At 42.8% G+C, this 218,228-nt stretch overlaps 1 protein-coding gene across 2 annotated transcripts; it reads right to left on the reverse strand.

Moving 5' to 3' along the window:
• Positions 1-81,254: 81,254 nt before the first annotated feature.
• On the reverse strand, positions 81,255-182,487 carry FER1L6 (fer-1 like family member 6). 2 transcript variants are annotated; one of them, XM_075743379.1, is made up of 41 exons: positions 182,365-182,487; positions 157,277-157,359; positions 154,027-154,153; positions 153,367-153,421; positions 153,140-153,271; positions 152,348-152,410; positions 147,889-147,967; positions 146,224-146,380; positions 144,976-145,162; positions 143,173-143,365; positions 141,679-142,028; positions 138,373-138,481; positions 135,360-135,540; positions 131,214-131,334; positions 130,182-130,282; positions 129,429-129,519; positions 128,529-128,648; positions 127,212-127,364; positions 125,687-125,873; positions 124,996-125,120; positions 123,050-123,184; positions 122,319-122,468; positions 118,354-118,464; positions 116,021-116,182; positions 114,695-114,878; positions 114,310-114,500; positions 112,662-112,784; positions 112,492-112,531; positions 109,590-109,705; positions 108,295-108,426; positions 107,135-107,260; positions 104,809-104,936; positions 102,823-102,993; positions 102,097-102,257; positions 99,076-99,218; positions 98,416-98,504; positions 96,305-96,403; positions 92,112-92,353; positions 91,604-91,767; positions 88,790-88,890; positions 81,255-84,561 (listed from the first exon to the last, which is right to left on the reverse strand). In XM_075743379.1, the coding sequence occupies exons 1-41, from the start codon at positions 182,382-182,384 to the stop codon at positions 84,375-84,377; spliced, it is 5,589 nt and encodes a 1,862-aa protein (XP_075599494.1). In that variant the 5' UTR covers positions 182,385-182,487; the 3' UTR covers positions 81,255-84,374. The 2 variants fall into 2 exon arrangements, with proteins under 2 accessions (XP_075599494.1, XP_075599495.1); XM_075743380.1 differs by lacking the exon at positions 122,319-122,468 and having other exon boundaries at positions 182,365-182,476.
• Positions 182,488-218,228: the final 35,741 nt, after the last annotated feature.

Raw genomic sequence — 218,228 nt, forward strand, 5'->3', positions numbered from 1 at the left:
TTTCAGTGATAAATGTAAACCACAAGCAGAACTGGTTTACATCTGACTCAAGATAGCCAGGTATCATCAGCATTCCCAAAACAGCTTATTCATCTTCAGAGTTCAAGGACATTTTAAAAAAGAGGTTGAAGAGAAAAAAAACCCACACTAAAACTGAATTGTTGGTGAGATGATGAAATGCAACATTTGCAAGATGCTGCTCAGAAAATTTCCCATGCAGAAGGAATGGTGAGACGAGATGTTTTTCCAGTTCTATAAGCTCAGATAAAGCAGAATTACCCCTTTGCATAGCAGAGGTTTCAGTCTCATCTGTGGTGCTAAGGTTTTGTTTTCCCCTCCATGGGGGCTCCAGGAGCTCATGGGGCTCATTACGTAGCAGGAAGTCAGGGAGTATCTGCTGTCCTGCTACAAGTCAAGTGGGCAGATCACAGGGGAGCTAATGTGGTGACATCAGGAAAGAGATACTCAAACTTGACATTACTAGATATTGCCTGTAGGACATCAACTTACACAAGTCCTCCCATCAGTGAGAGCCTCAAGACATGTCCCATGGACCTCAGACCTTGTCCTGGACTCCACTGCTCTGTGTGGAGCTGGCTCTCAGGGCTATGGGCCTCTTTAGCCCTGTTGTCCTCTGTCCTTCCCTCACCCTGGGCTGGCCCTGTGGCCAAAGCGTGGGCTGGGGCGGCGTGGGCAGCTCATGGCGTGCAGCATCCCTGCAGGGACATCTAGCAGATCCACCCCAGCTGGAGTCAAGTCCCTGCTCTGCAGATAAAGGATGCTTTTCCTCACCTACTCCTTCTGTACTGGAAGTTACCTAGTGATGCCAGGTAACTAATAAAATTTCACATCTAACATATTTTGATTTCTTTCTGTTTTCATAAAACGCCAAGTATGTCTCACCATTTTCTGTTTATAGAGCAGGGCATGGAAACAAAATCAGGGACATATGTTGTGTTTGTTCCAGCAACTGTGACTGTGTGGCTCACATCGCAGAACAAACCAGCAAGCACCGGCACACAGAGCTGCGTATGGCGAAGGTATGCAGCCCCACGCAGCAAAGACGGTACAATAATACAACGTCCTGTCCTATAGCTCCCTCTGGAAGCTTTGGGTTTGTCTCCCTGGGCACTCGTGAGTGAGTCAACTCGTGCACTTCCCCTCTGTGCCTTTTTCTTGTACATACTGCTGACGATAAATTGCCATCTGACAATGGCAATGATAGAGAAATAACTGGGCCAAAGTACACTCAGGCAGGAAGGAGCAAAGGAAAATGTGTGTTATATTCATGTACATTTTGTAGCTGCTACAAAAGCACAAGCTTTGCTGTGCAGTATTTTCAGGAGTTCAAACCCTAGTAATAATAGGGATGTGAATGGTATTTCCCACGTGAGTGTGTTCTTTAAAGGAGATGATGTGAGGTCATCACTGCTATCCATACTGGCATTTTTGGAAAAGGACACTCTCTGTCATGCAAAATCCCTTGTACCTTATGTACCCTCTGGCCCCCTTCTGCTGATGGCAGCAGCTCAGCTATGTACCAAAGGTCAGCTACTGGGTCACTGGAACCACAGCATCCAAAGAGTGACTTATTTGAAGGCTACTTGCCAAGAATGGTGATTCACTGACCCAAAATTGAGGTCTTTTTCATATGAATTTGAGACCAATTTGATTATCCTTCTATTTTCCCAGAAAGATTTTCTCATTTCACATTCGTGTATTTTCCAGGAACGGGAGCAGCAGAGCAGCCATACAGTGCTGGATGCTCATCTTGGCAGTTCTCAAAGTGCTGTGAGCAGGGTATGCCAGGAATCTTGTTTCCAAACATCCACTCAATGTCCTCTGCCTCTGTAAAAGTCTCTAGGCCCCTTATCCTGAAAGCTAGAAAACTTTTTTTATGCATAAATATCTAAAACCTCCCTGTGCAAACTGAGGTCTTTTGGCTTATCTGAGGAAGCTGGCCAGACACCTCCTTGGAGTGAATCTGCTTTTCCCTTCCCCTGCTCCACAGACCTTCAGTTGCCAAGCCAGTCGTGCTGTCTGCTGTTAAAGGTTGAAACTCCATCCCCTACTTGTTATTTTGGCAGCAGTCTCATTACGCTGAGTCCTTCCTGACATGGCTTTCAGCTAGGAGGGATTCAGTCTTATCTGAGGTGAGAGCTGCCTGGAGGAGCTCAGAACAGAAAGCAATGAGCAGAGCTGGATCCCTTCCACCACTACGTGTTAGACTGAAAAAGCTGTCTTCAATGGTGCCATTAGTCTTGCTCAAATACCGTGCTCTTTTCATATTTTCTGAAGTTTTGCATTGAATTAATAATACCTACCTTTAAAATGGCTTCCAGTGTGAGATCTCGGAGTATTTACATGTGGTGTGTAAGTACAGGTCGGTAACCAGCAGGTGACTTGGTCATTTAACGGAAGAAGCGGCAACAGAACTGGGGCTCCCTAATTAGCACAAAATGACACAGCTTTGCAGCGGGCAAAATCCTGCCTTTTGGTTTGCCCAGGCCCATATGTGCTATATAGTGAAAGGTAATTAGTGGAGGGTGATTGTTTACGGGGTGTGACAACTATTTCTCTAAGGTCTTGGGGCTCAGACATATTTTTCATTTCATATCTGTCCAGTACCCTGCACACTGTGTTGTTTTCTGTCACCAAAGAGCTGTTGGTGATAACGACATCATCATAATTCAGAACAGCCTCTGCATTTTCTGACCTGGTATTTCTTCTGCAGATTAAATATCTAACCACACTAAAAATGAATAAAGACATAGTCTACATGGAGCAAAGGTCCATCAGTCTGGGATGGAAAAAGAGAATTATGATGTACTCGGTCGTCGGGATTGCAATCCTACTAAGCACAGCTGGGAACTGAAGTAAATTCAAACATTCAGAGTCGAGTTGTAGACTTTTGAGTGTATATTGTCAAACGCTGCCTGACAGGAGAGAATGTTTTCCTAACTTGACTGGGAGAAACAGTATCCTGACTGACTCTTTTCTGTTTTAAGTCAGACAGGGAAATGTAAATAGCCCAGGCCATGCATGCCGTGTGTCTGGAGCTACAGAGCGAGTGAATGAGCTGTAACAAGAAGGGGAGAAAGGGGCGATTTCATGCAGCAGCAGGCTGAAAGATGTAGACTATAGATTTTGTGTCCAGCAGAGTTGAGGACTGCCTGCAGACATGTTGGGCAGGATTCATCTGACCGACATCTCTGGGACAAGCACAAGAAGCTAGCTACCTTTCCTCATAGTCAACCAAGGGAAACAGTGATTCCTACACAGGATCCCTAAAATACACGCCTACATTGACTAGAAAGGGAGTTGTGGACGACCAACACAACTGTAGCTACCTCTGTAGTTAGATCATATATTTCATTTGTGAGTTTATGGCTGCTCATACTCGAGTGTCCAAAACTCCCCAACTTTGCACTCCAGGTAGTCACTCAGTATTGCATGTCTAATAGACTAGGAACTAAGAGGGGAGGAAAGCTGAGCTGATGGTCAGAGGTAGATTTATTTACAGTGAAGAGATGGAAGTCCATAAAGAGATTAAGTGTGAAAGGTAACAGAAAAGCTTGAATGAATATATGAGGGCATTTATACGCGCATCGTACATAAAACGGGACGTGGTTACTGGGGCAAGTAGAACAGTATAAAGTAAAGCTCTGAAGAAATACGAAGCTAAACAGAACTTGATACAAATCAAAAGAATGACTGTACCAACTTCCTTTCTTATACCCTGTACAGCAGCTGCCAAAATCCCTTCAAGGAGAAGGGCTGATGGGGCCTGCTAGGACTTGCTGGCTCTTGAAGGTCAGAGCAGGCACGCTCAGGAGCGGAGGCTGATGACTGGGAAAGCCCAGACTTCTGTGCTATGTGTGAGGCTGCAGTGAAAGGTGGGGTTGGCAGAGCTCCCTCCTTTCCAAGACCATCGGTTGTCAGGAGAAGGTAGCGTAAAACCTGCCTCCTCCTGTGCTAGAGGAATATTTCAGAATGAGGGGGGTGGTACTGAGTTGTCTTGACTTACGCTGGTTTTCCCAGGATTCCTGCAGTGGCTAGGGAAGGGCTTTCCTTGCTCCAGACCATTTCATTTCAGACAGTGTTTGAGAACTTTGCTGACAGTCTGGGCAAAGCTGGGGGCAGGTTGTGACATGGGCTGTCTGGGAGAGGCTGGTTTGGGTGGCAGCCTGTGGTAGTGTCCTTGCAGGATGGGACGAGCTAGTTTCCCTGTCCATAATGAAAGATTGGCAGAGTTTTTCCTGAGGAAAGAGAAGGGCGACTCTGACCAGAAAGCCTTCCAAGATCTGTGAGACAGAAGCAGCTGTATGGGAGAAGATACCAAACTTGAGGAAGTGCTCAAGGTGTTTCTGACTTGTGAAGAAGATCTTGGTTCACATGATCATCCAAGCTGCCAGAATGTTAGTTCACTCTTGACTCTGAGTTTAGAGCAAACTGACCAGTTCACAATGTCATCGGTTCAAAATGCTCTTTGGGAGGGACCTCCAAAGGCCATCAGTTGGCTCTGCCCCTCACATTACTGTGGATGCTCTGAACTGATAGGATGCATGATTGGATCTATAATGGGAACTGAAGCCCAATAATGACCTCAAACTATTTTTATGTTTCCCTGTTGTTTCTATAAATGGATTTTTGGTGCCTAAACATCTTTCAAATGCATTTGTCAAGGATCAGGTGTGAAGTCTATGGAAGAGCAGGGAATTGAACAAAGTATCCTGAGTTTCCGGCTGTGTGCAACCAGCAAGCTCTGCAATGTGGGAACGTTAACAGCACCAAAACATGGAGGAGCACAGAGCAAGGGTTTTCTTTTTCTCTGGTGAGCTACATGCTTAGTTTCCCTACCTTCTTGGTTTACCCAGAAGTAAGGTCAGCCTACAAGGAAGGCAGTGGGATCTGCTACAGTTGGGCATTGTATTAGTTTGGCTTAAAGACGTGAGGCACGCAGCCCAGCAGCAGAGGAGGTAAGCTCATGGGGTGAAGTCAGGGTGACTTTCCAAGGACAGTGCTGGCCAGCTGGTTTGTCAATAAGGATCCTGCTTCACACTTGTCTTTTAGCCACACAAACTGCCTTGCAGTGATGTCCTGATGTGGAAAGGTTGTCTGTATTCCTCTTACTGTTTTGACTGTAGTCTTTGAGTTTTCTCCATGCATTGAATTAAATGGAACATGTCTGTTCAGGCTAACAACGGAGATTACTTGGACTGTATGAAGTCTGGGACACTGAGCAAACTATCTTTATAAATAAGGTAAATATGTGCTTCCCATGCAAAACATAAGCCCTTACAGCAAAAAATGACAGTTTTGCCTCTTTCTCCTCCATCCTCATCAAGGTAGCTAGGAACAGTTGTTACCACTTATTTATGAATTGCACTTGTAAAAAGTGATTTAGCAAGCAATTAGCTCCACATTCTTGGAATGAATGTGGTTAAAAATTAATCTAGGTGGTTTATACTTAGGAAACTAGCAATTCATCTTAAACAAGCTTTAAAACACTGGAATATTCTAATGTTACTGGTCACTCAGAAACCACAGAATTATTCTCAAAATCATCGCTTAAAACAGAATTCGTTGTTTTGCATGAACATTTGTTCAACCGTTGAGGCCCTTATCAGCCTGTGGCAGCTTGAGTCAAATATAATCTACAGCAGATTGAAACTTCAGAGCATCTGGCATTTATATGCTTGTCGGGAGGGATTTTGGAGCTGTGAATTGCTGTGCATTTGGATTCCTTGAACTCAGCGAACTGACACCGAGTAAAAGAGAGCGTGATGGTAACGGATGCCAACACCGTCATTTCCCAGAGGCTGGAGCAGCCACTGAGCACCATGAGGACCTGGAGAAAGGGCTTTCTGATGCTTTTAGGAGTGACTGAGGAGGGATTTTCCTAATAAGAAACTTAAATCTGTGCAGTGATCAGCCAGACTTGCTACCACTGTTTTAACTCTCTTTGCAGCTGCTGCCATGGTGGCACAACCCCCACTGCAGCACTAGGGCGATTCCTGCCTCTGCCTTACAGGAGGCAAGACCTGAGCTCTCTTCTCTCCATCGCTCAAATAAACTTGCTGGCTTTTTGTGAAGGAATGCATTATTTTAAACAACAGTAGGGAAAACATAGCAGTCCTTACTTCTCTCAGTGAGACACCAGCTGTAATATTTAACACTTCAAACATACAAGTGCGACTCTCTGTGTTGTACAGCTTAGTAGTGAGCACCTTTCCGGTCAAAATCCCTGCAAAAACACTCTCTTTCTGCCAGCCTGCCCTGCCCTTTCTCTTCCTCCTCTCTGAATGAAGCTGGGAGAGCTGTTAGAAGGCAGGGAGAAAAAAAGCAGTGCTTTTCTGGTGTTTGGATTGCTATGGTGATTTATGCATAGGGTTATCTACTGGAGCTTCAGGGAGCAGCAATTACAGATCTCAGGTCATCAGATTAGTTCTCTGGGGACCAAAAGCTCCCATTAGAAGTGGTGACAGATTCAGCTACCAAGCACAGCCTTCCATGGAACATCTGCAGCTGCTTCAGAAGGCCAAAGGTTTTACTGCAAATGGGCTAATTTTTTTTTTTTTTTTTTTATCTGCTGCAAAGCAAAGGGACAGAAAACAGCAGGGCTTGGCCCAGGGAGTGCCCATTGCTTGGATGGGAAGAAGGCACTGCACTGCTGCAGAGCCCCTGCGGCCAGCCCCAGCACCCCACTGGCCCTCCCCACACAAACACCAGTGTCTGCTGGCTGCGGAGGGGCCAGCTAGGCAAGGGGGTAGTTATATAGTTCAGCACGCTCCAGTCTCTCGCCTGCATGCTCTGCGCTGGGACGTTTCCAGCTGGCAGATCTTCAAGGAGCTCCAAGACTTGTGCTGCATCCCACGAGGGATAACGCAGTGCATTATAACCGACTGTGCTCTGAGCTCGTGGGCTTCTGCAGCATTGCTGCAGGGAGCATCGATCCCATGTACAGGGAGGACAAGACCTGTCTGCTGTGCCTTTTGTTATTTGGAAAGTAAGATAATGCAGCCATATACATGTGACCCTATGTATAACTGATTTAAAAGGCAGCAGGAAGATGATAGAGGTTGTTATTTATACTTGTGAAATGAACGGAGTTAAACCTGACAGGAATGATGCTGTGAGCAATCATGGGCACTATTTTCCCTGAAATTACATTGAAGTTTTATAACAACTGCTGTTGATTTTTGTACTCTTATGAGACCAGTTCAAACAGTGGGCTGGCTGGTAAACATATGCCACCATGGCCCAAAGCTGGTCCCATCACCGATGGTGCAGACATCAATGCAGGCCCGTGCAGATTCCCTATAGTTGTGTTACAAACTAGCCCCAGATTGCATTCAAAATGCCAGATCCTAGATCATGTTTTTCTTTGGCTCCTGCCATGCAGAGTATTCAACAATAGCCCTTTCCCCAGACAGATGTGGAACAAATATGCAAAACAGCACAAGGTTTTTGAAGCAAGAAAATGGACCATTTTATTTGAAACAACCAGTTAAAAAAAAATCAGTTCATAATCATTGGCTGTTTAGTAGGCAATTAAAGAAAAAGGTTCTTCATTAGATAATCTCATTAAAACAAAGCCAAGGAAATCAAGCAATTTACTGACACCAATATGAGCAGTTGGTTTTCTCATTTCCATTGATTTGTCTCATTTCATATATCTGGAATCATGCTTACCATCCCTTTGCATGAAGTCTCTAAATTACGTTATGCACAGTGCAAGCTCTATTGGGGAGTCTCTAACACACAAAGTAGGCTCTTACTTCATTAAACAATCTAACCTTGCCTCAGGCAAACAGAGTAACTTATGATCTCCTCCTTAATCAAGTCAGGATATATTTTGTAATACATATGGCATTTCCATGGGCCAAGGAACATGAAAAGTTGTCTCTAACGTTCATCAGTGCTGGAATAAAGTTATTTTCCTTATTAAGCAGTATAATGTGGGTATTGACTGGGCAATTACGATGCTCCATAGAAGTTTTCAAAAAGAAGTAAAACTGGTTTCATGTAGGGTGATTTGGGAATGCTGTTTCTGTCTATCCTGATCTATCCATTGATGTCCTTGCATTTGAGGTTGGGGCTCCTCAGGCTATTGCAGATTCATGGTCACCATTCAGAGGTGGCATCTGAAAGTATCAAAAGCCATAAGGTGTGGACCCATGACCACTATGGAAGTTTCCAGCTCCTATAATCATCCTATGTGATGCAGAAAAAGTATCCCTCATAAGTTCACCAATAGAAAAAGCTCATGTGAAACTCTTATTTTTGTCTCTGTATGTCTGTCTATACCCTGAATTCTCTCAGGTGTTGCATCAGGTAGCCCAGAGAAGTGCCCTCAGTCAAAGATGTGCCTTTTATATTTAAGTATTACACCCTAACACTGTGATGACAATAACGTATGATACATTTTATATCTGCTTTAAACTCTCAAAGCACTTTGCATGCATTATTTCTCTCTCTCTTTTTTTTTTTCCCCTCCCCCTGCAGTGGATAGATTGCATTTGTCCTGCTTGGCAAAGTACAGAATTGAGATGCCTTCAGGTCTCTTCATTTAGACTTGTGATGAGCGGAGTAACTTCACGGCCCCACTTTCAATATTGGCTTCAGTCATTTACATCCTGCAGTGCCTAAATACCTCTTGCAATCTGGATCTAAGTGATTTGGTGAAGGATGTGTGATGACGTAGTCTAATGAGTTCATTTTGAATTCAGAAATACCTGGAATCCTGCCTTGGGTTGCCTTTGCTAGATCTATGGTGATTGACGGTACTATGGGAATTATCATTAACAACACTTGGGGCTTCTTAGGACTGAAAAAAAATGTCGAGTCATTTATCTTCACAGCACATCTGAGAAGGTGAGTGACTATTTATCAATCAGAAACAAGGGGAAAGCTGAGCTGTGCTAATTTACCTCATATTATACATAAGTTTCAGAGTCCAAATACAGCCTTGATTTCCCATGCTTAACCTCTGAGGCCACTATTCAGCTACAAGGGGAGTCCATTCATTTTGCCAGCCTTCTGAACAATTTTGTTATTTTTTGGCAAATATCTGTCCAGAAGCATTTTCCTGGAACAAATGTAAAACTCTGTGGCACTCAGAGCCAAACTCTCTGAACTCCATTCCCAGGGATGGCCGCAGCAGTTTGGCAGGGAGTTTGGTGAAGTAGAATACTGCTGATATTTCAGTTACTTTAGGTTTGCAACAAATACCCAAAGCATAAAAAATGTGGGTTTAATGTAAGTAAGTGAAGCTCTGCCTTAATACAATTATGCAACTTAAGATGCCAACAACTTTTCTCCTCTAGCCATGAAATAACAATATATGATCCACAGTATTATGTACTTGCCTGGCAGTTTCAAAATATATGTGGAACTCAACCAAGATCTGGAGAGAAAGACATATTCCTTCAGAATACCTCCTGAGTCAGAATGAAACTTAGCACCTCTGACTACACAAATATCAGTTGTCTTATTCTTGAGACAAAAAAAAAAAAAAAAAAAAATCTGACGATTGGCATTTTTTAAGGCAGTGTCTTTGCTCAAAGCTCCTGATCAAAACCAGGGATCAGCACATGCGTTGTGGTGTATATACACTTACTTACAAACACCTCCCAAATCCCCGAGTGGAGACTGATTAGTCAATGTAAAATGAATGTGAATTGGATAGAAATATAAATATTGGCTGCTGGGATTTTCAGGAATATTTTTATAAGCTTTGAACAAATTGTGATTGATCAAAATGTACAACCACATTATGAAGAAAAATGCCTGTGCAGTTTGTGCACATTAAATATCTCCAAGCACATATTGCAAATAGGGAAAAACAGATTTTTGTTCTGAAATGTTCCCCAGATAGGTTCTGTTTGTTCCTGTATATGAATGATCTGGGAGTGATTCTTTGGTGAAGGTCATTATTGATTTCCAGAAAATGTACACATTTAGCATTTTTATCTATTGAATAAATAAATAGATAAACAATTTCATACCTGTGAAAACTGAAGTTGTTCCCAGGAGAATACTGGCCTTGACAGGTATTTCAATTTCAGAAGACCTAGTTATATTTTCAACACAAAAATATGATATTTATGGCTCAAACTTGCTTTTAATTATTTAAGCTAATATTTTTGGCAAATGCAATATGACATTAAACCAAAATATTTTCCACTGACATAAAGCTTTTTTTTACTTGTAATTTTGAGCTTCCAAGATTTTGACTTCTTGTCTTGATCCAGAAACAGAGGAAGGCCTTAAAAAAATCACTTTTTTATCCCCAAGACAGGAAAGCAACTGGATAAGAATTATTTTTTTTTCACTGATCACAAAAGCAGCGGCTTGAGGAGTTCATCTCCCTGCCAGCTTGCAAGGCTAATCCCTTTTGGGGAAAGTTAAGTCTCTTATGAATATTCTCGGAGGTCCAGCAGTGGCTGTGGTGCTTGGCCAAAATGTGGCCTTGTGTACCTTGATAGCTGTGTGTAATTCAGAGTTGTTCAGTGTTTTATCATCCGTCCACACTGTTACTGAAAGTCTGTGGATATCATTTAGCCAGCCCATGCCACAAAGTAGATGTTTTCTAATAGTGCTTAATGTGCAAAACAAAGCAGCTGAATTAGATGAAGCAGTGTAATGAGGTGGTAAATAACCTCATCAGGTGTTGTCTTAATAGGCAGTGGAAGGTAATTACTTCCAAGGGGAGTGTCAATGAATTAATTTTTATCCAGGGAATTCAACTCATGAGTTGTTCAGAGACCCCCAAATGCTGTTCACATCCTTGTATAGGCTAATTCCCTTAGCCAGGAGCCTTCAGATGATAACATCCTATAAACACGAATAGGACTGATTTGACCATTGCTTCTGCCCATGTTTAAGTGCAGATTTAGCCATTGTAATTAGCTTTGAAATTCACAATAAAAAGAACTGACTGGAGCACTGTGTGGAGCTGTGATTACAATGAGGTAGGCACAGATTCTGGTTATATTAATGACTTCTGGAAGGGTACAGATTTTTTGGGTGACTTCAGAGGAATGCTGACCTGTCTTTATAACCTTCATGTCATCCAGACCTTTGTGCTGTTACAGATCTGCCCCACAGAGCTGGAGGGGCCGTCAGACCATTTCCCTCTGGGCAGGGTGCCAGTCTGGTCCACAAGGAATTTCCTCCAGGAAGAGCTGTGAGAATGGAAACTGAGCTTCCCTGCCTCTGCTGTGACTGAAGCAACCAAAAGCTGCAGGAGCCTCGTGCATGAATGCGGCAGCACTGCCGGTCGCTGGCTGCCGGTGCTTGCCGTGGTGCCTGGTGTTGGGTTTGGTGCGGTTAGGGGTGTCTGAGGGCAAGTTTATAGCGCCAGCAGGGGACACAGCTTCTGAATGTTCTCAGCTACAGACAACCCCACATCGACCTGAGCTGGTCTGTACGGAGGTACAACGGGATTGAGGGGATAGCCGGAGCTTGGGACAGATTGGGGAACTAACTGATGAGGCTGGTGGGGCGTGAACTGACAGCTTTCCACTTCGAAGGCTTTGGAGGTAGAGAGTTCTTTTCATTATGGGACTGGCTGGTGATAACGAATTACATCCTGATACATTTGGCTCTTGCTTTTCCTTTTCTTTAATTTACAGGTGTCCTGCCACAGAATGAAAGAGAGCTTGATCTGTGATTCCCTAGGCACATAGATGTGCCTAAGTAGGCGAGAGAATATACCTTCCTCTCACAGCACCTCACCCCCCAAAAAGCCCTTGCCCATGTCTCAGGCTCTGAAAGAAAACACTCAGCATCTCTAGTGAATGGTGGCTACTTTCTGCATTTCACTTAGCTGCATGTGGTAGCCAAAGATGTGTAAGCACTCCTAGTGTTATTCCTCTGCATATGAAATCCTTCAGAAGGTCACTGGAAATGGACATCTATAGTTAATCCTGCCCTATTTTGTTGAAGTTGCATGCCAGCAACATGCTCCCCATTTGAATGGATCATGACCTTGAGGTCATTCTCTAATATGACATCAGCTACTTTGGCATAGGGAGGCACACATCTCGGCTTGCAGCATGGTGACGTGTCCTCCCTGTTGGTTCAGAAGGACTATCTGTTTTTAGAAAGGTTTTTCCCCCCTTCACCTGCAAGGCAGAAGAATCAGAAGAATAGCAGCTGCCTGATGGCATAAATGTCCCCCTCTCGTTGTGTGTAAGTCAGGTGTTGGGTGTTCATCAACGTGCCAGACAAGTCTCTGTGCTCTTGGTGGTGGGAAGACCTGCCAGCTGTTGTTCCCCACAGGTCGTGCTGGAAGGGCTGCAGAGCACAGCCCAGTCAACCTGCAGTACATCTCTTGGATCTGGTGTTTCTTATGTCATTGGTGTCCACAGGTCTGTTTGCAAGATGAAAAGAAGGGGACTGAAACTGTTTCTGTGCTGCTTCTGTCCCTGTTTGTCAGCACAAACCCTGCAGAAAATGCAGCTGTTGGAAAGGAAACCTCTGTAATGGAGTGGCTCCTGCTAGACCAGAGACTGATGGCTAACCATCCTGAGATGGCAGACTGGTAAAATACTGACAAGCTCCGTGTTTGTCCTCTGCCTAACTCCAGCACTAAGGTGCTACATACAGTTTCACTTATAGCACAGGAATCATCTCAGCTGCCTTTGGCTTTCTGAAATTTGCCTCCTACTAGCCCCAAGCATGGCTGTTTGCTGAAGCACCTCCAGAAAAAGTCCCACAGTCCCTGTGCCACACATGCTGGAACCCTCCTGCGCAGAAGCTGTGGTGCCCTCACAGTGCCTCCTGCTCTTTGCAGATGGTGACTAGCTCACCTTTGCATGCACTCAGGAGCAAACCGGTTTTCCACTGACACTATCACTTTCCATGAAGACCAGGAAAAGCCATCAGAATTGGCTGGAAGGAGGTGATACAAACCATCAGAGAGCCAAGACCTTGCTTATACTCCGATGAACAGAATGACAAATTACCTTCTCAGGCAGGGTCAGGGTTCACCGAATCCATTAATTTTTGTGTGTTTTTCAGAGCCTCCAAAAAGTCACCTTCTTTCCCCACTCACATGGCAGATGACAGTGCATTGGCAGGGACAAAAGGAATTCTGCTGTTGAAATAACTCACTAATTTAAAGAGCATGACCTGGCAGCACAACATAGGACTGAGAAAGTAAAACCAGGAGAGAGCAGCCAAAATGTCTTCCCACGTCAATACTCTGTAATCATCAGCTTTGTTGCATAAAAACTCAGGCTTTTGTGGGAATGTAATCCACACAAAACACATTTCAAATGAATAAATCAGCTTTCCCTGATGGCAAGCTATGTGCAGAGCGGTACTGAAGCATTCAGGGTAGCTATGGTGACAGAATCTTCCTCCTAACAACGAAATATGCTGGAATTAGAAAAGGATTTGTGAACAACCAATAATTGTGCATCCAGACCTCAAGACTTTGTAGAAAAAAAAAAAGGGTTGCAGAACTCTTGAACACAAGTTTTAATAATACACTATTTGGATATTGCTGTTAGATTCTGAAAACAGCCAAACCAGCCTGATTTTCTGAAGGGGTGTAACTTGGCCAGGTTCACAGCTTTTTGTCATTTGTAAAGGCTGCGATTTATCTCTGATTGCACAATTTTCAGCTCCTTTGGAAAAACTTTACTGAACTTTTCACCCAGCTGGTGTTTGCTCACAGCCTGGATGTTCATAGGCAAGAGCTGCCTTGTTCCTCTCACCGCTTCAGTGACCTTCCCTATGCAAATCTCTAGAGATCTTGGAGAGGATCACTCTTGAGGGACAGTAATTACAGTATGGTGGTGGGCAGCCAGAGGACATCTCAGACTTTGTCAGATATATAGTATCCCCCTCAAGCATATATCCATCATGCTCTCCATTGCACATCAGAAAATTCATAACTTTCACTGTATTTTCCCTCAAGTCACACAGCGCACCCACACCCACCCTGTTAGGAGATCCAGAAGTGTGCCCATGATCTCACTGAGCTCTGTTCAACAGCCGTGAATACTGAAATATTTATACTCATATGATTTTTTTTGTCTGTGTCTTAGGGAGCTATATTCATATTTTGGTGTTAACCTCTTGAATTTAGCAACAACACGCAGGCTGTTTGCCTTATCCTGGCACTCATAGTATCTTGAAGAGCTGTTCTTGCTACACCCATTGAGACCTTCCACAATGAAGTGAGAAAATAAATAAATAACAAGAGACATTCACAGAAAAGCATGAAGCTTCAGAGCCTGAAGGTACATCTGAAAGACAGAGAAAAGCGCTAAGATGTATGCAAAGTTGTCCTCCAGATCCCTGCACAGAAAACTTGAGCACTTCAAAGAGACAGCAAAGAGCTGAAGGGCCATCTCAGGAGGCGTTGTACTGAGTACAACTGTGTCCTACTCCATACAGCTGCCCTTCTTGGTGTGGTGCATCAAGACAATTTCTCCAGTGGAGTGTAGGGCTCCTGAAGAAACCACACTTTCACAGTGTCTCAGGAGGCAGAGGTCTGTAAAATCATGGGTCAAACAGTGGAAGTAAATGAGGAACAAAAGGTGAGTGTGTCTTCACGGCATAAATGAGGAGCATTGCATAGCAGGTTCAAAAGAAACACAAGAGAGACTTCTTCCTGCAACATACTGCTAGATGGTGGGACTCTCACTGCAGAATATTATGAATACTATAATTTTACATGTGACTGGACAAATGTTTCCTTTAAGATGGGAGAAAAATGAATCAAAGACTATTAAGACTCCAAACCTTACTCTCAGCTCTCAAAGTCCCCAAGCAGCAATTTGCTGGAGTTCTCCAGGACAGTGTTACATTCTGGTTCCCTGCCATCCTTCTTCCTAAGGCATCTACTGTTGTCCTTTATCAGAGATGGAGTAACAAGTTTTCTTTGGCTTTAGCTTCACACACTATGATCATTCTCATCTGTTAGATGTGCACTGAGAACCTAAGATGGAGGAGAGGCAGGGCGGCAGGACCAGGAGACATTTCATCTATCACACTGCAGTGGAAAGAGAAAGCCACTTCGTGGACCTGGTCTGTTTTCTCCTGCGTGCTGCCCAAAATCCTGATGCAGTGCAGCCAGACACACTGCATGGCCCTGCATGTCTGTTGATTGCTGCACTCATTGGAGAGTTGTCCAACACCAAGCCAAATGCCCTCCAGCAGCAAACTGCAGTGGCTAACTTCTGGAGCAGAAATACCAGTCACTTCTTTACCTGGAGACTAGTGGGGTGAGCTAGGCACATTGCTGGAGCAACATGGCTTCCTCATCCTGAGGACCTGAGGAATCACACACATTTTCTCCAGCATCCCAGGAGACCCCTCACCCTGGCATTCCCACTGCAGCTGCATCCTAGTAGGATGGGTTGCCCATGCAACAGGGAATCAAATGTGAAGCACTCTGTAGGAAAAAGGATGCTGAAAGCTATGTATTGGGATCATTTCAGCAGTTTACTCCAGATGAGCTCTTCGGTTTGACTGTGCCCACCACTGTTGATACTGACTGGAGTGCCGATGCCTGAATTTGGCTGGCTAAGCCTATTTTTTTTTCTGAGTATGCTGGACCTTGTTGTACGGTACTTAGTACTTTTACTCCATGCCTCACTAAGAAAGGTTAGATTGTGTGTTTATTATTAGCGTGCATTCAGGCCCTTAGCAGTGGTAGGACACAAGCAGTAGCACATGTAAGGACATCGGGTAATGTGACCTTTTGTTTGTGCCAGGGTATGGGCCTGAGTTCATAGATACAGAAAGTACCTTAGACCTTTCTTCCCTCCCTTGTTCTATTTACAACTTAAGTATATTTAGGGTGTAGGGAAATGAATCAAAACTGACTTAGACTTTATTTAGCACTGTAGCTGCAGTTCTTATTTTGACTCTGTCAAACATTTTCTTGGTAGATTGATTTCCTTTGGCTCGTTGATTGATCATTTTACATGAGAAGTATGCAGTCATCTTACTGATTTTTTTATTTTTTACTTTTTTTTGTCTCTACAGTTAATTTTATAAACTGGTTCTTCAATTCGGTAAGTCAACACTATTTCAACGTAGGTGTTGGAGAGATGTGTGCACCTGGTGTTACCATAAGATGCTATGAGGAGTGAACCAACCAGTATCTGTAAAGTGTGAGCTCAGCTTGCTCATTAAACAGCCTTTTCATGCTTTTTCTTTTTAAAATAGAAAATGATGATGTAAAAGATGATCATCCAGGAATGCAAAAGTAAGCAAATTAGTAATAATATTTAGGAAGCGTATATCATCTTTCACCTCAAGATTTAAAAGTGCTTTATCAACTACTAATTAAGACTCAAAACCAGCAGGGTGTTACTGTAATGAGTACTAAGACATCCTACTTCATGCTGAGCTGAAAATAGTCTTGAGCATGCTAATAAGTTTATAGTGTAGACCTCCCTATAGTCACTATTAACAGATTCTGAAATATTATGAACAGGATGGGCAGTCGGATGTTAAGGTCAAAGTAAAAATTGTTGTGGTTTGCAAAGACAACAGCAGTAGTTTCTTTTCAAGATGCCTCTGACAAAACCAAGATTTTTGCTTTATTTCTATTAGTACAAATACTTATTTACCTAGCCGAGGAAAGCATCCTCCTCTTAAAATTTCAAATGAAAATCAAGTTCCAAATCCTGTCATATGAATGTTTTCAATGTTTTATTTTGCAACCATGTGGGAGAAGTTTTTTTTTAAAGCAGAAGTGTTCACATCACCATGTGATTTCAGAAGATCTGGTTTTAAGAAAAACACCAAACAATAAGAGTTTTATGATAAAAGGAGGAGAGCTAGCGAAAATTAGGAAAAAAAGTATTTATTGAACCTTTAAGCAAGTCTTGTTCAGTATTTTCTTCATGGCTCAATAAGGATTCTAAAGAAATATGAATTGCTATAAAACAACTTGGGCAGAGGGGTAATAAAGGTGATACTGAATTCTTGCATTGATGGTACTAAACTTACATAGGTGATACTAAATTCTTACATAGAAAAGAAATGAAACCAGACTGTGAATGGGATGTGACACTAAGTATGCTCTAAAGAGCAAAGGTGTCATGAGTAAGCTTTAAGGAAAGTTTGCATTTCTAGTCTTACTGTAAGCAAGGCTTTAGTATTTCTCAGGTTGCTATAAATATCCCATCCCAGTGGCATTGAACTTCAACAACTGAAAATATGAATTAGGTCACAGAATGATGCTTTTGTGAGTATTTTTTGGTAAACTAGGAAGGAGCATGAAACTATGTTGGAAAAGAGATTCAAAGCACCTGTAGTAATCACATGGCATCCTTCAGGAGTTTACCCAGATCCAAGCTCAACCACAGCTGCATACATGCTGGATTCATCACAAATTAAACTAGTGATATCCCATCAAACATACAATTTGTGTCTAAATTAGAAATAGATACTAATGATTTCTGTTAATGGGTTTGGGATAAAAATATTAGATGCCATCCCCATACAGATGATAGGGTTTTTAACCACTCGGGGAAGGATATACTTTGATTTGGTATTTGCTGTATGCAAACTGTGGCCCTGCCACCTGTAAAAGCCCTTGAGGTTTCTTGCTAGCCAAGGGCTTTTGGTATCTAAATTTGATATATCATTCTGGCTTGCTCTAATCATGCTGTGCTTCTGCGTTCCCTTCTATATAGCAGAAAGATCAGGAATGAGTTTCAAAACAATGAAAGGTCCCTTCTGTCTCCTGATTCAACAGCAGAAGTAGACAGCTTAAAAAACCTGGAGACCGATGCCTGCTATTTTATTTTTTGCTTTCTGTTCAGCTGGGAACATTTTTCTTCTTTTGCTACTTGACAAAAAAAATATGGTCCCCCCCCAGTATTCAGCATTTGCCTATTTTAAGTGTGTATAGGCAGCTACCTTGGAGTGCACACTTTACTGCCCATTTTTTGGTAAGATGTGACTCATCCTTGCCGATAATGAAAACCATACTCACTAAAATGATTTATGCTGTCTTTGCGCTTGATGTTTTTCCTGTGTATTTCGGTTCTGTAACATTGCTGGGACAAGCCTTGTGCACAAGCTCATTGCAAACACCACATCTAGCCCGTGGCAGCCAGGCACGCAGCACTGACCGCAGGGCTGACTGATGAAATGAACTGTTTACACCTGCAGTAAAACATTCAAGAATATTAGGATTTTTTAGTATCTGTGCAGAGTTGCATCTCCAGAAATATATCATTCAAGAGAAGAGGTGGTCATTCAGCAGTTCCCTCTTCCTGTCTAACTCTGTGGCATATCTTCATGGTGCTGGGTGACTGAGACATGGACAAATACAACCTTCTTCCTTTCATAGAGAGGGCATAGAAACTTTTGATTCAGCTCTGAAATGTCTGTGCTTTTCATATGGAAATGAACAAACTCAACCACAGCATTCCTGTTTGTAAAGGCTGGTTGAACCCATTAGCTGTGAAGAAAAAATCCAGGTAGCCCATGATACAGGACCAACTGACAAGACACAATGGTTAGAAATCGGCACAAGAGACAGTCCCAGTGTACTGCCCTACAAGTTGGATTCTGATTTTATAATTATAGCAAAGTTGTGTTCACTTCTTAAAAGGTTCCTCCCAGCACACGCTTGTGTGCTGGCTTGGGAATCCACCAGCTCTATGGTGAAGTCCTGATGCATTTGGGTGTCCCCGTACCTCGGAGAGGTGTTTGCCGTGGCAGACATGAGGAGCCAAGGGAGCACCTGGGGAGTAGCACCCACTGCTTTTTGTCAGCAGCCAAATCTTTACCTACGACTCACCTCCCAGCTTGAAGGAGAGCGGGAATCTGTCTTGAGACTGATGGAGCACAGGGAGGCTTCAGGTGGCCTCCCGTTGTGTGAGTTGTGGTTTTAACATTATTTCTAGAGCAGATGCAGTTTAATCATTTCTCAGTCAATACTCGAAGATTTACTTTCTGCTTAAGCCAGGCATATACTTCAGAAGAGATATATAGAGCTATTATTTTAAAGCCAGTTGGTCACTTTTCCTTGCATAGCCAAAAAAGTCAGGAACAAAATGTGCTTGGATGTTTTTCTAGATACATTTTTGAGAAGTATAACTCAAATGCTGTGGAAACTTAAGGTAACTGTCAGGGAAACAGAGCCACTCTGTGCTGCCTTCAAAATCTCTGCACTTTGAACTCTTCTATTAACATCTCTGGTTTTCCTGTAGATATTAATTCTGTCAATTCTGATTTCAACTAGGCTGCACTTGGGAGAAAAGTAAGGTCTGAGCAGATGGTTGACATGAAATAGACAGCAAATCATTGTACAACTGTAGGAAATCCAGCACATTCTGCAATGCTGTAAGTCAACATGCGTTACAGATGCCAAAGCAAACAGACTCAAGGGACACTTAGGCATGTAGGAACAGACATAAAGTATACAGCCTGAAGACTGAAATCCTTAATCCTATGAATAGAAATGCTTCATCAAGATTTCTATAGATTGCACTTCTTGTTCCCCTCATGAGAAAGAAATATTGACAGTGTACGTTGAGGGAGTATGTAGAAATCCAAATTATACTTGTCCACGCAGTGAAACTTCCTGCAGAGGAATGGACCAGATATCCTGGAGGAACAGGGCTCGGGTGTATTAAGCAACTGTTTTTCAGGGACAGCTGAAAAGGAGCTAGGAAAAGGGAACTGTCTCAATAACAGCAGCACCTGCAATTGGAACAGAGAGAGTAAAAACTTTTGTGCATTTGTGGAATGGATTTCTAGTTCGTAGTTTTGGGGCACAAGCTATATTGATATACCTGAAAAGGGATTGAAGGAGGCCATCTTTCTGGGCAAATCATTGCACAACTGCCCTTGGGGGACAGTTTTTCAACCTTCTGGACTCTCCAAAGATGGCCTTTCTCAGAAATGGAGGACTGGGCTTTGAGCACTGTATGGGGCAGACCTGACCTGGTAGTCCCTTGCTTGATGTGTGTCTTACCTAAATATCATGACTGATGGAAAAAAAAAAAACCATTAAAAATTGTGGTGTGCTCATCATGAGAATGTGTTGTGGTTGGCATCTAGCTTGAGTGGCTCCATCCCCCATATGTAGCACCCCTCTGTGCTTCTGGGTAGGAAGAGAGAGAGAGAGCATCCTTTATGTGATCTTGTTTTTATATCTCTGTGCAATGCACCACCTGATTTCAGTGGTGAGTGAAGTGTTTCCTGAGCCACAGTTATCCTAGTGGTCGCTGACTTTGCAAAATGCTTTGAAACCAAAAGGATGAAAAGTGCTGAATGGGGAGCAATGCACAATTTTCTTATTAGGATGAAAATTAAGTAGTTGTTGGATGATCTGGCAGTGCAAAATCCTAACGACAATTTTTCTAGCCTGAAATTTTCCTTCCTTATATTATCTGGGCCACAGAAAAAGAGTAATTCAATACTGCAACCGTGGGTACTCTGCTTGGGTGGATTAATGGGTTACACTCATTACCTTTACCTCTTCCCCCTCTAATACTGTGTAAAAGACCATTAGTCAGTAATTATTAAAACTCTTGGCCTACATTCCTGCTTACTTGTGTATATATATATTCTGTAAAACTATCTTCTTCAGTTTTAGCCTGATGAAAGATGCTTTCTGGTGCTTTTCATTTACAGACAGGCAGCTGGATCACAGGCTGAGCCATCACACTGCAAACAGAGAACGAAGGCATCTGGGCTGAACACAGGGATCGACGTCTGTGTCCCCTAAACCTTTCTAGCCTGATAGACAACAAAGCATCCTCCACCCATCACAAGCTTTTAAAAGGCAGACAGAGTGGTCTGGGCATGAAAATCTGGATGGCAGCTTTAACACTCTATAGATTTGCAGTCTTGTGGACTGATGTAGCTTTAAGGCTGTTGGCTTGGGGCGAGCTGGGGAGCTGGAAATGACTCAACTCAGCGCTGAGCACAGGCCTGACCAGTGAGGTCCTCTCCGTCCATTCCTTCCAGTGCTGTTTTCCAGCACTGTTCTTGCCAAGCAGACAAAGAAGAGCTGATCTGCTTTATTTGCCATAGCAGTTGTCAGAGTGGTCCAGGACACGGGCATATGCCATACCAGCATTTCAAACAGCTATATGGATTTCTTTCCAGAGGGGAAATGGGATGGAATAGAGGATTTCCTGGGATGCAACCAGGTCTTCAAAATAGCCACACAGCCACTATTAAATTTCCATTTTCATAGCTGCTGTAACAGCACATGCTCTGTAGGAAAAAAATTGGCCAAACTATACATATGCCATTTAGAAACAGAGAAGAAAGAGCTCAGCTTACTAAGTGCTGCTCTTCATTATAATTCACCTTTTCAAATACTGCAATTTTAAAAAATGGGGAAGGCATGGGGCAAATTTCCATGTTTCCTTGACTCTGACCTTTATTTTCCTTCTGGAGAGCCTACAGGGACCATAAGTTTTCAATAGTGCTTGGGAAGAAGCTGAAGGGATGAATTTGGAAAATACTGGAGGTTTTAGCAGGAGGTGAAATTGCTTGTTTGTTGGGTCATTCACTTTGGAAGGGATTTACACTAGCTGTTCCTGTATTTTAAAGGACTGAACAATTAAAAGCAGTCCCTGTGATACAGAAAGACAATCAGATTTAATGTGATGAAGAAGAAGGTACTTTCCAGCACTCCTATGACCAGGGACGTTGTTCAGATACATTGAAAGTAGGTTGAAGTACGTCATTCAGGAATGTTCTGGCACACAATTAACTCCATAGATAACCACTCAAATGTCTGTAAATGGAAAGATGGTGTACCATGAGGTCAAAAGACCTATCAAGAGCTTTGACATAGTTCTCTATGAATGAATTACCATTATCAAAATACACAGTTGGCTGCTACAGTTTAGAGCAGCTAAATTTTGACAATCTGTAAGGAGAACGGCTGCACTTTGCGATGTTACTCACAGTGTTTATCACCAGATAGAACTGTACTTTGCCTGTTCTTGGGGATGCAGCCTAAGCCTCCTAACAATGAAATTTTCTTATAAACTGGATAGACTTCTGGTCATTTGAAATACAGGCAGAACCACCCAACATAACTTCTTCTAAGCAGCAGCCACTTTTGCTTTAACTTTAACTTTTATCTTGTTTTGAAGTGATCTTTGTAATAACAGGAAAGTTAGTGGAGGGGATTTTTAAGCATTTTTTCCAATAGGACAAATCTTATGCAGGTGCATTTCCATCTGTCCATCTGTGAGTCATTGCCTCCCAGTACTTCTCAAATCCAGCTTTTTGACCAGTCTTGACAAAGATGAGGAGCCTGGAACTTAGTAAGTGCCAGTAAGTTTCAGAGAGGTAGAGAAGAGACAAATCAGTCAGTCTCACTGCTGCAATAAAGATGTCAGTGTGAGCTCCCTGGTTACCTGCTCGGTTTGAGCCACCAGCTTCTCTGCAAGAGTGGGGGCACTGGGTAGCATGAGTGTACTGCCTGGGGCTTCATACATTCTGGTAATTCTGGTTTGCTTTACTCAAACAAACAAAAAGACATTTATATCTTCGTCTCTGGAAGGGCATGGCCAGGTTCAGAAAAGTAGTTCCTGGTGCTTTTAAGGTGCCATAAAAGTAGGATACATCAAGCTTTTACTGCACCCAGTGAAGAGGTAATTTGTTCCACAAGTAAGAAACTACGTGTCAGATTATCCGGGTTACATTACTATGTCCCTGCTACCTGCAACACAGGTTGCTTTTATTGACTATCCCAAGCTTTAATTGGCATCATTCTGCTCGCAGGCTGACAATTTAATATGACTTTATGACAGCAACATAATTGAGCTGGACTCATGGCCATATTTGTTACAGCTCTGTCTCTCTTTGGGATTATCATCCTTATTATGCAAGATATTGGACTACACTGAGCACCCTGCCTGCTCTCTACTCACCTTTCCAGCTCTTCTTTCCATAAGCCTCAGGGTGCTCTAAACTCCCAAAATCTCACAAACAACAAAAAGGACACCAAAAAGCCCGTGAAGTGGTGTTTAAGTATCTCCAAAGTGGTACTTAAGTATCTCTTTTGTCTACCTTTTGGTCCCTAATGTTTGCAGGTTGAGATGTTTGCAATGCTGCCAGTTCTCCAGATTACATCCACGCAAAGGAGTTTGCGTCCCACAGCCCCAGTTCTCACCGTGTAATTTAGCCGAGTCCAGTTACGGTGACCTGGGTGAGGGTACCAGAGGTCACCTCCCAACGTGGCTCATTGCAGCAAAGGAGCTCTGTGTTCCCTTGCCCCTTTGATCGTCTTCCAGCTCCAGGAGTTTTTCTCCAAGGACCAAGGGAAGTGACAAGAAAGTCCTCTCTCCTTCCCCACGTTTGCATTGGTAGGGCAGCTATTTTATTCTCTCCCTGTTTATTCTCAGCCTTCTGGGTTGAGGGACAGAGCACAGAAGTGGGACCTGCTCATCCTTTTTCCCTAGGACAGTAGGGAAGAAGGAGCAAGCAGAGCTCTTCTGTGCCGCTGGGCTCTATCCTCTGCTGTAGTCCAAGTCAGCTGCTCTCCCAGGTTTTCTGCCCCAGTATCACCCGGCACAGTTGCTAAAGCAAAGCTCTATTAAAATTGTGGTGTTAGTTCTTGCCAGGGCATATTGCCCAGGTGGGGGAGTCCCCATGAGTGTACCCGGGCGTGTTACGCAGCTGAAGCATTTTGATTTCACTGACACATCTTTCCAAGGGTAAGTTTAGCAAGGCTATATTCCTTCCTGCCCTCCTCTTTCAGCATTATCTAAGGTGACGTGCACCCTGCAATTAGGACCTACCATAATTGCTTCTGGCCCGTATTCATCAGGCCCACGGATGTGCTGGAGATAATAACACCAGCGCAGGGAAGTGGCAAATCAGCAAAGATATTTCCAGGAAAAGAAATTTCCCCTTGCTCTTCTGCCCTCTCAAACCATCCTCCCCAGCGCTCCTTCAAGCTGGCCGGGGTGCGGAGCGCTGGGGCAGCTGGCCAGAAACAGTCAGCTCTCCAGCTCTGCTCTCTGCCGAAAGCAAAGCAGGAAACCTGCAGTGAGTTCAGGAGCTCTGAGCTGACATGGAGAGCTGAAAGGAGCTTGGAAAGCAGGGATTAATCTCTGGCAAAGGCGTTTGACATTCCCGTGCTATTTAAGCTATCGGATATAAAAAGCACTGGCCTGTTTTATTATTTTACGAGTGAGCCCAGCTAGCTGGGGTTCTTCATCGTGGGAACTGTGACGTGGTTTAACCCATCAGGCAGCTAGAACAACCACACAGCTGTTCACTCACTCCCCCCCCTGCAGAGCGATGGGGGAGAGAATTGAAAAGAAAAAAAGGTAAAACTTGTGGGCTGAGATAAAGACAGTTTAATAGGACAGAAAAGGAAGAGGATGATGATAATGATGACGATGATGATGATGATAGTAGTAATAGTAGTAATAATAATAATAATAAAAATATACAAAACAAGTGATGCACAGCACAATTTCTCACCACCTGAAGCAGATGCTGAGCTAGTTCCTGAGCCACATGCCTCCCGGTGAACCCCCAGCTATATACTGAGCATGACGTCATATGGTATGGAATATCCCTTTGGCCGGTTGGGCCAGGTGTCCTGGCTGTGTCCCCTCCCAGCTTCTTGAGCACCCCCAGCCTACTCATTGGCAGGGCAGTAGGAGAAGCTGAAAAGTCCTTGACTGCTTGGCCACAACTAAAATATTAGTATCTTATTGATATTATTTTCATACTAAATCCAAACCACAGCGCTATACTAGCTGCTAGGAAGAAAATTAACTCTATCTCAGCCAAAACCAGGACAAACTGGAGTGCTTGCTGCTTTATGATTCCATGAGTCACTGTTTTATAACTCTGTTTAATCATCATTTCTTTGCTTATAGTCTCACCACATGTGCTTGGGTCAGAGCTGAGTGACATGAACTGGCGTTTGTTCCACGTCTGTATCCCGTCACTAGGAATGAAGATATTTTTAGCCTGAGCTGAATTGCTGCTATTCTTAGCTGCTTGTCTGGGGCTTCTTCTGTACTCTCCTGTCTTCTCCCCTTTATATCTCCTGAAGGTTTGTTTTACTTACTTTCTCCCAAAGCTTGCTAATGAGAATATTGGGAATATATCACTAGTAGTAGGGGAGGGAGCATCTTGGGCTTGCAGTGAATTTTAAAAGATAATAAGAATAAATTATGTTTTTCACACAATGCCCCAGACATCACATTTTCTAAAAATTAATCTTCTCAAGTCTTTATGTAGGAAACCATCATCACTGAATTATTGGGGGAAGATACTTTTAAAATAAATCTGTCCCCCGATTATTTTTTTTTTTGTTCCAGGTAGAGTCTAGTCTTGACTTGCTTAGACTAGGGAAAACGTAAAGGCGAGATACACACAGCTCCTGACTTCTTACATTCAGGTGGTGAAATATGAAACAAAGGAGAGGTGAAATGATCAGAGATCCCCGAAGGCATCAGCACCCCCATCAAACCCAGGTCTTCTCAGCTGGGGGTGAGGTTGCCTTTGCACAGTGGCTGCAGTTATTCTTGCTCCCATTTTTCTCATCTTCTGTGCAGCCTTCTGAGAGAGCTGCTGGTTTGAGACTGAGCTGCAGAGGGGAAAAAAGGAGCTAATAATAGCCTTATTTTCCATTCTTTTAGAAGCAGAGATATTAAAATAGTGCCAAAAGTTGCCATTTAAAGCCTTTATTGATGCTAAGACGTTGATCACTCTCATTTAAATCATCTAATGTTTCAGCATTAGGGCAATATACTGGATAGCTGTTCTTATCACTCTGAATACTATCCATGTTAATCCATGCCATGAACCTAGGGGACGGGATCTCATTTCAGTCTATCAGGTTATAATAATATATAACAGTAATGTTGATAATATGATAAACAGTGAAGGCATCAAGAGAACAGAACTTCTCTTGAGATATTGGTTTCTCTTGAGATATTGCCGTGCCACAAAGTTGCCAGCTGGGAACCAGCCCTGGGGGCTTCATGGCAGCCAGACACTAACAAGCAAGCCCTTGGATGCTGTAGTGAGATAATTTTTAGTGCAGAGGCACAACAGCTGATTCCTTGTAGCTGTTCATCTCAGTGGCTGTCTCTGACCTTGTGGTTACTCAGGCTGGGAGGCAAGGAGGAGAGGGTTTAGTGAACCCAGGCTACCTGCTCTCTCCATCCACAAGGCACATGGAGACCAGTGGAGAGTTATGTAGGACCCCGTAAGAACGGGATTGAGCAGCAATGTGACCCCCAGAGATGTCTATTTCCTACACTTTCTCCTCTAACCAGGAGATTCATCTGCCCTTACCAAGAGCTCCGAGCATCTTCCAACAGCAGTTACAGCTGCAGGAATAGCAATATACCCCCACAAATATCTCCTTTCTCTAGCTTCCCAAAACAGATTATATTCAGCTGGCATGCTGATAAGAGAGCATTCAGTCCTTCCCCATGCCTAGGATACAATTTTCTGCAAACTGCCCAGGACAGAAATGGGAAAATTATCCTTGTGGAAAAGTTAACTCCAGCCTTCTAAAATTAAGAGTTTGCTGGAAGTCCCATGCCTATGAAGACACAGGTGTGTGCAAGTATGTTGATCTATGTAGTACAAGAATTTTCAGAGCATTATAAAGTGCCATGGAGACGAGAGAAGGTCTCTCTCCGCCTCACAGGAGGCCACCTGAGAGCCCCTTATGGCTTCTTCAGTCTCTGCATCTGCAGGTCCACATTTGTCAAGGCTTCAAATTGGAGCAGCCAACAGAGGTGCCCTGATGTATATTGGCTGGCAACAGCCCGTGAGGGCTTTATCCCGCTCAGAATTGGCATGCAGCTCTGCGGCTGCTGCCTCCAACTCAACGTACCTCCATGCAAGAGCTCCAGGGTGTGCTGGGGTGTGGGTCACTTAAACATCAGCTGCACACCAAGATGACTTAGCATCCACCTCCCCATGGGCGCAGGGATGTAATCCTGCCTTGTAAACCTGGTCAGATTAAAACTTCTCTTTATAGGGAAGTGATGAAAAATGACACTTCAAAAGCAATCTAAGACACCAGTCATAATTTTCAAAAAAGTGTTACAAGCAGAAAAAATGGTAGCACAGCAGAATAGACTTGCTACTGACAGTAATAGTGCTTCTGAGTGTCTAAGCTTGCAAAATGCAAGGGAGAGATTAACAGGGACATAGGTTCGAGTAGTGTGCATGAATGTGTGCATGTGTGTGTGCACGCTTGTGTTCAATTTTCTAAAATAGAAAAATAGCAGAAAATAAGAAAAACCTTAAAAGAAAATAGTTGATGTGCTTTCAGGTTGATGACAAATGCAAATACATTTATTCAATTCACTTTTCTGCTTCCCTTCTTACCCTGAAAGGACTTTTAGTCATTCAAGCTGTAGTAGAAGCCTATAATCCTACCAGCTAGATGGACCAGTGAGGAAAGCACATGTGCTGCCATTCCTCATCAAATCCCAGTGGCAGAATATGAAAGTAGATTGTGTTTCTTGCACCATAGCAGTCCTTTTAAACATACTCTTGCAGAAGGAGAATGTGACAGTACATTACATTAAGTTATTTTCAAGGTAGGAGCAACGGGATGACAAACCAAAGTGAACAGCTAGATATAATAATATACTTGGCGCTGTTGGATCACCTGGCATCAATCATTGCAATAACATACTGGTGCATCACCACTTCTCTTACTGGCCAGCCTGCAAGTTAGCCTCTATCCTCCATAAGATAGTTATACAAAAATAGATCACTTTACTTGCATTTTAATGTGTCTAAAATTATCAAGAGCTGAATTGCAGAAGGGAGGCTCCAGTTCCCTTTCTCTGTACTGGAGGTGGTCAGATTTCTGTGTCTCTGTAGGTTTGCTTCCCACTATGACCCTTCCTAACTTGTGAAACCCTCCCCCAGTGCTGTAGTATTTCCATGTTTGAAGCTTCATGAAAGTTTTGGATTTTCAGCTGGTGTGTGGTTATCCAGGCACTTACACAAGAAAGCAGCTGGAGAGGTGAGAGAAGCCCAAGGGCTTTCGGGACTGAGCTGTGACATGACAGATTTTGGTCACTTATGCACAACCACAGCATCTTGATGTGGGTCTTGGCTTGATATGGCAGGGAGAGCAGGCTTCTCCTGGGGCTGCAGCATGGAAATAAAAGAAGAGACAGTTTCCGTGTTGAGTTAGGGCTAAGCCAATGTCCCTGCACACAGTTGGAGAAAGCAGGTTTAATGAGTTATCTCAAAAACTCAGTTTATACTTGGAAAAACAATTAACAGAAAAATTTCAGCCTGCCTTAAAGAGAAAATGCATCTTAATAGTGCTACTGTCTACTCCCCCTGTCCTCCCAGTGTTGAAAACAACAGGCATTTGTAATTATTACATGTACAAGGAGCCCTGATTGGCCTCGAGTGGTCCCATTTTGGAGCTCTGAACTCTCCTGTGATCTGACAACCATGTTAAACACAAGTGGGTACACACCAACTGGTCTTGCTGTAGTCACACAGCAAGCTCTGGCTGATGATCACAGAGTCACATAACACCCCAGGTTGGAAGGGAACTTGAAAAGTCATCTGCTCCAACCTTTTGTGGAAAAGGGAGCCTAGATGAGATTATCTAGCACCCTGCCTAATCACATCTTGAAAACCTCCAGTGATGGGGACTCCACCATGTCCCTGGGGAGGTTGTTGCAGTGTTGCATTCTCACTGTAAAAAATATCTTTCTTATGTCAAGATGAAACCTTTTCTGGCGCAACTTGCACACATTGACCCTTGTCCTCTTCATGTGGCTCCTTTGTGAAGAGAGCCTCCATCCTCTTTGTAGCTTCCCTTTAAGTACTCAAATACTGTGATGAGGTCCCCCGCTGAGCCTTCTCCAGGGTAAAAAGACCTAACTCCTTCCATCTTCCCTCACAGGGCAGGTTCTCCATCTCTTTGATCATCTCTGTGGCCCTCCTTTGGACCATATCCAGTCTATTCATGTCTTTTTTTGAATTGTGGGGACCAGAACTGGACACAGTAAATGATCTCCAAGAACAGGTTCATCTTTAACTATTTTGTTTACTTTTTTTGTTATCCCCCTCTGACATTGTCATCCATATCCAGCTTTTCATACACAGACCACACAAGAACTGCAAATGGAGGTGAGAATTTGGAAAGACGTTCATTTGAAGGTGTTTGGAAAGTTTGCAGAATCTGGGAAATATTCAGAAAGCAGTGCATAATCACTCAGAAAGTTTTGATGAACAATTATTATTCTTAGCTGTGAAACGACACTTCAGAATTAGAGCTGTAATGGCTGTAATTTTAATTTTAATATATGGTATTAAAAGATGCACATAGGCATTTGTTTATAGTCAGCCTCATACAGTAACTTCTGAAGCAGCTTCAGGGTGCTCTTGATAATGCTTGAAAATACTTTGTCTCCATTGCAAACAAGAAGGGTGAGTTACTTGTGACAGAGCAGGAGAAAGCATAGAAATGAATTTTGGCCATTTCATATAGCTGAATTATAAACTTCTATTCCATAAGAAACTAGGATTTGAAAATGTTCCTGAGAAAGTATTTTTAACTTGCATGTCTTGAATGTAATGACAGAGATCCTGTTTACTATAAAAGGGCAGAATCATGCACTTTATGAAAATACACCAATTTGGAAAGGATAATTTCTTTGGTCTGGTCAGTTCCATAATATTTTTGCTGCTGCAGCATCTTATTTTAAAGAACTTCAGTAAGGTTGAATGGCAGGTTTACTGCTTGTCTCTTTCTCCAACACAGAATTCAGTGTTTCAGAGCTGAGACTTTCCCTAATTAAAAAGTTATTTATGTGACGTAGAAAGCTTGTTCACCAGATTTTTTTCCTAATAGATAAACAAATTCAATGACTTGTAACTTTGGCATTCAGTTGTCTGTCAAATTGAGATGATTCCTCAGACTGCAAAATCAACACTTTGCCTTCCAACTCTTGTGGCTTTCCCTAGCTCATTTAATCTAACACCAGCTGATACCGACAACCCTTTTGTGCCTCTGTCTCTTTGTCATTTCAGACTTTGAGTCCTTTTTCCCCAGTATTCTCTTGAAATCCAATTTCAAAGTGCCATGGTGCTGCCAGTGTTATCAATGCAGCAAATAAATACTGAGTGAGGTTTTCTCCAAAAGGACAGACCGGTTAATCATGCTTATCTTTAATACATCAAAATGTGGGTCAGGTCACACTGTCCCCAAAAGATACAGTACAACTTGAAACAGAACTGAGAAGAGCAACAAGGATGACCTCATTGCTTTAGTATGAGGAAAGGCTTGAGAAGGGACCTCAGTCTGGAATGAAAACAACAGAGAGGGGATGTGACAGAAGTCTGTAAAATTATGAACATGAAGGAGAAGGAGAAAAGGAAAGAATATTCATTACTTTTCATAATACATGCCAGAGGTAGAACCCAATTAAGTTACTAGGTAATGGGTTTAAGACAAAGAAAAGAACATGCTGGTTAATAGGAAGTGCAACTTCACGGTTGGGCTTCTTAAAGGAGGTCAAAAGTACAAACAGGCTCCAAAAGGGAATAGATAAATTCACAGAGTAATGGGCTATCAGTAGGTATTAGACCGGGTGAAGCTTCCGTCTAAGAGATCATCAAAGCACTGTTTGAAGATATTATAGTTATTTCAGCGTGGTTAATTTGGATTAGCTCCACTCTGGCTCTAAGGACTGAACACCCATCGGCAGTGGGAGCACTTGGGATGCTCCTGGAGCACAATGCAGATTTTATTTCAGCTGAAAGAAGCCCAGGTCCTGTACAGCAACATTGGGGACACAGACTGAAGCACAATAAGCCAAGAAGATCAAAAGATTTGTTTCTGAAGTGCACTCTTGATGTGAACTGCAACGCACATGAAGGCTCACCATTACATAGCTATGGACAAAGCACCTTGACTTCAGTGGATTCACTTTCTTTGGAAGAGGAGAGTGGGAGAAAGATTATCTCTTCCTATTAGTATGCAGATGGGATAGAGGCATGAAATGCATTTTGTGTACCTAAATATAGGAAATGGCCAAAATATATGGTGACACACCCATAGAGGTGCTCATGGTGACCATGTGCAAAACAGCCTTTGGGTGGAAAATGAGTTTGGCTTTCATGGCTGCTGCAAAGGTTTGAAATGTTGTTCCTGCTGGGACCTGTTTTCATTGTATATGTCCTCTCCTGCTGATCCAACAGCAGAAATCTTAAGGGTTATATATGAGTATTCACTGGTTTACACTGGACTGAGGATTAGATTCAGGCTTTGAATTTCCCTTCTTTCAAAACAATGCAGCTCATAAAAGCTGCCTCTTTTTGATACACCAGAAAAGGAGAAAGAAAACAGAATGATGTAGAAATTCTGAAATCTGATCTCTTTTTGATATAAAGATGTACTGCTGTTGTTTGCAGTTATTTTACCCCTCGTGTCCTAGGAGCATATGAAAAAATCAGGATATGTGTAGAAGACAGTATTTTCTATCTCTAACTGGCTCCAAATGCCACAGTGACAGTGTAGGATAAGAGCTAGACATTTTTCTGTCTCGTGAGTTCTCCTTTTCAGCTGAGGGCTGCAGTGACAGGTGATAGTTGATGAACACTTATTGCTCTTTGGCTACCACCCTCTTGTGTGGAAAACATAAATCTCATGGTTTGAGATGTCAAGAATCTGTTGATTCTCGTGGTGTTGATCCTGGTTTCCAGGTGGTGTTATTTAAGAAATTTTATGTCTTGTAGATTTATAATAATTTCACCCTCCTTTCTGTTTTTAAAACCCTCTCTCTTCCTTGATTGCATGAAAAACTGAAAACACAGCCAGAACAAAATGTACAGGCTCAAGTAGCAGAAAGCAAAGAAAAATATATTAAAATATTTATTTAAAGCCTTGAAAGGATTACATCAGTAGTTGAATTTTGTGGCCTGAACAAAAACTTTTTAAATGCAGCTGTTCACTTCCACCTCACCTGGGAATGTTTTTGGCATCATGCATTTCTGAGGAACATGAATTCTTATAGAAGTCTCATTGAATTTGCTCTTAATTTGCTGATCGTTTAACATGAAAATCATACGCTAATAGCATGCTAATATTATTCAGTTGATTTTACATCGATCAGTGTTAGGAGGTGGGTACAATGTATGGACAACAGATTTTAAAAGATCAAAACAATCTCTTAAGCTTCAGAATTATAATTTAAGCACCTAGTTTGGGGTAATAAAAAAGTAAATAAAAGCAAATGAGAAACAGACCACAAGGCAGACTTGTAATACTCTGACCTGCTTCTCAGTAAGCAATCCATCAAAAAAAGAATATTAAAGATTGTTGATGAGATGCAATATTCAGAATAATACTTTTGTCAGAACTAATCACAAATCTTATTGTAGTCAGGAAGGAAGGAGAGAGTCAGTGTTAATTTCATGGGGACAGAGGTGGTCAGATCCACAGGTCATGCCAATTCACTTCAGCCTCTGGGAGTCAGCAATGACTATTTAGTTTTATTCTGTCTCTCTTTCCCAGAGACAGACTGATACTAAGCTTAGCACATATACTGAGTTCTGTAATAACTCCTTCAAAGCATCAGGTACTTCTCGAGGTTCTTATGAATTTGTTTTTACAAGCCCCTACTAGGGAAGGAACTATTATATTTGCCATTTTGCAGGTGGGTAGCTATGGCATAAGCAGGTGAAGTATTTAGCCACAGAATCAAGTTACTGTTTCAGCAGACCACTGGTCCTTTTTCATACTTTGGAGCCTATGACAGATGTATTGCAGCTTGATTTAGTTTGATCCTAACTCAGATGCTAACCTGATTTGATCTGTTTCACCGGGTCCTGCACTTCAGTCACAACCATCCCATGGAACGCCACAAGCTTGGGGCAGAGTGGCTGGAAAGCTGCCCAGTGGAAAAGGACCTGGGGGTGTTGGTCGACAGCCAGCTGAATATGAGCCAGCAGTGTGCCCAGGTGGCCAAGCTGGCCAACGGGATCCTGGCTTGTATCAGAAATCGTGTGGCCAGCAGGACTAAGGAAGTGATTGTCCCCCTGTACTCAGCACTGGTGAGGCCGCACCTCGAGTCCTGTGTTCAGTTTTGGGCGCCTCACTACAAGAAAGACACTGAGGTGCTGGAGCATGTCCAAAGAAGGGCAATGAAACTGGTGAAGGGAGTGGAACACAAGTCTTAGGATGAGCAGCTGAGGGAACTGGGGCTGTTTAGCCTGGAGAAGAGGAGGCTGAGGGGAGACCTTATTACTTTCTACAACTGCCTGAATGGAGGTCGTAGCCAGGTGGGTGTTGGTCTCTTCTCCCAAGTAACTTGTGAAAGGACAAGAGGAAATGGCCTCAAGTTGTGCCAGGGAAGATTTAGATTGGGTATTAGGAAAAATTTCTTCACCGAAAGAGTGGTCAGGCAGTGGAACAGGCTGCCCAGAGAGGGGGTGGAGTCACCATCCCTGGGGGGTGTTCAAAAAACATGTAGATGTGGCATTTCGAGACATGGTTTAGAAGACATGGTGGTGTTGGGTTGACGGTTGGACTTGATCTTAGAGGTCTTTTCCAACCTTAAAGATTCTATGATTCTGTGATTCTATGAATAACTATGTTGCAAAGATACATCATTACACATAATAAAACTAAGGCAAAATAGTTCAGCAGTCAAATAATGCTGAGAAAATTCTTCAGTTATATTCACAATTGACTTAGCCAAAACAACTGGACAGAAACTGGAGATGGAAATGGTATTTCCAGTGCAACAGGCTACCAGTGGCTAAGAACCAGCCCCAGTCAATGCAGGGTGTCAGGGTGCACTGCCCATGACAGTAACACTCTTGTTTGGGCCACATGGTAGGTGGAACAACACTGAGGTTTTTGCATGCTCTTTTCTGCACCTTTTGCTAGCACTGCTGGACATGAAAGCCCAGAGATGACAGCTTAGCCCTGGAGGAATTTCACTATTCTAGGGGGGGCTTCTAGCCATCAGTGAAAGCTGCGTGCTTCAGATCCTTGAGAAAGTGGGTCCTGACTTTTTTTCAGCAGCAAGAATCTATAGTTTCAGTTAAGTTCAATTAAAAAACACATCTAACGCTATCCTGTCCTTTCTGTGTCTCTTCCCCCATCTGCACAAATAGACATGCACATCTTTTAATGTCTTTTTGGGTTGTGAAGTCCTGTGTCTAAGCCAAGCAGAGTGATTCCACCACTGGAGGGATGGAGGGACCAGTCAAACCTGATCCATCTGGCCTCCATGCTGCCCCTCAGCTGCTCATCCACCCTCCCTTCTCATCACGTAATGGTGCTCAGAAGTCTGAACGAGAAGAATGGTTAGGAAAACCAGAATATGTTTCAAAGTCTCATTGAATGATTGATGGGACTGCTTTGTCTAAATGATCCATTCAGAAGAGCATGTTGTTTTCTGAGTCATGATGTCTGCTGAGATCTATAAAGAACTTCAAACAATTAATTACTAAAGAGTCAACTAACTTGGTAATTGAAGCTCTCACAAGACAGACAGCTAAAAGAAAATAATAAGAGGAGCAGCATGTCCTCAGCTGGCATGTATGTTTGAAAGGAAGATGTGAATGGCTTTTATATTAAGACTAGTCAGAAATTTCAGTCTCTCCATTTCATGTCCGATCAGTCGGATTGCTCCAGCTCTTGACAATTTTATTCTTTTGTCAATTGTGTGAGTACATTCTGCCCCACAAATACACAAAACTGGGCCGAACAGGAGGAAACATGCAGTGTGACTGTCTTTCTACCATTTCAGCTTCATGGAGGAGAAAAGGCCTTTTTCCAACCTGCCAGCATGGTATTGTAATTCATTGTCTGAATAAATATATACTCTGCTGGCTATTCAACACTCCTAAGAAGGAGCCGAGGAAACTCATTTTCTCGTGGCTGATTCTAAGATGCTATTGAGCATCCACTCCTGTGGTTACCACACTGGTGCAGTAACGTGCCAGGCAGATTGTAAAGACTTAATGGTTGTTGACTAACTCAAAGTTTTTTGAAGAGCCATACTAAAAGTATATGAAATAGAATTAACTGTTTCCATGCCAAAAAGTGACTGCAAAAAACAGCAAAAAGGATGCAACTGCATCCAATATTAAAACTCTGCACCTAGAGCATGTAATTCATTTGTGTAAACCCATGCGTAGTGCCTCTGCCAATGTAACCTCTATCTCCAACCCTACAGCTCTAATCTGAAGCACAGGCATACTTTTGACCTCTGAGAAACATTTCTATGTATCTGATTCCAAAATGCAGTTTTTAGAAACACTACATGGATTAACTATGAAGGTTCCTGGGACAGTTTTATCTCTCAGTAAAGGTTTTAGGAACCTTAATACCTGTAAGTATCTCACTCTTGCTAGCGCAGGATAACTGGGAACTTAGTGTACCCATCATAGGCCATTAATTTCATAAGTTACTCCTGAACTGAACCCAATACATTTTGTTTGAATAAAGCAATAACATCATTAAAACCATCATTCCATATGCCATTTCATAGTAGCCATAAAACATAGTGCTAAAGTTTAAAGATCTGATAATTTGGGACTTGTTTCACATTTCTTGGGAAATATAAATCATCACCTCCTAGGATGGTAAAACTCTAATCATTATCCTTGGTGCATTGTGGGTTGATTTATGTAATATGGGTAAAATGCAGGAAGAAGGGAACATAATATTAGTGTATTTAAATTCCTTTACCTTTTGTTTCCAGTCATATTATTTTTATCTCTGATGAATGGTATTTAATAGACCAAAACAATACTCTCACCCTGTTGATTTCAGTCCTGAGCAGAAAAATAATAACAAAGAGGCTGAAGACATTAGAAGTCAGAGGGGAACTGTATATCTACAGTACTGCAAAATTTTCTGTTTGGTTTCAGTTATTATTCAGAAAGATGTCTGAAAAGATTGACTAGTTCTGCCTCCCATCTTCTGGTGGCTGTTTTCACATACCCCTAGTTCCTGACTTGGATAGTAATATTTGGCACAGTCTGAGCTCCTCATTCTTCATGCTTGCAGAAAAACTTGAAAAATAAATTTCATGACTCAAACACCAGACAGAAAGCAAATGAAAAGGATTATTTTTTTCCTAGATCTGATAGCTTTAAAGACACAGTTTCTGCATCTGGTTCCTGTTTTTTTAACTTTTGGAGTTAGCATTCAGACAAATGCTCCAGAAGAGTTAATATGAAATGGTTCGTCTGAGAGCTCTTTACCCAGAGACCGGCATATCCAGTGCTTATCAGTTCTGACAAATTTCTTATTCCACGGAGAATTCCTCTTGCTGCCTAGAAAATGCCAGAACTGCAGAGCATGGTTGCACAGCTCTGTGGTAAGGCACAACCCTCTCCTCACGAGAGGGGTTGCATTCCCAGCCGCGGGGCAGCTCTGGGCTGCTCCTGCAGACAGCTCCTTGGGCGAGACTGAGTTACTGAAGCTGCTGTGCAGTCCTGTCCCTGATCCTGTGTCCTGCTGCATCCCACTCGAGGAGGACTCATAAACAGGGAGATAGCGGAGCTGCATCAGGGCCTGGGGAGACACTTGTTCTATTTTTTTTTTAAACTAAATTTTTGGCAAAGGAAGAGCTTTGTGTCAGTTTACAGCCTGGCTTGTTTCCACAGTGAAATTCAATCCCCTCCAAAGTGATGAAACCAGCTGTTAGCACAAAGGCTGTATGGGATATTTTTGTGTAAATGGTAAACTTCTCAGTGAAATAAGGCAGGAGCACCAGCAATAACAGGGGTTGCTTCCATGTGCAAAGCCCTACATGGCTGGGGACAGCAGGGAGGTGATTTTCTCCCGCCACTGGCGTGGCACACACGAGCTCGGTGCAGCCCTTCTCGGGGCAGCCTGTGGAGGGGCAAAGGTTTGTGGAAGAGCTTTTCTCGGGCAGTTTGGGGCAACACAGCTGATAGAGACGTGTAGTCCAGGGCACCAGATGGAAAGTCATCAAAACTGCACCTCCTCCAGTCACATACAGCATACATGAAAAGACCTCAGCACCAAATAATCTGATCTACCAAATTGCTTGCTAGTGCAGGCGTAGCTAACGTGAGCCATGAAATGGCTGCAAATGTTTTTATTTTTAAAACCACATCAATTCCCAGCCATATGAAAGACTGAATGACCATAATGATGTTGTATAACTCCTTAGTACCTTCTTTTCCCATCTGTAAAACCAAAATAGTAACACTAAACCTAACAGCAGATGTTGTGAGGCTAAATGAACTTCTGAGGTCTGGCTCTCATCAAAAGATACAATTTAGGGCCACTGCCTTTGATGATGTTCATACTCATCACTGGATCTATCCTACTGTCTGTTTTATCTGATCTCTTTCCACTGTAGGTATTAGATATAAAATAAATGGAAAAATATTTTAAGTTCGAAGAGCAAAGCCAGTATCAATTTTGCCAAATATTCCATAACCAGGAAGGTAATAAACCCCCAAAAGTTTATTTTAAAAAACCCAACAAAACCCAATGGAATTATTTTCATTTGCCATCTGGTTTTCATTATTTAAATGCATAAATATTAAAGCCAGCAAAAGCTGTTAAATAATTTGTTGTGACAGTCTGAATGGAAGAAGCTTAGACTTCTACCTTGGGACTCTTGGACAAAGCCTAACAGCATGTGTTTGAGTAAAACAAGCCTTCCAGAAACACGTCTGGTTAAGATTTCCAGAGAGGCAGAAGAGTCTCAGCTCCACACTAAGGTTTAGAATGGAAACAGCCTAAAGAAAAATTGAGATTTTTTTTCATTGCCAAATATGACCTACCTCAGCATCCGGGGCTTTCAGAAAAATACATCGTAAAGCCACAAGGGTTGGTAGCTACAGGAATTTTAAATGATTGATGCTCACTTCTAGGTTGCTTGTGAACCATTAAGCAGATGTTTGCATCTCTAGTTTCATGAAGGCTTTCCAGTTTTGCTCCTGATTCTTCACACACCTGCTCTCTCTGACAGGGAGCATACAACCCAGACAGCATGCTTGGAACAACACCAAGAACTCATCCCTCACCACTTTCCAGCCCTATTTAAAAGCAGGTTGGTTTTATTTTTTCATATAAAAATGGAAAAACAACTCCTGTCCTCAACATGGGATGTGTATAAGAGATGAGTAAAAAAGGTTTTGGGAACACAAATTAATGCTATACCCTAATAGAAATGAAAAGTGTACTTGTAAATTTTCTAACTTGCCCTGTGCCATGCTGGTGCAGATGCAGAAGATAACGGGTCATTCATGAGCCTTCTGCCTCATTCCCACCTCTGGTACAGCTGCAGTGTAAGGGCAGTGGGACCATCTAGCATGCAAACAAGTGCTTTGCCACAGAGATACTTCCCTCTAATCAGAGGTCTTCTGATTCAGAGACAAGGTCATGCCTCCTGTTTCTAATTCTCAACTCTGGTCTATTTTTTTGAATGTTAACAGAGCATCACTTTGTTGTTTACTCCAGCTGGTTGAACATAGCTGTGTGAGCAGGACATCTTCTTGAGCTATTGCATGGTTGACCCTGCTCCAGCACTTGAGAGTGGAGAAGGCAAGAAGCACCTGCACATCTTTGCCCTCTGAACTTGCTGACTGCATGCCTGTGGTGCCTAATTTCAGGCGTGGACCAGTATGGTACGTGACAGATAGTCCCATGCAAACATAATGAAAAGATGGCACTGTATGGAGAGTGCGTTGTAAATACTATTTTATTTTGCTCTTGGTGGCTCAGTGCTGCAGACTGCAGATGTATATATGTGAGGAACTCACTTCAGCCAGTGCTGAAACTGCCTTCACTTGTTATCTTTGTATTTAGAAGTCTGGCTTAGACCATACACACATTACAAAGTGTGTTATGCGACATGGCTGTTGCTGCTGATTGATCTTTGGTTTACCAACACCACAAAATCTTTCTCTAACCTCCTTCTGCTGATCTATGGTGTGGAAGAACAAGTTGAAGGCACATTCTCATTGGGAAATGAATTCTCATCTCATTATTCAAGTAGATTTTCAACCTCACAGTCTTGTGTCTCCTCCACATCTTGCAAGGTCAGGAACGGCATGGGTTTTTTTCAAATATGTGTATTTGTCTCTGGCCAAGCCACCCCTTGGGCTCCAGGTGGTAGTGCAATCAATCAAAACCTGTGCTCAAACTGGATTTTTAAATGGATCTTTTATGTTAAGTTGTATAATTGATAATAGGCTTGCAATGGTAAGGTGGGAAAAAAGGAAAAATTAATGTAAGCCTGTTTAGAAATCTATGCGCCTTGCAGACTTTGCCTAATTTTCTGAATGCAGAGTAAATAATTTCTGTCCATAGATATGGAAAAAAATTACCACGTGTTCAAATGGCGGTTGCAAATGAAGGTTGGACTTCTCAGAATCACTGTCTGGCTCAGACAATGACCATATAATGGAGATGGAACAAGTCACCTCTGGTCTGCTGAACTGTAGTACCTGTCCAAGTTACTACAATAAGAAGTAATGCCCCAAAGAGGAGGTAGCAGGTCAAAATTCAGTGAAAGACAATACAGACCAACTTTAAGTACCAGATAAAAAAGCTTGTCACATTACTTTCCGACTGGTAAGAGCTAGTGGCTTGCCCATAGACAGTAATAGCCAAGTTTGCTAACATTTATCAAAATCACTTAACTTTGTATGCCCGCAGAACATCCTTGCATCTCAATTTCTCTTGATAGTCAATGAAGACAGGGACTTGTAGGAAGTGAGTCATCCTGCCTATTTAAACACCATTGTAAAAAGAGACAAACTGCATATTAAATGTGCCTTGTCCACTCTGCTGACTCCAGTGGGTGTCTAGATGATGCAGATCAGCTGGTCTGCAAAAATAATAAAAGATTGGGTGATTTTTGCAGACCTGTCCAAAGACTGGAGAGTTGAAGGCAGGTGCACACCAGAACTCCCACACCCTTCAAAATGCTAAAGTCTGTAAAACTATTACCACATGTCCATGTTGATTTTCAGCAGTACTGTTTATTAGGTTGAAAAGTACCTAGAGGATAAAAGTAATTTAGTAGTGATCATGCTCTGAAACCAAATTCAATTACTCAAGTACTTTAAGAGCTTTTTTTTAAGTTGGACTCTTCTTCCAAATTATGCACATTAGTTTTACTTTTGGAAACGTTCACAATGTAGCCCTGATTTAACGGCACAGTCCATGCAATCACGTGCACAGGCCACATATTTTCTTGTGCAAGAGAGGCTTGATCTCGCAATCACTGAATGTGAATAAAAGCACCTATTATCTCTGGTGGTGCAGGATCATGCTCATGGGTACCTATGAATGTGCCTTGTCACTGCTGCATTTTCCCCCATTGCTCTCACCAAGCTCCTAAGACTTGTAGAATACATCTACACTAATTTTTTTTTTCCACTGTAGGAGTTCAAATCAATTAGTGTCAAGTCTCACCTTATGGTTCAGGCTAGCTGTCCTTTGGGTCTGTCCTCCTGTGTCTTGCTAACCCCCAGGTATTTGGTATAACTCACTGCCAAACATGATCAGTATTGTGCTGCCCTACTCTCTCCAGCTCCTGAATCAACAGCATCGCACTCTCTCTCATTCAGCCCAAGACCATCTTCTCTTCATCTTGTGTTTGAATCTCCAGAGCTTTCTGCAGCATGAAAGATGTTATGTTTTAAAAAAATCTTCCTCAACATGTGGATCAAATATTGTCTTTGCTCTCTTTCTTGCTGTATCTTGTTACGCCCTCCTCTTCCTATAAGAGGTAGAGCTGTTTCACTTGTATTATTTTAAACAACTGCTTCCTGTGACCCCAGCATTCATTAAAGGAATAAAGTGGCAAGCAAACAGACTACACACTGGGTTTTAGGTTTTTAAATTATATCAGGAGAATTCATGCAGCCTGGACACACAGTGGTAAACTATCATTGCCTTCCTCTCACAATCTCTGTACAGAAGAGACAGCTATTTAAAAGATTTAGGGAAGTTGTTATCATCAGGTAATTTGATAGAGAGGATTGCCCCGTCCTCCTTGCCCCCAGGCCACTCTGCCTGGCACCAGGACTGCAAGATCCAGCAAACACCAGCCCCTTCCTCGTCTGGGCAGTGTGATTTGGAGCGGTTCCTGGTGTTTGCAGGCTTGAGGAGGTTCCACCTGCCGTGGGACAAAAGGACCTAAGCACCCCACATCAGTGCAAGACAGAGTACCACAGACCTTTCCTGACTATATTTGTGCTCCTCCTGCTGCTGCCATAGGATTTGGCCCCATCCATTCCTCTCTGTGCTGTGCAAGCAGAAAGCAGTGTATGTCCGGGTGTCCTTGAACCACCTCCTAACACATTCCACAATCCTTGCATTACTGCAAGCCAGGAGGTACGTGTCCTCTACACGTCTTGGGAAAACATTTGATACTGCCCAAGTGCCCTCGCTGGCATGGTTAGTGCTGCTGACTTGCAGTCAAAGAGCACTTCGAGCTCTCTACCTGGGACCAGTGCGTTGAGGTGGAATGCCAAGGGGGACGTCCTTCTGCACCCACCTTGATACAGACCCAAGGGAATTACACAGCTGATGTGTGGCAGCCTCCAGGAAGGCCTCTGAGGAGGGAAAGGTCCTGTTGCAGAGTCTGGGCTGTTTATCTCATTCATTACCCTCTCTGGGCTAAGAAAACCTAAATCAAATGAATCACAGTAAATGCATGTGATCTACTCTGGGCTGCCCCAGCCTGAGCTGGATTGGCTCTGAGGCTGGCTTTGGCCTGCTGTGAAGACAAGGATGCCCAATGCCTTTGTGAAGCCAAGACCTTTGTATGTAAATTGGCTGCATTATATCTTTTTCCAAGATGCACTAAGTTTTTAATATGCAAAACATAAACCATGTCTCAGACAATGGGATGGGTTGAACAGCTGGTAAAGAAGTGTCTCAAGGACTATTAAAGCAGTAGCACTTAAATGGCGTAAAAGCTATAAAGTAAAGGACAACAAAAGCTCAGGTCTGGAGCCAAAAAAAGCCTTATGAGATCAAGAGACTCTTTACCATCCCCTGTTCAGCTACTGCCTAATTCTGCCACATTTGTTGGCTCTCTGGGCCATGCTCCTGGACATGAAGCACTGCCCACACACTGAACACAGGGGACTTGGTGCCTCAATCTACTGTTGCAAAGTCTGAGTGGTTTGGTGCTGAAATTACTGGTGTTGCAGGGTGGTCATGGACCTACACCAGCAACTGGACCTTGCAGGAGGGTGGGACCAGGCCATGTGGATTCTGGGGGTGCTGGTCAACAGCCAGCTGAAAATCAGCCAGCTGAAAATCAGCCAGCAGTGTGCCCAGGTGGCCAAGAAGGCCAACAGCATCCTGGCTTCTATCAGAAATAGTGTGGCCAGCAGGACTAAGGAAGTGATCGTCCCCCTGTACTCGGCACTGGTGAGGCCACACCTTGAGTCCTGTGTTCAGTTTTGGGCCCCTCACTACAAGAAAGACACTGAGGTGCTGGAGCATGTCCAAAGAAGGGCAATGAAGCTGGTAAGGGGACTGGAGCACAAGTCTTATGAGGAGTGTCTGAGGGAACTGGGGCTGTTTAGCCTGGAGAAGAGGAGGCTGAGGGGAGACCTTATTGCTCTCTACAACTGCCTGAAAGGAGGTCGTAGCCAGGTGGCTGTTGGTCTCTTCTCCCAAGTAACTTGTGAAAGGACAAGAGGAAATGGCCTCAAGTTATGCCAGGGGAGGTTTAGATTGGCTATTAGGAAAAATTTCTTCACCAAAAAGATTGTCAAGCCTTGGAACAGGCTGCCCAGGGAAGCGATTGAGTGGTGGTATTTAAAAGACGTGTAGATGTGGTGCTTAGGGACATGGTTTAGTGGTTGGACTTGGCAGTGCTAGTGTTTACGGTTGGACTTGATGATCTTAAAGGTCTTTTCCAACCTAAATGATTTTATGATTCTATGATCTCAGTGTTGGATTGGGACAGAAAGTACTATTACCAATTAAATTCCTATCTGTAAGTGCATTCTTGCTTTTTCACAGGGGGGTGGGATTCTGTATCTAATGGTATGGAATTGTACAGGACAGGTTTTGTAATAAGGGATCTTTTTTCCCCCATTAATGCCTGTTTTAAAGAATAAGCTATATCAGAAGAGTGGAGGAAATGTACCTTTAAACAGGGACTGAGCAGTAATGAGGGACTAAAAAGGATTTGAATGCTGTTGTGAACATTAATTTCCTTCTGTTCTTTGTTACAGATTATAGGTAGGCATGTAATCAGACATAAGGATAAGGATAAAGAAACCATAGAGTTTGGGGAAATGAAGGATTAGGGCTTGGCTTGATCTGAACCCATGTGAAAAACTTCCTTTCAACATTTATTACTTGTCTTAAACACCGGGATTAGGCTATGCTAAGCACTGGACAAAAAACCAAACAAAATCCCTGCCTGTATGAATTTACCGTCTGGAGATAAATGAGACAGAGCACGCATTCAGGCTCTCTCATGCCTGTGTTCAGAGCTGAGAGTTTGATCCTGACCTATCTACACTCAAGTTTTGACCTGGATTTCCAAAACTATTGGGTCTCACCACATTTATAGAATCATAGAATCATTTAGTGGCAGCAGGGGGTGATTCTGAAAACTGGGCCACAAATGTGTGTTTGTGGGGGATGCATTAGAAAGGATTTACATTAAAACCAGGTTTTAAATGTTGTTAACAAACAAAGGAGATGATAGTGTTTCGTGGGAGATATACACACTTGTAAAGGCAAATTATATACAGCACTTCCAAACCTCATTAAACTCCATGAGCTGTTTTGTGCGCTGTATGATGCAGAACATGACTGAGGAGATCTGCAAGAGAGCATGGTCCTGTGTCCTGTGACTTGTCCTGGCTGCATGCTCCCCTTAGTCATTCAGAGAAAAAATATATATTCATGCATAGTAATTAGAGAGAAAGCAAATGACCAAAAAATTTCAGATGAGGAACAAATCAATTGTTGACTTGTGCTAAAAATACTTGCATTTATTCATGTTTAACACATCCTGGGTCATGCACGTGGCACAGAGGGCCTGGTGTCATGTAAATGAATGAACGATAATACTCAAATGACCTTCTCCCTGTGTATTAAGGAAGTATTGCTTGAGGTATAAATCACTGCAAAAGCTACAGAATTTGAAAGCTAACATACTGGACAGCTGTATTTTTTCCACTATTAAGTCAAAAGCAATTACAAACCACAGTAATCAAATATGAAGATCATATTTAAAATAAGAACAGAGGTAAGAAGTGGGAGGAAAAAAAATAAAAATAGCTAGCAGCAAAATGCAGTGTGCTCTGTAGCCTGGAAACATGCAGAAAGGATTGGGACGCATTTCTGCCTTGTGTTCCCTTATGCCAGTCACTTCCATGCAGCACGTGTTGTGAAGGAACAGGAGAAACACCCCATCAAAAGTCATAAAATAGCAACAAGACCACAATGTACAAGGAAACGTAATCCAGAGCCCAGAGCAGGGTAGGATGGTAGCTGTGGTAATTCCTTACAGAGAGGAATTCAATCAGCTTAAAAATAGAAGTTGTCTGGCAAAACAGAAAGTCCTGGAGACAAGCAGGTGGCTGCAGCAGATTTTTGTTTGAAATGCTAAGGTGGAGAAAAATTACCATCTTTATCCAGCCTTTCTGTTTCTTGAGATTCAGAAGAAACCGGGAAAGCACATGGAAATCTCCTGCCTTCCCACTGAGCATCCCCTTTCATGGGAAAATGGAGATAATGTGCAATATGAACTATTGACTCTTCTCCAAGTAGTGTATTGATGTTCTCTTTGCTCCCACAGTTTGAGAGGTTACTTAGAGGCCAGATACTCTTACAAACTTACAAACGTAATTTACTGCCTATGTCAAAGCAGACCTTTTTTTTTTTTTTTTTTTCAGTTTAGTTTAGTTTCTCCAGGGCTCTGAAACACTCATCTGCATCCCTACTAATGCTTGCAGCCAGTTGCCTCTGGCAAGAAAGGAAAGGATCTATTCCCAAAGTAACCAGATTATGTCAGAAATGGGAATAGGCAGAAGCAGACAAACGATGGCCAGAGCAATCTATCAGTCATTCCCAAGGAGCTCTAGCAAACAGCCTTGACACACTCTCAGTGCAGGAATTTACTGGCAGTGTAACCAAATAAAGCTTCTTGCATGCAAGAAAAACAAAGCATTTTCATCAATAATATGCTACATGCAAACCAATAAAGAAGTCATCAAAGTACATACTTTTGCAGATAATTCTTTGTAAATAGACTGGACATAGACTATTCTGTCAAAAATACCTCTGCTGTGATTAGATAGAGAAAGATACATCAGACCTAAGTTTGGATGGCTGCAGTGCATCTATCTCCATCTGAGCTTCTCATCCTAAGCTCCTGCTACTATCAATGGAGTGAAAAAGTAGGGAGTTTTAAATATGATTTACATAGTGTAATTTAGATATTGACTTTAGAGTGAGATAATGGACACTGATATGCTTAGTTGTAACCATTATTAAGCAAAGCCAGATGAATGTTTGATGTACTCTTCTCTACCTTTGATCACCTGAATCCCACCAAAGAGAGCTTGCCCTGTATAGACTCCCAGTACTGCCCAGTAACTGTAAACCTCTGCCCCATCTGGGCATGCTGGTCTATCTTAACCTACAGTGTTTGACAGTCATCTGGGACAACCTCTCTTATCTTCTAGATCTGGTAGTGTCTGACCTTTGGGTAGCCCCAGGCAGAGGCAACGCCTACTGGGAGGATTATGGCTGGCAACAGAACTATGCCTTTGGGGCTGCACCATCTGGAGCAGGTCTCTTTTCTGGACTGTAGTATCTTTGTATCTTGAGGGATGCCTGAGCACTACCCATCTAACTTCCTAACAGTGATAAGGACTGCAAGAGCTGTACTTTGCAGAGTACCTTAGAACATATTGCTAGGAGGACAAGCAGTTTAGTATTTTCTCACTCTGCTGAAACAGGTGTTGGCAGCAGTATATCAGCCTGTAAAGATCTGAGGCATAGATAAGGTCCCTACAAATCCTTTTGTCTTCAGTAGCACACTCTGGTATGCTCTGGTATTTAGGTGACTAATTTCCACTTGGCTTCTGTGGTAGACGTATCATCTTCTCCTTGTCTTTCTTCCGTAGCTTCTTGCCATTTATTTGGGTTACTTTTTTTCCCACAGAATTTGTTCATTTTATAAGTTTATGTCTGTTCAAGGGGGATCTGAAAGGTTTGCACTAAGCCTAAAACCAGAGTCCGGGGAGGACATTCCCAATTCATTTCTGTCCTTTGAGGTCCTCAGGAATGGCACTTTCCACCACTGGGAAACTCCAGCATTTCTGACTTTTAGTTCCAAACTGGAAAAAAACCCTGGAAATCTTATATTTTATACCGTTACAGATATTTTCAGCTCTAGCTGTGTGCCAGGGAATTAAGGAGGAAATTAATTCCCTGGCACACAGCTAGAGCTGTGTGCCACTAAATTCCACTAAACTTTTCAAAGGAAAGTTGTTAGGATATTTTCAGCCACAACTTAACGAAGTCTGTCTCCTTATTCAGTTCTGAATTTCTTCACTAAATTCACTTGATGGGATCTTGCCTAAGAGAGATTATTTTGCTAGCATGCTCTTCTGTAACATTTGCTAATTTTATTCAAATAGCTTTTTCCCAGATAGCCCATGGGTAGCTGGTATAAACAGTAGCATATATAATGTGACTACCTTTCCAATTTCAAAACAAGTTTAAGTTTATTTGCTATCGTGATGTCTGTTTGGCAAATGGCTTCTGGTCATAACCTATGCTGTAAAAGACGGAATCACCTTCTGTGTTTCTGCAATTAAAAAGAAATGATCGGTCTTAAATAGTCGTGTTGTAATGCCAGTAATGACTTTATGTGCACATTCAGGTGATGAGCATTTTCCCTGTATTTCTTCTTATGCTAATGAAGTGTCTTTGTTCTTGTTAATGCCTTTTCTGTGGCAAAGGTAGGAAACACTAGATGCATCTCTGGTGTAAACAAATACACCTAATAAAGGGACAGATTTGATTAAGTGAATCTGAAGAGCTTTTCTCCAGCTGACAGAAAATACAGATATGAAGCATCAGAAAGAGCACAAAGGGATACAAAGGGATTTTTCTCTGTGCATATGCTAGAGAAACCAATATGACTGCATAAATTTGCATACTCAGGATACAAGAAAGATGAGATTTTACATTGTGGGCACTCAAACATGAACTTCTTCAGTACCTTCTGGGTCCTAACTAAAACCAGCACAGCACTGCTAAGTAAGCCAGTCCCATGGGGACTGTGCAGCCATCACCTCATTTCACCTCTGTCTTGGCCTTCTAACGTTTCCTCCATGAGCAACAGCTGCGTGTCAGGGTAAGCTCTGCTCGGGCCAAGGCTCAACCGGCATCTTCTTCCCACCACTGCCCTATAGAGGGATCTCATAGGCAAAACACCTTCAAAATCTCCTCTTCCTCCTCCCTTCCTTTCTTTCCCTGTCTGGTCCCTGTACCTTCAGTCCTCAGGGGAGAAAACTGTCACTGTGACATCTGTAAATGAAATGAATAATTTTAATATCTTATAACTCATATTTTTCATGTTTCTCAAAACACTTCAAGAATGTCTGTAAGTTGGCATCTCACTCTTCTGAGGAAGAGATCTCTGAGGCAGAAGGGGAAAATAAGGACTGTAGGGCAGTATCTGTACTAGTCTTTAGATATCTAAAAGTCTGCATGTTTAGTTTTAACTGGGTGCACATGCCTCCTCTATAGCTATGTGTCACCCAACAGAACAATTTTTACTGAAGACTAGGATAGGACAACTGATGTCTATGCTTTAGAAGCTGGTGTTCAGTGAGTTGCATTTCATCCATTGTGATAAATGTCAGTGTTCTCTTAGACTACTTTTGGAATCATGGAATCATAGAACCGTTTCAGTTGAAAAAGACCTTTAAGATCATCAAGTCCAACCATTCACCTAACACTGCCAAGTCCAACCACTAAACCATGTCCCTAAGCACCACATCTACACGTCTTTTAAATGCCTCCAGGGATGTTGACTCGACACTTCCCTGGGCAGCCTGTTCCAATGACTGACAACCCTTTTGGTGAAGAAATTTTTCCTAATAGCCAATCTAAACCTCCCCTGGCATAACTTGAGGCCATTTCCTCTTGTCCTTTCACAAGTTACTTGGGAGAAGAGACCAACAGCCACCTGGCTACGACCTCCTTTCAGGCAGTTGTAGAAAGCAATAAGGTCTCCCCTCAGCCTCCTCTTCTCCAGGCTAAACAGCCCCAGTTCCCTCAGACACTCCTCATAAGACTTGTGCTCCAGTCCCCTTACCAGCTTCATTGCCCTTCTTTGGACATGCTCCAGCACCTCAGTGTCTTTCTTGTAGTGAGGGGCCCAAAACTGAACACAGGACTCGAGGTGTGGCCTCACCAGTGCCGAGTACAGGGGGACGATCACTTCCTTAGTCCTGCTGGCCACACTATTTCTGATAGAAGCCAGGATGCTGTTGGCCTTCTTGGCCACCTGGGCACACTGCTGGCTGATTTTCAGCTGGCTGTTGACCAGCACCCCCAGGTCCTTTTCCACTGGACAGCTTTCCAGCCACTCTGCCCCAAGCCTGTAGTGTTGCATGGGGTGGTTGTGACCCAAGTGCAGGACCCTTGTTTAACGTCATACAGTTGGCTTCAGCCCATTGGCCCAGCCTGTTCAAGTCCCTCTATAGAAATTTCCTACCCTCAAGCAGATCAACACTCCTGCACTCTTGATACACCATCAAGACTACCTGCTGCCGTGTGATGTACATTATGTTCAAACTGAGTTCCAAGGTACAAATGAGACTATTTGATGTTGTTTGGTCTTGGGTGTAACTAACTCAGTTCTTATCTCATGGAGTCACCAAACTTCATAAGTAAAATGTTCTACAAAGTAGTTGACTAGTTTGTCAGCCAGAACTTGTGTAAGAGGGTGAGAAAACAAGATGAAAGGACCATTTTTGTGGTCCTGACATTAGTCAGCATTATAGAGAGTTTTAGAACCAATTAGCCTTGACAAAGAAGGGTAAACAACAGTAAAAGAGAACAACTGGACAAGAACTTGCTTTGTAGACTGTTATAACTTCTGAAAGCCATGTCCTTTCCACCCACCACATTCTGGTGTAGAACTCTGAAGAGACCTAGGTTTTTCCAAGCTTGGGCCATTGCCAATCCCACGTAAGAAATGTCCTGTTCTGAATTACCACAGATTATCAAGTTTACTCAGTGCTAGCTGCTTCACCAGAACCTGCCTTTGGTCCTGCTGGCTGTTTTGGAAAACAGCATTTGCCAGGATCTCTAGGTAGTATGAGCATGTCATAGTCCTTTTCTCTTTATTTCTAGTTTTACAATCTTGTATGATACTTAAAATTAAGTACATCCCACTCACCATATTTTCCAATAGAGAAGACCTGAACAATATCTCCTGAGTAAGTAGTGTGGAAAGTGTCTCATAACTCTGTGACACGAGTCATCTCAGCACAGACAGCCACCATCATCTGGGGTGGATTGCACTTGTTCCATCTTTGCCTGTACAGTGACTGGGATACATATCTTCTTGAGGCAGTTATTCTCGAATCCCATTTGAGTCCCTCCTGATAGTCTTAGTACCACAGGAACCATTTAGCCGTGCCTCAAAGGGCCATTTTGATTTAACTAGAGGAAACAGGGAGATAGATAAAATATTATAATTTCTTCCTGATTGAAAAAAAGAGGCATCTCAGACATAATTTTAATGGAGTAGGAGGATGGGTATGTTTAAAGAATCATATCCATTTGACTGAATTAATTATTGAGATAAAAAGTTCTGATATAATCAATGAAGAAAGATGAAATCATATTGAGAAGCAAATACTGTATTCAGAAATCAAGACATTCATTTATGTACATGCCACAAGGGAAAGATAAACAGCAGACAGCTTCTTGATTATCATTTAAGTTTTCATCTGTGTCTTTCAAATGATAAGGACTCCATTTACTAGGTTAAGTCTTAACGCAGATGCCAGCTTTGCAGGCCAGGCCAGCAAAAATAAAGCAGTAAACTGAAATGTAAAGGAGGAATATGTCTGGGTTTTATAGCATTCTTGTGACTGTCTGTGCAGGGCAGAATCAGCTCTACCCGAGCCATGCTGGGCTTGAAATCATGTCCATTTCCAAGAGAATTTTTGTATAAGGACATGTTCTGGCTATTCCAATGTCATCTTCTCTTAAGTTGAGATGACTGAATTCATAGCTGAACAAAAACCAAAACCCAAAAAAAGAAAGAAAGAAAGAACAAATAAACAATAAAGTGAGAGGAAGTAAAAAACCTAGGAAAAAAAGGATTTTTAAGTCTTCTGTTCAGCTAAGTCTGAAAGTCATGTGTTGAGTGTCCCAGTGGACTGACATTTTCTTACAAGTCACATATACCTTGTTTAGCAGGAGTAGCTCAAAACTGACTCACTGCCTGCTCTCTCATCTCACAGTACTCATTAAGTGACATAACTGTCTTCGTACAGGATCATGTTTGCTCTACATAAAAGCATGAGCAGAATAAGTAATTTCAGACTTCAAGCTATGCTCGTTGTCTAAATGTCAGCTAGCTGGTTGATTGACTGGATTCCTTTGTTATCCAGAGAAACAGGACCTCTTTAGACTTTGCTTGCTGACCACAAGTGGAAAGAAAGATGAACCACGAGTCTGGAAGTAGCTGAAATACCTGTATTGACTACTTACAGAAACAGGTTTCTGAAAAGACGGACATGCCTTAGAGTCTCTGGTACTCAGTCCAGTCCCAGGAGTCCTTGGGGAGACATGTATTGACTTCAGTAGCAGCTGAGTTCCACCTCATTTCCCTACCAATATATGATGGAGGATCCAAACTGACTATTGATGGATTTTATGTATACTGTCTACCATCTGCATTGTAAATGCTGCATTTCTGTTCACAGGCACAGGCCATTAGCAATGTAAAATATTCCTAGGTAAGGTCTTCTAATGCACTAAACAATTTAATAGTGCAATCTATAAGGAGAAATAAGCTGCTACTTTGACAGTGCCTTTGAAGTACTCCTTGAACTTCCTTAGCTACGAAGCATTATTCTGTACATGCTTTCAAAATATCTAGAAACAGCCAGTGTTGAGAACACATCTGACTTTTTACTTCTTAATTCAGGTCTGCAACTATTTAAAAATGAACAGGGCAAGAACATGAAGAATTAAAAAAGGAATCTCCTGGGCTGGTATGTTCAGTTCCTGTCTCCCTGTACAGAGGGAAGACTGCCCAGACAAAGCAGTGTCTGAGGGCATGTTGGTCAGCTCAGCACAGGAGCAGGTGCCCACAGAGATGGAAGAATCTCTGTCCCTGGAAATCTCCAAAACTCATCTGCACAAGGCCCCAAGTATCCTGTTCTAATTTTGAAGTTAGTCATAATTTGAGCGGAAGGCTGGCCTAGATGACCTCCTGAGGTCCCTTTCAACCTAAAAGTACCCAAATCAAGAGACTAGATAAAGCTGTTGAGATGTTAGAAAATGCAGTAAGAATAGAAGAAACCTGTTACCTGGTGGACTGAGAAGAAACAGAGAGAGGAAACTTAAAAAAACCAAACAAACCCTACAAACCTACCATCTTTCAAATTAATTAATTACCATGGTACCCAGGCCCATAATAATAACTGAAATCAGTTATCTCTTCTTCTCATACTGCATCCTACTGCTACAGTAGTGAACAAGTTTTCCTTTTTGCAGTTTTATAGTTGCCTTTTTTCCTCCTGATTTCTGTCCCACTGTTTTACCTTTTTGTAGTATCTGTTCACTACCAAAAGAAAACATAATGCAAAAAGTTGTATCTGTTACCACAATCTCCAGTCACTGAGGTTTAGTGCAACACCTCCATGGGATGACATTTTCCTGTATACCCAGACTCAAATTCTCGAGGATGTCTGGTGCCCATCTGCCCCTTTAGGCACGGCAAGCTACCATGTAGGTGTTGCAGCTCTTCCACAGTTCAGCCTGTCACCCCGATCTGTCAGACTTTATATTTATGACCTTTTAGAAATCCACAGGCAGTGCCCTGCAGCAACCTACCTCGAGTTAAAGGTCCACAAAGCTGCAGGTAAGAGCCTCACACCACGTGTTTGCCTTGAACACAGAGCTTCAGAAAATCCTGCTAGCACCTTCTGCTTGCTATTCAACCACCAGACAAGAAAAGAGGCAACAAAGGTCTCTCTCCAAAAAGCAGGGGGTACTTGGTTATATAAATATGATGGGATGGAGAAATATGAGCAGAAAGGCAGGGTGGGAGTGTGGTGCAGGACATTGTGAGTGTTTCACAGAAAGGAGACAGGACACCTAATAGGTGACCTGGAGGGAAATAGAGGATAAAGCCCTGGCTGGGACCTGTCTGTGGCTCATCAGCCAGCTATATTGATAAATCACACTCCCTATAAGGAAAGATTTGAGGCTGAAACTTTCTAGTAGATGGTCAAGATGGCAAAGCTGAGCATGATCAGATTTAAATATCTTTGAAAATTTGACCTTCTGTGATTTATACGCCCTCCAGCTGGACTTTCTCTGACCTAGTAATGGAGCGACCAGGTCACCTTGGGCTGCAGATTGAGGAGCATTGTCTGACCTCCACTAGAGAGCTCCACGGTGGAGGTGCCAGCAGATGGCACTCAGGAATACACAGAGCAATCCCAGGGCAGCAGAGGCTGGGGAGACATTTGTACCATGCAAATGGCTCCTTCTGCACAGCACTGTCTATAAGCCTCTCTCAAAACATGTTCAGAAAACAGAAAAGCAGGTTTCATTTTGCAGTGAATTTTTTAATGGATATATATATATATAATTTCATAGCTGTGAGAATGAAGACATTATATCAGCCAGCATAGTAGGAAAAAAAAAAAAGAAAAACAAATTCAGGTCATTCCCATCAAATTCCAAGACTTCTGTGCACGGGAGATGGAAAGAGATGGAAACTCTACTAAGCATACATTTCCTACTCTAGTCCAAGGTGTAAAAGAGTGCAAACCTGGCTAGAGAGGAAAGAATAATTTTCCAGGAAAGGGAAAATTAGGAATCACGTTGGATTTTAAAGTGCAAAAATTTATTATTTAATTTTATTTTCTATGGAGGAAAGTTAGAAGCAAGGAAGAGCAAGTCACAAACCTCCAAGCAGAACCAACGTTCGCTGGGGTAGAGGGAGGCAGGTGACCCAAGTCACCAGAAGAGCAGCTGGGACTGGGCGGTGGGCCTCCCACATCCGTACCCAACCTATTCTGCCTCTCTTGCACCTCCCATTCAGCAGTTCTTGTCCCTGGATCAAAAACATTACATCTGGTTATTATTTCCTAGAGCACTCTTCACCTGCCATATCACTTGTTCAGAATTATGCATGACCTATAAATGAGAAAATATGTGTATTATGCCTCCTTACCAGGAAGGAGAGCTGCTTGTGCAGGCTGAACAACCCCAACTCTTTCAGCCTGTCTTCACAGGAGAGGTGCTCCAGGTCCCTGATCATCTTTGCGGAAGAACTGTGGAAACAGCTTTAGGTTGCCCTCCTGACACCCTGCCCAGGCCTTGGCAGAGGCGAGGTGCTGACATGCCAAGAGCTGTATCAGATAGGACTGTGGCTGGTTGAGCCATGGGCTGACTGACCCTCTGGACCTCATGTGCCATTTAGCTTGGTATAGGTGAGATGACCAGAAAAGTCAGCCATCTTAATTTAAATTAGACCAGTAGCACCAGGACAGCTAAAGGAATAGTGTTATGTTATTCTGTGGAAACTATTTGAATAAGAACATGAGAACTGACACAGTGGCTTGGAGCAAGGGCCCATCCAAAGGCTCTTCGGTCAGCAGGCAGTGGCTGATACTTAGGGAAGAAGGTAAGACAGGAGAACAACAGAGTAATACTTCCCTCTGATACTCCGCTATAAATTCCTTATACCATGCTTATGGTCTTTCTTTGAATCCTTTCATACATTTCACCCCCATAACACCCTGAGGCAGTGAGCTCACAGTTTAATTAGATACAGCATGAATAAATGTTTCCTTTGGCTTGTTTGAAACTGCTGTCAGGTATTATTAGAACAGAAAACACTACTCTTGGTTATAGTTAGGCGAGATGAATGCCATGAAAAAGGAAGAATAAGAGATAATGTACACAGACAGACTGGTTGGGACATGCCAGACAACAACAAAATAGCACTGGCCAGCATGTAAGGTAGCAATTTCAGGGTATCAGCATTGTAAACTACATTAAATGTGCTGTAACAAAGGAGCAAGGAGGGATCTGAAGGAAGAAGAAGAGTTAGTTCTAGAGTTGAGCAGTTCTCCAAGCCTGGGGCAAGCAGTACCTGAGACAACACAAAGGCACCTTGAGCAATGGAGATAGGTGCCATGGTCCTGTAGAACTCTCAAGTCAAGATCTCAGCAGGGGATTTGGGGGGAGAGAGACTCAGGTGCAGACAGATCAGTCAATCAGGCACCCACCACACAGGTGGCCTTGGGACACCATGAAGTCAGGCTTTCCTGTGCATGCCATTGTCATGTACATGGCATGGAGCTCTGCTCCCTTCTCTGAAAAACCCATTGTTACTTTAAAGTGTAGCCCAGTTTTAAACCCCAGTTTCAAGGGCTTGAAAAATGGATTTTAACTTTGTTTCCTCTATATTATGCATTCTTAAAGAGCACCGTGCTATAATCTGGAGTACTGGTCACCCTGGACTCTGTCACAAACCCATGGAGCCCCTCTGACATTCAGTCTACAGACAGCCTCATGTCAATAAACACCTGATGGATGTATCATCTCTTCCCAGCCCACTCATCTCCAAGGAGAAAGGAAAGATACATACAATCTATGTAATGTACCACAAACATATAAGCCCATATGTTTTTCTGCAAAGGTAGCAATACATGGATCATATGTGATGTTATGGATCCTCCTGGCTCCTGCTCAGTTTATCAATCGCCTTCCTCCAGTTTATTGATGGACGAATTGTAAGAGGTACTATATTGGTTCACTTCATCTGTTCATTTTTAAGTAGAATTCCACATTGAAATAGTGGTTATGGGTGTTTAGAAATAGTGGCATCATAATAGTGTATGTTTTAACGAATTTCCTTTGCCAACTTACTCAACACCAACTGAGTAATAATTGCTCCTAACCTATCCAGACCACATGGAAGAAAGCTTGGAGCTGTCTCCCACCAAGGACTTGAGATGAAGTTCAGTCTATGCAGCAGGGATAGCACTCAGCTGTGCATTGCTGGTTCCTCCAAGGCTTCATCAGCGCAACAGCCACAGGGAAACACACAGTGATTCTGAGAACATGGAGCATCACTTCTTCCCGTGAGAAAGAATAAACCAGGATCTTTTCTTTCATTTTCTCAGAAATAATCACTCCAAAGATATATCCAGGAAGATCCTATTTAACAATAATTAATCTCAGTCAAGACCCATTTGGTGAGTTATATTAGAAAAATATGTAAATCGATGCACAAGAAAATAATATGATTTCTTGTTTGGGTAGGAAATTTGAATATACTTTTTCTTCAATGCTAGATGAGCCTATCCAGTTTATAGTTTCATCAACCCTCTCTTCCATATGGGTTTTTTTTACTGCCTGATGCTTTTCTGGCCTTCAGGAATCCCAGATCCCAGAGATCACAGGGAAAATCTGAAGAAATGAAGATGTACCCTTGGTGGAAGAGGATCAAGTCGGGGAATACTTAAGCAAACCGCACATACATAACTCCATGGGCCTGATGGGATGCGCCCACAAGTGCTGGGGGAGCTGTCAGATGCCACTGCAAGGCCACTCTCAATAATCTTTCATCAATCATGGTGGTTAGGAGAAGTGCAGGAAGACTGGAGGAAACCAAATGTCACTCCTGTCTTCAAGAAGGGCAAGAAGGAGGACCCAGGGAACTAAGCCAGTCAGCCTCACCTTGATCCCTATGACGGTAATGGAGCAGCTAATCCTGGAAACCATTTCCAGGCACACCAGCATATATCTTGGAGGATCTTTTTTAATGAAAAGATAAAAAGCTAGGTGCAATTAGTGTAAGCTATTTCGGCCAGCTTCCATAAGATCAGATTAAATTGCACCCATGAAATTATATCATCTCCAAGAGAAATCTGGGTTGACTAGCTCACAGGTAGAAATCTGTATCTCTGGACATTTACATTCAGTCATCTGAACCCTGCCTTAAGACTTAGGGAGCTAGCAACCCAAGTGGGCAATCTCTGGGGATGTCTCTACAGGATGCTCTAGAAAAGACAAATATAGTGAGATCCAGCACAGTATCACTGAGTAGTAGTGAAAGATTTTGGTGTCCAAGAGCCTAATGTCAAGATATGGAAGCTGCATTACTGCCCTCATCCCAAAAGCAGAATTTTTGGTGCCAAGGTTGCCTATGCCTTATGGAATGCTCCCAGCACAGAGCAGTGTTTGACATGGAAGGAGCTAGCAGTGCTTATTTGATTTTCTTGGCCAGTCTGGAGGGGAGGACTTCTCTTGGAGGACCAAGTGAAAGAAATCTCTGACTGGAAACCAGAGGAAGTGTTCTGAGCCTGGATCCCCCTGGAGCAGCGGGTGATCCTTCCTTGCCTCCTTAGTGCTCTAAGAGCAGAGTCTGCCCTGGAGCCATGATCAGGGAGCCCAGAGCAGGCCCTGAGGGACAAGGACTTTCGACCCACAAACTTACTGAAACTGAAAATGGTTTTTCACGACAGCTGACGCTTGCAATTTTCCACTTGCCAGTCAATGGAGGGAGCCTTTTTCCCTGTGGGTTGCAGACACCAGATCACTTCGATGCTTTAACAGAACTTCAGACATTAAGCACTTCAAGCAAAGGAAAAAAGGAAAAAAAAGATTTTAAAGTGAAGTGAAAGGTTTGGAGGTGCCAAGGCTCCAGGGAAATACAAGTGGTGTCAGGCTGAGACTCCCTGAAGTGCCAGAAGTATTTGCAAGTCAGTGAAGAAGATTTATACTGGGGATTCTTCTCTTAGGTCAATGGGAACATATTGCAGTGTGAATCTTGATGTGCTTTTTCTCAGAGCCTATGATTTAGAGGAAATCTGTGCTGCTCATCAGGCTTGCTCCGGCAAGGCACTGCAACCAAGGATGAAAACCAGGTGTGAGCAAATTGTGGGTATTCAGCAGGGTGTTACTGAGAGATAAATCATCTTTACATGCTCAGAAAGGGAATCTAAATAAGACCTGAAAAAGTGCTGTGCTGGGATGACTTGGGGAAGTTGCAGAGATTCTTTGGCATATTTCAGTGCTGTTGAAGAAATTATTTCTAAGGCTGCCTTTACAGCTTTGCAGGAGGTTCATGATGGCAGAATAGAGTAATTGGTGAGAAAATATTAGGGTCTGGGAGACTCTTGGCTGCATTTTGTTTCTTAGTGTATAATGTTGGTTTTATACATAAAATCATCCAGCTAGGAAGTCCTCTTTATCTGAGAATATGCCCAATGCTGTGTTCCTTGGTCACATGAGACCTTCAGGTAACTCCAGCAGTGGGGTGCGATCCTTCTCTAGCAGTGAATATCAAATAGCATCTCTAGTCCTTTTGCTAGTTGTCAAGGGTTCACAACACTGCTCTGTGAAGCACAGAGCCCAGTGAGTGAAGTGATGGCTTCTTCACCCTAGGACTGAGCCTTCAAGTCAGCGTTACAATCCAGTGATAGAAGGGTAGGTGGAAATCTCAGCTGCACGATTAACCATGGAATGACCCTTGACTGATAGTTCACTGTGAAGGTGAACAGTTTCCAGGGCTGGAAAAATGCTGCTTTTCCTGGAGACCACATGCTCATGCTGTTTTGAATAACAGACCTGGGAAAAGCCCCAGTCATATCTCCTTACCATGCCTTTTGGAGGAACTGTGGGCAGGTGCAAACCTACTCAGGTTACGAGACCACCTGGTTTCTCTCATTATTAAAATAGTTCTCATCACTGAGTCTATAGTAATTATATTCAATTCCACATTGTAATTTTTGGAGTCACTCTCAGACAGATGTAATACCCTACATCCAATTAATTATGATCCCTCTACTGGAGACAGACCATCTCTGTTAATGAGAAAGACCCGTATAATTTGTATGTAACAACTGATTCTTGATCTTCAGTTGCCCTTCCCTTACCCACCAACGCTGTAACCCCATCATAGAAGGCCACCAAGTTTGTCAGGCGTGATTTGCCCCTAGTGAAGCCGTGTTGGCTGTCACCAATCTCCTCCTTATTTTCCATGTGTGTATAATTTGTATATTACAACTGATTCTTGGCCAGCTTGACAAAAGCAGCTTAAAGAGGATGCCATCACCGCAGTCCTTGGCAGAGAGGTCTTGGCACTGGTTTTATATCAGCTGGAGATACTTGAAATCTTGTACCCGGTACCTGAGATACAGCTGTATGGAGATGTACTTCTCCCCTGTCTGGAGAATACTTAATGGAAATGCTCTCAGGTTCTGACTTTGATATTCAATAAAAGCAAACGCAATTGTATTGGGTTTGCAAGGCAAGGTTGTGGTAGTGGGGGGGGGGCTACAGGGGTGGCTTCTGTGAGAAGATGCTAGAAGCTTCTCCCATGTCCAATAGAGCCAATGCCAGCCAGCTCCAAGATGGACCCACCACTGGCCAAGGCCAAACCCCTCAGTGATGGTGGTAGTGCTTCTGGGATAACATACTTAAGAAGGGGGAAAAAACCCACCAGGAGCAATTGCAGCTGGAGACAGGAGTGAGACGATGTGAGAGAAACAGCCCTGCAGACACCAAGGTCTGTGAAGAAGGAGGGGCAGGAGGTGCTCCAGGCATTGGAGCAGAGATTCCCCTGCAGCCCCTGGAGAAGACCATGGTGAGGCAGGCTGTCCCCCTGCAGCCCATGGAGGATGATGGTGGAGCAGATATTGACCTGCAGCCTGTGGAGGACCCCATGCCGGAGCAGGTGGATGCTCAAAGGAGGCTGTGACACTGTGGAAAGCCTGTGCTGGAGCAGGCTCCTGGTAGGACCTGTGGCCCTGTGGAGAGAAGAGTCCATGCTGGAGTAGGTTTGCTGGCAGGACTTGTGACCTTGTGGGGGACCCATGCTGGAGCAGTCTGTTCCTGAAGGACTGCACCCCGTGCAAGGGACCCATGCTGGAGCAGTTCATGAAGAACGGCACCCTGTGGGAAGGACTTACATTGGAGAAGTTGGTGGAGGACTGTCTCCCATGGGAGGGACCCCACGCTGGAGCAGGGGCAGAGTGTGAGGAGTCCTCCTCCTGAGGAGCAAGGAGCAGCAGAGACAACGTGTGATGAACTGACCACAACCCCCATTCCCCGTCCTCTTGTGCTGCTGTGGCAGAGTTGGAGGAATTGGGAGTGAAGTTGAGCCTGGGAAGAAGGGAGGGGTGGGGGAAAGATATTTTAAGAATTAGTTTTATCTCTCATTACCCTGTTTTGATTGGTAATAAATGAAATTAATTTTCCTGAGTTTGGTCTGTTTTGCCCATGACGGTAATTGGTGAGTGATCTCTCCCTGTCCTTATCTCGACCCACGAGCCTTTTGTTATATTTTCCCTCCCCTGTCCAGCTGAGGAAGCAAGTGACAGAGTGGCTTTGGTGGGAATCTGGTGTCCAGCCTGGGTAAACCCATCACTGCAATGATATCAGGTTCCGTAACACCAAGTGACATTACAAATCCACTTGAAGCCTTGTTTAGGACCATCACTCCTGTAAATACAACAATCATTACTCAAATATCCTTTTTATCTGACAAAAGTGCTCCAATTCATAGGGAAATGTTCTTATTCCTAGATACTATATATGCCATCTCTCAATCCCCAGTTGAAAAGGTTTATCTTTTGTATGTGTAAGTAATCACTTAACCTGTTACACCATTGTTTTAATTGGGCAGGCAGAGATAACAAAGGAAACCCTAGAATTTTGTCATGCAGGTTACATTAATTTATTGCCAGATTAGGTAAAGTGGAATAACAAAACAATGTATTGTATGTGGGGGATGTCCCTTCTTGCTCAGGACCTCACTGGCCAAGCCTCCAGCTGCAGGACAAGGGTTATTCCCATAACGTGCTTAATGGTGCTTCAGTCTTCAGATCCCAGCCTCTCTTTTTACTGTGTTTTCCTTCCAGTTTGAAATATTGTTAACATCCAGTTGGTTATATTTAAATGCCTTGGTATGGATGAATCCTAAATAAAGTGATTTCTGTCTACCTTTCAGGTTCTTTACTGGGAAATTTTGTATCTGTGATGCTTTGTCTCTTGTTAGTTACAGTATCACATCTTTTATTTTGCCTTGTCTCGCACTTATTTGCTTACAGTATCCCAGCTACAGCAGTCAGGGGTCTGACCGAATTTACATCATCTTCTGTTGGCATGGGGAGAGCAAGACAGACAGTGAGACAATGTAATATGTTGCCTACTCATTTATGCAACAGGGAGTCTGCATACACAAAATGACATTATTTAAGCTATATTCAAGCCCACAGAAGTGGCTTTTTTTAATGAACCAAACAAGAGATTGCTTTATGACTAAGAAATTCAGGAAAAGGAAGAACTTGGATTTGATTTTCAGCTACAGAAGAGCAAGAAACAGGATTTATATCTCAACCTTCCCCAGCTGAAGTGTTGCCATCATGGGATTATTGCTCCAATTATTGAATGATGGGACACAAACAACTTCTTTCACTGTTTTGCATGAGATAGTCCTGACTGAAGCATTAAGTCCAGGGGAAGTTTTGTAGACAAAGGTGCATTTAACCTGTCTTCTCCTCCCTGCCACATGCCCTGCTGTGGCTTACGGACTGCACTACTCTTATTTACCACTGTGGCATTTGTGTATTATGGTTCCTGCATCACCCTGAGAGTTTAGGTGTTGAGCTCAGGACTAGGGATTCAGTGATGGGGCAGATGGCTTGAGTCCTGGTGCTGGGATGTTGCATGCTGCTGGTCCTCTTCACGGGCCTCACTCATCTTTATGGCTCTTCCATGCTGGGTCACTCGCAAGGCTTGATTGATGCAATATCCCATGTGTTCCTAAAAAATCCTTTGTATCTAACCTTTTAAACCTGAATTGATATGTAGCTATATCTTTTAATATCCACTGTAAATTTCCTTCTAGAAACCATAGCATCCCTTTTACAACCACTACACTAATTTTTTCCACTAGTAGAAACCAGTTTGTGTTACATATTTCCTCTCTTCTAGCCTTTGGAATGTTTTTATGCTGCATTGACACAGATAAAGAAACTGCAGTACTCTGTAAAAAACTTGGGAAAATATTAATTCTATTAAACAAAAGAATACATTAAAATAGAAATAGACTGTTCAAAAAAGCTTCACTGGCTATGGTTAGTCAAGGTATAACCTCACACAGTGGAATGCTGGTGTAGTTCTACAGGCTTTGTAGCTCATTTACTTTGGATGGAATTATGTTACAGAAATAAAAATAATTGAGTGGAATTTTAAATGGATTCAAAAATCTTCTATTGACCAATTTCTGATGTAGAATTACTCTTAACTAAGTCCTTCATTTCTTTTCATTCATTGCTCTTTGGATAGCTGAATCACTGCCTTTTATTGTACCAGAAGAGGGATCATAAAATAATTTATAACTATAATCAATCTTCTGCCCAGCCTGTCACAAGTAATCCACTATTAACAGAAGTGGGAGGCTGAGTTTGCGTCGGAGGTAGTCTTTGGGGGATACTGTTATGTGGTACATTTTGTGTCTGATCTACAAAGTTCACTTAATAATTGTAATCTGATCTGAGGCCAGGATAAGACACAGAATTTAGATGACATGCAAATAAGCCACATGTCTGCCTTTTACTTGGTTTTTTGAAGTATCCATGTTCTCTCTGACTCCTTACAGGAGCTTTTCTCTTGCTATCTTTTCTCTCAGATTCTGTAGATAATAGTTCATAAGGTCACTCTGCATATAATGATACATTGGTGTAAAAAAGATTTAGAAGTACCCTGATACAATAAGGTATCTTCCACAATTCGATGTGTTGTGCACATCTGTCCTTACACTCTTATGCTCCCCAAGCACCTTTTGATGGAAAAGTTTTAACAAGAGCTTTATAGATCCACTGAGATTAATGATGGGGAAAATAAACAGCATTCTTTGTCCATTTTCCTCCTTCTCCTGGGCTGGCTGTAGTACATACCTATGAAACATGGACAACAGAGTAAGTGACTGAACCTGCCTGACTCCTCCACCCTTCCCCAAGCAATACAGCTTGGCTGGTCACACCAGGCTAATTATTAAGGTGACTTTTGCAATTAGCCTACAAGACCCCTGAGGTTTCCCTGCTGCCCTGTTCAGCACGAATGAGGTCTCAGCTGGAGCACTTGGGTCCATTTAGAGGCAGTGATGCGGAAACATTGAAAAGGTCTTGAAATACCCATCAGGTTCCTGCACGGGAGAAAGGAATAATCCCCATTTCCATCCCAAGATGGGCATGATAAGAAGTAATCAAAGAAATGTGGAAGGTACAGACTGGAGAGCAGAAAACATTGTATGAGATATCCATAGATGAGGAATGATCTACTTGCCTGCTCTGAAGGCAGGCTCCTTCCAACCCTACAATTTGCCTTATAATCATGTCTCCCATCACTTGTAATTTTGCTCAATTGTGACTGTTTGAGCTGAAATTTCCCACCCTGGGAAATCTCCCTGGACCTGAGATCTAGTGAAACTTTCAGCCCAGGTAGTGACAAAGCTTTGGTTTCCACCACTTGGCTCCATTGCTGACTTGGACTGGAAAGATTTGGTTTGGGAAAACTTCAGTCTTTGCTGTTCTCAATCATCCAATCCAAACTGGAAGAGATACTTTAAAAAACTCCAAGCCTCTGTACATACCCAACAGAGACATTCGTATTTTGTGGTTATCAAACAGAAAGACTCAGAAAGTTCAGGGGATCGAGCTCAGCCCCTAATGGCTCTTGAAATAGTGACCTTTGATCAGGTGTTGGAGAAGTTCCTTTTATTGGTAGATTTCATAATATGTGGAATTCTTATTAGATGCCTTTTAATGTCTCACATGCAGCTTTTTCCTCCCCTCTAAAATAAATGAAAAAGTGATGCAAGTGTGACTACCACTCCAAGAATCCGTATAGGACCTATCTCAGTCCCTTATCTCTGCTAACTTTAAACACTCACCTTAAATTTGGAAACTGAGATGAAGCACAAACCTTTGCCATCTATTTGATGTCAGTCTTCCAGGGTCAGTAGAGCAGCTGTTTTTATTGCTGTAAAAGCTCCTGCACCTTCATCTACATCTTACTGATACTTTCAGGGGAATAGGGTCATTCCAATCCTGTTAGCCTTTATGAAAAGGACTGGCTCCCTGCTGCCATTCATGGAACCAGTGTCCAGCTTCAGGGCTGGTGTCATGATGAAATGGGATTTTTTCAATCAAACACCTATTATTTGCAGCGCAGTTTAATTCCTCAGCTAGTTATCGTTAGTAATAGGAATTAGCAGATTGGAAGAGCATACTTGATTTCTGAAGTTTCTGCATTGATTTTCCTGCTGATTACCTGAAGAACAGCAATGCCTTGAACCTCAGGCAGGAGTGCAAGAAACTTCTGTATTAGAACAGTTATGAAAATGCGGTAATGCTGTCACCATTTGAAGAAAAATAAACAGATATATTCTCCAAAAGAGATTGATGAATAAATGCCATGATGATAGAAGGATAATGGTATTCTCACTTGGTCAAATATGGAGGTGAGATAGTTCCTTCTTTCTTTGTGGTTATCTTAGATAGGGTCATGCCCCACATCATTGGCTGAGAGGCAATGCAGTCCATGTGAGGGGACAGAGATACCTGCCGGGGCAGTTGTGCTGGGGATGGGCTGTGATCTCAGCAATATCAAAATACAGAAAACAAACTCTGAGGCAGGAAAGACCCAAGTGATTTTGGAGACTGTCTTGCATAAAACTTTCCATTCCCTCAAACAAGTGAGGTATGTGACAAGAGCAGGCAAAGAGAGAAGGGCGCCTGGAGCTGGAAGCTGTTCCTCAGCTGCTGGAGAGGGAATTCCATCTGGGAGATGGCACAAGGGAAACCTTTAAAGCTCTGCAGGAGACATCACTTGTCCTGGGCTTTTCTGAGCTGCTGGAGAGCAGAAAAAGCAGTTCAGGCATTGCCACTCACCTCCCTGCGTGCTGCTATTCAGTGTCGAACCCTCAAGCTAGCCTGAGGTCTTAGCCCTGACCAAACACCTTCCCCATCCCTCCTAGGGCAGCTGTGGCTGAGCTCTCTCTTGCTCCTTTTATCCGTGAAGAACCTCCTTTCCCAGCTGTATTTGGATTTCTCTTGCTGGATCTTTCCTGTCATAGGAAGGCAGACTTGGTGGCTCAGACTGTGCTTATATGAGACCATCTGCTCTAACGCCTTCCCGTCATGTCTTTTGGAGACAGGCTTGGAGGTATAACATGCAAATGTAACAGGAGCTCCCTTGTCCTCCCAGGTGGCCTCTCAGTTCCAGACTCTTCTTTGGCTGGGACCTTCCTTCTGCTGTAATGAATCACACATTGTAAGATGCATTTATTGTACATACACTGTAGGCAACCCATGGTCCCGCTGAGCTTTATCTCTCCACAGGGACCAAGAGCTACATCACTAATGCAGAGGATGGAGTTGTCCAAAATGTTCACTCCCACGCCTGCCCGCACACCTCTCACAGAGGGCTCGCTGGGAAGTCGGTATTTATTTATTGATTGTGCAGAGGGGTGCGGGGGAAGCAGCTGAAGGGGTTTTCATTACTTTGATCACTACTTGAGAGCAAAACATTTTCCTTGATGTAAATAACTATGAAGGGCTCTATTGGCATAGTCTCTGAGTGCCTCAAACTCTTTAAAGAGTTTTATCACCTCCCTGACACAATATCATATTTTACAGATGGGATCAGAAATTTCAAATATGAGTAAGGAGGAGGCCAACAGCATCCTGAGCTGTTGAGAAGACAAGGCTTTGGGGATCTTATCCATGTGTATAAATACCTGATGGAGAGGGAATAAAGAAGATGGAGCCAGGATCTTATCAGTGACAACCAGTGACGTGACAAGATGCAAAGGGCACAATTTGAAATACAGGAACCATCTCTTCATTGTACAAAGTCTCCCAATTCCATGAACAGGAGAGGGACTATTTGCTTCTGCATCTCCATAAGAATAAATATGCTGAAAGAGACAACTCAAAGGCAGGGCCACATACCTGCTCTGTGGCACTAGTTGTGACAACAACTCTGGTATTCCACAGGCAGCAGCGTGCTTCCACATGCCCCACCACATTGCAGTGTGACTCCATAGCCAGCCTCAGGAGATGATGAAATGAAGGAAAACTTCTGTGTGAAACATGGATTCCACCACAGGCTCATGCAATATGTGCACCTGTGCTCAGCTTGTGTTTCAACTGGTTTTGCAAATATTTCATTCTCCAAATCATTAATTGGGTGTTCAGTGCAGAAACCATTGCAAAAGGGAACAGCTGCATTATTTTTTTCTCGATAAAGCATGTGAATCAGGTCTCCTACATTACTTACCTAACGCCTGTGCAAAGGGGGATGCAATGAAAATTGCGGAAAAGCCCACAGTGGTCAAGGTCAAAAGACAACCCTCAGACTGAGTGGTAGATCCAGCCATGCTGAGCATACAGTCAGGAGAAGAGCATATGGTGTTTTTTCCACAATACAAAAGAAAATCTTCACACTTTTCAGAAAAACAACGGTCTTTGGAGAGATTTGCAGCTGCAGTAGCTTGGCTCTGAAAATTTGTTATTTAAAAGCGTACGTTTGCAGACATATCAGGGGCAGGACAAGTAACTTTCAACTGTAATTGTATATTTTGAAAACAGTGCAACGATTCCCAAGACCGTATTTCTGAGCTGGAAAAGACTACAGGGCTTGGTAGCATTGCAGAAATCTCTACATGGAAGATATAGGAAGATCAGGCTATGTATGTTGTTCAGACTGATCAGTGCAGTGAGGAAAAGCTTAAAAGGCCCGGACAACGATGTTCAGAGAGCACATTCGGAGCATTTAGGCAGGAGGGTAGTCTCAAAGCCACAGAACTCACTTGTCTCTAATTTGGGCAGTACAATATGTGCCCATTTTCATACACATCAGCCAGGGACAACCAGACACACACTGTCTGTTGGTTCCCCACCGCATTTTCATTAAAGACGTGCAATCTGGAGCCCCACTGCCCTGGACTGCCACTCCTGGCACAAAGGAGAAAGGTGGGTTTTACGTAGCCACTACTGCTCTTCATTAAAGGTGAGATTTGGCAACTCCTCTGTAGTGTGGATCTGAAAAAAACCCAAACTTGCTGCTTGGAAGGATCAGAATAGTTACTGTAAAACTCCCAGAAAATGTCAGGTTTTAGAAATGATTTAAAAGCGCGTTGGGTACCACAGCTATTGTTTTCTTCCAGACAGCACATCCACCAAGCTCCCACCTGCAGCAGCTTTCCCTGGTACAGCTGTAAATGGATGTAAGTCGATTCAAAGCATCAGAGTTGCTAAAGGTGGTAAAGATGTTTACCCAGATTGTGGTGTATTGGTTTACAAGAGGCAGCCTTTTGTAAGCCAGCAACAGAAGGGATGGATACTCCCTGCCACAGCTACTGTAGCTCCTTCAGAGCTGCCTTTGTGCTCAGCTACCAGTCATACATTCATGCTGAATGAGCCCCTGTTCTAAAATCTGATTTCCATCCTGCCTAACCCTGATTGCAGTGAATGAGCAGAATAAACAGGAAAGCTGAGAGAAGGGAGAAGTGAGGATCTTCCGAGTAGCTGGAAAGCACCGTCTCCTAACTCCTATGGCAGTTTCAGATGCTGATCTGCACTCAATTCAGGGTGCAAGGGGCTCAGTGGCAGCCATCATCTGATTTTTTTTTTTTTTTTTTTATGCTGTAAGAAAGGGTCAGTGTTATCACAGGAGAGAGTTACAGCACTTCAGTTGTATGAGGGGTGGTTGAGTATCTTCCAGGTTTCCTCCAAGTCTCTCTCAACCAGTAAATGCTTGATCTTCCCCTGCTGTAAGCGCCGAGTAAATTGCACTTTTTCTTGCTTTTTCTTGTTCTCAGTGCAACTTTCTGCTGAATTGCAGGTTATGGTTGTTTTTGCAGAAGTGCTCAGAAGCATGAGGTGAAGAAAAGCCTCTGTGTGATTGTATGAAGTCCCAAGAGTGGAGATGTTAATGATAGCTTAAAGTCTGCTTCAAAGGGCCCACCTCAGACAGCTGCTTAATGAGGGCACGTAGAGCCCACTGTGAACGCAGTGAGAGATGTGAGCAGGAAGAACGTCGAGGTCCCCTCACACCCGGTCATTCCTCCTGTGCCTGGGAACAACCCATTCCTGTGCAGCAATTAGACAATGCCTCTCCTCGAAAAACTTATGTCCCACTGTCAAATTTCAACTTCTCTCAAAAAATTACTTCACAAATAGCGAATTTTCATACAGCAAGTATGTTCCCTGAAATTACTGACCACCCAGAAATCCTATCTCCATCCCTTATGCCCACCTCAGGCAGGCAGCATATTAGGAACAACCTTTCTCCACCTTACAAATTCTCAGCCCTGAAATGATCTTACAAGTAGAGTGTAATCATGCAGACTTGATGTATTTTTTAATCTGATTAAAGCAGCCATTTCCAGTAGCCATACAGGGTCATCCATCGAGCACAACTCACTGTCCTGGCTACGCCCTCTTCAGAGTGGATGCAAGTCTTCTCTGAAGACAATGTGATGGGTTATGGGAAGATGTCATTGGAATATCCATGATATTCAAGCAATAACAAAGTATACTGCATTCACACACATACACATTCCTGCTAAGGTATACTGCTATGTAGAGACTTTTTAAAAATCTTCCTAAAATCCAAACTCTTCCGAGTTGTTCTTTCAAAAACCAAATTAAGGAAACTTAGAAAACTTCTGCCAAATATCAGCCTGGGAATTAAAATTCATATTTTTATTGCATACCAAAAATCAGTGGCTCTGTAGCAATATTGCTTTTATGGCACTTAATTTCCCTTCTCCCTGATAACCTTTCTGTGCTCCACATTTTCTACACTATCTTGCCTTCTCTTTCCTCAGGCAATATCTACCTCAGCACCTTTCTCTCCATCCTGTTACTATCTCTCCACTTGAGAGGTACCAAACACATTTCCTTCACCGATGGTCTGATACACAGCTCACCAAACAGTGACAACTTTTCTCTGCTGTTATGTGCCTGTGAAGCTTCCTGCTTTTACTGCAGATCTGAAGAAGCTCTTGTGTGTGCAAAAAATTGCCTAATTCTTCTTTTTGCACTGATTGGTCTAAAAAGAGATGGTGTCTTAACTTACATAACTTGTTTCAACTTAATAATTTTTTATATTCTTTATGATTTAAAGAAATCTTTACATAGGGATTTGGTTTAGGATGCCAGAACAACTGAGCTTGGTGCTGCACTTTGTCTGCAGTGTAGGGAACAATGCATCACCAACATCCTCATTAGGCCGGGTGGATTTAGAGTCCCTGCAGCATGGTAACTGCACTGGCATAACAGCTTTTCTGCTAAAGACTTGCTCAAAAAATGTAACTGCATATAACTATGAGTTACTTATTCTACAAACAGGAAAAGAGGAAAAAGGACCAGATGGTAATACTTTGGGTAGGTGACTCAAAATTTGCCCTTTAATGAAACCAGTCACTTTACACTTTACCAGTTGAGTTATGACAAGCCAATATATAAAATTCCACAGAGTTATAACAAGATGAGAGACTTCTGGCATGAGTCTGCTCCATTTCAGTCAGCAATAAGAAGTGATCAGTAAAAGCATAGCACAGATTACGGATAAAAATTGACATCCCAATAAAAATGTAGTGAAAATGGTAGAAGTGGTTGAAAAACACAAATGACATGCTAGAATCTTCTCCACCTCATTCATTTGGTCATATTCTCCATTTTGACTCATTTTCAAACTGAAATGTTATTCATTCTTTTGCCACAGCTGAGAAATCATTTAATTATACTTATTTCCAGCCTTTGCAATAAAAGGACTGGAATCAGCAAAATGGGAAGGCAGTGAGGTTTGTCTATTGGCCCAGCCTTGCTCTGCTGAACTCTCTGGTTGTTAACCCAGCACCATCCCATAACCAACCATGATGGTTTGATTCCTAGATCTGTTGAAACAGCTTGTTCTGGGTCCCTGCTGCAAAGCAACCTGAACTCAGGAGATCTCTCTCTGCCGTCACTTCAAATCCCCTGAGTGTGTGGTGTATGCTCCAGCGTTGAAATGCTCTTGACTAGGAGGGTTCAATTCTGCAGCCATTGACTGCTAAAAATGCTTTGTGGCATCACCTGCCCCATCTCAATCAATATGTCTCATAAGGTGTTGTTTGCAGCAATAGCTCATATCCAGGCTCAGAGAAGCATCTGCAGATCTCCTGGTGAGGGCGGGCTGGTGAGGTCCTCACGCCAGGCGCCGCAATGGGGGATTGTGGGATCAGGGCAAGCAGCTGACGGTCCCGCTTCTCCTCTGCCCCACAGCATCTGTGCCACCACAACAGTGCAAATGGGGCATCAGATGCCCGTCCTGCCTGGGTGTCTTCCCGCCTGAGGTTCCTACATGCCACCCTCTGCTTCAGAGCTCCACCTGGTGATCCGGGATGAGGGAAATTATCTCCAGGGCTGCAATCAAACTGCAGGGGTTTAGAGAGGCTTTTTTATTTTTTAGAGAGGTTTGTTGGGTTTTTTTCCCCCAGTCCTCATCTTGAGTCCTGCACAAAAAATTCTGAAAAATGTGAAATCTTGAAGGTACTATCAGCTTTTTCGTAATGCAGCATTTGATCACAGTGGCTCACTCTTTACTGTGTGTTGTTTCCTCCAGCATACAAAGCTATCAGAAGCACATATATTTGATGAGAGGCAACAGAGGTTTTTTCCAAAGCCCTCAGCACCAAACTTACTCGCAATCTGCTGACTGACTGAAGTCTAGCAATCTCAGGCCCTGCACACATAAGTCATGAAACTCCCATGGAATTCAGCGAGAGCAGAACTGCTTCCCTGTGTCATGCTTTGCTACACCAGGGGCTGAACGCTGGCAGAGTCATCTCAGATTAATGTTTAAACCGTGCTGGGGATGACTGAGCACACAGACCATATTGTCTGTCCAGTAATTAGTTGAGCATGAATGCTCTGGCATACCAGTGTTTCAGGATCTTTGCTCTGATGGTGGGTCTCACCATGAGAGCTTTGCAAGGTGCAAGCAGGATGTGTGCCAGCTGCACGCAGCTCAGCAGATGACTTGCAACTGCACACACACCATTTGGAGCCACACTCAGTTTGCTTCCCTTTCAGTGAGGTATGTTGTAGCAAGTAAAACCAACTCACAAGGATTCCTGTGTTAATGACTTTATGACCATGGGATGAAAGATATGTTGATGGATTATAAAAAGTCATGCATATTCATTAGACCCCAGTGAAAGCCCTGAGCTAATGTAATTATAAGCAGTGCAATCAAAGAGCTTTCACATGTTAAGTACTTGCAAGTTGCCCCAGGTTAAAATAACATTTTTCACTGACAAATTTGCCTTGGCCCCTCAAAAGCACTGTCAAAACAATACTGCCTGTTTTTCTGAGACAGGGATCATCCTTTATTTAATTCAGTTTCAAGAGAAAGTGCCAGTGGTTTTGAATCAATCTGGGAGAAACTTGCATAAAGACTTGCAAAAGTATGGAAATGCCCTCGGACGCAGAGACCTGAGATGAGACCAGATCATTTAGGGGTGGGCTAGTGCTGTCAAAGGCTGATCCTGATCAGCGCTGAGGAGCCTCGACAGCAACAGAGCCCGTCCTCTGTCACGCATCCCACGGGGCACCTCAGTCCAGCTGGTAAGTCTGCTCCTGTCACACTCAAGCTGCTCAGAAACCTGGCGGTAGCAGGACCAACTGCAAAATTTGGAGCTGGTTCCTCCTCTGTGCTCCTGCTGCGGTTGGGATGCACAGGAGCTGGGTTCCAGGTCTGGGTCTGATTCGTGCTGCCAAACTGTCTTGTAAAATGCACTTTCTGTAGCTCATTTTCACTTATTTCCAAGCATGCTACATGTTTCCCAGTCCCAATGACTGCAGAGACGGGATCCACCTGCTTTTATCCTGTAATTTACAGCCAATAACTGAAGAAAGTCAGTAATACAGGCTCAGTAAATAACGTGCTCTGAGTATTTTGCATCACACAAAGCAATGACGTGCCCAGTTAAACCAGGCGTGCATCTATTTTTCATTGCTGGTGGAAGATGCGCTTGGTCCATCGGTATTTAAAATGAAAGAAGAACCTGCAAGGTTGCCTTCTTCCAAAGAGCGAATTACTTGTCTGCTCTTGCACAGGGGAAAAGAAACAGGGGGTTTAGCTGATCAGTTGGTGAATGTTTAATTTCAGCAGTGAGTGAAAACTGATTTAGAAACGTTGTTGTTTTGTGATCAGGGACTGCAGAGAAAGCCTTGTGCTCTTGAAGCACTCAGAGGAGAGGTCTGAAAGCAGGGAGTGACCCAAAGTTAATTAACGGGTAGGATTTGTATCGCATGCTCTGGTTGTCCTTCAGCTCTGTCAGATGGGAACAATTAACAAAGCAAGGCGTGATCAGCAGGGATTGATAAATATAACCGCTTTTCCAAGCCCAGACTCAAGCGGTGAGTGGGTATTTCTCTCCCGAGGTGTAAGTCCCCCAGCCTGTCTGGGAGGTCCTTGGGCTGCTCACAGTGACTCATGAGGAGCTCCCTCGCAGAGGGAGCAAAATGAATGGGACCAAATTTAGAGTCAAACCCATCGCTTTTTGTGAAGCTACTGAAATGTAAGTGATGGCAGTAGTCAGTGTTTAGTTTTGTGTGCAGCAAGACAATTTTCTTGCCATGAATAAATTATCATATTTGAATACTAACCAAGTGGAACAACCTTTCAGGCAGATGTCAGACCTTCCCCCCCCCCCCCCCCCCCCTTCCTAAAACGCTTTTGTCTCTGGCATAAGTGGTTGAATGTCTGGGGATGCCTCACACGCCTGGATTCCACAGTGAATTCAGTCAGCATCCCAGTGACTACAGGTGCAAGTGATGTACAGGTGCAGCTTCCCTCTTGGGATCCAATGGGAAGAGCACCTTGCATAACCTAACACGTGCTGGGAAATAATTTGCCTGAGGTAGTAAGAAATGGCTTTGGCAAGGGGGCACTCAGCAGAGCAGGACCTCACCATCTGGAGTGTGTTGGTGATACAGGCCCCCAAGGATTGATGCAAGAGCTTCTTGCCACTCATACAGCTCTATGCACAGCTCTGCCACTGTTCTTGCAGCTGCTGCTGGGTGGACAGTCGGGTTTGATGGCTCACGGTCCAACCTGATGCAGCAGCCCCAAGTTCTGGTCAGTCTGTGCTTCCCTGTCCCTAAATCCATCTGACTTCTCAAACCATGAAATGGAAATGGAAACACCAAAGGCAATCTATAAAATTTCAGCCCTAAAATCGAAAGTGATTTGGGGGAAAGTGAGGTTCTTGGAAATAAAGATGTTTTGGGACTTGACCTGAGGGGCTGTGGGGGCTCCACAGTCACTGGAATTTTAGAGGGCTGTAATGGGACTTCAACTACAAACATAGTTGTTCCCAAACTTTCCTGGTTTAGCTGCCTGCACAATCTTTGGTTTTAGAAACCAAAAAGGCCCTGACCAAAGCCCACGGAGTCAGTAAAAACAGTTCAGCCTTTCCATCTTTCCTCTACCCATCGCAGATGTTATAGGGAAAAAAATGCTGACAAAGCATCCGACCTTCACTTTTCATGCTGAAAAACCTTTCATGTCCAAAACTAAAACAACTGGAGGAGCTAATAAATTCTTATTTCTTGAGCACATGTGTTGGTCCTACCCTCTAAAGGTCTGTCCTGGTGGTCAGTGAGCATCACTAATGAGAGACACTGACCCAGGATCACACGGACAGCACTGGAGAAGGCAGATATTCCTCTCTGCTGAGGATTTACCATACTCCTGGGAGGGGAAATCACAGTGCCTGGCTTTGAAGCCCAGCTTCCATATTGTCATGTTTCACACACCCAGTCCATAAGTGCTCCTCACAAATAGCTACTCCAGCTCCTTGTGCCCAGAACAGGAAGTCCTGGCCCCGGTACATCAAAACCCACCCATGCTCCCAGAGCCATGGGCAAGCCCTCTTTGTGGTCACAGCTGCTGATGGGGCATCTGCGTGACCTGCACCCTGTCAGGAATCAGTCAAAACAGAGCCTGGGACATGCAAACCAATTCCAAATGAAGATATTGAAGGAGAAACGTATGAACTGAGCAGAACAAGATGACTCTCATTAATCCTCTGATTAACAGGTTGCTCTTATTATTACTGTTTGCTTAACATATTGACTTTACTGTATGATATTCACTGCAGTTGTGTTCCAAGGCTCTAAAATAGCCTTTGAAGCTGCTATAGCGTAACACTTTCAGACAAGCTGTGTGCATCTATCTGCACTGTGGGTACCAGCTCTGGAGAGCCCATCAGTCGAAGGCAGAGCTGCTCTCTTCACACACCAAGAGCCGATAACATAACGATGGTGTCAAGAGGCCACAGGCTTTTCAGAAGTGCTTTATTTAGTGTTTCGGTGAAGTTTTATTGCAATAGCTAATTAAAAGTTCATCACATGCACCAAACACAGCCAAGGTTTATTTGCTGTACAGTCATATTGACAGGCCAATGTTTTGTCAGTATATTAGAATTGTATGCTTGGTTCTGGAGTAGATTAACTATCGCTTATCTGCCAGGGAAAAGAAACATCACTAACAAATAAGTAAACAAAAAAATAAATCCTTGTCTGTCATGACATGCCAACAGCCTTTGGAGTTGCTTTTGCATTTGGCTCTTTTTCTTGTATTTTCCCGAAATCTGGCATGTAAAGTTGTAACGCAGAGCTAAACGGCATGGACCAGCTTACTCTGGGCACGACAAACCAATCTGGATTTCCTTGTGTCTGAAACCTGTCCCTTAGCCCAGTGGTGGCTTGCAGCTGTAACCACTGCTCGTGAGTGCAAGGTGCTTTCATCAGTGAGGAAGGTTTGAGAGGAAGGGCTTCCAAACGGGGCAGGTGGGCCAGCTGTAGCCACTTCGGCTGCAGGTAGGAAAAGTGGGTGAAGGAATCCCTTTGAGGTGTAGTACCCCAGGGTGGCCAACTGCCGTGGTTCAGGGACCAAGGGCATGCAGAGACCCTTCTGGATGAGGATTGCAGAGGGTAACAAAGAACTAGAGTAAAAGGACACCACTGGAGGAAAGTGATGGCAGTATAACTATACTGTTCAACCAACCCACCTAGCAATGTAGACATCTGAAGAAGTCTTGGTCTGTATTTTTAATACATTTTAATATATATTACAGTATTTCCCAATCTCCAATGACACTCATTGGAGTGTCTACTAATGTCACTTGTCTACTAATGGATGCCAAATTTCTATACATGCCTTTCTTAAAAGATATTTGTGGAAGAAGTCTTACAGCACCTGCAGACACCACCTGCAAGTCTGCCATGTTTTCAGTGCCTGAATGGCAAGGGAAAATGGAGGCTGGGGTTGGACATGGAAATTGGAGATGGTTTCCTTCCCCTCTGCCAGCCTCCCCTTCACTCCAGCTTCTGAGCCAGCAGTTGCATGCTGTGGAGTTGCTGCTTTCCACCTTGCTCACTGGCAGGAGCCAGCCACTTGCAAAATGAATACCAGCCACCAGCGCAGCGAAGAGGGGAGGCATTGCTGGTATCGGTGTCTTCCTGTGCTGACAGGTCATGCACAGCCCTCTTGAGAAAAAAGTTCTGTGCTGTGATGAGCAGGTAACTCTGAAAGAGCAGGGTGCTGGATTTAGCCTGTTAATTAGCTGTCAGTGTCGTCAGAGAGAGTTCAGTCAGAGCCTCTCTTCAGTCACTGGGAGAGAGGGAACAGCAGAGATCTTTCCAGATTGCTCTTAATGAAGGTGGCCTCCGTTACTGCCGCGGAGTCCTGGAGCCATGGCAGAGGCATCCAGGAAGCAGATGCACAGTTTCTGCTAATTAATGTAGCTCTGATTAGTCTCCATACCTGCTTGCAGAAGTGATTAAAAGAGACATAGTCTGGAAGATTTTTATAAATCATCCTTTCTCCATCAGAAATACATGAAAAGTTGTTGTTTGTTTGCTTTTTGAGATGGGGACTTAATTAGAAAATGGAAAGGAGAGGTGGTTGTCATATACCAAATGTCTGGGAGCCTGGAACCAGATCTTGGGTTGAGCTTTTCCCCAGTCACAAATAGCTGATAGAAAATATATGAATTAGTCTGGCAGGAGACAGCACTCTGCACTTCAGAACTGAAGGCAAGCAGGCTATTCAGCCAAGCTCATAAATATCCCTTTTGGAGCTCACAGCTGGCACACTGAGCAATGGGGAGCTTCTCCTGGCAATCAAAAGCCATTCCTGTGACTAATGTGTGGAGGAAACAAATTCTTATATCACCTCATCAGGAGATTTGTTTCTTCCAAATATAAAAATCATTTTAACGTAGTCATTAGTCACTACGAGACCAATCCGCTGGGTGCAGTGCAGTTTGCGGGCTGGGAGCAAGGGTCAGAGCAGGGCAGGGCAGACCCCCCCTGACTCCACTGGCTTCACACTCTGACCGAACCACCTTCCCAACAAACACCTCGGAAGCAGCAGCAACTGCAATGTTACAAGACATTTCTGTGCTTTGTGGAACAATTCGGTGCACTGAGATGGAGATTTCACAGAATCACAGAACGGTAGGGTTGGAAGGGACCTCTGGAGATCAAGTCCAACCTCCCTGCTAAAGCAGGATCACCTGGAGCAGGTTGCACAGGATGGCATCCAGGCAGGTTTTGAATCTCTCCAGAGAAGGAGACTCCACAACCTCTCTGGGCAGCCTGTTCCAGTGCTCGGTCACCCTCAGAGTAAAGAAGTTTTTCCTCGTGTTCAGATGGAACTTCCTGTGTTTCAGTTTGTGCCCGTTGCCCCTTGTCCTGTCGCTGGGCATCACTGAGAAGAGTCTAGACCCATCCTCTTGACATCCACCCTTTAGATATTTGTAAGCATTGATGAGATCCCCTCTCAGTCTTCTCTTCTCCAGGCTAAACAGATCCAGCTCTCTCAGTCTTTCTTCATACAAGAGATACTCCAGTCCCCTCATCATCCTTGCAGCCCTCCACTGGGCTCTCTCCAGTAGGTTTTTTTTTCTTTCTTGAACTGGGGAGCCCAGAACTGGACACAGGACTCCAGATGTGCCCTCACCAGGGCAGAGTAGAGGGGGAGGATAATCTCCCTCTACCTGCTGGCCATGCTCTTCTTAATACACCCCAGGATACCATTGGCTGCCTTGGCCACGAGGGGACATTGCTGGCTCATGGAGAGCTTCCTGTCCACCAGGACTCCCAGGTCCTTCTCTGCAGTGCTGCTTCCCAGCAGGTCAACCCCTAACCTGTACTGGTGCTTGGTGTTGTTCCTTCCTAGGTGCAGGACCCTACACGTGCCCTTATTGAATTTCATTTGTTTCCTCTTCGCTCAACTCTCCAGCCTGTCCAGATCTCGCTGAATGGCAGCGCAGCCTTCTGGTGCCACTCCTCCCAGTTTTGTATCGTCAGCAAACTTGCTGAGGGGACACTCTGTCCCCTCGTCCAGGTCATTGATGAATATGTTGAACAAGACCGGACCCAGTACTGACCCCTGGGGCACACCACTAGCTACAGGCCTCCAACTTGACTCTGCACCACTTGTCACAACCCTCTGAGCCCTGACATTCAGCCAGTTCTCAATCCACCTCACCATCCACTCATCCAACCCACACTTCCTAAGCTTACCCATGAGGATGTTATGGGAGACGGTGTCAAAAGCCTTGCTGAAGCCAAGGTAGACTTTGATTTATAATATTCCATATACGATGAATACAGCTGTATTTTATCTATATGGACAGCACAGTGGTCATAGTTAATCATGAAAGACTCTAGGGTACCTTTAGGTGAGGAATAAGATTCAAAGGTCTGGGTAATGCCTTCCTTTTTCTGATATGTCTTCAATATATCCTGGGTGGTAGTGACAAACTTTCTTTGTGTTGAAGTCAGAGTGGGGGTGGAGGACACCTTGCACTTACTGCAAGGTACCAGGACTGGCTGGAGATGGTCTAATACATGAGGTGTAAAAAGGGAGAGCTCCAGGGGTAGGTGTAATGGTAGGGAGAGCCCCAGGTGTCAGGCCTTCAGATAAACTAACTTCTGGAGCTATGATCACATGAACATCAACCATAGTGCTTTCGAAGTTTTTCTGAGTAGGAAAGAAATTTCTTTACAGGTAAAATCTTTTCAATTTTTCCAGAATTTTAACTTTCAAGTAAGTTATTTTGGGGAAAAAAAACCCCACAAAACAACAAAAAAAACCCCAAACTAAACAAAAAATACCCAACTCCAGGACATCCAGGCTATTTCATACTGGACTTAAAAATCCACAAAGAATTAAGTCTGCCAAGAGGCACAGAGTTCTTGAGTTTGTTGTCTCAGAAGAATGATAGCTGCAGGATAAAGATGTATACAGTCTGTTTTGGAGCTTAGCTTTTCCCCCTTGCTTTGCTTTGCAGGATAAATTGTTCTGCCAATCCACAAATTCAATATTCAGTACAACATTAATGCAGTGTAGCTATGAATGACCACTCAGTATGGTAATCCCACCAAAACTAATTGAGTATGCTATCCACAATTTCTGCCAGACACATTGCTATCTTCCCTTTTTAAAATGTTTGCAAGAAGAAAAAAAGGCTGTTGAAATAAATTATCCCTTCCTTACAGACTGGAAATTGGAGGATACATTTTTGAAAGCTGTCCTTTGACCTTTATGACAATTTGGTTGATACTTAGGTATCTCTACATGGGAAATTTTACAGATTTAATCAGTTCTTGATGCTTTTTATGGTTTGCATAAAAACCTGATTCTCTGTGCCCTCTCAAAAGGCAAAGAGGAGTCCATGGCAGAGCCGGGAAATGGTGTCAGATTGCTCCATTTGTGGTGCTTTTCTACAGAGAGAATTCAAACACCAGCACCTGGCCTGACACGTGGTTATGTCCCTGTGTAGGAAAGGACTGCTCTGCTTCTTAGGTGAAGCCTGGTTTATCCTGAAAACTTTAGTATCCCTGAAACATTTCAGGGATACAGGTTGATAGAGTAGTTTATTTTCAATCAATCAGCCACAATTCCCCTGGATTGACCAGCTGAGCCGTCTGGTTTGTGACATTTCTGGCATTTTGGAGCAGGTATGGACGTGCCAGCTGCTATGCTGCAGCCACGGGTGTGCAACAGCGGCTGTGCAAACACTGATGTAGAACCATGGCTGCTGACTGATGTATTTGAGAGAGCTGTGGTTCAGCATGAGCAGCCAGGGGTCCAGCGGCAAATTAGATGCTAACTGCTGCAAGGGGGTGGCTAAAGAGATGGGGCAGTCAGCGAACACATGTATTTCCATCACTCCCTTGAAAACAGAAAGAACTGCATAAATGATAGCCAGCAAAGTTTCCTTCCACTGCGGAAACAAATTAGAAAATCTCTGATGAGAAGCACAGTGTGTGAGTTACTGGAGTTTCTCCCATGTGTGAAAGGGACCTTCTGACATCTCTCCTCCCCTCTGTGTCCTGCTCTTCCAGAGTCTGACCAATGCAAGGCCAAGATGCCAGGTTGGGCTGGCGCAGCTCCTGGGAGCCTGCCAGCACCTCTCACGGTGCCTGCAGAGGCTCTCCCAGGTCTCCTGGCTTGTACTGGTGTGGGAAGAGGTGAGCACACACCATGCTCAGAGCACGACGACTCCCAGCACAAGACCTGGAAAAATTTGTCCATCAGCTAGGTTGTCAGAAGAGTACCCCTGCAAAGCCCATTTATTTTGGGAGGGAAGCAGACACGCTGCCTCATTCACAGCAGAAGCAAATCAGCTCTTTGCCAAAGTCACAACGAGCAGGAGAGGGATGTACCTGCTGCCAAGGGGTCCGTGCCAGCGCCAAGGGCCCACATGGCAAAGAAGGGAAAACAGATCTCCAGAGCCGGTCTCCGGACAGAGTACTAAACTGCAGATGCGAGTGTAGCCCGTTTGGACAGCCCATGTACCAGCCTGGTCCTGCACGCTGCTGGGACGCTGCCTCACCATATGAAATGCAGACAGACTAGCTGCACAACACACAGAAACTGGCAGGGCCCTGGTGAGTTTTGCGGAAATGACTTTGGAGATGACGGTGAGCGTGTCCTGGCTGGCCCAGCATGAGCCTGGGCTTGAAACCTTGTCCTCCAGCACAGCCTCAGGGCTGCACCTTGCTGGGGCCAGGGCTGCTTGGGAACACTGTGGTTGTCCTGGCTCTGCTGGCCAGCTCAGCATCAATGGGGGCTTGGGGGGAACTTGGCTTGCAGGGAAATCAATCACTGCTTTTCTCTGGCTGACTCAATAGGGACGGAGAGGGAATAAGAAATCACATTTTTTTCCCAGATCACTTTTTATCCTGTGGCTGTTCAAGCTCCCGAGTTGTGGTGGCAGTGGAGGGAAGCCTATGCTTGAGTTTTCCTGAGGATTTTGTGCCAGGCTGGAGTGTTATGAGTTGGGACTAGCTGGTAATGGGTGCTGCACATGGCCCCATCCTTAACTCCCAGTGAGTCCAGTGATCATTTCACGCTATGGTGTTTTCCAAATGAGCACACATAAACAGCTGGTCTTCAGCAGCTGGGCTGAGATAGCTTTTGCCTACACAGCTAATTGTTCAGTTTTGTTGCAGATTTGTGTAGCAAGAGTCAGGAACAACAAGTGTATTCCTTGGGAGCTGCTACACTGTGCAGTGTGAGACAACATTTTTTTTTTCCCATTAGATATATGGGAAAGCCAAATTGTCAAAAGGGGTCAATACCTATAAGACTCCCCTTTTACCATCACGTTGCCAAATCAGTGATAACAGCTCCTTTCTGCACTTAGAGTAGGAATCCAGGCAAGACCGCAGCAAACCCCACTGTGGTGGCATTACTGGCAACTGTCTGCTTTTACTGGCTGAGCTCAAAACTTCTGCTGCTTTTTAAGCATTTCATGCTCTCGCTTGCCTGTAGTATTACCATGTCACTGTATGTTCCTGAACTGAGCCAATAGAAATGACAGAGGTACAAATGAATAGATATTTCACATGAGGCTTCACAAGTCAGTAATCTGTTGGGGTTTTTTTCAGTATTGTTCCCTTTTATGGGAGGCCACGACAGAAAAGATCTGATAGTGATTTTTCTATCACTTTCCTCCTGCTCTGTTAAAGGGAACTGTTTCATGTCTCTGCTCTACAATGGCAGTAATGTTTCTTCCTTCTGACTCACGTAATAGTGTTTTATAAAGATTTCAGTTTAGCATGCCTGTGAATATGCCCAGAGCTGCAATTTTAATTTTTTTATTTTTTTCTGCAGAGAACCATTCCTCTTCTTGTGGTTTACATTGTATCTTGATTAGGTTCTGCTGTAGTTTTCCTCCTTAAAAGTAGACTTTCCATTTCCTTTCCTCGGATGTTCTTCAGTTGTATCACCAGAACCAGGCAGAGGTCCATCTTCCCCTCTTGCCCCATCTCTACCGCTGTGCTGTTGGACATCAGCTGGTAGCACTTAGAAACCTGTACAATTTCTTTTGATGCAATGTGTTGCCTGGTGATTGAAAATACAGCACATCCACCTAAAACAATGGCCACGTGTGGGTGACAACAGGCCACTATCATCTGCTCTGTGTCTTGATGTGTTCTGTTGAAAGCATCAAGGCTTTGGCACCAATACATGTTTCCAGGCTAGAGCTGGCTTCAATGTGGTCAGCACAACCTTCTGACATGTCTGTCCCCAGTCACCCATCTTGATGTGCCTATAGGTTGAATTGGCTACAGGTGGAGCCTAGAGCAGGAAGAGCCCATTGATGGCCAACTTGCTCCACAGCACTAAATCATGGGACTCTGTACCCACTTTGCTACTTAAATGCCAGCACGAGATGAGTTTGTGTCTAAAAATCTGAGCTAGGGTACCTGAAATTGGGCACTCAGAAATTATAACACCCCAAACTTGAGTCTGTCTTCCACAGTTCAGGCATAGGTCTTCCAATCTTTCAGGTTTGCCCCCCAGAAGGATAACATCTGCTCCCACCTGAGAAGATTTTTGTATGCAAAAAGCAGTGTTCATTGTTGCAAGCCAAATGTCTCAAAGCAGGACATGATGATCAGCAGTGTTAGGCTATTACTTCCAAATATTTTTGGAATTCCTGGCTAGCCTTCCTATTCTGAGAGCACAATCTTACATCCACAGATCTTGTACTTGCCAATGGTAGCACTCAGCTATTTAATGAGCTATTTGTGGTCAGAAGCCAGTTGATAAAACTCCAAGTTGTATCAGCTGGCCTCAAATTTGAGCCCGCATAGTTGCAGATCAATGTTGAGATAACTGTTCAGGATAAGGATCCCTTCTTTTTTGTATGAAATAGATAGGAGTCCTTGACAATAACAACAATCCTCGACATAAACCTCACTCCCTATTCACCACAAAGCCCATGTCACCATAAATTCAATTAAGATGCAAAATTGTAACATCTGGCATCTGTATGAGTAGTCCAGCACTGAGTGCTGCTATATTTTGTCTCTTTAATACTTACTGACAGCCCTACCTCTCCAGCTACTTTGCAGCCATCTGGAAGATCATTAAGAGGTATTTGATTTAGCTTTGTCCTATGAGACAAAGCTATCCAGATCTGCCTGCATGTGTTGAGTGTAGTGATAGGCCGTTTAAGAGTTGTGGAGGTGTCAGCTTCCTTTTTGGCTGCGTGACACCCTTTTTAGCCCAGACTGCAGGGCCACACAGGGGTAAGGGGACCTTGGTGTTCAGCAATACAAGGGGCTCCGAAATGGCCACGCTGCAGGGGATTGAAGACCCAAGGGGCAGCAGAGGTGAAGGAGGTGGCTATCTGCACTGATATGCAAGGGACAAAAGGAGACAGGGTCTTTACAAGGTCCCTGCTCATCCAGACTCAGACCAGGACTTGGAGGGGGATGCCTTTTCATCCATCTCATCCTAACAGTGCTGCCACTCTGTGCTTGCTGCTGGAGTCCAGAGGCAAGGCTTGGTCCTGGAGCTGTGCAGGAGGACCTTCCAGCAAGGGCAGGGTGCTCAAGCCACAGTTCAGCACTTCACACAGTCCGTGGCAGTAAGGGCAAACAAGCAGAGTAAGGACAGATGGACACAGCAGCTGCCATGCAGGATGAGGCCTACTGCCCTGACACACTGGAAAAAAAAATCAGAACCATCACCTCTAGATTGTCACAACATACTCCAATTGTCACAACTTCATCTCCTACCTTTTGCACCAAAATAATTTTATTTGCTTTTATTGGAGCTTTTAAATTGTACTTCCAAAATTCATGGTATGGTGAGACATATTAGGAGAAATAACGTTTCCTTTTCTGTTACATAAAGGCTCGAATGCAAAATAGCACAAAATTGAAAAACAAGCAATTTCAGAGGAATGTGTCACACATGTTGTGTGAGCAGAGGCTGCACCAGATGAGGGCCCACTGCAGAGAGATATGAGATGAAGAGGGACTTGAGGGTGTTCAGCACCTTTCCGTATCACTGTCTTGCACTGCTACATTTAACTAGTGCAGATTCAACCATGTAATGGTGTTCTAATTTCTTGGTCATATTAAATGCACTTCTAAAGGAAAATAGCCCAACAGTAAAACCCATCCAGTGTGGTCCTTTGCCACATGTCTAGTTGTAATGTAGTTACTCACATACCTAAATAATTTATTTCTGTTTATTGTATACTTAGAACGTGAAATTTAGAAGAAATACTGAGTCACAATCTGCTGTATGGGGTGGGGACAGGATGCTTTCAGCCTGCCTTTAGCCATCTGTCTTTATCATCAGTGGAATGAAGAAGATGATACACTTTTAGAGCAATTCATCTCACCCAAAAGAAGTCTCTAAAATCCTTTTAAAATGTAAAATATTTTTCTCTGTGGAAGTTCCATCAACATCCATTTTCAGAATAATGCAATTACCTGTGTTGTAGGCCAGAGGGGAACACAGAGGCTCATTGCACAGCCTTAACAGGCCAGGTACAAGCAGTACCACACAGGCTTCCCATAGAATTGGCCTCTGAGAATGATGCTGATGCCTACATTTCTAGTCCTGCACCCTGAGCTTGGCAGAATTATCACCCTTTCTTGGATTTCCTTTTTGTGTCTTTTGATAGTTAAAAATTTGCAAAGGGTGCTCACAGTTTGTATGAGCGGAGCATGATGGAAAGCATTTTCTCAAAGGTCACCTTTACAACATGTCTAACCATGGATGAGACTAGAGGAGATTTCTATAGCTACTTCAAATTCACAGCCACTCATTGTAAGGCCAAATGGGGTCATTAAGTTACCAGGCCTTGCCTTGTGCATGACACAGGCTGCAGCATTTTCTGTATTCTTAAGTAGGATGAAGATTTTCACATTGACAACTGTGTAATGTTTTATTCCTTGTTTTCTTTAATCCTCCATTATTTGTTCCACTCTGCAGCCCTTCTCTTTTCCATTCCTCTTTCCCTCTGCTTGTCAAGCAGCAGGATCCTCCCTGTTCCCTCTCCTTTACAAGGATCATTTGCTACCACAGTGCTTGTGGCTGAGTCTTTATCTTCCTGATCCCCCTCCTCCAGCGACCTCCAGCACTTTCAAACTGCAGCTGAAAAAAGTTCTTTCCATCTCTGCTTCTACCTCCCCCGTCACCAACACTTACCTCATTTATAAGTGTGTCAGATGTCTTTATAGAGCACAGAGCTCCTACTGAGAGGTGCAGGATGAATTCTGCACATGACACAAAATGAGGCAATTTAACCTTCTATTTTTTTTAAATAAACATTTTATCTCAAAATAATCATGCCATTATAAGATCGTTGAAAAACAGTTCAAATAATTAGTTACAAAACTAGGCAAAGGCTGAACTATACATGTGTACAGATTTTGCTCTTAATATTTAATCATTTGTCTGTAATAATAACTATTTGTCTGACAAATCAGTTTCCGCATAGAATTAAGGAATTTACTTTAAAACTCAGTTTTAGGCACAGAATCAAACTTTCAGTAAAGCTGCAGCAGTATGTTATGATAATGTACAATAAGGCTGGGTCTGAATGAGCTGCCAAAGATGAAGTCAAAATATTCTAAAAGAGAACTCCAATTTCTGATATAAATAGTTATGTTTTCTTTTTACAAGATGTGTTTCAGGTTGATTAATTCTATATGCCTGACTTTTATTTTATCTGAATTGTTTGTATATGATTGGTTACAATGAGATTCATAACCTACGGTTTTCCTACAACTATCCTACGACTGATTGCACCTGGCAGCGTGTAGATGAAGAGCACCAGGAAGACAATGAGAATAAGTAGAATTATGCCGATGATGATGTACTTCTTGTAATTTCTCCAGATCAGGTGATACAAACACTTGAAAGGATTTACAAACCAAGAGAAGGATGTATCTGGTCGGCTAAAGGGGAAGAAAGAAAAAGAGAAAAACTTTCATAAAGGCAGATCCAGCCATTTCCAAAGCTACCCCACTGCAAAATATATATTTGAGTCTAAAAAGGACCTTTAACACCTGAGAACCCACTAAAGAGTTTAGAGGGAACTTCCATGAGTTTCACATACTATTGGGTCACTCTTCTTCCATCTGTCCCTGAGCTCAAGCTCCACACACCACTCAAAAGGAAGTTCCCATTCACACTTCATACCTACTGCAATTTAAGGCAAGATATGGGGTTCAAAATTACAGACAAGATCATGATAAATCCTAAAGAATTAAGACATCTTCAACATGAGCACAAAAGCTTTCTAATCATTGCAATGAATTTAGCATTGCAAAAGGAGTAATGAATCACTACAAAAAATCTGATTGATCAGTGATAGTCATGTGCCATAACAGTCCGACCCAGCTCAGGCCTGGCATACAGCGCAAAATGGCATATTTTCAGAAGGAAATTTAAAACAGACCTCCTGAAAATGGAGATGAGATTAAACTCAAAATCTAGGCAGTTTGCCTAGAGCCACCTTCTCCTAACAGAGAATGTCTGCACTCCATAATCCTAAGTTTTTCCCATATGTTGCCCCGTGTTGTATTCTCCTCCATAACCAGGAGTTTCTTCACACTGTACAGCAAAGCTGGCTGCATACAGAGAGGAAAACAATGTTCTCCTTGGGAAAAATGTTGTCGCGGTCTCTCCTCCAACATGCCACCCAGCTTGGGAGGTTACTCTGCCTCTGACTTCAACAGCCCTACCCTGCGATGAGCTGAGGCAGCATCTGTCAGCTCTGTATGATGGGATGACCTGATGAGTACGGTGGTGTGGAGCAACATTAACATCTACAAAATTGGGTGCAGGTTGTCTTTCATACCCGATATCTCGGTAATTGTGCAGATGGTGCAGCAGTAAGGAGAATGAAATTAAGACTGAGGGTCACAAAAAGCAATGTCCGTGTCTCACTCCAGAGCACTGTTTAAGGAATTTAAGTAATGTCTTAGTCATCCGGAGAATTCAGCATTCAGCATGTGGAAGTGCATGCTAATGTGACAGAAAGTCTGTAAATCCAAAAGGCCAACTTTTAATTAAGGACTGTGTTTTATACTGAGGTGGGAATGACTCAGAAATAAATCAGCAAATAAGCCCTCCAAGGTAAAAGAAATTATTAAAAAGTGGATACTCTGAAGAGTAAAACTTAGTGAATCACAGACTTGAGTAACAAAACCATTAGTCTGCACGTTCCAACTACTTCAGGGCTTTTCATAACCTTTAAAGACAGGGAAAAAAAGCCAGACTGTTGCTCATTTAAGTTGTTTTCTCTGCAACATAAGCAATAGAATTCAGTACCAGTTACAGCAGCGTATTTGTTATAAAAGAGTGCATCTGGAAAAGCATCCTGTCTTGGTTGGCAGAGATGGAGAGATGGACAACCTCATGGTGCTTTGGCCAGCAGGAAGTTACGCGCACTGCACCTTATTTCTCATTAGCACATTTCTCTTTAGTTCCCAGATATTTAACCTTTGTCCACCTTTGCTCTGGTACTTTAAAGAGTCTGCTACTGTCTAGTAGCTCCTAGAAGACAATTTTGGGTTTGAAATTATTTTGTTTCTTAATTTAAAAACTTAAGTACTCAAAACAATCTGAATATTTCTCTGCCCCTCTGTGTGAGCCTACATGATTAGCAAAAAAAATGTGAACCTACAGTACTGGCATAGAGATATGGAAGTCCTGACACAAAGCTCATTGAGATCCACTTCTTCCTGAAGAGAACTCATTTGAGGTGCAGAAACAGTTATCTGTTATCTCTCAGTTATTTTGAATACTCTGTGTGTATGAACCACATATTCCATCACTCAGGGGCACTGAGCTGGTAAACTTTAATACCAGCTTTATGGATCTGAGGCATGCAATGTCTTCAGTTATTAGTTTATTCTCTTTCCAGTAAGTGAGTGTCTAGCTAAAATAGTATTTACTATCCACATGCTGATATTGCTTTAGTAACCTTAGGATTTATTTTTTCTAACTTTAAAATTTAGGTGCCCAACCTAGTCAGTCCTGGACTGTCTGCATGTGGAGAGGAAGGACCTTCTGGAGGACAATTCATCTCACTCCCCAGCTCCCATCTTAAGATCATGTTAGGTAAATGGGATGACTCCCCCGCCTGTACAGGAGCAGCCTCAAAAGGAGCCTGAATGGCTTCCTTCTGAGATGGGTAATGTCAAGTGAGATTAGCTCCACCCTAATTTTACTTTAATTGAGGCATACATCTCAATTAAAAGTAGAACTGGGTTGAGCCATGTGTTGGCTGTGTATTTTATCATAAAACCCTAGATGTGGAGCCCTTCTGATTACTCGGTGCAAGATCTGTGGCTTCTGGGTTAAAACACCTCCAGGCTGGCTGTGCAGCAGAGAAGGGGCCGCCAGGCCAGTGACAACCTGCTGGCCCAACAGCACATTTGCAGATAAAATGCCTTCGAGGTAAAAATGCAGGGAGCCCTGGAGCCTCAGGCTGCCTGGGGTGCATGGCTACACCTGAAAAAATGAGAGGAAAATGCGATGGTGGCTTTGCACATCCTGTTAACAACCTTCTGGACATGTAATCCTTCTATTACACTACTCTCCCTCTTAAAACTGCCTAGGCTGATTGCTTCCCACCACACGTATTTCAGAGCTATCCCAGTCCTCTCTCCTCTGTAAGACAGTGCTTTAGTTTCATTACTGGGAATCTTTCAGGCAGACGTCTGTCAGGCATAGCTCATCCTGCCTGTGGGTAAAGATCTTGGGTGAAATGATTGATTAACGTCTTTCCAAGACTAATTTTCAACAAATCTCTGATACCCCTAATTTTCAGGCTAAATTTATAACTTTTGTAGGGGTATTGGCAATCACACCTTTATGTCATTTTCTGCTTTTTTCATGTTTATGCTGAGATATATATCAAACCAACAAAATTAAACAGAATGTGCAATGATTACAATTATGATTAGCAATTGTTTCGTAGAAGCTTTGGTAGCAGGAAATATAACATCAATTTCTCTCTCTCTTTTTTTTAAATCTAGCTCATTACTTTAGTAGAACAAAGTACTTGAGCTAAAATAGATTAGAAGTACATCTTTTCTGAATGCAAAAATCTCAGCTGATAATATTTTTTTGATGTGACAAATACTGAAATATTAAATACTCCTTCTAGATCATCTGCCTCTATTAAACCACTTAAAAGGTCCTCATTAAAAAGTATGATGAAAAACAAACATCTTCATTATTTCATTATGAAGTAAAAAAATATTACAGACAGATTTTTTAAAGTCATATCATTCCCATATGACCTGATTTTCATTTTATCACTTTATCTGCAAGTGATTAATTTATGCAAAAATAAATAGACGTATGATGCAGAGGTCAGGTTTTCACAGACATATAGCAATTAAGACACCTTTAAATGTGTGTAGATAATTCTTAGAATCATAGAATCACAACATCATAGAATAATTTATGTTGGAAAAGACCTTTAAGATCATTGAGTCCAACCGTAAACCTAGCACTGCCAAGTCCACCACTAAACCATGTCCCTGAGCACCACATCTACACGTCTTTTAAATACCTCCTGGGATGATGACTCAAACACTTCCCTGGGCAGCCTGTTCCAGTGCTTGACAACCCTTTCAGTGATGAAATTTTTCCTAATATCCAAAATTCTGTTTTTCTAATACTAAGAGTCTGTCTCCTAATGTTCATATTAAAAAAAAACCCTGGACATAGAAATATTTCAGTCATTTTAAAGCGCTTAAACATTAATGGTTTATAGTTATCCTCTTAATATAATAAATATAATCCATCTGATCTTTATAGGTGACCAAATTAAGGTGTTGGGTGTATGCATAAGTTATGATGGCTTAAGAGGTTATCACATGCTAGGTCAGCTATGGAATGAGCCCGTGTGTGAACCCTCGCTGATGACACATGTGCAGCAATGCAATTTATTTGGGCTTCCAGTGGAAGGCATTTCAGCTAATCTGGAAGGTGCTGCCAGCTATGAGTGCCAGCAGCCAGGAAATGCACAAGTTGGACAAATTACTTGCTCAAGGTTACAGCAGGAAAGAGGACAAAAGCCAGGAGAGGAGCAAGGACACCTGCTCTTCCCCGTCTCCTGCTGAACACCCCTGCCCCAGCTTGTTTAATGAGTATGATTCTACTCACTTGGGTTTTTCCAAGGGCTCGGGCTCCTTTCGAGCTTTGCCTACTGGATTCTTCTCAGCTTCTTCTGCTGTGACTAAGTGAAACTCAGCTTCTACCTTGCCCTGGATCAGAGAGATCACATGTAAGCATCCAATCCTGGGTTATTATAATTAAATCACAGCAGGATTCAGCTTGTGGAGAAATTATGGAACCAGCTGAGGGCAAAGGAGATTGATCAAAGAAAATAAGATAAAGTCTTTGTAGTTGAAGCACAAAGGAAAACCCAGGCACCAAATTCCTGACTTATGCTCAAAGACTGTGGGGAAAGAGAGGTAGGATGTTTTCTGCCAGACCCATACATATTTTTTCTGCTTCCTAAATTATGATATAATTAATCTGAGAAAACCTGTCTTCTGTCTATCACACATCCTGGCAGCACTGAATGGCTGAGATGGAAGCTGCGTTGCTGATGTGGACAAGGTGTAGTCCACCAATGGGGTGAAATTCAGCCAGTCACAAGTGCTGGAGCAGTTGAGCTTTGGGGTCTCAGCTCACAAAAGAAAGATGTCTAGAAATGAGATCTGTGTGCAGAAAATATCATGCAGTCCTAGAGAGTTCTGTTCAGACTAAAAGAACAGCGGACTGGTAGGTGGATTCAGAGTCAATTTTCTTGATGGATGGCCAGATGATACTCAGAGTTGTGACAAAAGGACAACTTTGTTCATCACCAACTTACTGATTTCTAGAATTCAGAAAAGTCATAATGGAATATAACTGCTGGTTTACTGCTTGTTTTCATTGTGACAAGCCATTAAAGCTTATTGAGTGACCAATAAAATATTAGCACTTATAGAAGATGATGTCTGCTACACCTTGCAGTAGAAATACATAATCTGAGCTATTTGGACTCTTAGTATCAACTGTAACTTTTGCTATGGAAGTTAGAGCTTCCTAAATATGGGTTAAATATTTGTTTTTCCCTTGCACTCTCAGCAACAAATCTGTTGATATTTTTGTCTGTTAGATTACAGAGACGTTCTCTTTTTTCCCTGTTCATCCAGGTACATTCTTCAGTACTATCTCCACTACAGATTTAATTAGGCCAAAGGAAAAAAAATTAAGATTTCAGAGATTTAAACATTCCAGTAACAATGAAGATTTGGTAAATCAAATCAGCTTCATAAAATCTGTGATGGATGAAAAATAAGACAAATGGCTTTTCCTGTATTTGTTATTTTCCTACCTCATACCTTTATGAATATCAAAAACTAAAGTGTTAACCTATGCCCAGTGGCTGGGATTCAGCACAGAACTGAGCTGAAAGAAGGATGCAGATAAAAGGGATCATCGTGGAAGACAAGGGGATCAAGAGATGAAAGTGGACCAGAAGAAAGAGAATCAATTGTACTAGAGTTGAGAAAAATGGAGGTAAAGCAGGGATTTGGGAGTGGAGCCCATTCACTAAATCCATGGAAATTACACAGTCACCTTCAGTCTGAAGAAGGCAATGAACCTGAAGATGGTACTTTTTATTAAAACATTCTTCTTGCTGGAATGGACAGAAATATGAAGGAAGGGTGAGGTTTAGGAAAACCCTTAGAGAATCAATGAAAGTCTGGAGAGGGAGGGAGGGAGGGAGATCCCCTAAAAAAGGGCCAAAGTAGGTGAATTTGTAGAAGGCTATACTACAGGAAGGTAGCTTGTAGCTCTTGGTCTGTGTCCCCAGAGGGATTTGGATGCACCTAAAAATACTCCAACCACACTAATCCCAGAACTGGGCTGCAGGGATGCCTGGGTTCGGGTCCCAGCTCCCAAAGTGCTCTGTGGCCATGTGAGCACATCAGCTTGGATTTTCCTTTACTAGCTCACATAGCTTTGCTTCATGCTCTGTTTCATGTAAACATGCCCCAAAGACCATGTGCAGAGTTAACTTTCGGGATGTACTTCATGCATAGATACATGCACTCCACCTAGGAAACAGAGGATCAGAGCTGTCTTTCATTTCCACTGAGGACCCCTATACTGCTGTAACAGTACAAAGGAGCCTTAAAGACAGGGAAAATGGAGAAGTTGTATTAACCACTGAGAATTTCACTGTAGCTTCAGATTATATACAGAAAGCACTACAACGTTATGAAGAGAAGCTGCAGCAGAAAACTCTGAGATAAATGGCTGGGTACACACTGAGAGAGATTTACACCCTGCTGCAAGACTTGTTACACTAGAGGCTTCAGGTAAATGAAAATTTGTGTGGCAGCATTTATATTCTTCTTAGGAGGATATTTCTAACATAAAAACTCTTGAGGAGTTTGGGGGAAGCTGTCATTGTCCTTTGCATTCCTTTATACCAATTGTATTCTGCCACTAAACCAAAAAATATCGGCTTATTGAGCACACTTCAACAAGGAGAGAGGACTGTGCTCTTTCTACTTGAGATGTGTCACTAGCAAGGAGAATAATGGTAGACTCCAAAATCAGTTCCTTTACTCTGGTTGAACTGAGAAATAAATAGTAAAGAAATAAGCAGGTGAGATTCCTCCCAGGATTTCCTCAACTGACATAAAGTTGGCTGGAAGCACCTGATTTTCCACTCTACCCATCCAGTGTGTTGGGAGATAAACAGTGGAAGAAAGCAAAGTACAAAAAGTGCTCTGGTTGCCTGGGATTATCTGAACCAAATCTATGGGGAACCACTAAAGTGTTTGGAGGAGTCCTATGGATTGCCAGGGGTGGTTGTTCTTCAGATGCCATATCCAAAATTAGCATCTATCTCAGGATCTCAGCAGAGCATGTCAGTCCCAGAGAAAAGCTGCTCATCTGTAGTGAGCTACATACCGTGAGCTCCCCAGCCTTGATGAAAGGCCACCAGCCTCTGACACGCTTCTGCTGAAATATGGACATCTTATTTTCTTCACTTGCTGCCATGACCGTGCCTAGGTCACAGCTCTTGGCGGTCTTTGCTGCTCGAGGGAAGCCATTCAGGTTCAATTCAAGAGTTCCTGAAGAGAGAAGTAATGTGACAACACTCAGAGACCAGACAGACATGACGGCATTCAAACAACAGCTTCCAGATGAGATACATGGAGCAATGCAGCAGCTTGGGCCCAAGTTTCAGAGCTGGGGATTTCTCTATACTGTCAGTCATTCATTTGTATTGCCCTGGCATTGTCTCATCTGCATTCCTAATTATTCCCTCTCCAAGAAATGTGTAAGTTTGCAATGTGATGCTTCAGAGAAAGACAAGCAAAAGTTGTGTCTCAGACACCATTTTGTACATATCTGTACAAAATACATGTCTGGCAAGACCTCAGGTGAAGTTCAGTCAGCTCTATCACATACTTACCCAAGAAATCATCTGCAGAGAGTCTTTCAAAGTCCCACACTTGAAGCACCAGCTCAGCAGGTATTTTGCGCTCTGTCTTTTCCAAGGAAAATATGTTTTCTCTTTTACTAACCACCATTTGTTTCTCTGCTGGGAGATAGTGGAACGGGAACACAAAGCGCCAGTTGAAGTTGCCCTCTCCTGTCAAGGAGTTGTAATGTACGTCTGTCTCCTGCTTGTCTTCTTCCAGACCCTTTAGCCACCTATGGCAAGCACACAGTGGAGAGCACTGCTGTCACCAGGGGAGCTTGAATTGTGGTTGTCATTATTTGCTTACAAGCATGATCATCTACTAATTCCTACCTAATCAGTAGAGGTAACACATCGTTCAGGACTGTGACATGCAGCAACAGCCCTGGCTCGGGGATCTTGGCCACCTCACAGCCGTGGCACGGACTGCAGCAATGGCCAGTGATGATCAAAAGCTGAGAGTGAGAACATAATTTTTATTTTGATCAAGACCCCAAAATACCGGTTGGCCATTTGCTATGGGACAGACAAGGACAGTCAGTCATTTATCCACTACTAATCCCTGTATTCATGTTGTGCCACACTAATAAATTCTGTGTTAGAGTCTAAATTGGTTGCAGTTGCTGTTTGGGGATATAAACACGGCATAAGTATGGCTGGAGAAGTCTCCATTTTTTTCTTGTGATTTCCTCTTGGTTTCTGCTACAGTATACACAACTACTGATGTGCAATCTATGGTACAAAAGGACAATGCTTTCCTAAACATAATCTTCTTCTCTGAAGAGCTCCACTGAGGTAATGATCCAGCTAGGTATGTTTTAGTTCTGAAGATGATTTATCACAGCTTGAGTAGAGATTAGCATTTTTATGCTGCATCCAAAGAGTGGCTTTCTCCCAGCAAGCCCCATTATTTCAAAAAGGAATTAAGAAAAACAGTAACAATCCCAAGCACAGCACTGCCCCCAGTGCAAATCCATGCCTGGTGACAGATTCAGTGCCACGTGCACTGTCTGAACATAATGAGATTTGTGTCTTCATCATTAAGGCACAAAAGCAAAAAGTTATCCACTCCTGGCTTTCCCTATCAGACCACTCTGGCATTGATAGTGGTGTCCTCATGTTATCACACAGCTCAGCACAAGGGCTGGCTCCCTATTTATTTCCTCAATTTCATGCTCTCAGAGCTACTTTGCTAGTGCTCTGAACACGTTAGTTTATTGCTAAATTTGGTATATCCATGCGAACACCAGTGATTTCAGAGTAGCTCCTCTCAGGGACGTGCAAGGAGAGGTTTGCTCAGCCAGTGTATGCGGTAACCACACTTGTTGCACTCTGGGGACCATATGGTTGTATTAGTGCATGCTTCACCTGGCCTAATAACGCTTGCTCCAAAGGAGTGGTACAAGTCCAGGTGCCCTGCACAGCTTGCTCAGAGCTAATGCAAGTTTTCTTGGTAAAATGCATGCAGATATACCCTAGACAGGGGTAAGAGCTGCTATCAGACTGCAGCTGCGGACTCCAGCTCTTTGTATTTGGTCATTGGCAATACTGCAACAGGATTTTTTAAGGAAATTAATTTTTCCATGTGCCTAGTGCTCTACAAATTCAGATTTTTCCAGGATTCCACAATGACACAATTCGTATTGGCATACTAATCTCACTCTCTAGTATAAAATCATAGAATGCTTTAGGTTGGAAGGGACCTTAAAGATCATCTAGTTCCAACCCCCCTGCCATGGGCAGGGACACCCTCCACTAGACCAGGTTACCCAAAGCCTCATCCAACCTGGCCTTGAACACTTCCAGGGAGGGGGGCATCCACAACTTCTCTGGGCAACCTGTTTCAGTGCCTCACCACCCTCATAATGGAGAATTTCTTCCTAATATCTAATCTAAATCCACTCTCCTTCAGCTTAAAACCATTGCCCCTTGTCCTATCACTACATGCCCTTGTAAACAGACCCTCTCCAGATTTCTTGTAGGACTCTTTTAGGTACCAGAAGGCTGCAATAAGGTCTCCCTGGAGTCTTCTTTTCTCCAGGCTGAACAACCCGAACTCTTTCTGCCTGTTTTCATAGGAGAGGTGCTCCAGCCCTCTGATCAGCTTCCTGGACTTCCTCTGGACTTGCTTCAAGAGGTCCATGTCCTTCCTATGTTGGGGGCCCCAGAGCTGAATGCAATACTCGAGGTGGGGTCTCACAAGAGCGGAGCAGAGGGGCAGGATCACCTCCCTCGACCTGTTGGTCACGCTTCTTTTGATGCAGCTCAGGACACGGTTGGCTTTCTGGGCTGCAAGTGCACACTGCTGGGTCATGTTGAGCTTCTCATCAACCAACACCCCAAGTCTGTCTCCTCAGGGCTGCTCTCAATCCATTCTCTGCCCAGCCTGTAATTGTGCTTGGGATTGCCCCGACCCACGTGCAGGACCTTGCACTTGGTCTTGTTGAACTTCATGAGGTTTGCATGGGCCCACCTCTCAAGCCTGCCAAGGTCCCTCTGGATAACATCCCTTCCCTCCTGCGTGTCGACCACACCACACAGCTTGGGGTTGTCAGCAAACTTGCTGAGGGTGCACTCGATCCCACTGTCCATGTCGCTGACAAAGATGTTGAACAGTGCCGGTCCCAGTACCGACCCCTGAGGAACATCAGTCATCACTGGTCCCCACTTGGACATTGAGCCATTGACCGCAATTCTTTGAGTGCAACCATCCAGCCAATTCCTTATCCACTGAGTGGTCCATCTATCAAATCCATGTCTCTCCAATTTAGATACAAGGAAGCAGTAGTGGAAACACAGCAAGAAATCTAAGACCAGTCTCTAACCTGAGGTTTCCAATACTTCCTGCTGCCACTTATGTTGTAGTTTCCCCCCACCCTACCTGCATTCAAATTGTGCTCAGATGCAGAAAGTGCAAAGCAGTACTCCAAAACAGGCAAGTAATTTTAAGAAATATCCTGCTACAATCTCAGGAAAGAGCTGTTTTGAGTGTTGAGCTTCCCTTTCTCTCTTTTCATTTTATTTATGTGAAATCATTCCCATTTACCGATTATCCCAGTAACACCTCTGAAGCTGTGACAGGCATTTTGTCTGCAGCAGGAAGGAGATGGAGAGCAGAAAGTGCCCACATGACATTCTCCCTAGGATGGCCATAGTCATTCACCCTCCCCACATGAGGTTAGAAAATATTTCCCATGGAAATAACCTGGAATATATGTGCTATCTTGTTTCTAATGTGGTCATAATTTCTTTTTCTCTGATTATTTCATACTTCTCTGCATCTTTGTAAACCCTTACAGTTCAAATTCAGTGTTTGATCTCTGTTTGCTAAACTGTGTCCTGGTTCACAGAATCACAGAGCAGCAGAGGTTGGAAGGGACCTCTCTACACATCATCTAGTTCAATCCCCTGCTAAAGCAGGATCACCTGGAGCAGGTTGCACAGGATGGCATCCAGGCAGGTTTTGAATCTCTCCAGAGAAGGAGACTCCACAACCTCTCTGGGCAGCCTGTCCCAGTGCTCGGTCACCCTCAGAGTAAAGAAATTTTTTCTCGTATTCAGATGGAACTTCCTGTGTTCCAGTTTGTGCCCATTGCCCCTTGTCCTGTCGCTGGGCACCACTGAAAAGAGTCTGGACCCTTCCTCTAGACATCCACCCTTTAAATATCTATAAGCATTGATGAGATCCCCTCTCAGTCTTCTGTTCTCCAGGCTAAACAGACCCAGGTCTCTCAGTCTTTCTTCATACGAGAGATGCTCCAGTCCCCTCATCATCCTTGTAGCCGTCTGCTGGACTCTCTCCAGTAGGTTTTTTTTTTTTTCTTTCTTGAACTGGGGAGCCCAGAACTGGACACAGGACTCCAGATGTGGCCTTACCAGGGCAGAGTAGAGGGGTAAGATAATCTCCCTCAACCTGCTCCCTTGGTTCTCTTCTTGTGCCATCTCTGGCTGAGCAGGAAGTAAGGACTAGTGTCATTTTACAGTTATTTGATTGGGGGCGGGGGGGATAAAAAAAAAAAAAGGAAACTGTATGTAATACAGATAAGTAATTTGGACAGACATTTAGAGCAAAGTGCCAACATCACCGAAATAGTTTATCGGATATTCTCACAACATAATTTTTTTGTTTGATTTTTAAATGAAATATTATATGTTCTTTTGAAGACAAGTCCTGACGAACTTACCCTTTTACATAGATATCACTTGATTTTTGCCCCGTAAAGATATTTTCATCTTCTAGAATTACATCCTCTGTATTCCAGATTATTACCCTCAGTTCATAGCTGAAAAAGAAAAGAAAGTAGGCCTGTGTATACTCAAGCTCTGGTCAGACACTAATGTAAATCTCTATCAAATCATGCTTTTATAAAGTGAGAAATGTTGTATTTGTGCAAAAGTCTTAAAATAACATCAGCCTCAGGCCTCTACTGTTTACAAAAATGTAGTGATAGAGAGGGGATGGTGGCTGCTCTCAGCTCTTGGAGCATGCTGGATGACAGCAGAGTCACTGCCAGCTGCGGATGGATGGAAAATTCCTTGCTTTTTATATGCCTGTTCCTTTTAAATTCTTTTCGCAAAAATGCCGCAGTGAAACAAGGCAAACTTGATCTGAACAACATCATCAGAGCAGTCTCCAATGCTGCTCTGGTGGGCAGCTTGCTAATAAAAAACAGGGCTTCCTGGCAGATGCTTTTCAGAAGAAATGCCTAAAACGTTGTATTTGGTGAGATCCAGTACATTGAAAGGGAAGAGAAGCACTGTTTAGAGATATTTTCATTTAAGCAAGTGCAATGGTCTTTAGAAGCAACAGTAAAAGGAATTAAAGCTTTCCCATCCTTTTCACTCCTATATACATTTATGGTGGCCATCCAAAGCTCTAGAAGCTTGAACTGATATACAGATGTTGCAGGTAACATAAAAAAAAATTGATATTCAAATATTTAGGTATGCCTTGAGTCATTGTATGAACTGCAAAATAAAAAAAACCCCAACAAATATGTTTGAGAACACCAACATATGATTTTTTCTGGTATGACATGTTGTCTTGGAAATAGCCTCCATCGCAGGTGTGAAACAGTTCGCACCAGAAGTTACCAGGTACCCCAGCTCATGGAGCTCTTGTGGAGATGTTGACCATTAAAACCAAGCCTCTGCACTAGCCAAAGAAACTTTCATCTGCAATGCTCTGTCAGATCCCTGTTCTGTCGGAGACTGTTTTCACGAAGTGTTTGAAGTCTTACGGAGCCTGGAGCCTGTTTTGCTGCAGCAAATATGCATTTCTCAGCAAAAATGTATAAGTCATGCTTGCATGTTTACTTTCTTTCTCATAATTAACCGTTTGACAATATTTTTCCCTGCTTTTGTAGAATACAAAAATGGCAGCAACAATTTGGTTTTGTGGGTATGATTAGTTTTAAATCTTTTTTGGATTGGAAAATGCTTGTTGTTAAGGAGCTATATAGAAAGTTCTGGTCTGAAGAAAGTAATTGTTACATAGATTCTTATTTTTGTCAAATCTTGGCTTTTGTAAATGTAAAGGAAAAGAAACAAGATTTTATTTCATTGTTTCTTGTTCAAACATAAATAATACAGGAATAGTACCTGATGCTGCTTCAGACATAAAATTCTCAGGAAAGGCCTTGCTAAAATATTGGAATAAAGCCGAAACAGGATGGCCTGAGAACCCTCTTGCTCATTTTTGTGTTTCATTTATAAATATTAAATTAGCTTGAAGAACTATGTGTAGTGTTGCATATAAAGCAGCGTAAGTATCTGTGTGAAATGTGGCAGAAGGTTATTCCAAACATATCTCTTCTATCTATTGCTGCTTTATGTGTTTCTTGATCTTATCTTTGAACAAAGTGCTGGGAATCCTATAGATATAATACTATTGCATCACATTAAAGGTCTCAACCAGGGTCAAGTAATCTTTGTAGCTGAAAGAGGTAGTGAAACCAGAATTACTTCTTTCAGCTCAACAAGTGGATGATAACATCAGAATTATTAAGGGATACTTGTCTCTAGCCACCTGTAATCTCTCTATGAAAAAGGGATATCTTTGTAAAAGAGGTGTGTGATAGCCCTTGATGAAAAAATCATCAACAGTTCTTTGAGTTGTTTAATGGAGGAGAACAAACTAGATGCTCTCTTTGTACTTGAAGTCATGTGAACCTAAGAAAACTTTCTCAGGATCACAGAAGTTGTGATAGTTCTTTTTATAGTTCTTTCCAGACACTTGAGACTCAGTCTTTGAAGACTTATGCCACTGTGCTAGGAGAAAAGCATAGAGTATTACCCTTTGGGTTTTCTTGGTGAAATGTCCACTGGGGGTCCTGGCAGAGGCATATCTTTAGGAAACATGTCAACCCACATCTGTACACGACCCTTGAAAACAAAGAGATAAACCTCATTTTAGAGAGACTTTAAAAGGCTTTAAATGCAGTTCTGACATCCAAACCCACTGCTGCTTCTATAAGCACCAACAAGCTCACTATCCTGTAACTGTGATTTCATCTATAAACCCACTATATAATAAAATTTTTATACATATATTCTATCAATCTCTCAGGAATTTGGTGAAGTTGGAATGATGAAGTTGAGGCCAAACATTGGCAACTTCAAGGCAAAATCCATATAAAAATAGTACATGAGGAAAGGAAAAAAAAGAACCAAAGCCCAAATACAAGCAAAATTTGTGTTAACTTAATAAACTAAGGTATTTAAAAGAATGAAAGTATGCAGTCACACTTTGTGTGATTACTGTGTATTTAGGTAACTGGCTGCATACATACATGTGTGACAATTTCCAGGTTGATACTGTACAAAGTCTCATGTATGGTACAACATCTGGATACTGTCTCTGTGAGTTTGCAGGTAGAAATAGAAACCACAGTATACGGAGGAAAGGAAAACTGCTCCTGGGTCTACAATCACCACCTTCTCTGAGCTGCTCTACCTGTTCCATGCCTGGTTTATCCTTATGGTAAAGAGGCCGAGTCTCAATGTGCTCTGGGACCAGTTTGTATCCAGCTCCATGGACTTCTTCCCAAGCACGTAAAACCTTTAAAGAGAGATGTTCATAGGATTCAACTGGCTCCTCTGTAGGAAAGAGTAAAAAAAAAGAACAAAGAGAGCTGAATTATAATATTGAACCCCTTGGTAATACATTCCATTAATTATTGCAAATGGTCATTTAAAATCTGCTTGAGTTAAAAGGAAGGTTTTATGTATCACAGCTAAGTAAAGAAGGGTCTTGAAATGCATTTAATTCTCATAAATAAGGGTGCTCACCAGCATAACTAGAAGATTAGCACTTAGGCAGTAGTTTATAAAACACAGAGTATCATTTCACTATTACAGCAGCAGTTTCTAACAGGAAGATGGAAGAAATCTGTGAACTACTCTTTTTATATAAAATTGCAAATGTAAGGCTTTTCTATGGTTCATGAAAGACAAGGAGACTTGGATTTTGATGGAACTGACAGTAAATAGGCACTAGGAATTCTATCTACACCTCATTTTGCCTTGTGATGGCAATAGCAAAGACACCCCTGGAGAACTGAATCACACCTCAAGTGAAGAGGGTTGAAGTCTGTGGGCTTCATGTCACCTCCTGACCAGCTCAGCTTGGCCACTGGAAGAAGAGAGACCCCAGAAAATGGCACCTCGAGGAAGGACCAATGCTAATATTGAAGGTAGGGAGGATATTGGAAAGCAGAGAAAGCCTTTTGAGCTTTTGAGCATCTCTTTCCTTCCTTTTTCTGTGTGCTCCACACAAAAGGAACCCAGACTTTTGATGCCTCCTAGATTAGGAGAGAAGGACTCAAGTGAGAAGAAAGTTAAGACTTCTTTCTGTCAGCAAACAGTTATCACTTTTCCTACAGTGTTGCTATCTCTGAATTGCTGGTAGGACACAAAAGGTTTGTTTGGGATTTAAACAGTAGCTATTAACCCCTTCCTAATGTCTCAGAGAGGGAGGAATGATGACCCTGTGGTTATGAGTCCTAGTTCCCTCTTGTGCATTGACATGTGTTTGAGATGTGATGTATTTCATCAAATTTTAGCCAGCTAAAAGCAAGGTCTTTAGCCTGAGCTACTCAGGCAGCCAGAATAGCAGGGACAGATCGTCCCCTGATAACCCATATCTTCTCTCAGGCGCCTTTCTAAAGATTGTTTTCACCCTCTGAAGATGCTTATTTCTTCCTATTGGCTGCAGGTAGTCCTAGACTACCTGGGAGTAGTGGTCATGTAGTTGGACTAGATGATTGTTGTAGGATCCTTCCAACTGAACTATTCTATTGTATTCTATTGTAACTTCTATGATCGTAGAGCAAAGTTAAACTATTCTTTCCCTTGCAATTTAAAGCTAGATGTAAGGCCCACAAGTATAATTTTCTCCACCTGTAAAGTGGAAATGGTACTGCTCTCCCTTTTTGGTACTCCTCTGTAGCTCAAATCTGTGGTCTTTGTTAGTTTTAAAGACCCAAATAATGACCAGTACAGGAACCCAGCAGGAAATATGTACCCAGATGTACTTGTCAGAACAGCAGTCTGGATAAGGATCATGCAGAAGACTGTATGCTGTAAACTATTTCTTTATAACATGTTGAAAAACTTATGTACATAAGTACTTTGAATTTTGCCATCTGGTTCTGTATTTCCTTGCTTTTGGTTTCCACCTTGTCTGATGCTGGTTTGTCTGAAGCTCATTTTAGTGAATTAGAATTTTGATCAAGAGATCCTGTTGCTGGCAGTCGCACTTCGTCATCTGTTAGTGAGGAAAACAAACAGCAATACTGGAGCCATAAATCTGTCTCCAGCCAAGAAACCAAAAATTGATCAACTCTTCTCCCTTCAACAGCGATACCTGAGCAGCTTTCCACTCAAGGTGTGAGCTATATTTTGTAGCTGCCAAGGGGAATGTGTTCAAAGATAAATAAACACAGATAAGGGAGTAGAGGTTTCTCTGCACTGCCACAGTGTCTTCTACTGTTTCCAAGACTAGCTCCTTTTGTTCCCCCTTGAAAGTCTCCATCCTCACACCTTTTTCCTTACCCTAAGTATAAAACTGAATCATTGAATGGTTTGGGTTGGAAGGGGCCTTCAAAAATCATCTCATCCAGCCCCCCTGCCATGGACAGGGACGTCTTTCACTGATAGCTCTGTCCCACTCCACCCCTATGTGATGTGGACACTCAACTTCCTTATAGCTTTGTCCTCTTTTTAATCCGGGAGCTCTGAAGGCAAGTTCTGTCCTGCCCTCTGGATTCATGAACCCCCCAGATACCTGGATTTACACAGCGCTGTGTTAGTGCTTCAGAAGAGCAGTCAGAGTGGTAATAATCAAGAGGAGGGAAAAAATAACAGAGAGGAAAGCCAAGTAGGTAAGATAGGACTAGCAGGTAAGTGGCCTGGAACCTAATTGTGGTCAGAGGACTTCTCTGATCTTGAGTGACTCACTTCATACCTTTACTTCCCTTCCACCTTCTCACTTCTTGGGTTTGTCTACACTAGCATTTTAGTTTAGACAGAGAATGTATTTTTGAAAAGACTCTCCCTGACTTCCCGTGCTTTGATTTCTGTGTGGAAGGATCTCAGAGCATGGAAACTGCACTCCTTTCAGATGAAACTAAGCCAGAACACATGTTCCAAGAGGGTCCCCTGCTCTCCAACCAGTCCTGGGCATCCCATCCTTGGGATCAGGCTGGAGCTAGTCCAGAGTATCCCCCAACACCTACCACAGGGATGTCAGGTCATCAGCAATAACTGTCTCACCCTACAGATTCTCTGCAATTAAGCTACAGTAATAGCTAATGTAGACACAGCCTTCATCACCACAGTTATATGAGTATTTCAAAGCAGGGACAGGTTCCAGTAATCTGACTTTAGAGCACATAGCACAACAGGGTCCCAGCTACAGCTTGTGCAGCCTCTTGGTACTGCTACAATGCAGTTGAAGCATGATAAACTTCATTACCATTCTCATCTTCTGTGAAGACTGTCTGTCCCTTAAAGACTTTTGTTCCTACTTGTATCTCCCCTGGCCGCATGAAGGGTCCACTTATCCTGTAGTCCTTACACAGTTTAGTGAGGATCTCACTTGGCTTGGTTGCATCTCGCCACGCATTGTACCCTTCTCTGCAAGGAGGGAACAGAGTGAAGAGAAATGGGTGAGGTTTTACTTCAGCAAAGTGCACTGGCAAATCAGGACTTCCCATGCAAAGATTCACTCTGTGGTCAGTGGCTCTGACATCGGCTCAGTCAAATTTTTCGTTTGAATTATCCAGCACTACTTCTTATTTGAGACATCCCCTCCGTCTGCTCAGGTCCTGGGGCCAATTACTCTTTTCTCTTAAAACACAGGAGAAGTTGAGGGAGCATAACTTCTCTGACAGATTATTTTCCATTTACCCTTTATGCCTCTCCAAAGGCAGTTTTTATCAAGCAGGTATGTTATACATAGGATGTTTACTCTCTAAAATACTTGGTGAACAAACAATGTTGTTAATTTAAAAATATCCACTTCCTACTGAGGCCGGCAGCTACCCAAAGACACTGCTAAGATCTGTGGTGAAATTTAGTTAAAATACCTCCTGTGACATTTTTGTTCTGCAGAAAGCATAATATTTAGCCACATCTGGAATTTCTCCTTCAAGTCATTCACTGTGTTCTGCTCTCTGTTGCTGTCTGAAGAGGTACTTACATTTCATATTGACTTTGTAATCCACAAGTAGCTCGATGTCTGCTATAGAAACGATTTTCCAAATCAATTTTAGTCTCTCCAATGAGATCATCTGTTCCCACGAAGTCATGGTCGTAGATCTGGAGTGTGAGCAAGGAATCCTTGGGGAATGTAGCTTGGATTTCAAATGATCTACAGCAAAAAATAAGAACTATGTGCAGTCAAATCAGTTTTGAAGCCTAAAAGACTGAGTTAATGAATACTATGCAAATGATGTGTGGACAGTGTCTCTTCTAATAAGCAGTGGAGGTTTTTCGGTAGTGTTTTATGGTTTGATGAAATATCTGAACATACTGGAAACACATAGTGCAAAAGTATTTTCTTTCTCCTGCTTCCCCACCATGCCCTGTACAGGATTGTTCCTACCTACAGTAGACAGAGCAATGGGATGGAGCTGGTCAGTTGCAATAATTTATCCTGAATCTAATAGAGGTGGAAGTATGGAAATAATAAAGCTAAAGAAGCTGTATGAGAGTTCTGACATGCTTTTCAGAACCCCCGAAAGGGACATCTGAGTCTCTTCTGTTTTCTTCCAAAAGCTCCAAAATAAATATTGAATATAGGAATCTGGGGACACCCAACAAAATGTTCAGGCAAAAGCTTTAAAACAAGATTCAAAAAAGAAAAGATCAGAACTCCCTTTTCACTCAGTGCATTTTTCAGGGATACAAATTGTTGTTGTTAGATGTTTAGGGAAGCTGAAAGTATAAAGGTGATTTTAAAAGGGATTTGACAAATTAGTGGAAGACAGGACATCCTCATCAACACAGCACTGGCTCCAGATTTCTCCAAAGCACAGGCAAAACTGAGCTTTGTCTCCTGAAGGATGAGTTTTGTCCTTTTTCTCAAAGTCGACAAAGTCAATTTTGTAGCAACAGCAGGGCAGTTTTTGGAAGAAAGAGAGGTTTGGGAATGGTCTGGGATTGCCAGAGGTTGGTGGTGCCATGCTGACCAGGGCTTCTAGGATGGCAAGAGGTGGTTACCATGACTGATGCCACTGCTGCAAAGGAGTTTCTGGTCCAGTCACACTAGTGATGCTGCTAGCAGCAGCAGCAAGGACTATCCAAATGAACAGCCCATTCTTAACCTTGTCTAAAACAAACACAGTGGTGATTTCCCATTCCATCTATATGCATCTATAATGGCTGTGCTTCATGGTTTACCGTAATGACGGTTCACTTGCAACCTCTACTAAGGAAGAGCTTAAATCACAGAAACTGAGATGGCATACTATGGAGGGACCACTCTGTTCTTGTCTTCTCTCCTTACACTTTTTTTCTTTAAGTCTCTGCTTTTGCGGACAGGACACTGGCCTAGAGGACTTTCAGTCCAACATAGGATAGTTTCTCTGCCTTAGCCTTCTTACAGAATAACTCCATCCCAATTCAAAACATTTTCAACCTTGGCAAATAATCACAGCTATTAGTGTTAACAATATAAATAAGTATAAGGCATTGATAATACAAAGTCAATGTTTACTGACAGGTTGCCCTTGGCTTCCTTATTCAGAAGACTGTGTGGGTTCAAAAAACTAGATTTTTTTTGTTCTAGTCCTAATATTATGAGATTTCTTTGGCACTTTGTTCAACCTGAAATAGCAACAAAGATTGTGAAATCACACTTTACTGAGCTGATGTTTATTTCACTTTAAAGATAACAATTGCATTAATTTGCACAGATCATTTGTTGCCTCATTTCCTCTCATGCATCATTTCGCAAAAACGTCTCACAGATTGCATTCCATGATGTGTTTTGACTGGTATGAAAATGAAATAATTTATAATCAATTCTCAACATTTTTCTCAATCTTTTAACCAGTAGAATTACAAAACATCTAAACAGGCAGAAATCAGCATATAACAAACACTTTTTAATGGTAATAGTAATATTGGTGGCAAGTGATAAAGCAGAAAATATCCCTGAATAAGAAAATAAGCCATCACTGACCTTCCAAATACTGGGTTTAGCTGCTTGGGGATGTAGTTTTCTCTGTCTTTGATTTCTGTGTTGCCCAGTCTCAGCACAATGTAGGGATCTGACTTGCCATCTGGATCAGCTGGGCTGAGGTTAAATGCCTGTTAGGAAGAAAGGCTGTGTCCTCAAGAAACTTGCTTAAATACTGTATGGTCATGACACAGGACCATGGGTTTCCTGCCCAGTCCTGGGTGTTCTGGAAGTGCAGGGGCTTTGCTTGCCTCATGTAATATAAAATTCGGCATTTAGCTTTGCAGACTACTGGGAGAAGATGATCTGGAGAAGAGTGAAGCAGATATGAGTGCTGTCCCACCACTAAGGCGGAAAAAGAGACAAGCAGGAGAGGAAACACCGAGGAAGAAGCTGGCTGCACAAGTACATGTAGAATTCAGGAAATGTTTCCCAAAAGCATTGGTCCAGATCCTTGAACAACGCAAAACAACTCCTCAGACTGTATTTATGAGATTGCTTGGAAGCCTTTATATTCAGGAAATAAAGCAACCTCTTCCTATTCTTCTCTTCTGTTTTGTTTACTACTGTCTCTTTGCATGCCATTCTTCCCCTCTTAGGTCACCTGCAACCCTCGTTTCTCTGAAATACCAGCTCCTTTACCCCTTTCACTTCTCACATCATGCTCCTTATCATCTTTTCCTCTATATTTCTTCCTCTTTCTCCACCCCATAGCTTATTCACAAAATCCACCACTTTGATTACAGGCACTTCACAGCTCTCAAAAAATATGCTCCCATTACCCCTTACTGAGAAGGTTTTGTTTAAAAGCATGTCATTTTGAAACAATTCTACTGATTAAAACTGGCTGCAATTGCATAATGTGTCTGGAACAGGTTGTCCGTACTATGTTAGTTATGTCCCTAGCCCTTTCAGTTTGAACAAGTGATTCTCCAGTCTTCTGATTTATCATGCTTGATTATTGTGATTGGTGACAGCCAAGATGGCTTCACTAAGGGCAAATCATGCCTGACAAATTTGGTGGCCTTCTATGGCAGGGTTACAACATTCGTGGATAAGGCAAGAGCAACTGACGTCATCTACCTGGACTTGTGCAAAGTATTTGACACTGTCCCACACGATATCCTTGTATCTAAATTGGAGAGACATGGACTGGACCAATGGACCACTCAGTGGATAAGGAATTGGCTGGATGGTCGCACTCAAAGAGTTGTGGTCAATGGCTCAATGTCCAAGTGGAGACCAGTGATGACTGATGTTCCTCAGGGATCAGTACTGGGACCAGCACTGTTCAACATCTTTGTCAGCAACACGGACAGTGGGATCGAGTGCACCCTCAGTGAGTTTGCTGACGACACCAAGCTGTGTGGTGTGGTCGACATGCAGGAGGGAAGGGATGCCATCCAGAGGGACCTTGGCAGGCTTGAGAGGTGGGCCCGTGCAAACCTCATGAAGTTCAACAAAACCAAGTGCAAGGTCCTGCACGTGGGTCGGGGCAATCCCAAGCACAATTACAGGCTGGGCAGAGAATGGATTGAGAGCAGCCCTGAGGAGACAGACTTGGGGTGTTGGTTGATGAGAAGCTCAACATGACCCAGCAGTGTGCACTTGCAGCCCAGAAAGCCAACCGTGTCCTGAGCTGCATCAAAAGAAGCGTGACCAACAGGTCGAGGGAGGTGATCCTGCCCCTCTGCTCCGCTCTTGTGAGACCCCACCTCGAGTATTGCATTCAGCTCTGGGGCCCCCAACATAGGAAGGACATGGACCTCTTGAAGCAAGTCCAGAGGAAGGCCAGGGAGACCTTAAAGCAGCCTTCCAGTACCTGAAGGGGCCTACAGGAAATCTGGAGAGGGACTATATACAAGGGCATGTAGTGATAGGACAAGAGGCAATAGTTTTAAGCTGAAGGAGAGCAGATGAGATATTAAGAAGAAATTGTTTCCTATGAGGGTGGCGAGACCCTGGAAAAGGTTGCCCAGAGAAGCTGTGGTGCCCCCTCCCTGGAAGTGTTCAAGGCCAGGTTGGATGGGGCTTTGGGCCATGTGGTCTAGTGAGGGTGTCTCTGCCCACAGCAGGGGGGTTGGAACTGGGTGATCTTTAAGGCCCCTTCTAACTCAAACCATTCTATGATTCTATTAGGAATATGTAATATTTTCTACTCTGAACATCCATTTCTGCAACATGAAACATTGTCTGAAATATGACCAAAAAAATTCTACTGCATGGATTAGGATTTTCAGAAGCTTCAATTCAAAGACACTGGAGGTAAACTGAATTGAAAAGAAATATCCAAGTTATTTCAAGGTTAAAAGAACATCTGTCTACTTACTGCCACAATATAAACCCTGATGAGGACTTTGACGGATTGGTTTGGTGGTATCCCTTGAAGGATGCGGGGCTGCCCTCTGTCCAGCAAGTTGCCATCCTCAGGACTTGGGTATATGCAGAAGGAGCCCTGGCAATACAGTGTCTTTTATCTCCCTCAAAAATAGTTCAAGTGCAATACAAAACCAATCCTTTGAATGCAAACAAAACATCATTCATGCAGCCTGCACTGCAGCACGTACATATACACAACACATTTTGTGGTACCACTCAAAGAAAACACAAGCTTCAGTGCACTAAACATCATCTTTTAAAATGTCTTTGCTGTATAAAATGGTACTATCATCACATTTAGATAAATGCAAGAAGTACTTGCATGCTCTTAGCGCTCTATTATTTAAAGAACTAACACCTGCAGGTCTTCTAAATCTGGTTTTCTTAGTATTAATATTCTAAAAATAATATTTGTCCTTAACTGTATATTGCAAATTGATAATTCCACTGAGTGAGTTTCACAACAGTGTGACTTGAATCCAAGTGTATTTTTGCAGCTGCTATACAACTCATATAAATCAATATTGACTCATGCTGCTAAGTAGCTCATACTGCCTGAAAGCAACTGGCAAGTAATTTGAACAGAAATTTGCATTGCAAACCAATTGAGGTATCAATGAGTTTAATCAGTTCCTCTAAACTACAAAGTGCTTGAAATCCTACTAACATTATTCATGCTTTGAACTACATTTTCAGATTGCCTAATGGTGCCCTGGATCAGGCTGTGCAATTGTTTCCAAATGGAGTAGCTGTAAGGGCCTCCATTTAAATTACTGAAAATTACATATAAGGTGCTGTAACTGATAGTGCAGTAATAAAGTTGCATTAATGGAATCTGAACTACATAATGTATCTCTTCTTCCCCTTCTGTGATTTAAAACTTTTTTGTAATTCCTTGTTTCAAAAGAACAGTGAGCATCTGGTGTTGGATGCTGTTTTCACCTATCAGAAAATGGGAAAGGAAAAATATGACTATAGATCCATTAAAAGAGATAACTATTTACAACAGACTGTCAATGTCTTTTTTCTTTCATCTTTGGTATAGCTGAAATACGCACAAAACCATAAAGTCTCTAAATTATTACCCATTTAATCAACATTAAAGCTCACCTTAAATTTTCCTATTATTCTGTCTTCAGAGTCAGCATGAGCTTCGTCATTAGATTTTCCTCTTAAGAGCTGGAAAGTTTTCACCCAGTCCTCAAAGTTATTAAATTCACTCTCCAAGTCTCCTTCATAAATCTTTGAAAACAGGAGAATGCTTATTTTTTGTGGCACAGTGAATATATTTATAACAATTTTTTTATTACAGGATGACTAGAAATACATTTTGACACAAAATAGAGATTTTAATAAAACCAAGGTTTTGCAAAAGTCCTTGAGGAAAAAAAGTTAATTCCCCACTTAAAAAAGGAGCAGTTTTGTCCTTAACCAAAGTCATTTCCAACTACTGGAATAGCACATTAGTGCAGCAGGTAGAAATGGCTCTAGAAGGCCCAGCATGAACATTTACAAGGACTGGGGTGGGGGGAAGACAGCGTGGGTGTGCTGCTCTTTGCTTCTGCTTCATCTCTGCAATGTGCCTTTGATGTACTGACCCGTTCTGTTATGTTAATAGACATATAGACGTCTATGTTAATAGACGTCTCAGAACATGAGAGCAAAGCAGACAATAATAAAGTGCTGTGGGGACAGAGCCTTAGCATCGGTAAAAAGACCAAATAATTTTTAAAAGGACATTTTTTTTCCTTCAACACTCTCCCCCTGTAATTTATAAAGTGTTATTCAGTGTGAAATAGAGGGGCCTAGACTAGTGCCGTCTCTTAAACAAATGGAAACAGCAGTTTCAAATTCCCCTTTATTCATTTACAATCTAATCCAAGCAGTCCTAATGTTTTCAAACCTCCTCATCTCTCCAGTTATTTTGCATGACCCACATAGTTTCTTTGAATTCTTTCTATCGTTAACCAACCAAATCTAATGCGAGCTGAATATTACATCCCCATCAGGGAAGATGCACTAGCAATTGCAGCGATGCTTTCCATACTCTTTTTTAAGTTATTTTTAATATGCTGTAATATTTCCAACATAAAATTTGGAATTTCCGATCTCATTGTTTTACAGGTGAACAACAAAACTGAATTTTCACTTAAGTCTCTCTGGGTGTGTCTTTACTGCTGAATTGCAGGTGTAAGGCCAAGCAGGCCACATCCATTCTACCAGACTCTGGTCTCCTCTGGGCCCCATGTGCTGATGTGCATTGTCACTATCATTTTGTGTGTTTTATTCATTTCAAAGTGTCTGAAATAAATGTAAGGAGGGTATTGCTACACTGAGCTGCTGAGGTCAAGCTTTGGGGAGACAGTGAATAACAGCCTTACCCCTCAGACCTACTTCCCTCTTACCTGCAGTGTTGCTAGGTTTGGAGTTTCTTTCTGTTTCCTCTTCAGTGTCTTCTCCTTCTTCTTTTTGTCTGGCTCCTCTTCTATGCTCAATGCAATGTGGTCAGAAGTCTGCTTGTCTGCAGAGATTTCATGACATCATGTAGGTTTTCAGTGAGCAAAGTACATCAAACGCTTCAGATAAGGATGCAAAATACATTTTAAAGATTCCCCTCACTCCTTCTCCATTCATTCTTCTGCTGCCAAGCATAGGGTCTTCTCTTTTCCCACTACTCCTCCCAGGCAGAGAGGTGGCATTTTATCCTCTCTGTGGCTAACAGTCTTGACGAAGAGCTTGGTGGACCAAGCATGATGGTGTCCTGTATCACTCCTTCCCTGCTGGTCATCTCCCAGAATGCCCTTTTCCTTCCTCTCTGACTCCTCCCAGACACAAACTAACAGATCTTAACAGCTTTCATATAAAATTTGAGGCTCATTTAAAACTGGAAGCTGCTATTTAGGCTGACTGGTACTTCAGATATCAGGTGATCCAAGTCCTTCTCTGCTCCAAGTCATCACAAATAGAGTGTATCTCACCTTGGAAATCTCAGAAGTATGAGAAATGAGAGGAGGTGTCTGACCAGACTTAAGCCAGACTCTGAATATTGAGAGAGGACTTCCCAACAAATAGAGGGTGAGGTCTCAAAAATGGAACTGAGAGGGTTCAGTTCTTCGGTTGAAGTTTGGATTTTGAGTTCACTTTCATTTTTTGAGTAGTTCATGCATGTTTGATATCACTAAATATTTTGAAATACACATATATGTATATATTATATCAGTGCTACCCTGTATGCATAATGCTTATCATCATAGGTTAAAATATGTAATAAAAACTATCAGGGAGAATTTACAAGGTTTGAAGTCATCAGTCAAAAATCATATGCCACAACTGCCTGAATAGCATGTGGGTGGATGTCACAATATCAAGTAAATATCTAATTGTAAGTGAACATCACACCTTTGTAGACTGTTCTCTATCTAAATATTTCTTCTATGTGAACAAGTGAGTTCCATTCAGAAACTGATCTCCACCTCATCTCTCAGCAGCTCTGACAATCATTGAAACACCATCAGCTGCTATTTCCAGAATGATACCATCTGACATTTAGGTCATGTCTTCCATTCAGAGCAATCTCAACACCTCCTTTAAAATAGAAATCACCTCAATCACTGGTGAAGTGCAGTCAGCCCTGGTATGAGAGATGCTATAGTTTAATTCTGAATAGCAGCTCTGTGCAAAGAGTGAACACTTGTTTTCTCTCCCAGTCTGCTCAAGCAGTCACATTTGTATAAAAAAACACACAAACCTTTCTAGAGCTCCACTTGTGGGGGGACCTGTTAAGCCATGGAGTACGCATGTATGAGGACACACAGAGCTTATTTCTGGTCAATTCCTTTAGATTCTTGTGCAAAATATTTTCCACTTATGTCTGAGCTAGACTGTGTTGGTTTTGCGTGGCAAGGTTTTGGTAGCGGGGGGGCTACAGGGGTGGCTTCTGTGAGAAGCTGCTAGAAGCTTCCCCTGTGTCTGACAGAGCCAATGCCAGCCGGCTCCAAGACGGACCCGCCACTGGCCAAGGCCAAGCCAATCAGCGCCTCTGTGATAACATATTTAAGAATGAGAAAAACAGTTAGAGAGCGCTTTTGCAGCCAGAGAGAGGAGTGAGAAGATGTAAGAACATCTGCAGACACCAAGGTCAGTGAAGAAGGAGGGGGAGGAGGTGCTCCAGGCGCCGGAGCAAGATTCCCCTGCAGCCCGTGGTGAAGACCATGGTGAAGCAGGCTGTCCCCCTGCAGCCCATGGAGGGAGGATGAGGGGGTGTAGAGATTCCACCTGCAGCCCGTGGAGGACCCCACGCCGGAGCAGGTGGAGGCACCTGAAGGAGGCTGTGGCCCCGTGGGAAGCCCATGCTGGAGCAAGCTCCTGGCAGGACCTGTGGATCCGTGGAGAGAGGAGCCCACGCCAGAGTAGGTTTGCTGACAGGACTTGTGACCCCGTGGGGGACCCACGCTGGAGCAGTTTGCTCCTGAAGGTCTGCACCCCGTGGAGGAGACTCACGTTGGAGAAGGCCGTGAAGGACTGTCTCCCGTGAGAGGGACCCCACACTGGAGCAGGGGAACGATGAGTCCTCCCCCTGAGGATGAAGAAGCGGCAGAAACACCGCGTGAGGAACTGACTGTAACCCCCACTCCCCGTCCCCCTGTGCCGCTGAGGGGGGCGGAGGTTGAAGCCGGGAGTGAAGTTGAGCCCGGGAAGATGGGAGGGGTGGGGGGAGGTGTTTTTAAGATTTGGTTTTATTTCTCATTCCTCTACTCTGTTTTGCTTAGTAATAAATAAGATGAATTCCCTCTCTAAGTTCGGTCTGTTTTGCTCGTGATGATAATTAGAGAATGATCTCTCCCTGTCCTTATCTCGACCCGTAAGTTTTTTTTCATTGTACCTTTTCTCCCCTGTCTAATGAAAGAGGGGAGTGATAGAGCGGCTCTGGTGGGCACCTGGCCCTCAGCCAGCGTCAACCCACCACATATAGACACAAAGCTTTACAGCTATGGAAGTAACACACATGACTATGGAGTCTCCTAGCAGAATCTGTTCCTATTAGGATTAGGATAATCTCCACCTTCTATCATTTAAGACTTTGACTTTACAACTCTCTGTGCAAGAGACTTGAATGACAGGAAACTCATGTTAACCCAACACTACCTGTGAAATGTTAACCTACCCACCATCTGATCAGCTGTACAGGAAAGAACCCCTTATACCAGCAGAACTCTGTTATCAGACATTAATTTTTGACAGTAAAATAGTAGAGAAGCAAAGTATTAGCAGCACAAAACAATAGAAAAATGCAAATAATTTACTTACTGTCTTCAGATTTCCCCTCACTGGAAAAAATTCCTTTTGCCTTTCAAAAGAAAAAGATGATGGACAAACTCCTCAGTATGAATGTAATACCAAAAGGAATCATTCAGCAGTAAATCTACTTTTACAGCTTTGGTCATTCATGAGAGTTTTGGTCATGCTGGGTGACTTACCTTTTGCATTTTCAGCACAGAAGCATAGTATTTTGACCACCAGTCAATAACGTTTTCAGCTGATTCATCTGCAATTGTTCTTTTTCTCCTCTTTGTTGACCGTCTGATGGATTTTTTCATATCCTACCAATGCATGGGGAAAACACTGCTGAAATCTAGAACTGATTGAAACTAATCACCTGACTCATGACATCAAGCATGAACAGATGAAGAAAATGAAGAACCGGAAGAAAATGTCAACCTCCAAGAGCTAAATAAAATGCAATATGAATTAGTGTCTCTGTCTTCATGGTCATCATATTATTAAAGTTATCTCTACATTACCTAATGATGATGCCAAAATTTTGAACATTTGAGACATTGCCACAGGAGCAACTCATGCAACAGGCGAATCTATACAGAGAAATGGGTAATGTTTTAAGGGATGTGAGCATTGAGATACAAATTGGTTTCTCCCATTTAAGTCTGCAAGTACTTTAAGAACTCCCATTATTACTTTATTGCCTTTTGGAAAAAGAAAGAGTCACAACAGTTGCTACAGTTCAGCTGTTCTCTTCTTACAAAAAGCTAAAATCTGATCCTGAAAATCACCTGCTCCTGTTGCAAATCTTACTAGGTTCGTTCTAGCCTAAGAAGGATTGGCCCTTGTTAAACAGAGTGTTTCATCCTACACCCTTACAAAGAGTTGTCAATTTGGCTAGGGAGACCAAAGAAAAGATAGAAATAGAAAGGTGGGAATGACAATTAATATGACACAGACAGTTAAATTACAGGTTTCCCTCTAGGAATCATTTCTTACTATACTTTGCTGTTGTACATTAAATTTGTTCTGTAACAGATGAAGGATCCAGAGTGTTGTTTATCACTAGGGAACAGGACATCCCTGCAGTTTCTTTGACCTCCTAATTATGAAGGATGCTGGAAATATCTGACCACTGAAACATCAAAGGTTAAAGAAACATACTTCATGCAGCTGCAGAAACAGCTTCTGAAATGAAATTCAGTCCTGTGTCCTCTGTTTTTATTGTTGTTAATAAAAGAGTGATTGTGATGGGAGAAACTACAGAGAAAGGAGGAGCACATTCATCTGTACAAAAAATACAGTGCACAATCTAGAACATATACTGTACTGTAAGTGCCATGCTGACCGGAATTGCCTTGTTTTCCTGTACTTTCCTATATGCTTCTACCCACAGACTGACACCAGTTTTATACTTTGACCATAAGATCTTTTGGAAACAGACTTTGTGCTCCACATTGGTACAGCATCTAACAAAAGGCAGCTTTCATCCCTACCTAAATGCCATGGACACAGAAACAGTCATTCACAGAGTTTTGCAATTAAGCAGATCATTCAAGGCCAGGAAAAACAAAAATCCTACTACTCCAGTAGTACTTGCCCATGGGATGACCATTTAGCACAAAAGGAAAGAAAGGAAGTATCTATTAATGGAAGTAATGAAATTATGTGGGGTCAAAGCTGCATTGCTAACTAGTTCTCTCAAGGGCCAGCAAGATAGCGTGGGTGTTAACATCAGTACCCAGAATCTCTAATCCTGAGTTAAGTAAGAGATTACCGTTTTATAGGGAGGGCTAAAGTGTGCAAGACTGCAACAGAAAGTTAGCTGGCAGTTTCAGCTATACCCACCTTCTGTTTTCTGTCTTTCCCTGGTTCAGAGGCAGAATGCTCTGGTTCAGTGGGAGGAACTGTTGCAAGATGTGGGTCTGGCTCTACCACTGTACATTTACCCTGCTCCACCTCAGCATAGACATGATCAGCTAAAAATGGTTCTTCTTGGGATAACTCAGCAGGCTGGGATGACTCAGGTGAAGCTGAAACTGAAAATTTTCGAGTTAGGTAAGATTTTGCCAGAAACGTTATCATCACATTTGGTGATCATCAAATGATCGTATCATTAAGGGTTTGACCCTACACTCAACACAACAAAGCATATTTTCTAAGTATGTGCCTAGTATTAAGCCTCTGAACAGGTCCTTTGTCTTTTTATTTGGGGTCAGGATTGGACGTTTACCTTTCTCCATTTCTACAATGTCTAGTCTGTTCGGTGTAGCTTGAGGACGCAACTGGGTCTTACATAGGAATTGCTTAAGGTAATTGATGGTGTGCGTTCCAACAAGAGTACTCCTCCCAAATGCTCTCCAGTCGACCACACAAATGCTTAGTGGCGGATGCAAGAGTTCATTTTCAGGCAGCTCCTATGGAGGAGGGCAGATAGCAGCATGAGAATTGCTAGAGAATATAGAACAGGTGTAGAATATTTGTTGTGCACAGCAATGAGACTATTAGTCTTCCCTCCCTTCTTCTCCTCAGCTATTAACATACCCCAAATGCAAAATGCATATGGCATAAGCAATATAGTTCTGACCACAGTTTTCTGCCAAGTCTGGAGAAAGCCTTGTCCTTAAGAAAAGAAAGTGTGCTGCTGAGTTCAGTCCCATGCTGTCATATACAAGTATATCTCTTGGTAGAGTAAACTGGGAGTATCAGGAACATTTAGAAGGAATGAACGCTGTGTTGGAAGTTGTGAGTCTCAATGCCACGGCCGCTTTATTGAAGACTATCAATCCTATCTGCGTCAGTTTGCCCAACCATGAGATGTGGACACTGGGTAGTTACATGCTTTATGGGATGAATTACAAAAGGGAAAATGGCTCTTTGGACATGTGACATACAATGGAAGCTAAAAATACTGTAGCAACCATACTTCAGTATCCAGGTTAATGTTATGATATCCTTTTGTCTTATAAATAAACTTCTCTCTTGATGCTAGCAAGTAGAGAAAATCAAACAGATTTTTTTTTCTGATGTTGACCTTCGTCTACTGAAAGTACCAACTCTTATAACCCAGCCAACAGGCAATAATTAAATTTCCACTCCATAACAGCAAGTGTTACAACTTGAAAAGGTCCAGAGCTCCTGAGCCAGAAATTATCAATCCCCTTAAGAGCCCAGTAACACATGAAGAAAAATTAAAAGAATTGAAAGAAAATAAAGGAAACTGAACACTACCCTGAAAAATGGGAAAGGAGGAGGAAAAAATACTAAAAATATCCCTGTTATCTGACAACAAGTTCCAACCTATCAGTAAAAATCTGATTACAACATAATTCCTTGCCTACTTGGGACATAACATGAGGAACATCATCTTTTATCATACATTTGTAGCAGGAGTCTTTTAAAGCATCTTCAAATCAGTAGATTTTGCATAAGAACTGATGTCCCTTAGTATTTAATCAAGACACAGAGGAAATTATTTGACATGAAAGGAAGGAAATTAGTAATTAACACTTTGTCTAACCAGAGAACAGACAGGCAAGGAACAGCATGCTGTACGTACCACTTCAAACCAGTCTGCAAGGCCACTGAAATTGGGATTTTTTTTGTAGCTCTGGATGACAGAGGATTTCACTCCTTTCCCCGCACATTCGATGAGAACCTGAGGGCGATCTACAGAGAGGAGTTGGACTTTCTTCAGCTCTCGAACACCCCAGAACAAGACCTGTGGTGGGCAGAGAGAAACATTGGTAGCCTGCAGAGACCGCTCAGTCTGGGGGAAGCCACTGCTGGGATCCCATCACCTCATATCCCTTTTGGAATGCAGGACTACCAGAGAAAAAACAAACAACTTAAAATCTGATATCCAATAACCATCAGGATTATGGTGGAAGTTAAAGCAGTTAATAACATCCAACTGTTATCAAGGAGTTATTGCCAACAGCAAGCCATAATAATCAAGTTGGCAAAAGTAATCTTTTCAGCAGGGCAAGGGGACAATTCATCTGAACAGCAGGGACTAGGTTTGTTTAAAATGTCAGAGCTGTTGAAGGAGCAATCAAATCCCATATGAGCAGACGTGATGAAGAGGTTTGCCAGCTGAGCAAGCCCTGATGTCTACAATGGATGGCGGGAGGTGTCCAAGCAGCTTTCCTTCAAAGGACCGTGCTCCTGGTCTGGAGGACAAGAAGGAGACTGGGTCTGCAGGAAAAATGTGACTTTATACAGCACACCTTAAGGGGTCCTGAAGGAGAGGGCTGGGGCAGCGACAGATGGTTACGTTACGGTTGGTGAGAGAAGCCGTCATTCTCATGAACGTGAAATGAAGACTGGAACCAAAGGGAGCATGGGGGTCTTTGTGGACAACTTGAATGCTTGCAGGACTGAGCATTTGTGTGAGTCAGGGAGTAGCAAGGGGCACTGGAGGTGCGTGAGGATCAGCGAGATCCTGCTCTGTTGCCAGAGGTTCCTGGTTGAAACTGGGGCACGCTTCTGTAGTTACAATGGCTCCATGGCCTTTTCCACTACTGTGAAATATAGTGTACAATATCTTAACAAAAATAGTTGTGTTTACATTCATTCTGTGGCATTTCCTTGCTGGATACCCCCCAGAGTTCATATTTCACTATATATACGTGCACTTCAGCTATAAACCCATTCTTGAAGCAATTTAACTGTCTGGATCTGAATGCAGTTTCCCTGCTTTTAAGGCGCCCGAGGTATCAGACTGAGGAGTGGAGTTGTCCTGGGCTCCCTCCAGGACCAAAGGAGGCAGAGACGCACTTCCAAATCACAATTTAATGTATTTAAGAACTGGATCACTCTGAGAGGGTGGCTGCTGTGCTCAGCTGTCCAAACAAGTAGCCTACAGTGAGGATGCTTCTAAGCTGGGTGCCTTAGAGCTATGAATGTCACAGCACGGTAAAACAGAAAATGTACAAGCAGCAAAAAGCAATTGTACTGCAGGGGCAGTGGGAAGGCCTTCATAGCACAATACTTAGAGAACACCTAAGCTTAAGGATTTAAGTTGTGCCTTTAGCATCAGCAGAGTAGTTCACAGGCTTATTTACATCACAATGTCAGATGTAAAAAAAGAATAGTGCTAATGAACTCTTTTCTATGTACAGAAAACAATAGCTTAACTAAATGATCTAGCAGAGCTAATAATTGTTCTCTCCTTTTCATCAGCTCAATTGCTTTATCTTTTAAGGCAAAGCTGGAACTGCTTCTGGGCTTCTGAACAAGTATTTCTGGGGAAGAGCTACCAGGTAACGCAAGCAGGGTCTGACTTGGCACAGCAAAATGGGCAAATAAGCAGGTGGTGTGAAGGCTGCAGGGTGGGTGACAGAGTGGTGAGGCTGGGCAGCATCCGGGCATTACACCAACACGAAAAGCTGCCACATTTCCCTGCTTTCTAACATAAGTGGACTTTGGGCCCAAATTGTGCAAGAAAGGAGGGGAGAGAAGATGCAAACATTTGTACGCAGGCAGGTGAGATCGCCTGGGACCCAGAAAAAGCCTGGTAGGTGGCTGATGCTGAACTTCATCTCCAGTGAGGGCAGCTGCAAGGGGAAGCTCTCCATCTCCTGCAGACACTTCTGGGCTGCACAGAGCGTGCGTCCATCAGCCACTCTCTGCCATGGGTGCAGTCCCTTCCCAGCACGCCGGGACTGAGATGTTGTCTTTGCTGGCCTCAGGTGGAAGCACTGCCTTATGTGCCCAGCCTCAGAGAATCAATTTGGTCTGAGCTTATCACATTTATTTTGGGAACTATATGATATTTTTACGTGATTCCTATTGATCAGGATTTTAAAGTCATCATCCCTTACTGTTACAGTTCAATAAGAGAGTAAAAGGAATTGAGATTTGAAAATGGAAATATTCAAAGTAACTTACCTCCACTCTGTACTTGCTTAAAACAGGTCGGATGTTAGCTGGGACTGGGTAAATCTGGCCAATATCTGGTGGATCCAGTGGGGGGAGTCTGTCTGGATCTGACTCAGGAATCTGAAAAATTAAGCAGTCATAACTTAGGCTGGTTTCTGGAAGGATAAAACCAGTATTAGAAGTATCTGTGAATGGTACATAGAACATATCAGTTTAATGCAGTTTTACAAGACACGTTGCAGAGCAGACAGGTTGTGCTGTGAGAGGAATGTGACCTGGATTGCCGTCTGCCCTGCTGTGATGTCAAAATACTTGGCAGAAGGAGTATTCAATGGATTGGGTTTATGCATCTTTCCGAAAAAAAGGTTCCTTTGTCCTAGGTGGACATAATCTGCCCTAAAGATATGCATGTACTGAAGCATGGTAATTCTATTTACTAAAAATGGAAAGCATGGTGATTCTATTTAACAAAAATTCTGAACAAAACTACTTAGAAGACTTTCACAGGGAAATTGTAGAGCTGGTTCTAGTTAAAAAGGCTGGTGAACAGAAAATACACATCAGCTAAACTGCACGTTTGCCAGACAGACATAATGCTCCGCAGTCAGTATGGAGTAGCAGTCCTGCATTATTGCATGCTGTCACCATTTGCAGGACTTGCAAATCATATCTCCAGCATTAGGGCTGGGTCTTCTCTGTGCAACTACTAAAATCTTGCAGCAGGCGGCACTTATGTTATTTGCCTGTGATTGCACATAAGCCTGCCCCACACTGAGGAGCTTCTTTGGGGTGCATGACTGCCCTGCGCCAGGCGGGCGGGAGGACAGCATGCTCCACTGCAGCTCTGAGGCTTGACCATCTCTTTGCCTCTTGCCATGCTCCAGGATCTGCTGCCTCTTTGGTTTTCCTTCTGTGGGAAAACTCCCCGGCTTCTTTTCCCAATACCAATCCTAATTTTCAACAGTGTATTTATGACCTTCTCAGTCCATGCAGGGCAGATCTGAAGCCTGGCCTGATTTAGCATATTTCTTCATAAAAGAGTTAAAGCCAGGACCTGACGGTCACTCCTACCAGGAGCTCAGGCTGTGATAGCAAGAGCAACATGGCTTTCACAGGTGAGGTAACAACCTACAGGCAGAGCTCTCCTCAGCTTTCTCATGAATTATGGTACCTGTAGTATACTGTACTTACAGCTTCTGGGAAACAGAAACACAACTTCTGGAGTGCTTCCTTGTTCCTAAGCTAACTTGTCGCTATTGAAAGGTGAAGCATCTGAGATACAGCTCTCAAAGGACCTGTAAAGTTGAAGTCTTCTGCTTTTAACTAGGCCATCTGTCTGTAATTTGCAGCTGTGTACAGTTGTGTGGGAGTTTAATTAGCATAAGGGAGAAAGGATGTGTTCCTTAGTACCTTGTAGGTGAAGGAGGAGATGGGTGGATAACATATCTTCTAGCATAGCACCTGCAGCATATGTGAGTAGTTGCATTGACAGCAATAATTCACATGCACATGTTTACTGCCTTTTATCAGTAAAAATCCAAAGCAATTCATTTAATAGATTTTGTGAAAACTTGAGGCTAGTGATCTAGGTCTAGTTTTGTTGTTCCCCAATGTATCTGGTTTCTATCAGCCACCTCTGTGGTGCTGTTTAAAAAGCCAAACAGAAACATTGAACTTTGTGAAAAAATACCTGCCTGCCTAGAAATCCACTTGTTTAGCTTTAATTATATTCAGAGCTTCCAAGTGTATATTAACTGATATTAAATGCTCCGAATATTTACTCCACAATAGATTAACTAACTGGTACTTTAAAAAAAACAAGAGGCAAAGACCACCTGAACCAGATCACATACCCTATGTCATGTCCCCGCACAGTTTACATCTCAACGTACCCACTTTCATTGCATTATCTGACTTGGGTACTGATGGCATATGAACAAAAATATATTAATGTGCACAATATAGTGACTTATGCATATTTAATTTCTAAAATGCATGATTTTATTTATTTATTTAAACTAGAACATGCATAGCTATTTGTGTCTTGTCTTATAGCTGTGAGAAGGGATTAGTTCCCAAGGACATGACTTAGGAGAGGAAGGCTGGTGAGATCTCACATTTGAGGACAGAAAGAATTTTATTAAACTGCACTCCAGGACTGCAAAACCTAAGACTGATATCAAATCAAGATTCCCTGGATCTTCACTTTCGTTCTTTTTAAGTATTGCAGTTAGTTTAACAGTTCTGCAATATATTTCAAGGTCCCCAGTTTTCCAACAACCACTAGCGGAGTTGAGAGTGCTTCTGTATCATGCAGTGAAACTATTAATTTCAGTGAAATGAGCTTGGCTGAGGACTTTGCTTCATGTCCACAGTGAAACTGCACAGAACAAGAGGTGAAGAATGATTTAGCAGTCAAATGACAATAAAGACCCACAAAGTGTGTTTATAAGAGGATTTTGCTTTTTTGATTAAAAAAAAATAAATCAGTAAATTCTGAGATCACTTTGGGCAAAATCAAGACTCCTAGTATCCATTAGTCTGTATTTTTTTAGTCTATTATTTTTCTAAATGCCAGGATGCTTTGTTATAAGAATAATTTTATCCCTCCAGCATAATAGCATTCACTTTCAGAAAGGAGCATTCACTTCTTCCACAACACTTCTTCAGCTGAAGCAAACAGTACCTGCGGATCAGAGTTATCAAGCACGGTATGTCATGGACAGGTTATTGGCTCAGAATGAGAATAAATTAGCGATGAGAGATTTTTGTTTCCATTCTCACAGAGAGTATCATCAAGATTTCCTTGATATTGCAAGGAGTCACCGGCACATCACCTCTGGGAGTGCTTTGAAGCCTGGCAGATGTTTTTTTATATATATATCTTTTCCTGAAAATGCCTTTAATGTCCATATTGTTTTTTTCTGCCATGTGAGATGCTCTGCAGTGTTGTCACTGAGAAGAATAACACAGAGTGGGAAAATAAAGACTGCAGGGTCTTTACTTATAGTTCTTATCAACTCTCTAGAGAAGTCTTAGGGGTATATTTGGATATAACCCAGAAGCAGTGCTGCTTCTCTTGTCCCAAAAGATGGAAAAACAAAATATAATGCTCTCTTTGTTCACCAAAAAATGGATTTCAATAAAAAAGGGGGGAAAATATAGCTAAGGTACTAGACTCTATCCCTAGGTGCCCACCATAATGAGGATATGCTCCCTGTGGTGTCATATTTCAGGCTTTCACCAAGAACATAATTAGCCCATCATGCTTAAAAGCCTGTTTTATCTCAGGAATATCTTTAAAATGTGTCAAGGAGCTCCATGTTTTGCCCATTTCAGATTTCAGAATGAACTGCTGTAAATTTTCAGCAGAGAGAAGTTTCTCATAACTAGCAGGTCTGCAAATTCCACTGAAATTCCCTGAAATCCCAGGCATGATACACCCCACTTGTGCATCTGCTGGGCTAGCCCCAGAGGTATACTGAATTTGCCTTTTCTCTCGGAGCTGGAAACCAGCGTAACATTTCTCTTAATATGCTAGGATTATCTGAAAACTCAGTCTCCCTAATCCAATCCTTATTATTCACCACTCCCTTTCCTAAGAGAGAAGATATTCTTGAGAGCTTTGGGGTTGCTGAAGTCAGTGCCATGCGCTACTCCAAAGAGCAGGTCATTGCAATGGCCGTGTGAGTTTCGTAGTTGTTTCTCAGGACAAAGCCCAATTTAGGACGGGGCAAGTGATGGGCAAATGAGGCTCACAGCATGTGAGGGGCTGGTGGTGGTGTGTGCATGGACAGTGGCCCTTGGCAGGGTGGGGTGACAGAGATTGCATGGGGACTGTGAGGTTCAACAGCAGAATGATCCTGCTCCAGTTGCAATTCCTGCTAATTCAAGAGGGAGGTGGTCCTCAATACCACAGTTGCTTTTGTGACCCCAGGGTGTAGAAGTCTAATGCTCCAGAAAGATTAGTTTACCTCCAGAAGCTCAAATGTAGCAAGAAGGTCTCCTCCAGAAAGATTTCCACAATACACTGGATGGTAAGCAAGTTTAGGTGGTTCATAGTTTTGATCAGCAAGTCTCACCACAGGGGCAGCCACTGTAGACCCAATATATTCTGCTTTACCCTAAATAAAGGAGAATATAGGTGTCAAATGCATTTCAATTTCATAGCTGTCATTAGGAGCCAAGATGATACAGAGTTTAGCATTTGTGAAAAAAAACCCAACCAAAAAAACAACCAACAAACCTTCTCCTGAAGTAAACAGTAAGGCAAAATGCAAGGCAGCTATGAAATGGAGGAGCTGAGTACTTATCACCTCTTCAGAGCATCCTTAGTTTCTGAGCTCTATACTCAACCAGTGAGACTGTGTCAGAGTTTGCATGGTCAGAGATAAATCCATGTCTCCCCAGACTTAGATACAGTATTTATAATTGTGAGCAAGGGAGGTGGGGGCAAGATGCTTCTGCTTTCTCTAAGCCAGTCTTTGGGAGCAAGGTTCACTTGGGAAAAAACAAGGCCACAGCTTTGCAAGGATGTAAAGTGAGTCTCAGGGCTGTTTTCAGATGTTGAACTGCAAACCACTGTAACACAGCTCCATTCAGCAAGGTCATCCATTCATGCCTATTCAGTGACACAGCTTTGCTTTCACACTGGCACTAAGATGTAAGAGCCCAGGTTTTTTACTAAGAAGTATTTTGAGTTTACCACTGCATCGTCATCGTACAGCTCGATGACGATCTCTGGTGGGAACTGAGCGATCTCCTCTCTGTTACCATGAAGCACAATCCTGTTGAAAAGCAGCATCTGGTTCCAGGTGGGGGATAACGTCTGAGAAATGATCTAATGAAAGAGAGGAAATGTTTAATGAGCTATGAACTGGTTGCTGGGGAGTCCTTCAGCAGGACGCGCTGTTCTGCTGGTGACGTCCTTTCTCACAGCCTGAACAATTCCTTGTCGGAGACACCACATTTTTCAGCAGCTGTTCCCAGCCAGAAGGATATGATTCTTTCACCTTGAGGCCAGTATCTCGAGTTTCTCCATTTCCCTGTTTGCCTCACAGACCCCTCAAAAGCATATCAATACATGACCACCAGCCTGTGTAGACAAACCTCAGTATTAAATTTAAAGGAAAGATGTTGATTTAGAAGAGCAGGTGCTTGTCCAAATTATATTAAAATAAAGCCTTTGCCCTAAACAGGGGCCATTTTCACTTCTCCAGGGTACTTTTTTTCAATCTGGTTTTAACTTCAGTGTAATGACACATAACACTTTTTTTTTTTTTTTTTAAAGGATATTTTAATGAATCACTCATAATAAATTGATACTTATTAATTTGTTGTAATTTGGCTTATGTGGATGCTTATGGCGTTTCATTATTGACAATGTTTTAACTGTCTTGGCAGGAAATATATTTAACAAAGATAACATTTAAAGAGGAAAAATATGCCAACTGCAAAATGACTCATAACCCATTATCATTCTTTTGAATGGAAATAGGGCTCTTGACTACAGTTTATTGGCACTTGGCTGACAGTCTTCTAAAAACATGCAAGTTATTGGCTACAGTATTTTATTCAGGCAGTGAATAAACTTAATACTTCTGTACCTATGAAATCTGAAATCCTGTTTTTCCTGGGCAAAATTCTACTTTCCTGAATCTGGTGCATCTAAACACTAACTTCATTGGCTTCATTCACCAAGTTTTATTACAAGTTGAAATCACATAATAGGAAAAAATCGAGTCATACCCTTGAGGCAAAAGCAGCACAAACAGATACCTACAGCTTGAAGCAGAGAGATTTTTGTTTGTTGCTCCCTTTGGCACGTGCTACAGAGCTTGCTTTGTAAGAGAAGGAGGTGTCAGAGGAATTTTAGAATGAATTAAATTAAAACAGTCTTCTGTGGAATTTTCTGGGAGAGAGGCTGCATTGAGGGGGGGTTAAATACTTTTTCTGAAGCAAGGCCATATTTGACATAGCCAATTCTGCATGTGGCATGGATTTCAGAAGTCCCAGGACCATTTTAACTCCAGGGTAGTTGTAGAAAGTTCAGGACCTCTGAAAGTCAGTCTTCATGTTCTGCAAGGGACCATCCTGCTCCTTTGCCAGGGCTGTACTTCAACCCTTCTTGCTGGAGCTCTGTAGAAGTTCCCCCTTCTCTCTAGAGACTCCATCAAATGCCCACAGGAGATCATTTGCCCCTGGAGATGCCTGAGGGAGATGTGAAACCACTCCTTATGGGGACATTTTTGCAGCATCAAAGTGGTGTGGAAAGTCTCACACCTTTCTGTTTTCAGCTCATTTCAACTTTGCCACTCTAAAACCACCAGTGTGCTTTGCCAAATTCCACCACAAAAAGCCATGCTGGCTCACATGGCTACAGCAAACATCTTGACTCTTTGCTCAGTCATTGCACACATAGACTATAGGAAAAGAGAACCATGGGGGTTCATCCTCATACCAAGCAATGACAAGAGCCCAAACTTAAAACATATAGAAAAAGATGTAGAGAAAGTTGATTCACTTGCTACAAAGTTCCAGTAGCCCAGAGAATCTGATATCTGAGCTAAAATAACCCAAGATTTTTCCTTTTCATGGCTAAATTGGAAAAAATAGAAGTATTTTCATTTACTGAAAGGCTTTGGAACTTACCTTCGTGGTCTGGCAGTGTGATGTGAAAGTAACTTTTGCAAAAGGATCGGAAAGTCCAGTGCTGTCAGCTGCAATAAGCCCTCTCGCCTGATACATGTGGGCTCTCAGCTGGAAGAGGTGCGGGGCTATGACATTGCAAAGAAAACAGTGATGTCAGCTTCATGGAAATGATGCAGCACATAGGTAGGAAGGGAAGATTCATCACCTGCTGTGCAACCAGGATCTGACAGGAGGAATTGTTTCTAGTGCTATGTCACTAAAGAAACATCTGAGACATTCAGAAGTTGTGTAAGACTTTTGTATTCACTTAAAATCAATGTCTCATGCAAGTCTGTACTGCAAGGTTGTTAACTGCCAGTTTTCATCTCCCATCACTGGTGTATCTAGTAGCTGTTCAATGCAGTAGCTTCATCAGAAGAGTTGAAGGATGTTTCCTCATTACAAGGAGACAGACCCATGGGACAGGGAACAGACATTGGAGCGAACAGGTCCTTTCTTTCCCTGACATCTGCAAAGTGTCAGCAGCAGGACTGATGACTTGGCGATGAAACCAGCCTTTTCTGGTGAAAAGATGCTAAACCATGATCATCTTAGAACAGTTACTTCAAACAGAGGTTATGTCTTCCTCTGAATTAGCGCTTTTGAGGCCGTATCTCATAATTGTTAACAGGGAGAAGAAACAGTGCCTTACTTTTATACAGCAGGCAGGCAGGTGAGGGCACCACACTGTGCCCTGAGTTGGTGTTAGATGGTAATTCAGTCTCATATCCTACAGGCAAATTCTCCATGATGCTGTGGGCATAGCTGGCAGGTCCAAGCCATAGGTAGATGTCCACCTTTGCCTGCACAGTCCAACCCAGTGGGCGCTTTCCTGGTAACTGAAGAAAAAAATCCACCCATCACCAATGAGCTCAAGAAAGAGAGATGGCTGGATGCTGAGTCCTACAAAGTCAGAGTAAAATAAAGGAGTATTCACTGAGCTGATAAACGGCATTTCTCAGTGCCCCTGAGACTCATTTAGCACAAGGAACTTCTGTGATTCTTAGGGAAGAAATGAGCAGTTTGCTCAGCTGAAAGTCTATGTAAATGGTGTACTGGCTAATATGTAGAGGTTTGTGCAGGCAACCTAAAAGGTGCAAGCGTGTCAGTGCTAGCTGATACGCGACTGTTCTCAGACTTCAGCCCACTTTCCATTTCATGCAGTTTTGCTGGTCTCCAATAGTTAGTCTCATGTATTACTAAAAATATTACTCCATTGGGCAGGTCAGAAAACATTTTTCAGTATAAAATGTTACTAGTCTCAACAAACAATGCTATTATTTCCTTCCTCTCCCTTCCCACTTCATCTAGCTCTGCTAAGCTCAGTGTTTAGTGTTATCTGTTCCTAAAGGTAATTCTTGATATTGAAGGGGCTGGAGAGTTAATTATGGTATTTTTTTTGTTCATGCAGGCAAATACTACTGTGCTTAGCAAGCACCTATGGCAACTATCAGGAGCTTAGATATTTCTATCTGCTCTTTAGCTGTGCTTTAAGGGAGTGCTCCCAGCACTTCCAGGTGAAAACCCACTAAAAAGTCATTATATGAAGTTACTGTTATCATCTTGTGTGTTTGGGCTTTTCCTGATGGCCACAGTAACAATTCCATTGCATAATATTCCGCTGCCACGTACTACCTGTCACACTGCCTTTGTAGGAGTATATCCACTAAGAATTTCCTTCAAGATGAATAATCCCGTGACAATATTTTGGACATATATTGCACAAACCTAGGCACATTTTAAGTAGCAAGGATAAACAACTGCTACATTACCTCTGAATACCTAGGTTTCCTTGCTACCTGAGTTGCTGCATGCTGATGTCTTAACAGTCTCCTCCCGGACTTTCACATGCTGCATTCTGACGTCTTTGCCAGCAAAGAGGCTGTACCTCTTCTATCTCTTTATATGTACAGCGAGAGAAAAACAATGCTGTATACTTGCCATAATAAGTAGTGAGAGAATTAATTACTCAAACACCAAAAGTCTGGTAATGATGCAGTGCTTAAAGAAGGACAAACATAAATGTAAGAAGCAAACATTAATAGATGGCAGATATAAATACGTACACATTTTTAGTACATTACAAGGATGAGCCTGTAAAATACAATCCCTGGAAGAAATTTGAATACTGAATGCTCCCCAGGCATTAGCTGCATTTGAGATTGCCCCAAACTTACTTTCAGGAAATGGGTTTTAATCTTCCCACAGTCCTTGCCTCTCTGCTCTTTTGCTGGGGAATAGAGTATGGTTTTTGCTGGGACTCTTGCATACGCAACTCTCTTGTTGCTGCTGAGCATCCAGATGAACACATCAGGCACCGTATTCTGCGGCTGTTAAATGATGAGGAATATTGAACTACAACTGAATTCTTTCTATGAGTCACCACCATTATTTTTTGTTACAACACTCTCCACCAAGAGCTGATTCCCTCACGGCTCCTGTGGAGCGGCAGATGTGCACCCAGATGAAAAGAGGCTGTCGCTTCATGCTTTGCAGTCCAAACCTCCATTCCTAAGCACAGCCGAAGGTAAAGAGCTTTGTAGAGTGATTAAGAAGCACCCACCCTATTAATCATTCCAGGAGAAACTAAAACTAAAAATCTGGATATGACTCTGTCTCAGAAATAACTTACCTACAGACTGCATAAGCTGAAAGTTGTATAGTATAGATGAAGTTGAAGTTCTGACCATGGAAATACCATCAACTTCATCTATACTAGTAAACCAAAAAGGACCAGGGCCAAACTCGAGCACTGGCATACAATCATCTATTCTGCTTGTGAGGATGCTCCACGCCTTGCCCTGCCTCAAATAACATTTCCCCAAGCAAAGCCTGAGCGTGGTTGGAAGCAAAGGCCAGCCCAGGGACTGTTCCCAGGAGGCACTGTGAGCAAGGTCACTCTCTTTTGGGAAGGAAGAGAATTTGAGCATTGGCTGCAAACCATGCCAGGCTGTGCCACTTGCTGCCTGAGCCAGGGAATAGCCATGGCCTTGTTTAGTTTGCTCGCACAGACAGCTCTCAGAGGGACAGCATTCCACTGGCTGGATTTTGGTCTGACCAATATATCCGTTCTTCTGTAATTCTCAGGCTGGATAACACGTCTAAGCAGTGCCTGCACAGTGAAGTATAGTATAGAGACCCCTGAGCCCATACCAGTCCAAATCACTACAGCCATACAAGTGGAGACATTAACTCAGATCAGAAAGCAGGCTGTCTCCAAACCACCAGTACACATATGGGATGACCTTATTTAAAAAAAAAAAAAAAAAAAAAAGAAGAAGAAGACTCTGTACTGCATCTTCTCCAACCAGATAGCCTAGTGTTTCCTACTCCAGTCTGTGAACAGCTCCATTTAATGTGAAACAGAATTGGGTCCAAATGTCTAAAGGAGAACTCTTTGGATAGCCAGGCCAGGAGTTATTATTCACATGGGATTATGAAAATCAAAGTCAAGTCCTGGATTTTAAATTTTTCTGAATTTCTTCATGGATTACCTCATCAACCAAGAATCGAATTTTATCTATAAAGCTCTGAGTCTCACGCATCATTTCATCCAGTGGCATCTTCTTTTTCTGCTGCTGAACAATTCCCTTGGCATCACTGGACATTGCTTCCTGCAGTCAGGAAAGACAATATGTATTTTTTATGCATTATCAAGTAGTTTAAACTGGACACAGAAGGAGAAAAGAGTCTTCGATTCAAGTTGAAAAAAGAAGATGGGAGGCATATGGTTCAAGGTAACAATTACCTTCTTTGTCACAACAGAAAGTATGGAGCTCTTTGGAGCTGGATAACATAAAATGTGAATGTTCTCCATTTTCTCTTTGTTTGTATGTATGGAAGTCCCAAGAGACATGTGATTACCACCTAGAATTATAGGGCCTCAGTCCTGACAGAAGTCACAACCAAATTCTGTGCTACAAACAGTAAATAAAGCTAATAAACATTCAGACAACCTCCACACAGTTTGATTTCTTCTCACTGGTTCCCTGGAGGAGGTGACTAGGTCCAGGAATATCAAATGCCAGACTTTACTAGTCTTGAAGTTCAGCCCCACCACAGTAATTAAATGCCTAACAGCAGTGTTAATTCAGTGGTTTTCCACTGAATTCAGCATCATCCCATTTTAAGATGCGTGGGAAAGAAAAAACAGCTCATTATTATAATGTCTTATTTGTATTAAAAACAACAAGTTCTGAATTATTTTAGGATATCTTACAACTCTTTATTAAGCACAGCAGGGTTTATTAAAAAAAATGCTCTTGGATACCATATTCATATTCATTACAAAGCATTCCAGTATGGTGAAATCAAATAGAAATTAAAATGTATACAACCAGCATGCTTTCAGTTAACATCATTGCATCAATGCTTAAAGGAAAACACACACATACCAGCTCTTGCTTGAACAGCATGAGTCTCTTTTTGTCCAAAGCAGTGTAGTTCAATCCTTTGGGCTTCTTTTCAGCAATGGTAATGAAGGCCCTAGGAGACAAGAATAACAGATTATTTAAATATGGTTTTGGTGGGGGGGTTTTATGTGAGCTGCTAAAATACATTGGAATGAAATGTTCTCTGTCTGCTGCAGTACATGAATAGAAGACAGACATGCTGAAATTCTTTAAAATAAATATTGAGCACTGATAACAACCAAATAACAGAGTCCAAAAACTCTGTACCACATTTCAAAGAAACAGGGTTAACAAGTAGAAATTAGGGTTTATGTCTATTTTGAGCCCAATCATGTCATCTGACACAGAGCCCACTGGGTGATTTATCCCAACATCTGAAATCCTTTGTATTTATCTTAACCTTGTCCTTTTTAACAGTATGTCTATCACACACTTTATTAAATCCTACTTATCCCATATACGTTCTATTCTTAGAGCCCAGAAAGACAAAATAATATGACAATGATTGGTAGTAGCCTACTGTCAATACTGAATATTGAAAATAATAATAAAGTATTTTCTCTGTATAAACTGCAATTTTGGAAGGCCTTTGCTTTTATAAAGAGTAAATAAAATATGTATCTCAGTAAGTTTACAGTATTTTTTTTTAATTATCATCAGTTTCCTTGTCTAGCCTCGAATTTGTAGCCAACATATGAAGTTGATTTTCTGTATGCCTTTAGTAAATGTAGTTACCTGCTTTGATTGATAAAATAATTTAGGGTCATCCTCATTTTCTCCTCAGATGCAATCTCTGAAACCTTGATCAAGTCCTTTACTTGATCTAATGATTCTTCCTACAAAAAAACATGAAAAATCCATTGTGTAAAGGAGGGCACTTTTTGTCATTCTGCCAGTGTTATAACACCGTTATTCACCGTATGACTAGCGAGAATGTGGGAGGTGACTTTGTAACCTGACAGAACAGGACCTTTGATATATCACTACGCTTGAAGTTTAATTGAGAAATGGAGTCTGTTCTTACAAACTAAAATAAATGGCTGGATTTCCAGCAAGGCCTGTGGGTGTTTAGGTACACTGACAAACATATCTTTCCATATATATATTCAGATGCTTAATTTTCAAATAACTAGGTTTGATATATTAGCCTATAAGCCACTGTCTTCTCATTAGACAGCCTTGCATGAGCATGACTTCAGTGTTGATGCTCGTGAGGATAAATGAGGGATGAATCAGACTCTTAGTCTGAGTGCCCCAAATTAAAAAAATTCAACATTAGAAGTCACTTTAAAAAAAAATACTTCTACTTTCTTGAGACTGTTCATAGTCAACTTTAAACATGGGTAGAGAAAAACATCATCATCGGAAAACACCATGACTAGGATATCACAGTGACTGCCCATAAGACAATATGGCATTTTGTCTCTATCAATGCTTCTAGGAAAATTAAAATCAAAAAGTGTCCTTTAAAGAGTCTCCAGCATAAACATAGGTTAAACCATGTGGTCTGGGCAAGAAGACATCAGAGGAAAAGCCATAGGAGACAGCATTATTCTATATCTCATAGATTAATTCTTTGAATGTTCTTACAAATAAAACATTTCTGAGAAAAGAAGACAGCCCTATGACCAAAAATGCTACTCTTTCACAAAATGAACAGGAAGGGATGCAGTTGGGGGAATTTTTGAAGGCCTGTTTTGGGGAACGCAACCTCTCAGTGCCATACTCTGCTGAATGCATGAGCCTGGGAGGATGGTTGCCATTTACCAGGTGATCCGCCATTTTCTCAAGAGTGTTGGAAGAGTATAGACGAAAGGTCTGGTCCCCCCAGTAGCTCTTGACGCAGATACAGGGCTTCCTCTCATCGTATGGCAGGTACTGGTAGTTCCTGTGACAACAAGTACGGAGCAGATCATAAAGGTGAGAGAGGAGTTCAGAGGGAGGCATGGGAAAGAAAAACTGTTTGATGCTCTCTCACAGCACAGAAACCAAAGACACGGCAGGATGCATTCACATGTGTTAACCAGCAAATACTGGGATGAACAAATGCAAGCATCAGTTATTGCTACCTGTGAGATCCCTGAAGAGAAAAATCTTGAAGTCAATGGATCTAATTTCAGTGCTTTCCAAGGTGGGAGAAAAGTCAGGCAAAGAGGCATGCAGAGAAGCTCTGAAATACCGTTAATAGTGGGCAGCAACAAGGGAAAAAAGAGCAAAGATTAAAATCTGATCACCTCTTAGCAATGGCTCCACACACGGCACAGTGGGAGAGGCATGGCAGAGTCTCACCACCACACTGCTTTCACAAGATGCTTTTTTTCAGAAACAGTAGCTAGTGAAGATTGACATTCCTTGGCAGAAGCTCATCTGCAAGACCCTGCTTCATAAAAGTGATACCAAACTCATAATAACTCAGTGATAAAATGCATCTGTTGCTCTCTCTTTTCTCACTTTTTATCTTAGGTCCAAGTTGCCATATTGACTCTTTTTGTAATGCTGCTTTCTTTGGGTGTTCAGCTGTATGAGTGTCTTGCACTGCAAAAAAATGAGCAAGACGCCAGCATAACCAGAGGCTCTGCAGACTTTAATGCACATCTGCCACAGTGGTGAGACTGCTGTTTTGATTAGCGTTGTGGTAGGCACTACGTCAAAACCATGTACCTGATAAGCACCTTGTGACCCCTTTATATATACTGTGGCCCTATGAAACATCATGCTCAGCCATACTGGATTTAACACTAGAGGTCTCACCATTTTCCTCACTAATGGTGGGACAGAGGAGAGCTTTTTCATTGATATGAAGCTCTATAAACTGCTTTATGTTCTGGGAATGGCTCTAACCCAATGCCAGCAATACATGCTCTGCAGCAGAGAAGACACTGTACTAGAGAGCTATTTTCTGGTGTATACTTGTGTCATGGTTTAACCCCAGCTGGCAACTAAGCCCCACACAGCCACTTGCTCACTCCTCCCCTGTGGAATGGGGGAGAGAATCGGAAGGGTAGAAGTGGGAAAACCATGGGTTGAGATAAAGACAGTTCAATAGGTAAAGCAAAAGCCGTGCATGCAAGCAAAGCAGACCAAGGAATTCATTCCCCACTTCCCATCGGTAGGTGTTCAGCCATCTCCAGGAAAGCAGGGCTCCATCACGCCTAACGGTGACCTGGGAAGACAAACGCCATCACTCTGAACTTCCCTCCCTTCCCTCTTCTTCCCCCAGCTTTATATGCTGAGCATGACGTCATATGATATGGAATATCCCTTTAGTCAGTTGGGGTCAGCTATCCCGGCTGTGTCCCCTCCCAACTCCTTGTGCACCCCCAGCCTACTCACTGGTGGGGTGGGGTGAGGAGCAGAAAAGGCCTTGGCTCTGTGTCAGCACTGCTCAGCAGGAACGAAAACATCCCTGTGTTATCAACACTGTTTCCAGCACAAATCCAAAACACAGCCCCATACCAGCTACTACGGGCAACTCTATCCTAGTCAAAATCAGCACAACTTGCCTTCAGTATTTCTCCACAGAAACTGATTCCCTAAATAACAAAGAATAAAACTACCCAAGACTCCTGCTCTTCACAATCTTCAACAACTGGCAGAAAAAATGGTTGCACTTTCCATTTCCTCTCTTCTGGGAGAGGCTGTGGTATCAAGAAAGGAGAGTGCACTTGGTATGGAGAGAAGACTTGACTTATTCAATTTCAAGGTCTCTCTGAGCACAGCCAAATTTTCAGAAAGTCCTGATCATCCACTCCTGAAATTCAGAGCCCCTGTAGGCTGAGTTGCCTAAGCATGGGCATCCACCTGTGGGCCCAGAAGGGGCTGGGTCTCTCATGTTTGCTTGTAAGGATGCCTCAGATAGATACCCTAAGTCATTTCAGATAGAACTGGGTACATGTGTTTCACCACTAAGCCAAGCCCACAGAAACCAAATCACTTGTCCACTCTTGAGCATCCTATCTGTAACTCCTAACTTCCACACATCCGTAATAGATTTATGTGAGAATTTTTCTGTTTAAAAAGATGAAGATCTTCTCTACAACTTCATTTTACTGCCCTATGGGCTATCAAAAGAGAAACAGAATTTCCCATTTACTTTATCTTCAATAACCTACAGAGAGGTGACCATTACCCACTGAATTCAGTGCATAGCAGAGCTACATAGGTCTCAGGCAAACATTAATTTTGGTGGTTTCATAAGAGGGAAAAACAATTCAACTATCTCCCAGTGCCAGAACATCTTAACCTGAAATTCACAGAGATTATGAGTCTTTTCACGGGATTTACTAAGAAAATTATATAGCCATGAAATAACACAAATTATATAGACATGAAATAACTTTCATGCCCATTGTTCCCTCTGTAAGAATTTTGGGAAACATTTTTTTCACTGTTAGCTTATCCTTGCTGTACATTTTGACATAAATGTGGAAAATTCCTGGCAATTTCATGGTGTCTGCTTTAGAAGTCTTATTGGTCTGCCTGCTCCTTTAATTACTTAGTGGTTTTAATCTCCAAAATGGACTCTTGTTATTGTTTTCTATTGTTCATTTACGATTCTAAAATGCAGAGTTTATCTAAACTATTGGATATCCCATTAAGTACTGATTAATACTAAAAATATCCAGTGATGACACCAGTAAGATGCCAATATGAGATGATAGTCATAAAGTCATTAGTTGGTATCTGTGGCTGGCCAAACTGTTTTAGATAGCACAGGAGGGAAAAAAAAGACATACCATTTTACATAAATTTGAGGTAAAAGGATCTTTAATGAGAGAAAACTTTGTTAATATTGGAGTGAGCCAAGAAGCAAATAGCTTATTTGAAGAATGATTCATTCTTTTACAATGGTTCTTTAAATCTAAATTCTTATTAAGGGAAAAACTAAAAATCCCACAGTCTCTCAGGGAGGATAATAACACAGCATGTACCCAAATCTGCAGTCCTGTTAATGAGGAGAGGCAACTATCTTTCTATCAAACATTGTTTTTTTCCCCCCTTCTCTTTATTTGCTGCAGAAACAAAAAATGCTACCACAGTATTTTCATTCTTGTTTTCTTCCACTTATTTAATCTGACTGAGCCACTAATTGCAAGAAACGGATGAAAGTACTTTTTAACTTTAGGGAGGTCCAGAAACCAAACAGATCCAGGCTGATATTTCCCACCTGGTCCTTATATCTGTAAACTGCTTAGCCATGCCTGGCCTTGTAAAGAAAGAGGTACCATCTAATCTTGGCACTCAGCAATATTGGGGGTCGTTCTACCTGCCAAAGCAACAAAGAAAATATTTCTTTTTATTAGCATTTTGAAATGAATTAAACCTTTACACCTCTGTTTATAAGCAAGGGAATTTAGAAGAACTGTTCTGCATGTTTTCATCCACTGCTCCATTCTTTTTTTCAAGGACTATTTCCTCCTACTTCTGTTACTACTTGCTGTCTAAGTCTACAAACATAATTATTAGCTCTGGAAAGTGTTCTGGGAAGCTGACTTTGTCTTGACCAGATTTCAATATTTTTGATGTGTTATTCTGCTTTTGTAGCTGGTCACTGGGTGGATGCTACCTGTGAACAGAGTATGGGACCCTAAGCCAGGGATAGCACTGAAGGAGTAGCACTTTCCTATAGCTTTCCAATGTATAGTTGGTATAACGCAGCCCTTTTAGAAACACCTTTTAGAAGTTCAAGAGCCCATGAGGCCAAGATCAGAAGATGAGTGTAAAATGGCTCAGAGCCCGTTCACTTCAGTGGAGCCTAGAAAATGTACTGTTGTGAAAGATGCAGTTGAGAATTTGAAAGCCTCAACTCCACACAACCTGTTTCATGCTGCAGGGTTCATTAATGAGTCCCACAGAATTATAAAATAGGAACCACAGTCCTGCATGATAAAGTTTTGAAACACAGATCCTCACCTGTTCCCACCTGTGATTAGTGGCTTCTCAGGGGATGTGGTGGATCTCAGGGGTACTCCAAGGTCATGAGAAATTTCATCCTCCCCCTCATGCAGCAGGCTTTCTTCTGCTTCTCTATCATGTGTCTTCTTTTTGCCTCCAGCTCCTGATGACACCCCATCAGTAATATTTCCAAAGTTACCTAGAGACACAGGGTTACAAGTGAAGAGATGACTAGCTTGGAGGTGGTAAACCTGAATGAGGTTTAAAAAAAGAGAAAGACCAGTCATACTGGTGGAAAATCTTTGTCTCCTCCTGTTTATTATCTGTTCTAGCCATACCACAGCTTCTAAAATTCTTGACAGGGTATGTCGGTCCCAATCACTTTTCAGATCCGAGGACAGTGGTTCTTTACCTGCCCTATGTGATATATACCTAGTATACTACCCCATCACTAAGTGATGTGATCCTCTGCTTGTTGGCCCCAGGACCTTCTGCTTTTGCTAAAGAAATTCAGAAGCAAAAACAATACTGATGTTAATATTTCTAGACCCAGGAGCCCTGATACGTTTTGATTTACATAGCAAACGTATGGATGATCGTTTCAAAGTCTGATCTCAGAAGTGCTAAAGCTCATTTTCAGACAAGCAAATTTTGCATAGTAGGGTTGCAGAGTTGTTAATAACAATGCTTTGAGGCCCCAGCTTCAAGTCTAATGCCAGACAACTCTGTTAACGATACAGCCATCTTCTCTGATAGGATTTTGCCTTAAAGGGCAATTATCAGCACTGGGAAAGAGGTGCATCCATCAGACTGGCAATTACAGATTTTATTAGAGACAGTCAGAAAACATTCTCTGCAGGAGAAGGATGTGCTGAATCACCCCACACGACATCCTGATCTGGACTTTTGGTTCAGCCTTTCATGTAAATAATGGCCATTTGCCAAATTAGGATCCAAATTTTAACTGCACAAGTACCTGGTAGATGTTCAGGTCCAAAATTCAGAGTCAGATTCATCTTTACTATTAATTCTGACAACAATGAGTGTAATTTCTTCCCCAACTATACAAATTAGTTTCTTGTCATTCTCAGCTCAGCTTCCTGCTAAGTTTCAGCAGGAATCAATATCACACATTGATTGTCCAGTTTGTCACAGACTTCTCTCCCTGCACACATAACCTTGTGGTTGAGCAGACTGAGGTATACAAGCACAAAGATGGGAAGCCCCAGGGTGCTACTGTGCACTTGGACTCTAAGTGGGGCGAGTACAGAGATAAGCAAACCCCAACAAGGGAAACGAGACTAATTCAAGTTTCTCTCTTAAGGGAAGTTTCTTCTGCTTTGAAAAGATCCACTTAATGTTCATGAAAATGTCTTCATTTTCTCTGTAGTCTGCTCCCAGCATCCTGGTTTCAGCTGAGGTAGAGTTAATTTTCTTTCTAGTAGTTGGTATAGTGCTGCATTTTGGATTTAGTATAAGAATAATGTTGATAACACACTGATGTTTTAGTTGTTGTGAGGTAGTTGTAGTGCCTGCACTAAGTCAAGGACTTTTCATCTTCTCACGCTCTGCCAGGTGCAAAAGAAGCTGGGAGAGCACAGCCAGGACAGCTGACCCAGGCTGGCCCAAGGGATATTCCCTGCCATGGAACCTCATGCTCTGGATAGAACTGGGGGAGCTAGCTGGGAGGCAGGATCGCTGCTCGGAAACAGACTGGGGATCGGATTGTTGCTTTGGTGTTTTTTTTTCCTTCTGTATGTGGTGAGCAATTTCATTTGTGCATCACTTGTTTTATTGTTATTACTATTATTATTATTATTATCATCATCATCTTCTTCCATTTTTATCTTATTAAACTGTCTTTATCTCAACCCACAAGGTTTTTTTCCATTCTCCTCCCCATCCCCTTGCAGGGGGAGGGGTAAGCAGGCGGCTGCATGGCACGCAGTTACCGGCTGGGGTTAAACCACAACACCCAGGGACAATTGTTGGAGAGAATCCAGAGGAGGCCACAAAGTTGATCAGAGGGCTGGACCACCTCTCCTGTGAGGACAGGCTGAGTTGGGGTTGTTCAGCCTGGAGAAGAGAAGGCTCCAGGGAGACCTTATAGCAGCCTTCCAGTACCTGAAGGGGCCTACAGGAAAGCTGGAGAGGGTCTGTTTACAAGGGCATGGAGTGATAGGACAAGGGGTAATGGGTTTAAGCTGAAGGAGGGTAGATTTAGATTAGATATTAGAAAGAAATTCTTTACTGTGTGGGTGGTGAGGCACTGGAACTGGTTGCTCAGAGAAGCTGTGGATGCCCCATCCCTGGAAGTGTTCAAGGCCAGGTTGGATGGGGCTTTGGGCAACCTGGTCTAGTGGAGGGTGTCCCTGCCCATGGCAGGGGGGGTGGAACTAGATGGTCTTTGACGTCCCTTCCAACCCAAACCATTCTATGATTCTATGGTTCTATGATTCTATTAATTCAGTTCCACCATGAGGAGGTCCCTCACAGAGTACAGTCCTGCTTTACTCAGAAAGAGGACAAAACTTACCAGGAGGATCTTAGAGGACAAGCTGGTACATGCATTTTGAGTCTTGGCTGTACATCACCCCCATGCCACACTCACAGACCCTTATGTAGCTCAATGGGATTGGCCAAGAAGTTCCACATGGATCCTCCCTGCAAAGGGGCTCCTTCACAGTCAGGGACTAATTGCAATGTGCACCACAGAATGAACTCTACCCTGAAGTAAATTATTTGAGTTTGGTCTCCCAAGAGATTAGGAGACTAAATACCAGGTGAGTTGCTGTATATAGTGGGTGAGAGGATTTGTATTAATACAGGGCATCTAGGAGTAGAGACAGTTAGGCATCAGTATGCTCAGCTTGACTGCTATCCAGAGAAATGATGATCAAGATTTAATTCAAATGTAAGCCCTATTCTGAAGCTGACTCCTGAGCCCTGAGACACAGTTGTCAATAAGACAGAGCATGCTTTTGCTGCTGAGACTCCCTCTCTGCTTTGGAGAAGAGTTTAACACACTTACCAACAGAAACCTCAAAGGTTATTGGCTTGTCCCCAATTTTCCTATCAATCATTGTGGCTTCAAAAAATGTCCCAAAGAGGAGGAATTCCTCAAATTTTTCTTCATAGATCTATTGGAGAAGAAAGAGGCAGAAAAATTACATTTATTTTACCTTATTGTCTTTTTTACAGCACAGAGGAGTCTTTATAAGTCTCTAGCAGCTGTGTTACTGTCATAGATCTATCGGTCTGGGGTGGTCAGTGAGGCACAATTTGTACAAAGAAGAAATACCTCTTCTCTGAGAAACTGATATGACTGGAAAAAATAGATAATCCTGTGTGACTGTGGTCTTGTCAATATTGTCCACTTATATCAGAACTGTTTACGTGAAAGTCATTACTCCTCACTTCATACTCTGCCTCACCAGTAGTCATTATTAAATGGTTTCAGCATCTTCACATACTCGTATACCATCATTCAAACTATACATCTAGGCAGTTCAAGGGCAGTTTAAGGGCACTCTTTTAACACAACAGCAACAAAATATCACCATCCCAATGTAAGTCATTTATCAGTGAGTGTTGCGGTAGTGTTCCGTTGCACTGCAGTAGTAAATGCTGCCATCGTAATGCATCCAGGCAGGGGGGTGCTCACCCAGCTCTGCTTTCCCTGGCGTGACTTGAACCTACTGCCTATGTATTTGTACTATCAAGACTTTGACCTTGCTCAGAGTTAAGACTTTGATACTCAGCTCCTAATGACACCAGTAAGACACAAAGATTTCCAGTATCCACATTTTAGTTGGCAGCTCTATGCAAAAGCCTACTGAAACCAAGCAGTCCTTCATTTTTTTATATCCTGCTGTGTTTTAAACCACAGGCCCAGAGAATGGGTCTCAGTGCAAGGGGGTGCAGTCCTCTGCTTTTTGCTTCCCTTGCATCACAGCATAGAAACCAGTAACCCAGTAACCTTTTTTTCAGCTTTTGACAGAATTTGGAACCACAGTGTCTCAGCACAGCAGCACACCCTGAAAGGTGTAATGACCTTTTGTGGCATTTTAAGGCTCTGCTAGGCTTTGTTGAAACCTACTGGAGACCCAGCATCTGCTTGTCCCTGGCACACACTCTCACTCAAGGAAGGACAACTAATACCTCTAGCGCTCTTGTGTCGTTAACAAAACAAGCTATTAGCACTGTATCAAGACTATGCTCGAAGGAGATACATTTTGAGGTTTGAGTTCTCCCAAAATATATACCCTGACTGCCACAATCTCTCTGATGTAAACCCTACTCATTTCACAGAATGGACACCAACATACTGAAGCCCAGTAGGCAAGACCAGTACTAGCTTCTTTTGCAACAGAGTGAGGCGATGAATTAAAAATCAGCTGTATATGAATATTTGTTTCCCTGACTTATGCAAAGCAGAAACAGCTTTTGACACAGCCTGCGATCTCATAATTTTTAAAACCCTCTACTATACGCAGTAAAAGGCATAGGTCTTCAGTGAAAGGGTTAGCAGCATCACATATCAAAACCAACACCACAAACAGATTGCAGATCCAGAGCAGCTTTACTTTCCTTGCACCTTGATTATTTTCAGCATGAACCCAGAGCACAGGGTGCCTAATAAAGCTGAGGCTCAGAGACTATGACACACACATCTCTCTCCCATTATAAAGCAAGCAAATTGCAAATGTTTAATGCTTTCTTGCTGCTGGAATAGTCAATAAAGTTGTACTGTGGGGCTGGGTAATTTGCCTCTCTTGTCTCAGAGGCTCTATGAGACATTTTTCGCCTTATTTGTAATGTCTTCAGTTCCTGCTTTTCCTTTCAGAGAGTTGTAATACAATTACTGTGTCTACTGTAGCATGAAATATTGCTAAATGTCAAAAACAAAAGAATATAAAACATCACTGAATTATGTTGTTGCCTTTTACTCATTCTGTATTTGAAACTGAGGCACAGTAGGCAGAAATAAATCTGTATTACTAGTATTAATATTTATTGGTGTTACAGCAGGGTTTGTTCCTCTACCTGGAATATTTGCTAGCACCTAAAACCATAGTGTTTGAACTGCTCACAATAATGGATTTTTCCACATCAAGGAAAATCTATATGGAAATAAAATTCTTCTCATGTCACCTCTATTACAATCTTCAGAGAAGAAATGAGGGACAGAGGCAATTTCCAACTATATGAGTATATAAAGCAAGACCAGGGCATGGGTTCACACAACTGGCTTGCAATTACCTATGTCATTTCTCTGCTAACACACTCCTTGACCTGCTCGAGCTAGCACGCATGCTGGCTATGCCAGGGCACAGGCCAAGGAAGAGTGCTTGTCAAGGCTAGGTCTCAAGATGAAAGAATTTCTCCTCTCCTATTTACTTGTAGAGATGGAGTCAAAATACCAAGAATCAGATCTGATAAAGCACATGAGTGTCTTAAGCACTGAGGTGTGACCCCCACTACAAAAGCCAAAATTTTGATCAATGACATACTGAAATGGGAAGAAAATAGGTTATGAGAATACTTTTCTTCCTATTTATTGGGTTAAAAAAAAAAAAAAAAAAAAAGATCTTGCATATGCACCAATGTGCTGTTGCTCCCAGACAGTGATGTGATAGAGCAGAGAATCAAAGCTCAAGTGTTGGCTCAGCACCCTGCCACAACTGCACAATCTTCTCAAAGCATCATAGCACAGATCTTCCCATGATGTAACCCAGTACAACAGGTGGAGTTAGGAAAGTAGCATCAGTTAACACCAGCTGAGACTGAGCACATGATTTGCAGCTCCTCTCCTAAAGATATTAGCAACCTAAACCTACATTGACAATGCAGGAGAGGAGACAAGGAGGAGAGTAAAACAGGCTAGACTGTATCTCTCTGCATTTGCACAAATTCTGTGTCAGTGATTTCCTACTGACTTCAGTTGACAACTATTGATTTTCTCAAATGCAGGGAATCAGGCTTTATAATTACCAGCTGTCACCATCGGCTCTCTGTCATTTGGCAGATATTATATCATGTAAGTTCCCAGTAGGATCACATGGATGCAGCTAGTGCAGAAGGGACAATAGGAAAGGAGATTAAGTGTTACGGAAACCAAGTCCTACTTGAGAGTTTTTTAATGAGTTACAGGTACACATTAATGCTCCATTTGTGCTGCATTATTATGGGAAAGTCCCAAGATTATGGAGGCATGGAGAAGCTGCAGGGAGCACATAAAAGCAGTATTACATTGCCTGAATGCAAATAAATGCAGCAGTGCCATCCTTGGAGGTTTAGGGATACTCGTCAATCAATCTCTTAATATCATACCAACCTCTGAAGGCACATCAAATGGCTCAACTTCCACTTCAGTTGAGTTCATCTTATCTGAAGGAGAAACTGACTTTCGATCCTCTCCTGGTTTCTCAGTTTTGTCTTTTCCTTTGGGTGCTTTGAAGTCTTTATCTTTAGATGGCAATTTTATATCCTTGATAATACTTGAAAACTTCGACTCACGGGCTCCTCCTGAAAGTATCTCCACAGCAATCTCAATGAAGAGACGTCCCCTGAAGCAGACCCCTTCTCCAAAACCTTCGTTAAGCTCCTGGTGGTCATCCATTAGGCTGTGGTTCCTGGGTGAGCCATAGAGATTGATCCAGGCAGGCCCAAAAGTAGGCAAAAACCCTGGAGATAAAGCACCTTTTATGACATTTCCATTAGACGTCAGCATGCTCCCCTCACTGTCTGCTCCAAGAAATCTTGCCTCTTGCACACCAAAACCCAAACCTGGACCCATTTCTATGTGGGTGGGGACCACCTCATATAGACCACTGTTTTCCAGGGCAATTCTTAGGCACCAAGGAGCTTCTGCCAATACCCAGCCAGGCACTCTGATGATATGGAGCTCTTTCTCAGAAGGCATTCATACCACATGTGCTGGGGCATGAGGCCTTTTGCACCTCTTGAAAAAAAGAGCTTGCTCCCATAGACTGCGGGTTGGGACATAGTGGGGGAGGAACAGAGGTTTTCTCACCTTGTCCAAACTGTTCCCAAGCCCATGTCACTACTCAGTTTATATAATTTATTGTTTATTTTCTGATGAAGCACTCAGGCACACATTTGAATTGCCAGGTTTAAGGAGTTACTATGCTTTTGCTGAGCTGTGATAACTGACCATGTTCCACATGTAGATCACACAACAAAAATAAGGCTATACATTTAGACTCAAACATCAGTGAAAAGACTCCAGATAGTGAGCTTTACCTCACACACATGAGGACAAACACACTAGTCCATGTACCTCCTTGAGCTGTGATAACACCCAGCTGAACTAACACTTTGCTCTTACTGGGTAGATCAAAACCACAAACCTTCTCTGCCCATCATTTGCACTTTGTGCTTTCATTGCCCAACAGAAACTCACATGAACTGTGCAACCTGCTCCAGGTGATCCTGCTTTAGCAGGGGGGTTGGACTAGATGATCTTCGGAGGTCCCTTCCAACCCCTACTGTTCTGTGATTCTGTGAACTATGAATTTACATCAGTCATCCCTAATGGACTAGAGCAGACTATTGCCACAGTCACAAAGAAGGTACCAAGTTATGTAGCAGCTCTGTAACAAGAAAGGCAGTGGCAGACCACAATGCACCAAGCACAGCATAATATAACTTCAAAGTAAGCAAGAGAAAGTCTCTCAGAAACAACAAAAACTATGGATGTTCACTTGAGCTCTGGGCATTCCTAAAATGGGATTAGCCAGTGCCCAGATCCCAAGCAAGTAGATTTTACCTTAAGGGCATATTCTGGAACAGACATTTTCCCCTTTACCTTTGTCACCGTCTTGTTCATTTGATATTTTCTTCAAGTCAATGAAGTGGGTGGCTAAGGCCACATCATTCATGCTGCCTTCATCCCAGACCTGGATTTTGACTCTCCGACAGAGTGGAGGGAACATTTCCTTGAAGACAATCTGTTCATGCCATATTGGATCTGCACAGTTCTTTTGCACTGTTGTCCGACCCTGAAATGAAAGTCCAGCAAATTTAACCCCAGAGGGGTCAGGCTCTAGAGAATGGTGATGAGTATAGTGCAAATTGCATTTAGCAACATCTCTCTGGTCACTTTTAAAGCACAAATATCCTATCTTGAAAGTACTTTGGCTTTTCTATTAGCTTGTTTATTTTCCCTTCCATATCTAATAAAAGACCACATTATGGCTAAAGAATTCTCACCTGCACACATTACAGCCTGGAATAAGATCTAATTCTTCAGGGCCCTTATGCACAAAACATATCTGTGAAGCCAGACTTTTACATTTCTGCTACAAACTGTACATCTTCAAATGGCTTTTGAAATACCTGAGTAGTAGTAATGCAGCGCAGTTTGTCTCATAAAAGATGAAATTCATTACAGCTGCCAGGTTGTATGTACCAATGGAATTACCTTAAATGAGGCAATTTATCTAGCATAAAATATGATTACTGTGGCTCATGTTCTGGGTGTTAGGGATGTAGAGACTGGAGCTATTCTTCCTAGCTTGAAGGAGACAGCAGGACCGTATCACAGTCCATGCAGCCACATGCTATGGCAGGCTTTCTACTTTCTCATTTGGTGGGGAGAATCGAGTCAGGAAACCCACCAACGACACCTCTAAACCCATATTTTACACACTAGCATGTAACCTCACATCAGTGACCCATTCTTATGTCTTCTTCAGCCATCTATTAAACCTGAAGTACCTGCATGCATCTGACCGTTTGAACCCATACTAGTTTGAGATGTAATACTTTGCCATATGAATTCACAACAAAATATTAAATAAGCACCAAGGGCCTCATTTTCCTGCCTGAAACATCTGTAAAGGACTAACTGGAGTTCTCCCTAAGGCTTCCTTGCACACAGAAAGCATTGCTGACTTAAAATTGTTTCCAGTTTGGTTCTTTCCTTTTTTACACCAATAATCAAGACAAGCTCCCTGACATGGTGTTTCACGAGTGTACCCCAGAGAAACCAGGACCCTGGACCTCCTCTGCACTCCTCTTCCACCAAAGTCAAAAAGGCCCCTCTCAGCAGCTTTCTATAGCACCTTGTTTGATGTTGAAGGAGCTCTGGGAGCAATGAAGCCAGGCAACACTGAGACAGAGTCTACTCAAAGGCTTCCTCTTCTGCTACCCACAGAAAAGCTGCAAGGGTCCTGAATTACAGCAGAGTAATTCAGAAGTCAATTCACAGCCCTAAAATCCAGATTAAACCATCTTTACTGATTTCAGCCCTGCTTCCTTTTTTCACTCTAGAGAGACCAGAACATAACACTTACCTAATACCACACTGGGTAATTCACTGTCTTGTTACCTGAAGTTTTAGTAACAGATCTACAGAATTCTTTCCCCTCCTGCTGCCTGACTCGAACCTACTGCTGTGAGGCTGATATTAGATCTGCTGGCATTAAGTGTTTCCATCACTTTGTTCCTGCATAATTTAAGAACTGAAAATTTTCTTTCTGATGACAGAAATATATGTTTTACTTAATTTATGTAACTATAAGTTAATGGACATCAGCATAATCACCTGCCTGTAGCACAGCTAATAGGAAAGAAGGCCTACATTTGTGATCAAGAGGATCCCAATTACCATTTGACCTGCAAACATGACCACCACATAGGGATCCACAAGGTCCTTACTGTCGCCTATGAATGCTTTGGTGACATTGGCCATGATGGTAGAGTTCATCTTCGGAAGTCCTTCTGCTTTGTAAATTCTCACATAAAATCTGGCCCATGGTCTTTCAGATGGAAAGCCTTTGGGGATCAAGAGGTTCCTGAAAGAAAAAAAGAAGCCATTTCCTTAAAATTGAAAACTCAAACAATGAAGTAACATTTTTTCTAACAAAATTGTCATATCAAGTTAGCTTGCATTCTGAAAAGACACAAAAAGGTGTATGAATTTGCTTCTAAACAAAAACATTTTCTGGTTACCATGAGAAAATGGTACAGTATTTCTTAGCAAACTTGACTATGTAACATAGAACCAGGTCCAGTTATATCACGTATTTCAGGACCTTGTCCAGTAAATTCTTAATATCTCCAAGGATGGAGATTCCCCACTCTTTCTGGGCCCCTGTTATATTTGACCACCTTCATAGTGAAAAAAAAATAAAAAAAAAATCCTGTATCTCTTCTGAAATTCCCTTGTTCTAACCTGAGTTCAAAGCCTCTCATCCTTCTACTGTACTCCTCTGAAAAGAATCTGGCTCTGCTCTCTTCACATAGGATACCTCTTAACCTTCTCAAGGCTCAAGAAACCAATTCATGCACCCCCATTTCCCCGTAGACCATGTGCTCCAGCCCTCCATCATCTTGGTGACTCTCCCTGGACTTGGTCCAGTATGTCAGCACTGACCAGAAACATTGCTCCTGTAAAATTTAAAGTATACTGACAGCATACTTGACCACCTTGAACTTCTGTATTTTACAAGGAGAATGCTAATGCACCTGAGTTTATCTAAGGATATAGAAAATATCCATGCACACACATCGGAAAGAGAAGGAATAGCTTTTCCTGATATTTTTTCTTCTTACTTCACTGCTTTTCAGAAATATTTAACTCATTTCAGATCAATGAATCTCCTGTCAGGGATAATCTGGCACTTAGCCACAGGGCATGGTCAACTCTATCAGCTGCAGAGGAGTGACCCTAACATGCACTTCAATTTAGTTGAGAGGATTGTAAAAACTCTCTTTGAGCACATCAAAACAGCTGAGCGTACAATGCTATCCTGCTATTAACCCTGAGTTAGCAAGGAAAGGACTGAAAGGAGGGCAGAGGACTCTTGAGGTACTTAGTAAAGAAGAAAGCAGTAAAAAAAACCTATTGCAGTACTTTTCAATCTGCTCCTCAGTATCAGCTGTTTTCTGCGTAGCTTGTATTGCATCACCTTTCCCAGTCACACTGATGTCACACTTCAGGTATCCCTTGGGTCCCGTCCTAATGTCAGCAGGGTCTGTGAGAAGCGCCCACTTGTCACAAAACTGATGACCTGTAAGACGGACAAACTTAAACACCCAAACAGAGGATGCAAAAATTGCAAATATTTCTCCTCTCCACTCCCAGAAAGGGCATTGTAAACAGCATTTGTGCTTTCAGGAGGATCATGCTGAAGTACACTTTTTCACCAGGCACCTCTAGAGGGCCCAAAATGTTGTGTGATCAAAAAGGCAAACAAAGGATTGATCTAGAGCCTGTCAGGAACAAGGTCATTTTCATCAATGGTTACTGAGATCAGTGACTAAAGACCAGCGGAAGCTGAATTAAGACTGAGGCTTTATGAGGAAACATCAACTTCTTGATGAGAACTGTCTGAAGATCTCAGAACTCTCCAGCAGCAAAACCCTTGCTGGGAGCTGCGGCCAGTCATAACACTGGCAGCCAGCTGAGAAAGGGAGGAAGGAGGGTGGACAGTCATCAGAGGAAGAAGCAGCAGCCAAAAGAAGGTTCAGTTCCATCTTTCCAGTGGGAAAGTGCACAAGACAATTTACCCACAACAGCCCTTGCCGCAGCCCTGCTTCAGCAACCCCCCTTGAGCAGGGTCCTAAAACCTTACATTAAGTCCTTGGCCATCACCTTGGGTGTGTAAAGGAGTGGGATGGAGAGACCAGAGTGTACCAGGGATATGAGCACAAGATCAACCCTCAAACACCACCCTCCTGTAAAAATGTGAGCAAGAAATACAGGACAGAACTCAGACTAACACTGTCTGAGTACATACATAGACCTCTCACTTCAGTCAGGCCATTTTTCTCTACTGACTCTTGCAGGAGCCCTGAAGAGAAGGTGGCCTGAATGACTCTACGCTTTTGCCAAAACTGGGTGACATCTATAGCAAGTGGCCTTAAATACGTTCATTCCCAAAGACTAAAAAGAGACCAGGTCCTTGAGTAATTATGGAAGAGAGAAAGATACGTGTTTTGTGGATGGTTGTAAAAACAGGCCAAAAAAGGGGTAGGTGATCTTTTCTTATCTTCAAATTTCAGAAAGCACTGGACATCTCTGAAGATGGCTGGTCAAGTGGACCTATGGTCACTTTTTGTTGTCTCCTTCCCTCTCCCACTACGGTCTGCTCCTCCTCTTGTCTTGTGCTCTACTCACCATTCCTTCCACGTTCCATCCCGCTCTCCCTCCCTCCACCTCTTCTACCCCAACACACAAAGCAGAGCTTTGGATGCTCTGTAACAAATGAATGGAGTTGGGTTTTGTAGAGCATTCAGCTGCCCACTCTGACTCCCCACAAAAAACCTGCCTTTGATACACACTTCCCACCAATGGGCTGATTGTCAAGGTGTTTTCAGTGTTGAGCTTTTTTCCAAAAATTTGGCTGCTGGTCTGGTATCCAAATAGGAAAAGAAACCTTCCAAAAACCTTGTTAACTTTATCCCTTGGCATAAACCACAAGCATCTAAGTGGAAAAGGAGCACAACCCCCTCTCCGCTCCCTCCCTGCTTCACATCTCATTTAACAGACAAAAAGGGCAGAAAATGCACCACTTACCTGGCTGACCATACACTGTCCCCAGATCTACTTTAAAGGATCCTATCAGCACACTCCCAATGAGTTTATTGTGCATAACCTGTCAGAAAAAGGCTGGTTAAAGAATGTCGTTATCTCTCTTCCCCGTCAGCATAAGAAAGAGCAGCCCAAACAAAGATCACATTTGGTTCAGAGGTAATAAGCAGCGATGTGCAGCACCACCCAAACCTGGGTGTACATAGCCACAGCAGATACAGCAAGCATTTGAAATCTGTTCTTTACCCAATATTGTGCCAATTTAGAAACCAATATAGTTGCATCCAAGTGGAATCACACAGGTTCATCCCAGGTCCCAGGATTATACAGAACGGGAATCAGATGTATGTGTCTTCAGAGGCGATGCAGTTATATTACTTATCCTGGCAGTTTTAAATAAATCATAATGAATATAAACACATGGGGCATAACTGGTTTCACACTAGGCTGCAGAAATCATATAACTTTCTGTGCACTAGCTGAATTGCCATAAGAACTGAGTACACCCAGAGGACAAAGAATTAAATTGTTTCTTTGCAACATTGCAATGCGCGCATAAACCAAGAGACTCAATTCTGATTTACCCCCCACAATATTAATGAAATCAGAGAAGTGATATAGATGTAAATGAGATGGCAAGCAGGCCCCAGCGAGTCTGTCTCCTTATCCTTCCAGCCAAGAATTTAATTTAATTGAATTAAAATTTAATTAATAATTTTCCCTTGTAATTATTCCCAGATCTATGTACTTCTGTGTCTGGTTTTCAAATGCATGCATGTGCTTCACTTTACAGACAAGGCAGAGGCTAGCAACATCTTCTAAGGGAAGATTGGCTCTAGAACTGTATTTCTCAAAAAAATTTATCTCACCTGGTTTTGGAATAGCTTAAAAGGTTGGAACCTATTCTTTGATTGTGGAAAATCTTCTAAAAGCAGGCTGAATTATCTGGAACACCTTGGCCAAACTGCAAAGAGAAACTAAGCCTGTGGGATTTGAGTCCATGGAAGCTAAATCTAAATGTTGAAGCTAAAGAACCCAGCCTCTGAGAGCATTTTAGGAACCTGGAATACATTATTATCTATACATCCTAGACAGGGATACAAGACTTGTGTGATTTTGCACTGGATTTGTCATGTGATTTCATTTTGTGCCTTTTTCTTCAAGATCAGGAGACATGCATTCCAGAGTAAAAATCACTGACACCTTCATCAAGATCTACCAGAAAATTCAGGAGGTTTCTAGTTGCGACATAATGTCATTTGCTGTTAAAGGCCTGGGGCCACTGTGGCCCTGTGATTTAGGGATCACACTCAGTTGCCGTTGGTAATTCCTCACTTCAACATGGAAGTAGTTTCTAGGGCTGAAAATTCAAGAGTGGACAAAGGAGCAGTTTTATTTTACTCTACTATCAAAGCTTAAAAATTAAGCAACCTTCATGTGGGAGAGGAGCCAGTGTGAAGCCAATGCTTCATGCACTGGTGCTGCTTTTTCTCAGTCCCTGATGTTGCCAGGTCCCATCATAGCACTGGACTATCCCTCCTATGTGGTTGTACTGGGGCACACAGGAGTGGGAAAGAAGCCATGAAAACTGGTGGGTTTCATCCTGAAGCCAGGCAAAAGTACAGCTTTGGAGGAACTACATGGAAATAGGAGCTTGCCCAAATCAACGGATCCAACATGGGATGGATTAAAGGGGGAAGAAGGCTGTAGCCTTTCTGTAGCCAAAACAAACAAACAAACAAACAAACGAGTTTCTTGAAGAGCTAGGAGGATATGTGGTATTACGCGGTGAGTCCAAGGTGGTATTGTCTCATTGTTCTTTGCATTTTCTCTCCAGGGCATGACAGTATGTTCAGAGAGTGTTAAAAGTGTAAACCTCACTTCTCTGTCTTTGAGGTTTGCTGTGTGAAATGTGGTGCCCTCAGGTAAATGTCCCCTGTTGCCACTGAAATGATGGGGGTTTCCACTCCCTGTAGCGCACGTTGCTTTTAGCTGCTGAGGAAATAACTCACTGCTTCTATTAAACACTCTGCATCTTTCCTGGTACTTTTTTTCAAGCATATTTTTTCTAATGTAACAAAGGTGAGCAGGAAGATTATACCAAACACCTCTTGCCTTCTCTGAGAAGAAGCATCACATTTACATCATATCTAATTAAAGGTTTGTGTCTTTTCACACTTGATTGACTATAGATGACTGAAGGATTTTCTTCAGATTTTCTGAATGAGGACAAGCACGCACAGTATTAAACTGGGGAGTATTTCAGTGCTAGAGATAACAGGTTTAGCATGAAAGGGGCATCTCAGTTTTACTCTGGCATTACTACGAGGTTGCTGGAATGCACTGGAATTAATGAAGAAAAAATCTATTAATTAGCAGATGCTGAGAAACTGAAAATCTCATTTTCCCCTCAAATGCAGGGTTTGAATACAGGTAGACTAACTGCTGAACTGATGGAGAACGGCACTAAACTTTTTTATTTTCCTTGAGTTTCCATATGCAGATGACTTCATTTTCACAGATTAAGCAAATTCAGTGCATGAATGATTGCTGGTAATGGAGGCTGCCAATCTTTGTTTCTCCTTAAGTGAGATTCATGCTAAGCAAGTGTTGTGAAACTTTCCACCCCCTAGGGTTTCCTTCACTCCCTGCACACATATTTCCTCTGTTTCTATTCCCTTGATATATTGCATCCTCCAAAACTATGCTGCAAGGTAATGAATCTCTGTTTTCAGTAGCATACATGAGCATTGTGCTGGTTTAGTTTGTTGGTTTGTTTTTTGGGGGCTTTTTTTAAAGTCATATTTATCTAGAAGACATTTACATTCTTAGTGTTGCACCTTCACCAGCTATAAATCAAATAAGTTTGCTGAGCCCGATGAAACTATGCAGATAATGGTGACACGTTTCCCCACATCCCCAACACACTCAGAAAGCTGTCATTCTCTCCTCCACCACTGGATGTATGAAATCCTTATCATCAAAAGAATGTGAGATTGGAAAGACTGGCCATATCTTGGAGAGAAATAACTATACATCCCCAAGCAGAGGTATCTCACAAGACTTGATGCCTCGGTACTGTGCTGATACTAACCATGTCAGAAAGCACATATAGGGGCTATACACTGTGATATAAGTCATAACAGTGAGACGATATGTACTCCCATGCAAAAGATGGGCCATTGACAGCCTGTAGTAAACTCTATCCTCAGGGATAAATGGAGGTCAGATCTGCCTACCTTATGTAGGCATGGATTTCATATATCTGAGCTGGGCATGTGATATAGCAGATTTGAACTGGAGCTTAGGATTCAGACTGTCAATTTACTACCATCATGGAAAACCTAGTTGTCCAGCTGTCCATGTGTAAATGAACACTTTTTATTTCTGTAGCTGAGAAAAGTCACTTTACTAGCAGCTCAGCAAAGCAGGTACACAGTGAACATCTCTAAGAGGTTTTGCACAGATGTTTCCTATAGCTCCTGACCACTTTCTGTCAAGCACAACCAGCACAGGCCCTTTCCTGGTGTACTTTTTTGAAATGCACAAAGCACTTCAGGGGAAAAGAACCTTTTCTGGGGCAACAACTCACTGCTAATTTCTCTGGCCAAGTGGTGGGACTTTTGGCAGTAGAAACACAAAAAAAACCCCAGCTCATGAAGGGCACAGGTTGTGATATTTCTAAGTAATACAAATACAGCACTGTCCAGACTCACATGAGATCTTCCTTAATTCCTCAGCAGCTTTGCTAAATGTGGTGATGAACCTCCGGATCCTCAGGTAAGAGAATTAGCATAGCTCCATAGACAGTCTTCCAAACTGCAAATCATTATCTAGTGTCCCAAGTCAAAGCGCATGTGTGTCTTACATCAGGGTTGTTCTGAGACGTCACATAGCTTTGCTGGGACTTTACTTGCAGCGGGCGCAGCACTGAACACTTGGAGCCCAGTGCCCTGTTAATAGCAATCAGCCACTGCCACTCCGTGACAGCCCAAGAGCCGCTGCTGAGGATAAGGTACCTGCATAGTTTAATTAGAAACAGTTTTATGTGAGGATGTCAGATAAGCCATAAGTTTCAACTCAGTCATATGAAACAAGTGGCAGCTTGAAAATTAGAGGCATGAAGATAATGCTGACAAGAGTTAACTAAGCTAAATTTTCTCACTCTACCTTGCAGATTGCCAAGCCAGCAATGAGCATCCCTGAAAATGCACACTTAATCTTCCTTTAGGGTTACATTCCTTCAAACCATTGCCAGCTGCCCTTTCCTCCTTTTCCTTTCCCTGATCCTTCTTATTTCCTATACTTCATGCTGACTTTATAGCACTCTTGGTACCTAAAATTATTTCTCTTTTAAATTACATTAAGAAAAAACATTTAGAGCTCAAGTGAAACGAACAACAATGACCTTTACTTACTGTGCTACGCTTTCCGAGATACTTACAGAGATGTTGATTATTTTGTCGAACAGGAACACCTGTGGTCCAACGAAATCAAACATGAAGTACTGCAGGAAGAGGGAATAGCAGATCAAAATCGTCCTTGTGCTGGTAGCCAGCGCTGTCAGCAGCATGATTTAGCTTTTTGGGTTACCACACAGAGCCCTGGTGAAACACTGGGGGTGCTGGGGAGGTGGTGGTAGGCACAGCAAGACCCTTTCCTTGCTCCCTGGCTCATGTCTACCATGGCCCAGACTTGTTTTCTACTCTCCTACTTGCATGGCTGCACAGCACTGCCCTTTGCAAATGCCCATGGCCCTCACTCCTCATCAGAGGGCATCGTCAGAACGGACAGGAGGCACGAGGGAAACCCAAAGGACTGTTCAGTTTTGGGAGTTGTTTTCGTCTGATTTGTCATCAGCTGGGACAAACACATGTCAAGGAAAAGCTGAAACAGTGAAATGGTAGAAAAGGCGGGGGGGCGCAGCAGTATAGACAAAGCTCTCACATGGATCATTTGAAAAAATGCAGAAGCAGTGGTAGTAGGGCAGGATGTAGTGAAGGGGGTGGGGAACAGGATGGACAGAGCTTGAGAAGAGAAAAAACAAATAGAGCTAAACCCAAGTGAGTTATTGCTGGTGCTTGGCCAAGCTTGAAACTCAAACAGGTCCTGGACAGACCTCCCTGCTCAGACATGCAGGTGCTACAAACTTAGTTCATCCCCTTTTGAGCTACCAAGTAGTGGAGGCCACCCAGAACCATTGAAGAAAGTGCCTTCTTCAAGAGAAAGCACCTACCTCATTGTAGAAAGGGGCGTTTGTGCCTTCCTTTACTGTCGTTTGCTTCTTCTCATCACCAATCTCGATGATCACCACAGGGTCAATGTTCTCACCAACCAGTTGCCTGGCCTCGATGATGGTGATGGCGATCTGTGGGGCACAAGGACACCATGCACACTCCTGGGCTCAGGTCCAGACTGCTTGGGGATTTCACAGGCACATGAGTACCATCACCCCCTGCTCACCTGGTAGTTCTGGGATTTCATCTCCTCTTCATGAATTCTGGTCACCAGCTTTGCCCTGTTTAAATGACAAAGCCGGTCATTAGGCATCTCTAGGCAAGAGCTGGTATTTGGACACATGTTGGAAAGACTTCTTGTCACTAAGCAAGCATTGTTTATGGCAGGTAGCTTTGTTGTGAACTGTTAGGCTTGATTTCATCAGCGGAGACTATCTCTGTCTTTCTCATAGGGAAATGTTTTGCATCCACACAGACCAGTGCAGCTACCTGCCATCACTTGTTGATCCCATCAAACCTGACTCCATTCCTCCCCGTACGAAAAAAACAACTACACAAGCTCTTGGCTCTATCTGGCTACAGAGATTGTTATCCTCTTTGGCTCATTTTCATTAGTAGAGTTCATTAGCATAGCTGAGGCACTCTCAGCATCCATTTCAATCTCTCCCTGCACTGGACAGCACCTGATGACAATCTATCTCGAGCTGATAATATTTTGCCTACAAGTACATCCCACTCTGTCATGTGGGAGAGGAGCAGTGAAGGAATCGCTGCTGCGAGCAAATGGATTTTCTATCAACAGGTGTATTGTCCTAGGGCATACCATTCCTGGGAAGGATGGAAAAGGTGTTTGGGGGGATGTTAGGTAAGGTACGCCAATGAGCACCTTTTCCTCTTTGGGCTTAAGGATCCAAAAATACCGGGCAGTGCATTGCTGTTCATTAGGTTTTCCTCTGTCTCTTCTTGTCTTCCAAGAGTGTCGCGGTGAAGATTTGCATTTTCATCATGATCACCTGATGAAGAAAAAAATCAAGAAAGTAAAACCCACCTCTGATTTCTATTAGCAAAAAGCTAACTTGGAGCAGAGCAGTGGTTTCATCAGCGTGAAGAGAGTGTTTTATTTACTTGGGTATCATAATTAGAGATAGTGGTTTGTATTGAGCAGCATTGATTACAGCAGCAGCTCCTCTCCTGTGCAAAATCATATACCATATAAATTGTGACCATAGCTGCTCTCTTCACCCCATGTGCACCCACAACAGGCACATTCACACTAGTTGCATCTGACTACCTCATCTGCCATTTGTAGAAAGACAGCGGGAAAGATTATTGCTGGGTTTTGCATGTTTTACTTTGCCGCAGTGAGTCTGCCATTCATGGATTGTCGCAACAGTCTGACACACTTCCAAGCCACCAAAGTGGCCCCTAGCTTAGAAATAATTTCTCACCTTTCCTCTTTGCAGATGAACTGGAAGATCAAGGACAGAAAAAGAGAGCTGAATAGCATGATCCATGGGATGTCTTGTAGAAAGTTATACTCTGAGACAAATTGCTTCCAGAAGTGCTTATTTTTCTTCCTGATCATTAAGAGAATCTCAGCAACTATCTCAGATGCAGACATCTACATTTGGCCAGATAAGCCCTTCCCACTGCTCTGCTTTGTCCTCCTGGTCTGACAGAAGTCCTACCAGCATCTCTGCTGCTTGCTGAGCACGTCTGTGTTGAATACTTGCCTTGGGAAGGGAGCCGTGTGGTTTAGGTGAAAGTTTAAAATTTAAGTGGCTGTAGATCATTCCAATAATTACATTTATAAGCAAGAAATGTTCAGCGACTCTGGACGTGAGTTATTTCTGGTCTAGAAGCTGTCAAGTGGTACCTACATCAGTAAACATGACTTGCCCAGCAATTGCCAGGGGCTTAGGTGACCTTATGGAGACACCCCTGCATCAAATAAAAGGAAACACATCTAAGTGCATTTTCTTCAAGTACTCTATGGTACTATGCTCCCACTACAAAATTAGACAAAGGGTTGTAATAGTGCTTCCTTGTCTCTTTGCAAAGGTATGGTCACTTCAGGGGTGTTTAGAAACTGGTGATGGTAGCAAAGGACCATCCATTGTATAGTAAAACTCACTTGGATAGCTCTCATCAGGTCTGAATGTTCCTTTTTCAGCTGGCTTCCACAAGCCCCCACTCCATGGCAAACCACCAGACAGGTATAGACAGACACAACTTTTGCCTGTGTTGCAAGGCAGCCAGGCACGAGCCAGCTCCATGAGGGTTCCTCTACTAGCATTCTCATATAACATACGCTCAGTGAAGGTTACTCCATTAGAAATCTCATATAACATATATGCTCTCCAACTGCCCCTCTCGCTCTTGTCCAATCTCCCCACAAAACAGGGAGGGTGAACTTGCCTCTGTATCTGTGTAGACATAGCCTGATTTTCAGCCCTTGAGGTAAAGGCATCTGTCCATAGTTTTGCATCTGTAGCACCCAGTTCCCATGACTACCCTCCATATCCTGTTTACTCTGGAGCATGCTGTTTGATTATGGGCTTGTAGGACTCAGTAATGTTTGCTCTGAGGCTAGAGAAGATAAAACTTCCCCCTGGTTGGGGGACAGGCATCTGACAGCATGACGCCCTGCCTGGACCACTTTTTGTGAGTTCCATGTTGTTTCTATTGAGATGTAAACTCTTTGCAATGCTTCTTTCCATTTACAGCTCCATTTTCCTGACTTTTTAATATCTTTTTTCCCCTCAATAACCATATGTATGTTGTGCATAACCAACCAGCAGGAATTATTTCCCTGTATGGATCCAGTGACAGAAAATGCAAATGGTTCCGTCAGTGACCATGTTTCCTCACTGCATACTTCCCCAATAGATTTCTGAAGCCCAAACCCCAATCAAGACGAGAGAACCAGTGATTGCTCTATCATCTTTGCTAGTTCAGAATCTTCAGCAACAAAGACACTAATGAAATAGATGAAGATGCAGCATAAGGACCCAAATCTATCCAATGATTCAAACACAATCCTTTGAAATAAACAGAGATTTGAATGCTCACATGAAAGACTGAATCAAATTACTGTATGGTATATCTTGTAGAGCATGGTATATTTTATGGAGCATAAGATAAATAAACTGTAACATATCTGTAATTAGTAAGAAGTTTAATGGTCTTTAGTTTTCTCTGCTCCAAAAGCCCCAATCCCTTGCTGTAAGGATCAGAGGAGAGTCTTTTTAAATGTAGTGCCTTTTAGCTAAATAATGCTTATAGCACAAAATATGTATTCCTGTTTCTGCCCAAGAGTGAGTCAAGACACATATGGATGGTTTATTACAACACTGTAATTCAAGGGCTGCACTAAACACGTAGTAGTCCACATTTTAAAAATTCCATTAAATTTGAGGCATGAGACTTCAAAATAAAACTACGGGTGAAGACTTTGTTGTGGTGAACTACAGGTTCTGCTGAAGGTAAATGGGAGGACTGTGGTGACAGGAGGAAAATGACCGTGGTAGGATGTGCAGGGGAATGTCTCCTTAGCTTGGAAACCAATGGTGTGTTAAGGAAAAGAAATAGGAGATTCTGCATGTCTTATGGATTTACCCACATCTGTTAAAAAAAAATAATTATTAAATATAAAAAATAAAATAAAATTTAAAAACTGCCATACATTTAAGAGGCAAATTGCTACTAAGTAAAGCTTCCAACTTTACCAAGCCAGCCCATCCAGCCATCAAAGTCTACTCAGGTTGTGTTCTTACAGTTTCTAGAAGCAGATCCTCTGGAGGAATTACACACCTGTAACGAATTATCAATCTCTAGAGTAGGAAAAAAACTTTCAAAAATGTGTCATGTCTCTATGGTAAGAGTCAGGCTGACATTCTTGTTTTACTTTACCAGATACATCATTCTGAACTCACAGAATCTGAAAGTGGACTTAACAAAACAGTTAAAGCAAAAAGAATTAGCTCTCTGTTTACTTGGGAGCGATAAGAACTTTACTGCCCGTTTTATCGATACTAAGCCCTAAGACACAATTCAAATGAGTTCACATGAAATTAGATGTAACATAATCCCTGACCTGCTCTTCCCAGTTGCAATATTGATTTATGAGGCCTTACCCAGTGCATCTTTGTTTGCAATAGTCAACCCTTTCTCGCCTTTTTTCTTCTTCTTCAGCTTCACGCCAGCAAACAACCCCTTTCTGAAAAAGTAAAGAAAAGCTATCAGTGCAATAGATTCAAGATGTTTTCTCAGCTGGACTCAAATTTAACTCAAGGAGCTGCTGAGAAGGAGTTTTGATTTCCAGACGAGATCATTATATTCTGATTTTCCTTTTATTGAAAGCAAACAAGAGAAAGATCTGGTTTTATGCTTCATCTAATTTTGTTTATTTTTAAAATTTGGTCATGTACAGGCAAACGTACTGAGAGAAGAGCCAAAACATCTTTTCAGAAGAAGAGACAAAGAAAGGAAATCCAAGATAAGTTTCCAATTCTACTGATTTCCCCCACATGTAATTCTTGTGCTGGTGACAATATGGGAGATACAATCTTCTCATAAAGTATAGGTTCCAGGTCAAAAGCAGTTTTCCAGTGAATTAAGATAAATATAAAAGCATTTGTGTAAACTTTCTTGGTGAGGATGCCCACGGTACAGGTGGCACATACACCACCACAGCTTTTGCTATTTATTTAGTTAGTTCTCACTCCCTTCCAACAGCAAAGCCATGAACAGGACTGGACAAGGGTTTCTTCTCAAGATGTGTTTCAGAGAGGTTTCAGCCCAGCTGCCACTCCAGGGGGCTTTTTTGCCTCCCACTTCTTCCTGTACTGGATTAGGGAATTGATCCAGCTTAAAACTAACCCAGTTAAAGCTTCATGACGTAATTTCTCAGATCATGCCTGGCTAAAATGGCTCTATAGCCTTGTTAGGGCTTCCTTATCCCTTGCATTCAATCAGCTTTAGCCACAACTCCTTGCCAGGAGCCTACCATAGTCATCCAGGAACAAGGTGGGTTTGTGGGGTGAGAGGCAGGCAGGGCAGCATGGCCCAGGGCTGGTTGCCATCACAGATAAAACATGACAAGACATTCAGCAAGGACCCAGGTGCAGTCTTGCTTCTCAGGAAACTGATGGCAAAAGTCCCCACGGCCCCAGGGCAGCAGGCAGTGCAGCTGCCGAGCTGAGATAAAGCACCTCTCCCAGCGACCGCACAAGCCCAGGTTTGTTGCTCAGAGGTTTGTGCTGTTTTGCATTTTTGTATTTTATCCTTCCATTTGTCCTTCCACTCTTCGGCAAGTAGAGAGAGTAGAGAGAAAGACCAGCTGCATTTTGTAGAGTTAGTTTTAAGGAGGGGGTTAAAGGAAATATCTCTACAAATGTCATACAGTATTTTTCCCCTCAAAAAAGGGTCTGCTTTTTCCTCCCATATCCCAGCACAAAGCAGACAAGAGAAGGGCCACCAGTCCCTCCTCCTTCTTGCCAGCCAGCCTCATCCCACTAAAGTCTTTGTTTGCCCTTTGTCAGGGTCCAGGAGCACCGGTCCTGGAATAGGGCACTGATACTGTTCTGGCATTTTACAAGCACAGGACAAAGTATGACTACAAGGGTAATAACTTTAACAGTCTCCAATTCACACCTGATCTACTGCTCCAACTTCATACCCTAGAGCTGAGGCAGGAGCTGATACCGCAAAGAAGGAAAGCTGTGGGAAGAAGATGGGACTTCTCCCCCTTGACCCCGAGCAGGGATCAGCACAGCATCCATTCTGAGCAATGTGGAAGAAAAACACCATTTTCTGTGCTAAAGCTGTGCCCAGAGAGCCCCTTTCAACCCAAGATTTTGGAGAAGCAGAGGGAAGCACCTCTCTGTCCTGCAATTGCATTAAGCTTTGGAAGAGGACTGGCTGGGTTTTGTTTATCTTGATGATTTTCTTATTTTTCTTCCTTTTACAAACTATGTGCTTTTAAGCCACATGATTCATCATTCAAGAGGGGTTTGGGGAGTGGAAATCAAATCTCTGAGCACTGGAGCATACAGTTTAATTTTTCCAGGTTTCTGGAGGCTTGAACCAGTGCTTAATAATGACCCTTAGAGTCTGCACATGTCTTTTCTACTGCCAATAAAGGTCTGGCAAAACAGTAACAATAATGTAGGAAATATACATAGAAGTTCTTCCTTAATGATAAAGTGGACAGTGCTTGGAATAGGGGTAGGCGATAATGAACTCTTGGCTTTGAATGCCTGAACTAAAACAAAAAAGAAAAAATGGGAAAAGAAATCAGTAGAACCAAACCAGTTTTGAGAGGCTATTTTCATTAAATAAAAGCCTATGGACATATATTTTTTAATTAACCAGACCAATCTGACTAATACTCAGAAACCCAAAGTCATTGCAAACAATTCACTTGGCTTTATTTGATGGTGAAAATGTAAATGTTCTTGTTGCAGATCTTACCTGCATGCTGAAATCAACATAGTTCCAATTTCATATCATGTCATACTGAAATACGTGGTTCTGTTTGCAGGGAATTTGGCCCTTTTCAATTTGAAATGTCAGGAAAAACATTTCAGCATATCTGAAACATTTCATTTTGAAATGTTGAAATTATATGCTTTTATATTTTGAAAATATATTTCTTTACACCTCATTTTGAGACCTGAAACATTCACTAAATCCCACTCAAATTTGTAAGTAGTGGTGGATTTCAAGCCACCTGGAACTTCATTTTTATTAGCGTACTGCTCTGTACTGTTTTCCCAATTATAGGTCACATTGGTTCAAGAGGAACTCTCTGTGGCAAGATTTCATACTACAGTTTTTCCAAGGAAACAAAAATGCTGCATATTTCAGAGGGAGAAACAACCCATGCTGCTCAAGAATTTTGTGCTAGTAACTCTACTGACAAACCAACCAAGTGGTGAGAGTGGAAACACAAAGAACTTAGTATAATGGCAACATTTTTCATTTTTTTTTGTTGGCCACAAACATGCAGTGACAAACAATCAGCACATTTTTTCCCCTATCATGAGATGACTTGTTTGCCTAAATTGCTGTAGGAATAAAAACTTACCTGGGGAAGCACACAGCCCAAGTAGCCCAAACAAGCAGGCACCTACGAGCTGAGCAAACCTGATAGCAATCAATGCTCAAACATCTGATATCACTTGCAAACTCAGGGTGCATGGAGGAAAAGTTACTGCAAACTGTAAAGGGAAGCTGATAACTTTTAAAAGTTGTATTCAGAGCAAGCAAATTAAGTTTACTGGCCAGGCCCAAGAGGAATGCCAGCAATGCTGGGCACTATCACAGAAAATGCACAACTTCTGTGTGCCAAAGAATTCCAAAACCTGGCCAAGTATGACCAGAAGTATAGTACCAAGACAAAAAATGGCTCAAGCAAATCAGGATTCAAAGAGCAACTGGAGGCAATGGCCATTAATAAAACCTGATGTGGAAACGGGGACATCTTCCATGATTTTTATTTTTACACAACACCAAAAGCCTTTAAAGGCAGCACTGCAGAAGGTGCTACAGAGTAACAGAGAAACAGCCAAGCTTGAGATAACTCCACAGGTGCCAACAGCAAAATTTATCTTTGAAGCAAACCAGATTTCAATCTCAGTTTTTTAGTCTGCTGGAGTTCGTGCAGAGAGAGGCATCAGGGTGCACCTGAGCTCTCCTGCACGCCTGGCCTCCCGGTTACCTCGGCCATGGACAGTAGTGGCCACGCAGAGAAATGTCCCTCAAAAGCACTGGAGAGGCAGAAGCACAAGCCATTTGCAAGGCTCAGCTAAGGGAAAGAAGAGCACAGGGCTGTTTGCCAAGATGTCAGGGTAGCGTTCATTACGGGATTTGCCAGAGAGAATCTTCTCTGTAAAGGTCTAAGGCAAGTAAATGAAGTTTTCAGGGAACTGAAGGTATCAATCCCTCACAACAGAGAGGATCCATCACTTTGATATGTAAACTGCTTGTCATCCAGTGACAGTGTACGTGCTCCAAATATTGTGCACATGGGTAACATCCACGATGCTTAATAAAATCATTTAGGCTTCTGAAAAATGTTCTGTGGATACTCTTTTTGTGATAGAAAGTTTGTTCTCTTGGAAAGGAAAAAAAGTAATCTTTCTTCAAATCTCCACAAGGAATGTTTCTTTTCACTGCAGCTGTGACATAAATTCAATCAACTGCTAAAAACTTCAAAATTATTCCTTTTCTTCTCCCTGAGATTGTGAAAATTTTCACAAGAAAATGTTGCCAAGAAGGGAAAGTTTCAGGCTTCCGTGTAGTTTCACCAGATTTGATAATGTCCCCAAAGTTATTCACACCCATCTGTTATCCCTAAGCCAGGCATAAAACTCTGTGCCACCTCTAGGCAGACCTCAAAGATGTCATGAAGAAGTGTCTCCCACGTTCCCCACAGGCCCTCCTGGCTGTCAGCAAGGCACAAACATGTCACTGCAATAACCTGGGAAAGCAGGAGAGACTTGGGGTGCACAAAAAGTCTTTCATCTGTCTTGGACCCGTGGTGAGGTTGGAGGTTGTTAGTACTGTGGTAGTACTGACAAACTTCGGTGAGATTTTGTCCCCACATGCTACATGATACACAAATACAGGTAAGGATTTTGTTCCTTCCCGGATCCAACAAGCTAATTTAAGATACAATAAAACAAATCCATGTCCAAAGAGAAGCTGGAAGAAAGAGTTCCTGCAGGCTATCACATTTCCCATTGTAAGTGCCATGATTAGAAGCAATTAAAAATCAGCCATCTCAGCTAATCAAGAACTTCACTTAGTTCAAAGAGGACTGAGTATCCCAGCTCCTTCCACATGGGGATTGTAAAAAAATCTGGAGTAAGGACAACTATTTCTCTTCTGCACGTGTACAGTGACGTGGGCCCTAGTTTATGACTGTGATTTGTTGAGGTTTCCCTGATATGAATAGTAATTAAGAGTGGGATAGCAACTATACCACACCATTTGACTATTCTCAGACCATGTTGAATTTGCACCAGAAATCTGTAAATAAAAGGGTTCATTTCCCGTTATCAGTGCCACAGGTCCACCCGGTCTCTGAATTAATCTTCATACTCTTTGAAAAACACTCACACACTGTATTCTCCTATCATCAAGATTTATTCATGGCAGGTTCCAGCTTTCTAGCTTGTTAACTTTCTAAAAAATCCTTTCATGCCCTTTCTTTTTCATTTAAGCTATACCATCATCACAGAGACTTCATGATCACTTCTTGTACTGCATAGTGTTCTCTCAGGTATCTGATAATTGCAATTTGCAGTCTAATTTAAAGGAAAACTGGCAAAAAAAGCACTTCAGAGTTGTCAGCAAGAGAACACAAGTGACCTTACTAAATACAGAATCTCCTTGGAGTTTTTCCAGATTGTTTAAACTTAGTTTCTTCTTCCAGAAAAATCCTTCCAGAAGTCCATGTGCTCAGAGAGTTGGTGTATGAGGAGAATAGCTTCTTGCAGTGGGAATGGTCACACATCACCCAGAGACAAATGGACACTGCCAGGGAGCAGGTTACCTGACTCACTGTAGACATTTACTGTAGGATGGCTGAAATCACTTCTCCATTGGTTATAAAGTCAGAAGAACAACCAGAGCCATCTAAACACGCAGATGTGTAGCTTGAGGAGGGACCTTCTGCACCCTTTCACAAGACCCCCTCTCCGTGCAGCTTTTTACCTCTTGTTCAAGCAAAACCCAGTCTTAGGATTAACCTGCATTAGACTGAGATGCTTGTCAAGGTCCATTTTTGTAGCCACGAGCCTTGGGCTTCCCTTCCCTAGTGCTGGTGTCTGAGGCGTGGTCCTGGTGGGCACCGAGGAACAAAACAAGGGAGTGAGATTTAGGGATCCTTGGAAACACAGAGGGCAGGCACAGAAACAAATCCTGGTTTAGAATCAGAATAGTTTGGGTTGGAAGGGACTTTTAAAGGTCAACCTGACCTCTCCCGAGACCATCCAGAAGTCCTCAAAAAGACAGAGTGAGCTGCCAGTGTGCTCCTGGCAGCAGGAAATCCTTATTGGAGCAGCTGCCCCACTTCTTCTCCCTGCCCCCCCCCCGGTTCCTTCCTCCCTGGAAGCAGCAGTCTCAGCAAATTTTTTGGAACCATCAAAATTATTTAGTTCAGGGATGATCAAAGGTTTGTGCAGCTCAGATCTGAGCCAGCTCCAGTGCCTAAGGACTGTAAAGCTATGGGTACAGTGACTGCCTTGACTGAAAAAGTGTTAGAAACTGAAAGAAGAGGAAGAACAGCCTTCAGCCTTCTCACACATGAATGTAAAATTCGTTAGGTGGATCTGTATCTTTGCATTTTGTTATTTGCATTTTGTAAAGTGGTTTATATTTTTTTGCAGCTCCTGAAAATTCTGCCTCTTTCAACAAAACAATTTTCCAAAGAGTTTTGCACTAGATCAAACAGTATTGCACTAGGTGAATAATTATCTCCACATTATTAGTTCTAATTTTAATCAAATAAACACAAACAAAAAGAACCTAATTCTGTATGTTATAAAAATGTTTTCTTTCCTTTTTAAATGCAAAACCATAAGACTCTTTGCTCATTTTATCACTTCCACAATATGTACCAGTCAAGGCAATTGAAAGGAAATGTAAATTATCTCGTAATTTAAACCACTCATTTCAAAGAATAAAGCATAGTTACAATACAAAGATGGGGGATTCAGAATAAAAAGCCTAATCCATCTAAAACTATAATGTGAGCATAACTGGTTAATTCAGAAACATTTTTATTAAGCTAGTATCTCATTTGTGATAATAAATGAAGTCCCAGGGAAGAAATTTATTGCATTACATTTAATTGTCAAAGAGGGCTGAATAAAATAGCTTCTATATACTTAGTCATATAGGAAGCAAGAAACACTTTAATGAATGGTTAATGATGTATTCATTTCATGCTTTCTTTTCTCATGATTACAGAAGCTCAGGGAAGATTTTTCCCATTTGTTCATTTGATTTATTTCCTTTGCCGGTGCAGAGTTGCTTCATACAGTATATTGTCAGATACTTTACCATGATTCAGTAATGACACTCCCTCTACCCCAAAATCCATTATTTCTGCTGTCGTTCTTTCACTGGCCAGAGCTCTCACTAGCTGTCTTAACTTGTTTCCATTTTTCCTGATTTCCCACTTGGTTCCTCTGTTTTGACAGGTCCAAGGATTTGCAATGGAAAAATTTCAGCTCCTCCAGAAGGCGAATACACAATCCTGTACAACAAGCTGCTGTTTAAAAATCAGCTGTGGCACACACAGAGGTATCAGTTCTTAAGCTTGAAGTTCTTCACATTTGTGTGACACTCTGACATTTAATGTTTTGTCTCCACTATTAATATCTCATCAGCAATAGGAAAACAAAATTGCAAGGTGACAATACAGTGGTGAAAGCTAGTTATATACTAACGCTGTACGTTCAGTAATAGGCTCTAAATTAGCTACTACAACTCAGGAAATTCTGCTGTCTTTGTGGATAATTCCTTGTAAAACTTCAGTTTATTGCACTGCAGCAGTCAAGAACTGAAACCAGCCATTAGGAAGTGTAAGAAATGAGACAAAAATATGATAGGGAACATCATATGCCACTAAATTACTGCATTTTGGCTACTGCTTGTTGCTCCAATTGCCTCCTCTTGAAAAGAACTCAAAACTCAGCAATGTGCGGAAAACACTGGTAAGTGTGATCAGAGGAGGGTAATGGCTCCTGGCAGAGTCTATTCAGCCTGGAGAAGAGATGATAGCCTGATAGCCTGTGTTTTTAAGGTGATGCAGTGAGGTAAAAATAATCAAGCATGCGTGAGAAGGACTGAGCTGGCAATCAAACTCAAGGAGATGGTCCTGGAGTCATCGCTAGTGGTCTCTGAAGTCATCAGCTCAGTGTGCAGCATCACTTAAAAAAGCCAATACAGTGCTGGGTATCATCAAGAGGGATATTGGGAAGAAGCCAGTGAGTGTTATTTTACCTCTAAAGCATTGGTGAACCACAGATTAATTCAGGTTGACATCTCTGGATGTCAACCAGGTGTGCAGCTCTGGACTCCAAATCTCAAGAAAAAGAGGTTAGAGAAGGCACAGAAAAGAGTGGGAGAAGCCACCTGATGGGAGTCTGAAACATCTTGGACTCTTCATTTGGAGAAAGGATGACTAAATGGGAATAGTATCACAGTTTAGAAATTTAAGCTGGTGAATGAGGTGAAAGCAGAGCTTCTTGTTGCCTAGCAAACCCCACAACACTAGAATGAGGATGCACTTGATGAAATAGGTCTAAAAATACTAAAAGGACCAGACAGGGATGTATCCATTAATACTCATGATAAAAATGTTCTGGATGCTGGGGTGAATGGACTGCAGAAAGTGGCCAGGCTCACGTGCTCTCCCTGAATATCACCTCCTTTTGCCACTGCTGGAGACAGAGCACCGTGCCAGACAGATACCGGACCTGACCTCACAGGGTATTCTCATGTTCTGGTGGTTCCTAGATCCTAAGTACCAGATCGGTGCATGGCTGGGTCACCTGACAGTCATGCTGGATTTGAATCAGGTATGGGTTCATTATCACATATCTGTCAGAATGATCAAAGCAAACAACACAAGCTTTTGCCAGAATTATTCCTAAGCCGGAATAAAGCCTGATGGTGAAAAAACTAATCCGTTCTTGGAACACACTTGAACAGGAAAGTGAGTTCATCCCCAATTAGCATGGCCTCATGTGAGCGCCTTGTTCTTGAGAAGTACCTGGATTTACTGTATTGTCTAACTGCAGCTGAAGTAGTGTTTGGAAGTGAGCTATAAAATAATGAGTGACATAGAAAGATGAATAGAGAGGGAGTTTCTCAGTTTCAGTCCCCAGACCACAAAACGGGAGTGCTCTCAATGACTTTATCAGGCAACAAGTTTAAAACAAATGAGCAGAAATGTTCTTCAGTGAGACACATAAATCATAAGACACATTGCAAGGAAGGTTGTTGAGACTAAAGAATTCTAAGGGATTTCAGGTAAATTTGTGGAGTTTGTTGACAGGAGGTCCGATATCCATCCAGCTCATAAACTTCCTAGCTGCATGAAACTGCTAAGGGCAGGATCACGTACTCATACTTGTTTCACAGACTCTTTTCCCAAGTATCCGCCCTTGGACCCTCTTGGGAGGAAGAAACTGGGGTGAAGGAGACCTTACAATTTGATCCAGTTGCTTCCATGTTTTTAGCATTCTAATTAAATATTATTTCCCTAGACACTGTTATATGCAGAATAACTAAAAATTGATCTAGAAGAAGATCAAACACACTCTGAATAACCTGCAATTTGCACTTTTGAATTGTGCATAGTTCTGTGCAAATAATCTTAAACTCCAAAGCTCTGAGAAGGCTTCAGAGCCAGCAGTGCAACAGCCCAGGACCTCTGCAAACACTGCCCATTTACCCATGCACATGCGGACTTGGTTCTTTCAAATCCTGTCCCTTCTACAGAAAAGCAATGACTTTTTATTGGCACATTTACCATCCTTACACATCATGATTCATGGCAGCAAAGAAGCCACATCCTGAACAGGTGCAAAGTAAGGGTCATATTCCACAATTTTTCTTATATCAACACACAAAAGCTACATACGAATATATGCTCACAAAATAAAGAATGGAGTTATTACATACAGGGTGCTCATTTGTCCTGTTCCTGCACCTCTTAGAGTCCTTTCCTCCCTCCACAGGGAGCTTGAGCCATCACCTGCTGGTCTCAGAAAGTCTTATCTTGACTTTGTGCGGGTAGAAGCGATTAAAGAAAGCACGAGACAGTATGGAATAGATAAATACAAGCAATAATAATCACTTCTGCCAGGAGCAATTAAATAGGCATTAAAGGATGTGTTTCTTTTCTTTTCCTTCAGGAAGAAGTGTTTAAATATAATTAGCTGAATTTAACTCAAGCCCTGGAAGAGTCCCCTAAGGGTGTCAGACATACCTGTGGGCCTGAGGTGCCACTGCTGAGGGCTCCATCATGCTGTTTTAATGCCAGTCGCTACCTTTTACATCATGAACAGGCTCTTCAAGCTCATATTTGCATTTAAGACTGCATATGTGTTTGCTACTTGCTGGTAGCAAATGCGATGCCTGGTTAGTCAAGTTGGTAAACACTGAACCAGAACAAATACTTATCCCTGTGCAAACATTAACTCCTCTTACTCTGCAGAGACCTGCAGGATAAAACCAGCAAGCCACACATTGCCCCAGCAACAGCTAAAAGGATACCAGCATCTTCACACCCACCAAGACACCTTGGAAAGGTTTAGATTTCAGACAGACTGAGCAACCACTCTCTGGAGAAATAGGCCTATTTTAAGTATTCATTTATTTATGCCCAGTTATTATTTAATAAGAACATGATTTCTTTTTCTATGTTTTCTCACTTTTTCCACCCGTACCTTGCCTGACTCTTCTCTATTGCAACTCAATGTACAGGGTTCTGGTTTGTGGTTCCCTCTTCTCCTCCCACTTTCCCACTTAAAAAGCTTAATACATGTTATTTTCAGTCAGTAAACTTCCAAATTATTCACAACTGTTGCCTCCAGTCTTGAATGTACAGCTATTCCCCTGACATTTCCTCTTGGGTGGACGCCAGTCCTTGCTGAGAACAGGTTACAGAAGCATAAGAACCTCTTTTGTTCTGCACTTCTCACAAGACCATTTTCACACTGTTCTTAACCTTGTCTGATGCCAATAAGAGGGAACTGACCCATAGAGAGGACAGTCTATTGCTATGAGGCTGAATGTTTCTTTAGAGACACCTTTGGAATTAAGTATTTGAACCCCAGCAGAGGAGGGAGATTCATTCTTCCCAAGATACATAATTAAGTTCACTGCTGTGATGAAGTACCCACAGCATGTGAGGCACCAGTAGTTGTACTGGAAGGAGAAGTGCAGCAGAGAAATGAAACGGTGTTAGGCAGCTTAACCCAAGTGATCAGTCAGGTTCAAAATTCTGCATCCTTTCATTTCTTTTGGGTGACGGCTGCCCCTGCTCTGCCTTGGTTTAAGGATGTACAAGGTTCCAGCCTAGCTGTCCAGCAGTTGCCTGGCCCTTCACTGGCACCAATCGGACTTGATTTACTTGAGTGGTTGGACAAAGCTCTGCTAGGAGGAAAAATGGTAATTAAATCACATATCTCACACAATCCTATATCTTCAAAAAGCCTGTGCAAAATCCCCTTTTCTCCAGTGGAGCAGAAAATAAATTGCTTTTTTTTCATTCACCCTTATGAATTTCGCAGTTAGCCCCAAGTTCTTATTCTGGCTTTTTATGGGAATATTCTTCTTCAATATCTTTTCTTACTTTCTCTCATCTTCCTTCTCTTTCTACCACAAACAAGCCACCATAAAAAATAATAACAATAACAGAAATCATCAGCACATGTCTTAGTTTTGCGTAACGATGTGCTATGCCCCAAGCAGTTACTGTTGCTTTAGCTTTCTAATTCCCTAAAAGGCTTAGTAACTTTTGTCAGTGAAAAGCATGAGCTACACTAAGGAAGGGTATAGCAACATGTATAATAGTATATAATAGCACCTCTAGTCCAGGCCAACTGGGCTAATGGCAAAACAGTGTGGTCCCCGGGCCGTGCCACAAAACACTGCCACTTCCAAGTACATTCACCAAAGCCAGGTTTTAAAGCTCTCTGTTTCCAGATGAAATCCTAAACACTGTGAGCAGCCTATGAGCCCTCTTAGTGGTGGGTTGTTCACAGCCTGGTAACATCCAAAAAAACCCCCAACAACCAACTTTTCATGGCATGACTTCCAACCACATCCCTCTTGCAGGGCTGATTTCAGTAATGATTCATTACCAACACATAAGAGTTTCCCTACCTTGCTCTAAAATTTGCAACTGAATAAATCAAAGTTCAACGTGCAAAGAGGTGTAAATCAGCCCCCAGGCTACATGAGATGCCCTCCTCGAGCTGCCTATGGGGCTTTTTTAAGAGGAGGTTTAATGCTGAAAGACATGGATGTAAACATGTACATTGCCTCTCAGTCCACATGGCGAGGGTTGGCATGGCGGAGAAGTCCCACTGGCTGGTTTCTGACTAAGTGTAGGAAAGGCTGCAAGGGTGGTATCTCCTGTTCTCATTGCCAGGAAGGACCACATTGTTATGCTTCCAGCTGCAACTTCTGCTCATATTTCCCAAAGTTTAAGTTTCCAGAGCTGCTGTGCAACAAGTAGGGCAGAAGCAGACTCCGTATCTGTGCCTGTATATACAGCGAGATCAATACATGTTCGCAGAGCACCTGGTACAACAGAGAGTCTTGGCCCAGGAACTACCCTTTCCTTTTAGTATTAATCACTAAGAAAGTCATGGCTGCTATAGAGAAGATACATGCTGAATTACTGAAATCAGCCTAAGTGATGTTTCCCACCTGTACGACCATTGTACTGGCAATTCCTTTCCCCTCACACTTTGCCTGTCTTCACTAGTGAAACTAAAATCTCTTTGGGACAGAGACTGCCTGTCTGTGCACATATCCTGGCTCAAACACAGTGGGGTCCTGGCCTCTTCCTGCCATTGCATCAAGGGCAGTGGACAATGTCACCAGAATAATTCTGGCTATTGCTGCAGCACACAGTAAATGCCTCCTGAGGGGTGCAGTGTCCAGGGTTGCGGTAACAGGCTTCAGGGAGGAGGTAGCCAAAACTCGAGCTTTCTTCAGCGGGTAGTTGGCAGCATCCTATTGAAATTGGTGTAAAATAAAGGGGGCTGGTTCCAGCTGTGGTGTTAACACAGGGAAGTGGTGGCAGCAAACAGCCCCGCGGGCACCCTGCCTTCACCAACCGTCCATCACAGATCACAGAACACATCACAAATCCCTGCCTGGGGGGGCCTAGTTTTCCCTGAGCCTTGCCTCTTTTCTCCCCTCCCCTCGTAAATCCATCCCCAGTAATATTTGTTGAACTCATTTTTTCCTGCCATGCTCAGAGGCCAGCTGTGCTTTGCATCTCCCGTTGCTTCCAGCAGAAACACCTCGTGCGTCGGGCCGTGAGCATCAACCCACCCACCACAGCGCCGATGCCTTCGTGCCTGCTGTGCAGGGTGGCACAGGGCAGCAATCCCTCTGCGTGGTGAACTGCTCTGTGCCCAGGAACAGCTGATGGAAAGTGCTGGGGTTTCATTTTATGAATCTGAGGCTGAACAGAAAACTCCCTTGTATTTACAAAGGGGGTGTTTCTCTGAGCTGCCTGATAAACCGAGGTGGGGGCTGTGCCCAGCACCAAGTTATAGTACGTTTAGGAGTGTAAAGGAACAGAAAGCTTACATAAGGGGAGGTTTTCAATAGTCAATATATTAAAAAAATGACTCAGCCCCTCTTCTCATAAAAAAGCAGACCAGTTATGGACTAAGCAAGGTCTCCAGTGGAAAGGAAGGAATAAAAAGTAAGTCAAGATATTGAGTCTATTTCCAGGTTCACTCCGGCCACATCCATAAAGTTACGTAGCTTTGGGTGGCCTGTTCTGTTAATGGATTTAAAACGTTTACCTGTCCCATGGGAAGAGCATCAGGAGGCTTTGGTGTTATTTGAGAAGTGCTCTGATTGAAACCACAGTATTTATAGAGATGGGCCAGTGCATCTGAGGAAAGACTCCCTTGAACAAAATGGTTCCTCACAACTACTATAGGCACTTAGCTATCCACATGTTTTGCTTTGGGTTTCTCTAATGGGTGCAGAATATTGTTCTCAATCATTGAAACCCTGCAGCACTCGATGCCTTTTGCTCTGTGGGATCTGGACTGAACTAAATTGTCTCAAACTGGGGATGTTGCTGCCAAATGCAAGCAGCTACAAATAGGAGTTAATTCTTCTTGTTGTATGTTAGAGAACCTGAACCACAGATTGTCTGCTGATGGGGAGTTGTTGGAACAACATTATTTGAGAGAAAGAGATACTTGGTCGGAAAAAATGAGAAGCTTAAATAGGCCACCTCCTCAGCAGGTATAAATTGGTATGTTATCTCAGTGACTGGGTGGCCTTAGAAATGGAATTACTGTAATTTTTGAGGGAGGAATCCATGTGTTAAAAATTAGGCAGAGGCATCCAGCTGAAAATAAGTAAAGACGTTTGATGGAGCATAGTATAAAAAGCAGAATTTTATTTTTATAAGTGATGCTGCAAGCTGATCATGGGCCAAGAGAAGTGCAGATATGGAAGCATCTGCACAGGACCATGGCAGGAGCATTTTCCTGATGCTTCCTGCAGCTTCAGCAAGCATGTTGCAGCGTGGTCAGCTGGGGATGGAGAACCAGAACCTGCCGACTGCTGCAAATCCTGGCTGGCGTGGGGCAACGCTGTCAGGTTAACCTCAGTGAGTGCATTTCTTACTGAATATGGAACTGATGGATGCTTTGATGTAAAGGAAAATATTTCAAATTTGTGGAAGTGAAGTACTACTTTCGGTGCCCTACCCAGGGGGGACCTCAGCTTTGTGGTAACACCTCTAACTCAATCTTTTTGCACTTGCTTTACTAGAAATTTTAATTTTGGGAAGAGAAAAACATGCTGAAGTGCAGAGAGGGTGATACTTGGGAGCCCTGAATTGTGATCCTAACTTTGTTTCAAGGGACCCAAGCAGCTGCTGGCACATCTCTGCACCCTTGCTTCCCCTTCCACCCACCTGCTTGTACAGCAGGTGCCACCGCGTGGCTCAGGCAGCACAAAGTGGCTCAGACCCCTGCTAATGCCTTTGGTTCTGCTTTTGCAATGTCATACAAATCTACTGTATCTACAGAAATAACAAAGCATCAGTGATAGGCTTGGGTCTGTGCTGGTCTGCAAAAGAAAGTCAGCCAGCAAGGCAGGGAGAAGCCTCATTGCCAGGCCAGCCAGGAGGGGTCTATAATCAGCCTGATAATCACTGCTGATACCTCACTTAGTGCCCTGTGGGTTCCCCTCCTGGGTCTCCATCCTGAACAGGAACCGTTCCTGACCAAGCTTTGTTCCCATGAAGTCAAGGATCCCTTACCGAGCCATTCCGCACAGACAGTGGTTTAACCTTTCACAAGCAGTGCCCGGTCTCAGCGTTCAAGCCTGTGTTTTTCAGCCCAGCTCTTCATCCTACTTCTCCCCAAGGGGCTTGTTATTTTACAGTACTCCCAACATACTTAATCCTCAGCTTTCCAAAGACTGTTGGCAAGATTTGTCAGCAAATTACTGTGGAGCTGGAAGGGGAGAGAAATAATAAGTCCCATCTGAGTGGACTTAGCGCACAGTAAGATGTAAGCTTTGGACATGGTTCTAGGATCAGTCCCAAGTCAGAAGTTACTCTCTTGTCAAGGTAAAAATTAAGCCTCAGGGTTTAACTCCTCTCCCTCCCTTCCCCATACACATGTTCCCAGTCATTGAAGGCTGCCTGGACTGTGGGTATGAAACATCCTTAGGGCTGCTCTATTTTTACCAAACCTTGTTGGTCCCAAAGGCAGAGCCATGAATTCTCCTGTGCTCTGATGGGGATACAATGATCTGCCTTCTGCTCAGTGCAGGATCCTACATCCAGCTGTCAGGACTCATGGCCCAAAACTACAGCCCACCAATACAACCCCAAACTGCTGACCAGTTCATCACTCTCCAGTGATGATGTAAAATAATCTGTCAATGCCAATTAAGCAGTGACATTTGCAAAGATGTTTCTGTTTTGTCAGCATGTTGTTTGTACTGGAACATAACCATTGGCTGTTCAGCAGGGAAGTATTAATCCCAAATTAATCCTTTCTGGCTTAGGAACAAAACCAGACTGTTTACTGTGGGAAGTGCTCTGCATCTGAGCTCGTCACACACACGGTGAGATTCTCTACCAAGTGGACATGAAAGTTAAACACTGTTCAGGAGGCCAAGCAGGTTGGTTTCTATAAACAAAAAGGTGTCTGAGCACAAAGCAGCTCAGAAGTCACTCCACCGGCCAGAGAGCCTTTTTTTTATTCCACCCTCAGAAAGGTTGTAACTCACCTGTTGGGCACACACAATGATCCTGATGGGCAGATGTGGAGGATAAGGGATGTAGGTTACCCTCCCAGAGTTTTACCAAAAGCTACTGCCAATTCTTGAGTACATAATATAGTTCTCTCTTTACAGCTGCCTGTGTATGAGATTAAAGTGATAATTTTTGCATTGCCCATGTGCTGACAACACTTTTTCAATTCCTATGCCCCTGTGATTCTACATCACCGACAATGGATTTCTTTCCTTTTTCAATCTATCCTTCCATCATAGATCTGTTCTTACTGTGCCTACTTCAGTCCCAGTCCAAATAAGTAACAAGACAGTCATTGACCAGTGTTAAAAGATGCTCCTGGACGCAGAGGCTAGTAGCAGGTGTCTTTGACGTTTCTTGAAACAGCATGGATATCCTACTTCTTTTAAAGTGCTAAGAATTAATTTATTTCTGGCTTGGTGGGGCTGTGAAGTGCTACAGCTGAACAGTCATATATTGCAGAATAACCTCCTGTTCTGCAAAACTTTCAAATTAATCTTCAGTATGATTTTAGAGGATTATCTTCACAACAGACATATATCTTTTGAAAGCCAGAAGAGCAGATGCTGCCTTCAGCTTTTCTATAGATATCAAATTTAAACTGAGCATTTTATGAAATAGCTGGTACAGTAATTGTGTCCAAGTTCAGACAGCAATCATTGCAGGGTGATTTGATTTTCACTCGGGATAGCCTGTATCCTGCCAGGCCAAATAAACTCCTTCCTTGTCTGGTCCTGAACTAGTCATGAGAGAGAGAAAAAAATAATATCACCTTAAACAATTATTTGTAGAGCATGAAGTTATTGCCCGAGCCAAATTCCAGGGAGCTTCCAAAGGCTACAAGCAGGACACAGGGCTACTGCCACTCAGTGTCGGGTGACCCATTGGCTGATCGTGGGGGTAGCAATGGCCAGTCACAAGTGCTCATGCTTCATGCTGATGCTGCCAAAAACCTTTAAACTGGACTGGAAATTGGTCTGCGCTGGTGCTGCAGCAATTCAGTTTCTTTTTGCTGCCAGAAAATCCAAACTTGTAAAAAGAAAGTGTGCACCTGGCCCAGGCTTTCCACAAAATCACCCTTTCATTCAAAGTTAGCTGTATCTTTCAGATGAGAGGGCCTGCAAGTTTCCCAGACAAACATCATCTCTCTCCATTTGCATCATAGCCATCAATATAACATCATTCATCAACATTCCTCCTTTACTTTACTGAAGTTGGAGAGAAGCTGTTCAAACAAAGGCTGTCTGAAATGACTAGAGCACTACTAGTGCCTAAAATAAACATCTTTATGTCTCAATATTTGCTTCCCATTAATGTCCCTGAGAACACCCTGCCTCCACAGGGTGCAACTCAAAGGAGTTTGCTGTTCTGGGGTGTGAGTCACACTTTGTCAACAAGAGGCACATTTGGTTGAAGAAAGCACTTCTGATTACTGCAGAATTTCTCAAGGTGTTCAGAAGCAGCCAAGCTCCAGCAATTGCCACAAGCATTGTTAGTATCAGAGATAGAAATGGCTGGTTGAAAATAGCTGTCTGTGTAGTCAGGCAAGGAGACTGTCTCCAAATAAAAATTTGCAATGAACCGCTTGTGAAAAATCAGGTCTGCAACACTTATGCTTCAAATTTCATCCATATTTTACTAGGACTATTTAATAAAGAAGAAAAGCAAACAGACATGAAATAAGATACAGATTATTATATGAAGAAATATTGTTGGAGGAATTATTAATATGCTCCCTTCTGTATAAACATACAGAGAAATAATCTTCTATTCATAGAATCACAGAAGCATAGATTGGTTTGGGTTGGAAGGGACGTTTGAAAATCATCTAGACCAACCCTCCTGCTAAGGGCAGGGACATCTTTCACTAGGTGGGGTTGTCCAAAGCCCCATCCAACCTGACCTTGTCCACTTCCAATGATGGCACATCCACAGCTTCACTAGGCAACCTGTTCCAGTGTCTTAGCACCCTTATGGTAAAAAATTTCTTCCTTAGGTCCAATTTAAAGCTACCTTCTTTCAGCTTAAAACCGTTGCCCCTTGTCCTTTCTCTGTATTTCTTATAAGAGCCCTGTATATGTTGAAAGGCCACAATAAGGTCTCCCCAGAGCCTTTCTTCCTCCAGGCTGAACAACCCCAAATCTCTCAGCCTGTCTTCATAGGAGAGGTGCTCCAGCCTTCTGATGATCTTCGTGACCCTCCTCTGGATTCGCTCCAACAGCTCCATGTTCTTCTTGTACTGGGGCCCCCAGAACTGGACACAGTGATGGCAGTGGACTCTAGGTGGGGTCTCATGAGAGCAGAGTAGTGGGGGAGCATCACCTTTCTCGACCTGCTGGCCATGCTTCTTTTGATGTAGCCCAGGATACAATTGGCTTTCTGGGCTGCAAGCGTGCATTACTGGTTCATATCTAATTTCTCATCCACCAGTATCCCTAAGTCTTTCTCCGTAGGACTCTTCTCAATCCATTCATTCCCCAGTCTGTACTGATGTTGGGGATTGCCCCAAGCCAGGTACAGGCAACTTGGCCTTGTTGAACTTCCTGAGGTTCACATGGGCCCCCTCCTCCAGCCTGTCGAGGTCCCTCTGGATGGCATCCCTTCCCTCCAGCGAATCAGCTGCACCACTCAGCTTGGTGTCTTCTACAAACTTGCTGAGGGTATTCATATTACTGAATGAGGAAAGCAATACATCACTGAAGTAATTTTCCATACCTGCTATTTCAAAAACATTTCTTCCCTGGCACAACTGATTCACTTTTCCTTGTGCCGCAGTCCCTAACAGAGCTGCCGAGCTGTAGTGAATAGGACTATTGCCCCAAACTTGAAATAAAAGTCACTTACTATGTTCACCATTGCTGGGGTGGAGGAAGGGAGGGTCCCACTGCATACTAGCAGGCAGGACCTCCCCTAGCAGACTGGTGGAGACAGACAGGCTCTTCCAGGCAGCATTTAACAGCAAAGGCTTATCTGGTATTATGTGAATTGTTTTCAGGAGCAATACTTGCCTCAATGACAACAAGCAGCCTGGATCCTATATAATACTTAAAATTAATCAGAATAATCCCACTCAGCCTCCTATTGCCTTTCTACTGCGATAAGCCCTTTTCAGAAGACAATTCCTTTTGTTTATGTTAAAGGTATTCCTCAGTAATGCAGCAGAAATATCTATCTGATAATAACTAGAAATACTTTCTTCTGAGGATTTCAGAGAGCTTTGCAAGGGCAAGCATGGACTCATTTTTAAAGATGGCAAAATCAAGGAACAGAGAAGTTAATGGTCCTACAGAGGCTAGGCTGTAATTCATAGCTTGTAGTTCCTATTTGCTTGTCCAAAAGGCAGGATTATTTAGGACATAGTTAAAGCATGTGAAAAAAAGGTAAGAAGTGAAAGCTGATTTTGACTTTAGAAAGGATTACTTATTTTTGTCACAAACCTTGCATTATAGCAAGTGTCTTTTATATCTTCTATAATTCACTGCCACCGACAAATCCCCAGTGCAAATGAACATTAGCTGGAACGATGTGAGACACTCTCAGAGAGGCAACACAGCCATTTGCTCCCGGTGGAGAGACCATCCTGCAATGTCTCTGTCTTGGAGGAAGCCACAATGCACAGCAAACTTTTGGACCCTTTGCCTTCAGCAGGGACACACCAAATCCTGGTAGTTTTCCATCTGTGGGGTCCATTGTAAGGGATGTGCCTTTTTTTTTGGGCACTTCTACCACGGCAGCATTTCTGAAGGTGATGGTTAAAACCATCGTTTCAGAGTTAGCCAAAGCCCCGAGCTACAGCTTGGAAGAGGCACAGCCGATGAGAACGGGGTTTAGACACAATTGAGTTGCCTTGTATCAGTACAGATCATTAACTGCAGGAAATGACAAGCAATTTCACTTAACATTAATGTCTGTTGTTGCAGGCTAAATTCAATCAAATTATCTCCTATTTTCTAAGAGTACAAAAGCCCAAAGTTACTGCCGATCAGGCACAGCATGCACATCTCACCCTCAGTCTGCACATGCAGGTTGGATAATGGCTCCTCAAGGCTTTTTGCATGGCTCCAGCCTGCACAGCCAGAAACACCAAATTTTAAGATATCCGTTGTCACAGAAAAGATTGTGCTCTTCAGTAATTTTATAAAACACACAGAAAATCCACCTCATCTCCTCAGGAGACAGTAAGAGTAAAGAGCTAGCAGGAAAAATACACTTTGCTTCAATTCTGCTATTTGCAAAGGTGCAGCTTAAAAAAAAAAAGAGAAAAACAGTCCAGGAAACAAGACTTTCAGGGTGACTTTCACATGAAAATAAAGTAGGAAATATGGATCCACATGGAAAAAGAAATTTAGGCCAGATGCTTAGTTTGTGTTAACGAGTACAGTCCCTCTGACAGTTTCCCCACTTACACCAGCTGGATCCAGCTCAGCCACCTGGCCAGCACTTTCATCAGAAAGCATGAGAGGATAAAGACATAAATACCCCATAAAGTCACAATAAGGGGTTTATTTGAGTGTGATCTGTTGCCACACATCTAGATGCCAGTGACAGATTGATCTCACCTAACTTCAGACATCTAGAGGTAGGCTGCTACATCCCAGCCAGTGATGCCAGGTAATCCGTATCAAGTAGATGTCAGAAATGCACCCAAATGAATTGGCACCAGAAGTGTCCATTTCTCCCCATCAACTGGGAAGGCAGTCTAGACACTTGCGACATCTACATTTGTTCAGATTAATCCCACCCCCATGTGGCAAGCCTGAGCAAGAGGGTGTAAAAACCACAAAAAAGGATATATTAGACTTTCTTAATGAGACAGATTTCAAGTACGGAGAGATTGTGTTGAGTGTTTTGAGGCAAACAAAAATATGGTTTTATAAAATTTGGGGGATTTCACTTGAGAAACCCAAATATAAGAGTTTTCCTGCCCTTGCACTGACCTCCACATGGAGCACAGCCCATCTTTTTATGAATGTGATCAGTTTAGCTCTAACTCAGGGCTCTACACAAGTAACCTGATATCAGCATTTCTCTGGGTCGGTGAAGAGGAGACAGCAGTTCGAGTTTTTGCCCACTCATGGCTGGAGTCAGCAAATCTCCCCACTCCGAAGTGAGATTGTCCATCACCCTGTGCTGGTGGAGGAGTAAGTGACACTGCAAAGCCTGTCTGTGCCACCAGCACTTTGGTCCTCAAATGCGACCTGGTGGTACCTCTTTGAAGCCCTGTCGGATCATCACAGGTATCATTTGAGGATAAATGGGGCTGAGTTGTGTTCTGTGAGTCGCAAGCTTTCTGCAAGAATGGAGATGCCTACAGGTTTGGTCCTGACTGAACATAGTTATTTGATGGGCTTGTAATAAAGAGTTTAAGGCAGAAGTAAACACTGATGCAAGCAAAGTAAAATATAACAGAAAGGGACAATGGGGAAAAGTTGCATCAGAACCAATTCAGCAAAACTTCCCTGAGGTGTGCACAGCACGTGCATTGCAGGCAGGACCCAAGGCCGGTGTTACACACAGGAGTCAATGCATGTTTTCCAAGTCCCATCCAAAGACCTCACCATCAGTCACCTTTTCTATTCATGTAGTTCATTTTAGTCAGGTGAAGTTATTCAGTGGTACCATTACCAGCTTTAGGAGCAAGACCTGAATGCCAGCCTCCCAGCGCTTTTACAGTAACTCTGTAAACAACAACAAAATGGCAATAAAATGAAAAAAATTAGCAATAGAGAAGGACAAGGAGTCATGAAGAAGAGGAATCACTTGATTCAAAGAGCAGCAGTTTTACCATTGGCAGGGGACGTCCCAGTGCTTCACTGCCACTGCGTGTGCAGCAAGTTGCTGGTTGTCACAGCAGATCACAGATGATTTCCTACATTACCCAGGGCAAAGGGGAGTGGAGGAGATCCCTTTCTCCCAGGGAAGCTTTCTCCATCCTCAGAGAGTGAATCCAGGACCTTGCTGCCCTGGATGTCTCAGGTCACCTGCTGGAGGCACAGGCTTGCTCTCCAGTGCCTGTACATCACCCTGACCCATGAAAACGCCAGGAAAAAGGATTCAAAGCACGTAATGAGGAAAGAGAAAGAAGGCTGCATTTTATGCATCCTTGAGGCAAAAAGTCTTCTGGAGGTACTTGCTCAAAATACTTCAGAGTACCATTGATTTGTTTGTTTCTCAGTGGAGAGCACTTTCTGGACCGTATAAACCACCACACTTTGTCTAGGTGCAAAACCACAGTGGGAGATTTCCCACTGTGTTTACAGGCTTAACACCAGGAGCTACTTCTACACAGACAGGTTATACAACCCTCAAGGTGGATTTTGCCTTTCCCAGCAAGCAAAACTTGTGTCCATAGCTCATGGCTTGCTATGAATTAAGGGCGTCTTGAGCAATGGCCCAATACTCAGAGCTCTAAATCTGAACTCTCCAGTTTTTCATGTGCCAGAGAGTTTTACACACAGGACCTGGAGATGTGCTGGCTTGAGCCAAACTGCAGCCACTTACCCATCCAAACCCCATGCTTGGACACAGCCAGCCAAGTCAGGAGAGGTCAACCTATGACATTGAGTGATGAAGCCCCAAGATGCCAAATGCCATCATGATCCAGCGCCCCAGAGCCTCAGCAGATGTTCATTTTGTGCTCACACGCAAGGACTAGATTGTGCTATTAAGCAAAGGGTTGACAAAAGTAAAATGCTCCCCAGGGACCTCATGAGGGGATTCTCCCCCTGCCTTTCTCTCCGCAGTGGTGCAGATGATAATCCATAGCCTGGGGCAGAAAAATGAGGGATCACAATTCCCTGAGTGCTTACAGAGAAACCCAAAGCCTCCTCCAAAGCAGTGACAGTGTCAGCATAGTCAGATGCTTCTTGCAGACACCCAAAAGTTGCCAAGGGGAGGCTCAGCTCCTTCCTTGTTGCATGTGGTGTGGTTTTTCTGACAAACTCTCCATGCCTGCCTCAGCCCAAAGCTGCCTTGCGATGCGAGTTTCCTTCCAGTGCTGTGACACAACACAGCTGTATGCCACCAGCCTCAAAGGATTCAGACTACAGGGTGGCAAAAAAATATACACAAGTGGGAACAACTGTGCTTTGTTTTCAATTGTAAAATGATTTTTGATCTCATTTACAATAATTGTACATTATTTTTTTTTAAAACCCAGTCATTTACACCTTAATAAAGAGCTGAAGTCACATCATTTATTCTTAGTGGATCAAATCCTGCTGTCAAGTGTGCTGATGTAAACTCTGAAACAATTACTTATTTCTCTAGAGCTATCCTAGAACTGCATCTGAGATAAAATCAGAATCAATAAGCAGAATGTCAGCTCTGATACTATGCATATTTCCCTACTACCCATAGAAACTAGGTTCACTTCTGAAGTTACTGTAGCAGTACACAAGAAAACAAGACATGAACTGAATGATATATTAAATATTTCAGCATTCTCAGACTAAAACTCTATTGATGTCAGAAAGAGCAATCTAAGCAAAAGAAATTGGTATTAATATTTTTAGATTGTTTTCATGTCGTTGTGCTGTTTCACATTTTCCTTCGAATGATTCAAATTCCCAAGTGCTTTAGCACTGCTTGTTTACAACCCTTTGCGCTGTTGTGACAGTGGTTTCTTAAAAATCAACTACATCAACGGAAATGAGATGTAACTAATCCATGAAAAACAAATCATTACCACTTTCCAAAGCTAATAAACTGTTTAGAATCAATTTTAAAAGCCCCGAGCCTGGGAACTCTCTGGTGCAGAGACTAATCCAACAGCCCAGGCGTCTGACAGAGAAGATATCTGCTGTCTGCAGGATCAGACCCACAGAAAGTCAATGACTTGGGCTCCAAAACCGTGTAGCGCTCTCAGCAGAACAAACCCATTTCAGCAGAAGGACTAGAAAAATTGATCTAAATCTTACCAGAGCTAATGTTAGATTAATGTTAGGTAAATTTTCTTAGACTGTTACAATGAAAGAAGCAAACTAATGAAACAAAATACAGCTTTCTCTTCACACACAAAACCTTGTGCACTTGACCTAGAATTTAAGGCAGGCACAAATTAAAATTTGTCACTTTGTTAAATTTATTTAACTGTTGCCATTCATTTACTATTTATATAAATTAATTTATGGTAATTTCTCAGGCAAATCTTCTAAACACTTTGGCCAAGCTTTGATTTCAGTTCCTCATCTCTGAGTCCATAAATCTCTAGAAAATCCATGAAAAAGTTCTGGGTTTGGTCTACTCTACTCAACTCAAAATTTGTCTGCTGGTACCACATTGAGCTCTACTGTAAAAGAAGGTAGAAACAAGAAAATACACTGTAAGCAGAACATCCTAATTAAATAATCTTACTGTAAACATAAATACAGAAACATACAAATAAACATGGTTATATACATATATATATATACACTGATAGACACAAACACCCATACATTCCTCTGTTCTCTTTCAGCAAAAAGCCAGTATCCTTTCTTTATGAAAAACAAGCACTTCACAAATTAGAGCTAATCCTCAGCTCATGAATAGGATTGATTTCAGGAAAATAAGATTATTTCCAGCTGCTGTACCTAAGCACTAAAGACTTGTGTCAAATTTTGCTCTTAGATGCATCCTATCAAAATCAAAAGAAGTTCTCACTGGGTAAAGTCAAGCATGCATGCTTCTACCTAAAAAACATGTTTCTACATACTTCTTCAAGGCAGGATCACAAAACTACAGGGAGAGGTAACAGTTATATTAGACTAATTGATGTGGTCATAGGAACCACTCTGATACATTCAAGCCCCAAAGCCCCGGGCCAGGGCACTTGGGGTGATTTTGTTCTCCTACTTGCACTGCTGGGTTTATCCACACCAAATATGAACCAGAGTAATTGCAAAGATGCTACACTTCTAAAAAACTGTGGACAGGAATAAAAAACCCTAAAGACACAACATTCATCTCCTCCCATTTGGAGTTCAGGGGAATTAATGCTCTTTCCTTAAAGACTTTTAAAATATAAACCTGTACCGGTACAAAACTTGCTGACATGAATGAAACCCTCACCAAGTACCTTAATTCTAAGTCTTTAAGTATTCCTGAACCTCACTTTTCTCACTGCAGAATGTCTTACATTTTCACTGCCAAAAATAAATGGAAAAACAGAAGAGACATCACCTTGGCTTTTTGTCCTCCATCTCCTATGCTTTCCTATTGTCCGGTGTCGAAATGGCCTTCAGCAACTCATCCAGCACCTGACAGACACACCACTCTTCTTCCTTTGGCTGCCATAGGGATTCTGCCTGCGTTTATGATTAACCCACCAAGATATCCGCCACAGTAGGGTGAGGCTGTTTAAACACTTAATTATATTCATGATTTCTGATCTAGATAAGGTTTCCCAAAGCGCTGAAGTGTTCAAGTGCAGTTAGCTGCTTAGTGACGCCTTGCTCAACTCTGTGGTTTTGGCTCATGGTGCTCCTTTACAAAGACATTTTCTCTTCCTCCTGCCATGAGTGGGTTCTCCCCACTGCTGCGGTCAGGTGGAACCAGTTATGACTCAGTCAGCATTTTGGCTCATAAACCAGCTCCAGAAACACAATAGTCTGATGTTCTGGGGTGCGAAGATGCCAAAATGGGGTATACATCTCCTTTCACAGGGCTTCATGCAGCACAGGCACAGACCCTCTCTCCAGACTTGCCAGTCCAGACTACTCTCTCCAGTGTACAAATATCCCAGCGAGATCAATGGGAGTTTGGCCAAGGTATTAGAGACTGGTGGAGTGGGTAGGCACAAGACAAAGCTCTGGAGTTTATTCCCTCCGGGGTTCAGAGATATTGCTCCCTATATGTTCTGCGTATACGAAAAAACATTTTCATGATGAGGACAGTCCAGCATTAGAACAAGCTGCTCAGTGCAGTTGTACAGTCTCTGTCCTTGCAGATTTTCAATACCTTCGTGGACAAAGCCCTAAGCGACCTGGTCTGCGCTCATGGCTGACCCTGCTTAGAGCAGGAGGTTGGACTAGAGACTGCCCGAGGGCCCTTCCAGCCTCATTTCTCCTGTGATCCTATCCTAGGATCCTATATCCTGTCACTGGTAATGGTGTGTGCAGGTATATCAGGATTTACAGCATGAGTTGAGGATGAAATCTGCTCCCTGTAGCAATGCTGATGTTACTGTGACCACACAAGTCGCACATCCTCTCTGAACTACATTTTATGCAGCTGCAATATGGGGATGATTCCTGTTCTTTATTTCCCTCTGGCATTTGCAAGCATAGTATAAAATTTTCAAATTATTCATACAGCAAATTATGATCTACAGTGTCACAGCGATACAGCAAATGCAGCATTTCCAATAGTCCTTGGAGCAATACAAATGTAAATTTTGCGATAAAGCACAGGCATATTTTAGGCAACATCTTGCTTAACCTAATTAAAATAACTGAACATCAATCTGCTGACCAAATACAGACGGTATTAAATAGCTGATCATTTCATCTCTCATATAAAAAATACATATATGCTTCACTGTGCTACACAGTTCTGCAAAAGTGAACCTGCTTCATGGATTAAAAAATGCCATTCACACAAGAGGATAAATGAGCTGCTGCAATTAATATAATTAGCACAAAAAGAGGAGACCTGGCTCACTGTGCAGTACATTGCATATGCAGTCATTTTGCTAGTCAGTTCAGAAGCTTTGCAATTCATGTTCAAGTGTTGCTGAACAGTTGTGTTGAGGAGCACGGGGAAGAAAAGAAAAGCCTGATCTCTTGGCAAGAGGAATGTCTTACATCACGAGCATTAATTCAGGTCTCTCCAAACAGAAACTGTTCTCCATCTTGGTTAAAACCAGGTTGTGTCAGAGGGATACAATAAAGGACATCAACATCTGTTAGGATTTTTTTTATTTTACTTTTTAGGGTTTATGGCTGGTTTAGCACTTGGCTAGTCAGCACAGATTTTCTAGGTGCTAAGGAAAAGAGACGGGGACACGTTTGTACCATCTAGTTTAGACATTTGTCATTGGTTTCACACAGTAATCTGAGCCAATTTAACAGCTCACTGCTGCTACGAAGTGATGGGGGCATCACTCCCTCTTACCAATCCCCTCTCCTGCCGTCAGCCGTGTTCCTGACACCTACTGCAGCAACACTGCTCTGAGCCAGTTTAATCAGTAATCCACCAGAAACAAGTGGACAATTTGGAGCTATCTTGCAGGAGGAACCAGGGAGTCTGGAGCCAGGAGGAAAGGAGGGAGAGCCTTTGTGCAGTGAGGAGCAGGAGGTAGGACAGGAGGGAAGAGGGAGCCATCAGTTTGGCTCTGATGCTGATGAAACCACAATCCAAAGTACTTGCTCTAGACTCACAGGTTCTCTGTGAGGCCTGTGAAGGTACCAGGAGAGCTGTTTCTTCCTTCCTTTACCCAAAGATAAGTTTATCCTGACAAAGTAGTTCTAGCAGCTGTCTGAGGTAGGACTAGGTATGTCTCGGTGGGTGCTCATCAGGACAACAACTGGTGACAGAAGAGGACCCAGGTTGAGAAATAAGGATGCAAAGGGAGCAATTCTGCCTCAACAGGGGCAATCAGTGCCATCTATGATGGTTAAGGACATCCCACTTGGTCTCTCTTCACTGCTCCAGAACTGTGTGGGTGTCCTATGGATCCTGTGCTACACCTGCCAGCCCTGTGGGTGGCTGAGCTCCGCGGCATCTCTAACGGCACTAGACGCCTGTGTTTATACAGTTCTCATTTTGCATGTGATAGAGCAGGTTAGGGGATTGAGTGTGACATGTTAATTTTCCATAGATAATGCTGCAGGGCTCAGTTCTGAAAACTGATTCAAATACAACAAAAGATGGAAACTTGATGGTTTTTTGAAAGTCATTCCAAGCTATTTTTAGTCAGTCCAGCTCCCGCATTCAAGGGACTTTGCCTTTCACAGTGCTGGGCTCTTTCACTTCGTAATTATTTGGGGCATTTTTCTGGAGCACAGTTAGCTCAATGGATATTATAGCCACCACTAAGCATTACATTACACAGCTGATGTAGTTTCCTTCACATTTAGGACACTGAACCATCTTAAGGAGGAAGAATCATCTCTAATGGTGCCAGACCTCCATCAGGGTCCAGCTGCCCATGATTCACCACTCCAGGGTGCTTCTAGTGCCTCACTGCCCTGCAGGGACTAGAAAAGGGATTTATGAGAGTGTGACATTAATCTCAGCCTAGGTATTTTTATTTCTCTAATTCCCTAGAAGAAGCCAGTCTTCTGGCTCTGTGGGAGACCACTGAAGGTTCTGCTGCACAGGTGACCCAAGGGAGTTAATCTGAATTAACTTTTAAAGTGGACAAATTCAACTGCATTAATCTCTGTGTAGAGACACATGCTCAGAATTACTGTGTCAGTAATTTGACTTGGTTTGCTTAAGTTTGGAAGCGAAATAAATGAAAGTGAAATGATGGGCACTTCAATGCCCTGGAGGAGGTCACCCAGGAGTTCAAGGAGGTCTGCCTGAGCTGTTTGAACACCCCGGGGGCAGAGGAGGCTGCAAAATACTAACTGTGAGCTGAAAAGCAGTGACTGCGGTGATGGTCTGTTGTCTGCAGGGATGAAAGGAAGAGGGAAAGTGTGTCGATACCAGGCTTTCACTCTGCCAATATCTTAGGGTTAATACATACTCAAAGAAACAACAGGTCTTTTTATAGTATAAATATACTATATACCATACTATATAGTATAAATAGACTTTTATAGCATAAATAGTCAATAATGATTGACTCTATTGGAAATCCACAGTGGGGGTCTTGCTGCCTTCTGACAGTGGGATTTAGTTTGGTATCAACTGACGCTAATAACTCAAGAACAACACATGAACATTTTTTTCAAAACAGCTACTTGATGATTAAAAATAGAAAGTGTTGTGTGTTTCTATAGGGGGAAAAAAAAAGGCAGAAGCAGGTCTGTCTGAACCCGCCTCCAGCGATGCTATGCTGATCGTAGAGAACTCTGGCTGAGGGATTACGTGAGCCCAGGCACTTTCCTGCTTCCCGGGCAGGTGACTTCTAGAAACTGCTGTGACTCATAAGTGTTTGCTCACTAACATTTCCTGAACCCCTGGCAAGGTTGAGTTGATTAGACAGTTTAGATGAGAGTAGCAAAAAGGTGTGGCTAGCTTTCATTGTGTGGTTATCATTATTAGTTTGAACAGTGCCATTATGCTTGCAAGGGAGGGTTTGAGTCATGTAATGTAGATCGTTGAAATGCTGAGGAGAAGTATGGTCCAGGTAAAGCACATTGCTGGACAAAAATGGGAAAAGAGGCAATAAGAAAAAGGTCTCCACCCAGGCAGATGCAAAAGCTGGCGGAGGTTCCCGTAGACTTCAGAAGGAAAGGGGAAAGACAGACAAAGGGAGCAGTTTATTGTGAAAATTTACTTGGGGATTTCATTACAGGGATATTTTATTTATGCAGTGGTCATGTCTAAGAGTCCCTTTTGTGGATAAAGCATCCATCATTGTTCATTTTGTGGCAAGAAGTATTATGCCACTCTGTACACTCGGTTTTAATATTCTGTGCAGTCTAATATCCTGGGTGATCCTCCCAAAAGAAGACAGTAGAAACTGGCAGGGGACAGAGGAGGGTGACTGAGGTGACCTAGGGCACGGAACAGTTTCCAGACAAGTTACAGCTACAAAAATTAGGACACTGATGCTTGGAAAAAACAAATGGGTGGCTTACATTAGGGCTCTGAATTAATTAGTGGAATGGCAACAATGAGCAAGAAACACTTGTTCACAGTTTCTTGCTGTAGAAGCATTTTGCATAAAATACAAAACTACAATGTTGAACATATGAAGCAGTTCACCTGTTGCTACTTAGTGCAGGACCACGTAGTGATGATGTACCAGAACAAATTCAGGGCAAAACTATTCCACTCAGAGCACAGAAAACAAAGTTCTCAAATAGAGTAGGTTTTTAAAGCAAGGGGGTTTAAATTCACAATTAATAGATCATCGTCTTTGGCTTCTCTAGCAGTTCAGACTTCTAAAAGTCATTGGGTTTTCATGAATAAATTCAGTCCTGAAAAGATGGTTATTGATGTTAAAGGATTGGAATAGACATCATGCACAGCTACTATAAAAACATTTACCAGGCATTGAAATGGAAGAATAATTCTCATGTAAATTAAGTACAACCTGCCATAAAAATTTGATGGCCCTTTTCTCTCTGCTTTTAAACAGAAAACCCCCGAGGCACACAGATAACATCTGATGCTGCCTAACCGAGCCCGGTATGGAGTCTGGAGCATACCAGTGAGGCAGCAGCCCATCTCTGCCCTGCCACAGCCTGGGCAAAGCACAAGCCTGGGCCACGCTCTCCAGGAAAAGCTTGGGCTAGAAGTTTTTCAGGCATGAGGTCTCCTGGAGGTTCAAGCCTTCCAGGGAAAGGGAGGTAAGGATGCAGCCCTGTTTCTTTTCTCTGAATTAGTTAGTAGAGACAGCAGCAGTTATGACAAGAGGAATATCTGCTGGGAAATGATGGCAGGGCACACTCCAGAGAAACCCTGTTGTCATGGTTTAACCTGGAAGGAAACTAAAACAACCACACAGACATTCGCTAACTATCCCCCTGCCCAGTGGGATGGGGGAGAGAATCAAAAAGAAAAAGGTAAAACTTGTGGGTTGAGATAAAAACAGTTTCATAGGATAGAAGATAATAGTAATATACAAAATAATTGATGCACAGCACAACTGCTTACCGCCCACTGACCGATGCTCAGCTAGCTCCTGAGCCGCATGCCTCCCGATCAACTCCCCCAGTTATATACTGAGCATCATGTGGTATGGTATGGAATATCCCTTTGGTCAGTTGGGGTCAGCTGTCCTGGCTGTGTCCCCTCCCAGCTTCTTGGGCACCCCCCACCTTCTTGCTGGCAGGCCAGTAGGAGAAGCTGAAAAGTCCTTGACTGCTTGGCCACAACTAAAACATCAGTGTGTTACCAACCTTATTCTCATCCTAAATCCAAAACACAGTGCTATACCAGCTGCCAGGAAGAAAATTTAACTCTGTCCCAGCTGAAACCAGGACACCTGCTAAGAGGGTCGAGCTCCCCAAGAGTTGGATTTTCTTGGTCTGTAGCAGCTGAATTGGAAGGGGAGAGAAGGAAGACCAAAGCACTTCACCCCAGCATCTCTAGCAACCACAGCTCCCCAGCGCCACCTGCTCCACAGCTTGCCTAAACCTGATGCCTAAATCTTGCCTAAACCAAACATTTTTTACTTTTACACTGCCTTTTAGTGCAATTGGTTGACCTGGAATTCTTGTGCTAGAAGAGGCAGTGAACATGATGTCCAACCCCTTCCCAGGCCACTCTGGACCTCTGCCATGCCCTCCCTCATCTCTTTTTCTCTTAAGAAGAAAAAAAAAAAAAATCACAAAACTCTTGTTCTCAGCTGTTTCCTATCCTTTGGATTCTCAAAGCCATTCTCTCTGAATGCTCCCTGCTCCCCCGTAGCCTTTCTGAGGGGAAAACCTTCAGCTTCCACCACTACAAGGGTTTTAGGAGGCGCCACCTCCTTTTGCTAGCACCAGCACAGCATGACCACAAGGGAAGATATCTCCATTTCCAAATGCACAGCAAAGAGAGATGCAGGTACCAGTTATACAACTGCAGGATGTGAGTCTCAGACCATGTGGAAGACAATCATGGTCAGAGAGACCACCACCTCTACGGCCCTACTCCCCAGCATCCTTGGCAGCACTTGTCCCAAGCCCCACAGCATCCACACGGCCACCAGGACACTTGGTTCCTCCATCCACAGGCAGCTATGTGTGAGAGCCAGTGATGTACCTGCGTACACCGTGGCACCTTACACATCTCAGCAGCACGAAACCCTCTCGTCCACCGCAGGAAACTCTGAGCACCATGTTCCAGCACCAGTTACAACAAGGCCAAGGAGAAGGGCTGTACCACTGTGAAATCTATGGGCTGGAGCACGTGGGACTGCTCGGCAAAGTCTGCTCCCAGTGATTGCAGTGGGACCGTGGGTGCTCAGCACCTTGCAGACCCAGATGCTGAGCACCCACAGACATGGGTGCTATGTAGTCATGATGCTACTTTGGGCACATTTCTGACTCCCTGACGTGACAGCCTTCAATGCTCTGGGGTTTTTGCCCCCTTACTTGCTGTGCTTAAGCACCAGGAAACAAACGTGGAAAAGATCTGTTATGTCTGTAGCCCATGCTGTAATTCCTACAACACCGGTATCTTCTCTCTCTCAAACCCACCTATTAAATGATTGCCTTTACAGCAGGAATATTTGTAATTGTGCTGAAAGCACACACAGTATTAGTCTCCAGAATACTGTGATTTTTGCAGGCACAGAAGCTCTCTTTCATTTTACTTCACTTATGTCATCAGCTTACCTCCATCTTAAATCAATCCTTTTCCCCTCTTACCCACAAGCCTAACAAAAAAGGTGCAAAATGAAGACAGCCACGCACAGGCCAACTCTAACAGAAAAGGAGGAACTTGAACCTGCTGCCAAATTTCCTATTTTTCTTCCGCTGATTTCTCTCCTCTTTCCTCTGAGAAGGCAGTTCTGTTGCAGGTCACAGAGTTTGCTAGGTTATGATCCACATAATGTGGATGACAGAGGTGAGATTCATCTCTCCTAGCTCCAGATGCCTGCAGACTAAATGTTCACATGTGAGTTAGTTGTCTAGACCTTCTTGGTCAATGGAGGTAAAGAAGCATTTTGAGAGCTTGGCTGACCTTACGCACTTCTAGTGAGCTCACACAGATGTAGACATATACCAGGGGAACCCACTGAGCTCTCCCAGCAGGTTCAGGTTTAACACTTGCAGCCATGGCCCAGTAAAAAAAGTGGAATAAAAGACCCAATAGTCCTTCCCAGTCTTGTGGTAGTAAGATTATACTTAATAGCACAACAAGAAGATATATCTAACAACTAACACCATGAAGGGAGTAGCTCTTGTTCACATACTCCCATCAAGCTCAAAACATCAGACCACCATAGCCTTGCTATAAATGCAGTGTCCCCGTACCATATTGGCTGACACCACCCAACAGATCTGCAATGTTTGATTCTGGCATCAAGCAGAAAGGACATCATGAAAATATGCACCAGAGTGACCTGCCCTGCAGTGTGATCACTGACACTTTATCCATCCACTCCACAGGCAAAGTTTCAACCACATCCTTTGCCTGGTTTTACTTAAAATCAAATGTAGCTTACAAAGGCTTGTACCTGAATCCCCCACTGCTGTTACATGAGCACTTCTCAATGGTCTGAGAGATGTCTCTGCTTCACATGCATCCCTTTCTCACTTTTCCTTACATTATGGAGACACTGGAATTTACTTGGCCATATTTCTCCCATGTGAATCAAATAAATTTCTTTTCCTCACTTGCATTCTTACAGCTTCACATGCAGATCAGACATAGGTATTTTGGTTTTCCTCTGTGATAACAATCTGTATAAACTATTCAAACAGTTGTGTCTGCACAACTGCAGTTAAAAACATGATAAAGTCAGATTGCTTTCTTCTTCAGCTGTGTTGCATTAGAAAAGGGAAAGAATTTCTTTTTGGCAGCTGCACTTCTTGGTATCCCATATAGATATGCTCTGTTGGTTTATTTAATACACAAGTTTATTCTTTTAAATTGAATCTGAAATAATTTTTAAGCTCATGTGTCAGCAGATGCCTATTTTCCTTTTTTTACTTCAACACAAACAAGTTTATACAGAATTTCCTCAGCAGTGTCCATAATACAATCCCACCTCTAGGCAAGCTTCCAAGCCTCAGCTGCTTGGTCATATGCATGAGGGAGTGTTTTGTGCTTTAAAACCTCACTTAAAATTGCCTACAGTAATCTTTCATTCTCCTCGCCAAAATTCATCTTATTACCATCCTCTGATGCCCCTGAACGTACTTTTGTACAAACATGTTGCTTTAAGGTTAACATTGCCCATAGATTTATTTGTATACCTTCTCCCCTTTTGCATGATCAGGTAGTTATTGTATCTATAGCACTACATGCTTCTTCATTTGTTTAAACCTTAATTCATAGTATGCACTTGAAAAGGCAGATGGCTATACCTTTGAAATGCTTTTGATTTTGGTGTGAGTTGAGCTGAGCCCCTGATTATGCATGATGATTTTCCTCCTTTTTCCTAATTTCTGCATTAAGCAGACTATTTTCTTCTATAAGCACTTGTGAAACGATCGCTACTCCTTGTTAAGTTGGATCACCAGTAAGTCTGATTTTTCCCAGCCTCGTCTTTGCTTCCCTGTGTGTATGGTTATGCAGAATACTTAATGTCAGAGCCTTGCACAGCTCCCCCGTTACTGTTCCAGCCTCGGCATCGTGAGCATTGCTTGGAGTGTGCATTTTTATCAACTTATGGACAGCTGCCCACAAATTTCCATAACAGACATGGGGCTTCTAAGCACATCCACTGCTAATGGATTTGGAATTGCTCTGTGTATTTCATCTGCACTGCTTCACCTTCATAATACCTGTGGGATAATTTTTAAAATAGTTTTTATAGTATCTCCTTATTTAATTTTCTTCTGCGACGTTTCAAACCAGAATGAGACCAGAATGGTGATGTCTTCATATGGCTCTGCTTCAAAGCTGCATGCAGGTCTTAAACAGGAGATTACAGCAGTAATAGGTAGCAGTCTCTCTTCCTGATGCCTTAACATCGTTGCAGACCAGCTCCAAAAACCAAAACACAGCAGAGGGCCAGATGCAGACAGCCTGTCTTCAGCCTTCAGCATAGCTACTCCATACAGTCCCTAAAACGCCCAGTCCCCCAGACACTGTAATTCAGAGCCCCAGAAATAACTCCCAATTCAACTGGTTCAGGAATGAATTTTTAACCAAAAAAGCTTTCCAAATAATTACACCAACTTTGGAGGATGGAAAACATCTTCAACAATAGCCACACTGGCACTTCTGAACATCTGATAACAGCCTTGATCTAAGCATCCTTCAGCTTTCATCAGTTCTTACAAACTAATCAGTCAGTACCAGCTCAATTCAGTTAAAAAAAGTGATGGACAAATGTCACATCTTCTGATATCAAAGCAGCAAGTTGGAATGGATTTTTTCTAGTGTGCCGGGCATAAGGTCATTAGTTTGGCAGGATCAACGCTAGAAATTTTTCACAAGTATTTCCATGACCAAGTTTATCTTGATTTTATCATTATTTTATCATTAGAAGTTTTGCAAGGGATCATAGTCTTCTGTTGTTTTGCTGTGTTCTTTTAAATAGCCTGAGCTGTTGGAATAACATCACCTGAGAATGTCAGCCTTTTCTTAAATACTGCCCTCCATTTCTAGCATGCTTTGGCTGCAGAGAAAAACCCATCCACATGTGCAGCAAAACCACTTACAGGCTGAGAAATCAAGGAATAGCTCCAAGTCTTACCTGTTGGGGCACTCCACCCCTGGGTGGTTTGCAGTTTTTAATGTTCCCACACATCATGCAAATTGGTCCCAAGCAACCAGAGAATTTGACACAATCGTTGCAAATTATTCAGGCATAGCGTGGAGAAGGGGAAGGAGGTGTAATAAAAACTTCCATCTACAGTTCTGCTAATAGGACTCAGTTTTTCTCCTTGCAATGGCTATTTTTCAGTGCTTGGCTTCCTTTTGATTGTCATCCCTTTGAGATCGATATGTGGTGCAGCTTTTATAGCAGATATCAAATGGTAGGCCAGGTACAAATATAAAATCGGACTATAACATGGAATTTCTGCCAAGTAGGCTGGTGTGTCAACACCTCTATACACTGTGTGTTCAGACCAGCTTGAGTCAATACCAAACACGCAGTTAAATTTGAGGAAGTATCTTGTTATTTCAGTGCTGCAGCCATGAGAATTTTCCTTGTGTGTTGGCAAATGTGTATTTACACAGCCGTGATTTCAGGTGCAGCTGCAGATCAGAATGTGCAAAGCCAAGACAGTGGTTTCTCTGGCTCCGTGGACTCACTTCCCTTACCAGGGCACAGAGGAGACGGCAAAGTTGGCAGACATCACCCAGCAGAGACATCTTTGTGGATCTCCCCAGTCTTGGCCCGGTGGGTACCTCCTGGCTCCATGCTTGCACTTCACACCTTTTTCCCTGGTCACTCAAATCTCTTCCTCAGTAAGATACTGCTGCTGTTGCCCAAACACAAGTATTTTACATCTCCCTGAACGGCCTCAGCAACTGCTAAGTGCTTGTGAGTGTCTCTGTTTTAGCAACAGTGATCAGTTCTTAAGGACCTCACTCAAAATTTGGGTGCCACTATCTTAGGACTCACTCAGACCTATGCAGAGGGATAGTTCCTGCCCCAAAAAGCTTAAAAACCTGAGCAAACAGGGCAAACAGTAAGTGCACTGCCCCATAAATACATCCTGTGGCATGGCCTTCTCTTCATTGGCTTCACTTTTCATATCACTTTCATATCCCTCACGTATAAAACTCTTTTACAAAATGACAAGGTGGAAGACAGAACTCTCTTCTACCAAAAAACTGACCTCAAGAGAACAGGAGGTGGGTAAGGTCACACAGATTGAGCACAGACCACTCAACTCCCACATTAGTGAATGAATGAGGCAACCCACAGCTCCGTACTGAGTCAGAGAAGATAGCAGCGCAAAACAGAAATACCAGAAGCACCAGTGTGCCCCCATGGCCGGTCACAGCTGAAGCCCTCAGAGCTGCCGGCAAGGGACAATCAACCTGGGATGTGCTCCATGCACAGTGGGAACAAGGTGGAACAGAGGCCATCTCTTTGCTTTGCAGTATCCAACACCTGCCCCAAGGGACCCTGATCCCCCAAACCCTGACCCTTAATAGGGATAATTATAATAACCAGAATCCTGTTCATTCACACTCTGCACGATTTTCTTCTCTCATTTTGTGATGGTGATCTTTACTGACCTGCACAGGGCTGGCTGGAACGTAGGTCCGAGCTCTCTCTGCGGCAGCATCTTTTCCCTACAGAGAGTTCAAAGAATGGACAAGAGCATTTTGGTCACAGGGCTTTAATCCAGAGTTTTAAACGCAAGCCAAGGGCTGAAGGGAGCTTGTATATGGTATACACTACTCCATCAACAACTACTCGCCGAACACCAAATATGAAGTCTGGTTGCAAGATGAACTGGTTTCACAGTGCGAGTTTGACGTCTTCATTCTGATCACTGCCTCAAACTATACTAAAAAATACAGTAACATAAAAGGCAAAGGTAAAAGAAGAGGAGATGATTCTTTTTATACAAGCCAGTTCTACGCTCCTTTTTTTATAATACTCTGTGAGACGTTAAAGCCAACAGTCCACCGTGCTCTGTCCAGACTGTCAGAGAGAGACAGGAAACCATAGCTGCTGCCTCAAAGTACCCGGTATTCAGTGAAGAAAAGAGTATATGAGAGATGAAGCATCTCCTGAAGCTCCCTGTGATTTGACTCATTGTTTATTAGGAGGGTTGGATTTGTAAATGGGAGGAAATATGCCTCCATTAAATTGTCTTTCCACACCAAACACATGCTGCACAAATTATAGCCCTTGTTAAACAAGGTGACGCACAAAAAGCTGTGTTGCTTCGCGTCAGTTATTCTGCACAAAATGAAGTTAGCGATAATATTTGTTATTCTGAACTGCCATAAGTCACAGCAGAGATGTCTGGTTACCGAACACATCAACACTGCCAGGATCAACACAGAAACAACCCACCTCCTCAGTGCATCAGCACAGGCTAGCGAAGCTCCTGATGTGGAAGCACGTTTGTTGGCCTGCAAAGGAATTACTTTATTTTAAGCAGCAAAAATCCACTGCACTGGGGGCTTGAAAACCAGATAAAATAGGCATCTCAATAAACATGAATTAAAATCTTTTTTCCAAGACATTTAGGTTAGTTTTGTAAAAGGTACTGTGTAGGCTGCTAGCCATGCTTTTTAATTTGAATTTAGATATTAATATAATAAAAAGATACTAACACAAAGTTGAGGCACGCTAAAACTTGATTAGTACAAAATAAACCCAAGCAGCACTGTGATAATCATTGAAACTGGAAATGTAGCTGTCAGTCACCTGTGATATCACTTACATCAGCATTTGAGCACGTACTGTTACCAGAAAGCGGCAAAATAATTCACTCTCTAAGACTTATTTTGAAGTTTCAGAAAACAGGCATTCTACATTGCAGCCCTGGGTGCACGGGGGATAACTCCACCTAACGTGCACACCCAAAAGACAAAACTAGCAAGTATTTATACTACGTTAATATACATATTCAGTGTATTTCCAAGTAACGCTTATCACATTCATGGTCAGTGGGGGTCTTCAGACTCAGTCCCGGTATCACGCATACCTTATGCCTCAAGGCTGGTTTTGTGATCACCTTGTAACTTTCTTATCTTTGCGCATCTGTTCTTCCAAGGCCGAGCTGTTTAAAATGAGATTGTTCCAGAGCTTCTTATCTTACAACTAATTATTTTCTGAGTTACAATGGTTTCCCTTTTGTTTGGTTACATGTATTGAGCAATGGTTCTAATTGCTTGAATTGATCTTAATATTTCAATATTCGCAGGTATCAGTACGGCCTTGGCATTTTCCAAAATCTCTGTAAAAAACAGACCTGGCTTGCTCTCATACAGGGTTTCATACCCTGGAGTAGTTTATCAAACCACTTACACCCAGAAAATGGGATGATCTAGTAAATTTACGGCTGTCCTCAAAACTCTGCCTCTTCTCTGTAGAGAGCCTTTTAAAATAATTAGCCCATTCTTCATGAAAATACAGTATTTAGACAAAAATTTTCTCCCATTTCCAAATGGGAGAAAAATTACTTCTGATGGAATAGAAGAAAATTCAGGATCTCTCTCGAAACAGCCTCTCACAGGCATTTCTGTGTGCAAAAAATGAGCAACTGGATGTAGGAATCACAGATTTGCAGACCTCAGTATTTGTAGGAGTCTGTGCAAGAAAGCCTGCAGGGGAAATGCTAGACTCTGTGTTAACTCCTCTGCCTTCTCCACAGCTAACATGTTTTATGAAAGATTTAACAAAGCTCATTTAACTGTTTTCACACAAACACAGAATAGAAATCAAGGGAAAAAAGCTTAATGCTTTTTTGCAAAGGGTAACCAAAACCCTTTGTCACTTAATTGCTTGCTTTCTGAGTAAGGAACCATTTGTAAGCAGAGCCCGGAGCCCACCTGCTCTCTCCCTTTCCCCCCCCAAAAGCCACAGCAGCAAAGCCCCCGTCCCATTTCTTGGGGATCCATTTCCACCACAGCTCTGGAAACTCAGCTGCAGCATCAGGAACACTCACAGAGTTCTGACCACACACTGCAAATAATGCTGTATCTTGGAGCATAATATATATATTCAGGAGCCAAACATCCACTTATCAGAGGCTGGATAAAGCCAGTTACTAATCTGAAATGACATTTACTTTCAAAAACTCTAGGCATTTCTCCTAAAGTGCCTGTACAGCAATTGAAGCTTTCCATGATAAAGTCTTGACGCTCATCACCCGCTAAGCTATTTCTATAAAAATGTGGGGGAGGTCAGGTCAAGCCGTTGTCTGATAGAAACCCGACCAGGAGGTGAGTCTTCTGCATCCTGCCTGGATGCACTAATCGTGACACTATGAATTTAAGAAAAAAGAGAAAAGAGAAGGAAAATATGAGTGTCTTTCAGTCTCTCCTGACCTTGTTCTTCTGCTTTCTATAAATAATAACATATTAATAGGGCAGCCAGGGAGGGGCTCCCTGAATTAGTGCATTTGCTTTACAACCTGCTCACCATCCCCAGCTGGGCTGAGTCCGGGCTGGGTCTCGGAGCTGGCAGACAAACATGTTCTCTGAATTGAACAAAATATAAAATAAAAAGATCTCAGAGCTCTGCCAGCCCCATCCCTCAGGTGCTATACTGCTGCAGCACAGGATCACCTGGCCCCGGGGGCAGCCTGGGAAGCCAATACACCAGCAGAGCACATGAACAGAAGATCAGGTGCTGAACATTGAGCAAATGCACCCTGGAAGACTTTGCAGGGTGGTGTCAGTATTTTCTGTTTTATTTTTAGGTTAGAGAGTTCCAAAACCAGTTTGCCTGCAAGAAAGATACAACCATCTTTATTTTTTCTGATGGCAGTTCCCATGTTGCTAGAGCTTTCCCATCGCACTTTAATCCCTCTTAGGCTGGTTCTAAGGACACCTTCAGCAGTGCAGTTCTCCAGGTTTATTTAACTGCAGGCTGTTCCTGTAAAGTAAATCCGTGGCTTGGGAGACCTTGAACCATTGCCTGCCCATGTCTCTCTTTCCCAAAAGTCTGCAGCCTCTCTACCTCCAAAACCAGAAGAAAATGGTTAGCAATCTCCTTGGCAGAGAAGAGATGACATGTCTGGTTGAAGGCCAGTGTTACCTGATCACTTGTGTTTTTAAACGCTCCAGTGGATTATAATATTGAGATAAATTCAGCCTTGAATCTTGCTGGCAGTTGCCTGAATAACTCAGGCATGTGAGGGTCCCTATAGATACAGGTTAGCACAGCTGAAGCTAGCCCTTGAGTATATGTATTTGTCCCTTCATGAAGCAATGACTGCAGCATCAAGTTAAATATCAGTTGTGGTTTTTTACCCTGATTCAAGTACGCATCAGGAATAAAATCCCCATTTTGGCTGACCGTGGGCTAAAAGTCTCCTGCAACCAGCACACAAGAACAAACCTGTGGATTTTCTCCCCCATCTTTGGAAACGTCAAATCATTTCGTCTTCTATTTGCAATGACAAATCCTTAGGGTCAACAACAGCAGAGCAGGCCACACTCCCAATAACATCCATTTAACCAAATATTTGCCAGAAAGGCAGGCCATGGTGTATTTTGTGTGCCTATTTAGAAATACACTTACTCTCTGCCAAAGAGCCATTTCAAACTATGCTATGCAAACACTGCTGTATTTGAAACGACCAGACACAGGAATTTACAAGCTATTTTTGGAACTAGTCTGGTGCATTGAAAGACAAGACACGTTGCCTCTCTTATTTTTACAAATCACATTACCTGGGTTGCTCCTGGTGAACTCGCTGTTGTGGTTACCATACCGGCTTTAGAGTTTTTCAGCCATCTTACCTTCAGCACAATTAGGAAATAAACATTTCTGCACTTCAGTGTGATGAAAGGCATCTCTGCTCTTTTCCTTAAAAATAAAAGGAATTATTTGACCACCACAATGCCATATATAAAATTGATGTGATGGTGAAGCTGATGAATATATCAGTCCTAAGAGGCTGGTAGGGACCACTGTAATGAGGACATCCCTTCACTTCTGTTCTCTTATTTTCATCCAGGTCTTTACTCCTTATTCTAAAGTGTCATTGTTCCAGGTATCAGCCAGATGACACACAGACACAGCGCTGCTGCTCGGCCAGTCAAGAAAACAGTGGTTACCTAGAGTTAAAACCTTTTTGCCCTTTACAACTCTCCAACGGAAAAAACTGCTGACATAGATGGTTACAATCTCACTTTAGCACTTTGGCTCCCCAACAAGTTCCCACCAGCTGATCGGGGTTTGTGGTGGCTGCTCCATCGGACATGGGCACTACGGCGGGGGGACAGTGGGATGGGGCACGGCAGCATCCCTGGCCAGGCATCCCTCCCCAAGACGATGCTCACACAGTGGAGTTTGAACCAAAAGGGTTTGGAGAAGAGGAAATTGGCCCCACAAATTTAATGCAGTTCATCTTCCTTTAAACAGCAGCAACTTCTATAGATCCATGCAGGAATATGTGTTTGCACCTCTAGACCCATCAGGACTCTCCCTGGGGGAGCAGCTGGCACTGATCTCCATCAGATGCCAGGGAACGCGCGGCAGCCTCACGGCTGTCTCGTGTTGTGTCACCAACTGAAAGGAGAGGGCCAGGCTGGTTCTGCTGGTGAAATGAAGAATAGAACCTTGATCAGTTTGGGATTGAATGAAACCCGAAAGGGTCATCAGTCATTGGAACAGGCTGCCCAGGGAAGTGGTTGAGTCACCATCCCTGGAGGTATTTAAAGGTCTTTTCCAATCAAAATTATTCTGAGTCTATGAAATGCCTATTTACTATGATTTGATTTTATTTTACTTTTCAAATTTAAATGTAGGCAAAATATCTCACAATGGAATATGTTTAGATGAAATCAGCAAGTAGTTCAGCAAAAAAAAGGCCAGTTTCATTTGCATTTTTTTCAACAGGTGAAATATTTGTCCAAAATATGTCATTCAACAGAGTAGCTCAGCTCTGGTCTTCAGCTTCAACTGGCTTGTTTGCATTGGGAAGAAAATGGGGTGATGCTTCAGCCTGAATTTTTAAAAAATATTATGATGATTTTTTCAGGAATGATCATACACCATAACATACCCCTGTAAATAAGCATTTGCTATTAGCACAAGCATTTTTTTTTTCCTTTCACAAATGAAATTGCCTCAACAATTTTCTGTTTTATTTTGGTTTATGCCTTGTGTTAAAAAAAGCTTAACTCAATTTCTCTAGAAAATACCAGTTATCTGTATTCTTTGAAGTGAGTGATAAAAGCAAATTAGAGCTTGGTGCAGGCATGAATCTTTTTGCCATCCTACTCCTTGTGTAGGACTGCAGATTGGTTTGCAAATTTTTTAATCAAGCAAGGGTGAAATCTCTAGATAAATCTGAGCAGCAGAACAGAGACAATTCACTTTTTCTTGCTGTCTGCATTAATCTCAAAGAAGACGTGACAAAAGCAGAGCCTGCAGAGCACACCTGTGAGAGGTGCATGGCACAGCAGGAGATCTGCACGGCACAGCACCTCAATCTCCTCCTCCGTAGCTGGCCACGCAAATGTAAAAACTATTCCAGTTTTTTGAGTTTGAGATGACAGGCTGTGGAAGTGAAATTCTACCCATTTCAGAATAAATAAAACATGATCAAAGGACATCCTTCAAGTGATTTTTATTTCTGAAGGGCTCACAGCACCCTGAAATGAAACATTTGATACAACTAGGCACAAACTGTGCCGACCATTTTTCTCTTATAACACTTTTTGAGCCGCAATTCCCATAGAAAGACATCACAAAGGGAGGAAGCACAACTAAAACATAGACTAGAAAAATACACGTACATGATGCTGTCTCATCCTCGGCTTCTTTCTCATGTGAGGACACCAAAAACATCCAAAGGGCATCTAACACGTAACACCAGCAAGAGGCCGTGCACGTCTCGGACAATTAAATATTTGTGTGTTTTGCTCCAAAACCCACCAGAGAAGTTGGTTTCTCATGGGCTTTGCCCAAGGCAGGCAGCAGCCCAGGCCCACTGCAGATTACCCTGCAGTTTGCGGCACACACAGGCTGGAACCAAGCTCAAAGTGAGAGTTGGGGAACAGCACGTGACACCCCCCAGGAGGAATACAAACCAGAATATTATTTCTTACAATCTCAGTCTCTGCCTGTACTGGGCAAGTGAAAGAACAGCCCCATCCCTGCTGGAAACCCTGCCAGCCATCCTCTCCGTCCCCTGCCCACATCCTGTGGTCCCCCACACCTTACTTCTGCCTGCACGTGAAATTTGGGATGCAAACAGAGCTGGGTGCTTTCCTCTCCGGCCACAGCAACGTTCGACATGAAATACCCTACGTCAGGCAGACAGACCTGCATGGGGATGTTCTAATTATCATTTCCCAGGGCTGAAGTCCTGGTGGGCGAGAGCCTGGCACTACCGTAGCTCAGCCCATGCTATGACCAAGGCTTAACAAAGCTGTCATACCAGCTTTTCTTTCCCACATCATTGCTCATGACGTGACATTCAGGTAGGTAAATATACTTCAGAAAAACTCTGTGCTGAAAATGGCCTTTCTCACCTCAGCGCTCAGTGGAATCAAATATAATAGTATCGCTATTGCCAACAGACCTTCAACTGCAACTCAGGTTCCCAAAAGCATTTCTAGGTTTTCAGCACTAAATATCTGCTTCAACCACATAAGAAAGCTGCTGGCATGATTTGCAATTGCAACTCAAGAAATTTCTAAAAGTTAAAAATTTCTGTGTCAAGCTTAAAAACATTATTTGAATTTTTTTCCTTTGGTTCAAAACACAAAAACTGCATTATTTTTAAAATTTTCATCTGAGATAGTTGTGTCTCTGGAAAAAGCAAGTGACATGCTCAAATGATCTGTAAAACTAGGAACAGCTCCTCCAGAGGCTAATTCAGCAACTTTTCAACCTCTTCAGAGCAGAAAACTAAAATCCATGTACAAAAACACCAGAAACCTGTACAGCTCTTGAATACTTAGTAGAGAACTATGGCACCAGCATCAGAGCCAAAGGTTTATGGACAGCAGGTGTTAGGCAAGAATTAAACACCGTGGGGAAGACAGTCACTTCAGTATCACTCTTTTTGCAGACAAATACTGAACCCTCCATCCTTTCTGCATTACTGTTCCCACTCTCAGAAGTGCAACTCCATCCAGAAGCTGCTAACACTGATAATACCACTTAATGTTCCTGTGTGTAAAATCAACACACAAACCACACTAAACCCCTCTGCCTACAGCAGTCTAATAGGTTTTAAAGATATAAATTGTTATAGTATGACCATGTATCGTATATTTGTTTTGGGTTTTAATTCCCATTAGTTTGCCATCAGAATTGTCTGATGAAAATATCAACTTGAGTCCAGAGTAGCTGGTTCACAAAATCACACTGGGAAGTTAAATATTTACAGTAAAAAAGCAAACATTAAATCTGACATCAAAATGCCATGAAGCTCAGCTGAAATCTGCAGAGACTATAGTAAACTTTTAAATTACACTGACAAAATATTGTTCGTGAATCTGGCATCTTCAGTCCCATATTAAGACGAGTCTTTCAGACCCACTTCATGCTCTAAGCACCCTCGCTGCTTGTTCAGGCTGGAGAACATCAGCTCTGTTCTGGTTGTCACGAAATATGGGATAATAAACTCTCCAATACTCCGTTTTTAGTATTACAAAGCAGGCACCGGATGAACGAGGGATAGCTCCGCCTATCATGCATACCCTAAAACAAAAGTTCTTCCTTTATATACCTTAAAAACATGAATATTCATACATCATCCAAGAAGTCTCTGCCTCTCTGCCTATCTACTACATTTACATAATGCTGGCGTTGCAAAACTACACTACGCATGCGCGGGGGCCTCAGGTGGTCATCAGTGGTTGTTTGGGGAGTTAGCCCCCACTCCTTTTTCCCTTTTATGGTCACAAGTCTTTGAGAACAGTATCTTCTCCTTGGATGTTTCCCAACTCTGTTGTCTGGCCAAGCTGTTCTTCCTTATCAACCCTGTTTGGGCAATCCTGCCAGCATGTTTCTAGTCTCAAAGTTAGGATATCTTCTCCATACACATTAATTACTTGTAGGCCTTGTTAAATTCAAAGCTAATCATTGCTTGGTAAAAGAATTTCTCAACATGGTAACCTCAGTGCTGCTTTCCTGAGTACTTTCGGCCAAATCCATTCAAAAGCTCAAAGATCATAGAATCACAGAATGGTTTGGGTTGGAAGGGACCCCAAAGATCCTCTAGTTCCAACCCCCCTGCCATGGGCAGGGACACCCTCTACTAGACCAGGTTGCCCAAAGCCCCATCCAACCTGGTCTTGAAGATTTCCAGGGAGGGGCCATCCACAACTTCTCTGGGCAACCTGTGCCAGTGCCTCACCACTCTCACAGTAAAGAATTTCTTCCTAATGTCTAGTCTAAATCTACCCTCCTTCAGCTTAAGGCCATTACGCCTTGTCCTATCACTCCATGCCCTTGTAAACAGTCCCTCTCCAGCTTTCCTGTAGGCCCCTTCAGGTACTGGAAGGCTGCTATAAGGTCTCCCTGGAGCCTTCTCTTCTCCAGGCTGAACAACCCCAACTCTCTCAGCCTGTCCTCATAGGAGAGGTGCTCCAGCCCTCTGATCAGCTTCGTGGCCTCCTCTGGACTCACTCCAACAGCTCCATATCTGTCTTGTACTGGGGCATCTCCCTGACCTGCCATTTTAAGAATGTCACACAGACTTTGCATTTTTTCACACGTTTCTTCCTTCATCATCATTACCACATAGCCGTCTCAAGTGCATCATTCGGGAACTTCACTGGTCTGCCCTTCTTTACCACTGCAACATGGATGAGGGTAAATTTGGCATCTGAAACAGAACAGCCAACATGCACAAGCTTGGACAACCACAAAACCTGAGCGCATTTCTGGCAATATTAATGCTACGTCTGTAGTTACTTACTGCTGTATCAGAGCAGACCATCCCCCGTGGTGTTCACAGCATCACTGATGACGGATCTTCTGCTTGCATTTGCCAGAGATGCCTGGCTTTGCCCAAGATGTTTGCGTTACACCACCAGCGTGGCTAAGAGCAGACCGTACTGCAAACTGTAACTTCACTAACTGCCAGCAAAAGCTCTTGGGGCTCTGCTGTGCAGAAAGACACCGGGGCACCGGAGTGTATACCTCCACGTCCAGCAGCACCCTTCCTCTCCTTCAGCCTTGAGCTCTTGGCCCAAAATGACTTTTGATAAAGGAGCAAAACCCTAAAAAAGCAGAAATCAGACCAGCAGCCTTTTACTCACAAGGCTTCCACAGCACTGCAGGCAGCCAGCATAATATGTGGAAAAGCATCACCTGTGTTCAATGATGGCATCATAACCCCAGCAAGAAGTGGAGGCACATACATGACCTCCAAAGCAAGCATAATCCCGTGTTACGTGCCATTACAGTCACTTAGCAAAATACCCACTTGTGTGTTTTGCTGCACCAGGCTGAAACATCATAAATTGTTATAAGAATAATTTTAATTGACTGTGCAAAGTATTTAAAGAATTTGCAAGAGTTCTGGGGGATGTGGGGAAGAAAAGGTTAACATCTCCTGCAAAAGTCAGTTCTCCATTTCTTTAAAATAGTTTACATCCTTCGAAATCAAGAGAAAAAGGATCTGGACTGTGAATTGATGTTTTATTGTCTTTGCTGTTTGTGATACAGATAACCATTTTTTTATTGCTGAAAATGATGCAGATTCAGAAAGTTGTCTTGCTGCGTAATTGGTGCCACAGATAATAAGAACTTCAGGGTTTCCTCCTGGAGCCATGAGACTGCTCAAAATTACCATGTTCATGTTTTAGAAAATCTAGTCCTGGTCCATGATCTGATCATAAATCACCAATTCTACAATCAAAGGTAAAAATACCTCAACCCAGTTTTCTCATATGTTGATTTTTTTAGGTTGGGAAGATTCATGCTGGATAGACACTTGAAGGCTGCATCTCCAATAGCACATGGAACAATGACCACTTTGGCCAATCTATGGTCACTTCATGAGAATTTGGTATCATCTGCCTCCAAATGAGGCAGCACCCAGCACGGAAAGTTGAGCTGGTTTCACAGGGTTACCAGATTTAATCAGCTCCAAGCTATTTGTTAACACCTCTGGTTTCTTCTTTGCTCTTCAGTATTTCAGTATGGGAGTTTTAACGAACTTACCAGTGGGACAAAGATGAATTTTTGCTATGAATTTATATATTTAAGATCTGTCTCTTAAAAGCATCTGACAGAAACAGATGATGTGGATCCCCCAGGGAGGGTCTCTGACAGGGTGATAAGGTAGGAGGCTTTTCTGCATTTCACACAGAGACTCACCAGTCTGAGAGCATTTCCTCCAGAGGCATTTGACAGGGGACACATTTCAGAGCAGGGAAAGAAGGTATAGAAGAAAGGAACAGGTATATGGCACTAGATAAGCACGTTACACAGGTATATACACGACTTCCCTACCAGCTTTATACAAAACTATCGGTTAGACCCCTAGGTTTGAGCAGCAGCAAGCAATGTTGTGTAGAGCTCTTCACAGCAAAGACGGGGCTGTCTCCACTCCGCAGGATGCTGAATAACCTTTCAGTAGTGTTCCAGGCAATTAAAGTTCTAAGTTCAGCCACGTTTGCAAATCATCTATGGCAAATTCATCCCTTCAGGGCTCGGTGCTTTTTAGACACAGCTCAGTACAGAGGCAGCACAAAGCTGGAACATCTCCTGGGGCATCTCTATCCATTCACCCGCATTTGACCTTCTGCTGACTCAAGCCCTGGCAGTAACCCAGGAAGGGGGAAGTTGAGGGGAAGAGGTCTCCATCCCTTCTAGAGCATCAACACTGTGTTCTGCAGCTACCATGCAAACATCACAGTGCCAGCTGCAAGACCTTTCTGACCTTGTCATAATTCCTTAGAAATGCAGCTATCAGGGGTGAAGTATCTTTTTATTATTAATATTGTTACATATTTTATTATATAATATTTTATTATGCTGTTCAGTGGTTTGTTTACAAATAAAATGGCACAAAGCAGTCAGTCATTCTCTTCTGTCCCACTCAGGGCAAAGACAAGCCTGCAGCAAAATGACTTAACACACAGCATGGAGGTAGGAGCTCTATTTTTAAATATTAATAAGACATCCCAAACCTCAGAAGACCTTAATTCATTTTCATTTGGTTTAGGCATTCTTTCCTCCCCCCTCAAAACTGCAATCTCTCTCTGCCCTGAGCCTGCTCCTCACATCACCCATCCGTAGGCAGCCTCAGAAGCTGCTGAGCACCGAAACCTCAAGCTGTGAGGTTTGACACACACAGCAATGCAATATGAATTAATGGAGGGTGTCTGTGCTGTTGTAAAAATAAAGCTTAGACCTGCTACTGTGATTAAATACAGATCTGCAGCAGGAATGAACTCTTCTTGGGTCTGATCTGTGCCTCAGCAATGCAGATGAGTTGTTGGCAGACAGGCCTAACCTTTCCCCACAGCTGTAATTAGCACAATGGATTCATCATTACATGAAAATTTAGATTTATTTGGAGAAGGAGGGGAAAAAGCCTGCTGGGATCCTGGCGACTGTATTCATTACCTAAAGAAATGTCAGCATCTAGATCAGGGTTGGACACAGACAGCCATGGGTGGTTTCTCCTGATGGTCTGTACGTGTGGCACTGGGGGCATCCCAGGGGCAGCCACTAAACCCATCCCCTTCAGCACCACCAAACGCCTTCAATTTCTAAATATCCAAAGCCAACCATTCTCCAGTTCTTTTCTTTCCCCCCACTGTAGCTCACAGTTAACATGACAGAGATGCAAAAAGATTAGGGTAAAGAACTGTATCTCAGCATCCAGACCTCTGTCTTGCCTTCCACAAGCTTAACTAAGATGTGCACAGCTGTATTAAAATGCACCATAGCTCAGGGGTGGCAAAATGAGAAGGCACCCGCACGGGGCAGTGTTTGTTACCTCCACAATGCCGCGATGGTTTATTGGAGTCAGGCAATACAAGAACAACAGCTGAACAACAGGGTGCAAGATCACCTGCCAGTTGTCCTCAGGCTGGAGATGTACCTAACCCTGGATAGCCCTGATGAGCTGCATTAAGGGTATTAGATTGGCATATTAAATCGATCAGGGCGCTCAGGCATGCTGCTAAGCCTGCCAGCCCAGCCTCCCTGCGTGCTGCCTTGCCCAACTCCTCCTCTGAAGGAAATTGAACCTGCCAGGGAAATCACAAAGACCTAAAATAAGCCTGATTTAAGATAGCAGGATTCTGGCAGCTTAACCTTGGCAGAACAGAGCTCAGCACAGCTGGCCCAAGGACCAGCAAGCACCAGCCATGCCAAAGCGTCCCCAGGAGAGCAAGCACACAGCTAATTCAGCCACAATCCCTCCGCTGCACTTGTGGCAACAGAAATGCTCTTATAGCACCCGTCTCCTCCATGAGGAGTTTTGCAGAGGTGCCAGCAGAGAGTCCTCACGACCCCTCAGCAAGGCTGGTGATGTTGTATTTGCATCTCAGGCAAGAAAAGAGTAAGAGAAGCCACTTGCAAAGGCCCAGCGGGAACCAGCAGCAGGGCTAATGTTAGAAGTTGAGCTCCTGCATCCAGTTTAACCTGTTGTTTCTTCATCTATGAATGTAGCGGGGAGCAAAGAGGGGCTGCGAAGGATGCCATCGTCTCTCCCTGGGCACCCTGTGGTCCCAGGATATGGATACAATGCTCAGCTGTGCCTCTCACCCGGGAGCCAGGACTGACCCCCGACACCAAACAGCAGTGCCCCTCCAAGGGAAGGACATGGTGGGTTCCTAAAGCACCTCAGTCTGCTGAGATACAACAAATCGCTGAGAGGTCTTGGGGGCGTCAAGGAAAAGCTCCACACCCATACAAGTTGTCCAAGCTCACATCAGATGTGTCGCTCTTCTTGTTTAGACCCCTGCCCACTTTGGCAGAGCTTCTTTAGAAAGAACAAGACAAAGAAAATCATGCTACTTTTTGGTAATGACAGTTTTCCTCCTGAAAATAACCGGCTTCAGTTTCCACAGCCTTTTCAAACTGATCTGCTGCAAGGAAATTTGCTTTCGATTGTTTCCCACCGCTGCTCCAAAGCGGGATGTTTGCGAAGGCAGCGGCAGAGCCTGCCCCCTTCCACCCGCTGCTGCCGGTGCTGTGTGAAAAAAATTAATTTGCTTCAGGGACAACACTTTTGCCGGTTTGCAAAGCAGTAAGCCAGCAAATTCATCTCATTCATCCCCAGTACAAAAAGCCAGTGCCAATCATTCACATGAAGGGCAGAAAAGAATTACACAGCGCTCCCCAAACGCAAACTCCAACCATTTTGTCAGTGTAAAAGTCAAAGGCTGTAACTGGTCTTTCGCCCCGGATAATCTGAGAAAGCACTTTCCTAGAACTGGCCGTTGAAGGCAGGAGACTATTAGGTATCTGGCTAGATGATCATGGCAAGGAGGAAAGAGGTATAAATCCCCACAGTAGACTTTTTAAATATATTTAAACCATACTTAGAATGGGGATTTCTATTTTCTGCGAGGATTTCAACAAAATCCAAGAAAAAACCTTTTCATCCTGCCACTGTACATGGGTGTCTGAGAAGTGAGGACAGCAAACAGGCTCACTGGGGCTGCTGGAAAAAGCCAAAACCTTCCATGAAGTATTCCCAAGTGGGGAGTGATATCCAGGGACATTTCAGTGTCATAGGCCATTCCCTTCCCTCCTCCTTTAAACACTTTTAAAAAGACTATAAAAAGCAATGGAATGGGAACAAAAAAAACCCCACGCAGCCCCGGCACAGCTCAACCAGGGCAGAGAACTGCAGCCACGTCATCCATGAAGCCACCACCACCACCAAGCCCCAGCTGACCACCCTTTCAGCCACACAACTGCTTTGACTTACAATCAGGTAAGCTCAGGAGCTGGAGCCACCTTCTTAATAATCCATTAAATCAGGTTGAAATCAGCCAGGCTGGACTGGTCTCTGCACAGAGACAGGTCCCTGTGGAGCAGCTTTGTGCAGCGAGCAAACTCCGCAGGGTGTCCAACCTCTGCAAAGCTCATCAGGGCAGAAATTCACCAAGGAACAGGGGATGGGAGGCAAGAAAGGGCAGCTGCATCCCATCTATCCATAAAATTATCAGCAAAGGTTAAAACTAGTTTGGAGGTAGAAGCCCAGTTCTGCAAAATCTTTTTTTCAAGCTAAGCCTGACCCCAGAGGATAGCTACAGTCTTTACCAGACATATATGATGATTAAAAAAACCCCTTATTTGACAGGTAAACACATCAGATGACTTCTTTGAGGCGTTTGAAGATTTTTCTGTCATTTTTTCCCTTCATGTGTAAGTAAAGTTGGATTGGCTTGCTATTAAATTAGCTCCTATTTTTAGACCTTGAGGACAACCATGTAGGACAGAGCAAACTAAGCAGATGAAACCTCTAAGACCACCTGAGGACAAAGGAAGGCACAAGCAATGCTCCAGCAGAGTGGTCAGGCAGCTCAGGTGTGCCAGTCTAACTCCCCCATGAGGGTACCTAGTCCCAGATTAAAAATAACCCTATTCCAGAATGACAACTCTGCTTTGAAGTGTAATTACCCTGTTCCCAAGATGCCATTCAATTCCCTGCTCTAGAAAAATTAAACTTAATAGTGATTAGGATTGGAAAGATTTATTTCAGTGACACAAATACAACGTAACATTTAAGAGGAGTTTTAAAAGGTGTTAAAAAAAAGCTTGCTGCATTTTTTCCCCATGTGTAACCCTCCATGTCTTCTAACACTTTGCACAGCTTCTGCCAACATCAATTTTAGTTTCTCATGCATGGAGCAATCCTTCCAAATACAATGGCTGCATACAGCTTTGCAGCTCTCAGTTATCAGTGCATACCTTCAGGAGAAGCTGTTTCTTCTTACACAGACAGTACAGCTCTATCAAAGTCCTCTCTGCTGGTTATTAAATGCCCAGTGGCCCAGCTGTCCCTTCCAGCTCCAGGTCCCTGCACAGACTTTTCTGAAGCCATCTGAGATGGCAGAAGCCTGAGATGTTCAGGAGCAGTTTGGGGTGCGTTTCATCTCCATCTCTACTCATCCAGCAAGGTAAAGGCATTGTGAGTGGGAAGGGGAGGTGTGCGGCGAGGTACAGGCAGGAGCCTCGGCTGTCGTGGGGAAAAAACCCTTTCCAAAGAGCTGTTATATGCTGGAATAGCAACACAGAGCGAGTCACATGTTTGACAGCAGAGTCGGAGGAAATGGAGCGGAAAGATGTGCAAAAGCAATCATGGCCCATGGAAACACAGCAGCAAGAGCAATAAAATTCCTGCAAGTCGCCTTGGTTGTGTGGTACCATCTATTTCTGCTCTTCTTCCCCTGCAGCCCTGCTAAGAGCCCAGAGGTACCCCAGTGTCAGACTCCTTCCCTTGAATCATCTTGCTAGCACTGCTAATTGCTCTCAGCAGAGACTAATTGATCTGAGAAGGGGAGATTTTTTCCATCATGGCAACTTTTTTCAGTGGCCAACCGTATAGTGTTTAATCAAACTAAACTTAGCTAAATATTTTAAGAAATCCACCTGAGCTCTTCTCTACTCAAGCAAATGGAAATCTATTAAGAGCCTTAAAAATTCTTAAGGGTTTTTTCTTAAGGTCCAATAAGGTCTACACACTAAGAATCATTTCTTCTCTCTCCTTCCCTCCTCCCACAAAACATTACCTGACTGTATGTCTGTTAGCCCAGAAAAAGACAAAGCATAACCCAGAGTACTGCCTACACATGATCTAAGATAATCCATCACACCATGCCACCAGCTTGGGTTTGCAACAAGACAGTCAACACCCACTCCCCCGTGAGGGCAGCGGGGAATCCAGCCTTGTTTTCCTAGCATGGGACAGCCCAAAGTGGTTGGACACAGGGATAAAACTCTGCTTTTGGAGATGTTGTCTTGGGCTGTGCTGCTGAAGTGGTCGGGGGATCCCTCTGAAGTGGAAACGGAGCGATGGTCTTTGCCCTGGGGAGGTATGCCCACCGATGGCAAGCAACACGCGCAGAGGTTGGCAGCTGGGCTGTTTGAACAGTACAAGCCATCACCTCTGCGAAAACCCAGTCGCGCCAGTGGGAATGCAGCTCGCAGGCTGCCGGGCACACCACGCCGATACCTCCCAGGGTCCTCGGTGGACAGCTGGAGACCACCGCACTGACACGCAGAAGGAAACTACTTCTGCACTGTAGCACTTGCAAAGACAAAGTAAGAGCAAGAAGCCAAAGCCAGGAGCTGCAGTCAGAAATTTCGCACCTTCACAACAAGCTCATCCCCTCTCTGCAGATGGAGATTCAGTCAGGAAAAGGGACAGGAGGGGAAAGGGACTGTTTCGAAAAACAAAAGAACGTTTTTCTAAAAGCAAGAGCTTCTGGGTAACTGCTCTCTCCCCTAACCTAGGAGGAGCAGGCACAACAGCACTTCTCTACAATAGGGTCTCATTTTTTTAAATGCAAGACTGCTCTCTGTTGGATGGGAGAAGCCCTGCCTGCTGTTTGCATCCTATTAAAACCCTGTCAGGCAGCAATCGGTACTTTTCCAGTATCAGCAGGATAGTGGTACCACTGGCTGGGAGTTAAAAATTGGTTTATGTAAAAAGTAACAGTTTGTTCTGCATCCTAAGAAAGCAGTATCTAGACTTTTCCCTTAATAAATGAAGTATCTGTTCTGCTCATCTCTGAGCAAGGACTATAAACAATTCTTCTACATGGGATGCTGATTACTTTTTTTTTTTCTAGTTGCGGGCTACAGAGTTTCTTTCCATAATATGCAGTTATTTATATAGATTATACTAGTTACAGCAGAGAAGAGCATACCACTGCAGAGTCACGGCACACCTGGTTCAGAGTAGGGATGGAATGTCCTGCAAAGACATCTGCTGCTGCAGGGAAAATGGTCCCTCGCACACGTACAGGTGTCTTGGGCCCATGAAGTTCCGTTCCAGCAAATCAGTGCTTTCTATCCAGTACTGCTTATAAAAACTTTCCAAACAGTTCCAATAAGTGTTTAAAAAAAAATAAAATTTGTTGGCAGCCTTTTGGTAACCTGTTCCTTTCTTTCAACCATTTGCTGGTCTAAAGGGCAGGTTTATGCAGTGCGTGCAGAGCAGGTGTCCGTGTGCAACTTCACACGGGCATCTCCTTTGGCACAAGCTGATCGACCTGGGTGTCTCCCACTTCAGCCCTCCACCAGGTTCCGTGAGGAGAGGTTGACTCAGGCACCCCGGGTATTTATGCAGCCTCATGGGTGTATTTTGTACCCAAGGCCAAGCTCTCCGCTGCTGCTGGCTTTGCACCGGGCAGGCTGCCTTTGCCCATCTCACCTCGATAGAACAAACTGAGTGATGTCCCCAGGAGCTGCTGGCTCCATCAACTCAGTCTGCAGGTTTGGCATAAATAAATTCATTATTTATTTGCATGAACTCAAGACAAAAGATAATCTCCTTGTCCAGAGGAACTGGCTCTATTTTATTTTGTCTTGTTTCTCTCTAATCCGTGGCACCTTCACCTCCTGTACAGCTAGCCTGAGGACAAACATAGAGCACTTCAATTATAGATCCTGCCATCTGTTTAATAATGGATTTGAGATGCATCTGCTCTGAAGAGTAGAGATGAAAATGCAGTATCTCCTTCCCCTTTCTGAAATATTATCACTTGTGTGTTACCATGGATAAACCTTCAGTTTCGTCACTGACATCTATTCAGTCCCCTTGGGACATATTCTGTATTATCAGCTCTCTAGCAAGAGGGCAAGAAATGTTGGTCCAATAAAGAATATAAGCCAACATAATCAGATTTGTTAGCAAAGAAATTAATACTTTAGAAACTGCCATGTGGAAATTCAGCTCATACTACTTTATCGGACTGCCTTGGAAGCAAGTGCCAAGAAAAAGAGCTCTCTCCAGTAATTCACAGTCAGAAATACAGAGACAGCCTAGACAAATTGCTAGTCAGGATCAATGCAAAGCAAGAAGTGCACAAAATGCTACAAAACTGAGCTTCAGAAGTCTTCCGAATACAAATCCCCAAACTTTCTGAATCAAATGGCTATGCTAGCACTGTCAGACTTGCCAGGCGCCTGAGAGAGTAACCAGGTCTGACAGAGAAGATGCTCCAGAGCAATTTTCTATCTATGCATTAAAAAGATGTTTCAAATTCACTCTTCCATCCTCCCAATCGCAATTATAAAAAAAATCTTATGTAAACACCACTGGGCTAAAACAGTGTTCTTTTTCCTCTTTCCAAGGTGCCTCAGACCCAGGATCCCCAGGTTGCTCAGACACTTGAGTCCCACACACATACTCAGCGCTGAACCACCTTTCCAGAGCTGGTCTTGAGTCCTCCAGGAAAGCTGAGTTAGAGTAAGTGTACCCTCGTTGGGTTTACAACAGACAAACATGAGTGTGAACCAGTTGCACGTAAGGAGTAACAAAGTCCTACACCTCATCCTTCTCAGATTCCTGGCTCTGCTTCAAAAGTCAGAACTTGGCCAACTTGGAGCTAATGTTTAACCTAAGAGACGCCATCATATATGGCAATACTTATGGAATCAACATGTTGCATTACAACTTCTGTCTGCTATTCGTGATATCAATATTAGCCAAAGGCTTAGTCATATTATTTAGATAGTTTTATAACCAGCTATATGATATTCTACAAGTAACATTTTAACCAAGTCTATTTTTCTGAAGCCTCTTTCAGACCTCTGTCTGTGAATTACATAAAATTGCCTTCTTTCAGCAGTGTTCACAAACAAAGAACATCCACCTCAAGAATACTTTTAATAAAAAACCCAACAAATCCACTGTTTTTTCCTGGTGCTGGCCGTTGCTGGAAGCCAATAACCAGAGAAGTGCTGACACCTACAGGGCAACTTACCTCAACCTGGTTGAGTACTACTGCATCACTCACACTGTACTGTGCAGTTAAACAAGCATATTTCAGAATATGGCAGCTACTTGATCTGATTTAATTTTTTAAAAAAAACATTGGAGTAATACCTCCTCACTCATTTTCAAAACGTGTGTTGGTTTTATACATCGAGTGAAAATGCAATCCAGGCCAATTCATGTAGATTGTTTGAAGGAGTTCAGAGACCTGGAAAGGTAAACCCTGAGAGTACTTTTCCAATTCTATTTCTACTCCTTGCTAACATGCTTGGCCTCTCTCATTGCTGCATCTAACTTCTTTCCCAGATTTTTTGGGGTAGGAATGGTCCCTTAGGACTTGCAATTAAGAGGTTCATTTCCATTTCTCTATTCTGTAAGAGTGAGCTCTAGGATATAACAGGTCAGAGACAATGCCCCCCTTCTCCCAGGACTTTTTCTAGACTATTATTCCTTCCCCCTTCTCATCGTTACCTTCTTTTCCCCAGGTGAATATATTTCTTCTATCACAACGACTCTTTACAGTCAATAACAATGGGCCAAGACTCCACTCACTAAACCTCATGGCATATATACATGCCATACGTGCCATAGGCTATGCACGCTACAGAATAGCTTACAAATCACTGCAAGTTTAGCATTGATATCACATGGAACATTTTATTCCTAACAAGTGACTTAATTTTTCCTATTGTTTCTAAATCTCTCTCTTCTCAGGACCCCTGCTGTCCTGCAGCTTTTGAAGACATGTACTCACAAATTGAAGGAACAACAGAACAGTGTCTTGCCAAACCAAATCATTCAGTCGGAACCCACGTCTGAATTTGGCAGCTTCTTGGAAGTAAAGGCCCAGATAACTCACAGAAATTTAGAGCTATCAATGTATGCAATGCTGCCCTTCAAACAGGCGGTGTAAGTGGCAGACTCAGGGCCAGGGCAAAAGCCCACGTGCACTGTGATGGAAAACAGAGTAAGGGAGGTGCCCCCCACCCCCATATGGGACTTTATGCAATAACTGCAATGAAGGAAAGTTTTGAGCTTGTCAAAGGCTTTAGACAAGCAAAAAAGCCACATAAACATTATTAATAGCAGGAAAGACATAAGCAGAGATTCAAAGCTAGGTTTTGCACATGCGCAAAAAGCATAATGTAAAGTGACCGAGAGGGATGTGTAAGGCAGCCGCAGGTAAAAAGCTGAGGCTGCAGTGCAAAAACCCTCAGGAAACAAATTATCAAGAAGAAAACGAGCATTGCAGAAAACATGATAGTTTTTCTGTGTATAGAAGGAAAGCAAGAAAAAGCTACAGACCAGGAAAAACAAGTTCAAGTCCTATGACAATAAAACCATAAAAGAACTAAACCCTTATCACTTACAAACAAAATGGTTGAAACAAGACAAGCACAGAAACCACTGTTCTCAAGTGATATTATCATTGATTCATACAACGCAGAAGCAATTCAGAAGACGCAACGGAACAACCTATGAAAGCCTTGCAACAGATCTCTTCAGTTTCTCATAGTGGTTTTTTTCAGCTAGGATGTTTCCTACAGGCATATTACATCTAGAAACAAGGGATTCAGCCAGTTTGTTAGTATTTCCCTCTTTCACATGGGGGGAAAAAAAACTCCTAAACACAATAGGACAGGAAAATCCATAAAAAAGCAGCCACCTCTGAGGTCAGGAAATCAGATTAGTTGCCCAATAACCAACAACAACCCTTCCTGTATTGACCTACATAACAGAGCCACAAAAAAAAATTTCACTACTGCTAGACAGCTGCAGCTGAAGCCGTGTTGGGGGTTCCTCATCAGCAAACCTCATACCCTGAGCTTGAGGCCACAGGAACCATTCAGTGCTGCTGGATGAGGAAAGCAGTAAATTCCCCCATACTGGACACCAGCAGGTAAGACAGAACCTGGAAGCCCATCAACAACTTCCAAGCTGCTGCAGCCACATGCCTCGTTGCTACTGTTCTCAACAGCATCACTCTCCTGCTCTGCAGTGTTTGATCATCCCATCTCCATCCACCCTTTCTTCCTCCAAGGTCTCAATCCTCGGCACTTTGTGGTCCCAAAAGTGGGATCATCTACCTGTACAGTAGATGCAGTACACCAATATACACACACAGAGCAGAGGTATTTTATTTATTTCGTGTCCTCATAGAGATGGGTGCTAGGTGGTAATTCCACAAAGCTGGCACACTGCACACAAACTACAACATACCTTGTTACAGGATTAGAAAAAAACATCTAAATTGACACTAATTGGTAATTACATCATCTGCTATTGGTTAAACATGTGGGGGTGTAATTTGCCCAGTCCTTTAATTGAGTCAGTGGTCACAAACTCCCCCAGCCACCTTTACCTTTCCTCAGTCACTGCAGATTTTTGTTGACTTCAGCCTTCTTTGGCAATCACCCAGCTCTCCACGCCTTCTGTGGCAACATTTTTCCTTTTTATGAGTCTTTCAACTGTTCTTCAAAGGTATAGTTGTAGCAAAGCAATGCAGTGTATTTAACCCTAAATTAAACAGTGTCTAAGCATTAACCCAAACATATTGTCCCTGTAAAGTGGAAAATTCTACTTTATACGTATCAGCTTTGCTGCTGCTCTGGGCTCTAGTCCCACTCCTCTTGTTGCCATTAAATTTTCTTGTCCCCGGCTCATTTGCTTCCACAAAGCAGCTGGTACCACATGAACCCCACATTCATAAAGCTGGTCTAATGCTGGTAGTAGTAATGAACTAGTTTTACAGGAGTGTGTTGTGCTGTATTAGTGGCTGTATGTTCTGCTATACTAGTGGTCTCCAAACTCATAATTTAATTTTGTCCAGCATTCAACCCAGCCCTACTTAAAAACAAGGGTATAAAATCACTTCAAGTATTTTATAACCAGAAGTGTAGAGTAACTGAGGTTGAAAAGGACCTCAGGTCCTCCTGAGGACCTCCTCCTCAGAGCAAGGTCAGCCATGAGAACAAATAAAGTTGCTTAGGGCTTTATCCAGTCTGTTTTTGAAAACCTGCAAGGATGGAGCCTGCACAACACCTCTGGGTAACCTGAGAGACCTTGACTCTCTTAATTGAAAAAAAAAATCCACAACAACAACAAACCCCAATTTCTGTCACAGTTCTCCTTGGACTTGGAACAATAGGGAGTTTTGGGGGAGGGAAGGCAAAGGACGGAGAGGGGGAGCGTTGACATACAGGACATAAATCGATAATGCAAAGAGGCAATGTTGTGTTTTAACCTGGCAGGCAGCTAAAACCACACAGCCATCCCCTCACTCCCTCCCCAGTGGGATGGAGGAGAAAATAAAAAAGGTAACACTTGTGGGTTGAGATAAAAACAGTTTCATAGGACAGAAAATGAAGAGAAAAATAATAGCAGTAGAAGAATATACAAAACAAACAGTGCACAGCACAACTGCTCACCACCTGACCGATGCTCAGCTAGTTCCTGAGCCACGGCACTCCCCGGCCAACTCCCTTGGTTGTATACTGAGCCTGATATCATATGGTATGGAATATTCCTTTGGCCAGTTGGGGTCAGCTGTCCTGGCTGTGTCCCCTCCCAGCTTCTTGGGCACTCCCCACCTTCCTGCTGGCCTGCCAGCTGAAAAGTCTTCGACTGCTTGGCCACAACTAAAACATCAGTGTGTTATCAACATTATTCTCATCCTAAATCCAAAACACAGCACTATACCAGCTGCTAGGAAGAAAACTTAACTCTGTCCCAGCTGAAACCAGGTCAGACAACAAATTATGTCTACATTAATTTGCAGGAATCCAACATCAGTTTTCATTAAAGCTGTCATAACCAATGTCTCCATCATCCTAGTCACATCGCGATGCTTCCGATTCACTTTTGTGAAGCTGTGCAAAATCACCTAACAACGAATCAAGGATGCAAGGAGTTACCTGCATCTCTAAAGCCTGCGTTACTGAAGACAGCAATTCAAGTTTGCACAACCTGAGCATATCATACGTCATTTACCTCCGTGTGTACAAGATGCAACACTGAGCTGAGTACTTCATTGCAGCCCCAGAAATACTTTATGTCTCCGAGCCCAGCTCAATTCCTAACAGCTGCCCAGTCCCAGCTCAACAGAATGCCCATTTGCAAAAGGCATCTTGTACGACATAGTTCCTAAGCAAGTGATCTTGATATCAGTCACCCAAAGCCCTCTTCAAGAAGCATTAAAAAGCTTGGCTTTGTTCTAGGGATGAGGGGGAGGATTAATATTAGCCAAATGATAAAACCAGATCCATTTCATCTATGGTCCAAAAGGAGCCTTGAATTCTATCACCATGACAAAGCTAGAGGCAGGCATTTGGAGTATTCCAGTGGAACAAAAGGCCTTGGGGTGAGAAAAAAAAAAACACCAAACAAAAAAGGTAGTTACATACACATTCTCAAGAAAATCCGAAATGGGATAAAGGAAGGATTAAACCCAAGGAGGAAGTTATTAGGTTTCTTTCACCATCCCGGTCTGTATTTCTTTTTTATATTGTAATCAAAAGTCAGATACTCTGCAGTTACACTGCTGAGATGAATCCTGGGCCTGGACTACTTTAAAAAAAAACAACAAACAAATGACAATTTTGGTCTCATTTCTTCCAAGTTCCCACTCAAAGATGTCTTTAATCAAAGAAAACAGATAAAACACCACATGTGCAAGTGCCCTCAAACATGCCATATCAAACACTACAGGTTTAGACTGTCTCTCAAGGAGGAGAGAGCGTA

This window comes from Balearica regulorum, chromosome 2 (assembly GCF_011004875.1).
Source record: "Balearica regulorum gibbericeps isolate bBalReg1 chromosome 2, bBalReg1.pri, whole genome shotgun sequence".
In the NCBI taxonomy this organism is placed as follows: domain Eukaryota; kingdom Metazoa; phylum Chordata; class Aves; order Gruiformes; family Gruidae; genus Balearica; species Balearica regulorum.

Bases quoted from the DNA above. Each gene is read 5' to 3' on its own strand.
- FER1L6 (XM_075743379.1), bottom strand. From the start codon at position 182,384: ATGGAGGACAAAAAGCCAAG. The intron at 96,404-98,415 runs GTAATACTCTAT...TTTCTTTTTCAG, and splicing joins TCACCAAGAAAACCCAAAGG to CTATGAACTGAGGGTAATAA. The intron at 92,354-96,304 runs GTAAGTTCGTCA...TGCTTGCCATAG, and splicing joins AGTGATATCTATGTAAAAGG to GTGGCTAAAGGGTCTGGAAG.